Raw genomic sequence first — 281,499 nt, 5'->3', positions numbered from 1 at the left:
GACAAGGAAATAGGTGAAAGGGGGGAACTGTGACTTCATGAGAGTGCCTCTCGTCCTGTGGAGGTGCCTGCCTTCCCATCCTCCCAAGCAGTTGGCAGCACCTCCTCTGAGGGAAAGGCCCTTCTCTTCTTCAGAAAGAACCAGTAGGAGAAGACCCTTTTCATTCCTTGAAGGGACTGGACGAGTAAGGAATTGAGTAATTGCTATTGCAGGGCAGTAGGTGGCCCAGTGGATAGAGCTCCAGGCCTGGCATCAGGAATGCCTGAGTTCAAATCCTGCCTCACACACTTAACTAGCTGTGTGACCCTGGGCAAGTCACTTAACTCTGTTTGCCTCAATTTCTGCATCTATAAAATGAGCTGGAGAAGGAAATGACAAACGACTTCAGTATCTTTCCCAAGAAAACCCCAGATGGGGTCAGAAGAGTCAGACATGGCTGAGTAATAATATTGTACTAGGATAGTAACACTAAAATGTATATTAACACTTTCCTTGTTTAAGATTCCTATAAATGTTCCATTAACATGTCTCCGGTAGAGGGACGTGTCTCCAAGCTAGAAATCCTTGGAAATTAGATTAATGCTAAGTTATTTCCGGCAGATTTGTGACTAAAACACAGTAAAATTTGAATATTTTTTTTCTTCAGCATTGTGCATCCGTATTTAACAGGCCCAGTGGACAAAGGAATAGACTTAGAGTCAGAAAGACCTCGGTTCCCATCCTCCCCCAGACACTTCCTGGCTGTGTGATCTTGGCCAAGTCACTGAACCTTTCTCAGCCTCAATTTCCTCATCTGTAAAATGGGGATAACAATAGCACCTACTTCACAGGGTTGTTATAAGGAGCAGATAAGTGCTTTGTAAGCTCTAAAGGACTATGCCAACAAATAATTATTATGAGTAACTATTATTCTTATCCTGTCTTAATAAATAAAAAGTAAAGCCAATAAAAACTAACAGCTGATGAAGTCTGCCTGGATGATCGCTACTGATGATCCTGAGGGAGCACACTGATGGGGGCTTGTCGTCTATGGAATTAGAACCCCTCTGGACTACCCCTAGAGCCCTCCCTCAGGAGAGGCAGGTGCCGCCATCTACGGACCTGGCTCCTCACTGGGAGCAGGAGTTGGGGTACTAGCCTCACTAAGGTGCACCAGCCTTGGAGTAAGGAGGACCTGAGTTCAAATTTGACCTCAGACACTTCCTAGCTGTGTGACCCTAGGCAAGTCACTTAACCTTGTTTGCCTCAGTTTCCTCATCTATAAAATAAGCTGGAGAAGAAGATGACAAACCACTCCAGTATGTTTGCCAAGGAAATCCCAAATGGGGGATTCAGTACAACAGGAGTGAAGCAACTCAGCCACAACGCATACTTAATAAATATTTAATGAAGAAATGACTCCCCCAGTCCCTTCAGGCTCAGACTGTGATTCTCAGCCTGTTTCTCCGTTGCTGAAATCTCCTCTCCTGCAGTTTCTGAACAACATAGGAAGAAACAAGAGGGGGCCGGGCCCCCCAGCATTTAAGAAGGGAATGGCTTTTCTCAGCAGCAGCCCAGATGCTGGCGCATGCCTCTGTCCCCGAGGACAAAAGGAGGTGGCCAGGGGAAGGGGTATGGGGATGTTCTTCCTCTGGCCCTACAGGGTCCCCCATTATGGCAGAAGTCCAGCCCAGTCAGGCAGTCAGTCAGTAAGTATGTTATTCCACCCCAGGCAGGCACAGTCGCTTGTTCTGAGGATACTGAGAAAGGCACAAACTGGGTGGCTGCCCTCAAGAGGCTCACGTTCTAACGGGGAGACAGCATGCGAAGACGTAGCTCACAGAGAAGCTAATGGAACCCACGGGAGCTAAGATCACTGAGTCTAACCCTTTGGCAACATGGCCAGCCTCTAGGCCCCTTTGGATTTTTTATTTAATATTTTATTTTTCCCCAGTTACACATAAAAACAATTGTAACATTCTTTTTTTTTTTCAAATTTTGACTTCCAGTTCTTCTACCCCCACCTTCATTGAGAAGGCAAGCAATTTGATATAAGTTATACATGTGCAGAGACCCCTTTTTAACAAAAAATCATAATTGAAGGGATGCTGGACTTCAGTTAGGTGTTAGTGAAAAAAAAGTAATTTTTTGGTTTTGTTTTTGAAAATAATTTTTAAAAAAAATTTTAACATATGTTTTTAAAACTTGGGTTCTAAATTTTCTCCCTTCCTCCCTCCCCACCCACCCTCACTGAAAAGGCAAGCAACTCGATACAGGTATAGATGTGTAGTCATGCAAAACACTTCCATAGTAGTCCTGTTGTGCAAAACTAAGTATATCTCCTTTCATCCTATCCCTTCCCCCCCTTTATTCTATTCTCTCTTTTGACCCTGTCCCTCCTCGGAATTGTGTGCTTCTGATTACCCCCTCCCCCAATCTGCCCTCCCCTCTATCATCCCCCTGCTCTCTTGTCCCCTTCCCCCCTTATTTTCCTGTAGGGTAAGCCAAATCCTATGAGAATAAAATTCACTCATTCCCTCTCACCTTCCCCTATTTCCCCTCTGCTGTAAAAGCCTTTTCTTGTCTGTTTTCTGTGAGATAATTTGCCCCATTCTACTTCTCCCTTTCTCCTTCTCCCAGTATAATCCTCTCAACCCCTTAATTTTATTCTCCAGATATCACCCCTTCATCTTGTACTCACCCTGTGCCCTCTATCTACATACACACACACACACACACACACACACACACACACACACACACACACACATTTTTCCCTCCAACTACCCTAATACTGACAAAGGTCTTATGAGTTACCAATATCACTGAGAAAAAAGTAATTTTATCCCCATCCACATTTACGGTGTCCTTGAAATCTAGACACAAGGTAAGAAGCCCTGGATTAGATGAAGCAGAAGGCCCAGGACAGAGCTGTGGGGACGCCCTCAGCTAACCACTGGGACCTAAATTAAGAAGGAGCCAACAAGGCCAAGGAGACACAGTCAGAGAGGTGGAAGGAGAACCAAGGAAGCCCAGAGTCCCGTGGAAGACTGTGGAAGGCTGCAGAGAACTCAAGAAGGAGGGAGACTGAGATTTAATGAGGCAGAGAACCTGGGTCACTTTGGAGGGAGTAGTCTGAGGGAGGCTGAGGTTGGGAGCCAGACTGGGGGGTTAGAAGAGGCAGAGGAGGGGACCAGGAGATGAGAGATGCCCAGCCCAGGAGGACGGGGTTGGAGCCAGGAGGACAGGCATGTCAAGGACCATCTCCTGCCAAAGTAATGTTCCTTAAGCTCAGACTTTCCAGTGACTCCCCCAGTCACCAAACTTCACTAGCTCCCATAACACACAGACTTCTTGGTCTAACCCTTCGCCACCTGGGCCCACCATCTTTCCAGCCTCAGTGGGCATCACTGCCCCCTCCCCCTGTGTGATCCGGGCAAGGCAGCCTGTCCCTGTCCTCATCCATGATGCTGTGTCCCAGAACACACTCCTCCTCTGCCTCGAAGAATCCCTCTCTTCCTCAGAGACGCTTCTCAGGGTCCACCACCTCCCTGAAGTCTTTTCTGATGCCTTATCCACTGGGGTCCCCCCCCTCAAACCAACTGGCATGGATGACTGAATGTGTGTGTGTGATCCCTCTAGGTTTACTCTGGTGATGTAGTTATATTGTATGTGTGTGTCCTGGTCTCCCCCACTAAAGCTCCTTCAGGCAGAAGGCATTTATCACGTACTCTGTCCCAGGCATTGCCCGAAGAGCTAGAAATACAAAGGAAGGCAAATGGGGGGAGACAAAATAGCCAAGGACCTCCAAGATAGAGACTGTGCAAATTTGGGTACCTTCAAGATAGAGGGAAGTGTTAGCACTAAGGAAGGCCCTCCTGCAGAAGGCAGGATTTGGGCTGAGACCTGAAGGAAGTCAGGAGGAGGAGGAGAGGAGGGAGGGCATTCCAGGCATGGGGCACAGCCAGGGCAAAGACAGGGAGATGGGAGACGAGTATCGTGTGGAGAGACCGGAGTCATAGAGTACATGGCGGAGGACTGACAAGTGGGGCCAGGTTGTGAAGGGCCTTAAAAGTCAAGCAGAGGAGTTTATAGTTGATCCTGGCGGTACTAGGGAGGCACTGAAGTCTAATGAGTAGGGGGTGACGTGCTCAGGTTTGAGCTTAAGTAAAGTCAGGTTGGCAGTGGAGAATCAACAGCTCTTCCTAGCACAGTGCTGGGCACATAGGTTTCCTATAAAAAAGAACTACTGCTGGGGCAGCTAGGTGGTGCAGTGGATAGAGCTCTGGCCTTGGAATCAGGAGGACCTAAGTTGAAATGTGACCTCAGACACATGACACTTACTAGCCCTGTGACCCTGGGCAAGTCACTTCACCCTGATTGCCTCACCAAAAAAAAAAAAAAAAGAAAGAACTGCTGATCGACTGAAGGGTGGACTGAGGTGAGCCCTATTCTCCTGCTCTAGTTTCTCCTGGCCTCTTGACTCTATTTCTCCCCTTCTTCCTAGTCTCATAATTATGGAAACTTTGGGTCTCAATTATCTTCTCTGAAAACTGGAATAGTAGGATGTGGTCTATTCCACAGGGTGGTTGTGTGCAAAGAATTTTGCAAACTTAAAAGAGTTATCAAAATGGAAGTCACATCTGCAAATGAATGAATGTGGTCTGGGTGTGTGTTTGGGGGGGGGGGTCTTCACAGAACCACATTTGACTCTAGGACATGGGGTGGGACTTGTGTTCCACAGCTCCTCTTAGAGCAAGAAACCCAGATTCAGGGATTCACAGGAAATTGGTACTCGGGCAGCTAATACCAACAGGAGCTTCATGATTATTGTGCCACAAGTAGCGACAGCCTCAGTGAGGGTGCGTAGGTCTGAGCAGGGAGGCTTTAAACTCTAAAAATTGGCTTGGTAGAGAGGGAGAGTGGGGTGCCAGGGTGGAAGGGGGACATTTCTAATGACACCCAAACATGGGGGGCAGGAAATCCCCCCGGGGTTGGGGACCAGCCAGTAATTGGGTGAAGGCTGGCACTGACTATCAGAGATGGAACGGAGAGAGGAGGCTCACAGCTGCCATAGCTGGCCATGAGTCTCATCCAACTGGGACATGGCTTAACGCTGCCTGAGGCAGGGTCAGAAGGAGCCGGGATAATGCCCAGGCTGCTGGTCATTGCTTTTATGTTTTATGGGCACTGGCACCACTTAGCCTAAGCAACTCCACACTGGCCTCCTCTCATGTAGAACTCCAGTCTCAGGCAATATTTTTCCTTTTTTTTTTTTATTTAAACAGAATTTTATTTTTTCCAATTACATGTAAAGATAATTTTCAACATTCATTTTTTTTAAGATTTTGAGTTCCAAATGTTTGTCCCTCTCTCTCCCTCCCCTCCCCCTTCCCCAAGAGAGCAAGCAGTCTGATACAGGTTCTACAGGTACAATTTATGCTAAACACATTTCACATTAGTTATGTTGTCTAAGAAGAAATAGAACAAAAGAGGAAAAACCGTGAAGGAAAACAAGCAAAATAAAGTGAAAATAGCATGCTTCCGTCTGCATTCAGAGCCCATGATTCTCTCTCTGGATGTGGATGTCAAACAATATATTTAAATATCACCATGAGAGCACCTTGCAAGGACCTGTGACTGGCCAGTCAAGCCAAAGGCAGGCAGAGCTAGCAATACCAGTAATAGCCAGCACTTGGATTCTTAAGTTTCTCTTAGAAATTCTGTTTGATTGTTTTCAGTTCTGTCTGACTCTTCCTGACCCCATTTAGGGTTTTCTTAGCAGACATACTGGAAGGGTTTGCATTTTCTTCTCCAGCTCACTTTACAGATGAGGAAACTAAGGTAAACAAGGTTAAATGACTTGCCCAGGATTACACAGCTAATAGGCATCTGAGGCTGCATTTGAACTCGGGTCCTCCAGACGCCAGGGCCACCTAGCTGCCCCAGTACCTAGCATTTATATGGTACTTTAAGGTTTGCAAAATGCTTTACAAATATTATTCCATTCACTCCTCTCCACAGCCTGGTTATCTTGTGATATAAAGTTAGAGGCAGCCCAGGAAACTCAGATAAACAAATTTCTTAGGCAAGAGGCCCTGGCTGCCACCTGCATATCCCCTGCAGCTAATGACTGACTCTAAAGTGTGAGCATTTGCCCAAATATCTGTGCGTTTTTAGCAAGTTTACAGCATCTGCAGCCGGCCCAGCACCCGGGCCCTAAGGCGATACAAAAACCTTAGGATCAAGCCAGCTCTCAGAGGGGTCGGCATGACTGTGCTCCTTTCCCTCTGAGTGTGACCATAGAACTCTGGCTATTCCTGTCTCTGTCGCTTATTTATTTGAGGTTGCTGGCTGGGCCTGCCTGGACCTCCTCTCCTGACCTCATCCTGTCAACAAATCGCTGGCCGAAGAATCGATCAATCTGGCCTGTCAGGTATTCATTTAACAGGAATCCTGAACCCCTCCAGATCACTTCATGGAACATACCCATTCTACAGACGAGGAATAGAGGCTGTCCGAGGTTCAGGGACTTGCCCAGCTAGTAAGCGCTGAAGTCAGGACTTGAATTCAGGTCTTCTTGATTCCAAGTCTAGGGTACTCGGCCATCACCCTCCCTGCTTGGCTACCTCTTCCTTGGCTCTTAAAACTGCAGGTGTGGGAGAATAATCCCCTAACACTTGCAGATCAAAGGCTTAATGAATGAGTGCCTGAATGAAAATGCATTTATAAGTGCCTAGTCTGGGCCTGGTACTGTGTTAAATGCTGGGGATACTAGGGAATAAGCATTTATATGGCACCTACTATGTGGCAGGCTGCTAAATGTCTTACAAACATTATCTCTTTTGACCCGACAGCCTAACAACTGTGTGAGGCAAGACAGATGAAGAAACCCGAGGCTAACAGAAATGCAGCCCCCAGGCTGGGGTAACAAAGCTAGTGTCAGAGGTCAAATTTGAACTCAGATCTTCCTGACTTCAGACCCGGTGGTCTAACCACTGAACCCCAGTTGCCTCCAAAATCCAAACACAAGACAGTCCTTCTGCAACAGAGGCCAACCCACATAAAGGAGTGGTGGCCAGAGGCGGCGGAGTGTTTCACCAGGATGGTGACCAGAGACATGGGGCAAATGATTCCCAAGTCCGGTTTACAGAATTCAAATGACATTGCCGATTTGATGAGTGGTGAGGCCTGGCTAAGCTGGATGGCGAGCGAGCAGCCTCACGGATCAGGAGCCCAGTGGGCCAAGGTGGGAGCTGGAGGCCACAGCCCAGAGCACGGCAGTACTTCAGATCAATTCAGTCACGTCCGATTCTTCCTGACCCCATTTGGGGCCAAGACACTGGAGTGGTCTGCCATTTCCTTCTCCAGCTCATTTAACAGAGGAGGAAACTGAGGCAAACAGGGTGAAGTGGCTTGCCCAGGGTCACCCTGCTAGTCAGTGTCGGGGCAATTACACATTCATGGATCTTGCTCAGAGCTCTTATTGAACCCAGGCTGATTCAAGGGAACGATTTTTTTTAAGGATGGGGGAAGCCTGAGCAGTTTTGTGATGGGAAGTAGATTGAGAGAGCCAGAGGAAAACCAAGCCCTGCCCCCTCCAAGGGCTGGCTGGGTAAGGCCAGGGCCCAGCTCTTACTCTAAGGCAAGCCAAAGGAGAAGGGCCTGGGGGGATTGGAGGGGAGAGGTCAGGGCTGCCCTTGGAAGGTCTTGGTAAAGTGGGACCTGTGGCCCGCAGCTGACTGTGAATGAGGAGGGGCCCCGAAGAAAGCCATGGGTGCCCAGTGGGTGGTTTGATCCCTGTGAACTGCCACTGACCCCAGGACTGACCCCTGTGAACTCTCTGCACCCCCAGGGCTCTCCAAGGCTTTCCAGGCTCAAAGACCTCCTACCCAGGCAGTGTGGGGGGAGAAGAGAAGGAGAGAATTCATTCCCAGAAATCTCGAGGGGAAGGGCTTCTCGAGAATCAGGTATGGGGGGGCACAAATACAGAGGTGACACTGAGGTAGGAGGGGGCCAGACTGGGGATATCTTAAGGGAACTTTGTGTCTTCTTTGCATAGCGCCCGGCAGAAGGCTCTTCCCAGGATGCATGACCACTGAATGAATGAAGGCGGGCATCTCGTGCTGGCCCTGGCTGTGGTGACTGTCCATGTCTAGTGTCCGTGGGAGCTCTTGGTGAAGCCGGAGCTGCCCTCCCGAAGCGCTGGGCACTGCTGGTGCTTGGGGGCAGAGACCTGCACCTGCCCACAGGACTCCGCCAGGTGCTCCACGCTACCAGCTTCCCCCACGGCGGCGGGGTCTGGATGCATGCCTCGGTAAACGCCACCCCAGGGCAGACCTGGGGTTCATAAGGGGGGAGGGGACGGAGCCTTGGAGAGCCCTTGGTCCAAGCCCCCATTGTACAGAGGAGAAAGCTGAGGCTCAGAGAACAGACCCAGCCTGGAGACTTACTCAAGCATTTAGGAAATCCGCGCACCGTGCGGAAGACTGCGCGGACCCTGCACGTACAGGGTCCCTCGTGTCTGGACCCTGCGCTTTCCCGCAATGGGCAGGGCACAGAGGGGCACACAGCAGGTGGCTCTGGGGTGGCCGTCCGGGGGGGGGGTCTTGCCCCCCGCCGGGAAGTCACCCCGCAGTCCCGGGGCCCCGGCCAGCGCCCAGCTGCGCAGGTGCTCCCGCGGCGCGGCGCCCAGAGGGCAGGCCCTGGGAGGAGCCCGAGGCGCACCTGCCACCCTGCTCCCAGGTGAGGCTGTAACCTGCTACCTGCACGTGGGGAGCGCCTTTTTAGAGCCCCGCGGGGGGCCGCGGCGGGCGCTGCTCAGCGGCTGGGCCAAGCCACTGCGGACGGCTTCCCCCCGCTAGGCTACCGTGGCCCCTGCGCCCTGGCCATGGGGGGAGGGCCGCTCCGGGGCAGCACCCTAGGGAGGCCCCTACAGGGCAGGGGAAGGAAGTCTGGGGCACGCCTCCAAGGAAGGGCGCCGGCGGAGGCGCACGTCGGGCCGCGGCCAGCACCTTCGTATTCGCGCTGGGGAGGGCACCGAACGCCGTGCGTAGCCCTCCCCGCTCCGCTGCCCGAAGCGCGACCCCTGGGCGCGGCGCACGTGCCTCCCCTCCCAGCGCCGAGGCTGCAGTCAGCCGTCGGGCGGGCGTCGGAACAGAGCCGAGCCAGGTAGGGAGGCGGCGGGGCTGCTCAGTGCGCGGGGCCCCCCGGGTGTGTGTGTGCAGGGGGGGCGCGGGCTGCCCCCCCGGGTGTGTGTGTGCAGGGGGGGATCTGAGGGGCGCGAGTTGTCCCCCCCCCCGACAGGGTCCCCCGGGGTGTGTGTATGGGGCGGTCGGAGGGGCGCTGGCTGCCTCCCGAGGTGTGTGTGCAGGGGGGGCGTGGACTGTCCCCCAGAGGTATATGTAGGGCGGGGTCCGGGCTGACCCCCCCCAACGGGCCCCCGGGGTGTGTGGGCGGGAGTCCGTGCTTCCCCGAGCCCTGCCTCAGTCTCCTCTCTCTGTACAGTGAGGGGTCCCTACGTCCTGCTCCTCGTGGGGTCTGCTGGTTCTGGACAGGGGCCGTGTGAGCCGGGGGCGCCCCTCTCGGGGCCTCGGTTTCCTCCCTGCCGGGCCTCAGCCTCGGGCCGGGGGTGGGGGTTGGGAGGGTTCTAGGTTTCCCAGACGCTGCGCTTGAACTGGATACATTGTGTTCAGTGACCTTGGCGCGCGGTGGGGGGTGGGGGCGGGGATGGATGCCCGGCCTGGGAACCAGGGTGGGGGTGGGGGGGCATCCACGTGGCCCAGGGTGGGAGCTGCGAAGACTGCTCGTCAAGGCGCGACCTAGCTGGGGGCTACAAGGAGGGGGCAGGGAAACCCGGGGGAGGGGAGCAAGGGGGCCGGAGTCGGGGGTGCAGTCGGAGGGGCGCAGCCTGGAAGCCTTGGAAAGGTGGGGCGTCTGTTAGAGAAGGCGGCCCGTGTCCTGGGGCGCCTGTGCAGACTGGCGGCTGGCCCGGGGAGGCAGCCTGACCGGCGCCTGGACGTGACCTTCAGGCCCAGACCTCCCTGCTGATTTCTCTTGCCCTAGCGGTCCTTTCGAGGCCACGGTCCCACTTAACTAAGCCTGTGGTCCACTGTGACCTGCGGGGGCAGGGCCCGTCTTTGCCTGACCTGGCATGAGCCCGAGCTACACTGGCTTTGGCACGCAGGTTGGGGGAGGGGAAGGCATGGGTTCTTTGCCTTGAGGAGTCGATGAGGGAAGGCCTGAAAGGCCCAGGCTTCTTGGAGTGGCCGTGGGGGGAGGGGCTGCTGAGAGGCCTGGATCTTGCTGGGGGAGGCCCCCCAGTTCTCTATAGAGGGCTTGGGATAGGTGAGGCCTCAGTTTTCTCATCCATAAAGTGGCCTTGAAAGTGGACTTCAGTAAAGGGTTTTGGTTCCCAGAGGCCAGCTAGTCTAATCCCCCTCATTTTACAGGACAGGAAACTGAGGTCTGGGAAGTCCCTTGTCCTCTTAGAAGTGGAAGGGATGTTGTTCTAGTCCTGCCTGTCGTCTGACAGATGGGGAAACCAAGGCCCAGAGAGGAAATGACTTGTCCACTGTCAGGCAGGATTTGAACCCGGGGCCAGGACTTTTCCCTGGACCAAGCACAGCCACCATCACAGTTGCTTTGGCCTCCCTCTGTCTTTTGTGATGTCAGTTTACCTGTTGGACGTTCCCCCCCCTCCCCCAGGGGGGGCCTGAGGACGGTAGGGTCACAGCTAAATAGGCCCTCAGAGGCTTCCACACTGTTGTATGTAGGAGGAAACAGGGATAGAAAGGTCAGAGGACTTGCCCAGGGTCACTCAGCTAGTGAGTGGTTGAGGAGGATTTGAACCCAGGTCTCTGTGGCTCCCATTTGGCTTTGCTTGGCTCAAGGAGCAGATTGACACTGTAGGAGGAGGGGGGCTGCTGGAGTGTGGAGGGGAAGGGGCAGCCCCAGGGTCCCTGAGCCTGTGGAGCTGCTGTGCTCACAGCTCTGAAGCAGACAGCACCAGGCTGTCCTATCCAATGATGCCAGCTGAGGCCAGCTTCCGTCCCTGGGGGCCCAGCACCCTGCCCTATGGGCCTGCCGGGGCACCCCAAGACTCGGGGTCCGCCTGGGCGGCCGGGGCTTGGTGTTCCTGCTGGGTCACCCCCCACCCAGATCAGGGGAGCCCCATCCTGCTGGTGGGTCTCCTGCCGGACCCTTGACTTGCATGGCCAGGAGCTTGGAAGGCCCTGTGTGTGGGGGGGGATCCGCAGGCGCTTCGGGTCCCCCTTCCAGAGCCCAGCTCCTCCTCCCGAGGGGCCACCCTCAGGACCCCCGCCCTGGCTGATATTCTGCCCAGATGGCCAACTTCAGCCGGCCCTCCTCCGCTGCTGAGGGACAGGATGCTAGCTTGTGTTAATTAGATTTCTTATCGATTTTCTTCTGTCTCTTCCCTGCCCCTCCCAGAGCCATCTCTTAGAGCAAAGACTTTTCTTTTATTAAAAAAAAAAAGGAGGGGGGAAGGTGTGTCTGTGCAGGGGTGCTGCCCCGCCCCGTGTTTGTGCGGGAGAGGGGGTCCGAGGGGCTCAGGCTGCCCCCATGGGGTGTGTGTGCAAGAGGGGGTCCTAGGGGTACGGGCTGCCCCCCCCCGACAGTGCCCCCCCGGGTTGTGTGTATGGGGCAGTCCGAGGGGCACTGTCTGCCTCCCTGGGTGTGTGTGCAGGAGAGGGGGTCAGAGGGGCACGGGCTGCCCCCCCCCGGGGTGTGTGTGCAGAGGGGATCTGAGGGGTATGGGTTGCCCCCCCGGCCCCCTGGGGTGTGTGTATGGGGCCTCCGAGGGGCTGGCTGCCCCCCTGAGGTGTGTGTATAGGAAGGCTTCAGTGCTGTTAAGAATGTCTGGCGTTTCTCCAGCACCTCTAAGTTTCCAGGCGACCTCACAGTGACCTCTGGAGGAAGGTGCTATGATTATCCCCGTTCTGCAGTTGAGGACACTGAGGCAGGCAGAGGGAAGGGGTCACGCATCTAGTCTGTGTCAGGATTTGAACTCAACCTTCCTTGCTCTAAATCTGGTAATCTGGCCATTGCTCTAACTGCTGACTCCTGCTTTGCTCCTACTGGAGAAGGATGGGCCCTCGGCCGCCTCCCGGCACTTGTCTTTGAGGACTTGTCTTCTGTGTTTTCACAGCATTTAGTTGGGGTGCTTTCATTGGCTGGGAGCTCACAGTCTAATGGGGCGTGGGATACTGGAGGCAGTCACAGAGGGAAGGCCCCTTGTAGGGGGCAGAAGAAAGCAAGGATGGTGTTCCAGGCGTGAGGACCGGCCTGGGCAAAGGTGTGGAAATGGAGGAGCATCTTCTGCAGGGACGGCCAGGAGGCCAGGGTCGAGGGATTGCAGACCGTGGAGAAGGGAGGAAAGGCTTGTGAAGGGCCTGCTCTGGCCCTGGGATGTTGGACCTAGGAGGGGGGATGAGAGCATTCCGGGGAGTGACCAGGCACCTCCAGCTTGCATTGGGAACACCACTCACAGAGGGGGACCTTTTAATGGGAGACTTAAGCCTCAGTGGGGACAAGTAGGGGGCACCCCTGAATCTTGAGACAGAGGATAGGGGTCTGAGTAAGTGAGCATTTGAACTCGGTTCTTCCCCCCTCCGGGCGAGCTTCGTCCCCCTATGTCCGACTGTGTGGAGACGATGATAAGGATAGTGGTCTAAGGTGAGCAGGACCAGCCACGCTGTGCGATGCCGGACTCTGATGGATTTAGCAGTCCTCAGCAGGGCGAGGATCTGAGACATCTCCCGGGCTCTCATGATGGAGAACACTGTCCACATCCAGAGGAAGAACTGGGAAGTCTGAGTGCAGATGGAAGCAGACCGTTTGCTTCTCTTTTGCTGTCGTTTTTTGTTCTTTCTTTCTCGTGGTTTTCCTTTTCTTTTGATTCTTCTTTCACAACATGACTAATGTGGACGGACATACGTTTAACAGGATCGCACATGTGTGGCCTCTACCAGATTGCATGTGTTCTTGGGGAGGGGGGGAATTAGAACTCAAAATCTTATTAAAGTGCATGTTGAAAACTAAAAGTAAATGAGTTATTTAATTAGAAAACCACTTCACACAAATAAAGTCATATCTAAGTAAAAAAAAAAAAAGAGGAATGTTCTGAGATCAGGCATGGCGTTCTGGACACCACCATGCCAGGCCCCCCGGAGAGGCTGTAGCTCCTAGACTCTAGGCACAGGAAGCGAAAAGTAATGGCAATGATATTTTTTCCTAATGTACTTGTGTTTATTTTGTTAAATATTTCACATTGACGTGTAAAAAAAGTTTTAGGATTCACTTTTACAAATTTTGAGTTCCAGATTCTCTCCCTCCCTCCTTGAGAAGGCAAGCAGTTTGATAAATGATAGTTGTTTTTTGTTTTTGGTGAGTCAGTTGGGGTTAAGTGACTTGCCCAGGGTCACACAGCTGGTGAGTGTTAAGTGTCTGAGGCAAGATTGGAACTTGGGTCCTCTTGACTCCAGGGCCGGTGCTCTATTCACTGCGCCACCCAGCTGCCCCTGTAAGTAATATTTTTAAAGGTGAGTGGGTTAGCTTACTTTTTGCCCCTGTGCCCCTGCCTCTGATGTGCAGAGCGTCCAGCTCCAGGTAGGCCAGAGGCTGGGTATGAGGCCCCCTCCAACGGCTTGGGGCCTTTCCTGCTGAATGTCTCTGCCACCCAGCTCAGCCCCGCCCTCAGCCCTCACGGCAGCTGTAGTCTGTTGGGGGCTTCTGAGTTTATGTGGGGTCCCCTCCTCCTCCCCTTACCCCTTTGCTCTCCAGTAAAGCCTGGGGTCAGAACGATCCCCTTTGCTTGATGAGTCATTCCCAGCATCCAATCTCATTAAGGATGGCTTTGCCCTGACAGCGCTGGCTGGCCCCCGGGGACCCCAAAGGCCAGGACTTTCCCTGGGGAGAAGGGGCCTGGGTGTGAGGCCGACGGGGAGCCCAGGACCTCCTGGGAGGGACCGAGCCCCTTCCACCAGAGGACTGTGGCTTTTCCATAAAGCTTGAAGGTTCGAGAAGCTTCCCAATAGGATCTCGTTTCATCCTCACAACACTGCTGGGAGGTGGGTCCTCTTAGGATCACCCCCATTTTACAGATGAGAAAACTGAGTGAGGAGGGGTCTCAGTGCCTCCATCTAGGGGGTCTGTAAGCTTGTTTTGAAGAAATATTTCAGTAAGTCTGTTTGAATTGAATTGCTTTCCTTCATCACCTTATGGATTTTGTTTTGTGCACCAGAAACGCCGTTCTGTGAAGGGGTCCCAGGCTCCCCCACACCGACTGCTGACAGTCCACGGCACCAAAAACTCCTCTAAGAACTCTAGTCTAGTTGCATCCGCTTTTAAAAAGTCTTTCAGTTTTGCTTTATTAATTCATCTCTGTTACTTCTCAGTGTGACCCTTCCACATTTGACAGAAAGGGAAACCGAGGCCCGGAGAAGGGAAGGGTCTCCAGACCTTTGCCCAAGGTCGCACAGCCAGCGCCTCAGGCCTCCCGACATGCACTGCGTGCCCAGCTGCCGCAGCCTCGACCCCTCAGGTGGCCCCTTCCCCTCCTGGGCCTCCCTGCTTGGCCACCTGTGACTAATCCCACAGTTTGTCCTCCTGGTATGTGTACAACCGTTGGCCTTTCATGAATGGCCGATGTTCTTTCCTAGGTTTCACAGAATGATATTTGGAATGATCTGAGCGTGAGGGGGCTGCCCCGAGGAGGGGCACGCAGGGGCCTCCTTGGTTCATGCTCCTTGCCTCCTTACTGACTCTCTGGGGTCCCCAGAAAGTCCGACACCTGCCTGAGCTTGGGGACAGGGGCAGCCCAGGGAAAGCCCCCCACCCATGCGCATCTGGGCCCTGGACTCTCTGGCTCTGGGAGTGGCCAGGGCACGGGGGAGACTCTGGAGGCCTCCAGGGCCTCGGCCGTCCCTGAGAAGCCTCTGCCCATCAGAGGGGGTGTCCGAAGGTGGGGCGAGCCCCAGAACGAGGGAGGGGCAACCTGGGGAGTGTCTGGCTGTGTGAGGAGCTCCCCGAGGAAGCAGAGGGCAGTGAGGGAGAATAATCGGGGGTAAAAGTTTCTGCGCAGAGAGAACGGCGCTTCTCGCCTTATTCCCTGTGCCCTCATTGAGAGTTTGGGCTGGGAGGCCCCTGAACGCCAGATGAGGGCCCCAGTGACTGCTAATCAGCTGACGGTTCCTCTGGTTTTCCCTCACGTCTTGGGGGAAGTCTCACAGCCCTAATAGATTGACTTGGCTCTTTTCCCACCTCCACGCTCCTTTGTTCTGGCTGCTGGCCCCGGGCCCAAGGGATGTTGGTGATGACCTCTCCCTGACTCCTGCTCTGGCAGAGAGTGGCAGCATGTCGGGGTGCGAGGGGGCCTGGTTGACCTGCTGAGGCCACCCCTTCTGGCCGGGAACCCCGTCATCTGCCAGCCTCTGCTTGGGACCGCCATGCTGTTACGTTTTACGTCCCTCAGCTCGGGAAGCTCTTTGCATCTTCTGTGGACCGGCTCTTCCCTCTCAGTCCGCCCTCAGCGGCCACACAGCTCCGTGTCACTCCCTTGCTCGATGAAATGCGGGATTCCCCATCACCTCCAGGACCAAATGTCAAGTCCTTGCTCTGGCACTGAATGCTCTCCATAGCCTGGCCCTGGCCAGCCCTCCAGCCTTTGTGCCCTCCGGGGCATCTGCACCTCCCATCTCCCACCTCCACACCTTTGCACCTGCTGTCCCTCACACCTGGAATGCCCTCCCCGCCTCGCCCTTCTGGGTGTCCCTAGCTCCTAGGCCTTCCCCTCTCGCGTTACCTTTCCTCTACTGCTCTGTGTGTGTCTCATAGACACAGTCGCTTGCCTGTTGTCCCCCCGACCCCGTTACGCTCTGACCTGCTGGTTGTTTCAGTGTGGGTTTTTGCCGCTCTTTGTGTCCTGGGGCTTTGCAGAGTGCCAGGCACGTAGGAGGTGCTTCATCGACGTTTGTCGACCGACCGCCCCGTCTTCCGGCGCCGTGTCAGCATTTGAAGGTGCCTCCCGGTTCCCGCTCCTGGCCACCCTCCTCTGGATGCTCCCCTGCGTTTCAGGCTCGCGGGACGGGACATTGACGTCATCCTCCTGGCCGAGGGTGGTGGCCGCCGTTCCGTCCTCACCGTTCATCTGAATCTGGCTTTGCTTTTCTCAGTTGCCGTGGGGTGATTCCCGAGCTTGCCGTTCGCTAGGACCCCCAGATCTTTCTCAGTTGTTACTCTTTCCAGCTCTGTGAGGGAGCCTTTGGCAGGTTGAGGGACACGGCACTGAATGAGTAAGCTAATGTAGGCAGATTGTCATTTCTGACTACGTTGGCACAGCCTGTCCATGAGTGCTCAATAGTCCCCCAGTCATTTACATCTGCCTTTATTTCTGTAAAGAGTATTCTGTAATTCTGTTCATAAAGTGTCTGTGGGTGTGTGTGTGTCTCTTGGCAGGTGGATTCCTAGATTCCTAGGTATTTCATTGTCTGTAGTTATTTTAAATAGAATTTCTCTTTCTGTCTTTGTTATTTAAGGCAATTGGGGTTAAGTGACTTGCCCGGGGTCACACAGCTAGTAAGTATCAAGTGTTTGTTTGCGGCCGGATTTGAACTCGGGTCCTCCAGCCTTTGGGCCGGTGCTCTCTCCACTGCGCCACCTGGCTGCCCAGTGGCCTGTTGTTCTAACTTCAAGTAAAAGACTTTATGTTTATCTCTCTTCAGTTTTGTCCTTCTTTCTCAGCCTGCCATTCTGGGCTCTTGTGACCTTGTGCGGGCCTGTGGCCTTTGAGGGGAGGTCCGTCCCTCCGCCTGGGGGCTGCCCAGCAGTCGGACAGGCATTCTATCTAATCAGACCCAGATGTTGGTATAGTCAGTGGAGGGATAGACTTGGAGTCAGTGAGGAAAGGTGCATTTATTAAGCGCTGGTGGTATACCAGGAACGATGCTGTAAGTGCTGGGGATCTGAAGAAGGCACAAACATCCCCTGCCCTCATGGAGTCGGGAGGGACCTGGGTTCAAGTCTTCCCTCAGACATTTCCTAGTTGTACGACCCTGTGAGTGTCACTTGGCTCCTTTCAGCCTCAGTTTCCTCATCTGTAAAATGGGGGTCATAACAGCCACCTGCTTCCCAGGGTTGGTGAGTGTCAAATGCACTGGTCGATCGGGCTGATTTTTTTCCTCTTTTGTCTTTAAAAACTGTTTGATGTACTAGATGGCTCCTCTGGAAGGGATGAGGGTAGGGACGCTGGGGGAAAGACATTAAGGAACACTTAGCCTTGAAAGACTGAACTTGGACCACTCGAGCCTGACCGTGAGGGCCATCCCCCACCCACTGCCCCCGCCATGGCCTCAGACAGAACATCTGGCTCTGGGAGGGTAGCGCCGGCCCGCCAGGCTGGGCCCTAGCTCGCCGGCTGTTCCGTGGTCTGTCGTGGGCACTGGGCGTGGTGGCTGCCAGCTTCAGCCAGGGGCAAACCGAGCTCCGGGCCCGGGCATGGCCCACCTGATGGGGTGCTGATCCGGGTCTCAGAATTCTCCAGAACTGCAGCGGGTGGGGCAGGGGGGCTCTCCGATAGAGGCCTGCAGGTGTTAAAGCTTTCCTTGCCCGTCTGGCCATCTCCCTGGCCGTCCTCCAGCTTTCTTTTCATGGGCCTCCTGGAATAACAGTGAGGATGATGAGGAGGATGGTGGTGATGATGGTGGTGATGGTGGTGATAATGGTGATAATGATTGTGGTGATTGCGATGATGGTGGTGATAAGTCAGGGGGCAGTCGTTAAGGTTACTCTGGTAGCACTAAGGGCCAGGGGATATAAAGAAAGGCAAAACCTTGGTATCTACATTCAAGGCCCCCCAGTCCAGGGGGCAGACGACGTGCACACAGCCAGGCCCATGTGAGGCAGGCATGGAGTGAGGGGACTTCATTTAAGGGCACAGCAGGGAGGGTCTGCTGCGGAGGAGGAGTGCCCTGGGTGTGAGGGACAGCCAGTGCAAAGGCCCTGGAGGTGGGCGGTGGGGAGGGCCGCAGTACGGGTCCGGGTGGGGGCTGTAGAGTGCTTGGAGGGCAGTGTGTACAGGGAGGGAGGCCCCGAGCTGGGAAGGGCTTTTTCAGTACAGCTGGGGCGTCTGGCCCATCCCGGTGTGGGCCAGCCCTTCAGCATAGCGCGGCTCCCCACTGCATCCAGGGTGGTCAGAGCCCCTCCCCCCAGCACACCCTGGCAGTGCCCATATCAGCAGGGCAGGGCCAGGGGAGGGATTGGGAAGGCCGAGCCAGCGGGCCAGGGCCGAGGCCTCCCACGGGGGCTCGAGGCCAACCTGGCTGCCGCTGGGGCTCCAGCCTAAGCTTTGGGGAAGAAGTGGGGGCAGGGAGAGAGTTAGGGCGGGGAGAGGTGGGGGGTGGAGAGAGTTGGGGCAGGCCGCTGATGGGGAGAGGACAGCAGAGCTCAGCTCCTGGTGACATTCTTGCCTGGCTCCTGCCCACAGGTGCTGCGGTGGTGGGGGAGACGAGAACCTTACTGCCCGTCATGCCCCATGTCCTGCAAGGCTGGCCTGGGTGTGCCCACCAGGCATTTGGAGGCCTCCCAGGACCCCCTGATGGGGGGGTCCTCTTGTCCCAACCCATAGATCTTCCCTCTGGGGTTCAGCCTGGGGACACTGGGTTCAAATCCCACCTCGGACATCTGTCAGCTGTGTGACCTTGAGTGAGTCATTTCACTTCTGCCTCCGTTTTCTCAGCTGTAAAAGGGGGATAATCTTGGCACCAGCCTGCTAGGGGGTCGTGAGGATCAGAGAAGCCAGCACATGGCTTTAGCAAGCACGTTTCTTCTTCTTCAGCAGCCCAGTGCAGGCTGAGGACTGACTCCCTCCCCTGTGGAGGGTGTGCCCCTTGTCACCCCACGGGGAGTGCCATAGAGGCAGGTGGGGATCCAAGGGCCAGAGCCGGGGCAGGATGGCTTCAGGGCCTTCTTAGGGCCCCCCAGTTCGGGAGAGACAAACCCCAAAGCCGCTAGGGAAATGCAGAAGGGCCTGGGTCTGCAGGATCCGGAGAGCCCCTGGCCCAGGCCCGGGGCCCTGCCCCACTGCCCCCTCCTCATCGCGCGGGGGTGTGCGTTGCTGCTGTCTGTGTTGGGGTCTCGGCCTTGGCGTGATGCCCCAGCCCCTGGCAGCGTGTCAGACGTTCATCCGTCAGCTTGTTGGCGTGACGTTCCTCTAATAGCTAGAAAGTTGTGGTCGTGGGCTGATCTGTCCCAGACCTGCACGTGCTCCCCTCCTGGCGTGCAGGGCCAGGGGGCAGGCTGGCAGGCGAGGCTGAGCATCACGGCCCAGGGCATCGAGCCTCCACATTAGGTGTTGTTAGAACACCCTCTGTTTGGGAGCAGGGATGGGGCTGCTCTGGGTGCCTGGTACCTAGCATCCTCCCTGGCATCTACGAGGCACTTAATGCCTCCTGCTTCATGCGACCCAGCTGCTCTGCCGCCCCCTCATTGGTGGGCACTTCTGTGCTAGAGCTCCCTTCTCCCTGCCTGGGTCAGAGGCTGGGGGGGCCAGACGGGCCTGCCCTCGGTCCACGGCTGGGACATGTCTAGGCAGGACAGGCCGCTCATGATACCAGGCTCCTCCTCCTCCTCCATCCCCGTGGCTAATGAGGCCACCACAGTCCTCCCAGCTCTCCTGGGAGGATGCTGTGGGGACTCTAGTGTCCCTGAGTCCTTTGCAAAGGAGGTTTAATTGAGCCTTTTGGAAAAACAGCAGCCTCATTTCCCAGGGACTCCTCGTAATGTGAGCCATCCCACACCTGTGGCCCACCATGTGTTAGCTGAGATGGGGAGGGGGAAAGGAGTGATGAAGGAAGGGAAGGAGGGAAGGGGGGAAAAGGAAAGGAGGGAGGGAGGAAAGAAAGAGAGGGAAGGAAGGGGAGGGATGAAGAAGGGAGGGAGGGAGGGTGGGGAAAAGGAAAGGAGGGAGGAAAGAAAGGGAAGGAGGGGGAGGGATGAAGGAAGGAGAAAGGGAGGAAGGAAGGGGAGGGAGGGAGGGTGGGGAAAAGGAAAGGAGGGAGGAAAGAAAGGGAAGGAGGGGGAGGGATGAAGGAAGGAGAAGGGAGGAAGGAAGGGGGAGGGTGGGGAAAAGGAAAGGAGGGAGGAAAGAAAGGAGGGAGGGAAGGAAGGGGAAGGATGAAGGAAGGGAGGGTGGGGAAAAGGAAAGGAGGGAGGCAGGGAGGAAAGACAGGGAAGGAAGGGGAGGGATGAAAGAAGGAGAAAGGGAGGGAGGAAGGGAGGGTGGGGAAAAGGAAAGGAGGAGGGAGGAAAGAAAGGGGAGGAGGGGGAGGGATGAAGGAAGGAGAAAGGGAGGGAGGAAGGGAGGGTGGGGAAAAGGAAAGGAGGAGGGAGGAAAGAAAGGAGAGGGGGAAGGATGAAAGAGAGAGGGAGGAAGGGAGGGACAGGAGATTATTTGGGTGCTTTTTAGACTAGAGCTCTGGACTGAAAATCAGGAAGCCCTGGATTCAAACTCTGCCATGGTCACCTTCTTGCTCTGCAACCTTGGGCGGTCACTGCCTGTCTCTGAGCTTCAGTTTCCTTTTCTGTCAAATAGGAATAACCTTAGTCCTCATGTTGCAGGGTGCTTGGGAGGGGCTATCTATAAATGAATGCCAGCTGTTACTGTTCCTTGGCAGACCTCTAAGGTCAGTCAGTCCATCCAGAAGAGCACTGGCCTAGAGTCAGGAAGACCCAAATTCAAATTCAGCCCTAGACACTTATTAACTGTGTGACCCTGGACAAGCCACTTTAACCTCTGTCTGCCTCAGTTTCCCCATTTGTCCCTTGGGGGCTGTCATAGCATCTGCCTCCCAGGGCAGACCAGCCAAGGGCCTTGTGAGCCTGCCCCTGAACCCCATGCTGACTCACATACTGTCTGAGCTGGGAGGGGGACCTTAGATAGTCTCTGACCCAACTCCTTTTTTTTTTCCTTAGGCTAGGCAGTGGGTTAAGTGACTTGCCCAAGGTCACACAGCTAGTAAGTGTTATGTGGCTGAGGCCGGATTTGAACTCAGGACCTCCTGAATCCAGGGCCGGTGCTCTATCCACTGCACCACCTAGCTGCCCCCATCAACCCCCTCTTTTCAAAGAAAGAAACTGAGAGGCACAGAGTTCAGTAGAATTTGCACCCAAGACCCCCTCTTCTTTTCCGTTCCATCAAAAGAAAAGCGTGGCTACAGCAGGGAAGACCCCCTGCAGTGCTTTCGGGAGGTGGGCCCCCCAAAGCCCACCAAACCCTGCGTGGCTCTCTCCGGCCTCAGATTTCTGCAGCCAGTTCAAGGCTCGTCTCTGGGGGCCGTGGAGCTGACGTCCGGTCTGGCAGAGGCCGATGGGCAGCATAGGCACACGGTGGATCCACGGGGGTGTTGCCCGCCCCCAGAAGTGCATGTGGCAGCCTCCTTGCTTCTTGTCACCATTTGGGTGACTTGGCCCGGGGCCATCAGCAGGTCGCAGGCTGCTGGTCCTGGCTCGGGGAGTCTGCATCTCCTGCAGACCTAGCAAGGCGCTGACAAGGCTGGGCGCTGCCACCTTCCATCCCACCTCCAGTGCCAACCTCCTCGCCTTCTGTTGCTGTGTGCCACCTTCTTCCTCTGAGAGACTTCCCTGATCCCCTCCCCCATGACATCACTGTGTTGTCTTTGGGGCTTGGCACTTGGAGGTGGACAGTTGTCTGTACTGCCCGCCGCCCCCAGAGTGGAAGCTCCTGGAGGGGGCACCTCTGTTTCTGACTCGCGTAGTCGTGTTGGTTAAATGTCGCCGGATTGAATGAGCCGGCCCATCCCAGGTCAGCAGCTGCCATCGACTCCAGTGGACCGTGGGGCGGGCAGCAAGAGGAGACTTCCAGGCCTCGGAGTCCAGCCCTCCCATTGTACAGAGAAGGAAACTGAGGCCCAGAGAGGGGGTGCAGCTTGGCCAGGGCCGCCCAGATCGGGAGCAGAGGCCGCGTTCTGAGCCTTTCCCTTACACTGTCTCCAGTGAGTGTTTGTTCAGCATTCAGGGACCCAAAAATGACCCCAGGTGCCCTGCCTTCAGGGAGCTTCCAGTCCATCAGTAAGGGTTAAACAGAAGACAGAGAGGTGGGGGCGAAGGATTCAGATGGAGGGCTCTGAGAAAAATCAGTCCATCAGCAGGCCCTTAGCACCTGCTGTGTGCCCTGAGGTGCTGGCTAGCCTGGCTCCTGCAGGCGGATGAGGCCACACACGTGTGGAGGGACCGAGTGGGAAGTGACGGCAGAGAGGAGGGGAGTGAGCGGGGAGGCCGGGGCTGGCTGCCCCCCAGTGGGGCCTTTACTCTGCCCTCCTCTCTGCCTGCAGCCGACTGACCCATAAAGTCGGAGCTGTCCTGCGTGTGGCAGAGGGAGACGAGGGGGTGTGGATGTGATGGCCGCAGGAGGCCCAGGGCAGCCCCGCTGGTGGGGTGATGGAGGAGGAGCTGCTTGGGGGCTGGGGGAGGGCTCCTGGATGCTTACCCCAGCTGGAGCCGAGAGGCCAGCCCTTGACCTTGACCAGGATTGAGAATTGACCGGCTACTGCTTTCTCTGGGATAAGGGGTTGATTCTCCAGCTGCCTAGAGGGCTGTGCCCTGGGCAGGGGGCCCCAAAAGGAAAGGCTGTCTAGCCTTGGGACCCCAGGTACCTCGCCCTGGGCGAGGGCTAGCTCCCTGGGAGGGCCAAGACCCGGAAGAGGGAACGGGAGGTGGTTTGTCTCGTTGTGGGCAGGTTTCTGCTCCTTCGCATGCTCCCAGGGTGATCCTGACCAGGGTCCAGGCTGAGGAGGTGGGCTGTGGGGCGCCCCCGAGAGTGCGGAGCTTCTGCTTGGGGCCACCTGGTCTGGGCCTGTGGCCTGCCCAGCCCTTCTCTTGGCCGCTGCCCAAACTGCCCTTGGGTCCCCTTCATTCCTAGATCCTGGCTGGCATCCCATGTGGTGGCCCGGATCCTGGCCTCATGAATCCAGTGCCAGCCCGGCCCCCTTCCGGGCCTTGGCGGGAGGCCTGGATTTCTCTCTTTGGGAAGCAGCTCAAGGTGAGGCCGTGAGGCTGAGGGCTTCATTATGGGAAGGGAGCAGCTCGGCCGAGTCTCAGGCCCCAGGCACAAGGCTGTCCTGGCGCGCACCCGATGGGGAGGGGCAGGGTTTGCTCTTCTCCCAGGGGTCCTGGGCTTGGGACCCACAGCTAGATGGGCCCAAGAAGGCACTTAGCCCAGTCCTCGGCGTTTTATGAGTAGAGGCCCCGGGGGTCAAGGTTCTGAGCAAGGTCACGCAGGGAGCCGAGATTCAACCTCGAGTCTCCTGGTCCGGAATCTCCGGGCTACAAACTGCTGCCTTCTCCCAGGTGGAGATGGTTTTATGGGGGGAGGGGGAGGCTGTCACAACGAGAGCTACCTTTGTAGAGTACCAGCTAGGTGGTATAGCAGAGGGGGCTAGGCCCGGTGTCGGAAAGTCCTGAGTTCAGATCCTGCCTCAGACGTGTCCTCATTGGGTGAGTGCCTCGGTTTCCTCATGTGTGAAATGGGGATAATTCTGGTGCCGCCCTCCCGAGATCCAACGAGCTCATTGAAAGGGGCCCGGGTCGGTGCCGGTAGGTGCTCAGTAAATGCTCGCGTCTTCCCTTCCGTCAACAAGTATTTATTGCCTGCCTCACATCCCGACTCCCTGGCCTGTGTGACGGGTTCCTCTGTTAAGGCTGAGACGTGAGGGTGAGCAGGGAGCCGTGGGTGGGGGACAGCCCTCCTGGGCCGCCCTGTCACTGATGGAGGCGGATGTCGGGGGGGGGGGGCTTCCTTCTCTACAGTCGGGTCTCCTGTGAGTTCTCAGCCGGGCTCCTGAGAGCCTACCACGCCTGCCCCTCCTGCGGGCCCCCCACACAGCCAGCACACCGTCGTGATGTCACAGTGGGGCTTTGTGATGACATGGTCACCACCAGCTCCATGGGACTGACCCACCTCATTTCTGCAGCATACGCTTTTCCTTTTTAATATATATTTAGTTTGTTACACAGTTCCTAATTACGTGTAGGACACTTTTACATTCATTTTTTAAATATGTTGAGTTCCAGTTTCCTCTCCTGCCCTTCCCTTTGGACACCTAAGCCTGGGGCTGTGGGGCGTGGCTGGGGCAGGGCTCTCTGACCACGCCCACTCGTCCCCTTTCCCCATTATTGAGTCAGGTCCCTGACAGAGCTTGGGGTATAAGGCAGAGTGCCATCCTGCTGTACATCTCTCCTCCTTTTTGGGGAGAATAAATAAATAAAACCACAACAAAACCACAGATAGGTGATGTAGTCGTAGGACGTCGGAGAGACGATGTCACAGTGAATTTCACAGTGTATCAGCTGATGCAGCCTCTGAGGGCGGTTCATTCTGTGTTTTTGTTTTAACTTCGTGTTTATTTTCTGGACAGTGAAAGAGGAAGTCTGATACCACAATTCATCCATTTCCCACCCAAAGCCGCGTTGCTCGCGTGCCCACTTCCTGGCACTTCTTTGAGAGGCCTCTGCTAGCGGCTCTGGCCGCCTTCCCTCTGTGCCTAAATGTCAGTCTTAAATGAGATGATCTTGTAAATTCTCACCTAACACCAAATAAAACGAGTGTTTCCACAGACATAACAGAGTAGAGAAACAGGGACGCGGGTGAGATGGTGAATCTCTGCTCTGCGCAGCTTGCTTCAAAGAAACGAAACCTTTAACCTTCAGAGCGGTCCTGTTTGTTGGTTCTCTGTCTGGCCTTCCCTTCTGTCCATTTAAAAACACGTGGGTGATTTTCTTTGATTGCCTTCTCCTTTGTGCCCCCTCCCCAGTGGAAAAAACCCCAAACAAGCCAAAACAAAGAAAACCGAAGCTCCTGTGACCAATAGACAGGTTAAGCAAAACATCTCCATGCCCCTTCTTTCCGGTTCTCTGCTGTTGGCGTCCTCCTCCTGCCTCGTGCCTCAGCCCATTGTCCCAAAGGGCCTTGTGCCCGTCTGGCCCCTGATGCATCGTTGTTTCCCTTTTTTGGGAGGGGGTCATCTTTGCCAACCTGACGAGGGTCCGGTAGAACCTCAGAGTTGTTTGATCTCCCATTTCTTTAATTATCAGCGATTTGGAGCATTTTTCATCTGGCTGGGGTTTTTTCTTTTCAAAGCTGCCTGTGGGGTAAGTATCCTTTGAATATTCAGCTACTGGGGAATGGCTCTTGCTCTTAAAACGCTGAATCAGTTCTTTGCGTGGCTTGGATATGAGACCTTTCTCGGAGAAACTTTTCTGCAAAGATGCTTTCTTCCCAGTTGACTGTTTCCTTTTCAGTTGCATTGATTTTAGTTTCTACAAAACCTGTTCACTTTATGTCATTGAAATTGTTTATCTCCTGCGCTCCTCTGCGTCCTGTTTGGCCTTAAACCCTGTCCCCAGTCTCAGCTGTGAGAGGCGTGCTCTTCCTCACCTCTCCAATTTGTTTGTGACGTGACCTTTTCTCAGGATCTTCTCTTGTATGTGGTGTGAGGTACTGCTCTAAACCTAATTGGGGTGGAGCTCTCGTTCCCTCCAACAGCCTGGGGTTGCTAGAGGCTGCTCAGAATCGGAGCATTTGGGGCATTCGTTCCAGCTCCCTCCCAGAGTGGAGGGCCGGCCTCTCTCACCAGAGGCTCTGTGGCACACCATTGAGTACACGCCAGTGGGGGCTCCTCTGGGGAGGAGAAGCCTTGAGTGTAGATCAAGGCCAGGCCACGTTGTTGGCACAGACGGATCTTGCAGGCTGCACACCTCCCCGCTCCCAGATCTTATTTTTACGTGAACTGGTGTCTGTACCTTCCCACCCTGCGATCCCCAGTGACAAGGAAGGCAGATAGATGAGTGAGGAGTCGTTGCGAGGACCTTCTGGTCAGACATTTCTCTTGGCCTAAAGGCCACATGCGCGGCTCAGACTTGGGTCCTCTCTCACCCACATCTCACACCGTTGACTTGGTAGGGAGATGGCTGTTTCATCCATTCCCATCTTCTTTAAAAGTGATGGAAAGAGGAGGGGAAGGGGAGAGGGGGGAGGGGAATTAGAGGGAGGTAGATTAAGGAAGGGTCGTCCTAAGCAGAACGAATTCCAAGAATGTCCAAAACTATTCATAACAGCTTTTTTTCAAAGTGGCCAAGATTAGAATCTGAGGGAGTGGCGATCGATTGGGGAATGGCTGAACGAGTTCTGTATGAAGGTGACGAGCTGCTTTGGGGCTCTGAGAAACGATGGAGAGGGTGGCGGAGAAGTTGGGGAGGTTGTATGTAAATGAAGGCAAAGGGGAAGCGAGCAGAGAGAGAACCAGGAGGACGTTTATGCGAAGATGAGTGTGATGGAGGCAGACGGGCAGGTGGGAGCTGTGGTGGCCATGATGACAAGCCACGGTCCCCAAGAGGGGAGGGGCTTCACACGACGCTGGATGCGGCCCACCTGGACGTCTGTGTTCGTTGACAACGTGGGGTTTTCTCTTATTCCCAGCTGGGTGCCGAGGTTGGGGTGAGAGGATGAGAAGGTGGGTCTTTGCTGAGTGAAGGAAATAAATTACCATTTGAAATGGGGTTAAAACTGTTTTCTTTGCCCTGCTCCAGTTTCCACGGGACTGTCGTCGGTCACCAGGCTCCCCAGAGGGAATTTCAGTTGCTGGGTTCTAGTTCTACCTTCTGTTTCCATGGAAATAGCCCCTGGACCAGCACAGGTAAGTGTTTCAAAATCTTGTTTCTTGTTAAATGTCCTCTTGCCATCAAATGGAGAACTTTGGATGGGGTTGAGAGAAATTACCCGAGGGGTTGGGATGGTGCTCGGTAGAAGTGGGCCAAGAAAAGAGGGATGCTGGAAGTTGAGGGGCATGAAAGCTGGCGTAGGATACCTTCAGGATGGGCGCTGCCCAGCACCGGTCTGGGTCGGGGTGACGGTGACCCGGGAGAGGAGGAGGATGATGACAGGAGAAATTTGCCAGGGAGGCAGGCGGGGGGAGACGAGGCGGTGTCCATCTTCCATCTGGTCACTGTGGGACCGGCTTTTCTTATATGGGTGGGCAGGGAGATGATGTTGGCACCGTGTCTCACGCCAGCCTCTGGGGGCTGCTTCTGTGTAGCTTCTGTGGGCAAGTCACCTCTTTAAGTGTCTGGCAGAGAGTCAAAGCACTCTGGGTCTGCCTGGGCTGGCAGCCCCAAACTCACTTCTCTCCCCAAGTTTACAGCTCAGGGTTGGAGGGGACCAATCTCAGGAGGCCTCTGGTCCAGTTGTCTCTGGACAGAAGTCCTCTGCCGCGGTGCCCAGGTGTCGCTGGACACTCCACCGAGCTCTCCTGAAGCTTCCCTCCTCTTGCCAAGGGCACCTCCGTCCCCCAGTCTCCCACTGAGCTGTCGGCCTCCATGGCCCACTCGGCTTACCCCCCACGTAGCCAGAGGCGATCATTCGGCCTTCATGGGGACCACCCTCTTGCTGAAGACCCTCGTCCCTTCACACACAGGCTTTTTAAAAATATTCAATTAAATATTATGGTTTTCAATCAAGGAAAATCTGCCCCAATCCATTAAGAAAGAAATAAAAGTAAAACCCATGTTACAAACATATATAGTCAAGTAAAATAGATTCTCATACTGGCCATGTCCGAATCTATCTATCTGTCTGTCTATCCATCTCTCCATCTCTCCATCTTTATCAATCCATCCATCCATCTCTGTTTGTTCATCTCTATCCCTCCATCCATCTCTATCCATCTCTCTGTTCATCTCTCTCTCTCTCTCTCTCTCTCTCTCTCTCTCTCTCTCTCTCTCTCACACACACACACACTCTCTCTCTCTCCCTCCCTTTCCCACACACACACTCTCTCACACACACACACACACACACGTACTCTCTCTCTCTCACACACTCACACACACACACACACTCTCCTCTCTCTCACGCACACACACTCTCCTCTCTCACGCACACACACACACACACACACACACACTCCTCTCTCTCACGCACACACACACACACACACACACTCCCCTCTCTGTCTCTCACACACATACACACACACTCCCTCTCTCTCTCACACACACACACACACACTCCCCCTCTCTCCCTCTCTCACACACACACACATTCCCCTCTCTGTCTCTCACACACATACACACACACTCCCCTCTCTCACACACACACACACACACACACACACACACACACTCCCCTCTCCCTCTCTCACACACACACATTCCCCTCTCTCTCTGTCACACACACACACACACACACACACACACACACACACCCCTCTCTCCCTCTCTCTCTCACACACATACACACACACTCCCCTCTCTGTCTCACACACACACACACACACAACACACACACAGTCCCCCTCTCTCTCTCTCATACACACACACTCACTCCTCTCTCTCTCTCTCTCTCTCTCCCTCCCCCCCCCCTCCCTCTCTCTGTCTCACACACATACACACACACACACTCCCCTCTCTCTCTGTCACACACACACACGCACACACACACGCACACATCCCCTACCTCCTTCTCTGTCAGAAGATGGGCAGCATGCTCCAGCATGAGTCCTTTAGGACTATGACGAGGTCTCCCTGCCCCCGCCCCGTCTCCCCCGACCCCGCAGAGCTTGCCAAAGTGCAGGGCCAACCGTGTCCCCCTCTCAGTAAACTCCACTGGCTTCTCGTCAGCTCCGGGATGAAATAAGAAATCCTCTGGTTCAAAGCCTTTCCTGACTGGCCTTTCCAGTCTTCTTACGCCTTATATTTCCCCCCTTCCTCCGGTACCCCAGCCTCCTGGCTGTTCCTCACACAAGGCCATCTCCAGACTCCCAGCATTTTCTCTGGCTGTGCCTCATGTCTGAGATTCTGTTCCTTCTTATCTCCTTCTCCCAGCCTTCCTGGCTTCCTTCGAGTCCCGGCTAAAATTCCCCTTGTGCAGGAAGCCCGGGCCAGCTCCCCCTGCCCCTCTCCCCACCCACACAGTTCAGGACTCCTGCTAGAGGTCCCTCTGTACGGTACCAGGCCTCAACCGCAGTAACCATCCGGACCCCACACTCTGAGCACTGTGAGATCATAGAATTGTGGGCGTGTCAGCAGACTGCCCTATGGAAACACCTGCCATCTTTGTGTCTGCCCTGACCATAACTCTGTTCCTGTGGGTCTGTTGACTATAGCTCCTTGAGGATAGGGACTGTTTCTCATATCTATTTGTCTCCAGTCCTGAACCCTGGGCCCGGCACATAGTAGGTGCTTAATGAATGGGTTTTTCTGGTCCTTCAGTGGATTTGTCCTGTTTCTCCACTTTACCTGTATTACCTTTTGTTTGAGGGTCAGTGTCCTGAGGTGTGCTGGCCACCCTCTTTGGACTGTACTCACTGGATAGGAGAGCCAAGGCTTCTCCTTAACTTGGAGAGAAGATGGGCCCTTCTGGGCTGAAGTTAATTCATGCCTTTGACTTCTCCAGAATCAGGGGCAGCCTTGGGTGGGTGGGGCCTGCTGGTCCCTGGCATTCGGTGGCCACGGGGCTGCAGCCCCCCGCCCGGTGGTGGGTTCAAGCTTGCTCCTTTTCAGCAGCAGCGGCATCATTCAGGGACATGGCCCAAGTCTCAATGATTGGCGCCTTCCCGGGCCTGGTTCTGAAGCTCTGGGTCTGGGGGACCAGCCAGCTGGTAGGTGCCTGGGAAGGGAGAGCCGCCGTTGACCCAGCCTCGCCCTTCTTTGCATCAGTTGCCTAGTCGGCAGATGGACCATAGCCCCTCGTCGCCAGCCGCCTGACCCTGCTTGTCAGTCCCACCTTCCTGGGCTCCTGCGGGCCCGTTCCTGGCAGGGGCCCATGTTTGGAGAGGTGTAGTGGAAAGAGGGTGCATCTCTGCTGAGCTCCATCAGGGACAAGCACAGTGGTCTCTGGGCCCACTTCCCCCTTCAGTCTACACCAGGCAGAGGGCGGGCTCTCCTTGGCCCAGAAACGACATGGCGGGCAGGTGTCGCTCAGCTCGGCTTAGAAACACCTACTACGTGCCAAGAACTGGGCCAAGAGCCAACTATACAAAGAAGGGCAAAAGGCGGGCTTTGCTCTCAGGGACCTTGCAGTGTGATGGGGAAAACAACATGCAAACAGCCATGTTCAGACAGGATGTATTCGGGGGGAAATGGTGACCTGTCAGCAGAGGGAAGGCACTGGAATTAAGGGGCATCGCGAAAAGTTCTGGTGAAGGAGGGACTTCAGCTGAGACCTGAGGGAGTCTGGGAAGCCTGGAGGAGGTAGAGCCTTCCAGGCAAGGGGCACAGCCCAGGGAAACGCCCAGAGTTTGGAGACAGTGTGTTCGAAGGGCAGCAAGGATGGCTGAGTAAGCGGGAGGGGGTGTGTGTGTGTGTGTCTGTCTGTGAGAGTGAGTGTGCTATGTGTGTGTCTGTGTGAGTGTCTCTGTGTGTTATGTGTATGAGTGTGTGTGTGTTATGTGTGTGTGTGTGTGTGTGTGTGTCAGTGTGAATGGCTGTTATGTGTGAGTGTGTGTTATGTGTGTGAGTGTATGGGTGTTATGTGTGAGTGTGTGTCTCTGTGAGTGTATGTGTGTGTTATGTGTGAACATCTGTGTGTGGTGTATGTGTCTGTGTCAATGTGAGTGTCTGTGTCAATGTGAGTGTGTATGTGTGTGAGAGTGTGTGTCTGTGAGAGAGTGGCTGTTACGTGTGAGTGTATGTGTGTGAGAGTATGTGTGAGTGTGTGTATCTGTGTCTATATGAATGTGTGTGTGTCTGTGTGTCTATGTGAGTGTTTGTGTGTTATGCATGTCTGTGTGATATAATGTGTATGTGTGTGTATGTGAGTGTGTCTGTGTCAGTGTGAGTGTGTGTGTGTTATGTGTGTGTCTGTGAGAGAGTGGCTGTTACGTGTGAGTGTATGTGTGTGAATGTGTATATCTGTGTCTGTGTGAATAAGTATGTGTGTGTGTGTGTGTGTGTGTGTGTCTCTATGTGAGTGAGTGAGTTTATGGGGGTGTCGTGTGTGTGTGTGTGTGTATGAGGGGCAGAAAGACGGGAAATGTTAGGAAGGCCTTTGGATGCCCAAGGAGGGAGAGACTGGAATGGAGAGAAACTGAGGCAGTCTGATGACCAGCTCCGGCTGGGGTACTCCAGGTGTGAGATGATGAGGTCTGCTCTGGGTGGGTAGGGGCACTGTCAGAGGAGAGGTGCGCCTGGACGGGCCTTAGCAACAGCTTAGACGTGGGGGTCTATTGACCCCTTGGGTGGGAGCCCTCAGTCCTGGGGGGCAGGTGGTGAGTTAGGAAGGGGGAAGCTGGGGGAGAAAGAGAACAGGGTCAGTTTGGGACCCTTTGGGTTGAAGATGTCTCCTGGCCATCCAGGTCTGTTGAAGATGGGAGAGCATGGAGAGAGAGGTTAGGACTGGACAAAGCATTCTGGGAGTCGTCTCCATAGAGACAACAATTGAAACCATGGGAACGGATGAGCTCACCAGCTACACAGGGGGGAGGGAAGGGGGCCCGGGTGGAGCCCCAGGGACGCCCAAAAGCATCCTTGGTGTGCGGTGTTTGGCATTTGTCATGAGCATGGAAGGATTAGCGTGGTGTAGAGGAGAGAGAGCCGACCCGGGAGTCACGGAGCTCTGGCAACGTGTCGCCCCTGTCCCCTCCTGGCTGTGGGACACGAGGGAAACGATGCGTCCTCTCTGTGGATGCCCTGTGGACGAGGAGGTCGCCGAGGGTGGGTCCTCACTTGTGCGGTCCGGAGATTCCTGGCGGCCTGGAGGGCCCAGGCCCATTTGGGCATCCCGGGGCCGTGCCCCCTGGGGGGCTCGCACTTTGGGCCCACGTCCTCTGAAGAGCAGGGGCTCCAGCCAGCAGCTCCCCTCCTCTTTGCCCTCGGGGTGCCCTGGCGAGGTATGTTAGACATGCCCCGAAGTCAGTCACTGGGCTGGAGACCCCCGGTGCAGAAGGAAGCATTCGCCTTCCTCCCGAAGGGGAGAAGACAAGGCCAGAAAGGGAGCCGTGGAGCCCTCCGCGGTGCTGGCTGCTAGTGAATTGTGTTCTGTGTGTGGAGCAGGCATTCATCAGTCGCTGAGCTAGGCTCCTCCCACTTCCCCTTTGAGCCTCACGATGGCCCTGTGAGGTGGCTGCCTATCTCATCCCGTTTGGCAGATAAGGAAACCAAGGCAGCTAGCAGGGAAGTGCTTTTGGAGCCCGTGGACAAAGTCACTGGAGCGTTTGAGCTGGGCCCCGACTGTGAGCCCACTGTGTGTGCCACCTGGCCACCTAGGAAAGAAGGGTCACTTAGAGGATCAGAACACGCCTCCTCTTCTTACAGATGGGGAAACCGAGGCAGGCAGCGAGGGAGGGACTTGCCCCCGGGAGTGTCCAAGGTGGATTTTAGCTCAGGCCTGCCCGTGATCCTACCCTTCCTGTGGCCTCCACGATAGCCTTTGTCCCCCAGGGATCTGGTCCTGGCATTCAGGACCCCCTCCCCCAGGCCAGTACTGCTGTCTGTTTCTGGCCTGTGTTCTTCCCCTTCTCCCATCAGCTGGGCAGGGCTCCTTTCTGCTCCCCAGACACACTCCTCATTCTGCTGCTACCACCATCCCTGTGTGACCACTCTGCACTGTGTCTGTGCAGGAGGCCCCCTCTTCCAGGGGGCCTTCCCGATTGCAAGGCACTAACCCCCTTCCCCCCGCTGACGGCGCCTTCTTGGGGTTGGCTCTCTGGCCTGGCATCTCTTTGGCCTCTCGGCAGGAGGGTACCAGCAGGGCCAGGACCCTGCCTCGGCTGCTCTGGGCAGAGGGCAGTGACTGGTGGCTTCTTGCCAGCTCTACCAGAGGTCCGCTAAATGCCCACTGGCAGAGGCCCAGTGGGGGGTCTTAGGTCTGGGGGCAGGTGTTGGAAGAGGCAGCTTCCAGGGCACCCAACTGGGCACCGAGGCTCCGACGTCACCCGATCCTTTATTGTAGAAAGGCTTCGTGTCGAGGCAATCCCTGTTCTGTGCGTAGGAATGCTTGTTTGCTGGCACTTTCTCAGGGTCAGGATTGTAAGAGATTATTCTGTCAAATGGACCTCATTCAAACACAGAGAGAGAGAGAAATGGGGAGGGGAGAGAGGGGGAGAGAGAGATGGGGAGGGGGGAGAGAGAGAGAGAAGTGAGGGGAAGAGAGATGGGGAGGGGAAGAGAGGGGGAGAGAGAGAAAAAAGAAAGGAAAAGGGGGAGGGGAGAGAAGAAAGGGGAGGAGGGAGACAGGAAGGAAAGAGAGAGGGAAAGAAAAGAAAAGGAGAGGAAAAAGGAAGAAAAAGGGGAAAGGGGGGAGAGGGAGAGGAAAAAGAGAAGAAAGAAAAGGGGGGAGGGAAGAGAAGAAAGGGGAGAAGGGAGACAAAGGAGAAAGAGAGGGAAAGAAAAAAGGAAGGAAAAGAGAGAAGGGAGAGGAAAAAGAAAGAAAAAGGGGGAGGGGAGAGAAGAAAGGGAGGGAAAAAGAAAAGCAGGGAGGGGAGAGATGGAGAGAAAGAAGCAAAGGAGAGGGAAAAAAGGGAGAGAGAAAGAGAAGTAAGGGAGGGGGGGGAGGAGACAGGAAGGAAAGAAAGAAGAAAGGAAAGAAGGGAGAGAGAGGAAGGTTAAGGAGAGAAGGAAGGGGAGAAGGGAAATAGAAAGGGGAAAGAGAGGGACAGAAAAAAGGAAAGAAGGGAGAGAGAGGAGACAGAGACGAGAGCCCGCTTGCCTGCCCCAGGTGGTCCTGTGCCTGTGAGCCCTCCTGGGCACTGAGAGCAGGGGCTTGGCCAGCCAGCCTGCAGCTTTTCAGGAACTGGCCCTGCCCTGAGGGTGCTTATGATCTCATAGGCACAGAGACTATGCCAGTTGGGAGGGTCAGCTTGGGTCATCCATGACTCGGGGGTCAGAGCTGAAAGGGGGAGGGACTTTGAGGGCATCGGGCTGAAGCCTCTCACTTTGTGGAGGAGGAGGCCTCGGACGGTGGGGCAGGGCAGTAGACCTGCCCACGGTCACCCAGCTCTCAGTGAGGGCTGGCATTGCAGATGCCTGGGAAGGAGTGTTTCTCAATTTGTTTCTCTTCAATTGAATCTGCCTGTATCAGGCACTGGCTGTATACCACACACTGTGTGGGACGGGACTAGCAGGGAGTGGACACATGGTGGGTGCAGTGTGGGAGAGAAGGCGGGAAGGACCCAGAGGGGTGGCAGGGCCAGAGAATGCTGGCGACTCACCGTTCTCTCTCTCTCCCCAGGGATGAGTGGGCTTCTTCGAGCCAGGCCACCGGACAAGACCAGGCAGGTGAGCCACTTCCCTGTGCCGTGGTCTTCATTCGAACCCCCTTTTTTGTTATTACGTGATATTACTCTCTCGCCTTCGGGGCCCGGCCCCCTCAGCCACCTTATGGGGGAAGCCTGCGCGGTCTGCCAGCCGGAGAGGCGAAGGCTCGGCTGGGCTTCCTGCCACAGGCGACCTTTCCTGCCCTGTCCTTGCCGCTTGGGGAGGGTACCCGAATAACAACAGTGATAGGATGAATAGTATAGCGTTGTTTTGGTTGAATTAATATAGCATTTATTCTATTATTATGGCAGCTAGCTTTAAGGTGCGTAAAGCTCTTTACAAGTCCCTCACCTGCCTTCACTCCCCTTTTCTGAAGCATCAGAAACTGAGATGGACTTTCTCTGCTTCGCCAGGACCCAGTGCCCACTCCCGTCCCCAGCAGGGGGTGCCATCTTTGACTGCAAGGGTACAGTCTCTGTGTTTTCAGCCTTACTCTGGCCTTCCAGATAGCTTTTCCAAGAAAATTCAAAAGAAACTTGAAGTTCTACCAACAGTGAATGTGTACTGATGTCCTCAATGGGTCTCATTGTCTTCCTGCTGTTTGGAAGCTTGATGGTCACACGATGGTACCTCAGCACCCTTTTAATTCCGGTCTCTCTGATGAGTGATGATTCTAAATGTATTTGCCCCACGCACACGTGGGACACTAGGACCCACTGTCCTCTGGGGCCTGGATGCTGCTGCCTTTGTAAATGGGAACGTGTCGTCTGTGTTTTCTGACCTCGTTTTCTTATCTGTCCTGTTTACCAGGCATGCAGATACAGACACAGGCACAGATATAGACACAGATGTAGACGTAGATAGAGAGGATTTCCCAGGGCGTTTGTTAGCTTCGTTTTTCTCTGTTATATTGTTCATTGCCATTGACTCTCTGTTGCCCTGTCTGAGGGTTCACACCAACATACAGACACACGCATGCATGTGCACACACACACCATGCACACACACACATTCACACATGCCCATGCACACGTTCTCTTACACCCCCCCACAATACATGCAGACCCACATACTACACACATACCACACACACGCACACATATACACCCCCCCCATACACACACACATGCTGCTTACCCATCACACACGCGCACACACTCATAAACGCCATGTGCGAATACACACACACACACACACACACACACACACACACACACACACACACTCACTCCTCCAGGGACGTGTAGTCCAACACACTCGGCCTGATGTTTAAGTCCCTACCATGTGAGAGGCAGTGAGCTGGGTGTTGGGGGTTCAGAGATAAAAATAAAAAATGGGCCCTGCCCTGTGGATCTTTGATTCTCCTGGGGGACCTAACCTTTGCTCAGAGAGGAAAATGTGGGATGATTTCAGGAGGAGAGAGGGAGTGTTCACCCCGGAGCACTTCCCGGGGTCCTCTGAGAGGTGCTGGTGAGCGGGGGGGGGTGGCATTCCAGGCCAGTTGAAAGGGTCTGAAATGGGACAGAATGCTCTGGGAGGGTCAGTGAGGCCGGAACACAGTCTGGAGGAGGAAGCCCGTGAAGGGCTTCAGAAGCCGGGCTGAAAGGTTGTCTTTGGTCCTAGAGGCAAAAGAAGAGTCTAGAGCTGAGGAGCCATGTGCTCAGGCTTGGCTTGTCATCACATGGAGGGCAGCAGTGATTGGGCAGGGACAGCTGGGTTCAGTCTCCTGGGGGGGCTAAGGACAGCTGGGTTCAGTCTCCTGGGGGGGGCTAAGGACAGCTGGGTTTAGTGTCTTGGGGCTAAGGACAGCTGTGTTCAGTCTCTTGGGGGGGCTAAGGACAGCTGGGTTCAGTCTTTTGGGGGGGCTCAGGACAGCTGGGTTCAGTCTCCTGGGGGGGGCTAAGGACAGCTGGGTTTAGTATCTTGGGGGGGCTGACAGCTGTGTTCAGTCTCCTGGGGGGGCTAAGGATAGCTGGGTTCAGTCTCCGGGGGGGGGGCTAAGGAAAGCTGGGTTCAGTCTCTTGGGGGGGGTTTGGCTAGGGACAGCTGGGTTCAGTCTCTTGGGGCTAGGGACAGCTGGGTTCAGTCTCCTGGGGGGGGGCTAAGGACAGCTGGGTTCAATCTCTTGGGGAGGCTAAGGACAGCTGGGTCCAGTCTCTTGGGGAGGGGGTTTGGCTAGGGACAGCTGGGTTCAGTCTCTTGGGGCTAGGGACAGCTGGGTTCAGTCTCCTGGGGGGGGCTAAGGACAGCTGGGTTCAGTCTCCTGGGGGGGGGGGCTAAGGACAGCTGTGTTCAATCTCTTGGGGAGGCTAAGGACAGCTGGGTTCAGTCTCCTGGGGGGGGGCTAAGGACAGCTGGGTTCAGTCTCTTGGGGGGGGGTTTGGCTAGGGACAGCTGGGTTCAGTCTCTTGGGGGGGGTTTGGCTAGGGACAGCTGGGTTCAGTCTCCTGGGGGGGGCTAAGGACAGCTGTGTTCAATCTCTTGGGGAGGCTAAGGACAGCTGGGTCCAGTCTCTTGGGGGAGGTTTGGCTAGGGACAGCTGTGTTCAGTGTCTTGGGGGAGCTAAGGACAGCTGTGTTCTGTCTCTTGGGGCGGTTTGGCTAGGGACAGCTTTGTTTGGTCTCTTGGAGGGGGCTAAGGACAGCTGGGTTCAGTCTCTTGAGGGGCTAAGGACAGCTGTGTTCAGTGTCTTGGGGGGGTGGCCCCTCTGTTTCCCAGTACATCCCTCCTTTCCCCTCCTCCTTTTGCAACCTTTTATAATTGGGAGGTGTTTGGCTCCTTTTTGGGGTGTGGGAGCCCACCCTAAGCCAGGATTGCCTGACCCCTTCATCTCCCTGCCCTGGAGTGCCAGAATCCTTCTGTGTAAGGCCCCTGGTCAGTGGAGACATGGTAGGGCCTGGGGGAGCCCCTTTGCTGGCAGTTAGAGAGCACACTGAGATGTTCAGAGGGCCTCCTGTGAATGGGATCTGAACCTTGCTAGGAAGGCGCTGTTAGGATGCCCATTTTGTAGATGATGGAACTACTGAGACAGGCAAAGGTGATGTGACCTTCCCTGGGTCCCTGGATCAGAAGTGCTGTGGCTGGATTTGAACTCGGGTCTCTGACTCCAGGCCTAGGGCTCTGTTCACTGGGACACTGTCCCCAGCTGCCTCAGGCCAGACGTCTCTCATTGGCCACTGTTAAGTGAGAGAAGGAAGAGCCTTGATCTCATTTTTTAAAAGTGTCAGTGGAAGGAGCCAAGCCAGGAGGTGTTGGCAGCCAGGGGTGCCCCGTGGACAGTGCTGGGCTGCCTCAGAGACTGAATGGCCCTGGAGCAGTCACTTCCCTGTGCCTGCCTCCATCTCCTCACCGGTACAGCAGGGGCGCAGCGGCATTGCCCTCTCAGGGCTGTGGTGAGGACCCGTGCCTCCACCCCCATCAGCCTTTCCTGTCCCCTAGAGCTTGGAAGTCTGCGAGGCTCCTCACGGGCTATCTCCTCAATCCTCACAGATACTCCGTGAGGCAGATTCTCTTCTTGTCATTCCCATTTTATAGATGAGGCAGCTGAGGCAGAGGCTATTAGTGATGGGCCTAGGGGTCTGGTGCAGGATTTGAACTGGGCTCTCCCTCGCACCCTCAGGCTGGGCCGTGTTTTGTCCTGTGACGCTAACCCTCAGAGCCCGCCCCCCACCTTCTGGCCAGCGGTTCGCCGTGGGTCCCCTCACGTCCTTGCGTCCCTCAGGTCGACACCAGAATGGAAGCCAAGAACGTCAAGCGAGGCAAGTGTGTGAGCCATCGCAGCACCCCCTGCCGAGAGCCCGTGGCCCCCTGGGCAGGCGTTGGCTTCAGGGCCCACTGTTTGAAGAACTTTACCATCCCCAAGATCCGGAGGACAGCAGAGAAAGGTACCTGCCTGCCGGCCCACGGGGCCCTTCTCCGGGGCTGAACGCCCAGGGCTCGTTGTGCACCCCGCCTATGGGGCCCTTAGTAACATCCAGGATGCCTCTGATGCCCCGGGGGGAGGGGTGGCTGGACGTCCATCTTGGTTCGCTGCAAACACGTGGCTCCCAGCCCATCTCGCCTCCTGGCTGGGCACGCCAGGCAGCGTCTGTGGGGGGAAGCGTCCTGACGAGGGGGAGCGGGGACATCCCAGGGCGCGGGGTCACCCCCCTGTCTGCTTCGTCCCCAGCGTACCTGTCAATTTGCCACACTAATCGGAGGGAGTACAGCTCCATCAGCCATGCCCTGGCCCAGTGCAGGCTCGACCTGAGCTGTGAGCTGCAGGCCGTGTGGCAGTTTGGGGAAACTCAGCTGGTTCACAATGAGTATCTGGAAAGGAAGTTTTCGGCCAAGAGGTGAGCGCCCTCCGTGTGAGGTCAGACCTTCGCCCAGCGCAGGTGGGGCTGTGGCAGAGGAGAGGCCTCCTTCCCCGGGAGGTCCCGTGGGCCCAGATTAGCTCCTTCTGAGACCTCGGCTGGCTTCTGCTTGTGGTCGGGGACCCTGAGGGACACTGGTAGGGTCCTGCCCGCGTCTGGGGCCACGAAAGGACCTGGGAAGCCGTCAGGCTAACACATTCATTGTTTAGGAGAGGAGCTGAGGAGACCGAGGAGGCTAGGGGCCCAGCTTTGGGTCTGCCGAGCCCACCCTGCAGTTTGGCAGATGAGCAGTGGGGACTGGAGGAGTCCGGTGATGGAAGTGGGGGTGGTGGGCACCCTCTGCTCATGGGCTTCCTGGCCTGGCTGGGGGCCCTCCAAGATGCCTGCAGGGATCGCGGTCTGCCCCAAGTCCTCTGACCCTTCGTGGTTCCTCATAGGAAGGAGATGCGGGAGCGTGGCCGGCCAAGCCACAAGCTGGAGGAACATTATTGCTTCTTGGCACTGTCCCACGGTGCCATGTCCCAGATGTACAAGACTGGGCTGTGCACCCACGAGTCCACCATGAAGGCCCTCGGCAGTCCCCTGCTCGGCGTCTATGTGTTCAGGCACGCTGACGTTGCGCTGAGTTACACGCACAGCAAGAAGCAGCACGTGGACACGCTCATGATTTTTAAGGTAGGCAGGCTCCTTGGGGCTGTTGGCCAGTGCAGGTTTCAGCAAGCATTTATGGAGTGCCTTGTGAGTACCAGGCACACAGCCAAGGTGGGGGAGGAGAAGGGTCCCTGTCCTCAAAGAGCTTCCATTCCAAAGATTCACAAAGTAAGTAGTGACTTCTCAGGGTTGGGAGGGCCCTAAGGCCTGGGGGCATCAGGAGAAGGGAGGGAGTGTGCCCTGGGCACAGCTCGTGCAGATGCTTGGAGGTGAGAGACAGCCAGAGCAGCAAAGAAGGCGGTTTGGGTGGAGAGCCCATGCGCGCGTGTGTGTTGGACGGTTCGGTGTGTCTGCCCTCCTCTGTCTCTCTGCCACACCTGGGCAAGGAGGGCGAGCTAACCCACGCGCTGACGGCATCTCCCTTCTTGCCCCTCCCTAGGACGTGGCCCCGGTCCTGGCCTCTGCGTGGGGGCCACATTTAACACTCTCCACCTCCCTCCCTCAGGTTCTCTATGGAAAGGTGAAGAAGATTCAGCCCGTGGTGGACAAGGGTAAAACATCTCTGGACCCTTCACCCAACTTTGACTGCCACATGTCGCGACTTGTCCCGACGCCCAAAGACTCCATCGAGCAGCAGGCCATTGGCTCTGCCGTACGTGCTCCTTTTCTTTTTCCTTTTTTTTTTTTTTTAGGCAGCTGGGGTTAAGTGACTTGTCCAGGGTCACACAGCTTGTAAGTGTCAAGTGTCTGGTCTGAGGCCACATTTGAACTCGGGTCCTCCTGACTTCAAGGCCAGTGCTCTATCCACCGTGCCACCTCGCTGCCCCCCTTTTCCTTTCCTTGCCACGCCCGTCGGGATCTGGTGCTGCTTCCACAGCCACGTCACCTGGTCAGTCACCGTAGGGCCACTGTCATCAGACATAATGGTAGCTCACACCTAGGGGATCTGGTGCCTCAGAGTTTGCCCCACGTGATGCAGATATCCTCTCGTCTGGTGCCCACAATAGCCCTCGTCTACGGGGGAGGAAACTGAGGCACAGTTGGAGCCCGCCCAGCATTATGCCGCTAATGCGCGTCTGAGGCCAGATTTGAATTCGAGACCTCCTGACGCCAAGGCCAGCCCTGTGTCTCCGGAGTACTACGTATGGGAATCGTTTGAAGGAGTTGGAGCGTTGAACCTGGCAAGAGAAGACCTTGTTCCTCGTTTCTGTTTTCTCAGCCACAGAAGAAGAGTTAGGTTTGTGCTTTAGGCCCCTACAGTGGATAGAAGCTGGAGCAGTGGAGGATTGGAAAAAAGGAACCCACTTAGGAGGCCACTGGGACCATCGCGTGGGAAGCTCCAGCGTCAGGCGGCCTTCTCCCCATCAGACGCTGGGAAGTTACAACAAGCACGTGTTCAGAAGCCAAAGTCAGCCACGTCCTGATCTGACCCCAATAAAGATGCGGGAAGCAGCGGCAGAAGGTTCGTGCCTCCCCGGGGCCTCATGAGGGCGCTGAGTGCTGGGAATCAGAGAGGGAATGATGGGTGGGGTGAGAGAGAGAAACCGATGCACGAGGCGAGGCCCCCGACTTCTGGGCTGCAGCCACCACCTTCTTCTCCATGCGAGAATTCTTCCTCTGCACATATGTGTGGACACATCTTACCATGGAGTTCTGACAACTGGAAATCAACCGATCAGCCCAAAAGGACCTAACGTTTAAAAAAATCTAGAAGACTGCCGATGCTGAGAAACATTTAGCTGATCTGGTCCCCAAGAGTAGGGTGGAAATCACAGGACCGAAACAGGCAGTATCTGCGCAGAGGAGGCGTTGAAAGCATCGTGCAAAGACGTGCCTGCTCTCTGGCATGGCTTCAGAAGAGGCCTGGGTTCAAATCCTCAGCACCTCGCCTCGTTGGGCATAATCATGACACCCACCCTGGGACTGTTGTGAGGGTCACACAAGACTGTATTTGCCAAGTGATTAGCAAACCTTGAAAGCCTTCTAGAAATGTAAGTTATCAGTATGATTGTTAGCCAGCAATTGTGTAAATGTTCAGTCACGTCTGACTCTGCATGACTCCATTTGGGGTTTTCTTGGCAGAGATACTGGAGCGGTTTGCCATTTCCTTCTCCAGCTTGTTTTATAGATGAGGAAACTGAGGCAGACAGGGTGAAGTGACTTGCCGAGGGTCACAGAGTTAGGAAATGTCTGGATTTGAACTCAGTTCCTCCTGACTCCAAGCCCAGAACTCTATCCACTGTGCCACCTAGTTACCCCATTAGCCAAGAAAACCATGATAAATAATCCTCTGTTTCTAGCAAAACCAAGAATTAAAAAGAAGTGGAGGATATTTACAGAAATTGTAAATGCCAATTAACGTGAAACGAAATAGAGATTTTGTAAAAAGTTTTATTCAGGCTGTGACAAATGCCTGGTACAATGAGTGATTCGGTGGAGAAGGTCCATGGAGCAAGAGCATTAATTGTCCACGAGGCTGCACGTGTCCGCTCAGTCCAGGCTGGCTTCCTCTTGAGGACAGAACGAGCGGTCTGCTTGTCCAGGATTCCTTCTGCCCTTGCATCCCTTCTCTGCATTAAAAAGAGAAATGCTATCACGAGCCCCTTTTCTCCTTCTAGCATCCCTCTCAATAGCCCCTCCCCCTTCCATCACCCACCCCCCCCCCGGGGGAAAAAAAAGACATCCCTTGAAGCAGACGGACGTGATCAGGCAAAGCAGATGCCCGTGCTGGACGCGTGGAACAGTGTCTCATTCAGCAGTCAGGCCCCCGAGGGCAGCCTGCTCCGTCACGGGACTCTCAGCCGGTCTGGTGGTGATAGCAAACACGGCAGGACAGCAGGGGGGACCCTCCAACTTCTCTCAGTCAGTCCCGGCTGGGGCTGGTGAAGCAGCAGGCTTGCCGATGCCTAGAATCAATACAGAGGATCGGAGGGCAGCCGGTTAGCCTGAAATGCAGCTAAGGAACTCACCCAGATTGATCTGTGGGGGGATGCTGCAAAATGTGTAAGGGTCTTCTAACGCGTGTGCTACATGGAGGTCCGAGCAAGCGGTGGTGTGGGCTGGAACAGGCACTAGTTGTGCACGTGATGTTGGAGTGGGTGCTCCAGGTGGAAACACACCACGCCTGTGTGTGTGTGCAGACCACATCTACCTGTGTGCACATGGCGGGGAGAGAGGCAGAATGGACAGAACATGGCCATTGATTGGAGGAACGTGAGGGGCTTGGGAGAGAGGTCAGGGTCTAGGATGACTGCACGAGGCCAAGACCGCGTACCTCAAACAGGGTTACCCTCAATGGAGAGTGCTTTGGAGGGCAGAGGTTTAGGGTGGAAGATGATGAGATCTGGGTGGGCTGCATCAAGCCACACAGGGACACCCCCCCCCCCAGAGGTGCATAGCTTTGGAAGCCATCTGTGGAGAGGGCATCATTGAGGCCGGAGAGGCCGTTTTTCTTTTAATGACCTTCCCAGTCATCTATACCCTGCCCTAGAGATCAAAGGCCATTGTTGTATTTGAGGGAAAAGGCCTTGAAGGGCAGCACTGGCCATGCTCCCAGACGGCCGGCTGCTTCAGCCACAGCCGAGTGAGGTGGTGACCATGGGCCGTGCCCTGGACCTAGAGAACTGAGTAAGGCCTGGTGAGGATCTGAATGGACTGGCTGGGGACAACTGTGACAGAGCCCCCAGGCAAAAGCACCCTCCTCCTTCCCCTTGCCCCACCCCTTCACTGGCCCCCGACCCAATGAGGAATGAGGATTGGGAGTAGCACAGGCCAGTGCCTGCCTCTGGGGTTATTGCCAGGATCCGGTGAGACGATGTTAGGAAAGAAGCTGGCACAGGGCTTGCCATGGAGTGGGTACCATGGTGCTTCCTTTCTTCCTCCTTTCATTCCTCCTTTCCTTCTTCCCATCATCCTTTCTTCCCTCCTTTTTTCCTCTCTCTTCCCTTCCTCCCTTCCCTTCTTCCCTTCCTTCTTTCCTCCCTCTTTTCCCTTCCTTCCCTTTGCTTCCTTCTCGCCCTTTCTTCCCTTCTTACTTTCCTTCCTTCTTTCTTTCCTTCCTTCCTTTCTTCCTTCCTCCCTCCCTTCTTTCTTCACTCCTTCCCTCCCTCCTTTCCTTTTTCCTTCCTTTTTTCTTCCCTCCCTCCCTCCTTTCCTTTCTTCCTTTTTCCTTCCTCCTTCCCTTTTTTTCTTCCTTCCTTTCTTCCCTTCCTCCTTCCTTCCCTCTTTTCCCCTCTTTCCTTCCTTTCTCTTTTTCCTTCCCTCCTTTCCTACCCTCCCCCGCCCCAGCTTTTGCAGAATCTGTGTCTACATGAACTTCTGCAGACATTGTCAGTGTCTCTGGCCTCAGGGGGTGTCAGTGATGACAGAGGCTGCCTCCACCCCAGTGCCTCAGGGCATGTCCTCCACGTGATCGTGGGGCCGCCTGCATCAGGACCAGGCCAGGAGCTGGCTCTCATCTTGCATAGTAAGCCGTCGGCAGCTCGTTTCCTAGGCAACTGGGAGGCAGGCAGAGGGAGACACTGGCAGGGGCTCTCTCAGAGGCGGCCCTTCACCACCCGCCGCTGCCGCCGTCAGGGAGACAGAGACAAGGCAGCCCCCGTTTCCTCCCCCGATGGGGGGCTCATCGAAGACACCAAGACCCGAGAAGGAACCTGGTGTATGGGGAAGGGTAGGACAAGCGGCATTTTTTAAACTGGGGGCTAGGGGGACATCGAAGCGGATGCATCTTGAGGGTCTGCACAGGGACAGGGAAGATGGATGATGGAGAATAGAGTGGTGGCCTGGCATCCAGGAGATCTGAGTTCAGATCTTACCCCAGACACCGACTGGCTGTGTGGCTCTGGGCACGTCACTTTCCCTCAGTTTCCTCCCCTGGAAAGAGGGGTAACGATAGCACATCCTCAGGTTGTTGTGGGGCCTCTGCAGGCAGCTGGCGGTGGTTGGAGATCTCGGCCGGCAGGAGGAGGGGACACGCGGTTCCTCATCAGCCGTCATTTTTCTCTGTCTCCTGCAGGTTTATCTCTACGAGTACAACACGCTTTCGAAGCCCGTGGACAGGCCCCGGCAGTGCCTTCCCTATGCCACCATAACCGTCAGATTCCTCGGCCAGAAAGGAAGCGGGGAGACCATCACTTACCTGCGGTTTCTCTCCATGGAATTTCCCAGGTGGACTGGTAAGCGCAGGCATTCATCCATCACTTTTCCTCTCTCCATTGGCTTTGGGAGACCGTGTCGCAGAACCTTGTGACACCTTGTCTGAGGCCGGAGCCTGAGGCTGGCGTCTTGCCTGGGTCAGAATACAGAAAGCCATGGGATCTCCTGGGTGTGCTGATCTGACATTCGGGTCTGGGGTGGGGGATATTCCCACAATGCGCTCCGGGGCTCAGCCTGCGTCATTGGTGTTTTCTCCGTCGCGCTCGGAGGTCTTGCCAGTCAGCAGCAGCCCGTGCCCGATTCCAGGGTTGGAGTGGCCTCCAGCTTCACCTTAGCCCCTTAGCCAGTCGGGGTGCTCAAGTGTGCCTCTTGCCTTCCAGAACCTTCCTGACAGAGTCCAGGTGTGGGGGCCTGCGGCCTCGAGGGCGGCCCTTTAACTGAATCCAAGCCTCACACGACAAATCCCCTTCATAAAAGGATGTGTCCCGTACTACTTGGACTCTGGCAAAAGGCCACCCCCAGGGACCGGGGGCCTCAGGCTCCCACCCTGGGATAGGCCGTCCCATAAAGACATGACAGGGAGGAGGGAGCCGCCATTCACGGGGCATGGAGAGCGTGGTCTTGGTGCTTTATCCGTGTCTGCTCTTTGTGGAGGAGCTTTGGGTGGCCGTGGTTGCCACCTCCAGAACAGGTGGTTTTCCCCCAGGGTGGTCTTTATTCACCACGTGGCAGACAAAGGAGCAGCAGCCTCGAACACCTGGCCTGGCAGAGTTCAAACAGAGGGATTCCATTATGGGTGCCCCCACCTTCAAGCTTTTGCCTAAGCTGTGCCTCCTGTCTGGTGTACTCTCCCTCTTCACCTCTTCCTTTTGGAAGCTCCCTTTTGCGTCCTACACAAGGCCTCCTCTGATTCCCCAGCCAGAATACCCTTTCTCCCCCAGTAATTACTTGGTAATCTTGCCTTTTCCATTCCCTCAAGGGCTGGGCTGTTTCCTTTTGGTCACTGTATCTGCAGGGCACGGTGCAGATAAGAAGCACCTTAACAGGCTTTGACTCAGGAGCTTGTAGACCTTGGGCTGGGGTGCCTCTTCCTGAGTGCCACCCCCAGAGGCACAGAATTTGAGAGCAGGGGGAGGCCTCCTCAGGCCTCGCCCAGCCGCCCCCTCCAGGAATCCCCACTAGAGAGGAGCTGACAGATGGTGCGGGAGTCTCGCAGCCTCTGCTGGAGGAGGAGGGAGGGGTCCCCTTCCGGGCAGCCCGCTGTGCTCCTGTGGAGGCAGGCAGGGGAGCGTCAAAGTGAGTCCCTCAACAGTCCACACAAGACAGCCCCTCGGCCCCCAGGTGCTTCCCGTTCCTTCAGCCACACCTCCTCTGCTTTGGACTCAAGGGGCCTGCCCGTTCCTTTCTTCAGGAACCTCTCTAGTGTATCAGTGTTCTCCTTAAACTGGGGTGCCCAGGATGGGAGCAGGACTCTGCAGGGAGTCTCATGGAGTAGAGGACAGTGGAACAGCCTTTCTTGGCGGCCACGAGCCGACTCCTGCGGAGCCTGCAGTCCCCTAAGAGCCCCAGATCGTTTTCTGAACAGCTGACGTTTAATTATGCCTCCTTCCATTAAAGACTTGAAATTGATTTTTTTTTGTACCTAAACGTAAGACTTTACATCTGTCCCTGTTGAATTTCAGCTTCAAAGTTTCAGCCCGGTGTTCTAGCCTGTCGAGAACTTCCTGCATGCTGAGTCTGTCCTCTAGCAGATAGCTGTCCCTCCCTGCTGTGTGTCTCCTGCACGTAGGCGCAGGATGCATGGATAGTGGGACTTGCGCCCAGATCTTCTTGGTTTTGAGGGTCCCTCATTAACGGCTCTCTCGGGTGTCTCCGTTCTTACCAGTTCTCCTCAGGGGCACGTCATCCCACCCAACAGACCATCCTTCCTGAATTTTAATCCAAAGCCCCTCAATTCAAGTTTTTGATATTCATAACACTATATCAGACACACTTTTGTGTGGATGTGACCTTTTTTCCCTGGCCTTGCTATGCTAGAAAACCATCTAAAGTTTCTCCACAGCATTCTTCACCACCAAAGATTTCACATGGGACATTCAGCCAGCACTCATTCATTGAGCATTTACTTTATGCCAGACTTGTGTAAGTGTGGTGGATACAAAGACAACCGAAAACGTGGTTTCCTGTTTTCAGAGTTCCCATTCTAAAGGGAGACTGTAGGGGGAAAATTGTGCAGTGAATGTATTTGTGTGTATGTACATGTATGTGTATACACACCTGCAGAGAGAAAAGAGAAAGAGTTGATGGCAGATCCTCATAGGGAAGTCTCTAGCAGGTGAGGGGAAGGGGGAGAGCCCCTTTCAGCAGGAGGAGGTATTTGAAATGAGTCTTAAGGTGGCTAGGGGCAGCTAAGAGCTAGAGACAGGGAGCGAGCAAATTCTAGACATGGGGAAACAGCCAGCCAGTGGAAATGCCTTGAGCTGAGAGCTTTGTAGAGCAAGGGTTGAATGAGAAATTGTCAGATGAAAAGTGCTGTCATCGCCTCATCTCCGATAGCCAGTGCTTGGAGTCGATGACCTCCTGCATCCTTGCCAGCCTTCAGAGCTTCCTTTTCACCTGACTTTATGCCCGTCAATTAAAGGGAGACGATTTTCAATCACATGTTCTTTTTTTCTTTTTAATTCTCAGCAGAAGAACGGAACTCCCTGAATAACTGTACCATTGCCAAAAGAATCGGGAAAGGAAAGAACGCCACGGTCATCTACAAGCATTTCCCGAAGCCCATGGAGGCATCAGCCCAGGACAGCTGCTCCTGTGCTGCAGAGATGAATCCTTTGGCCCCCGAAAGATCTTCTCCCTGTGGCTTCTTTGCTGGAGGCCCGGTGGATGGCCAGGCCGAGCATAATTTAGCAGGCAGCCACAACCTATCTCAAGTACCAGCCCCTGAGGCTAACCCGCCCCTCCCACCCAGTGTGGATGCCACTCCAAGTGGGAATGGCGACCTGTTGGTGAACTTTAATTACCTCAAAAAAGTCCTCGCCATCGTTTCCGCTGCAGCTGCCCTTCCTAACAACGTTGGTACCAGTACCGTGACTACCTCCAAGCTCGTCAAGGACCCCCGGCTGCTGAGAAGAAGAGGATCCCGTGACCAGGGAAGCCCTGAGACGGGCTCCAGAAAGGCTGTGCCCTTGGAGAGCAGGGAAGAGTGCCCTGATTCACAAGTGAATCCTTCACCATCCCTGCCCTCCGGAGCCATGTCTGGTGAGCGCATGGTGCTCAGTCGGGGCTTCCCTGGTCCCAAGGGCTTGTTCTATCAGAACCATGGCTATGGAGCTATCCCCGAGGTAACCATGGCTGATGCAAAGAAGGTCGCCTCCAAGGAAGTCATTCCAGAACATGAGAACCGGGGGTGTAGTGATGCAGAAATGTGTAGCTCAAGCCGGGTGAACAGGATCCTTCTGCCAGTTCAGAAACAAGCCAAGGGAAAGTATGTCTCGGAGACAAATCATGTTCCTGGAAAGGGCGTGTCGATGGATACCAGCTCAGAGCAGCTTAGTGACTTCATACCCTGGAGATTACTGCCTGCCGACTTCGGAACTGTGCGTGAGAGACTTCAACCACCTCCTCTAGAACCTCTCCAGGCTCAGCAAGAAACCAGAAACAAATTCATTCAGGTTCCTCAAACTATGAAAAACCTGAACGCTGACCCCAAAAACCATTCCAAGCAAGGAAAAAATAAATACTCCAAAAAAAGAGGTAGTCATGACTCTGCTCATGGAGAAGGGAGGAGTAGTTTAAGAGAGTTTTGTCTTCCCCATGAAAAGCACAAGACTTTGATTTTATCCCACCAAGATGGCAATGACTGTAAAAAGCCTCGGAGCCAGGGGCCAGATGTTCTGGTGCAGCCCTCCCCATCGCCTCCAAAGCAGGAAGGGAAGTCAAGCCCCAAACATGTTCCTTGTCAGTCAGAAAACAGTTACCCTTCTGTAAGTGCACAGAAGTCTTCCAAAAATTGCCTTGAAGAATGGTTGAAATGTCAAAGGATGTACATTGACAAACGTTTTTCCAAATCTCCAGAAGTAGCAGAATTGAAAACGGGAAGTCTGCGTCTGATACCCATTGATATGAAGGCCGATGCTTCCCAGGACATGGACGTCACTGTTGAGACCAGAGAAGAGCCTCATGAGTTGATCAGTTTGCCACTTGATACTGAAGTGCCCCATTTCAAGGTGACCAGCGATGGGAACAGGAAACCCCCAGTAGTGGACGGGGAAAATGAAAACAAGCCAGTGTTCCCAGATGGCCCACATAGAGATGGCGGACTCAATGCCTGTCTTGTTGAAGAGGTAGACAGGAGTCAAGACTGCACTATATTCTGTGACCCAGTATTTGGGGATGATGATACCGCTTTTCCTGATCTGAATGTTTGTTTTCGAGAACAAGAAATTGAGAGTGCAAAAAGTGATGACCCACATCCTGAAAGAGAGGGAAGACAAAGTCCTTTTGTAGAAAAAAATAAAATGGAAAATATTTATGTAGATGAGAAACAGGTTGTTTATATGAACAAAAACTGCACCACTATTGTCAGTGATGAGAGAGAGATTAAGAATTTGGGCAGGTCAGCAGTAATGTATTCTGAAAAGTTTTCTTCCACATTTAACTTAGTCTGGAAAAAAAGCTGTGTGTCTATAGAAACTGCTTTGGTTGAAAATGCAAACAGAGTTACCCCCAGGAATCAAGGGGGGACCCTTCCCGGTGGTGAAAGGAAGCCAATGCCGCTGGCTTCCACAGCCGCCTTGGCTGAGGCCGCAGGGTCCCATGACTTGGGGACCAGCGTGCCCACCCCTGCTGCTCTGATGCCAGGGTTTGGTACTGAGTACCAAGACGACCAAGGGAAATCCCTAGGAAGAGCACAAGCTGTCCAGAGCCCCTGTTTTGGAGCATGGGCGAGAAATGTGTTTGGGGAACATGGAGGTGACGCGGACTCCATCCAACCTAGTGAAGCCTGGGAACAGCCAGCAGTTGGTGAGGACCCGAAGTTCGTGTTTCCACAGGACCTGGACTTTGATAACGAGATCAAAGTGGAATCTGAACAGTGTGAAGACTCTTTCCTGCAACGAGACACAGCCCTCCCTGGCCATCTGTCTGCTGACGACATGAACGCTGTGTATCAGCTCCTGGAATCTCGTATAGACTGGGGAGATCTGTTTGGAGGCAGCAGCCGCAAGCCCTCAGAGGGTTCCAAAAGCAGGGCGCCACGGGAGGAAGAAAGCCAGCGTTTCCTTCGGGAAAGCAGTTGTATTTATTCTTGTGCCCAGAAGAACCACAGGGAGCTCTCATGTCCAGTGGCGGTTCCTGACTTGCAGATTCAAATTATAAATATCGTTCAGTCAGGATTCGCCGTTTCTCAGGAGCTGCCAGCGATGCAAGAGGAGGTGCTGATGTGTGCCTCGCCGGAGATCACAGAGGTAGAAATGAGTGACGCCTGGCAAGAATCAGAGCCCCTGGCAGGTCCTTCCCAGTTGACCTGTGAAAACACCAACCCCCCCGGTCAAGATGAGCTTGGTCTGAAGGCGTGGTCAGAGGCATCAGAATTGATGGGGAATTTGGTCATTTCCCCACCTTCTGACTCATTGGCTCACAAGGCAGTCGAAACCTCCCTGGCATTGTCCCCTCAACCTGCTCTTGCTTCCCAGACCACAAAGGATAAAAGTACCAGCCTGTTGGCGAAGCCAAGGGATGCCCATAACAGAGCTCCGAGGGTAAAAGAGGCAGAAACTCAAAGTAGTAAAGGGAAGCTGCCAGCCTCCTTAAAGGACAAAATCATGCCCAGTAGAAACTTCAGGTATCCAGAACCTGGTGGAATAACCAGAAAGACGACCTGTCACCAGTCATCTGAACAGTTTTCTTCTTTATCTGAGGGACGGATCAGGACCTTTTCACAGTCAGAAAGGCACATCAGATACGTTCTGAACGCCCTTTACAGTGAAGTGTCCTTGTGCAAGAGCAAGCGTCTGTCCAGAAAACTTGACCAGGCTGTTCTTCATTTGAAGAAAGCTCACAGGAGAGTTCACCGATCCCTGCAACTCGTCACCAAAGTGGGGGAGAAAAGGAGAAGTGGCCCCTTGCCCAAGTCCTATGAGGTCATACGCAACAGTTTATGGGAATGTTGTGACCTGGAAGGTTATGATTTTCTGACAGAGAGGAGGTATTACTCGAGGCATTATTGGCAGAAGAGGAAAGATGAGAAACGGGAAGAGAAGAGAGCTTCCGGACTGGAAATGGTTCGGTCTCGGACGCCTGCCTCACAGCAGCAGGGTTGTAGCGGCAGCAGCAGGGACCAGGGAGTCCGGAGGCCACTCTCCATAGAAGGTCTGTCCAGCAAGGCCTCCGTCGGTCGTGGAAGCATCCCAAGGAGCACCCATCCTGACAGGCCACATCGTTCTGAGTCTTGGGGCTCAGCCTTGAGAGATCCAAGAGCTGGGGCTGACTGCGAGATCCCTGATGGACACTCGAAAGCTTTCCCTTCTCATCACTCTGACGGGGAAGGGAGGTTGGACTTCATCTTCTTGTCTAGCGTTCACACTGAAGAAAGAAGTGAGAGGCCCTTGGGTGCTGTCAGCTCCAGGGAGGCTCTGTCTAGAGTGGAAAGAAACGGGAAGTTTTTCAGCAGCCTTGGGGAGAAGCACCTTCCCCTCGATACCAATCAGCTGAATGTAGAAGGTGACGAGGAGACTCCCTCCAGAGAGAATTCTGACATTTTCATTTCTGTCTTGAAATCGAGCACAGAACACTTCTTCAGTGTTGACATCTCTAACACAGATCATCTGAGGTTGCCCAGAAATCCCCCCAACTTGGAAAGTCGCCTTCCTGCAGAAAAGTCACCTGCAGCGAGCTCAAGACCAAGCACGGCTTCGGAACACTCAGTTAGGGGCTCAGCTAGTGTGGCTGCCTGCACAGGCCAAGAGGGAGAGAGTGTGCTTCAGAATTTTTCCTGCATCTCTGTTACAAATAATGAGGCTGAATGGCAAACCCCCCACTCCAAGAAGCAGGCCAAGGGACTACCAGTTGTTGGCAGCCTGGCCACCCACACCCTGTCTCTACGGCAGGAGCAGCCACAGCTTCAAGATGCTGGAGAGGATGCTGTCGATGCGATGTGGGGGCCTTGCAAAAACTCCCCTCGAGGAGGGGATAGGAAGGAAGGAAGCAGTTCTGAAAGTGCCCCAGTGGGGCCTGCACCGCTTGAGAAAAATAAAAATGATGAGAAACATGCTGTCGGGCTTCTCCTGGTGAGCACGTCTTTGGAGAACACCCGGTGTTCTTCATCACAAAAATCCACAATAAAGGGAAAAGATAAAAAAAGATGGACGAAACCAGTAGAAAGGGAGCCACAGTCCGAAAAGCCAGGAGAAGAATCAAGTGTTTTACCAGGACCTTCTGAGAAATCTCCTGTTCAGACAGAAGGGCGAGACAAACAGGGCCAGGCCCTGGACAGCTCTTCTGTGGTGGCTGTCTCTTTTACCACAAAGACTCCCACTCAGTTGGCCGGGACCGAGGAGGAGGAGGGGGAGGAAGGCAGAATGGAAGTGGAAGATGAGGCATCTCTCTCCCCCAGTGCACCTCTAGCTGCGATAAACGGGGATCTTGGCGCCAGGAGGAAGAAAGTCCCCCAGACGTGGGCCAGCTCTGCTCAGCAGCCCCCTCCCGCCAGTGAAGGAGAGGAGGACGAATCCTCAGAGAACCCTACAAGTCTCATTGTGAAGCTGTCGAGAATTCTGCAAAAGGCAGACAAGGCCTCCACGCTCAGGGGTTTACAGGAGCAAATCAAAATGTGTCAGACTGTCCTTCCTTTGTTCGTTGAAGCTTTTGAGAGAAAACAGAAATGCTCCTTCCAGCATGTGCGGATTTCCCGGAGTCTGCTGGTGGAGGGTCACGGGTGGAATAACTGTAACCAGCGTCTCCGCCTGCAAGCTGTGGACTTTATGGCGGAGCTGCAGATGATGATGGAAAACTTGCAGTTGGTGGAGAACAAGAAGGGTCTGCTGGGCTTTGGGCCCACATTCCGCAGCTTGCTCCGGTACGATGCTTCGCTCTGTGGCGAGCTGCACCGGGGCTGTCAAGGCTACCGGCGGCAGGCCTGTCTCTACCTGGCTTTCCAGGACAGGCTCGGGTACGACGTGTTCAGTGAGCTGCGGCACTGCCACGGTCAGCTAATCAGGCTGTTGGAGGAAGCCAGGAAGGAAAACAGATCCTACTACGCCGTCCTGAAATACCAACGGCAGATCGAGGAGTGTGAAGATGTCATGAAACGTTGCTCCAGTTACTTTGACTTTACTCTTTCCGCGCCATTCACCTGTGGGGTTAATTTTGGAGGTAATTTAGATGATTTAGAAATGTTAAGAAGGAACACTTTGGAACTGATCAGTATCCAGGACCATTTCCCTAAAATCCAGTCTTGTCCTGGGAAACAAGACCATCTCTGGATCATCATGGAAATGATCTCCTCCAAGATGCATTTTATGAAAAACTCTGAATCAATCAGTGTGAAGATCTCCCTCTATGGCCTGGAACACATCTTCTTCGACGCTGCAAAAAGTCTCATTTGGAAAGACAGGGGCCTGTCAGTTGGCAAAAACGACTCCCCCCGAGAAGGTGACGGAAGAGCTGCTCGTATTTAACCAGTGCGCCTTTAAGAAGCTTCAGCAGATCTATGAGACCCTGGAGGCCGACGGGAAAGCAAAACGTGCTCGCAAGGGTTGGCTGGAGGAAACTGTTGGAAATGCTGTCGGTAAGCACTGTGACTGCTTAAAGGGAGAGGGGCTTGGCAGGGGGGGCTTCAGGTTTAGTGATCCTCTCTTCTCTCCCCCAGATATTCGCCGGGTTGGAGAAATAATAGACCAAGCAGAATCTGCCGACCTGAGACAGTTAGAGGAGCTTACTGTGAGATGCGGAGGCCACCTGGAGACCTTGAAGAAGTGCTTCCAGATTCTGCAGGAGGCCGCCACAGACAGCGTCTTGATCACAGAAGACAATGTGCTGGACATGGCCAGGAAGCCCCAGCCCTCCGGTGGTCGTCCTGAAGCCCGAAGCCGTCGAGATGTACATCGAAGTCATCATGCTTGCCGAAACCGTTCACTTCCTGAAAAATGTTATGGCCAAGAAGCTGGGCAGACCGAGGTTTCGGGGTATGCTGTGGTTCGATTTGTCTCTCCTTCCCGAGCTGATAGAAAACCAACAGAAAACAGCAGCTTCCTGTTCGCTGCTCAGAGAGAAAGGGACGGCCTGCCTGTGGAAGGCAGTGGAGGCTGCCGTACTGGAACTGAAGGCAGATGCCACTGTCGTCTGCGAGCACCCTGAGGGGGCCAACTCCTCCTACGCCCTGCAGCTGCTATCCAGAGAACTCGCAGAACTCTCCGAAATGAGGACGCTCCTGGAACAGGCCACCCCGCCCATCGCCACCTACGTGGACCTCGTGCCTCACACCATGTCGGTGAATTACGGCATGACCCTTTCTGAACTCGAACACAATTATAACCAGTTTGCTGGGCTGTTGGAGAGCCTGACTTCGGCTTCCCAGAAAGACCTGGGGAAAATGGCCCACATCATGAAAGTCATGAAGACCATCAGGCACCTGAAGGCATCCTGTGCCGGAGTGGGAAGCGGTGACATCTCCCTTCTCATCTGCCAGATGTTCTCCAACGCACAGAAGGCCCGCCAGCCGGGGACAGAGACCAGCGTCATTGCCGAGATGGAGCCCAGAGCGCTTACCGGGAAGCCATCTCCTTCCAGCTTACCCCGCAGAGATCGTGCCGGCTCCAGAAAGAGACCCTTCCCTCTAGCCCCTTGTGAGAGCTGCCGTGAGCGCCTCCGAAGTCCTGATCCACCGAGCGGCAAAAAACCCAAGGTGAGGACGTCTCAGCGTCTCCAGTGACGCCTCCTTGGAAGCTTCCCTTCCTCCCCTCCCCCAGCTCCTGCCTCTGCCCTTCCTCCGCTTCCCCCAGCACTTTTCCCAGGGCTCCCCTTCACACTCATGCGCCATCCCTGTCTCACAGTCACCTCCGTGCTCGTCACCCCCCTGTCGTTAGACTGTAAGCTTCCTGAGGGCAACACCCCTGTTGTTTACCCAGTTTTGAAGCGCACAGCCTGAGGTCACACATCGAACCAAGTGCTTCATTGGTGGATGAAGCGGGTTGAGAAGTGACCTGGGCTGCAGTTCTTTTTCACAATTTGAATACAGTTAGTGTTAGCTGCCACCTGCTCCTGCAGAACTCAAGGAAGGTCCCGGGGCGAGGGGGAAGAAGCTCTTCACTCTTGCTTGACAAAAGAGAGTTATCAGTGCAGTGTCCTGGGCCAGAAGGCATTCCTCTTCGTTTGTGCAGACGCAGGGAGGTGTTCTGGGACACCTAAAGAATGAGGTCAGAGGCGCTGGGTGATCTGCGTGACCTCGGTCAAGTCTCCTAGGCTTCCCTCCCTTTCCTCACATGGAAGATGAGGAGCCTCGCTGAGGTCCCTTGCCGTGTTAGGTCTGGGATCCTGCAATATCCCCCCACCAGGGACGTCCAGCCGCGTCCACAGTGGCATCGCGTCAGCTAAGGTTCCACGCGTGCCAGAGCCTGTTACGTGTGAGGCTAAGGAGAGAGGAATGATGCCTTACTGAATCTTTGAAAACCCTGTAATGGAGCCGTGTTTATGCCTCTCATCAGTTAGCTCTTTTCTAGCTTGCCAAGACCCAGCCTGTTGAGATGCACTTAGGTCTGGGGTCAGACTGTCCCCTAAAAGCCTGGTCTCACGGCTGTGCTGTTGAGTTTGCGATATCTTGTGCCAGGGACTCGGTCCATATGTATTTATTGAGGACCCACTGTGTGCTCCATAGTGAGCACAGGAGATGAAAAAACCAAAATGTCTCCACCCCTGCCCCGAAGAGCTTACAGTCTATCAGGGAGGAAACAGAGATGTAAGAGCCCATGCAGAATTTATCTGCAATAAACAGTTTTCAGGGGCTGGCTGGGAACAGAAAAGACCTCGTGTTGGAGGGACCCTTGAGACGAGGCTTAGAGGAAACCAGGAAGAGAATGCATGCCAAGCCTGGGCAGCAGACGCCCACCCGTGTGAAGGCAAAGATGGGGGGTTGGAGGGTCTGCTGTGAGGACTAACACAAGGCCAGCTTTCCTGCGCTGTGCCGTGGAGGAAGAAGAGGAGTGTCTGGCTTGGTCCAGATAAGTGTGAATAACGGACCCCCCGGATGCGCTTGCAACATTGCCTGTTTCCACGGGGCTCGACCCAGTTCCCATATTTTATATAATTATAACTTTGAATAGTATGGATTCAAATACATATGCCTACTTTGAGGAACATGTAACTCACACTCATGGAGACCTAACTGCATGAGGAGGCTGGGACATGATGGATGGGTACAGGTTGTGAAGGTGTGTTTGACTTGTGAGCCAATAGGGAGTGTCCAGAGTTTACTGACTGACTCGGGACTGACCTGGTCACCCCTGGGCTTGAGGAACAACCCTTTGATAGGTGCATGGAGAACAGAGAGGCAGGGGGACCAGTGAGGGGGCTGAGAAGAGGGGATGAGGTGGGCCTGAGCTAGGATTGTGGCCTTGGGATGGAAGGGAGAGGATGTGTTGGAGAGGGGCTGGGGACTTCCCCCCTGAGATTGAGGTCGGTGAGGTCAGAGGGAGAAGGTGAACGTGAAGGTGGCTGAGTTAGGGAGCCTGGAAAGATGGGGGTGCACGCAAAAGAAATAGAGCACGGGGCGGCGTAAAAACTCTCTTCGGTCCTACGGTTTTAATTCGCTTGAGGAGTTAACGTATAGCCCTTGTCATCTCCTTTCCTGAGGTTGGGGTATCTGAGTTCTTATTTCTTGATCCTTAATCTAGGTATTTTATGTTATTGTAAATGTGCGTCTGTTAAGGTGTCAGTTTAATTGGCGTGTAACTGAGCAAAATAGCTTCTTATTCTTCATTTCTCTTTTTCATCCATTGCCAATTCTTTTTCATTTTGCTGTTGGTCATCTGTTTTTCCACTTTGGTTCATCCTTGTGATTCTTTCCAAAAAAATTCTCTCGTTTTAATTATTTGTGAAATGAGGTTTCAGATTTTGTTCATCTCTTGTTTGACTTTCGGAATTTCTGTTTCAGTGTTTGTGGGTTTTTTAATTGGTTTTCATTATTTTTCCTTTTTTTTTTTTGCATGCTTTTCTTTCTTGTGTTGAGAAGCATGTTTAGAGATTAAAATTTTCCTCTGAGATCCGCTTTGGCCACGTCGCCACCATTGTGGGATGATATCTCATTATAGTTGGGATTTGTTCTTTGACCTCCAGTTCTTTTGGATTAATCCATTTTTATTGCATTGTGATCAGAAAAGTATATGTTTAACATTTCTGCATTTTTGTGAGTCTTTTATGCCCTGACATAGTGTTGATTTTTTGGGGGCGTGGGGGGTAGGGCTAGGCAGTAGGGTTACATGACTTGCCCAGAGTCACACAGCTAGTAAGTATTATGTGTCCGAGGCTGGATTTGAACTCGGGTCCTCCTTAATCCAGGGCTGGTGCTCTATCCACTGCGCCACCTAGCTGCCCCCATAGTGTTGATTTTTGTGACCCTGGGCAAGTCACTGAACCCTCTTTGCCTCAGTTTCCTTCTCTGTAAAATGAGCTGGAGAGGGAAAGGGCAAACCACTCCGGTATCTCTGCTAAGAATGCCCCAGATGGGGCCGCAAAGGGTTGGACGCTATGGACGTAGCCCTTTGAGGTTTACAGAGCCCTGTACGTGCATCACGTCCTCCGTCTAGATCTAGAAGGGTACGCTGCGGCCTGAAGCAGCGCAGCGTCGCTGCCGCTCTCTCTCCTTGTAACCGGCCTGGTTTTGCCTTTGAGTACTTGGACAGTATACAGTTGGGGAACGTGTTGAGTATCGATGCTGATTCAGCGTCTTTGAGCGTAACGTCGTTTGCCTGTTTGTCTCTTTATGTGGTTTCTGCTTCTGAGACTGTGACCGCGACCCCTGCTTTTTTTTTTTTAATTTCTACTGAGAAATAGCAGAGTCTCCACTCTCGCTTGTGTTAACTCTGTGTGAACTGCTGTTCTGCGTGTGTTTCTGGTCTGGGCACACTGCTAGATCCAGGGTCTGTCTTTTGCTTTTCTTCTGTGCTGCGAGTGCATGGCACACAGTACGTGCTTAATAAACGCCTTTTGTGATCCCCTTTCCTATCTGTTGTGCTTTCTTTTTCCATTACTCGAGTGAATTTGTCCCATTTATACTCACAGTGAAAACAATTGATTTTGCGTTTCTGTCCATCCTATTCCGTTAGGTTTTTCTTCTCTGCTTCTCGCCCTCCTCTTTACAAAGAAGAGGGTAATGAAATTGGAGTGTACTCACTACTAGTGATCTGCGCTGGATGCCATCTGTTTCTAAACCCTGCCCTCCTCTAAACCTCCCACCCATATGCCAGTCGTGCATTTTTATAAACATTTCCCCCCTTTAAATCCTGCTTCAAGATCCACCTGCCAGGTTAGAATTTGTTTTGCTTATGACATCTCTTTACACATTCTTATTCCCCCATCCTTTTTCCCAATCCTTCCGTTTCCCAGTTGAGTGAAAGCATTTCCTCACCAGACTCTGTGAATGTATGTGCTCATACGTGCCCACTGCGGAGGGGAGGGTTCCAGGAAGAAAAGGGTGATGTGAAAATATATCTGTATGGCTTCATCCGTGTGATGAATATTTACTTTTTTCTTTCTCAGTGGATGGGCAGGTGAAGGGAGGGAGAGAATTTGGAACTGATGATAAAATTTTTAAAAGAGAGAAAGAAAGAAGATGGTGTTTTGTGCATGTTTGCATGTCTAGTGGGCACTCAGTGATGTAGGCTGACTGGCTCTCGTGTGAGGGTGGGGCTGGAGATAGCCATGGGGTGCAGAGGCCTAGGGACTGAGATGAGATAAGGCTGAAAAGCTGGAGAATGTAGACTACCAGGGAGCGGGGGGAGTCACCTGGACATCTGGGGAGAAGCCCAGGCAGACCGACTCAGGGCTGAGGGTGGGGCAGGAAGACCTCAGAGAGGTGGCTGCTGTAAGGATCACTTGGATGCTGAGGAGGGTGGGAGCAGGAGCAGAAAGATTCGGGTCTTGGGGAACTCGCAAAGGGAACCCGGACAAGCAGGGCAGCTTTGGGACTGACATCTGCAGTTTTATGTACATCTTTTTTACAGTTCTCGGTCTGTGGAAACACTCAGTCTTCCAAAGTGTCAGAGCAACAAAAAATAAAGTTATTAACATGTTAAGAAAAGAGATAGCCCCCAGACAATGAACCTGTCAGGCTGGTGAGTAGTGGACCCACGGAGAGAGAGAGATGGGGTATCAGAGGAGTTCCCAGCTCAGACAGAAAGACAGCAAGCTTCAGACAGACAGACACACACACGGACACACACGCACACGGTGGGACACCTCCATGTCAAATGGTGGCTATGTTCCTGTGGGAAAATGCATGCCCGCTGCAGACCATTTGCCACAGTGGCCAGTCCTCTGGTGGGGCCTGTCAGGGCTTGCTGAATAAATCCATGGAGAGCATAAGCCCTGGACAGCTCAGCAAGGCCTGCGAGGGCTGGGGGCTTTCCTGGGGAGCGGTGTTCCAGCCGGAGGGGTGGCATGAGTGAGTTGAAGGGAGCAGGTGGGGGCCGGCGTGTGGCCAGGTTACTTTGGCCTTCGGCACAGGTGTTCAGGCGCTCGGTCTACTGTGAACAGATATTGTGTTTCAGGGCCCTCTAACGTGGATTCTTCCCCTGGGCTCTGTGACTTTCATTGTTGTTAACTGTGTTACGTTAGAATGAGTTTCTTTTGTAATCCTCTCTGTTTTATTTTATTTTATTTTTTTAGGCAGTTGGGGTTAAGTGACTTGCCCAGGGTCACACAGCTAGTAAGTGTCAAGTGTTTGGTCTTGAATTCAGGTCCTTCTGACTTCAGGGCCGGTGCTGTATCCACCGGGCCACCTAGCTGCCCCTAATTCTCTGTATTTTGTTTTGTGCATTTAAAACTGTGATTCGGAGAAGGGGTCCGTACCACAGGCTTTACCAGACTGAGTGGGAAAGACCTTCCAAGATAGGAATTGATGGCCTTGGTGACTCCACCCCCCCAGCAGACCTTGATTTAGCACCCACCGCGTGCCAGGCACTGGGCTAGGTGCCGGGGACAGGGCACTGCAGGGAGCAGCCCCTGCTCCCAAGAAATCCTCTTTATAAGGGCTGGGCCTTGAATCTTGGCAGAAGGGAAGCCAGGAGTTGGAGGTGAAGAGGAATGGGCACAGCCAGGGCAAAGGCATGGTGATAAGAGATGATGGGCCATATTCAGGAAGCTGCCATCAGGCCCAGGGGCATGGAGGGCGCAATGACGTTTCACAGGCCACCTTTTTTTGGTTTTGGTTTTGTTTTTTTAAATTTTTTATTTTTTCCATCTGCTTTTGAGTTGAAAATTTTTCTCCCCCTTCCTCCCCCCCACCCTCCCCAAGACGGCGCACAATCTGACATAGGCTTTACATTTATGTACCCATTAAACATATTTTCACATCAGTGAAGTTGTAAGTACAAATTAAAACCAATAGAAGGAACCATCAGAAAGATGAAACAAAACTCAACAGAAGGTAAAAATAAGTGATAGCGATTCGACTTCCACAGTTCTTTCTTTGGATGTGGACAGCATTTTCCATCCCCAAGGCCTCTGGAGATCCTTGTAATGCTGAGAAGGGCTCAGTTTAACAATCTTAGTCATTGCGTAACGTGGCTGCTATTGTGTACAAAGTCCTCTGGGTTCTGCTCACTTCACTCAGCATCAGACCATATAAGTCTTTCCAGGTTTTTCTGAAGTCACCCTCACAGGCCGCCTTCTTGACAGATCTGGTGGGTGAAGAGGAATTTGGCTCTGGCTGCGGCGGAGAGTGACCAAGCCTGTTGTGGAGGCAGGAGGTCAGCAGGCTCCAGCCAGGGGCCGGGGCGCTGTCAGAGGAGGGGGACCGAGCCTGTCGAGGAGGCGGGAGGTCAGCGGGCTCCAGCCTTATCGGCGGAGGGGGCACGTGCACGAGGCACGCTGGGGAGGGGAGAACGATGCCGGGGTGACGGGTCCAGGGAGGGCAGCGGGACACGGGGCATTGGCCGTTGTGGAAACAGCACTTGCCCAAAGTGGTCGAGATTGTAACCAGCCGCTTTTGGTGTGGTCTTTCCGCAGATGGGTGATCTCCTCACGACAGAGGGCAAGAAAACCAGGGAGCCAAAGGGGCCCCTCTGGGATGACAGGTACGAGCATACAAGCTAGCCTTTCTAAAGCAGACCCCAAGCTTTCTCAACGCTTAGCCTCAGAGGCTCTTCTAATCTCACCTCCTTCCCCTGCCCCTGCAAGAATCCCTCCTCCAGCATGGTCAGCCACTGGTCATTCAGCTTCTGCTTACATACGTCCAGGAACAGGGAGCTCGCTTTCTGTGCAAGTGGCCGGCTGTTGTGATTTTTAAATGGAACCCAAATCCCTAGCTTGGCCTCATTCTGCCCTGTGTGGTCCACGCCCCGTCCCATAGGATGGCCCTACAAATACTAGGAGCCAGAGGTTATCTCAGGCTAAAGCTCCCCAGTGTCTTCAGATGATTCTTAGCCCTTCCCTGGCCTCTGATTTCCATCTTTGCCTGAGGCGTCCCACCCAGAGCTGAGCCCAGTCCTGTGGGAGAAGCTTTGGATTTGATGTCGGGGGGCCTGGTTCCAATACCTGGGTCTCCTACATTCTCTTCTGGGCAACTCACATTGCCCTCTTTGCCGCAGTTTTCTCCTTTGTAAAATAAGGGGGTTTGAACGGATGACCTCTAGGCCCCTCCAACATTCCAGCTCTAAGCCCACCACAGTCATATGATGCCAAAAGGAGGGGTTTCCCAGGACAGAGAACTGGATTCTCGTGCCACAGACCGTTTCTATTAATGCAGAAACAAAGGTCCAAATGGACAGATTTACATTTCTTGGATACTGAGAGCAGGGAGAAGCAGGGTATCAAGGATGGGTGGGCGGGCGTGGCCTCCCCCAGGGTCCTGCAGTCCACTAGTCAGAGGGAGGGAACACCCCACTGCGCCCCGAGGTGGAGTATGGGGCCCTGAACCCCACCCTCGATTTCTCCCCGCCCTCTGTGGAGCCAGGCGCAACCTCCCTGGACCTGGGAGCCTGAGGCAGCAGCTGCCGTGGGGAAGAGCGCACCCCAGCCTAAGCCCCTACCTGGGCCGGCCCCCACTCGTGAGCTGGAGCCTTTGTCCAGCCCCCCCGGGCCGGACCTGGAGGGCACGTGGGCCTGACACAAGCGGGCCTGGGACGGGCAGTGCCCTCTGTGGCATTACATGGTGTTTCTTTGAACACCTCCCCCGGACCTCCTGGTGTTTGTGCAGGGAATCCCCATCCTCCCAGTCCGCCAGGCTCTCCACGTTTGTGTCTGTATATGTGGAGACGGTGACTGTACACGTGTGTGTATAGCCTGAGTACCTAGTGCACATGTGTGTGTATAGCATGTGCGATGTGTTGTATGAATGTGTAGTGTGTATATGGGGTCTGGGTCTATGTGTAGTGTGAGTGTCTAGTATATATGTGTGCATAGCATGTACGTGTGTGGTGTATAGATAGTGGGAGTGGACGGTGTATATCTGTGTATGTGCGCATAAATATATATGTGTGTATGTATACATACGTGTGTGTATATATATATATATTTTATATATGTATACACAGACACATAATATTGTGTGTGTGTGTGTGCATATGTGGTGCATTGTATGTGCCATGTGTATATATGGGGGGGGTGTATGTGTGTGTGTGTGTGTGTGTGTGTCAAGGGTGACACTCGGTGAATCCCTCCATCTCAAGGTCTCCCTTTACTCATCCCAGGGAGAAGACAGAAGATGAGGGGGTCCCTCTGGACCTCGTCCCCCCTCCCCATCAGAGCCAGAGCAGGAAGCAGTCCCCAGATGTGTCCGGGCAGGGGTCTCCGGGGGCCCAACTGCCCGCTCCCGCTGCAGGGCCCCACCGAGGACAGAGGCCCGGCTGGGCCGCAGGGGAGCCTGGCCGGAGTGAGAGGAAGAGGCCTGCGCAGGAGCCTGAGGAAGAGAAGCTCGTCTGAGGGGACCCTGCCCGGCGCTCTCGGCCTCCCTCCCCACACTGCGGCCCGCCTGAGGCCGGGAGCAGATGCCCTCCAGGCTGCGCCCCGTTTGGCTGGTGCCAGCTTCCGCAGTGAAGCCAACCTGTGCTCTGCGGCCGTGGCAGAGGACTCGGGCCTCGTCCGCGCAGACCACGAGATGCTCATGGACGGTTCTGGTGGCGTGATCCTGCCGGGCCATGAGGCTTTGGTCCTACAGCCCACCCTTCCTGGCCTCCCGATTCCGCCCCAGCCAGGTCCAGGGGCTGAGCCCCCAAACCAGGCAGCCCCGGGGTCCCACGGGGTGTGCTCCTTCTCCCAGCAGCTGCAGCAGCCTGAGAATGCACCGGGGGTCTTCGTGCCAGCTCCAGGGGTCTGTTGGAATGGCCAGGGGCCCCAGGCTTGGGGCCACGCTTACAGCCCCATCTACCCTCACTCCTCGTGGTGCATCGACCGCTACTGCAACAGCAATGGCAGCTCCGTCACCCAGACCGACCAGGGGGTAGCATCCTGCGAGGGCCAGCCCCTCCCTGCGGCCGTGGCCCCCTTCTGTCACGCGCCTGCCGGTCTGCTGGGCCGCTTGGGTCCCAGGGACCCCCCGAGGAGCGGCTTGGGACCGCCACCCGGGCAGGGGCTTGGCTTCTGCGCCTCCCACGGACCCCTCGCATGCCCTGCCACTCCCTGTACAGCCAGCCAGGCCCCCAGGCACGCCCCCTACCCGTGCCCTCTTCGCCCAGGCTTGTTTCCAGGAGTGACCTGCACAAGTGGTGAGTACTGCAAGGTCCTTTGGGGCTGAGGGTTGGGAAGGGTTCTAGCCCCCGGCCCTCCGGGCTCAGTCGTGATGAGCGGAGCCCAGAAGGGAGGTGCCCTCAGGGGAGAACATTCCCAGGAGCATCCTCCTGTCTGCCGAGTAGACCAGCAGAGGTCAGCCCCGGCCACATGCTTCTGTCCCAAGGCCATTGTCTGGGGGAGAAATCCTGTTCCCTTCTCGGGGAGACAGTGGGAGGAAGGCCTTCTTGGCCCTGGGCCTCAAATCCTGCATCTGTATGTCCCTGGGCATGTCACCTCCTCTGCCTGCCCTCATTTCCTCATCTGTAAAATGGGCCCACGACACCTTCCAGGGTAGGTGTGAGGACAAAGTAAGATGATGACATACATGGGAAGTGATGCACGGAGGCAAGCTCCCGTTATCCTGTCCGGCCACCCCTGGGGCAGCGCCAGGCTCAGCCTGGCCGCACACACCCCTGGCACGGCCCTGCTGCGTCTGTGCCTCCTGGTCAGGGCCCTGCCGGACACCAGTCAGCATCCAGCCTCCCTGGCTTTCCGACATCCTGGTACTCTCACAGCTCTCTGGCTTTTCGGTTTTCTACAGACTTGGTTCTGGTCTCCCTTAGGCCTTTTAAAAAACACCCGCCAGCCTCGTCTTCTTTTTACTTCCTGGTGATTCTCCCTTCCCCAGCGCCCCTCGCCCCCACCCCGACATCAAAGGAAATCACCAGCTTTTCTGGGTCAGACCAGCCCCAGCCCCAAGCTGTCTGTGTTAGCAGGACGCCTTTCCGCCGTGTTGTTGGCCTCTTAGAAGCGCTGCTGCCCCCACTCTCTGAGTCGGCCCATCCTTGCCGCGTCACAGTCGCGTGGCACCATTTGGTCAGCCCTTCCCGCTCGTGGGCACCCCCTCACTTTCCAGTTCTTTGGCACCACAGAAACACCAGCTGGACTTTTGAAAACCTGAGTGGGACCTCCTAGGAGCAAAAGCCTTGATGGGACGGGACGGGACAGGACCCATGCCAGCAACAAACCCCTGTCGGGGGTGCCTCCTCCATGAAGCATAGAGGGTGCAGGACGGACGGCAGTTGTGTGGCCTGCGACCTCAAGACAACGGACACCAGCGCAGAAAGCCATGAACTGGATGGGGAAACTTGGCAGGGAGCATCGGTATAAAGACAGAAGGAGAGAGAGAGAGAAACGTCGGGGTGGGAGCGTGCATCACCCTGCGTGGCCAGGTGGCAGGGACGGATGGGGAGATCCTTCCTCCCTCAGCCAGGTCCCCAGAGGGCGTCATTCTGAGGGGCAAGGCAGGCAGAGGTTTGGACCATCTGGACATCAGTTTGCAATCTTGCTTTTTCTGCATCACTTTCTGTCTCTCTCCCCCTCTTCCTCTTTCTCATTCCTTCTCTTTCTTTGTCCTGTATCTCTCTCTCCCTTCTCTCTGTCTCTGTTGTTGTTTTTCTCCCTTCCCCTCTCCTTTTTTCTCTCTATCTCTGTCTTTTTCCTCTCTCCTTGGTTTTTTACTTCCCTCGCTGATAATTTAATCTAAAGAAGGTAGAGAATGTCCCTTATGCTGGGCCTGATTCTAGCCATTAAGAACTAGTGGATAAAGTGGAACCATGGGAACCTTGGAAACCGATGACCACACCCAGCAGAAGGACCATGATGGCTAATACCAGGATGCGTCAGGCAGGAGGACACGTTCCCTCAGTTTTAGGACGATAGATACCAATGCTGTCAAGCTGAAGAAAGGGAACATCGTGTGGTCGAAGGCTCCGATGAGTTGGGAAACAGAAATTCTGGTCGTGCCATTAGGTTTGAGCCCAATGAAGAAGAAAAGGAAGAGACGGCGTGTGGCCCTGAAAGCATCACTCGTCTCTCGGGTTCGTGTGGATAACAGCGCACGGTTCTCTCTGGTGATTTGAGATTTGCAAGGGATTTGCCCTCCATGGCTCCGTCACGGTGGCATCATCACATGTCGTCATTGTTGTTGTTGTTATCATTACCACCCTGGTATTTTCAGAGGAACTCCCTGAGGCTCAGAGAGGGTGTTAGTAGCCCATGGTCACACAGCAAGTGCATGTAAAAGGGGGGACTTAAAACAGGTTTCCCGACTCTCAGAGTCAATACTCTTGACCAAGGGATTTGAGCTACCGTCTGGCCTTTGTCGTCACTGTCAGCGATTCTGAAACTACCGGAAAGTCGAGGACATTAAAACCCCAAACGTGTAAAGAGGTCGTAAGCAGGTTCCTGGCTGCTTTTGATTATTTTAAGGCTAGACTACGCCAGGCCTTGGAAGAACTACAAAATTCACTACTGAGCTGTCCTCCACGGTCGTAGAGGAGTCATGGCGGATGGAACAGTTTTCACAAGTCCTGAGCCAGCGATGTCATCTCAGCCATCAAGACAAGGATGAAAGTGCATTCTCTGCTTGGTTGGGTTTTGTGTCAATTCCTGGCATCCTTCTATAATAGATCTTTTTTTTTTTTTTTTACAATTTTGCAGTGTAAGGAAGAGGCCACACTTGGGCATCGCATTTCTTTGTTTAACAGTCTTACTGTACTAATGTACTGTTGGCAGACTGCCTCAGGTGGTCTTACTTAATTCCTAGAACCCCATCTAGGAGTTTTATAGTCTCTTTGTAAACCAGATGGGGAGTGTGGACTAGGTGACTGCATAGTTAGGAGAACCAAGAACCAAGTGAATAAGCACAGGTAGGGAGCATGTCTAGCAAAGTGCCCCAGGCATATGCTGCTGGCTCTGTGGCGCTTACCCATTTCATTAGTGGACTTGGAGACGAAGGCCTGTTAATCAGCTCCATACGTTGAACGATACAATCAAAATCCAAAAAGGTCTTCGTGATCCAGGGCGATGAGCTGATGCTGACCGGATGAAATTCAGTAACGTCCCGCCCGTGGGTGCCAGAACTCGTGTGCGTGCGTGTGTGAGGAAGGTGTGGATGGGCACAGATGGATCGGCGGCTGAGCGTGAGTCGCAGGGTCACTCAGCGGCCATCGCACGAGGGAGACCCTGGCCGTCCTCTGCCCTCCTCTCATCACACCTGCATGCGCCAAAGCGTTCCTTTCTAGATGATTAACGAGCGGGAGAATTTTTCAAAGGAAGAATGAGGAAGGAGGCCCCAGGGGGTCTCCAGGGGCCTCCCAATGATGGGATTCTGTGATTGTCCTGCAGATTAGGGGCACCTTGAATCATTTGGGTTGAGCTGGGGCAGGTGAGAGCATCCTGGGAGACTCCCTCACACCTGGGATGACTTTGCAATGCCAGGGCGTGTGCCCCAGGGCCCGGGCTAGGTTGCTGCCTTTGTCAGACCAACCTGGAGAAGCCATGGTTCTTTCTGGGCCGGGGCAGGGCTGATGCAGCAGTGCTCAGCAAAGGGCCTGGCCCGTAGTAGGTGCTTTATAACCGCTGGCTAGCTACGCTGCCATGTCCCGACGCTGCCTGAGCTGGCCATGACAGCCGGACCTGGAGGCAGAAAGGCTGTGCCTTAGCTGCTGGCTGACCTGAGGCCCCCCTGATCCTCAGTTTACTCATCTGTACGATGACAGGGCTGGGATGAGATGACCCGCGGGGTCCTCATAGCAACGCCGATGCTGAGCCGTGCTCCCCGGGAGGGAAATACAGTTAGACTCAACCCCCCCTCTTTATTCCGGCAGAACTTGACTAACTGGAGACCTTAACTGACAGTAACAGAATCTCAGGGCCCACTGCCCACTGGCCGGCCACCTCCATGACCTGAATTGGAGGCGTGGGCGGGTGGAATCTCATCACTTCCACGCCAGCCCCCAGTGGGGGGCGTGGCAGACACTGCGCAGTCGGGGTCAGGGTTCAGAGCGCCTGCTCCGGCCAGCACAGTGGTTCTCAGAGCGTGCTCTGGGCCCCCGGCCCTCTCGGGCTGTAGGAAGCCAACGCTGCTGTCGTGATGGTTCTAAGGTGCGTCCATTTCTGGTGTTGTTAACTGTCAATGGCTATGACCTACGAAAGCTCTTTGGGAGGGCTTCTGTTTTTGTGAGTGTAAAGGGGTCCCGAGACACGAAAGTTTGAACGCTGCTGGGCTAGAGCAGTCAATCGATTAACATTCATTTAGCACCTAGTGTGTGCCGGGCACCGTGCTGAGCGCTGGGCATTGGCCTGAGTCATTCAGTGGTAATAAAGGTGCAGAGAGGTCACCTGTACAAGACGGGAGGCCTGATTAAGCAGCGGTGTGCTGAAGAGAAAGCAGGGTCTGGGGGCCGGACGAGTTGTCAGGGTGAGGTGGCAGCCGCCCCAGCTTGCAGCACCGGGGAGAGGATGGCCCCACTGCCCTGGGCACCGAGCACTGGTCAGATCCCCTGGGCAGGGCAGGGTTCAGCTTGGGGCAGCTCTCTTTGGGAAGGGCCTTGGTCCATGAGAGAGAGAGAAAACCCCAAGGTGATGAAGGGACGTGGCCCTCTGTGGAAGGAACTGTGGTTGTTTGCCCCGGAGAAGGGAAGACCCGGGGAGGACGTGAAACCTGTCCTCACGGGGCCATGACATGGACCAGAGAATGAACTCATGCTGTGTGGACCCGGAGTGGGGATCGAGGAGCTGAAGGGCACACCGAAGCCAGCAGAGTCACTGACAGTTAAACTGGCCATTAACGAAATGGGTGGTGCCAGGAGGTTGCCAAGGGTCCCATGGTAGGGCAAGATTCTTTTCCAGGTGTGGGTGAACTAGATAGCCGGAGGTTCCTTTCCACTCTGAATTGTATAGTTGTGTGAATGGCGCATGGATAGGACAGTCTGATTTAATAAAGGTGTCAGTATTCCCTGGATCCAGGCTCAATGCAGCGTTGATCAAAACATCAAGGGACCCATTTTTACAGATGAGGCAGCAGCAGAGGATGCTATAAGCGGCAGAGGCAGGATTTGGATCTCGGTCTGCCTAATGCCAGGTCCAGAATTCCTTCCAGGTTGTGCTGCCTCTCAGTGGACGCGGGTGAACAGAGATAAGAGGGGAATTTAGAAGGAAGGAGGTGCACTCTCTCTTGCTGCGGCATGTCCAGCCTGCCCAGATCCTGTTCCCTCACCACACCCCCTGGTTATGCCCCTTCCTCTCCACTCACAGAGGTCACTGAGAGTTGTGCTCTCGATAGTAGTGACAGTGATTATTGACCATGTCTACAGGGGAAAAATCATGGAAAAGGATCATGTCCGTGGCCCCTTGGGGAGGGGGGTCACCTTCTCCCTGGGTCATACATACAGTGAGAGGGCAGTGACCAGCCCGGTCTGTGGAGAAGGGAGGAGAGAACGAGGGTCAGGAGATGCCTTTTGCTCTGGCTCACTCACATCTCACGTTTTGTTTTCTTGTTTCTCTTTCTTTTTTCCCCCCCTTAGCTCCCTGGCAACAAGGATCTTTTCAGAATGGACATTGAAAATACTCTGTAGCCTGTCTACAGGAGCCGAGGAGACTTCCTGCAGGGTTTGGGGGGTGGGGGTGGGGTGGTTGCCAATTTGTTTTGTTTTGTTTGTCTTTGATTGAACGACTTGATGTGTTTTTGAACTTAAGTCAGTTTGGTTTTAAATTCAGAAGCCGTAGAGCACTTTAAGTCCAAGAATTTCACCCATTAAGCAGTAGGAGAATCCATCTTCTTTAATGTTTTCCAAAGCCTAGTTCATTTCCATGTACCTTTTCTGTTGAGCTCAATCAGGCCTCCCATTTGTGAGCCCCTCTAGCTAAGAGACAGGAGCAAGCCTTCACCTTCGTGAACGGTTTTTAGTCACATAAAAACCTCCTTCCATTCTGTCGAGCAAGGGAGGAGCAAGTGCCATCTGTCAGTATGACTCGGAGCCTCCTCCGTGATTTTGCTTTATCCCAAAGGAGGGTCTGTTTTCTGTTTTCGGAGCAAATGCCAAAAAGGGTCCAGTGGGCGTGTCCTGAATCTTCGCAGTTCTTTTCTATCAAAGTCGTCCAAACTCTTTAAGTTTCTCAGATGACTGGATCACCAAATGGATATTTTTTGTGTTCACCATACTCGGCCTTGACTTTTCTTTGACGATAAGACCTTCTTGGACCCTTGTGCTTGTGACACGTTTAAATGTTATTCTAGAGACCCTGATTTGTGTGTTTTCAGGATTTCCTGGAACAGAGATTTATTTTTGTAACTTTGTAGGTTTGAAGCATTTCTAACTGCTCTCCTTATGCTAAAGACGAGCCCTGTCTTTTCCAGGGCAGACTGCCTCAATACGCTGTTTCTCAATCATTGACTGTGGGCCTTTTGACATCATTTATAACAAACATTAGAGGAAAAAAAGGAGAGAAAGGAGTTACAGTGAGGGCCAGGGAAGGCATTTCTACAACATTACCCCTCACGGGGACCGTGTTTATCCACTGGATGCCATGTTATGCTTCAGAGACATCTTTTTATGGTTTTTAAAGATCACAAAACACAAAAGCCCGCCCTGTCCTTGTAATATAGTCTGTGTGGCCATGGAGGTGCGGTGGCCCCTGGGCCCCCAGGAGCCTCCCGCATCTCCTGGCCCAATCCATCCCCATTTCCTCATAATGGAATAAATAGGGTCATCCCCTACTTCCAGCATTCAGTAAGTATAGCATGAACCTGTCCTTTTTTTTTCCCCTTTGCCTCAACCTGACCCTGTGCTTTCATATAGCAGGATAGCTAAAGCCTGTCCTTTCCCTCCCTCACCTTGTCTGAACCTGACCCCGTAACTTTCATATAACAGGAACCTGACCTCTTTTTTTTTTTTTTGCCTGACACACACCCTGTGCTTTCGTAGAAGGATAGTAGGTACCTGGCCTTTTTTTTTTTTCCTCCTTTGCCTGAACCTGACCCTGTGCTTTCATAACAGGATGGTAAGAGCCTGGCCTTTTTTTTTTCCCCCTTTGCCTGTGCTTTCATAACAGGATGATAGTAGGAGTCTGTCCTTTTTTTTTCCCCCCCCTTTGCTTGAACTTGACCCCGTGCTTCTAGAGCTCCCAAATGCCTCCTTACATCATATTTTGATATCTTTTATGCCACAGGAGAAAAGTAGTCCTGAGAGCTGGTGAGGAAGAGGATTCTGTTTAGAAGCCCTGGTCCCTCCTCCCCAGCTTCCTTTCCCAGCAGATTCACATCTAAAGGGAAACCATGCATTCTGGCAAACACCATGGATGGGAATAAGTACAAAACAGTAAGGAAACATTAAAGCAGAGTCAGGCTCCTTGGTCAGGATAATTAATCATTAAATAGCCACTTAGCAAAACCCAGACTATGAGCCTGTCAGGGAAACAAGGACAAAATGATTTTATAAGCTGACCTCTTAAGAGGCAATAGAAAATCCTTTTTCTCTAATGTTTTACAAAACCGACTTCATTTCCCGATGGCTCTTTTATTGAGATTTACCAGACCTGTGATTTGTAACACTTCTCCAGCCCAGAGAAAGGAGCCGGAGCAACCCTTTCCACCTCTGTTTGTGGTGATCTTAACCATCTTAGACACATAAAAATGTCTCGGCTTCCATTTGATTGTGTGATAAAGACATGGAGGTCACAGGTCAATGTGATTGAGAATCCAAAGTCTCCCAATTTTGGTTATTTTTTTCCCCTTCAGAGTAAAAAGAGGGTTTTGCTTCTTTATGTTTTTAGAACAACTCCCAAGAAAACACTTGGAAGGGGCTGGTCCAGAGTCAGGTGGTTTGCTTGGGGCTGGCTGGATGCTGGCGCTGTTCCAGTCTTCCCTTCAAGCTTCCCATCCATCAGAGGCTCTGCCAAGAGTCCTATGTTTTCATATTCTCATCTCATTTGTCTTGTCTTTGTCATTGCCCTCATTCAGATGCACAGTGTGCCAGTGAGAGCTCCTCTGTCCCTTAGAAAAGGGCCCAAGTTAAGGGCGGGCTGTCTGTCTCTTCCCCACCCACTTCATGTTTCTCCTTCTACAGAGTGAAAAGAAAACGAAATTCAGTTTTGCTGGAAAGTGTACGCAGCAGAAATGCCCACTGGGAAACACTTCCTTTAGAATCCAGGGAGAAAAAAAAAACCAATAAACTGGAGCAAACTTGTGATGTGTGTGTGTGTGTGGTTCTGTGTCTGCTTTCTGGAGTCCTTGGAAGGCTTTGGGGGGCCCCCCTGCCTGCCTGCCTTCCTCCTCCTCCTCCTTCAGCACCCTTGTACTGCCCTCCCCAGCCTCAGACACACTGCCCCTTCTTCACCTGGACACTTGTCCCCTCCATGCTCCTTTCCCTGGGAGGACCTGAGTACCCGAGCCAAGCCTGGGGGCAGGCACTTAGATTTACAGGCTACGAGGGTCTTCAGTTTTGAGCCGATTCCTTCCTTCTACAAGGAAGGAAATAGGCCCAGCAAGGCTCCTTGCCTGTCCCAGTGTTTCACGGGGGCAGGTGGCGGGTGCTCAGACTCAGTCACTCATTGATTGTCCTGTTTGCAATAGGAGCATTTACAACTCAGAAGTTGATAGATTAAGACTTCCTCTACTGTCCTTTTGATTGTCTAGACTTAAGAAAGCCATGGAGGACAGGCTATGTGGATGAAACTGTTGTGTACACATTGTCTTTTCTGGACAGTTGGTTAAATATTCACCAGCACACCCTTCCTTTCATAGCCAGTGAGGGTCTGAGGTGATATTTGAACCCAGGCCTTCCTGAGTCCAGGTCCAGCCCCAGCATCACACCCCTGCCCGCTCCTGTCCTCTCTGCCCCTCAGCTACAGAAGCAGCTTCAGTCCTTATCACAGCTTCTGTGTCTCTTGCTTGGGCTCTTGAGCAGATTCTCTTCCCCTGTCCTTTATCTTCCTGTTTTCACCCACGAAGATCCCTCTCCCCGCTAAAGCTTTATCCCGTCAATGGGAATGACTCCCCAATCTCCATCTCCAGACTCCCCTGACTACCCACACTACAAAAGCACATCCTGCTCAACCTGTCCAAAGCTAACTCATCCTCCCCCCAAAGTCCACCCCTTCTCAATATGGTCCCTCTACTTCTTCCTTAATTTGGGGGTTCAGCCTCTGCACACCACCCCTGTCCCCATCCAAGTCCCTTTGGTCTCTGCCCTCAGGGGCCTTCATTTTAATGAGGAAAGACAGCACACAGAAGGGTTGAGGTTTAGGGGCTTAGGGGTGCTGGGATACCAAAATAGTGACACAGCTCCTGCCCAAATGAATTCGACCCAAGCCAAAGACAAGGTTTATTAAAGATTTGCCATATTGGCCAGACTCTCAAGGAATCAACATTTGTGATGCTGGTATTGACAAGTGGGCTAGAGTGACTCTCAGCCATTGGCTAGATTTTAAGAATCTGAGCCATGGGTTACATTAAATCTCAGCCTTAATGGAGACAAGATGGACCTTATATAGAGAAAGACTGTGGGAGGGATCTAGGAGTGGCCAAGTAGTTTGGAGTGACTGGGGGACGAGTCTGGGGAGAAGGGGTCTAGGGAGGATCTCGATGGGAGTGATTGGGAGATAGAATGGGGTCTAGATAGAATCAAGGGTGGGAAGTGACTGGGGGTGATAGGGAGGTAACAGACAATGAAGGTTGGGCTGGGTGAGAGGTAACAGAATTGGGAGATTGGGTGTAGCCACAATGAAAGGCCAGCTGAGAGGATTACTGGGATGATGCCTCACGTGAACACCAAAGACTTGGCCATGTGGGCAGAGGAGAAAACTCAAGGAGAGTTGGGGGAGGGGGAGTCCCAGGGCCCATACCCTGTCATTCCTCCTCAAACAAATGGGACCCACATTCTTTTAGGGGAAGGGGCGAAGGTCTTGGCTTCTTAAACTGTTTGCTGCTGGCAAGAGGAGTGTGGAGCTGTCTCTGCCTCTCTGGGTCCCGGTCAAGGGGTCAGACCAGAATCACCAGAGCAGTCATCTAAGCGCACAAGGACCTAACAGCCAGAAAGGGAATCTAGAGAAAAGACAGTTTCCCTGGAGGGAATTGAAGATCGCTATGGCCAGGTGAACACAGAATGAAAAGAGCGTGTAGGATTTCAGCTGTTTATCCCCCTGCCCTGTGGAGCGGCGGGGCCTTTCCAGACAGATGCTTGAGGTCCCCCCGAGGACTCACAGGAATACTCCACAGTCTCTGGGGACACGTTGGGCAAGACTTGTCGTCGGGCGGTTTCTCCTAGCTTACTGCCAGTCAGGTGGCTGAAGCAGCTACTGCCCATACCCTGTCAGAAGCAGGGAAGTAGGAGAGACCCGAGGGGAGAGAGGGCCGGCCTTGTTCTGGACAAGAGGAGGTGAGTGGGGCCCTGGTAGAGGCCAAAGTTCCAATGGGGAAGGGTCAAGGAGGCTGGCAGCGGGGTTTGGATGCGGCTGGTCGTGACATGGAGACCATCCATGAGGCAGCCTAGTACAGCAGAGAGGACTGATTCTGAAGCCTCTGACACGCACTGTGTGGTGGGGCGAGCCACTTTAACCTCTCTCTGCCTCAGTTTCCTCAATTGTAAAACGATACCAACAGCACTTGCCTCCCAGAGTCATTATTAGGATGAAATGAGATCGCATGTGTAAAGCGCTTAGCACAGTGCCTGGTGCACAGCAGGTGTTTTAAGAAATGTTTGTTTAGTTTTGTGCAATCTCTACATACAATCCATACAGCTGATATCATATTGCTTGCCTTCTCAAGGGCTGGAGAAGGGGTGGCAGGGAAGGAGAGAATTTGGAACTCAAAATTTTTAAAAATGAATTAAAAGTTTTACATGTACTTGGGAAATTTTAGCAAAATTAAAATATTTGAAGTTAGCCCGTTCCTCCCACCACCACCACTACAAAACCCACTTCTTTCCTTCCTTCGTCTCCTGGCCCAAAGTGTTCAGTGCCCAGTTATCAGAAATGCAAATTCTCTAGCGTGCCGTTCAAGGCTCATCAACCTGCCTTCCCACTATATCCCTGACGGAGGGCGTCTGCTGGTAGCTGTCCCCCACGCTTGTCATCCTGGGTGACCTGTCTCTGGGTACTCAGGCAGCTCAGCCCTCTCTCCTGAAAGTCAATAGAACAGACCTTTAGTAATGTCTCCTACATACCAGGCATTGGGAGGCAAAGATAAAAATGACACAGACCTGGCCTGTCCTCCAGGAACTTACCTCCTACTGGAGGGATCAATTCCCTTCTATTTACTTGGGTTTATAGGCAATCTTCAGTTTGGAAGAGCAGTGGTAGCTAGAGACACCAGCAAGTGTCACCTGAGCTGTGCTTTGGAGGAGGCGAAGGATTCTCAGTGGAGTAGGAAGGAGAGTATTTCAGGCAAGGGGACAGGGATGGGAAATGAAGTGTCTGCTTTAGGGAAGAGCCAGATTGTTGGGGGGACCGTTCGCCAGGCTGAGGCCTTTGGGTTTTGTCCCGGGGGCAATAAACCATCGATGACTGGGGGGGAAGGGGGGTAGGGTGGCCAATGACACAGGCAGATCTAAGGTTCTGATATCTATGTGAAGGCTGGATTGGAAAGGGAGAGATTGGAAGCACGAGCTCAATGAAAAGGTTGATGTCCAAGCATCAGCAGATGAGAGCCTGAACTGGGTTACTGTGTGGGTAGAGAAGGAATGGACGGGGGAAAGATGGCGGAGGTGGGACCGACTGATGACACTGATTGAAGGTGGGTGGTGAGGGGCAGGGCTGAGTCAAGGATGACAGGGAGCTGTTGAACCTGGGTGACTGAGGGACAGTGAATCAGGGATCACTTATTGCAGCAATTTGAATGAAGACGGTCTGTGTAAATGCTAGCATATTCAAAATGAAAAGGAGATTTAATCAGTTTCTCCTACCCATTTCAACTCCTACATTTCTACTTCTACTCATTCTCCAAATGAGTGATTATGCAGTAAATCTCCACACACACACACACACACACACACACACACACACAGCCCTGCTTCCCTCTCCTCCTGTCTGTCTCTCTGTCCCTCTCCTGAGTTAATAATCATTTTTGTGTTAAAACTGTATCTCGCTCTGGTCCCCCTGACCACTCCACTCCTCTTCCAGTCAGTATAGTAAGTTTTGTAGGTAGCCAGCATGAAGAGATAACAGCAGGAAATCACATTGCAAAGGGGAACCTGGAAATCACCTACAAACCATCCCAAAGGTCAACAGAGGATAGTTTACAAATCATATTCTGTATTAATCAAAATTCACATCCTGATATGTGCGGAACCAGGGGAAGCCATCTCAGCATCGTTTGTCAAGGTTTCTGTCCTATAATGTGTGAATCCCAGACAAAATCTACATCTTCACAGCTCCAGACCTGCCGAATATCAAGAGGTGCTGAAAATTCAAATGGTGACTTTGCAGTTTTACAATTTTGAGATGCTTTGGAAATGTTAATGAACTAACTCCAAGGAGGCACAGATGGGAGTTGGTCTGTCTCTCCTAAAAACCCTATACAAGTGAGACTTCGAATTCCTGCCCTGCCCCCATCCACACTAGCATCCACAACGTTCCCTCTCCCTCTAGTCTGTGATTCCTCTGTCCCCCTCCGCGTCATCTTCCCAATGCTGCCTGCCTTCCTTCACCTCATCCCCAGTTTCCACACCATCTAACTCTATCCCTCTTTTCCCACTTGTCTCTGCCTTTATGAGCTTTTTGCCCTACAGCCTCTGTGTTTCATTAAACTGTGCTTGCTTCCCCATCTCCCACTGCCAATCAAGATCTTTCCGGATAGTACCCAAAGAACTAGGGGTGCCTGCCCCTGTTTCCTAAATTAATGATCAAATAAGTCTTCTTGCCGATGACTCCCGGATCTCTGTGTCCAGCCCCAGGCTCTCCCCTGAGCTCTAGCCCTGCACCGCCAAGGACATGTCTGACTGGATACCCCAGAATCATCACAGACTCAACACGTCCACGCCAGAAGTCAGGTATTTTCCTCCAAAATCTGCCCCTTTTGGGAACTTTCCCGGCTCTCTCAAGGCTCATGAGCTTGGAATCATCCCTGAGCCCTCCCTCTCCTTCCCCCCACAACTGAGTCATCTCGCTGTCTCTGGATTTCCTCCATATTTGGGATTTACTTCTTCCTCGTCTTTGCCTCAGAGACTTCTCTCTTCCTTCAAAGGGCGGCTCAAGCACCACCTTCTATATGAAGCTTTTCTTCACAGAGACCTGCAAGTGCTAGGGCCCTCCCTCCCTAAGTGCATCATATTTAACAACCGTACATTCATTTTTTAAGTAACTACTAATAATAGAATTCATGTATTGCTTGAAAGTTTGCAAAGGGCTGAATATACGTGACCTCGTTTGATCCTCACAGCAATCCTGTGAGGTAGGTGCTACTGTTATTCCCATTTTGCAGATGAGGAAACTAAGGCAGCAGGGTCACATAGGTAGTATGTGTCAGAGGCTGGATTTGAACCGGGTTCTTCCTAGCTTTGAGGCCAGCTTTCTGTCCCCCATACTCTGACGCTTTTATACCTTCACCACAAAGTGTGAATAAGTCACTAATTATTTCAGAGCATTATGCAGATTTGGCCATTGGATGAAGGCAGATGACTCCCTACAGGAAACCTCTGCTGATTGGCTGAAGGAATCAGACACACCTGTCAGCCCATATATGAAAATACCAGTCTCTCTAGTGGGGGACCAAGCTAGCTGTGACAGGCTCCAAGGTCAGGAGCTGAGGATTCCATTTGGAGAGCTAAGTCCTTGAAAGGGAGCTGGTCTTGGAAACGGGGGGGGGGGGGGGGGAGTCTGTCTGTGTGTCTGTCTGTCTGTCTCTGTCTCTCCTCCAACTGACCGCATCATCAGAAAGATGGAACCAGCAGCATCAAATATCTCTGAGATCAGCAGGAAACAACACTTCCTGTATAAGAAGAGTAACACATGAAGGACAAATGGATATTCAAAGTCCATTTTCTAAGGAGGAAGTGAGCTTCAAGGAGCATGACCCCTTGTACCAAAGAGGAATGCTGGCTTTGGACTCAAGAAAGGACTTCGTGGTCATCTAAGTTAGAGTCCTTCCCTTGGACCCTCCACACGGACTTGCATTTGTGGGAGCATGCGCCCCAGGCTTTTGGGGGTGTGAGGCAATATATTTTGCCAGCCTTTCTTACTATACTCTTTGAGTAAATACATTTGCCAAAAGCTAATTAAGTCTACTGGCTGACTGTTAAAGGGAAGCACACTACTGGGGGTCTGTGAGTGGCCCTGTTACAAGCATAGCCCCTTGGGGTTACTCTTAGACCCTTAAGAGTAGTAGTAGCCAGCCTCATGCCTTCTGATCTATTTAATTCAATTAAACTCAACAAATATTTTGGAAGCACCTACTGAGTGCCAGTTTACCAAGAAAACTCTATGGACAGTGTTGGTGTGCTAGGGTCCATGGAGTTAGGAAGAATCTGAAAAGACTGAACAACAGCTGTGTCAGGCATTGTGCCATACTGTAGAGATTGCAAGATACAAATGGAACAGTCTCTGCCCTAAAGGAAGTTACAGTCTTTTTTTTTTTTTAACTCTTTATCTCTCTCTTTTTTGGCTGGGCAATTGGGGTTAAGTGAGTTGCCCAGGGTCACACAGCTAGTAAGTGTCAAGTGTCTGGTCTGAGGCTGAAATTGAACTCGGGTCCTTCTGACTCCAGGGCCGGTGCTCTATCCACTGCACCACCTAGCTGTTCCAGGAACTTTCATTCTACAGAGGAAGGCTTAGACACTGCACAGATAAGGTTAGATAGATGTGGACATAGATACACATACATATGTGTGTATGTACATGTATATGTATATATGGGTGTGTATAAACATATACACACCCATATATACATATATAAATAATAAAAAAAATATAAATTTAAAAAATAATAATAAGGAAAATTTTAAAAAGGTGTTAGTGAGAGCATTAACAACTTACCCCAAAAGCACCAGGAAGGACTCCTGTGGGAGGCAGCCCCGAGATGAGCTGTGAAGTAGACTCGGAATTCTGTGTGGGAAATGCCAGCACTCTTGGCATGCAGAGGAGCCTGTTCAAAGACACGAAGGGAAGACTTGGAAGGTGTGTGGGGAAACAGCGAGCCACACAAGTGGGCTGGAGCTCAGAATTTGTATGGGGGAATAATGGCTGATCCGTCTAGAAAGAAAGCCTGGTTGGCTTTCAGAAAAAGAAATCCAAGCTATCTATAGCCTTATAAAAAAAATGCTCTAAGTCATGAATAACTAGAGAAATACAAATTAAAGTAACTTAAAGGTTCTACCTCTTACCTTCCAGACTAAGTTAACAAATAAAGGAAAATAAATGCTGGAGGGGTTGTGGGGAAACAGGTACATTGAGGCACTGTTGGTGGAGCTATGACATGGGGAAGTCATTCTGGAAAACCATTTGGAATTATGCCCCCAAAGTTACTAAACTGTGCCTACTGCCCTGTAGTAGACCCAGCACTACTAGGTCTGTACCCCAAAGAGATCAAAGAAAGAGGGAAAGGACTCATAGGTACAATTTATAGCACCTCTTTTTTTGGTGGCAAAGAACTGGATACTTAAGAGAACAATCTATCTATTGGTGAATGGCTGAACAAGTTACACTATATAAATGTAATGGAATACCTTTTTGCTGTAAGAAATTATTATGAAAGACAGTTTCAGAGACACATGGGAAGTCTTACAGTCTTAACTAACTGATGCATAGAGAAATGAGTAGAACCAGGAGAAAAATGTATACATCATCAAACCACTTGGAAAACCTCAGATGAACACAGTAACCAGCCGTGACTCCAAAGGCTCATGGGTGGCACAGCTAATTATCATCTCAGACCTATTCTAGCTTCCGTTGTCTCTTTCCCTTCTTTGTGGTCAGAAGTGACTGGAGGGAGGGGCAAACAGGGTCCAGGACTCTGAGGCTGGGCCACAGGGAGCCACTGAAGGTCTTTGGGCAATGTTTCCTCTAAGTCTCCTTGAGGGGTATCGGTGGAGGATTATCTATGTGCCACCCCTCAAACCCTTCTGACCTAGGGATATAATAAGATCAAAATGAAAACCACTTTTCTGATTACTCTCAAGAGGGAAAAGTGGCCCTTGGCTTTCACTCATCAGCTCAGGTTACACAAAAGACCATCATGAATAGTGAATAGTGGCTACATCAATAAACCCATTTATCTAAGCAAAACAGTCAGCCAGGGGTTCTTGAACCTTTTTTTGTGTCAAGTACCCCTCTCAGTTTGGCAAAACTTGGAGGCAGCTAGGTGGGGTTGTGAGAGTGTGGATCTTGGGGTCAGGAAAAGCTCTGTTCAAATCTAGCTTCAAACACTAGTCAGACACTCTAGTCTGGAAAAAAATCACTTAACTGCTTTCTGCCTCAGTTTCCTCATCTGTAAAATGGGGATGATAGCCCTTACCTGCAGGTTGTTGTAAGGATCAAGGGAGATAATGTAATGTGATTTGTAGATCTCAAAGTACAATATAAAGTTAGCTATTAATTTTTACTCATAACAAATTTGGGGTTTTAAAATCACTAACAATTCTGTGTGTGTGTGTGTGCGTATGTAAGCACTTGGTCATATCACTATTACACCACTTGAAAGGTGTCTTTTGAGTGCTAAATATAATGCTGGCTTGTCTGGAACCCACTTTGTTTCCAGGATTTTTCATTTTTACTATCACGTTTTGAACTGTCCAGCAGAAAACAGGTCAGTTTCTCTGAATAACAGTAATTCTGCAGCGAGGGCACAAATTCTCTGGATGTTTTTGTGTTTGCTTTGTTTTGTTTAAATATCTAAAACTGGTGTTCTAAAGGTATAAGCCAGAGTGCCTGCTTTTAGCAGTTGTGTGTGTGTGTGTGTGTGTGTGTGTGTGTAAATTTTGTTGCTGTTTACTCCAATGCACACATGGAGAGAACCTCCTTCTACTGATCAAAGGATCCAGATGAATTTCTATTCACCAGAGATCTAGTAGAAAAACGGTGAAGTATCATATCATGTGAGGAACTTGATATATAAATTCCAACTCTCCAGACTCTTCTCTCTCTAAAAACAAGACTAAGGCTTCCGTGGTCTTCCCATGTGGCTCCTAACTCTTCCCAGCTCCGTGGCACTGCTGGGGTCAGTTGACTCTAGAGCCCTCAAGCTCCCACCAAGGAGTCTTCCACCGCGTCTGACGCTGAATTCAATGGAGTGAACGGCTAGAAGAGGGAATTGCATCAGATCCTAAGCACTGGCCAGCTGGTCCCCTCCAGAACGTTGACCACCGTCCCCCACAGCGAAGTGGCAGGCAGGGGCCGGGGGTCTGTGGGTGGGCCTCAGTGGCTCTTTGACCAGGATGAGGAAAACTCAGCTACCCATTTCCTTTCCTCTGACTGCAAATGGCCATTTTCTTTGGTTGCGAGTGTAGACAACACGCGGGGTTCTGGGACGTTCCCAGGCTTGTCAGGCAGTGGAAGGCTCCGCAGACACACAAACGTCGAGTTCACACCCAGCTTTGAGGACGGGTTTGCTCCCTGCAGAGAGCGCCTGCCCTCTGGGAGCTTCCACTCTAAGGAGGAAGCGCGGCCCACGGCAGCAGGGAGGCCCTTGGAGCGGGCTCTTGGGCACCCTGGGGTCCTGCAGGAGCCGGCCTGGGCGGGGTTGGGGTGGGGGGCTCTGGGCAGCGCACCAGGCGCCGCGGAGCAGCAGCATGCAGTTACGGGCTCGCCCAGAGCCCACCCTGCGGACCACTGCACGAGCCCCAACGACCGACCTGCCGGCCTGTCCTCTGCCCACCCACCGCAGCACGTGGCTGTGACCTATGTTTATCGGGGCCGGGGGCAGAGGTGCTCGGGCCTTGACTGGGTCCGGGGGACCAAAACTACGATAATCAGCTGGTTCCTCCTCGCTCACACATGCAGACCCAGAAGCTCGCCCACAAGGGAAGAGCCGAGGGCGGGGCTCGTGAAAGGCCTCAGCTCCTCCGGGCCGGCGGCGGCGCTGTGGCGCCCAGGAGAAGTTGGCTCATTATTCAGAGCGGGACACGCAGGAGCGTGAGGGCAGCGATGAGGCGCAAGGGGCGGGTCACGCGGTGACGTACGGGGTCACAGCTGCGGGGCCGGCGGAGGGGCGGGGCTCCATCGCGGCCGCCACCGCCTCCTATTCCTCCTGTCCCCTCTTCCTCCCGACCACGCGGTGGTGCTGTGGCGCGGAAGCACCGGCTCGTGCCGCTCCTCCTCCCCCACCCCCAGCTCGCGGGCCGTCCGCCGGCTCCTTCCGGCGGAAGTGTGCCGCGGTGACGGGCCCCGACGGGCAGGGAGCGTGAGGAGGGCTGCGGGCGAGGGCGGAGTCGGCCCGGGCGGGCAGCAGGGAGGCAGGCAGGCCGGGCCGCCCCCGCACCCCATCTCGGTCGCCGTCACCGCCCTCGGCCCCGCCCGTACGCCCCTGGCAGCGGCTGTGCGCGCCGCGGAGGGGGCGGTGGGGCGCGCGCGCGCAGCAGGAGTTGGTGGCCGGCGGACGCGTCCCCGCGTCTCTCCCTCGGGCACGTGTGCGCGCCTGCGCCGTCCCAGCTCGCGCCCCCCCTGAGGGCGGGGCGGGGGCGGGGCCTGCGTGGCGTGGCGGGGCTCGACGGCGGGCGGGACCGGCGCCGGGGCGGGGCGGGGGCGGGGCCAGGGCCCGGGCCCGGCGGGTCCAGCGCGAGCCCCCTCGGCCGCCGCCGCCGCCGCCGCCGCCATCGCCATCATGGAGGACAAGGTCTTCACGAAGGAGCTGGACCAGTGGGTGGAGCAGCTGAACGAGTGCAAGCAGCTGAACGAGAACCAAGTGCGCACGCTCTGCGAGAAGGTGCGGCCTGGGGGGGAAACCGAGGCACGCCGGCCCCCCCCCCAGCCGGCGGGCTCTGGGCCCCTCCCGGACCGAGGGCGAGCTTCCTGCGGCGGGGCGGTGCTCCGGAGGGGCTCGGCGGGCCAAGCCGCATGGAGGCGCCCCTCCCCCCCGCCGCCTGCCTCAGTTTCCTTCCATGTCTAGTGGGGGTCCGGCCAGCCCCGCCCTCCGGGGCCCGCCGCCTCGGTCACTTTGTCCTTTGTATTTTTATCTCGGCCCGGCCCTGCTCGTTGACTCACGAATGCTTGTCGATTGACTAAAGAGCCATTTACGGCCGCCGCCCCTCCCCCCCCGTGCGGGCGGTGACCCCTGACGAGTCGAGGGCGGGGCGGGGTGGCTCCGGTCCCGGGGTGGGGGCGGGGCGCGGGCGCCTCCGCTGAGGTGCCAGGAAGCACCCTGGTACCCAAGAAGGGACCGGGGGAGTCTGATGGGGGGATGCCCAGCCGGCGCCCGGGCAGGCCGCGGGCCCCCCGTCGGCCTCGGCCTCCGGCCCCCAGGGCGGCGGTAGCGGCGCCGATCGCGTTGTCGGAGGGCTCGGCCCAGGTGCGGGGGCCGGCCGGCTCCGGGCTCTGTTGGGCGGCAGAGCCAAGCAGAGTCCGAGGCCCTAAAACGTCCCCCAGGACTAGCTTCTGCAGGCGCAGGAGGTCTCGGTGCCCCCAAAGGTGTCGGGCAGGCGTGAAGGCTGGGTCCTGTACCGAGGTGCTCAGAACAGTGGGCCGAGGCAAGCTTCCCGGAGCGGCTGCTGGCCACGAAATGAGAGACTGGGGGGGAGGGTCTTGGAGAGGACGAATAAAAAGCCCGGTCTGGTGAGAACACGGAGCGTGTGAAGGGAAACAGTTTGAAATTGGCCTGGAAGGGTCGGTGAGAGCTGCCCAGAACGCTCGCCCTCCCTCGTCCGCTCTGATTGCTGACCTCCCTGGCTTCCCAGAAATCCCAGCTCAGGGCCGTGGTCCCCTTGGAAAACAAAGGACAAACTCCAGTCAATCCCGAATCAAACCCCACCTCCTACAGGAAGCCTTCCCTAACCCCTCTTAATTCCAGTGCGTCGGACCGCAGTCATTTCCCATGTATCCGGTATGCAGCTTGCTTTGCAGATACTTGCTGCATGTTGTCGTCCCCCCCCCCCCCCGTTAGATTGTCAGCTTCTGGAGGGTAGACTTTCTTCTCTTTCTGTATCCCCAAGGCCTAGCGCTTGTCCTGGCACCTAGGAGGCGCTTAATACCTGTTTGCTGGATGAATTCTCTTGAGTGCTAGGATCGCGTGTTCATACTTGGGGCACCTCGGAAGGTTTTGACTGCGGTGGGGACGTGATCAGAGAGCCACTGGAGGAACGTTCCTCTTACAGCCATACGCACACCTGGTGTCTCCGGAGCCCCTCGAGTTATCCGTTAGTCTGGAAAAGCCCCGATGCGGGGGACAGCCTAGAGGATCCCTGATCCTCGGTGAGGGTAGGGGCAGTTTAGGGGAGATGAGTTTGAACGCGTCGATGACAGGTCCAGTCTTGCTCCTGGTAGCAGACTGCCTGAAAGAATGGAATGTCCAGGCAGTCGTGTTTTGCAGGTTGATTAGTGGCTGGAGAGGCTGCCCAGGAATCAGGACAAGGCTCGTTTTTGGCTTCCGCTGCCTTTCCTGGGCCTTACCTGCATTGGCAGAGGGAGTTTCCTCCCTCTGCCGATGAAGTGCCAGATTTAATTGTCAGTCTCTGATAATGTGTGTTGGGGGAGGGTGGGGCCTTTGATTTCAATGGGAGAGAAAACTCCAGGTGGGGAAAGTGAGTGCCAGACCCTCTGACTCCAGACTCCATTGTTTTGCCCAGGGGGAGTTATAGTGCTTAGAAAAGGGCAGCTGTAATGGTGGACTAGTAGGCAGCCTTTTTAGCTTGGTGCTTTCTTTCTTGGCAACTTTGATTACTGTTTACTGAAAGGCAGCTATACCTGTAATAGATCAGTGGATTGGGGCAGAGTCAAATACGATATTGCTGGCTCAGTCAGACCTCACCTGAAATTCAAGGAATGATTTATAATGTGACCAACTCACACCATCTCACACCACTTCACACTTTTTCCCCTTTAAGTTTCATCTAATTAGATTTAGCCTAGCGTTTTAGACAATTTGAGATCTTATTGTATCCTGACATTAAGGCATGATGTTAGCTCTCCCAGTCTTGTATCATATGTAGATTTGATAACCTTTCCTTCTGTCTTTCATTCACATCAATGATGTTAAATGTTTGGAGGGTTTTTGGTTTTGGTTTGGTTTTTTTTGCATTGAACCATATTTTAACGATCTCAAAATTCTGGGACCAATTTTTGTTTAAGTTGTTTCCATTTGAAATTACTGATATAAAGACTAAGACTGTCACATAACAATTTGTCCACAAAAGATTTCCTCCTATAGCTTTTACAGCTTATTATAATAATTAGCCAATCTTTTACCCTTAAGTGTAAATGGTCATTTGAGGCGATCAGCTCTCAAACCATTCTCCCAACACTGATCGTGGGGGAGGCCAGCAGCGCACAGAATATTTGTTGAGCTTTTGGGGCAGATTGTGTGACCTTGGCCCCTCTCGTAGCCTTCTAGTTCTCTTCCTTGATGACGCCAGCTGCAGGCGAGCTCCATCTCATACCAGTAACGGCACAACCACCCAGAGGAAGATAATTTGAGAAGCTCTCTGCTCCCACGGCTTGCCTGGGACCATGCCAATGGTGGCAGCATCACTGGGTCTCAGGAGGTTAGGGCCTGGCCGTCTTCCAGCTTCTCACCAGAATTAAAGTCAGTCTGTCCTTCAGGCCAGCAAAATTAGGAGCACTGAGGCCATCCTGACCAGGTGTGCAGCCAGCCTACCAGCTGGCCCTGATTTGGCCTGGGTGGTTCAGGATGACATCCTCGGGGTGTAACTAGAGGCGGCCCATCCATTGGTGGGTCATTCATTCTCTCCATCACCAGCCACATTGCCATGGGGTGGACATCTTTGATGGGATGATGTGACACCTCCAATTTGACAGAATTGACATTACTTTGAGGCCTGCTTACTCTGAACTTGTAGTGCATTTCCGCAGACTTTCTTCAGCTGTGACAGGGCCTGGAGCAGATGTCCTCTTCCTTCCCACCCACGCCATCTGACTTTAGAATATGAGTAGTCATATGGCTGGTTGGTAATACACCAGTTCCACCAGTCTTGTGTCAGACATCTTGGAGAGGTCAACCAGGTGCTTGTCACTTGGGTAAGCTGCTGACAAGAGGAAGTCCAAAGCAGAGGGTACCTTTAGCATTGCCATCCTTCAGGATGACTTCCCCTCCTTTGAATGTGGCTATCTGAGCTTTAGTCAAACATGTTGTCCCTGTTGCAGCCTGAAACTGGCACAAAAGCTCCTACGCCTGGCTGGTGGCTGATCACCTAAGTGCTGACTTCCTTGACTGTTTCTTCCTATACCTCCTAGTCCATTTTGTTAACACCAGCAATCACTTGTTGCACACCCAGGGTGTAGACCAGGAGGGCATGCTCAGGAGTCTGCCCCTTCTTTGAGGTACAACTTATGATCTACCAACATCCACAGCACAGTCAATGGAGATGGGCCTGTAATCATGGTCTTGATAAAGTCCCAGGGTGTTGGGGCATTAATGAGAATCATCTCCTTGTCAATTTTGTTTAAGTTTAGTGATGGTTTTCACCCTCTCATGTTCTGGCCACGAACCCCTTATTAAATGTCAAGCAGAAGTCACTAAACTGCATGCCTTTGACCTATCAGTACCATTACTGGGCCCATCTATACCAAAATGAAATCAAAGAAACAAAAAAGGAGCCTGCACGTACAAAGTGTATATATCTTTACGTCCTTAGACTGCACGTGTAGATGGAGATAGAGAAAGCAGGTCTCTTTTGCTGTAGCAAAGAACTGGAAGCTAAGGGGATGCCCGTCAGCTGGGAAATGGTTGAACAAAATGTGGCATAGAAATGTAATAGAATTTTGTTGTGTTGTAAGGAATGACGAGAAGGACGGCTCACAAGACAATACTGGTACAGAGTCATGCCAGCTGAAGTGAGCAAATCCAGAACATTTATCTAGTAGCAGCCACCTTGCAAAGTCAGACTACTGTAGAGAGACCCAGTGCAGTGACCGACTATGATTGCAGAGATGCGATGATAAAGCATGTGGCTTACCACCTGATGGAGGCAATGGCCTCACGATCCACAGTAGCACAGACAACTTTGGACGTAGCTATTGTGGGGATTTTTGCTTTTGACTCTCTTCTTTTTGATAAAAATTATTTTTTCAAATCAGCAAAAATCTGTCCCCTTCCCCCCACCCAAGAACAAAAGAAAACCAAACCTCTGTTATAAATGTGTTAAGTCAAGCAAAGCGAATTTCCATATTGGCCACATTTTTTAAAAAAGAGTGCGTGTGTCATTCTACACTCCGATAGCCTTTACCTCTCTGTTAGGATGTGGGCAGCCTGTTTTATTATTAACTCTCTGGAATCGTGTTTGAACGTTATAGTGACTAGAATTCCTAAGTCTTTTGAAGTTATATTTCCCATACTCCTGTTGCATACATTGTTCTCCTGGTTCTGGTTCTTTATTCTGCAGCAGTTCATAGGTTTTCCCAGATCTTTCTGAAACCATCTATTTCATTTCTTTACGGCACAATAGTATTCCACCACAGTTTTATACCACGGCCTGTTCAAAAATTCCATGGTTGATGGGCATCCCCTCAGATTCTCAATCTTTGCCACGTCATAAAGAACTGCCATAAATAATTTTTGTACATCGTATCTAGAGCTTATTTTGCTCAGGACTAATCACTTCCTTAATCCGGCTTCCCTTTAATTCCCCTTTCTTCCCTTTCCTCTTCCCAGTTGTTTACCTTTTGAATAAAATGTCTTTGTGTCCTTAATTGTGTGTTGGAAGGCAGTGTCCTTCCCTCTGACTAGTTCAGATGAGAGAAAGGTTCAGGGATCAGCTGCTTCCCTCACCCCCTCCTCTTTGACTTGTATGCCCCGATTATATAAGATCCTCTTCTCCAGCCTTCTTTTCCCTTTCCCCCATGGTATATTCCGCTCTTTCCATTCTACTTTTAAGATCACCAAGATATCACAGAGCCGCTCTTGGCCTCCAAGCTAATTAGGTGACCTCTGGTGATGTTAGGGCTCAGAGGGAACCCATGTACCATCTCATATTCAGATTTCAGCACTTTATCCTTGTTCAGTGCTTAGGATTGTTTGTTTTTCCCTTTCTGTGTTTCTCTTCACTCCTGTGTTTGAACGTCAGCATTTCTGTGCAGCGTGGACTTTCCATCAGGAATTGCTTGCAAGTCCTCAGTTTCATTAGAGGTCCATTTTCCCCTGTAGGCTTATACTCACTTTTGCCGGGTAAGTTATTCTTGGCTGTAAGCTTATATACATTACCTCTGGAGTATCATCTCCCAAGCTCCCTGCTCCATTTTGGTGGTGGCTCCTAAATTGTATGTCATTGACTATGACTCCTTAGTATTTGAATTCTTTCTTTTTGATTACTTAGAGTTTTTTTTCTTTGATGTGGAAGCTCTAGATTTTGGCTGTAAAGTTTCTGGAAGTTTTCTTTTTGGAGTTTCTTTCAGAAGGTGCCTAGTGGATTCTTCCTCTTTCTGCTTTGTCCTGTGACTCTAAGGGATCTGAGCAGTTTTCTTTTTTTTCTTTTTAAAAAAAATTTATATATTTTTAAACAGCAAAAATCAGCCTTCTCTCCCTCCCCCAATGGAGAATGAAATAAAAGTAAAACTTGTGTTACAGAAACAAATTTCCATATTGACCATGTCCAAGAAAATTTTTTTTTCTTCATTCTATGCTCTGAGTCCTTCCTTCACCTCCCAACAAGGTGTTGGACAGCCTGTGATCGTGAGTACTAAGTCTTTCCTAGCTGTTTGTCGCTACCATATTGTTGGGCTAGAATGGCCATATCCCCTATTTTGTGTCTATGCACCTCTCTCTCACTGTGCCAACCTGGGTTAGAAAAATGATTCCCGGGGCAGCTAAGTGGTGTAGTGGATAGAGCACTGGCCTTGAAGTCAGGAGGAACCTGAGTTCAAATCAGGCCTCAGACCAAACACTTGACACTTACTAGCTGTGTGACCCTGGGCAAGTCACTTAACCCCAATTGCCTTTTTAAAGAAAAAGAAAAATGGTTCCCTGTGACCCTTTTTTTTTAAAAATAATTTCTCCGTCAGGATTCAGTCTGATGTGGTTTTTAGACGTGTTTGGAGTAATGGGAGCGAGAGCTTGGTGTACTTCCCACTACTTCACCATCTGGGCTTTGCTGTCTATCCAGATTTCTTTTTTTACTAGGATTTTCTTTTTCTTTTTTCTTAAATGAGGGGGAGAGTGGGAGTGTCCAGGAAGTTTGGGATAGGATAGCTCCCCCCAAAAAAACAAACAAAAGAGGGTCACTAAAGTATTTTTTAAATGTGCAGAAGATAACAAAAAGCTTATACTACAGTAAGAACTATAATAACCGAGACATCTGTGAAAGATACATGTTGTATTACGTATTTTAAAAGAAAATTAAATGATACTTCATAGAGAGTAATAGTTTCAGGTACAGTCCTCTTTTTGTGTTCTCCTTTCAAACTGCCTGTTTTCTTTGGTATTTAAGTTCAGAATTTTAAAAAACACACACATTAAAAAAAAATAAATATTAAATAGCCCTGGACAAAGGACAGATCCCTAGGACATTGCACTCTGTTCTTCATCTTGTCCACAAGAATACTATGAGGGAATTTTGTTAAATGCTCCAACAGGTGAACTCTGGGAATGTGAACGTTTCCCTTTCTGCCTCTCTAATGACCCTGTCAAACAAGAGGGAAAGGTTAGGCTGTTATGACCTACTTAGACCGCCTCTCACTCATCATTCTTTCCTTTTCTAGGTGTTCAGAAACCATCCCTTAAAAACACATGCTCAAATTTTGCCACAAATTTAAGTCAAGCTTATTAGTACACAGTAACAGAATTATACAAGGCTGTCAGTTGTCATAAGCATAGAAAGCAAGCAGCTGGATAACATTAGGTAACTACTGCATCCAGGTGTCCAGCCTAGACTTTTCATTGAAAATCTGAAGCCACCCTTTTCAGTTCTGTAGAAACTGAGGTGATTGGCAGGTCCACAAAGGCTAGAGTGGCCTGCTGTAGCAGAGTGACTGAGCCCCGAGAGGATGTGAAACGGTAACTCGGGCTGAGACACATCTCAGAGTCGGGTGTCTCTCCCTCCTTTGGTCTGAGCTGTGCCTAGCGATAGCCAGTCCTTGCCCTTGGCTACCTAAGCCAGTTGTCTCACCTCTGAGGACTAGGTTCTGATGGCAGCCCTGTCATAGAAGAGTACTTGGCCTTCGGTTTGCTTTCAGCAATGCCTATTGAAATTAAACTAATGGTTAACTTCCTCTTTGGGGAGGGGTGGGGGTCTTTTCTCAAGCTTTGGAGGAGTATGGCTGGGACGGAAGTGGTGTTATTCTGATTCACACTTGAAGAAATGTGGTGTCACACTGAGAGAGAACTGAATTTTGCAATGCTGCTTCTGAAACAAATATAGGAACTACTTATTAATTAGCCAGTGACTCACCCCCCATATCTACTCTATTGTCAGATCTTGTCATTTCTGCCCTATAACATGCTGTGTGTACCTCCTTCTCTCCACTCACAACGTAGCCACCCCCTTAATATAGACCTGGACACCTGCACTAGCCTCCTGCTCCAGCCCATCGTCCAGTCAGCTCCTAAGAGATTTTCCAAAGCCAGGCTCTCACCGTGTCACTCCCCTGCTCACTTAACTCCTGTGGCTGCTGCTTACCACTAGGATCCAAGGAAGATCCTGTGAGTGACCTTAAAGCCCGTCATCTTCCACATCACTTCCCTGGATGGACTCTTACCCAGCCTCAATGACCAGCATGTTGTTTGTCCTTCACACCCAACGTTCTGTCTCCTGATCCCGGGCCTGGAATGGTCTTCTTTTTCAGCCCCACCCCTCCGGCTTTCTGGGCTTCCTTCAAGAGTCAGCTCATGCCCTCCCTTAGTGAAAGGTCTTCCCCACCTTTCTAGTGCCTTCCCCACTCAAATCGCCTCCCATTCACACTCCGTGGGTCTTATGTCTCACCCATTCGAAGGTGAGCTCCTTGAGGATGGGACCATGTTTTTCCCTTAATTTGGCACGGCACAGAGCAGGTACCCAGCGGATGCTTGTTGAGTGACTGACTGAGTGACCAGACTTATTACTGAGCTTTCCTTTTGTATATCTCTCATTCTCTTTCCATTTCCTCCTTCCTTGGAGCTGTGGGCCAAAGATTTGCAGAAACAGCTGCTCTTGGAAAGGGGTTGGGAAGATGTCCACGTCAGGTTTGACTTGTTTGGGTGGTTATTGTTTCTGATCTTTTCTGTGGCGGCAGATATTTGTGCTTCTGTTGCCGAGGCAGGGGAGATATGCATCTCACTGATATTGGTTGCTTTTTAAAAATTGAATTGCCTGCCATGTGGTAGGTGCTGGGAATACAAAACTAAAAACAAACAAACCAAAACCAGTTGGTACCTTCAAGGAGCCTCTACTCTGCTGGGTTGCTACAACGTGTCCGTAGTTATGTGTAGCACAGAGAGAATCTGCAGCGGGAGAGCGCTCTGCTGGGGGTGTGGGCCTTGGAGGAGCCAGAACTTGAGCTGAGCCCTAGAGGAAAGCTGGGATCCTCATGCGGAGGGGAGGAACTCGATCATTCCGTGGGGATCCCACGCGGCTTCTGCAAAGGCACAGAAACAACTCAGAGCCCCGTTGGGCTGGAAGGTCAAGTCTGTGAAAGGGAGAATGATGCAAGGTTTGAGCCGTAGGTGGAGAGGAGCCAGATCACAGGGGCCTTGGAATGCCTGGCTGAGGAGCTTGTGACGGATTCTAGAGGCATTGGTGAGCCAATAAAGATGGTTGAGCAAGGGAGTGACACGCGCCTTTGCTTTGCTTAGACTGTTTTGGCATCTGTGGAGAAAAGATCAAAGAGGGCGATGGGCAGCAGGCAGGCTGTTTAGTCTCATAATGGAGAAAAGAGGTGAGGGAGGTCTGTGGGAGGAGAAGGGCCTGGAGGTGCTGTAATCTAGAGGACTTGGGGTGTCTGTTGTGACATCGAGGGCGACGTGTTTCCAGTGCTAGGATTCATATTTTCGGGCATAATCAGAAAGGATTTGTTATCATTACATAGTCAAAGAGGAACAAAGAAGGATCATGTTACGGACAGAAATCTGCGGGCCGCTTTTTGTCATGACCCGTTTACGAGCATTTATTAGGCACTTACTGTGTCAAAATGACATGGCATCAGTGGTTCATTAAGTGAAATAAAATACATTAAAATTCACTGAAAAGAGTATTTGTTTAGATGCCACTATGCGGACTTGGGTTGATGATCTTTTTCTGCACTCGGAATAATACTGTCTTTTGCTGCAGAGTCAGAGTCATGTTTGTGGCATATCAGCTGGTCCTTGATTTTAGTAATATCTGTATTTTTATGTTGACTTGAGTGAGTCTGTCTTGAAACTGTTTCGGTTTGGGAGGAAAGCATTTTTCTTTAACAATTACTTGTGTAGAAGTTGAAAGTTTCCTGTTTTTATGTTGTAAAATCATGGGACTTTTGAAGCTGCAAATGGAGCCACAAGATCTGGTGTTCATCCTTCCCACTGCCCCTCTGAGCTCCAGAATTCAGTGATTCTTTCATCTTCCCACAGCCATAACAGTGGACACCAGGTCACCTGACCCCCTTTCCTTTATGCTACCACCATGCTTTCTTTCTCACCAGTCTTCATAGTCATGCTTTTTGCAAAGACCTGTTGTTTGTTCTCACTCAAGCTGTGTGATAGAGGAGGGAAAGGAATGGCATGAAAAAGGGCATTCTCTTCCAGTGGCTCAGGATAGGCTTACAGTTCATCCTTCCCCAAAAGAGTAAGGATGAAGAAGATGTGCCTGGCCACCTGTTTGGGAGCCGAAGGACTTTCTCTGCCACTTGCCTTTTTTTCCTAGCAAGGAGGCCTTGAACTTGAGTCTGTTGCCCTGTGCTGAGCATAAGTATAGATGTGCCCCTGGCACAGTCTTCGTGGAGGTCAGCAGCCCTGTAGGCTGGTTCCTGGAGCGTCCTTGATTTGGTCCTCTTGTCTTAAGCTCTCAGTCTCTTCTTTCTCCATTCCAGCTTTTGAAAACTCATTTCCCAGCTTCTCCTAGGCAGCTTTCCATTGGACGGCTGATTAGCTTCTTTCAGGGGCATGGAAAAAAGTGCTTGATTCAGAATCCCAAGGTCTGACTTCCTTTCCACCCTTGGGGAGGGCTGAAGAACGAGGGTGTTGGGGACTGGATGCCTGGCCGAGGGTCCGTTCCACTTTGTCATTCATTCCATGATTCTTGAGATAAGGCAGCTTCCCCATGAGCCTCTGCTCACTCTGAACCTCTTCTCTAAGGTCAGGGTCCCCCTCAAATGGAACCCTTAGTTGGGGTTCAGATTGTATTCAAGGTGGAATGAACCAAGACAGTGATAGCAAAGAACTTGGAACTGACCCTGTAGAAATGTGGGTTGATCCTAACAGTTCCCACGGCCACCACCTTTGTCTTGTGTGTTACTTGTAGAGTGCTCCTCCCCAGTGTCCCTGCTTTTAGTCTCCCCTCTTCCCTGTCCAATCCAGACTTTACAGTCTTGTGACTTACAGGGTTTCTTCATCTGTAAAACGAGCAGGAAGGGGCTTGATTTCAAAGGCCCCTTCCAGCTCAAATTCTAGGATACGGTAATCTAGAGTGCCTCCCATGTTCTTTAGATCCAAGGTCCTAGTGACAGATTTGTGAGATTTGTAGTCGGAAGGGGTCAGTCCACTCATTTTCTAGATTCAGAAGCACATTGATTCCCCCCAGGGTCTAAGCCACTAAATGGCAAGGTGAGATCCAAACGCAGTCTTCTGCCTCTCGCCCTACCCCAGCTTGCTTCTCTGGGTAAGCACATGGCATCGGCAGGCCAGTTCATGAGAGTGGGCCCAAGAAAGGGCTGGGAGATGACAGAGAAGTGAGAGAACTTCAACAGTTTGATATTGCGCCTTTGTGAGAATAACCTTGGCGCTCACACGTCTACCGTACCCTCAGTGAGTGCTGGATGGTAATTTGGATGACTATTTTCAAGGAACATCTTGAAGCTTTACTTTGCTTCGGTAGGTAACCACGCCCAGAGAAACTGGCCCTTTACTGCGCGGTGCGTGCAGCGTTTCCTGCTGGGTTTTGACTTGAGCAGAGAGGTTTTCTGCTGAAAGATCCCTTCGGTGCCCTTTGGGCTGTGTGTGTGTTGGTGCCTTGGTGTGAGGTGGGGCCGGCCGGTATTTGGTCCAGACTTAGGATTTCACTGCTGTGGGAACCTCCAAGAAAGGAAACAGTTGCTTTGCACATTTTAGGCTCTGGGTGGTGCCTAGGGCATTGAGACAGATGTACTTAACCATCCGAGAATGTTAGAGCTGGAAGGAACTTCCGTGGACTGATAGGGAGAGGAATCCCAGCTGTAATACACCTGACCCAGATACTCATCCAGCTTGGAGCCCTCCCAGGAAGGAGGCAGCTTCTTCCATTCTGGGACAGGTCTGCCCCGCTATCCAGGCTACATTTGTAACTTTCCAGGCCTTCTGATACTTGAAGGCAGCTGTCTTGTTCCCTGCACTTCTCTAGGCTAAATATATATAGTTCTTCAGCTGATCCTCATGGCATTGGCTCTAAGCTTTTGGCCTTCCCGTGGAGGCTCTCAGTGCCTTTGCCAGGGCACTCCTCCCTTCAGGGAGTATGACCTTGGCAGAGGCCACCAAACCTTCCGTTTCTCTTCTGGCCTCTCATCTCCTACTCTGGACTCACAGTGAGCAGACACTAAGCCCCCCAGATCTTTTTCCAAAGACCCTGTTGTCTTACTCTGCCCACCTCCCCCTTTTACTAACCAAGTTTGATGAGGCTGTATATTTATCCCTGCTGAATTTCATCTGACCAGATTCAGTGCAGTTTTCCATCTTCTCAGTGGCTTCACGATAACTTTCAGGCTGCCTTAGCTTGCCATCTTGATCCCTGCGGTCTTTGTTAACGGTACACGGGACCAGCCAAGGACAAGTCCCTGGGGCCCTCCCCTGGTGGCTTCTTGACAAGCTAACATTGGACCCTGATTCCATTGTAGGATTATAGAGTCAGTACGTGGTAGGACCTGAACCCAGGTCTTCCTGATGGCAGGCTCAGCTCGCTCTTCATCAGGCCACCCTGCCCAGATGGAAGATTTGTAGAACACTTGATAGACATTATTTCATTTGTTCCTCAGAACCAGCCACTGTGTGAAGTCAGTGGTACTCAAGAGTTGGTAGCTGCATGGTTCAGACAAGGAGGCAGGCAGGCGGAGAGCCTGCTGTGGCTGCTGAGCTGATGTAGGGATTGTCTGGAGACTGCTGGCTGAGACTTCATGGAAAAAGCGTCTCTGGTGCCCTTGTTGTGTGTGCCCAAGAGCTCCCCACGTCCATGGAGCCCTCCCTTGTGACAAGAGAATCAGTTAAGTGAAACAAAAGGCGACTGCCAGAGCCTGCAACATTCTGTACCTGGAGCTTGCCTCCTTCCTGTCTGCCGAGAGCAGGGTCATCTCTTCTGCTCCTGCTCCTTTAGCAAGCATATATAAAGTGCCTGCTGAGAGCATGGCCTCGGCCTAGAGAGGCAGTTGGGGGGAGAGACAAAGGCCTCGTCTGGAGAAGCCGGGAGGTTTACGTGCACACAGATCACGAATATAAAATCATTTCTGAGGGAGAACACGGACAACCAGGGCAACCAAGAAAGGCCTGGCCGGGGGACCCTGGGAGCTGGCAGAGCTTTCCAAGCCTCTTTGTGTCTCCGGAGCCCAGATTGGGCCTTGCGTTAAATCTGAATCCCAAGGGCTCTTAGAGTGGCTTTTATTTACATCTTGTTCTCTTGGTGAGCTTCCTTCAGCATCCTCGGAGTACATTTTAAAAGAAAAAGAAGGAATGTTTTCCTTCCCTGGCAAGATTCTCCTGTGTGATAGTTACATTGGCAGATTTCCTGACTTCAGGGAAGTAGAAAAATACGTTTTAATTTTTCCAGAGCATATTGTTTTATTTTTGGCTTTTAAGTGACCTGAGTTGACTTCGACTAAAATAGAAATGCAGATGTATAATAGAGTTTCTTATCTGACAATGCCGTGTTGGAAGCCTTATCTCAAAGTGAATAAAAACAAGTTGTAGAAAAGTAGATGTTTCTATGAACTTGTCTGAGCTTTGTAAAAGAAAACCTTAGCTGTATGGAACCTTACAGGCCATCTAGTCCTGAAGGACCTGGGGACCTGAGCGTTTTGGGTGTTTTTTTTAAAGATTTTGATAACTGAATTTCAATATAATTTCTTTCCTTTGTAATCCTGTGTATTTTATTTTCTGCTCTTAAACATTCTGAGAAGAGGCCCATAGGCTTCCTCACCTTGCCAGAGAAAACTCCAGTTAAAAATTTTACCCTTGGTCTGATCCCAGCACCTCATTGTTCAGATGGGGCAAAAATGACGGAGCTCACGTTCAAACTCAGGCCCTCTCATTCCAGATACAGTCTGTGACCTTCCCGTTACCAGAGACGGGAATGAGTTTTTCTGGATAGTTGAGGGCATGCTATGCCTTTACACAGAAAACTTCATTTCTTTGAACAGTTTTGGATAGAAGTCTTCAAAATTCTGTTTCATAAATGTGTGTGTGTTCAGTTGCATCAATTGTGTCCGACTCTTTGTGACTCCGTTTGGGGGTTTTCTTAACAGAAATACTGGAATGGTCTGCCATTCCCTTCTCCAGATCGTTTTACAGATGAGGAAACTGAGATAGACAGGGTGAAGTGATTTGCCCAGGGTCAGACAGCTAGTAAGTGCCTAAGGCCAGATTTGAAGTCAGGAAGGTGAGTCTTCCTGACTCCAGGCCCAGGACTCTATGCACTGTGGCACCACCTAGCTGCCCATTATATAAGTAAGTGTTAAGTAAACTGTATTTAAAAAATAAAGAATTATCGTGTGTGTGTCTTTAGTAAAAAGACCCTATTGAATCTTATTTGCTTTTTTTTTTAAATGACTTGGAGTCCTTGTCATGAACATTAATAATAAAGGTGACAGACTCCAGGTGCAGAATGAGATGGACTTCTGCTTAAAGGGAGAACTCTAAGTTGGGGGCCTGCTGAGGGCCCCCTTGTGGGTTTTGTTGGCGTAGGGGGAGGAAATATTCCTTGGGAGGTGTTACTGACTTTGAATTAGACTGTGCATTTACTTAATAAACCATTTTGAATGTGTTACAAAAATTCATTGAATAAAGATGAAAGCCAAGTTAAGGCTCTTGAAATAGAGTGGTAATTAGAATAGAGAGGTGTGGGGTGGCTGCTTTTTGAAGAAGTATTATGGGAATAAAGAGTCTTTCACGCTGTGTGGGTGGGGAGGGGGACGCAAGGTGGGATTAGCAAGCATTTATTAAGTGCTTACTGTGTACCAGGTACCGTGCTGAGCACCAGGGATGCAAAAAGAAGCAACCTCTTTCCTGTCCAGTTTTGTTGTGTTTTGGTACAATCTGTTCCCAGCGCCCCTCTCCCCTACCTCCTGCACCCTAGTCGAGTGTTTGGGGAATCCCCAGATTGTGGGTGGGAGAGGGCCGGTGCTCTTTACGTAAGCTTGCCTCTTCTTGCTCTACGGGATTTTCTTTTGGATGATGCTTTGCATTTTTCTGACAGGCTAAGGAAATCCTCACAAAAGAATCCAACGTACAAGAGGTTCGTTGTCCGGTCACTGTCTGCGGTGATGTCCACGGCCAATTCCACGATCTGATGGAACTCTTTAGAATTGGTGGGAAGTCGCCAGACACAAACTATCTCTTTATGGGTGACTATGTGGACAGAGGCTATTACTCAGTGGAGACTGTGACTCTTCTTGTTTCACTAAAGGTATAGTGTTTCTTATTTCTATGCTAACTAATGAAGGGCATTACATTTTTTCCTCTTATTTTAATTGAATGTTAAATCAAGGAAAATGTTTATATTCAGGGTGGTGTTATATCTTACAGTCCACTCAGTCAGGCAGACCTGCATCCTTGGCATCATTTCGACTCGTCATCCCTTTTATTCATCTCCTGCCTTCAGTCTGTCACCAAGTTCTGTGACTGTTTGGAAGTGCCTACCCCCTCTGTCCCTTTGTGCCCCCACCGTGCCAGTGGGCGCCAGGACCTCCTGACAGCCCCGGAGTGCCTGCTGTGGCATCCTAGTGAATTTCTCCGCTCGTTGATTACCTCCCTTCTGAGCCGTCTTTCTCACCAGCTGCAAGTTGTCATGTTACTCCCTAGCTTAGAAATCTTCACTGATGTCTAGCTCCAGAGAATCCAAACTTGATTGTTCTAGTCTCTTGGAAAGAACATTCAATTAAGAGCCAGAGGGCTTGGGTTCAAATTCTACCTCTGCTTACTCCCTTTGTGACCTTGGGCAAGACACTACTCCTCTGTGGGTTTCACTCTCATCCTCCTTGTTTGAACTCAGTTATTTCTGAGGTCTTCTCAGACTTAAAGTGGGGCCCTTGTCCTATCCTTCAAGACCCTTTATAGGTTGTCCTGAACTTCTCTGTTCGCCCTAATCCTTATTACTGTCCACTCCTTGTCCCTTTCCTCATTCCCACCTCTGGGCCTTTGCTCTGACTGTTGTCCTCCCCTGGACTGCTTGTCCTCCTCTACTGAATCGTCAGATCCATTCAGCCCTTCAAGACAGAGCCAGGCCCAGGGTTTGTGGGACCTAAACAAGATGTGAAAACTATCTCTTTCTCATCATCTCCAACAGAGCATGAGCAGTGACCCCTTCAGAAAAGCAGTTTATTTCAGTAATTGGATAGAGCAGTGAGCACAGAAGCAATATGTCTTTCTATGGAGGGACAACTTTACAACTTCAACCACACTCCTAAGACAGTCTCCGAATCATCTGTTGGGGCATCATGGTGTGTGTGTTTGGGAGATCTTATTTCATTACCTGAATACACTCAATTCAACAAATACTTAGTAAGCACATCACTGCAGCGGAATCATCATCATTTAGCTCCCTGTGAGACAGAGAGTGAATAAATGAATTTAGACACTACAGGTGATTGGGCTTCCACTGCTGCTCGATAAATATGTACGAGCAGGAGATGAAAGGCAAGACCCTCCCTCGTTTTAGTGCCCAGGAGCAGGAAGGGAGAAGCCCTCTACTAAGGGTCTGCTGTGTGCCAGGCGCTGTGCCAAGCTCTTTACAAATGTTATCTCAGCTGGGCCTCCCAACAACCTTGCAAGGTAGGTGTTGCTATTATGACCCTCTCCTTACAGTTGAGGAAACTGAGGCAGGCAGGGTCACCCCACCAGTAAGGGTTCCTTACTGTCCTTACTGAGATGCTCCTGTATGTCATGGCTAGTCTGTTGGAGGCACCTTGGTTATTCTGCAGGCAGGGGCGTGGAGAGAGCCTGGTCCACAGGGCTTCCATGGCTAGCCAGAGAGCCTTGTGCTAATGCGTGTGCGTGCGCTCTCTCTCTCTCTCTCTCTCTCTCTCTCTCTCTCTCTCTCTCTCTCTCTCTCTCTTTCTCTTTCTTTCTTACTGTCTCTATCTCTCTCCTCCCTCAAAAGCTATTTCTAACCCACATTTATAATAATTGTAAAACAAAGGAAGGAGAAATTCTACAGCATTTCAAAAAAGCACAAAAATCTCCAGTTCTCAATTTTACAATATTTTAACAAAAGCAGAATGAGAGGGTCCTGACAGTTACAATCAGAGGAAAAGCCTGGTTGTGCTTCATATTTGGGGAACACGTATAGGAATCCCTTTGGGAACATCTGATGGGTGATGCTGGTCCTTCTGGAGATCCAGGCCCATCGTTCTGACCCTCTCCCCCCTTCCGTCCTTAGGAGACCTCAGACAGGGTAAGGGCCCAGCTGCCCTTGGTGCTTTGAGAGCATAGCCCGGGGCCCCTCGCTCACTCTGGAATTTCCATTTGTGCCCCTGCTCCCACCAAGAGCCCTAGAGGGGATCCAGGCCAGCCCCCTCGTCTTCCAGAGGACCAGGGCGTCTAGTCAGGCAGAACACTTGACTCTAGTTGGTTCCACATAAAGAGGCAGGTCGGGGTGTTTTACTTTAGTAAAGCAGATGCAGTGAAAACAGCAAGTAAAACGACCCTCCTTCTCATTGTCAACATGATAAACCAAGTGGAGATGGGGCTGAGGCCTTGTCTTGGTGGTGGGAACAGCCAGGCAAGGGTGTATTCTAGAAATGGGCCTTGTAGTCCCTGGGAAGGCTGTCTGGGGTGAGGGTGGTCCAGTTAATGGGTATCCAAGACTTAAAAGTGGCTTTTTTTCTCCTGGTCAGTGGCCAGCGGCTTGTCTGATCACTTTCACTGTAGCGATGGCCATCTTTGTGAGTTTTCTACCGAGGGTTCCAGGAGAGCGCTGCCTTTGGCCTGAAGTTACTCTCATCCAAAGAGGGCACTTCCTGTCCCTCGTCCAGCCGAGCAGATCTTACCATGTTCCCTGGAATGAATCACCAAAACGAGACAAAGTAAAGCTGGCCACAGCATTGGCCATTGCCTGGGGTGCATGGCTGCCTGGCCCATTGGGTTTCTGGAGCCTGGAGCTCCACGTGTCTTGCAGCCTGTGGCCGCAGTAGGCAATGGGTAGTTAGTTTCCCACTGACTCGTCTTTCTCACCCATATGTATTGTTTGTGTTCATTCAACTGATGGCGCTGTCATGTCTATGCATGTAGCCCATGGGACCCAAATGGTGGCCACTTCCTTTCAAGGCCCCACGTGGCTGGGATTGAATGCCAGTGTCCCTGTCCCATCGCCTTGCTTTGCTGCAGGGTCTTCAGAGGGTCTAATTTCCAAGCACAGCCACTCTTTTTGCTCCATAGGTCATTGTTCTAATTTGGCTTCTTGCTTAAGAACCTGTGATTTCCTGGGGCCTTCTCATCTTCCTTTCTTTTAGGTTCTCAGATATGACAGCTAGAACCGACTGCACTCTGGCACAGTTGGTTAAACATTAAAGTCAGCGCCGTGATTCAGACTGGATCACGTGGGCTAGCAAAATTCTCCCCACTAAAAATGAACTCTTTGTTGCCTTTTCAAAAAATCCAAGATCCAGGGCAGCTAGGTGGTGCAGTGGATAGAGCACCGGCCCTGAATTCAGAAGGACCTGAGTTCAAATGTGGCCTCAGACACCTAACGCTTACTAGCTGTGTGACCCTGGGCAAGTCACTTAACCCCATTGCTTAGCCAAAAAAACCCAAAAAAACAAAAAAGCAAAACAAACAAAAAAACCAAGGTCCTTTCCAAGACACTTAGCTTTCCAGAGTTGAAGAGGACAGAAATGGTGAGCAGGGCAGGTGCCCTCAGGCCACAGAGTCAGCTGCTGCTGCTTTCAGGGCATCTTTGTTCCTGGGAGCAGCTCTGCTTTCCAGACTTTGTCTCTTCTAAGCAGCAGCCAAACAGCTTTGAAAACCCGGAGTGAAAATCAGCTCTGTCAGCTGGCCCTTGGGATGAGCTGATAGCTTTAACATGTTCCAGGGAGAAATCCGGCCCTGAATGTAGTCTTACTATGCAGATGAGACGTGACCATAAGGTAACTTTGTTCTTGGGCCAAGTTCACAGAAGGGGAGACCCACTGAAGACACGCGTGCGTGAATGTGTTTCTGTCACATAGGAGTCGAGGGAGGTTGGTGCAGAATTTGAGACACCCTTGGCCCCCCATGATCTGCATCCCTGTGATTCTCGGTGGGGGAGGGGAGGAGGGGAGAGAGGGCTAATGGGCAAGGAATCAATTTAATGATCCCTGGTGATATGGATTCAGAAAAGCTGGGCCATGAAAGTGCCAAGCCTCAGGGTGCTCCCATTATCACCTGCAGATTGCTGCTCATTTTTTGGTTGTTTGTTTGTTCTGAAAAAGTCTTGTCCCTTCTGCGGTTATCTTTTTGTTGTTGTTGTAGATGCTCAGATGTCTTCCCACCTGAGTGGGCAGACGTAGAAGGAAAAGGGGTGGGGAGAAATGGAGGGAGGTAGGAGGGAAAGATTTATTAACTGCCCTTCTGTGTGCAGAGTCCTGTGCTGGTCAGACAGCCCCTCCTCTCCAGGAGCTCGCTCGCTCGCTCTCTCACTTTCTCTCTCTCTCTCTCTCTCTCTCTCTCTCTCCCCCTCCCCCCCCTCTCTCTCTCTCTCTCTTCTCTCTCTCTCTCTCTCTCTCTCTCTCTCTCTCTCTCTCCTCTCTCCTTTCTCTCTCATTCTCTCTCCTCTCTCTCTTTCTCTCTGTCTCTCATATTTTGTTTTTTCCAATCGCATGTAAAGATAATTTTTAACATTCATTTAAAAAAAGTTTAAGTTCCCAATTTTCTGCTACCTCTCCTAAAAGATAAGAACTTTAAATAGGCTACATGTGTGCAGTCATATGAAACCTATTCAGGAGCTTACTTTCTAAAGAGAGAAACAACCCATGGGGTTCAGGTCAGCTCCAGTCAGGTGATTTGGGGAACTTACTTGACTGAAACAAACAAAAACAGAACTCTGTTTCTTTGTAAACTGCCCCCAGTCTTGTCAGGGGCTGTTCTCCCCTTCTCACTGAGCAGATGTCAGAAGAGCCAGAAGAAAGAATGTGCAGCCATGGCATTGGCTCTTCCCCACAACCAGAATCACTCAGCTCAGGGCCTGCTGGCTCTCTGGAGGGGAGACAAGTCCAGCCGAGCTTTCTTCTGGAGGGAGGAACTGCCAACAGAACCCCAGAGTCCCAGGTCAGGAAGCCCAAAGCCAGCCCTCAGAAGAGGAAAGGGAGGTTCAGCCTGGGTCATAAGCCCAAGAGCTAGGACTTGAACTCACATCCTCCTTCATCAGAGCCATTGTGCCATGCTGCCTCCCTTGCGGTTAGACCTTTCTCTTATGCTGGAGGTACTTGTGACTTTTCAGTCAGTCAGCTAGTCCATAAACATTTGTTAAGCACCTCCTATGTGCCAGGCCCTGTGCTAAGTGCACAGGATACAAAAAGAGGCAAAAGATAATCCTTGCCCTTTATAAGCTTACAATCTAATAGGGAAGACAGCATGCAAACACATATGTACAATGTTCTAAATCACTATTGATTAGAGAAATGCAAATCAAAACAACTCTGAGGTACCGCAGCACCCCTATCAGATCGGCCAACATGACAAAATAGGACAATGATAAATGTTGGAGAAGATGTAGGAAAATTGGCACACTAATGCATTGTTGGTGGAGTTGTGAACTGATCCAACCATTTTGGAGAGCAATTTGGAACTGTGCCCAAAGGGCTATAAAAATGTGCATACCTTTGACCCAGCAATACCACTTCTAGGGCTGTATCTCAAAGAGATCATAAAAATGGGAAAAGAACCCACGAGTACAAAAATATTTACAGCAGCTCTTTCTGTGGTGGCAAAGAATTGGAAATTAAGGGGATGCCCATGTATTGGGGAATGGCTGAACAAGTTGTGGTATATGAATGTAATGGAATACTATTGTGTTGTAAGAAATGATGAGCTTGAGTACTTCAGAAAAACCTGGAAAGACTTGTATGGACTGGTGCTCAGTGAAATGAGCAGAACCAGGAGAATGTCGTACACGATAACAGCCACGTTGTGTGATGACTGACTCCGATAGACTTAGCTCTTCTCAGCTCTACAAGGACCTAAGACATCTCCAAAAGTCTCACGATGGAAAATGCCATCCACATCCAGAGAAAGAACTGTGGAGTCTAAATGCAGATCAGAGCATACTATTCTCTCTGTCCTTTTCTTCTGTTTTGTTTCCTCTTTCTGGTGGTTCCTCTAATTGGTTCTAATTCTTCCTTACAATATCACTAATGTGAAAATATGTTTAATAGAAATGTGTATGTAGAGCCTATATCAGATTGCACACTGTCTTGCGGAGGTGGGGGGGGAGAGGGGGAGAAAATTTAAAACTCAAAAGCATATGGAAGTGATTGTTGAAAACTAAAAATAAATTTAAAAAAAAACCATGTACAAAGGAGCTATGTATAGGACACCTCTGGTTAGAGGAAGTGATCTGGAGGAGATCTGGCTAAGGAGACGGAGGAGAAGCTGTCAGAGAGATGGAAGGAGAACAAGGAGAGAGGAGGCCAAGGCTGTATAGAGGTCAGGCAGGATGAGAAAAGGTCACTGGATTTGGTAACCAAGAGGTCACTGGTAACTGTGGAGAGAGTGGATTCAGTGGGATTGAGAAGAGAGTGGAGGAGAGAGAGTGGACATACCCCACTTGTAGAAGGCGTTTTTGGGGGGGTTTAGTGACAAAGGGTGGAAGACAGAGGGACTGTGGTTAGTGGAGATAGAAGGGTCAGTTGAGGGTGTTTTCAGGATAAGAAAGACAAGGCCGTGTTTATAGGCAGTGGGCAAGGAGCCAGTAGGTGAGGAGAGATTGGAAATTAGTGAGGGATGGGGATGATGGAGGGGATGGCACGGTATCACTTGGACATGTGGAGGGGTTGGCCTTGACAAGAGGAAGGGCCCTGTTCATGAGAGAAGGGGAAACGCGGACCCACTGCAGGCAGCATCGCTCCTCTCTGGGACAGTGCGTACCCGAACTTAGAAGCTCACGTACTGCAAACAGTGTAGGGGACAGAGAGTGCCAGTTTTGGCTAGTTAGGCCACCTGTTCCATGGATTCTCGGAAGAACTGGTTGGGACTATTTGTTACTGTTCAGGGCCTCTAGTCCCAGGCCAGATTTACACCCAGTATTATGGATGCATGAAAAGTTTTTAAATCCTGTTGCTGGAGCACCTCTCTGGAGAGATCGTGGACAGCCTGGGGCAGCCAGAGGTAACTTAGTCCCAGCCGTGGTCATTGCCTTCAAGAAGTCGGAGAAAGATTTGTGTATGCTGGTGGCACAGCACCTGTGGAAGAACTCTTGACCCCTCACCATGTGTGACAGACCTGCTGGTAAGTAGGTGTTGTTGGTTTTCTTGATTCGTCTTCCCCTAGAAGAGTGGAAGGGGTCGTGTTGTCCTCGTGTTCTTGTGCTTAGCATCCAGTAAGGGCTCACTAGATGCTCAGTCCGTCCGTCCGTCTGTCATTCAAGGCGGGCTTCGTTCACTCTGTGTGCTAGCTGACGTGTCTGGAGGCATCTTTATCACCTCAGAAGCAGTTGAAGGGAGAGACATTGGACAGCAGTTTCTATCTCACGTTTGTCAGAGTCTTGAAACAAAAAATGAAGAAACACACGGCGTCCACAGAAAAGACAAAAGCACAACGTTTAGTTTTGGTTTTTTAATAATAAATACGATGACAAGTTGGACTCGCTGAGCCGGGAGCTTTCTGGTGAGGGTCGTGAGTGAGGGACACGAGTAAGGAGAGGCCCGCCAGAACAAGTGTAGATAAAACCCCTTACCCAGCTCGCCCTGGCTGTGGTCGGGACCCTCACCCCTAATCCTTAACCCTTGCTGCACCAAGGAGGCCTCGGTGCCTAGAAGCTTCTGAAGCCCCCTCCAGGCTGTCTGTTTGTTTGGCATTGGCTAAAGGGGGCAGCTAGTCACATCACCTCTGCCTGCCTCAGTTTCCTCATCTGTACAGTGGGCTGGAGAAGGAAATGACAAACCCCCCCAGTATCTTTGCCAGGAAAACCTCTGATGGGATCATGAAGTCGGACGTGACTGAAAATGACTGAAGGAACGCGGAGGGTCAGAAGACAGATTTGTTGTGTCACGAGCAGCACATGCTTATTAAGCACTTGCTGCGTGCCAGGTGTGTGGGATGGAAACAACAAGAAAAGACGGGGCGCTGTCCCTGGCCTCCAGGAGCTTCCGTTTCAATGGGAGTACCATCATTCTCTGTTGCAGTCACGCTGAGGAGCCGTTCCCTTATTGTTCACTTTCCCCCAATCTCCAGGATTCCTGCCAGCCGGGTCTTTACCTGTTTTTCTTTTCATCTGAGGGGAAATCCTGGTTTCTTTCTCATTCCTGATTTCCAGCTTATGTGGGTGCTGTGACAGAATAAGATGGACATTTCCTTGTTTCCCTAGTGACCATCTCAGGTCCGCCTCTTTTAAAGCCATCTGGGTCTCTTTCCTGCTACAGCCGTATAAAGATAGGATAGTGTGCTTTATGGGACTTTTAGGGGCCACCTCGTCTCCACTGGGGTGCCCAGGAAGAGCGCCGTAAGCACTTGGGAGGAGGTCTTCTAGAGCTGCCGAGGTCCAAAGCCTCCCTTCACCCCATGGCCTGATCAGAGCATGGCTGGTCCTCGGATGAGACCTCCAGACCCTTCCTGGTGTCCTCCTCAAAGCTGGAAAAGCCACTACCTAGTAATGCTTGCCAGAGCCTGGTCCCTGCTGGCACAGCTTTTGGGCAGCTCCGGGGCCCCGTGACCCAGGGGCCCACCAGGAGCAGAGGGCATTGCAGCGGAAAGCTCACTGCACCCAGTCCCTGCCCTGGATGACTTCCATTCTCCTTGTGGGGCGGGACTGGGGAAGCACCTCTGGAGAAGACCTGTACGGATTGCTCAGTTGTATCGGGCAGTGTTTCCTTCCTTGTTTTGTGCCTGCACCCGTGTATGGCTATTGACAGGAGCCCTTCTGTGTGCATTTATGAAAAAGGTGCCTCCTCTTCTGGCCTGGCCCCTCCCCGTATGTGGTGGGCCTGGCAGCTGCCCTTCTGTACTCCTGGCCAAGTGTGTCCTTCAGGAAGCCTTTCATACCTGACCCTGCCCACGTTCAGAAACGCCTCCTTTCTTGTACCACTTACCTACCACTGCCTCAGATCCTGTCTCAGTCGTACTGTTCCACTTAGGGGAAATAAGGCCCTGCGTCAGCTATGGCCCAGATGCTGCTGTCCATGAGCTCACATTCTGATTGGGGCATGGGGGCAAGGGCCTTGGACAAGCTCGAGAGAGGAGCAGGCCGAGGCTGGCCAGGACCTGAAGGAAAGTTCATGTTGAAAGAGGAGAGGAAGCTGGAGGAGCGGCACAGGAGTCAGAGGAGAACCAGGAGAGTGTCCCTTGTCATAGAAGCCAAGGAGGCAGCTTCCTTGGGCTATCAGGGGAAGGAGGACAGGAAAGAAGGCCCTGGGTTTGGCCAGAAGGAGCCGTGGGGACCGAAAGAAGATTGGGGTTTGGAGGGAGGACTGATGAGGAAGAGGCAGCCAGTAGAGGCTACATTTTGTAGAAATGTGGCTGGGGGATGGCGGGGGACAACAGTGAGAAATAAAATGACAGTGTGAGCTAGGATGGCAACATCAAGGAAAGTTGTGTTCTTTTAGGATGGTAGTGAGTGAGCACATTTGTAAGCTGAGGGGCAAAAGGAGTCAGCAGAGAAGGGGGGAAGCTGCATTAGTGTCAAAAAACAAATGGGGTCAGGAAGGTCAGCAAGTAGACAGAGGGGCCAGGGCCCAGAGGGTGATGGCTTCCCCAGAGAGAGGAATGAGAGCCCATGCATGGAGAGCTTTTGTGCTGGCTGGTGTCAGTCTCAAGAATGCAGGAAACAAGGTCAGCCACAAAGGAGGGTGGGCAGGAGAGAAGGGGTGCCATCGGCCTGATGATCAGTGTGTCCGGCAGGTGGTCCTTTTTGCTTAACTTGACTTCTTTATTGGGGTGGGGGGAGATGATTGGGAAAGGGCAACAGTTAACACTTGCTTAAAGAAAAGATTTAGCACAGCCACTGAGAATGGGAGCGAATCTACGAGCAAGGATTAAAAAGATGGCAGTAGCCATGAGGGCACAGTGTGAGGTGGTCACTCAGCTCAGTCTTGTGATCTCCTCGAGCAGAGGTGGTGGGCCAGCATGCCTGCCTTTCTCATGTGGTTATCACACTCACCAGGACCCAGCTGTCCTCAGAAAGATGGGCTGAGTGAACTGAAGTGCACATTTGCTGGCTGGTGCTGTTTGTGTTTAGTTTGGTTTGGTTTTTAAATCAGCCATAGATCTGACCTGTTGTTTGTGCTTCTTTTTATTCACCTGTGGTTCACTAAATGATAAAGTGGTTCCCAGTTTAAGAGTATTTGTCATAAGAAGTAGATTAAAGTAACAGTGCCCATCAATAGGTTTTCCATTGATCATGGATGCACCATCCTTTGGTTATAACTTTTTGACAAGCATTTATCTGTCTGTTTAGTTTTAGTTTTCAACATTCATTTCCAGGAGATTTTGAGTTCCAAATTTTCTCCCCATCTCTGCCCTCCCTCCACCCCAAGATAGTAGGCAATTTAATATAGGCTCTACCTATGCATTCATATTGAACCTATTTTCATATTAGTCATATTATAAAGAGAATTAGAACCAATGGGGGACATCACAAGAAAGAAGAAAAACAAAAGGAAAAAGGAAAACAAAAGAGCAAGCAAATAGTCTGCTTTGATCTGCATTCCAACTCCATCGTTCTTTCTGTAGATGTGAACAGCATTTTCCATCCCGAGGCCTCTGGAGATGTCTTAAATCTTTGCATTGCTAAGAAGAGCTAAGTCTATCAAAGTCAGTCATTGCACAGTGTGACTGTTACTGTGTACAGCGTTCTCCTGGTTCTGCTCGCTTCCCTCAGCATCAGACCATACAAGTCTTTCCAGGTTTTTCTGAACTCCGCCTGCTCATCATTTCTTATAACACAGTAGTACTCCATTACATTTGTGTATCACAGCATGCTCAGCCATTCCCCAGTGGATGGGCATCCTCTCAATTTCCAATTCTTGGCCGCCACACAAAGAGCTGCTCTGAATATTTTTGTACATGTGGGTCCTTTTCCCATTTGTGTGATCTCTCTGGGGTACAGCCCTGGAAGTGCTATCGCTGGGTCCAAGGGTTTGACAAGTATTTAGTGACAGCTGACTACCTGCCTAGTTCTTATTGAGGAACAAGAAAGGGGAGTGAAGACAAGGCGGAATTTTGAATGTAAAGATCAGAAACAGGGACCTTGATCCTTTGGGGTTTGGGGGCAAAATGACTGAAGTGACGCTTTAGAAAGGTGGAGGTGGCCCGCGGCCTTGTGTGCAGCAGATTGGCTGGAGACAAGGCCTGAAGGGCTGGTGGAGTAGCTGTTGAGTAATGGGGTGATGAGGACCCTGAACGGGGCTAGTAGTGCTGTGTGAAGGGAAAACACGAGCCCAAGAGAAATTTTGAAGCTAGGATTGATAGGATTTTTAAAAAATGATTGCTTATAGGAAGTGAGAGATTTGCTTGACTCTCATAAGATAGTTTGCTGAAGAGAAAAACAGTCATGGAAAGAATTGGGCTTTAGAAGTTAATCTGCTGTGCAGCGACTGACTTTGACAGACTCATCTCTTCTTAGCAATGCAAGGGTCCAAGACAGCCCCAAAGAACTCAGGATGGAGAATGCTGTCCACATCCTGAAAAGAACAATGGAGTTTGAATGCAGATCAAAGCATATTCTTTGCTTGCTCTTTTGTTTTCCTTTTTCCTTTTGTTTTTCTTCTTTCTCGTGGTTTCTCCCATTGGTTCTAATTCTCTTTATAAGACTAATATGAAAATAGGTTCAATATGAATGTATAGGGAGAGCCTCTATTAAATTGCCTGCCATCTTGGGGTGGGGGGAGAGGAGAGATGGGGAGAAAATCTCCTGGAAGTGAATGTTGAAAACTAAAAATAGATCAATTAATTAAAAAAAGAAGCTACCGTGTTTAATAATCTCCACTTTCCCTCTTCTAGGTGCGCTACCCAGAGCGGATCACGATACTGAGGGGAAACCACGAGAGCCGGCAGATCACCCAGGTGTACGGCTTTTACGACGAGTGCCTGAGGAAGTACGGCAACGCCAACGTCTGGAAGTACTTCACGGATCTGTTTGACTATCTCCCGCTCACGGCGCTGGTGGATGGACAGGTGGGCGTCGACAGGGAGGGCAGTGAAGGCAGCATCTGTGTGTTAACAGAGAGGAGAGAGAGGGCTGGCTGTGGGCCGGGGGCTGTGCTGAGAGGTTTACGGATGTTACCTCATGTGATGGTCACAAAAACCCTGGGAGGCAGATGCTGTTGTCCCCATTTTGCAGTTGAGGAAACTCAGGCTCAGAGGAGTTAAGTGACTTGTCCGGGTAACTCGGCTAAGAAGTGTCTGAGGCTGGATTTGAACTCAGGTCCTCCTGACTCCAGGACCAGCGCTCGATCTATTGCACCGCCTAGCTGCCTCAGGAAGTAAAAGGCAATATTCTTCCCCTTCGTAATAATAACTGACCCTTGGAGAGAGAGGACAAGGGCCTGGATCTGGGCCTTGACTGGTCCAGGGAACTCTCAGGCGAAGCAGTGTGGCCCTTTTCTGTAGCTTGTGCTTGGCCACCTGCGTGCGGCTCCGAGTGGTAAAAGTGACCTGCTCAGGATCGGGGAGGGGGAGACTTGTACCCTGATCTGCCCTGGTCCCAAGGTCGGCCCCCTCTCTCCTGGCATGTTTAACATCCGGACACTGGCAAGATGCTCTGCATGGGTCACTGCTGTGTACCTTGGGATGGTCCTGCAGGTGAGGGAGGTCAGGAAATTGAAGCTCAGGATCACACATCTGGTAAGGGTCAGGTGAGAGCAGGCCACGAGCGTGGCCGATGCCGTGCCAGGAGACAAAGCAGGAACAAAATGGCCCTGTCTTCAGGCAGCTTCTGTCCCTCTGGTGGGGAATGAAGGAGTACTGGTGAGCAGCGCCTGGCTGTCCCCCACATGCCAGTCTGTCCCCCGCTGGGTCCTTCCCCTCCCTGGGAGCCCTGAGCCCTGAGATGGCTGGGGGAGGGAGAGGCTAACGCAGGAGTGTGTCATTTGGCAGAAAGGGGTGGTGGGATTGGCTCTAATTCTTACCTACAGCATCACTATTGTGAAAATATGTTTCATAGGAATGTATATGTAGAGCCTATATCAGATTGCGCGCCATCTTGGGGACAGAGGGGGAGGAAAATTGAAAACTCAAATGCTTATGGAAGTGATTGTTGATAATTCAAAATAAATTAATAAAAAAAATTCAAAAAAAATCACCTCCTTATAAAAGGGGGGGGTGGCGGGGGAGACGTCTCCCCAGGGGCCCGTACCTCCCTGCCTCCTGTAGACAGAGGGAAGCCTGAGGCCGCTGCTGACCAGCTGTATCTTGGGGTTGTCGGGAGCATGGGTGGAGTCAGGCCAGCCCTTTATTACCATTGATTTGCTCTCTGGGGAACCAGAGAAATCCTAGCCAGCGTTTCTGTGGTAGTACTTAGAGGTTTGCAGGGCGCTTCACAGAGGTCAAGAAGCTGACAGGGCAGATGCTTTGATTCCCACTTTGTAGATGAATAACTGAGGCACAGAGAGGTTAAGAAAATTCTTGGGTCACACAGCGAGGGGAAGTCAGTGATACAAGTTTACCAGAGCAAATCTATAAGAAAATTAATTATACTTGAAAAAATAATCGATGGAATCAAATAGTTTAATTGTACCTACTTATTAAGTAAATTTATTTTCTTGTAGGAAAGATTTTTGGGAATCGTAAAATTTTGAATTGCTTTAAATTTAAAAGGTAAAAAATTATGATAAGGTATTCATTGTCCAAATTAGGTACTTTTCACCAGATTTTGGCAAGAAATGAGCTAAAAAATTGTGCAACCCCCTCCCCTTTTTTCTTTAAAGATATTTTGCCTCCATGGTGGCCTTTCTCCATCCATCGATACATTGGATCATATCCGAGCCCTGGATCGTCTGCAAGAAGTTCCACACGAGGTAAAGTTGGAGTTTTGGGGGGCAGCATTGCCCGCATTTCAGGTACCGTGCCACGAACAGAGGTGAGTGCGCTTTCCCGACCGTCAGCCTCTACTCCACTGGCCCGGCCCACCTGAGAGGCTCTGCCGTCACGCTTTCCAAGGTCATGAGGAGCAGAGTCCTTTGCCCTTCTCCTTGCCCTACCCTGGTAGCTTGGGCGTCAGCCCAGACAGAATCTCTAAAAGGGACTGAGCTCAGCAGGCCAGAGGCAGAAGAGCCAAGGTCTGACCGGAACCCTGTTAAGTTGTTCTCTGGGCGCCTGAGGGGTTGGGCCAGAGGAACGGTCTCAGATTAAGTCAGAAAGCTTCTGGTTACTTTCAGAGTATTCATGCATTTACAGAGACCACAAGAGAGGTTAGTACGGCTCTCCGTTTCAGAGAGCCTTCAGATGGAAGGTGTGGATTGTGAAGGCCCCTCCTGCTGCCACCATTATCTGGCATTAACCTGGTGGAGGGCTCCCAGTTAGTTGCTCTTGGCCGCCCTGATTGGTCACAAGGGAGGGTTCTTGGGAATTGAGAGACGTGTTAAAAAAGGAACAGAAAAGGTTGACCCAAGAACAGGTTAGAAAATAGAATAAAGTTTTGTTTTGGGAGGGAAAAGGGTTATAGGAGAGCTCTGGAGCCTCAAAGAAAGGACTGAGTGCTCCCCACCGGCTCCCCTGCAGACCCCCGGAGTCCCCCAGGATAACTGCAGAGGGGCTTGGGACACTCAGTGAGTATCTCTGGTAACTACGTAGAGGTTCACGTAAATCTCGTTAGTTTACTCCATGTCAGCAGAAAGAACTGAATGGTGCTCTGGGCGAATGTTTAGATTGAGGGAAATTCTAATATTCTCCCTTCCATCAGGGCTGTGCTCCTCACTCCTTCCTGACACCTGTGTGCCACGTGGTACAGCACCCGTTGGGCTATGTCAGGGGTGGGACGGCCCACTCATGCATCGTGGCATCATTGTTTTCCCTCGGCAGGGCCCGATGTGTGACCTGTTATGGTCTGATCCCGATGATCGTGGCGGATGGGGCATTTCTCCACGAGGGGCTGGCTACACATTTGGACAGGACATTTCTGAAACGTTCAACCACGCCAACGGCCTCACACTCGTTTCCCGTGCTCACCAACTTGTGATGGAGGTATGTGCATTTGTGCACAGGATGCTTGCTTCCACCCTCAATAAGTGACGGGCCCCAGCACTAGGCTGGCTTCTCGGGCACTAGGGTGATGCTCCGTGTTAGCTGAAGGGAGAAATTATCGTTTCTTCTTTGAGGGCGTGGTGAGAGCCTCTGATATGCCCTGGAAAGGTGGATTACATTGAAGGTTGTGTTGCTCTGAAATGCTTTATTCCACTGTGTTTACAAGAGAGAGAATTAATAAGAGATTTTACATCTGCTTTAAGTTAGAGAGAAACGGCGGCGTGTAAAACCCCGTGTCTGATTGAACTCTCCCGTGGGTGAAGGAGGAAGCCATCCTGCTGGTTCTGGGAGGTGAGGGTGTCGGAGTTAGTAGAACCAGCCGCTCAGTCATGCATCACATCTTTGGTCTGACTGAGTGGATGCTTCCCGACAAATCCCCTTAGAAAGAACATTCCCCGAGGAAGCGGCCGTGGACGTCACCGCCCGGAAGGCGGCATGGGCGGGCTCCTTGACCTCGGTCCCTGGGTGCCCTCTGCTTTTGGCTGTTCCTCTGCTCTTGCGGAGATCCCGCCAGTTCCCACGGCCTCGCCACCCCTCCTGCATCGCCGGCTCTTGTGTCTGAGGGCGCGTTGCACGGGGGTCTGTCTTGAATGTAGTTTTAAGTGCTTGCTATGTGCTTGGCAGTACAGTGATAGCAAGGCAGACAGTTGCTGTCCTCAGAAAGCGTGCGCTCTGGTTTTGTTGCATTGGGACCTCCTTTTAATTTGTCTTTTGCCTGATTCTTTTTTAAAAAAATAAGATGTCATTGATGTCTTCTCTTTTTTACATCATCCTGGCTTTCCCCATCCCATACAACAAGAAAGAGAGGGTGAAAAATCAGTACAGCTGTCCCGTGTTGAGGAAGCCCCAGGCCTGGGGCATGTGTCACTTAGAGGGGGGGCTCCTCCCGCCTCTCTGGGGGGGGGGTCATCGCTTTGTTACCTTCCCTTCGGACCTTTGGGCTGTGGCTGCTCCGTCCATTTCCATTGTTGGTTTATCCAGTCCTGTGCACGTTTCTCAGTCAGTTCTTTTTGCTGTGAGACCCTTTACATTCTCTTCTGTTTCTTCAGCCCTTTGACCCTGCTTTAATCTTTTCTTGTCACTTCAGGGAGTTCTCTTTGGTCCACTCTACTGTCCAGATAGTTTGTTGTTTGGGCGGGGCGTGTGCGCCTTGTGCCAAGTTCTCAGTTCCTTTTCCAGTCAGTCTTCTGGGCCTGGAAGCTGCCCCTTTCAGACCTCGCTGCCTGTCTCAGCATCCTTGTCTTGTTCAAGGATCAGCTCCAGTGCAGCCTCCCCTGAACCACACCTTCCCAGGTGTCGTCCTGGACAGCACTGGGCCTCTATGCTTTTCCTGTGGTGGTTGACTGACCTTGGTTATATGATGCCATTCCTGTCATCCATTTCCCATTTTTCATTATTAGTTACCTGATTAAATAGTTCAGCATTAAACTGTTTCTTTTGTAGGCCATATCTTTTCTCAGTTTACTTTGTGGTAGCTTTTTACTCATTTCTGTTGTTTGTTCCAGGAAGTAGTCAGCTAAGTTGGGATGACTTCTACATACACAGTGAACCTTTTCTTTTTCTTTTTTTTTTTTTTTGTGAGGCAGCTGGGGTTAAGTGACTTGCCCAGGGTCACACAGCTAGTAAGTGTTATGTGTCTGAGGCTGGACTTGAACTCAGGTCCTCCTGACTCCAGGGTCAGTGGCCTATCCACTGCGCCACCTCGCTGCCCCTGTGTTAAAATACAGCTATTTTCACTTGATGGATAAGTTAAATATGTTCTTTCCAGGAAGGTGCCTGGTATGTCAGTAGGACACCATTATCTTTAGGAATTAAAAGTAGATCTCTTATTAAGGACTTAGACAAGTTCATTTGGTTTACTATAAGATCTAAATAATGCATAGACCTTCACACTTGGAAGCAGAGCTGTCTCATTTAGCCCTTTTTCTGTGAGTCTGCCTGCCTGCCCGTCCTCCTTGTGGGCTCTGGTCTGGCCCCTCGAGCACCGGCCTTGGGTTGTGTCTGTAGGGGTCAGCAGTGGTGCCCAGCACCACCTCTCTTGCTGCTCTGTTCCTCCTCCCATTTTCCTTGTGTGTTATTCATGTTCAGTCCTAAAAACAAAACCCAGAACCATAACACAGGTGTTGTTTTTTTCAATGTCTCCAGGGGTACAACTGGTGTCATGATCGGAATGTGGTGACCATTTTTAGCGCACCCAATTACTGCTATCGCTGCGGGAACCAGGCGGCTATCATGGAATTAGATGACACTTTAAAATATTCCTTGTAAGTATCACATAAGTTAGGCAGAAAGTAGAGATGGGAGATATTAGAATTAAGAGTTGTACATTAGAACAGAAGTTAATGTTTTCACCTTTCTTTCATATGCCAAGCAAGAAAAACTCGAAAGGGAAAATAAATTTTAACTCAGTTTAACAAACATTGGTTGAATTGATGTCATTGAATATATTTTTTGGCCAAGGTGATTGCTCTGAAAGATCTTGGAGAACAGCATCAGTGACCAAAGACAAGAGGAGGGCAGGTGTTAGCCAGATTTTCAGCAGAGGGAAAAGAACAGATGCTGCGCACTGCAGGCCTTCCTGGCCAATCCCAGACTCCATCCTCAGAGGGGTGGCTAGTGCGTATCTAGGAGAATGGAGCCGTGATTTCAAAGGGTCAGTCTGGTTTCATCCAGATTAGGGCAGGCCAGACTAACCTGTGCTTAATGAAATCTCTGACACACTGTTCCCCTAGGAAATGCTGTAGATAAGAGTTCAGATGTAGGTTGGGGGAGGCTTGGGTTATTTACTAAATCATACTTTGATTTGGTTTGAAAACACATTGTGTTTTTAGTGCCTGTGAGCTTATGATGAGCTGATGCTGTTATAACAGCCAAAAATGCTCATACAGCCCTAGGCTCTGTTAAGGAGGAAGAGGCTTCCTGAACACAGAGGCGTTGGTCCTGCTGTTCTCTGCCCACCACAGCAGGGCTCACAGCATGGGAAGGCCCTCGGGCTCGTGAGCCCTGAGGACCCAGGGAGGGCTGCTCACTGTCTACGTGTGCTGGGCGGGCTGTCATGTGGAAGAGGCCCCACGAAGGGGGAGCAGGGCAATGGGAGAGGATACAGGGGAGCTGATCCAGGCAAACTTCCTCACTAGCAGAGGTGTGCAGTTAAGTTTAAATAGCTGAAAAAACAGTGAAAGGTTACCTCTGGATGTTGGAGAAAAGCACCACACACACGCAGCTGCGGATGGCCCCCGAGGCTCTCCTTCATTTGGCATCACTGGGTGGATCAAGCCCCGAGACACTCGTCTTGCCCGTCTAAATAGACCCTGATAACATTGCCTGTCGATGCACACTTTGTTGTGCGTGGACTCTGCACTGTTCAGACCAAAGGGAAACCTTCCACATATGAGTAAGACCGTGTAAGAAGGGGCCTGATTAGTTATGGGTGCTCCTTAGCTCTGCCTCTTTTGTGTACAAGTGATTTGTCAAGTTGTGAAAGCACACTTCAGTATTCTTCCCTACCCCATCCATCGAAGCCAGGACCCAAGTACCTGACCTTGGGATCTCTTGGTTCATGTCGAGGCATGGCTGGCCACTGCTGACTTGCCCCCTTTCTTTGTCCACTCCATCTGTTTATGAAGAGCCGGGGGGCAGGGAGACTCGATTGACCCATTGTTTTCTTTAGGTTCCATTTCTGGTAGTAACGGTGATGGCTGGAAGGGCCCTAGAAAGGCGCATCCCCAAGTCACTCTTTGGATTTCTCTTTGTGCAGCCTGCAGTTTGACCCTGCGCCCCGTCGTGGAGAGCCCCATGTCACACGGCGCACCCCGGACTACTTCCTATAGACAGCTTTGGGAAAAACTTAGGACAAATAGCTGGAGGTACACTCGGCATCTTTTTTACAAAGTGATGAGAACAGACACGTTTGTGTAACAAGTTGGATCCACGTCTGCCTCCACGCCCATCATGGACCAAACTGTGCCCTTGTGCGCTCAGCACTGAGCAAGCCCACCGAGGCTGAAAGCCACCCCTGCCCCGTCTTAGGTCGCTCAGTCAGCCTGCCTGCTGTATTTGGGCTCCCTGTTTTCTTCTGGACTGTTCAACGGAAAAGGTAACTCATGCCTCCATCTCCTTTTGCGCTTATTAATATGTAAATTTTAGTTTTAGTGTTTAACTGGCATGGATTATAGAATTTGGAGTTTATTTTTAAAGAAAATGCACAAACTAACTTTGACATAACTCATCACCCTTTATTTTATTAAAATGTATGATTAACTTAACTGGAGAAAGGTGAAGATTCCCCTGGGGAGTACGTTGTCATAACATTTAGAGAGATTTCCCTTCATTTAAGCTAAATGACTGTTCTGTGTTGATCTCCCTTTTTTTTCTGTATATTTGTCACAGAAGTGCTTGCATCTTCTTGGGTGTATTGGAACAATAAACTTTGAGTTGTAAACCAGATTGTCCTGAATTGCCATGATGTGCATGGAAATTTCTCGTGGGGAATCCTAGATGTGGGGTTATCACTTGGCCCAGACCAAAGCTGGAAATGAACTCATTTCAAATGATGACTTCTCTCATTAGATCTATCATGTGGCAGATAAAAGAAGAGATGTTTGCTGATGATTATCAGAGCAAGGCAAAAACACAGCCATTTATGGTTTCGATTTCCCTAAGTGATCTGTGTTAATGTAATACAGAATATTTGCATTTAATATGCAGTTTTAAAAGTTAGGTTGTAAGCCAAATGGAGGACGGATAAATGAATTCTGAAGAACCACAGTAATGTGCGGTCAAGACCCAGCTTTTTTTTTTTTTAAATATGTCCTGGCATGGCGTGTGTAATGTCCATCTCAGCTTTATGAAAAGATCTGAGTCGAGAGACTGGGGTCATTTGATTTTTTCCAGTCCCATAATTACGTAGCATTCATGGGTGAATGTTGAACTCATAACTGCTTCATGGAATCCGCGTGACAGACAACGGGGATGGAAAAAACAACACTGTTGAATTAATGTGGCAAATAAATTGTAAGTGTGTGTTTGAACTGCTCGTTGTAGAAAACGGAATCAAGGTCAGCTTGAACCTGACCACCTAAGGCTTCCACCTCCCCGGACTCTTCTGCCGCTTGGAGCTCCGTCTCTCATCCCTTCACCTCTTGTGGCCCCTCCTTCCATCCAGGCCTGTTTTCAGTCTGTCCCTATTCCTCCTCTCCCAGTCCTCTCCTGCCCGTCTCTTACTTCTTCAGAGGCTTTGTTCCACGGCAGCCCCTTCCACAGTGTTCCTTCATGAGCCCTTGTCCCCTGTCCCACGCCTCATCCTTGGATAACTTGCCCCAGCTTTGTTTTCTGCTCCTCTTCCTCTGCATCCCCAGCCCGTAGCACGAGCTTAGGCACATAGTAGGTGCTTAGTAGATATGAATTGGCCCACTCCTTCCTCCACCCCCACCATACCTACAGTGGGGTGCAAATGAGCTGACGTGTGGATTGACTTACACAATAAAGATTCCAGTTTTTCACATCTTTAAAAATGTTTCCTGCCCATTATGGCCTCCTTTGCTGCAGTTACTTGTCTTCCATGACTTGGCATTGAGCTCACGAGATTTTCACACACAACCTTTAACTCTTCATGAAACCACCCTTATATCCCGTTGGATGTTATGCATGCCTTTGATAAGTCCACTTTTCCAAGTGTCACCCTGATTATAGCCTCTTGGTTTTCAGTGAAGCGTAAGTCTGGCATTAAAGTATATTTATTTCCATCTTGTTGAACAGTTTCTTGGTTTTTCAGGATATCTGGGATGGGTGCAGGATCGTACAGTGATGTTCTGTCTCTGTCTGGAAATTCACGTGCTTCCAGAACAATTGTGCTTCTCAGCATACCAATATATTTATCAGAGTTTGTCATCCCCTCAATGAGGACAAGACTTCCACGTTCAATGGAAGCAAAAAAGGAATCCTCAAAATATCTTTCCCCTAACTCTGGAGAGGGCAGCCTACCCCCCCCCACCCCCCATCCAATATGGCACCGAGGCCTGTCCATTTCACCTCTGTAGCCTCTCTTGTCAGTTACCTCCAGCCTCCCCTCTGACCCTGCCCCAGCCTGGTGCAAGCTGTCATCACTTCACGTCTGGATTCCTGGAATAGATGCGCAAGTCAGCCGTCACAGTGATTTTCCTAACACGTAGGTCTGACCATGTCAGCGCCCTCCCACCTTTAGGACCAAGTGCAGAATGCTGTTTTTGGTATTCAGAGCCCTTCATAACCCCTCCATTCCTCCCTTTCCAGTCTCCTTGCTCCTTACTCCTTGATAGAGCCTCTTCCTCCCAGGGACCCTGGCCGACCCTCCGGCTGTCAGCTCTGGCCATTCCCTGAGCCTGTGCTCCACGCCTGGGAGGCTCGCTCTCCTCTGCTCCAACTCCTGGCCTCCCTGGCATCTTTGAAGTCCCAACCAAAATCCCACCTTGTGCAGGAAGCCCTCCCCCAGCCCCTCCTGATCCTAGTGCCTTCCCTCTCTCAGTTATTTCTTACCTGTCCTGGCTGTCACTTGTTTGGTACCTGTTTGCTTGCACATCGTCTCTTCCGTTAGACTGGGAGCACCCTGAGGGCAGGGACTGTTTTCATCAACTCTCTTTGTGTCCCCAGTACTTCACTTACTGCCAGGCACATAGGAGGCATTCAGTGACTTGCCCGGAGTCACACAGTTAGTGAGTGTTATGTATCTGAGGCCGGAGTTGAACTTGGGTCCTCCTGACTTCAGGGCCGGTGCTCTATCCACGGCACCACCTTGCTGCCCCTGTGACTAGACGTTTTGCGATCTGATGATGATGCCCAGACTTTACAGGCTCACCTGGACTCGGATTTTGATATAGCCTTGAACATAAACATTTCCTTAGTAAAATCTACCTTTCCCAACCCCCCATCTTTAGCATTCCAGTCTTTGTCTTCTCTTGCCCGTGGCCAGCATTCTTCCTTCATGGCAGCATAAGGGCTGTGGAGGAGTCAAGGACGTCCCTTCCAGTTGCCAGGGCCGTCTGAAGGTCTTTGTTTCTAGAGGGCCGACGAGGCTGTTTTGCAGCATCAGGTGGTCAGTTCTTGGCACTTTTTTGTTTGTTTCCGTCTTACTTTCATTTATACTTGGTATGACCGAGCGTGTCTCATTGTGAGCTGGTGTGACCCTGGAAATGCTTCAACGTCTTTGACGAGTCATCTGAGGAGTGCCCAAGAGCCACAGCTGGGTGTGTTTCCTTGGAGCTCAGATTCTTCACCTGTTTTGTGCCAGTCAGTCTGGTGAATCCAATGGGCCTCTTCTCCGAGTGATGTTTCTAGATACAAAAAAGGAAAGGCCTTGAATCACAAAGTAGCAAGCCAAAGGTTAGTGACGAGAAAGACTCCTTGAGCACCGATGGAGCCCAGGTTGAGGACCCCTCACTGCCATAATATCCATTCTTAAAAACCACAGAATTAAAGCTACAGCAGAGAGATGTGTATGGCATAAGAGGGAGGAGAAAGCGGCTCAAGCCAGCCGGGGCACAGACACATGCCTGACCGCCGGCGTGCTCTCACAGAGTGAGACCATGTCCCCGTATCACTTGTCCCGGGTCACCCACCGCTGTCCCTCCTGCTTGGCAGAGGAAATTCACGCCATCCTCCAGGACCAGTCAGCGCGCCCTCTCTTCCTCTGCACCACTCGCTGCCTGTACTTTCCTTTGCTGTCGCTCTCCAGGGAACACGTGCCTGGAGCGTCTCCTCACCCACACTGACCCCCCCCCCCCGTGATCCTCTGCCGTCCCTTTCACTCTTCTCCACGGCCTTGTTTGGCCACCTTCCCCATTTCTCCCAGAGTCCTCAAAAACAAACTGACTCAGCATTGTCCCTGCCAGCCTCGCAGCTGACTTCTCTCCCCTTCCTTTCACGGCCAGACTTGTAGAAATAGCAGGGGCTCGGCCATGACGCTGCACTCTGGCATTAAGCGTCCCTCTGCAATGCTGGTGTCTCTCCTCTTTGCAGGCAGGGCCCTCCCTTTGGGGATCTTGTCCGGCCCTGTGTCTTCCAGCCTTGCCTCTCTGCAGGCAACTTGACTCTGCCTCCGCTTCTGATTGCCCCCAGATCCTAGGCACCTGTGTCCTCCAGCCTCCTTGACATCACCTCTTTCCCCCTTCACTTTACCTTTTCTTTTGGTGGCAGTGTTGCCGTCCTTTCTGTTTGTCAGATCTTTCTAGCCGTGAGAGATACTCTGGACCCTGGTCCTTCACCCCAGTAGCAGATCAGGTACCCCGAGTCCAGCTATGGCTCCCTCAGCACTGGCTTTCACATCCCTCCCCTCCTTTACTCTCATGCCCTTCTGCCATGGTCTCTGACATAGACTGACCATGGGGTCAGAAAGAACCCAGGGTTGTGTGCCTCAGTGTCTTCATCTGTGAAATGTGGGGCCTGGACTCGGTGATGCCTGAGGCCCTTTCCAGATGTCATGCTTCTTGCCTAGGGTGTTGTAACAGCCTCCTCACCAGTCTTCTTCCTTCAGACGATTTCCTCTCCCTTCTTCCTGCCATTGCTGCATTCCTATTATCTTGCACTCTTCTCACACATCATTAGGGGCTCCCTATCTTGGCATTCAAGGCCCTCAGGAGAGGCTTTATTTTTCCCAATTACATATGAGATAGTTTTCAACATTCTTTTTTTTTTTAAATAAGATTTTGAGTTTCAAATTCTTTCTCCCTCCCTCCCCTCCCAAGGTGGCAAGCAATCTAATATAGGTTATACATGTGCAATCACGTTAGACATATTTCCACATCAGACATGTTGTGAAAGAAGAAACAGAACAAAAGGGAAAAACCAGAAAAAAACAATGAAAATAGTATGCTTCAATTTCCGTTCAGACGTTATAGTCCTTTCTCTGGATGTGGAGAGCATTTTCCATCATGAGACCTTTGGAGATGTCTTAGATCCTTGTATTACTGAGAAGGGCTGAGTCTATCAACGTTAGTCATGGCACAATGTGGCTGTTACTGTGTACAATGTTCTCCTGGTGCTGCTCACTTCACTTTGCATCAGACCATATAGGCCTTTCCAGGTTTTTCTGAAGTCCGGACCACTTACATACACGGAGCAGTTATGACTTGGCTAAAGTGAGACCACCAGGAATGAATCCCCCTCCATCAGGTGAAGTCCTGCTCTTACGACCCTCAGGCCACGGGAACACAACTGGACAATCCAGCCAGTGGCCATCTTGGGTCCAACAGCTGTATTCTTCTCCTGAGCCAGCCTCGTGTCTGTCACCTACAATTACAAATTATTTCCTCAGCTTTCTCTTTCATTGTAATTAACCTTCTTTGTTGGGTGGTGTAGACTGCTGGCCTACTTGTAGTCTGTGGGCATAAGGTTCATCCAGCATAGATTCATTTTACTGTGCATAGATTCATTTTACTGTGCATCGACGGCCACCTAAAAGTGCGGGATTTCATTTAAAATGTTATCTGACCAGGTCTTCAGTCCGTGGGGGTGTCTGTGAAGGTGGTAGTGATTCTTCTGGCTGTCTACACCGCCGCTTTGTGTCCCTATCCTCCCTTCCCTGGTGGAGCCCGTCGCCCGTCACCACGCAAGAGGACGTGTCCTGTCTTCAGAGGTCTTCTGCTCCCTGACGCCGTGGTTGTCGTTCCCACTGGGCCCCTGGCTCTGGGCCTCTGCCGGGCACAAGCTCATCAGGGGCATGTGTGTGTCAGGGTGGTCCAACGTCACTCGATCAACTGAGCCGCAGCTCTGCCTGCTTCCAGTGGCCCCTCCGACACTCTGGACATTTCGATCATCTTTGACTACTTTAAAAAAAACTCGCCACCTTTCACATCCGTCAGGAAATGGCTCATCTTAAATGTCTGTGTCCTTTCCCCGTGCATCTTAGATGTTAGACTTTTACCACAAATGGGGATGAAAACGTTTTTCCCATTCTGCAATTTCTCTTCATGTTTTAGCTTGACTGGTTTCGTTTGTGCCAATTTTGTGTCAGAAAAAGTGTGTATTTTGTCTTTTGTACAGCTGGTGAGGGCAGTACAGCCTAGGGGGCAGAGACCCACTAGGAGACAGAGAGGAGACAGAGGAGAGCAGCCACGTGTGCTCGTCTGTAAAAGGAGGTCACCCCTGTGGCGTGGCAGCAGGACACTCCGTAGCACTGGCGCACAGAAAGCACTCTGCTTGGGGCCGTTCTCCCAGACTCTTCGTGTCTTACTCTGCGTTGTTGACCAGGGTTCTCAGGTCCATCGTAGTCATGTGATTATTTTCCCGGGTCTGCTCCTTTCGCCCCCACGACTCTTTATACAGTTTGGACAGCCTCTAGGAAGGCTGCACATTTGTCATTTCTTAGGACGCTGGCATCTTCTGTGACCTTCATGGACCACGCATGGCTCTGCCCTTCTTCCCCCATTCCAGTCTCTCACAGAGGAGCAAGGCGAGGGATGTGCCCAGGGCCCCGCCGGGAGCTCAGGCCAGACTCCACGCCAGGGTGCGTCCCCCCGCTGCCAGCGTTCTGGCGGCACGTCCGAACGGCCGATGGTCATCAAGCACGTTTTCACGGTGGCTCCTCACGGCCGCTCAAGAATGGTGCCTTCCTAGCAGTTTCTGTTTCACATGGGACAAGTTCTCACGCGTAGCTCTCCTGCTCTGTCACTGTGGTCTTACAAAGGAGCGCCCCATGCCAGCAAAGGGGCATCCAGGGTGTGCGGGCTGCGGCAGGGTCTGGCCGCTACAGGCAAGGTCAGCGCCAGGAAGAGCTCAGGGCTGTGGAGGGAAAACGACAGCCAGGGATGGGACTCAGGAAGATGAAATCCTGACGGGGGGGGGTTACGGGAACCACTAGTGAGAGGAAGGAGGATTTCTCCAGCAGGAAGTGACGGCAAAGGGAGCGAGCCACACGGTCAGGCCTCCTGTCAGGAGCATCCCTGGCAGCTGTGAGACGGGGCCAGGCGTGAGGGGCAGGCGCGTGAGCCGGGGTGGGGGTGGGGGGGCGGGTCCAGGATGTCCAAGAGGCGCTTGGTGCCAGAGTGCAGACAGCCGGACGTGCAGGGCTGAGAGTCACGCCTCAGTGCGTCCTGCAGCATCAAGTACTTAGCAGGGCCAGGCGCCGTGCTGGGCCCGGGGAGACCAGGCGTCCACAAATCAGTAAGAACAGAACAAGGAGGGGGAGGAAGGTGCCTTCATACGGTGCCTCCTCGGACGAAGCGTCTCATTTATTCTTTAACAGCCCCGTGGGGGAGGCACTGTTATGCCCATCTTACAGTTGAGGAAACTGAGGCAAACAGAAGTGCAGTGACTTGCCCAGGGTCACACGGCCAGTCAGTATGTGAGGCTGCATTTGAACTCAGTGAGCCCCCAGCTGTCTCTGGGTAATCTGGGGAGGCAGGACACTGCACTGGGGTCCGGGGCCAAGCACAGGCTTCCTGTAGGAGAGTTCCCAACAGAGCTGCATTCCAGGCAGGGAGAGGGTGGGGCCAGTTTACCTGCAGAGCAGCGTGTGTGAAGGGGTGACGAGTGAAGATGCGGGCCCCAGCTGCCTGCCCTGCTGGCTGGACCAGGGTGGGGAGGGCCTTCTGTGCCAAACAGGGGCCACTCAAATACAGGGGATGCGGTCAGACAGGCCTTGGGAAAATCGCTTCTGTAGCAGGTCAGGGGCAAAGTGACAAGACTGGAGGACGCAGAGACGGGGAGGCCAATGTGGGGGTCGTGGCAGCCACTGAGGCTGGCGGGGGGGGGAGGGGGCCAGACGGAACGGGGGAGAAGTGAGTGAGGAGGCGGCGGCAACAGGTGTGGCCAGCTTGTCAAGGGGTCTGCAGCCGTGGACTTAGATAGCTGAAGCCGTGGGACAAGACGCAGACAGAGGAAAAGCTGGAGAGAACCGCAAGTTTCAACGTTTCCTGGGAACTCTAACGCCTAAGGAGGTTACAAGCTAAGGTGATCTGCTGATACAGACAGGGAGCCCACCCCCTGCTTTCTCAGCGTCATCGGCCATCTCCACCACACGTGGACTCCTTCGCTTCCACGAACCCTCACATGAGACAGGCTGCCGACGTCTGGACCAGGCCACCATTCATTCTGAAAGGTCAGCCCACGACCATGAGTGACGCCTATGGCTGTGTTAGCTTCAGTCCTGCAGACTTGGAGGGCTTCAGCTGAGAAGACTCAGGAAGCAGAGACTGTGAAAAATCGTCTTTGAGCCAAGGCTCAGGACCCTTTGCCCCAGGGACTAGAGGCTGGAGCCCTGACCTCCCGAAGCTCCACTGAAGGATTTCCCAGGTCAGGAATCTCCGTACCAGCCAACTGCCCCTCCCTCTGGACTGCTCGGGCCTCTCCGTCACGTCCCCCACATGGATGAGCACTCCCCCTCCACCCGTTTCCAGTTCTCTTCTGTCGTGTGTGTGTTGTGTCCCCCAGTGGACTGTAAGATCCCCCAGGGCAGGGACTGGTTCTTTCACATTTCCTGGCATAGAGTAGGTGCTTAATAAATCTTTACTGATGACGGAAAATACTTTACATAACATTTATACAGTGCTTTTACTCATAAGGATTGCTGTAAGGTTTGCAGAACACTTTACAGAGGTCTCATTTCATCCTTACAACCTCCATGGGAAGGGGGTGCTGCCCTATTATTCCCATTTTACAGATGAGGAAACTGAAGCAGAAGGGTTAATGACTGACCAGGGTGACATAGCTAGGAAGAGTCTGAGCCCAGATTTGACTCTAGGCATGACCTCTATCCACAGTGCCACCTAGCTGACAAGAAGGTATTATAAGAATGGCTAAGAACTGGTAACAGTATAGACGCCCACCAGTAGTCAGGGAATAGCTAAGCAAACCGTGGTGCGTGAACATGACGAGCATTACAGTGCTGTAAGAAACGATGCGATGAGCGCTGAGAAGCGCGGGAAGATCCAGAGGAAGTCAGCAGAGCCAAGAAAACAGTGAGCGCAGCGACGGCGCCAGCATCGTCAACGACAGAATCACAAACGCCCAGCAGGGCTCTGCTGAGGAGGGAGGAGCGGCCGCCCCTTGGTGGAGGTGGGGGCCCACGGGACTCCGCGTGGTACATTGCATACTTCTCCACGTGTCCAGAGTTGGGCTTATTCATATGGTCCCCTCTGAAAACACTATTTGTCATGTGGGGTGGCTCTTCGGGGCGGAGAAGGATCTATGAGATGCCATGGTGACGTGAGAAACAAAGTATCAATAAGAACTTACAGACTGGAAGAGTATAAAGTAAGTCCCCAAGGATTGGCCATCAAGACAAAGTTCTGGAGTCCAGCCCCGTGTCCCCAAGAGAATGCCCTCAACAACCTTCCTGACACGCCCCGCCTCGGCTGGGCCTCCAGTGACGGGGAGCTCCCTGCCTCTCCAGGCAGTCCGCTGCACTCTGGGTCAGCTCTCACCATTCAGAGCCTACATCCACCCCACTGCCTCCTCCTCACGAAAGCCCTTTGGAGATCCCAGCGTGGCTGTCACGTTCTGCCCCCACCTCATCCCGTCTTCCCTTCTATAGGCTGACCCTCCCTGGCTCTGCCAGTCTGCATCCAAGTGGCCTTCAGGATGCTCTCCAGCCCATCAGCCCCCTCCCCAACTGGACAGTCTTAATTTGGCCCTACATCGGCCCCTGGTGGGGACTGAAATAGGGCCAGTAGCTTGAAAGGAGGGGGGGCGAATCTGAGCTCACTCTAAGACAGAAGTACTCCCCGAGGATGAGAGCTGCCTTGGACACAGCGGCCCCTCCCCCTGCGCCCCTTCCCCGCATGACGCCTTAACGAGCTCTCCTAGGCAGGGAAAGGAAGGCCGCACAGAGAAAGCCCCACGGGATGGCAGAGATGGCACTGCCTCATGCATTTGGGCTCCCCTCCAGGACAGGAAACCGAGCAGGCAGCCCAAATCCCGCTTCCTGCAGGAGGCCTTTCCCCAGCCCCGGCATGGTCCCTGCCTTGCCACTCTACACTTGTTTGCGTGTGCTCCTCCTCATTTAGCGTGAGCCCCTGGAGAGCTTGTGTTCGAGTCTCTCTCTGATCCCCACAGTGAGCACCGGTCTTGGCCTGTGTCTAGGCACCTAACCTGTGCTTGCCAACGAGGAGGACGGGGTAGGTCCCACGGAGACGCCACGTCTGCAGTGGCTGAACCACCCCGCCCCCTTCCAGCTCAACACAAGCTGACCACCCAAGGAGCAGTGCCTTCCAACAGGTGAGGTCACACCTGTTCCTGGGAGGTAGATTTTTGTCCCCTGAATGACCACGAGAGGCAGTGACTCATTCATTCCAGAGGTTCCCCACTCTGACAGCATATCCATTTATTACCAAGGTAGGCCAGTGTGTTTGCCTGCAGGAGGCCCATTTACTGTTTAGCTCGATTGTCACGTGGAGCCCTCATGCCGCTCACAGCTTGCGTATCCATCCTGTGACAGGTCCCACGAGCCCCACTTCACAGCGAGAGGTAGGGCTCTTTCTCCTCCACATTCAGCACAGTGTCTGTAGTGAGACCAGTGTCTTCTAATGTCTGGTCTTCTCCCACTTCCAAAGGTCTTCTGGGATAGGAAGTGGAGAGGGTATAAATGGACCTGTGATACCCCACTTTCATCATCCAGTCCAACAGTACCTACAAGACAAAGAGACTGGTGACCACCAGGTATTCACGCAGCCCTCTGGGCCCTGAGGCTTCTCAGCCGTTGCACTGCTGAGCCCTGAGCAAAGCAGAAGTCATCACCTTATCCCAGAAATCCCAACCCAGAGATCCTAGGCTAGGCCCTCACCCGGGGGGACTCTTCTTTGTAACCCTGAGCATTTCACCGTCAATCTGAGAAGGGTTCTTGGGCCGCTTCACCAGACTGACTGCGTGAGGGCAACCTCCCAGCCCTCATTTTACAAAGGAGCGAGTGGAAGGACTAAGACCCCAGTCTTCTCTCTGCCCACGGGCCTGTCCTGTAAGCCCACCTCCCAGGCTTACACAAGCTGAGAACAAAGAAACCGGAATGGTTTGTAATTCTGGGCTGACACTGCTGGACAGTTGGGAAGCCCTGTGGGGACGCCCAGCCACGAGGGCCCGTGGGGGGCTTCAGGGTCTTCAAGGCCAAGCAGTGACGGAGAGATTGCATGACGGGGAGGGCAGAAGTCACGATTCCACGCCACCTCTGACAAGTCACTCAGCTTCTCTGTGACTCAGTTTCCTCGTCTTTAAAATGCAAATAATAATGTTGCTTACGCTCATTTCACAAAATAATCTCTAGAAAGCACTTTGTAGCTGCCTGTCTTACAAACATTAGGCAGGGGGCGGGAGGGGGCCAGGGTGCCCGGGCTGGGGGCAGGGCCAGGGGGGAGGCAGCCGGGGGGAAGCCCTCTCCCCTCATGGGCATGTATGCTGGGCCTGTGTCCTTACCTGCTCTCACCCACGGTGACAGAAGCTCCTGGTTTGACTCACCTGTGAGCTGCACGTCTTGTAAAACCTCCGTTTGAGCACTCGTCCATCAGGACAGCGGAGGGCGACCGTAACCACCTGGGACGAGGAGGACGGGTCACTCACCGCACCTCCACGGGCCCCCCTCTCCATCCCAGCAGGCCGGCCTGGGGCCCTTTATGCACAGAGCGGGGCCTGGAGTGCGCCCCCCGGCCAGGGCGCACGCACACCCCGAGAAATCGGGCGGAACAGAGTTTGTATGTAACTCTCTGTGCGGCCCCTGTCCTCCCCCTCCCCCCAGGAAGGCGTAAGCTCCCTGAGTGCAGAGGAAGCATTATTTCTGCCTCCGTATCTCCAGCATCTGGCCTCACTCTACCAAATGCCGAGACAGGCTTGTGCGGCAGGCGGGGGCACGCCCTCACACACAGCCCCCTTCCTCTCTGGCCTCGTCTCCCTCCACCTCCTGTTGAGCCCTAGGCCCCTGCTGCCCATCCTTCACAGAGCCAGAGGCATCTCCCCCCGCCACTCCGGACCCTCCCTCCGCCCCCATCACTCAGCCACTCTCCTGCTGAGGTTCATTCTACACAATCCAGAGACTGGAGGCAGGTCGCTGTCCTTTCTTTCTCACAGTCCTCTCCTCCCCTTAGACTGGAGGCCCAAAAGAAGCATTCATTAAGCGCCTGTTGTGTGCCAGGCACTGTGCTAGGCGCTGGGAGAGTGGTGAAGAAGCGCTTCTTAAGCACTGGCTACAGCCAGTCATTGTGCCACAGGGCGACAGAGAACCAGCCCTCGTTCTCAGAGAGCTCGCAGCGCTGGGACCGCGTGCCCAATGTGGACGGTGTGAACGGGAGGTGGGCTGATGGGGGGTGGGCCCCCTGCCCCCAAGGAGCTGACCGGGGCGGACACAGACGTTGCTGACTATATAAAAATACACACATAGCAACACGGGTGGGAAGAGAACAGCCTTCCACCCACAGACCAAGGAGCCCCTGATGGCGATGGCCCAGAGAAGCTGGCCCCAGGGGCCTCGGGCACAGGCGGCCCCTGGGAGAGGCAGCCCAGCCAGGGCCCTACCGGGGCAGCGGGCATGAGAACAACAGGAAATGTGAGGCGGGACCAGCCGCTGCCCCTAGGCGAGGGGCCCTTCTATCTGACTTTCGGCTGAAACCTTCCCTCCATTGTCTCTCCCCCATCAGACTGGGAGGTCCTGGGGGGCTCGGACTGTCAGGCTGGTTGGCATCCCCAGTGACACGAGCACAGGGCTTGGCACACAGTGAGCACTAAATGAATGCTTCATCCATTCATTCTTGTGGCAGACGGCCCCTGAGTTTGGAAGCCAACAAGGGATTCTGGAAGGTGGATGTGAGGAGGAACGGTGTTCCAGGCACAGAGGATAGCCAGCGCAAATGCTTGGAGGTGGGAAAGGGAGGGTTGTGAGGGAGGAACAGCAAGGTCAGTTTGGCTGGTGGGGAGGGTCTAGTGAGGCCAAAAAGGCATTCTAGGGTCAGGTTGTGCAGGGAGGTGAATGACACGCAGGAGTTTCTAACTGATCTAAGAGGCAACAAGAAACTACTGAGGTTACTGTGTGTGTGTGTGTGTGTGTGTGTGTGTGTGTGTGTGTGTGTGTATGTGGATGTGTGTGTCTGTGTGTGTGTGTGTGTGTGTGTGTGTGTGTGTGTGTGTGTGTGTGTGTGTGTGTGTGTGTGTGTGTTCATGATCAGACCTGTGCTTTAGGAAGACGGCTTCTGTAACTGTCTGGAGGATGGATGGGAAAGGGGGAGGACTGGGCCAGGCCTGGCGGCTATGTGAGTGCAGATGAGAGGCTGGACAGGACACAGGTGGAGGTCCAAATGGCAGGACTCGGCACAGATGGGCCAAACAGGACTGAGAAAGACCTGTGAAGTTGAGCTGGGGTGACTGAAGGCCTGGGGACCTGCTCCTCACCGGCACGGGAGGTTCAGAAGATGCCCGCCCTGGGCCCTGGCCCAGCATCCTTGGCAGTAGCCGTGGAGAAGGCTCTATTCCCCGCCCATTGTGCTTCACTGGTACAGAGTGAGCTTCCCAAGGTGGGCAGGAGTGGATGAAGCAGGATAGGCATATCACAGGTCTCGTGATGTCGCCTCACTCTCTGTCACTTCCCTATTGCCAGAGAGGGCACCACCATCCTCCACTCTTCGTTCTCTCACTCCCCAAATCCAATATGGCGCTAGGGCCCGTCCATTTCACCTTCACAGAATCTCTGGTCGACTCCCTCCAGTCTCCCCTCTGACGCTGCCCCCATCTGGGGCAGACCCTCATCGCCTCCGGCCTGGACCACTGCAGTGGCTGCTGGGGGGGGGGGTCTGCTTTGAGTATCTTCCCGCCCCAGGCCCTCCTCCATTCACTGAGTTTCCTAAAGTTCAGGTCTGACCATGTCACTGCCCTGGTTAAGGGGGCTGCTGCTAAGCATGCTGCCCACACTCTGGCCGGCCTCCTCCTCCCCTGGGACACCCTGACCTTCCCTTTCTAGCTCCCGTTTCCCCCTTTAGAAAGGAAGCTCTTGGGGCTGCTAGATGGCGCAGTGGATAGAGCTCTGGCCTTGGAGTCAGGAGGATCTGAGTTCAAATCTGGCCTCAGACACTTGACACTTACTAGCCGTGTGACCCTGGGCAAGTCACTTAACCCTGCCTGACTCACCAAAAAAGAGAGCAAGTTCTCTGAGGATAAGGGGCTGTCTTGCCCTCCTGCACCCCCAGCGCTAAGCTCAGCGCCTGGCACAGAAGCGCTTAACAAACACACAGAGGAATGACCAAGAGGCTTCATCCATCTGGCAGAGCCAGAGGCTCCCTGCCGGCTTCGAGGACCCCCGTTATCTCTGCTCCTTCACTGCTGCTTCTGCGTCTCCCAGCACCTGGCATGTGCCCGCGCTTGGTAAATACAAGATTGGACTTAGAGGAGCAGGCCTCCAGCCCAAAGCTTACCTCCTCGGCTGTCTCCGGAGGTTCTTCAGGTAAACCGAGGGCCTGAGGGAGGAGGAGAGGAGGATGTTAACGAGGAGAGTCGCCAGCCAGGAGCAGAGGCGCGCTGCCGCCGTCGGTAAGGTAAGGTGAAAGAACCACAATGCGGTGGCGGGAAAGCCGCCCGGGCTGATCCCCGGCTCGCTCCTGAGGTTCCATATGTGGAAATGAGGGAGTGGCGCACACAAGATGTGAAGGGCTTGCAAGGGGAGGTGGCTGCAAGCTGCCCAGCACTGCCCCGAGGTCCAGCCCCAGGGAGGACCTGCCCAGGCTTTCAGGCTCAGGACGATCCCAATCACTCCACCCTTAGTCCTGGGAACCGATTAAGTCTTGGGCCTCGTGCCCAGCCCCACTGGGGTGCAGGGGGCTTGACTGTGAGGTCCAGAAGTGGCCCTGAACCCCTGTCCTCTTATTCCCCAAGGGCTGAGGGGTCCTTTAGAGTGATTAACAGAATGACAGAGCGAAACCTTGAGTAACCGAGCTGTGCCACCTTCTGACTGGCTAGAAAGAAGAAACCTCAGACATTAGCCAGACATTACATCATCTGGACCTCTCCTTCACTGGGGTGGGGACCGAGGCACAAACCAGGAAGGGGGAGAGGTGGGAGCTGAGGCTGCAGGGCTCTGGATGGACGCAAACCCCTGTGCAGTGCGGGGAGAACCGGTGTGGTTAGTCCACTGAGAACCAGGACTGAGCCCTCCTCGGGACCTGAGCAGACAGGCCTGGGATGCGGCTGACATCTGGGCCTGACAGCTGGGCCAGGCCCTTGCCAGTTCTAAGCACCTGCTCCCCTGGGGCCTCATGGGTCCTCTCCCAGTGCACGGTCACTTTGTCAATACAAGACGGCGTGGGTCTGGCATGTTAGTCTAGAGGGGCTGAGGCAAGTTGGACTCAGTGACCTGAGATCTTTCACATTCTGTGAATCTGTTAAGATTCTAATAAATCAACTTGAATTGCAAAATTATTTCTGCTGCTTAAGACTTAGGTCAGTGTTCAATGCTTGGGCAAAGCCCAGTCCACCAGGCTACCACAGCCTCCCTGCCAGATGGGGCCATCAGGCCAGCCACAGGGAGCCGTGCCTTAGCTATGCTGCCTTCCTCCGCCTCTGCTCCTCGGCTGGAATCTCCCTTCTGTGTCCAAGCTGATGGCTTCCGCCTTGCCTCCCTGGGATCCTGCCCTGACCAGCAGCAGACACCTGGCTGCAGTGAGGAGAGCCACCCTAACTGGGGTTCCTTGGGGGCATGTGTCTCCTCGCCAGGCCCTTCCCAGTGTCCACGTGGGCTGTCAGCCAGTCCTGGCCCCAGGAGGCTGTCCAGGGCTCCCCTGTGATGGGAGGGAGGCTGCCCCAGCACTCTCCCCTCGGAGGTTCCCACGGGCATTTCCATCTAGGCTCGGCGGCCTACTGCTAAGCCTGACGAAGGAAGGGGCTCGGTGCTTGCAGCTCCCGATGGCAGCCCGGGACGCTACATTCTTTGCTCCGGGCTGCACAGAGAGGCTGGAACCTGGATGCAGCCTGAATCTGCTGCCAACTGTGGGGCCTCACTGGGAGAAGGCCCGTCCTTTCCCAGGCCTTCAGATTCCCAGATGTGAACAAAGGGGGTTGGGACCTTCAGCCAGTCTAGACCAGGCTGCCAGGATGCCGGGTCTGGGTTCCAGACCCCTGTCACTGACCCATCTGGTGAAAAGCAGCGTGCATTTTTGCCCATCGGGCTGTGATTCAGAGTAAACTGAATTGGGGCCTAAAGGCTTAGGGCAGACTCAGCAGGCAGAGCTGTGCCAGGGTATATCTGCAGCTAGGCCAAAGGAACGGGTTTGAATTCCGACAGCGATTTACAATCAAGGAACTGATTTGACCGCTAGCCAGGCAGCCTGACTGGAGGGACTGATCTCCAGTGTGCCGTGTAGACCTGCTCCTTCTCACCCTTGAATTCTGGGCGCCTCCACTATGATGACCCACACAGGCCATTTCAGCTGTAGCCAGAGCAAGAAGTGAGCCGAAGCCGCCCAGTGGAATCACCTGAACCACAGAGCAGGGGAGATCCCTTCCCCCCCAGGGGCCACCTGACGGCCACCAATACTTTCCCAATGCCCCGATGGCTTTCTGATATGCTGACAGGCTGAAAGAAACGGAAAGCCCCCTTTTCACCCGACCCCTGAATCCCACCGGAGGATCATTTCTGTTACCTTTCCTCCCCTAAAAAGGACAAACAGCCCCTAGGTAAAGAGAGAACGGGATTAAAACAAAACGGTCCTGGGGCGATGATCTCACACCAAAAAGGTGGGCTTGGATGCCACCCACGCCTCCCACATCCGCTGGCATTCTCTGCACCAGAGCCTAGGCCCGAATACCAAAGCTGATCTGGAACAACAGTGGAGTAGAGGAGGATTCGCTTTCACAGCCCAGGGCCCACGCGCTTCCAGCGCTGGGGAAACCCTTCACCTGGTGCCCCCAGGGATCCGATTCAGAGGACGTGGGCTCAGATCCCCGCTCTAACATGTGCCCTGACAACCCCTAGCTCGCCCCTCCCCAGGCCCCTGGTCTACCTCAAGAAGCCTCTGGAATTCATCTTTCTTTTCCATGTTCTCTTCTCCTAAGGGAACATAAGCTCCCAGCTCCCAAGGGCAGGGACTCTGTTTTTCCTTGTATCTGCATCCCCGGCACTTGGAGCAGAGCTGCCTGCCCTGACTTCCGGACCCTTAGCTTGCTCATCTTTAAAATGAGGGGCCTGGACGAGATGACCTCAGAGGGTCTGTCTGGCTCTAGAGCCCCAATCTTATAATCTATGCACAGAACCCCACCCCCAACAGGCACCAGTGGGCCTTCTGGGGAGCTGGAGGGGAGAGAGGTCACCAAGTGGGCCTATGTCTCAGGAACCACCCCAGTCCCTGGGGGTCGGAGGGGAAGGGGACAAAGTTCCCAGCACAAAAGATGGTCAGCCACAGACATTTGAGGATTTGTGCCCAGATGTCACACACAAACCCAATTTAGAGGTGATTAGCGGGGTCAGTACTGAATTCAGCAGGAGGGGTGGGGGGGGATGTTGTTATCTGGATGAACTGAACACCAGAGAGGGAAGCTGAGGAGCAGACAGCCCACAGCTTCCAACGTGGCCTCAGACACCGAGTAGCTGTGCAACCCTGGGCACGTCACTCACTCAAGTGAAGCACCGGATTCCATGGCCTCTTAGGTCCCCTCTACCTCTCACTCTGAGGTGCTCAGGAGGAACTCAATGAAGGAATTCGAAGGGAGAAAAAAGGGAAGAGAAGACCAGGATGAGAGCAGGTTTCCCTCAAGAAAGAAAAAACAAGGCAGGGCTGGTGGTGGTTACAGAGAGTAGGAGGAAGGAGGAGGAGGGAGAGAGGAGGAGGAGGAAGAGGAGAGAGGAGAAGGAGAGAGGAAGAGGGAGGAGAGAGGAGGAGGAAGGAGGAGGGAGGAGAGAGGGGAAGGAGGGGGAAGGAGGGAGGAGAGAGGAAGAGGAAGGAGAGGAGGAGGGAGGAGGAGAGGAGGAGAAAGAGAGGAAGAGGAAGGAGGAGAGAGAAGGAGGAGGGAGGAAGAGGGAGGAGAGAGGAGAGGAAGAGGAAGGAGGAGAGGAGGAGGGAGAGAGGAGGAAAAAGGAGAGAGGAAGAGGAAGGAGGAGGAGAAGGGAGGAGGAGAGAGGAGGAGGAGAAAGGAGAGAGGGTAAGGAGGGGGAAGGAGGAGGAGGAGGGAGGAGGAAAGAGGAGGAGGAGGAGGAGGGACACCCAGGATGGCACCCCCACCTCCCCTCACACTGCAGTCCCTGGGAGACGGACAGGGGCTGCACTGGCTTCCCTTGGTGTCTCAGGCTGGCATTTTACTGACAGGCTGGGCTGCTGGGATTTGAGCCCTGGACATATGGATGCAGAACGATTGATCTTACTCAGTAAGCAGTGAGGGGCAGGGGCAGTGGGAGACCTGAGAACTGTCTGGGAGAACTAGGGCAGAGGGGAGGGGGCAGCACATAACAACACTGTTAGGACCAACATTTGTGAAAGACTTAGGAGCTCTGGTCAATGACCCTCACGGCCACAACTCCAGAGAGGTGAGGAGTGTAAACTCCCCAAGGGCAGGGACTGCCTTTGCCTCTCTTTGTATCCTTAGGGCTTACCAGGGAAGGTGCTTAAGAAGCAGGTTTAGTGACTGAATGGCTGGGGGGGGGGCAGGAGACAGGCTGCTTGGACTTGGCCAAAGTGGGAATTTGTTTTGCTTAATTATGCAAATCTGTTATAAGGGACTTGTTTTTCTTTTTCAATTGAGGAGGGGGAGGTGGAGGGAAAGTGAATTGTTAATTCAAAAGAATGATTTGTTTGAAAGGGGGGGGGACGTGACAGCTGAATCCAAGTATTTGAAGGATGCTCTGTGGGAGACAGACTGGACTTGTTCCGTTCTGGCCCCGGAGGGAAGAACAGGAAGCAGTGGGAGGAGTTACAAACTGGTGGTGAAGAAATCTTCCCACCAACAGAATGCACTGAAGCGGACGAGCTCCCTAACAGACAGGAAGCAGAGGAGGAATGACCCCGTGTCAGATACCTTCCTGGGGATTTTTTTTTTTCCGAATTTGGGCTGGATTACATAGCCCCTGAGGTCCCTTCCAATTGTAGAATTCTGTGACTAGAATTAGCACTAGAGAAATAAAGATTTGTGCTTTGTTTTAAAGGAATACAATATAGCAGACTATGATAAGCCAGATTTACCACTATTACTTTGAATGTAGATGGATTAAATTGTCTTCTGAGAAGAAAAACTACCGATTCAGAGGCAGGAGTCTCTCCAAAAGAGAGGAACTCTTTAGACGCTGGGAATGAAAGCCATCATCCACCTGGGCCACCCCCCGGGGAGCAGCAGAAGCCAAGTATGCCAAGGAGAGCATCCTCTCACCCCAAGCTTGTAGCCGGCAAGTAATTTCCAGCTTTCCCCGGTCATTTGATAGAAGCGTTCTTCCTGTTTTCTCAGTTTCACTTCCTGGCGAGGTTTCAAGACATTCTTCAGGTATGCACTGCTCTGTTCACAAAAAGCAATGATGTGACAAACATGGAAATATGTTTAAAATGATTGCACATGTATAGCCTGTATCAGATCGCATGCTGTCTTGGGAAGGGAGAAAAAAATTTATAACTGTCTTATAAAAGTGAATGTTGAAAACTATCTTTGCGTGTAATTGGAAAAAATAAAATATTATTAAGTGGGGAAAAAATGAAAAAGAACAGCCTCAGACACCTGACACTTCTAGCTGTGTGACCCTGGGCAAGTCACTTAACCCCGACTGCCTCACCAAAAAGCAAAAAAGAAAAAGAAGATGGGTATAATAATAGCCAAAAAAAAAAAAGGCAATGATGGGTGGTGAATCTAGCCTGGTGCCCCTGGATCTCCAGGCCCTCCATGGGGTCTCCCCCACTCCTTCCTCATGCAGACAAGAGGTTAAGACTTATAAGGCATGGGCTTCCTGCACACTTCAGCCCCCTCCCACTGTTCTTTTTTCTCTACCACTAACATCACCTGCCCCTCATGTTCAAAGAAAAGTCCTGACTTGACTTCTGCGCCGACACCTGCATATCCTTCCCTGTGCTCTGGACAGTCTGACGGCCTGCGTAGTCTGTGAACCTCAGGGCAGGACCTTGGCCAGACTAGTGACCTTGATGGGCTGGGAGGAGAGCAAAATCACTGCTGTCTTCTTGTTTACTCCTGACTGCAGCATGAGGCAGTGATGCATCCCTGGGGTTCATTTTTGAAACATCCGCCTCCTCCCCCTAACCCTGTGAGCAACGATCATCCTCCGGCCAAGGACAAAGCAGGGCCTGGGAGAGAACAAACAGGGCCCTGAGCTGAAGATGAGAAGCAGCAGTATCAGGCCCTTAGGATGGGAAAGGCCCAGTGCCATGTGATGGGGATACAAACACAGCAGAGAGAAGACCGGGCCTGGCCTCAGGCATTCCCAGCCGGGGAGCACGGGCTGGGGGCTGGCTTTGAGGTCTGGAGGCCAGGAAGAGGACCAGCAGGGGAGGGAGGGCCGCGGCCTCAACACGAGCCTCACCCACAGAGGACACGCAGCACGAGTGGGAGCAAAGGAGGGATGCCATTTTCTCTTCTCTTTTAAAATGAAAACTATATAAGAGAAGGGAGGGAGAGATAGACGAGAGGGCCGACTAGGAGAAGGGCTATTCAGAGTGCATGCCATCAGGGGCAGCTAGGTGGCGCAGTGGATAGAGCACCGGCCCTGAAGTCAGGAGGACCTGAATTCAAATCCGGCCTCAGACCAAACACTTGACACTTACTAGCTGTGTGACCCTGGGCAAGTCACTTAACCCCAATTGCCTAAAAGCAAAAAAAAAAAAAAACCAACAACAACAACAGAATGCATGCCATCTTGGGTTGGAGGAGGGACAAGATGGGGAGAAAATTTGGAACTCAAAATCTTGTGGAAGTAGATGTTGAAAACTAAAAATAAATAAATTTATATTAAAAATTAAATAAAATAAAATGAAAACTATATTCCCCAAAGAAACAAGTTCAGCGAGTGTCCAAAATATGGAGTGCCCTTCAGCCAGCTGAGCGACTGCCCTCACAGACAGTCTGGGGAGGGGCTGAACTGAGGGCCGCCTTTGGTGGGGCCCACTTTCATCCTCCCGGCCCCCGGGGCCAAGCTCGGTCTCCAGGCAGGGAGTCTCACCCGGGCTCCCTGCACTCATCAGCCAGCTGCAAGGTGCCCTCCCATGCCCGCAGCATCCCACACAGCACCGGGGACAGGCCTGTGTGCCAGCAGCCTCTGCAAAGCCCTCGGGGAAGGAAAGCTCACCTGGATGCTCAGGGTCTCCTGCTGCTCTTCCCTCACTCGTTTCTGCCTTCTTTTGTTCTCATCTTCGGTTACTAAGACAACAAACACAGGAGAGCTTTTTCACCCCCTAATCACCAACCAGAAATGCAGCTCAGAAAAGAAACGCCCAGAACAAAGTGCAGGGAGCTGCCGGCCTCAGGGAAGCCAGGACCCAGGCCTAGCGGGGAGGTGTCTCTGCCCCGAGGGACAGCTCCCCCTAGAAACGCAGGGATGCTGGCCCTGAGGGCCACGTACTAGCTGTGGGACCCTGGACAAGTCACCTGGGTTCTGTCTGCCCAAGCTACTTCATCTGTAAAACAGGGATCAGAACAGCCCTTCCCTCCCTCCCAGGATCAAGGGAGATGACATCTATAAGGCATTCTGCAAACCTTAAACTGCTCTAGAAGTGGGCACGATTCTTACCATTATAGACACATGCCCGTTGACTGACTGCCAAGGGGAGGCCAGCCCTGGGACACAATCTTTCATAGTTCTCTGGACCCCAGATCCAGAGCCGGCAGAGACCCCTCTCTTACAGGAGAGGAAACTGAGGCCCGAGGAGAATTAGCGACTTGTGCAGGCTCCTCAGGCCTGAGCCCAGCCTTGCCGACCATAAGGCCAGTGACCTTGAGTGCCCTGCCCTTGTATGAGACTGTGCATGGCGGAGATGGGGACTTCCCTAGGCTGGGCTGGAGGAAAGCCCCGAAATCCCCCAGCCATGACAGTAAGTGGAAAGGCCTGGCCTGGGATCCCCACGGAGCCTCCTCCTCCGAGCCCTCATTCAGGGACTGTGGAGACGTGGTGCTACAAGGGCCCCATGTAAACAGACCTCCCCACTGCAGTTAACTGGGGTCTGGTGGGCCGGGGCCTGAGAGACCTCACAAGCACCTCATTCAGCCCTCGTGGTACAGAATCAGCTAGGGTCAGGAGAGGAGAAATGACCTGTCCAAGGGCGCATCATCAGTGAATGGTGAAACTGGGCAGTGGGAGCAGCCCCTGGGGTGCCCCCGGCGGCCCCCTCCCCCACCCTGCTGGGCCCGCACAGGCCTCCAGCCCCCTTCCCTGCCTGTGCCTGCCCTCGGGCCCCACCTGCCCTTCATAGCAGACCCTGGAGGCCAGGGGCCAGGCCTATGGCCAGCTGAGTAGCGGCTCTATGTGTGTAATCTGTCGGCATTAACTGGCCTCTCCTGCTCACCAGCCTGGAGGTTTCTTCACAACAAAGCTGGGAAGGCAGGTAGGACAACTGTTACTGCCACCGCTTTGGAGTGGAGTGACCTAGCCCAGATCCCACGAGAACTGTCCAAGCTGTGACTATGCCTGGGTCTCCAGACACTTCTCTCGCCCTGACGCTGCCCTCTGTGGTTGGAGGCAGTCAGAATGGACACATCCCTGTTCCTCAGGGGGAGCCCCCGAAGTTTCCTGAGGAAGGGGGGACGGATAAGAAGAAAACAGTGTGTAAGGAAGGTGAGCCAGGCAGCAACTCACCAGACTGAGCAGGGAGGAAGATGTGTCCAGTGAGGATGAAACTTCTTCCGTCTAGGTGGGAGGTGATGAGGCTGGTCATACAGGCCATAAGAAGAGAGCTGGATTTGAGAAACAAGGCGGGGAGACTTCCCCAAGAACCCTGGATGCCTGCCTGGAGGAGGGGCAGGAGAGGGAAGGCTCCAACATGGCCCTGTGCGACAGCAGCAGCTCTATGTACAGAAGAGTGGGCGGGGGTACAGCTGGCAGGACATCTGGCCCTGGCAGCCAGAGACAAAGGATCAAGGGAGCTCAGGGGGCACGGCGCACCTGGGTGGGGCTGGGAGGTTGAGGGGCGAGGAGGATGTTGTGGCTGGGGCTCTGGGAGCGGATGAGATCTCTGAACACAAGGGTATGGAGAAGGCCGAACTGAACAGCGGGGATGTTCCTGGTGGGTGCGAGGACGAAGACCCTCTGAAGGAGACAGAAGAATGACCAGGAGAGGAGAGCAAGTCTCCTCGGCTAGTGAAGCCTTCTCGTCCCTGAGGACTTGGTGCCGGGACGTCTCCCCTGATGCCTGCAGCCGGCCTGCACAGAGGCGTCTGTTCTCATCCCAAAGCGATGGTAGCGCCACATGCTGAAAGGGTAGCCGGCCTGGGCCGTGCTTCCCGCCCTGGGGCTCCTGAACTGCAGTCTGCCTCCTGGCTTCCTTCGAGGCTCGGCTTGAGGCTCCCACCTTCTGTGGGAGCAACTCCAAAGCCTCCGTGGTGAATGTCTCCCATCTGTCCTGTGTGCCTCTGGCAGGTGCTTAATACACGCCAGCTGATCAACTGTATTTTAATATAATTGGTTTCCCTTGGGATCCTATGAATGTATAACATTCTGTGTGTGTGTGTGTGTGTGTGTGCACGCGCGTGTGTTTTAGGCAGTTGGGGTTAAGTGACTTGCCCAGGGTCACACACCTAGTAAGTGCCAAGTGTTTGGTTGGAGGCCGGATTTGAACTCGGGTCTTCCTGACTTCAGGGCCGGTGCTCTATCCACTATGCCACCTAGCTGCCCCTATAACATTCTTCTAAGAAGGGGTCAGAAGCATCACCCTGGCTGCCCAAGCGGCCAAGACCCCAAACAGACAAGAACCTTGATTTTAAACCAGTCGAGGACCTTTCAGACATACATTTTAAGCTCTCCAGGGGAACTAAACAAGTAAGCAGAAGACCAGAACGCCTGGGGGGGCCAGGAGAGGAAGGCGGCCGTGACCCCCGCAGCGGCGAAGGGCGATGGGGCCCGCCTGGATGGGCCCCGCCTGGATGGGCCCCAGGGAGGCCTGGCCTTCCCGCCCCCCTGCCATCTGCTCCTGTCACAGCCTTCACATACCAGTGTGGTTTCCCCAAGGGCTTCCCTCCTGGCAGGAGAAGGTGGAATAGACGTGGCGGGCCCACACGGACAACCCTTCCGGGGCCTGGTACCCTCCTGTCCATTCCCCTTACTCCCGAGTCTCCAGATGCGCAGCTCCGAAACAACAGCCGGGCAGAAGAGAAGGCAGAGCTCGGCTCGCGGGATGGAGATGAAGGCTGAAGAAGAGACGAGTCCCGAGTTCTAATCTGTCCCTACTTGTAGCCGGCCGAGTGAGAGGCGACACCACGCGAGCCGCCTCCTTTATTTCTCTGTGTCCTCTGCACAACGAGTGGGGTGGCGTGGCCATGACCGGCTCAGGGAAGGGGAGAGCGCAGCTTCAGTGGCCACTGTGCACTGGAGAAATCTGGTGCCCGAGCCAGGGAACCAGCCCGGGCACTGACACTCTGCAGCGCCTTCCACTCCACTGTCTCTAATTTTATTCTGAGCTGGCGCGCCACATCACAATGGTATTTTCATCTCTCCGGCAGGACGGAAGAGGAAGGCTGCACACGAAGCTCTGAGGCCCACGGGGTGCCGACGGCCTTCTACGGCCGGGTGACATCTCAATCACCTGTCACTGGCAGCGAACGTAGCGTGTCTGGTTTCTGAAAGCTGGGAGTGCTTGGCAGCTGCTGCAGGGCCCTGAGGCCATGGCAGGCTGCTGCCGGTTAGCTGCCAGTGGGACGGCTTGGTGCCGCTCCTTGGGCTCAGAGCACACTGCCATGGCCAGCCTGAAGGATGTCAGCAGTGGGAAGTCCCCGGTCCTGGGTTCAAGTCTTCTCTCTGACGGGGGAGGCGCTGGCAGAGCAGTAGGAGGCAACAGAATGAAGGAAGGAGGGGTGAAAATGACTGGAGCGGCTATCGAAGGAAGAAGAGGGCAGTGTGAGGCTTGATTCCCGTGTTCCCGTGGGTTGATCACTCCCCTGGGGCTAGGTCAGGGGGCCGCACTTTGGAGACCCTCTTCTCACCACGGCGTCACCGGATCCGACTCAGCCATCCCGTGGGTGAGCGATCCTTCCCGGCTTTGGGTTATCGCCATCTGCGCCTCTATCCAAGTCATGGAGGAAAATGCTTAAGCTAGGAACAGACCCCCAGGGCCCTCCAGCAGAGACCTCCCACCATTCTGGCACTGAAACACAAAGGACTACCCTGATTCCAGTCCGTCGGCTAGCTCCTGATCCATCGTCATCTGGTCCACATCCCTAGCTCTTCCACCAGAACAGAATGAGCTTCTTCATCAAAGAAGGCTTTGTAGAAAGAATGACGGGTGCCCAGGCGGGCAAGAGATCTCTGAGAGCGACTGACTGAATTGATTAGAGATGTGAAAAGAAGAGCAAACCATACAGATGGAGACCTACACATGTACAGTCCTCTTTTTCTGTTTTATTTACACGAAATGCCAATTTTATCGGGCGTTCGAATGCAAAATAGAGCAAATTCAAATGAATAAACCCGAAGCAAACTTTATCCGTGGCATTCCTTGCATACACTACCTTAGTAAGCCGAACCAAGGTGAGTCTGGTAGGACGTGGTCTTGAGGAAGCCTTAGTAACTTCCCATGACGGCAACGAACTCTACAGAATGATACACTTTCCAATTTTCCAAGAATCAAAGCTAACTTAGTGGCCCATGGTTTTCAGACTCTGTTCCCTTTTTTAACAATGGGTACAACATTGTCCCGTCTCCCTGGTGATGGCCTCTCCCACTTCCCAGGATTTCTCCAATGTCCCGGGCAGGGGCGCTGCCCTTCCATCTGCCCACCCCTTCGGGTATGAGGGATGTCATTCCTGAGCAGGGGCCTGAATTCACCCAGGCCAGCCGAGAGCTCTCTGACTGCCCCCTCTCTTCCCTCGAGCGTGCTGGTTTTTCCGTGTCTAGTCCGAAGCTCGTTCTAGGAGCGAGCAGCAGCTCATCCCGCCTCGATGGTGTCCCTGTCCCTACGTTGAGCCTCCTCTTTCTGCCAGCAGAGCTGAAAGGACCCCTGGGCTCCTCCGGCCTCAGCATCCCTGACACCGCAATTACAGGACCACAGCATGCGGTCTTAGTGACATCATCTGCGACTTTCCCTTGCCTCCGTCTTCCGTTTCCCTTTTCAAACCCAGCCAGTCACGTAGCTTAGAAAGGCAGTAAATTAGCCAGCATTCGAGGATGGACTGGTTACTGATTTTTCTTGTGAACTCCACACTGACCTTCACAAACATTCCAATATACAAACGACAAAGAAAAAGAGGTTTTTAAAGAAGATCAGCAGCCAGGCGGCACAACGAATAGAGGGCAGGGCTTGGAATGTGAAAGAGCTGAGTTCAAATCCCACCTCAAACACTTGCAAGTGGTGCGACCCTGGGCCAGCCCCTTCGCCTCTGTCTGCCTCAGTTTCCTCATCGGTAAAATGGGGGTCACAACAGCCCCTCCCTCCCAGGCTCGTTGTGGGGATCAAGTGAGATAGCATTTGCAAAGCACTTCGTAAAGCCCTCTAGAACAGCTGAGCGCTACTGGAAACGCCTGCATTCCTATGAAGGGCATATTAAATTTAACAAGGGCACCAACATGCCCAGCTTCTCTGCGTCCCTTTCTAAACTCTGCTACTCTCTTCTGTGTATGCATTTGTTTTTCTGTTTTATTAATTTATTTTGATTTATTAATAATCACTTCCATAAGCTTTTGAGTTTAAAATTTTTCTCCCTCCCCAAGACGACGCACAATCTGATACAGGCTCTACATATACATTCCTATTAAACATATTTTCACATTCGTGATGTTGTAAGGAGGAATTAGAACCAATAGGAGGAACCACCAGAAAGAGGAAACAAAACTCAGCAGAAGAAAAAAAAATAGCAGATAGTCTGCTCTGATCTGCATTCAGACTCCATTGTTCTTTCTCTGGATGTGGAGAGCACTTTCCATCGTGAGGCCTTTGGAGACGTCTTAGATCCTCGCATTGCTGAGAAGGGCTGAGTCTGTCAATGTTAGTCATCGCTCAACGTGGCTGTTACTGTGTGCAGCGTTCTCCTGGCTCTGCTCACTTCACTCGGCATCAGACCACACAAGTCTTGTATTTGTGTTTGATAATGATTTCTTTTCAGTTTTCAACATTCACTTCCATAAGATTTCGAGTTATACGTTTCTCCCCTCCCCCCCACGATGGCGCACAGTCTGACACAGACTCTACTTCTCCACTCCTATTCAGCACGTTGTCAGGAACAATTAGAACTGATGGGAGGGATCAAGAATGAAGCGATGAAACAACATGACAGAGAAGGAGCACTCACAGTCTGCTTCCGTCTGCACTCAGATCTGTTTTCCTTTTGAATGGTTCAGCGACAGTCGTCTTTTTTCGCGTGGCTCTCAGCACCCCCCGCTCCCCGCCCCCCAAACAGAGGCCCCTCTTTGGAGTCGGGAAGTGGAATCAAGCGAAGCAAACACACGCGTTGGTTCAGCCATTCCCCAGTCGACAGGCTCCTTCTTTGTTCTTTGCTGCTAAAACTAGTTAGAATGAATGAATGTGATCCCCACCCCCGCAGGGCTTTCTCCCACAGAACTTGAGTCTGTGGGATCCTGTCCCTCTGAACAAACCCTCTGACATCTTCGACATGAAAATCTAAGGACATGGCAGATGAGGCCCAGCTTTCCTCTGCCACCAGCTGGAGAAAGGCCAGGCCACTTCCTCCTCCCACTCCAGCATCAGAGAGGGGGGCGGTGGGGAGGGAGACAGACAGACAGACACACACACACACACACACACACACAATGTTCCGGCAGAGATCTGGATAACTGAAGTTTCTCTTCACAAGCATACTGTGTCTCCAAATTAGGTGCATGCCCTGTTTCCTGACTTTGTCACTTCTTTCTGTCCACAGTTGGCAATCCTCACCGGTGTTGAAATCATTCCTGTTTCTTCACATTCCCTGCTCTGGCTGCGGAGCAGCATCCCTTTTTCCCCTACAGTTCAGCGCCGCCGACCAGGCCTCCTGCTCTGGACAAAGGGCAGTCCAGGCACGTTTCAAGCCCCCGTGGTCACCACGATGCCAACGAGGCCGGACTTGCCCCCTCTGTGTTAGGACCTCTAGTCCTTGCTGGCTGCCTGACCGTCGGGTGCAGACACTTGAGGCCAGGGTCTGGCTCTTGGTACATTTTGGCCTCGGTGTCCGGTGGACGTCTGGGTGTCGTGGCCACTCCACTTCCTTGTTTCTGTTAAGGTGGTGGGGGCGAGGAGGGGCATGCTCTTCCTTATCTCTCCAGCACTCAGCACAGTGCCTGGCACACAGCAAGTGCTTAATCAGTGTTTGCTGACTTCTCTCGACTCCCTACAATACCTGGCTGAGCCGTGTTCCCTCTCCTTCATGGTTTAAGCCTTTCTCAAGAGACTGACCAGACAGCGGCCAACACACTCTCCCCCACCCTGCCTAAGTGCCTGCTCTCCCCGACCAAGAGCTGTTCATCCCTGCACTTTAGGCCGGGTCCAGAAGCCCCAGTTCCCTTCTTAAACAGGGCTTACTTCCTCTTCTGCATTCCTGGCCCTTCCCAGGTCCCGCCCCACCTCGGTCTTCACTTTCTCGCCCAAGGCTTCCTAACCTTTGACCACACCCTGACATGCCTTCTTAGTGTCATGTGGGAAGTATGAAGCTGGCCTTGTCACAATGTGCATCATCCATGATCTGTCTCAAGATGGGCCCTGTGGAAAATGGCAGTGCCTTCCTTTCACTGCACGGTTCCCAGCTTCTACTGGCCACGCTTCTTACCTCACAGCATGGCATCCCCAAGGTTAGAATGGGGAGGGATGATATGGTCCCACCCACACATCTCCTAAGATAAAGAGACGGCAGCCCAGAGAGCGTCGGAAAATTGCTGCCTGCGGTCACCGGGTAGCAGAGAAACTGTATGGAGCACATACCGGGACAAGACAGAGAATGAGAAATCCCAAATGGAGCGTTATCACAGGGCATTAGCTTACCTGTCAAACACACTTTGGATGGAGCTTGAGATGTGAGCCATGGGGTGGTCATCAAAATAATCAGAGTCAGGATAGCAAGAAACAGCAAACCCCGGCCGCCCAGCAAAGCGATATCCTTCCATCCTGATGAGAAGAAAAGAGCATAAGAACAGCACAGAGGCCACGGGATCCAGCCACTAACACGTCGCTGACAGACTTGGGAGAGGCTGCTTCTCTTGAGTGGTGAGGGCAGAGGCAGAAAAGGAGGAGGAGGCGATCAAGTGGAGAAGACAAGGGGGGATGGCTTTTTCTTAGGAGTCTGGCAAGGGAAGGAGTGAGAGCTCATGCAGGGGAGCTAGCGGGGGCAGTCTTAAATCTGCTTCTGAGTCATGTCTGGCTAAGAATTCCCCTGCACCCACAATTAGGAAAGATCCCAACCTGATGCACAGGAGTCTCTGCCTTAACAATACGACTGCGACCTCTGGACCGTCGACACCCGGCCCATCTCCTTTGGCAGGCACTGCCAGGTGCTACTCTGACCACCGTTACCTAGTGGCAACTGCCCTGGCATGTCCTTTTCTTTCTTCCTTTTTTTATTAATTTATTTTGATTTATCAACAATCACTTCCAGAAGCTTTTGAGTTTAAAATTTTTCTCCCCCTTCCTCTCCACCACCCTCCCCACGACGGCGCACAATCCGATACAGGCTGTACATTTACATTCCTATTAAACATATTTTCACATTAGTGATGTTGCAAATAAGAATCAGAACCAATAGGAGGAACCACCAGAAAGAGCAAACAAAACTCAACAGAAGAGAAAAAAGTTAGTAAATAGTCTGCTTTGCTCTGCGTTCAAACCCCATAGTTCTTTCTTTGGATGTGGACGGCATTTTCCGTCACGAAGCCTTTGGAGATGTCTTAGATCCTTGTATTGCTGGGAAGGGCTAAGTCCATCAGAGACCGTCATCGTACAATGTGGCTGTTATTGTGTTCGAGGTTCTCTTGGTTGTGCTCACTTCACTCAGCGTCAGTGCGGACAAGTCTTTCCAGGTTTTTTCTGAAGTCCGCCTGTTCATCATTTCTTACAGCACAGTAGTATTCCACTACATTCATATACCACAACTTGCTCAGCCATTCCCCAACGGATGGGCATCCTCTCCATGTCCAATTCTTTGCCTGGCACGTTCTTGACAACATCCCAGAAGGGGTCCAGCCGGACGCACTCTGAGGACGGGGCGTGGTGACTGACCTGTCCCATGACTGGTGGAGCTGAGCTCTTGCTACGGCCACGAGAGGATCCATTTTCTGACCACCAGCAACTTTCATGGACCGTCTACTAAATGAAAGAGCAGCAATCACTAAGGGAGGTGGGGGGAGCTCCCTGGGTCATACGTGGGTCTCGAGTTCCAGGAGGGAGCAGGGCCTGACGGGTGGGGCGGACGCAGGGCCCCTTGCTGGAGGTGCAACTCTGACTTTTCTAGACCTATTCTTGAAACTGTAGCAATGGCGCCAGTCTGAGGCAGCTGCTTCTCCAAATCTAGTGTGGCAAGGAAGGGAGAGAGAGGCAATCTCTTCCCAAAGCCATGAAGCCCCGCCCCTCTAAGGCGAGGGAAACACACCTGGCCCAGGGAAAGTGGGAAGGGGAGGGACCGGTGGGGATCCAGCGGATTCCACCAGTGGCAAACGATGGATTCCGGTATGTAAATGAGGCGCCACTTCCAAATGTCAAGCCAAACAGATACATCCGAAACTACTCAGTGCAAAGTAAACAGGCACTACGTCAAGTTTACCAAAGCCAGAAAACGGGCAACATTTCCACCTTGGAAATACAAGGGCAGATTGGGGTCTCGATCTGGAAAGGGGGACAGCGTAGCCCAGAGCTTTGCTTCTCTGTGCCTCAATGCCACGAGATGGGAAGCTCGGACACCTCTTTCTCAAAGTCCCGAGGAACCTGTCCAGGTTTCCTGGTAAATCCTCTTCATGCTTCCGCAGGACTAATTTACTGCCTCCCAAATCCAGACAAGTTTTAGAACACAAAGTCATCCCTGCTCCTCAGATCTACGTTGTTTCCTCTGGCTTTGGACCTGACATGTCCTCTCACCCGAGGGTTCCTTTCCAAAGCGCTTCCCGATCTCATGACTGTTTCCTTCCCGTAGCGCCTCTTCTTCTACCTCGTAATTTCTCCACCACTTATGGACTTCTGCTATTACTGCTGTCTTATGTTCTCCCCTGATCTTCCTTCTTCAGTTCTCCTGATTTCCCTTATTGGGGTTTTACTTTTCCCAGGCTAACTGTTGCAGTTTTTAAAAACAAGGAAGGGAAGCTGTATCGAATGACCTCCGTCCTGGCAGAAGTCTCGCCTCCTCTGTTCCGTGTGAGGCAGTCAGGGCTCATGTTTTCCTTCCTCCTCTCCAATGTCACTGAATTCTAAGCCTGCCTCCACTAGCCCTTGATAAGCCCTGGTAAGACAGTCATTAGCGCTCCTCAGCATAGGTCCCAATAGGCAGGAGCCTAATTCACATTAGAGCTCTGCACCATCATTGGGAGTGCTTAACCTGGAACCTGCGGACTTGACTTTCTAATATTTTGATAGATGTATTTCAACACGGTTGCTTCCCTTTGTATGCACTTTATTTTATGGACTTCAAAATACTGTTTTGAAAAGGGGTCCATAAGCTTCACCAGACTGCCAAAGCATTCCAGGACCCAAACAAGGATGAAAAACCCCTGGTCTAGACCGCAGGTAGCAAACCTGGGGTCAGTGCAGCCCCAACAAGATTAACGTGTTGTTGGGAAACCACGTGAAGAAATTATCCAAGTCACAAGTTACTAAGAGAAATGCAAATCAAAACAACCCTGAGGTTTCACCTTACACTCTGAAAGATGACAGACTAGATGGCAACAGTCCACGTTGGAGGCATTATGAAAGGACACGCACACTGATACGTTGTTGGTGGAGCTGAGAGGTACCACCATATTGCAAGACATTTCGGAATGACACCTGTCTATACCCTGTCATGGGTGTTGCCGTGTCCAGTGACGTGACGGCTGCGATGAGTGCAGAGCAGCAGGGAGAGAGGGATGTACAAGAACTGATGCGGGGTCAGCAGAGTCCCACGGGGAGGGGGGAAATCACCAAGAGCGACTCCGCCCCCTTCCCAGCATGCCTTGCCGTGCGAGAGGGCGTGCAGCATGCTGGGAACTGTAGTTCCCGCAAGGACGGCCTGCGGAAGCCCAGGGGCAGGGAGGGAAAGGCGGAGGGACGCCCGAGGAGGAAGGGAGGGGGCCTTACCTGGGTTGAAGCCCGCGCTCCGTAGCTGCAGGCAGAGCAGGGGCAAGGCCGGGGCGGCTAACAGCAGCCAAGCCGCGCGGGCCACCATGGTGCCTCAGGCCGCGCCCGGAGCGCAAGCGCGGCTCCGCCCCCCGTCCCTCCCCCCCTCCGCCCCGCCCGCTGCCAGCGGGTTGCTACCATCCGGAGAAGGTGGGGAACCCCCGCAGAGGAGGCGTCTGAAGATTACGAATCTGAAAGCCGCAATGACGTTAGTCTGAAATGGGTTTGGCATTTATGTTTTGAGGTTATGTTGCCTTATGAAGACTTTAATCCCCGAAAAGATTTCAATGACCCCCAGCAAACCTAGGCTATGGTAGCGTCCCGAGAGGGAGAGGAGGAGGGAGGAAGGGGAGGGGGGAGGGGCTCGCCGGGTGGGCTGGGCACCGTCTCCTGAGGCCCTCGCCTTGAGTTGCCAGTCGCTCCCGCGTCCCGCAGCTGGCTGCGGGCCCCGAAGGCCCAAGGCGGGCTCCCCCCAAGGGCCGCCTCTGGGTCTAGGATAAGCTGTCCTAGGCTAGACTTTCTAGTCCTCTGCAGCCTGGGCCCAAAGCCCCCTCGAGGCCAGGTTTCTTTCCCATCGCACCCCATCATGCTCGTGTTCTGGTCCTCAGACTCGGGGTGCCGCCTCTAGCGCCCAGTCAGTGCCACAGGGCCTTGCACACAGTAGGACCTTCATACATGACATCCCATATCCCCATGGTGACATCCTTGAGATGTTCCTTAGGGACACGATGGACACAGGGCCCTCGGTGTCCCCAGACGAGCGGTCTGACCAAGCAGGGCACAGATCCCACCCCATGCCGGGACAGCCGGAGGAAAGGCCCCAGGACGCTGGCGCCCTGGGGAGGAGCTGAGATTGGGGGGTCGGGATTCCCTCTGGTCAGGTGTGACCTCGGGCAAACCATGCAGCTGTCGGCAAGTCTGCTGTCTGCACCCACTGCCACGGATCTCAGGGAGCCCACGGCGCGGTGGAGAGAGCGGCTGTGGTCACCCCTTGTGGTGCAGCCCAGGGTGACGGCAACCCTGGCAGTGGGCCGTCCAAGCACTGAAGCAGGGCCAGGGGGAATCCGAGGATTCGCCCTCCAGGACCCGGTGTGGCCCTGAGGCCGCTTCTGGAAGGGGTCTACCCCTGTGCAGCGGGGACCCTCGCTGTTTGTGAATTGGCCTAGGCCGAAGAAGGTTTTGGTAGTGATAATCATTTAAGATCAATTGAGCCCTAATAAGGGCCAAAAACCTGAATTAATCTTTTCTCTTTGAGTGCACTAAAAATACCCCTTCCTGTGTCAGCAACTGTAAGACCAGATGGAACTGACCAGCATTCTTCCTGCTTGTGATTACTAAGGACAGGATACCCAGGACCAGACACTCTCTTGAATGGTGGGACTTTTCTTACCTTGGTATCCTGTGGACATATGTTACATAGGGGAAACACAGATATCCTGGATCTATAATTTCAATTGACACGTTGACATTCTCTCATTTTATTGTATTTGTAATCTATTCAACTAAGAAACTTCCTTTCCCAGGCTATATGTTGAAAAACATATGGAGACTGTATTTTTCAGTAACACAGACATCCTGAGTCAGGGTTTAAAGGTCCTCCAAAAATTGCTTGCTCAGAGTTAAAGCTCTGATTCCCTGTACATGGCTACTTAAGGGAATAAAACAATAGGAGTTTACTTATCACCTAGCTTCTTGTCTCTGTAATCAACTTTCAGGTCGACAGTAGAGTGCTAAGTAAATGCACGAGCACTTATGGAGCACCTACTATGTGCAGCGGGGTCCTGGGCCTGAGACACAAAAAAGAGGAGCCCACCCTCTGGGGGCTTCCATTCTAGGAGCCGCAAAGTGTCCACCACAGAGCCGGAGCACCTCCTTCCCGGTCCCCAGCCCCCTTATCTGCAGGAAATGAGCGTAACAGCCCCCGCAGGAGGCTAGAACCCCAGGCTGGTTCCCCCCTCCAGGCCTCAGTTTCCTCTCGTGTAAAATCAGGAGTCGGAGAAGATGGCAGAGTCCGGAGCTGGACTGCCTTGGAAGTGGTTCCTGGGGATCTACGTGCTGCAGGGACTGGAGGGGCCACGTGCGGGGTGCGCCCCCACCTCGGCTCCCCAGTCTGCAGGGGGCGGGCCGGTCGGGGCGCTGCTGAGTCACGCTGAAGCTGCAGGGCCCCACGGACTTTGCCAGCCCCGCCCCGCCCCCGCTCCGCATCCCCGGGTTCTCTGCGAGCACCAGTTGCACAGCGGCCAGAGCCGACAGACAGACGGCAGCGGCGCGGCAGCACCGGCGTGGGCCTCCGCGTGGCAGCCGGCGTGGCGCGGCGCTGGCCCGGGCTGCTGCGCGCTGCCCAGGCGTCTGGGCGCCGCTGGGCCGCGGCAGGGGGCATGGAGCCCTCGGACTGCTTGGGCTCCGGCCCGGGCTGCGAGCCGGCCGCCACCTACGACTTCCTGGTCATCGGCGGCGGCTCGGGCGGCCTGGCCAGCGCCCGGCGTGCGGCCGAGCTCGGAGCGCGTGCGGCCCTGGTGGAGAGCCACAAGCTGGGGGGCACCTGCGTGAGTATGGGGGGGGGCTCACCTGCCGGGGGGGGCGGGGAGAGGGGTCTCACCTGCGTGAGTACGGGGAAAGGAGGGAGGCTCACCTGTGTGAGGGTGGAGGCGGGGCAGGGGAGGGGCACCCTTGCTGGGCTGGGGGCCTCACCTGGGCAGCCTGCGGTCCCCCATCTGTGGTCTCCCCCTGCCCCAACCTGGGCAACCCGGAGCCTCTCCTGGGTTGGGGGACCTTCCAGTGCTCAGTCAGCCCCCCATCTTCTAGACCCAGCAACAGCCCCTCCTTTCAGAGTCTCCCTTTTGTTTCTGTCTGACACCCCTGGAGGCCCCAGACCCGACCTGCGGTAGGGGTGGGGCAGGGGCTCTGAGCATCCTTAGTTGCTGTCCCCATTGCATAGATGACCGAGGCTGGGGAGCTGAGATGGCTGGGGCAGACTGAATGGGGGGAAGGTTTGCACAAATGGGTAACATGAGGGGGAAAGGCCTCTAGCAGCGGGAGGTGAGCGAATGGAGTGTGCAGCAGCCCAACAAATGACTTCAGGATCCTGGAGGGGGAAACTGAGGCTCCAGGGTGGTGAGCATCCTGCCCAAGCTTCCACCAGGGCTAGTGGCAGAGGCGAGACTAGAACCCGGGTCCTCTGACTCCAAAGCCAAGGCCATCTCCACTGGGCTACCCTTTCTTCCTGGAAGGAAGGTGCTGCCCTACTGATTGCCCCCCCCAGTATCCCCATTTTACAGAGGAGTAAACAAAGGCAGAGCCATGAAGTGCCTTGCCCAGGGTCCTAAGTGGTGCTCACAGCATTGGACTGGCCAACATTTTAAAGATTTTAAGGTAGGAAGGGGTGTGGCTTAGAGGCCATCTGAGGGTCACACGGCTAGTAAGTGTCTGGAGCCGCATTTGAAATCGGTCTTCCTGACTCGAGGCCCAGCGTCCTATCAGCTGTGCCACCTCTTAAATGTCTCCCTATGGCACATAGTAGGTGCTTAATGAATGTTTATTGACTGACTGACTTGAACACGGGCCTACTGTCACTAAATCCAGGCCTGTTTCTGCCACATGACTCCGTGCCCTCTTTTTTTTTCTTAAATTTTATCTATTTTTGATTCACCAGACTTATTTTCTCTCCTTCCCATCTCCCCTCCTGCGGGGTGTGGGAGGGGGAGGAAAGCTAACCTCTTGTGACAAATGTTCATCACCCCCCAAAGCAAATCCCCTGTGTCCAGGCCCAAATCCTTGCTGCCTGCCCTGGCCAGAGTGGCCTGGGTCCAGGGGCACCCTTTGTGCCTGCCCCAGTGAGCTTGAGGTGCAGGGTCCTTCCTGTTCCCTGTGCCGCAGAGCGCCGCTCTCTGCATGGCCTGCGTTGGGCACTGTGCCGGGTACGTGACAGGTCCTTCACAGAAGCTTAGTGAAGGTCGGCAGGCTGACTTACCGACGTGCTGCTCCCCACAGCAGCCTGGTCTTCCAGACCTCCCCTGGGACATCGCCTGTCCCTGCCCGTTGTGTGGCAATGCCAAACTGCAGCTGGCTGGCTGCCGTCTCGATCCACTCTTCCCCTCCTTCCTCGGTGCACCTGGCCCTGTCTTGGGACAGCTCCTTCCTCTGAGTGGGACCAGAGGAGCCTCGAAGATCACCCAGCCCGACATCATGTTTTGTTGTTCAGTCGTCCAGCTTTCCCTGACCCCACTTGGGGTTTTCTTGGCAAAGATGCCCTTTCCTTCTCCCCCTGTTTTACAGATGAGGAAACTGAGGCAGACAGGGTTAAGTGACTTGCCCAGGGTCACACAGCTGAGGCTGGATTTGAACTCGGGCCTTCCTGACTCTAGGTCCAGCACTCTACCCATGAAGCCACTTAGCGGCAGCCTCATTTTACAGATGAGCGCACTGAGGCCAGAAGGGGTGGTGTAGACTGTGGGTTCTAATGTTGGCTGAGCCTGGCAGATTTGGGTTTGATCCCAGCTCGGCTGTTTTCCCGTGTGACCTTGGGCAGGTCCCTGCCCCTCCCTGGACCTCAGTTTCCTCTTCTATAAAATGAGAGAAGTCGTTTGAGATGACCTCCGAGGTCCTTCCAGCCCTAGTCAGGCCAAGCAGTTGCCTCCCTGGTGGGACGATCCCTGCAGAGGCCGGGTGTCTGCCAAAGTCAGGAGTGAGAAGGAGAGACTGGCATGGGCATTCTGGTGGGCCCAGGGTGCAGGCCGGCTTGGAGCCGCGCTGTGGTGGAGAAGGACGCGTAATGTGAATGGGGAAAGGTTTGGCAGGAGCCAGGGAGGATGACCTGCGGCAGGCAGAGAAGGGTTGAGAGAGAGAGGGAGGTGATGACCCCTCTGGACTCTGCCCTCACCTGCGGCGTTGTGCCCGTTATGGGCTGCCTGGCTCGAGGAGGATGCTGGTCAGCTGCCGAGTAGCCAGGAGGGGCGATCAGCATGGGGAAGGGCCTGGAGTGTGTGCCACAGGAAGGAAGGTCGAAGGAAGTGGGGATCCCAGAAAAGGCAAACCTCAGGGGACGGGAGAGCTTTCTTCCAGCCCCGAAGGGCTGTCGGCCTCTGGGGGCTCGGCCCCAGCAGGCAGAGCCCGGAGCAGCCGCAGGGCTGCTGGGTGCCAGGGAAGCCCTCTGTTGGTTCTGCCCATCTCCTTGGGTTTCTCCAAAACCGTGCCCTGCATCGTTTCTTAGTAGTAGTTGATTTTTCTGAGACAATTTGTGGCATCCGCTTTTTATAAAATTTTGCATTCCAGACTTTCCCCCACCTCCCTAGGATGGCAGGCGATGTGATATAGGTTACATATGTGTGATCACGTAAAGGCCATGTCCACATTAGCCGTGTTGTGACAGCAGAAACATTGCCTGTATCATTTCTTACAGCACCCCAGTGGTCTGTCACCACCGGTTCAGCCGTTCCCCAAGAAATGGGCGTCCCCCCTCCATTTCCAGTTGTTTGCCGCCACAGAAAGAGCTGCTGTAAATATTTTTGTACCCGGGGCTGCCTCTTTCTTTGCTCTCTTTGGGGTGTAGGCGTAGTGGTGGTGTCTCCTGGTCCCAGGGCATACAGGTTAGTGACTTTTGGCCCGCTTCCACATTATTTTTTTCTCTTTTCTCCCCCCCCTTATTTATTTATTGTGAGGCAATTGGGGTTAAGTGACTTGCCCAGAGTCACACATCTAGTGAGTGTTATGTGTCTGAGGCCGGATTTGAACTCGAATCTTTCTGACTCCAGGGCTGGTGCTGTATCCACTGCCCTACCTAGCTGCCCCCCACTTCCACATTCTTTTCCAGAATGGCTGGTCCCTTCCAACCCTCAAATTCTGGGACTTACACCAAAGGCCAGGATGCCCAATGGACATGTTTGAGGAAGGTGTGTAGCTTCTTCTGGGCCATCTCCTTGCTTATGTTTCTGGCAGACGAGCCCTCCAGCGTGGATCCCTTCTGTCAGGTGTCTGGACTCGGTGGGCCGACCGTGGCTCGGCCCCTGACTGCCTCACCTTGTTCACTGTGGCAGGCATGCTGTGGGCCCCTTCGCCCCCACCCCTGCTGTGCGTTTGAGGCCTTGGCATCGGGAAGAGGCTTTCCCCCATTCACGGCCCTGTAGGCCCAAGAGGAGCAGGGCCGGGCCCTGCGGGAGGGGCTCCCCTGGAATCACAGACCCTGTCTATTACAGACACGGGGAAGCAGTTATGGCAGAAGAGGCAGGGGGGGAGGTGGCATCGAGAAGACCACTAGATATGGAGGTGGGAGAGTGTAGCGGGGGAGCCTCGCTCAAGGGAGGCTGGGGGCGCCCCCTCCAGAAAGAGGCTTGGAGGGTAAGGTAACATGATAAGAGCTAGGAGGCGATAAAAGCCCTTTGTTGTTGGCCAGTACCCCGTGACTCAGGGTGAAAAATGAGCGGGTAGGACTCTTCCTTTCCTGGTCACTGCTCCAGAATGCGGGTGACCTGGGAGGGAAGAGGTGGCCCCACATAGCTGCTGCCTTGGGCGCCAGTGAGGGCCAGCTGGGGTTTGGGGCATGGTTGGGGGAGGCACCCCCCCTTCAGATGGACGGAGGACAGACTCAGGGGAGGGCTCACGTGCTCTCTGGAGCGTTTCAGAGGTGTGTGGTCACTGACTGCTGGAGGCCCACTGCCCTCTGCCAGGAATTCAAACCGTCGTCTGGAGAGGCTAGCCAGTCTCAGGGCAGTCTGTCGTGCCCAGACCGCTCATACTTGAGTAAATGCCACCTTCCTTCCTTCCTCCCCAGTCTCTCCTCTTCCTCTCCTGGGAACCCCAGGCAGCGACGATTGCTGTTACCCTGGGCCAGCTGTCCCCAGAGCTCTGGTCCCTTGTCTGCTTGGACTCCCAGGGCAGCCTGGCCAGGCCTTCGTGAATAGCACCCCCATGGATTACCGAACATGCCCCTAGCCTGGGCTGCTGCTGGAGTTGGGTGTAAGAACACGTCTGGGTCCTGAAACAATGAGACGGGGGAAATGAGCAGTATTTTAAAGGGAGTGCTGAGCTGGGTGCTGGGAGATACTGAGCCTAAGAAGGAAACGGCCTCTGAGAGTTCTGAACTGGGAGCCACTGCTGTGGCCAGCTTCCCAACTATCTGTTGGGAAACGCGGCCGTGTTGGGACCGTGTGGGTGACATGAAGAGGGTGAGGGTGGCAGCTCCCGTGCCACGAGGGTGGTGAAGAGAGGCTGGGGGACTGGAGACCAGTGAGGGCTTGGGCTAGGGCGAAGGCAGGAAAAACAGAAACGCCAAGTCTGCCAGCATTTATGAAGCACCTACTGTGTACCAGGCATGGTGGTGAGTTCTAAGGACCCAAGACAGGCGAAAGACAGTCCCTACTATGTGCCAGGCACGGTGGTGAGTTCTAAGGACCCAAGACAGGCGAAAGACAGTCCCTACTATGTGCCAGGCACGGTGGTGAGCACTGAGGATACAAGACAGGCGAAAGACAGTCCCTACTATGTGCCAGGCACGGTGGTGAGCACTGAGGACACAAGACAGGCGAAAGACAGTCCCTACTATGTGCCAGGCACGGTGGTGAGCACTGAGGACACAAGACAGGCGAAAGACAGTCCCTACTATGTGCCAGGCACGGTGGTGAGCACTGAGGACACAAGACAGGCGAAAGACAGTCCCTACTATGTGCCAGGCACGGTGGTGAGCACTGAGGACACAAGACAGGCGAAAGACAGTCCCTACTATGTGCCAGGCACGGTGGTGAGCACTGAGGACACAAGACAGGCGAAAGACAGTCCCTACTGTGTGCCAGGCACGGTGGTGAGCACTGAGGACACAAGACAGGCGAAAGACAGTCCCTACTGTGTGCCAGGCACGGTGGTGAGCACTGAGGACACAAGACAGGCGAAAGACAGTCCCTACTGTGTGCCAGGCACGGTGGTGAGCACTGAGGACACAAGACAGGCGAAAGACAGTCCCTACTGTGTGCCAGGCACGGTGGTGAGCACTGAGGACACAAGACAGGCGAAAGACAGTCCCTACTGTGTGCCAGGCACGGTGGTGAGCACTGAGGACACAAGACAGGCGAAAGACAGTCCCTACTGTGTGCCAGGCACGGTGGTGAGCACTGAGGACACAAGACAGGCGAAAGACAGTCCCTACTGTGTGCCAGGCACGGTGGTGAGCACTGAGGACACAAGACAGGCGAAAGACAGTCCCTACTGTGTGCCAGGCACGGTGGTGAGCACTGAGGACACAAGACAGGCGAAAGACAGTCCCTACTGTGTGCCAGGCACGGTGGTGAGCACTGAGGACACAAGACAGGCGAAAGACAGTCCCTACTGTGTGCCAGGCACGGTGGTGAGCACTGAGGACACAAGACAGGCGAAAGACAGTCCCTACTGTGTGCCAGGCACGGTGGTGAGCACTGAGGACACAAGACAGGCGAAAGACAGTCCCTACTGTGTGCCAGGCACGGTGGTGAGCACTGAGGACACAAGACAGGCGAAAGACAGTCTCCAGGAACTCACTGCCTAATGGGGGAGATGAGGTACCAACAACTAGTAGAGACATACACGGGATAAGTTGAAGATGACTTGCAGAGGGACAGCGCTGGAGCTCAGAGGGTTGGGGAGACTTCCTGGAGAAGGTGGTACCTTAGCTGATACTTGAAGGAAGCCAGGAGGCTGAGATAAGGGGGGGGCGGGCGCGTCCCTAACCCCGCGGGGGCAAAGGCCGAGATGGGGGGGTGTCCCTAACCCCAGGGAGCAGAGGCGGAGATGGGGGAGCAGCCCTAACCCCGAGGGGGCAGAGGTCGAGATGGGTGGGGGGCGTCCCTGACCCGGGGACAGAGGCCAAGATTGGGGGGGTGTTTCTAACCCCCGGTGGGGCAGAGGCTGAGATGGGTGGGGGGCGTCCCTCACCTGGGGACAGAGGCTGGGATGAGGGAGTGGCCCTAACCCCGCGGGGGCAAAGGCCGAGATGGGGGGGTGTCCCTAACCCCAGGGAGCAGAGGCGGAGATGGGGGAGCGGCCCTAACCTCGAGGGGGCAGAGGTCGAGATGGGGGGCATCCCTGACCCCAGGGGGGGCAGAGGCCGAGATGGGGGGGTATCCCTGACCCCAGGGGCAGAGGCCGAGATGGGGGGCATCCTTAACCCCGGGGGGCAGAGGCCAAGATTGGGGGGGTGTTTCTAACCCCCCGGTGGGGCAGAGGTTGAGATGGGTGGGGGGCGTCCCTGACCCGGGGACAGAGGCCTAGTTGGGGGGGCATCCCCGACCAACAGGACAGTCAGAAACAATGCCCGGCAAGGCACAAACCACAGTTACAAGTGAAGTGGTAACCTTAGGGCCACATTGGATTGTGGTCAGCAGTTTGGGGGATTTAGTTTTCCGCTTGAAGGGGCCTGGAAAAGAGCACAGGGTCTTGGTCTGTGCACCTTTACCCCTGCGAGCAGGCCGTCCACCCACAGTGAAGCAGATGAAGCCGTGGGGATCTCGACACAGGATCTGGGTTCGAATGTTGGCTTTTCCCCTTCCTGGGTCCCCTCGGACAAGTCCCTGTCCCTAGCTGGACCTCAGTTTCCCTATCTGTAAAGTGAAGGGTTCCTTCTGGCTGTAAACTTGCAGGATTTTCCTTCTATATTTTTAAACCCTAAAACTAGGAGAAATGAAGGATACCTTTGAGAGGCCTTGGAAAGGGACAATTTTCTTCCCCAGGTCACTGAAGTTCCTTTTGTTATGGGATAGGAAGTATTTAACGTTGGACTTAAACATTAGTAATTTATTTAAATAACTATTATAATAAAATAACAAATTAACCACCCCGAGTGACAGCACCTTCTAAAGGGAACGTCAAACCCTCTTTTCCCCAGAACTTTGCCCACACCACATCACTGCCCTCCTTTTTCTCCTGCCAGGACAAACGCCCAGAAGACAGCTACCAGACGGCCCTGTGGTGCGGAGACAGATCCTCTCTTGGGCTGGGGGGAGTGCTGGGGTCTGGGGTCTGGTTTCCTGTCCTGAAACTGTGCATTTTCCCTTTTCAGGTGAATGTCGGATGTGTGCCCAAAAAGGTATTCTTCCTTAACTTATTTGTCTACGAGTGGGGAGGGGGGAGCGGTCTGCCATGGGAAGGGCTGCTGTCCCTCAGAAACAAGTAGGCTCTAAAGCCTGGCTCACACAGAGGTAGTGTGGTGCAGTGGGAGTCAGAGAACCTGGGTTCAAATCCTACTTTCTGCTTGAGTGACCTCGGCATGTCACAGTATCTCCCTGGGCCTCGGGTCTGAGGCCTCTTTCTGCTCTATAGCTAGGATCCTAGGTGTGGCCTTTAGTCAGTTCCTCTGCGTGGGCCTCAGTTTCCCTGCCTGTCCAACGAGGAGGGTAGAGTCGTCGGTCTCCAAGGCCCCTTCCACTAGATCTGGGATGTTAGGATTCTTGGCCTAGGCCTGTAGGAGATGCCCCAAGGTTTTGGTCCTGTCCTGGCCTCAGCCTGCCCCCCAGGGGCCCATTGCTGCATGGTCAGCGAGGCTGTTTTGTCCTGCCGCCTGGTTTGCGGTGGCCCCGGCTCAGTCACTGGGTTGGCATTGTCTCAGGCCTGGAGCCGCTGGGCTCCCGGAGCAGCAGTCGGCCCTGGTGAGCTGCCATCAATCTGGAGAGCACCGAGTCTCCAGGCTAGAATACAGACTTGGCCGTTAATGGCTCGGGGCCAGGCATCCCCTGTGGGGCCTTCCACTTTCTTGCCCTTGGCCTGATGGGCCTTGGAGGTTTCCCTAGCACGGCCACTCTAGAATTCTGGACGTGCTCGTTGCCAGAGGGAGCCTCGGGGCAGCCAGGCATAGCCAGAAAGTGGGCCTTGGAGCAGGAACACCTGTCTCCAGCTCTGTGACTCTGGGCAGCTCCCTCAGTGCCCTGGGCGGCTTTCTGAGACAAGAATTTGCTTAGTCAGGGCACACCCTTTTTCCTGGGGTGGGTCTGATGGGGAGACACATGCACAGACATGGGGCAGCACCCCGTGCCCACTGTTCTCCCCAGCAGGCCTTGTTCTCCCACCTCCCCTCAGATTGCCCGTAAGGAAGCATTGGTGTGAGGTTCTCCAAAACACTCACGGAGACGCCCCTTCTGGACAGGTGCCACGCAGGCAGCAGGGCCCAGCTCAGAGTTGACTTGAGGACATTCTTGGGAGTTGGCAGCTTCCTGGTATTAGGGTGTCCAGGAAGTAGAATCTCCCAGGGGCTTGGGGCCCATTGTCAAGACTTTTCCCTGAACGGTTAATCCCCTTCTTGGGATGTGGACTGAAAAAACAAGCCCAAGCCCTCCGGTGAGAGGGAACGGCCTGCCTTTGTCCTGATCAAGAGTCAGGTGAGGCCAGGAGAGGGAAAGGGACTTGGCCAAGGCCACCCAGGACCCCCGCCTCTCAGTCCAGGTCCCCTGACCAATGATTATAACACCTGTGGAGCATTCTGGAAGAAAAAAGACACAAATCAGCCACATGGTGGAAGGGCCTCTTCATTCCTTAGTCGGTACTCAAAGCTTGGCCCCTGGAGCTTCATGAGGGCAGGTACCTCCTCATTTGTAAAATGAGGACACTGAGGCACTGAGCAGGTAAGGGACTTGGCCAAGGTCACACAGGTGGCAGGTTTCAGAGGCAGGGCCTCATCTGGTTGTCGCACCCTGTCGTGGCATCCTCGTACTGCTGACAAATGCCAGGGCCGTGTGTTTGAATGAACGAAGCCCTCGTGCTCACTGGAGCCTTCACTGGCCACGTGCCATTCCTGAGAATCTGCTGTTTACCTACCCCCAGTGTGACTTGGGGAGTTCACTTCCCGTGCCGGGCCTCAGTGTCCGAGGGCTGCACGGAATGGTGTCTTTCAGCTCCAGAGCGAGGGACAGACGGTTGTCAGAGCCCTCGCCTGTCAGGCCGAAGCAAGGCCCAGCCTCCGCCTGGAGAGCTGGCGATGCAGTTGTTTGCCTGTGAGGCGGGTTCCCTCTCACTGACTGCCTGCTGCTCTCCTGGTGCCTCTCTTCCAGGTCATGTGGAACACCGCGGTCCACTCAGAGTTCATTCACGACCAAGAGGATTATGGTTTCCAGAGCTGTGATGCTAAGTTCAATTGGCGGTGAGTGATGTCACAAAGGGCACGGTCTGGGCAGTCCTGACTGCGGTGAATGTTTGGAACAGAAGCAAGTAGGGGGAGCACACGGCGAGTTCTCCTTCTGCCATTAATTCAGCCCTGGGACACGTGAGCTCCTGGGCTTTGTGCAGGAGAGGCAAGGGGAAAGGCAGTATAGACCCTGCCCTCCAGCGGCGTGCACTCTAAGAAGGGGCTCAGTGAGGCACCTATACTACAGAGCCAAATTGGAGCAGGAGAGGCAGCTTCCAATTGGTGACATCCATGGTTGGAGTCACATCCTCCAAGGAGGAAGGGCGCTGGCGAGGAAGTCACAGTTGTCTTCTGGTGGGCTCTCCTCCCCTGAGCAGATGGGGAGGGTGGTTTCCCTGCCCATGATGGCCATGGGGCCGTTTTGGTTATTGACTGAAATGATTCCAATCTCATTGTAGAGTTATCAAGGAGAAGCGGGATGCCTACATAAGCCGCCTGAACAACATCTATCAAAACAACCTCACCAAGGTCTGTCTGCTGGGATTTCTAGCCATCGGGGCACAAAGTCTTTGTTTTAAAATCTATGTGTTCATTCTTTGAGACTAGGTCTCCCTATCTTGTCCAGCCTGGGAGTATATGCAGGGCTACTCATGGGTCCAGTCCAGTGCTCATCAGTGTAGGGCTTTGTCCTGCTCTGTTTCTGACGTGGGCAACCTGGTGCCCCGCCCCACCTATACACATTTCCAGGGGCTCATCCTATTGGTTATAGGGTAGACACCCTGCCAGCCTGGCTTACTTGAGTTCAGACCTCCAAGCTAAAGAGTTCCTCCAGCCTCAGCCTTCCTGGTAGCTGGGATTACAGGAATGCGTCACAAACAGATTCAGGGTTCTAATTGTGAAGGTTTGGTTAGATTATCTGATTTGTCAGCCTCGTGTGTTCCATCCCACGCTAGCCTTTTTATACCTAGATACACACAGGTCCCTGTTCCAACACTTAAAATAATCTCTGAGTTTCTACCAGTAGATCATCGTCTCTCTTCTTTCCTCGACTTTCTTCTCGCCCCCTGAGGATCAGGGCTCAACCCACATCCCCTCTCTGCTCTTCGATTGCTTTTTTGACTGGAGGCAGCCAGACACCAACCACAAAACCATCTTTATTGCTGAAATGTTGCAGTTTGACAATCATGTTCCTTGGTCAACAGAATCCAGGATTCCTCTCTGTTGGCATTCCATAGATTCTGATAGTCCGCACATTGTCACTTGCTTTCAGCAAGAGGGGGATTTTCTTTTCTTTTCTTTTCTTTTTTGTTTTTTTTTTTTGGCCTCTGCTTTATTTATTTATTTATTTATTTGTTTTTTAGATTTTTTTTTTCCATATGCTTTTGAGTTGAAAATTTTTTCTCCCTTTTTCTCCCCCCACCCTCCCCAAGACGGCACACAATCTGACACAGGCTTTACATTTACACACCCATTAAACATATTTTCACATTAGTGAAGTTGTAAGTAAAAATTAAAACCAATAGGAAGAACCGTCAGAAAGATGAAACAAAATTCAACTTAAGGTAAAAATAAGTGAGAGCGATTTGACTTCCATAGTTCTTTCTTTGGATGTGGACAGCATTTTCCATCCCGAGGCCTCTGGAGATGTCTTAGATCCTCGTAATGCTGAGAAGGGTTCAGTTTAACACTCTTAGTCATTGCATAACGTGGCTGTTACTGTGTACAAAGTCCTCTTGGTTCTGCTCACTTCATTCAGCATCAGACCATACAGGTCTTTCCCGGTTTTTCTGAAGTCAGCCTGTTCATCATTTCTTATAGCACAATAGTATTCCATTACATTCATATACCACAACTTGCTCAGCCATTCCCCAATTGATGGGCATCCTCTCAATTTCCAATTCTTTGCCCACAAAAAGAGCTGCTATCAATATTTTTGTACATGTGGGTCCCTTTCCCATTTGTGTGATCTCTTTGGGATATAGCCCTAGAAGTGCTATTGCTGGATCAAAGGGTATGCACATTTTTGTAGCCCTTTGGGCATAGTTCCAAATTGTTCTCCAAAATGGTTGGATCATTTCACAACTCCACCAACAATGTATTAGTGTTCCAATTTTCCCACATCTCCAACATTTATCATTTTCCTGTTTTGTCATGTTGGCCAATCTGATAGGTGTGATGTGGTACCTCAGAGTTGTTTTGATTTGCATTTCTCTAATCAATAATGATTTAGAGCATTTTTTCATATGACTATAGATGGCTTTAATTTCTTCATCTGAGAACTGTCTGTTCATATCCTTTGACCATTTATCAATTGGGGAATGGCTTGTGTTCTTATAAATTTGTCTTAATTCTCTATATATTTTAGAAATGAGGCCTTTATCAGAGAGACTGGTTGTAAAAATTCTTTCCCAATTTTCTACCTTCCTTCTAATCTTAGTTGTTGGCTTTGTTTGTGCAAAAACTTTTCAATTTAATGTAATCAAAATGATCCATTTTGCTTTTCATAATGTTCTCTATCTCCTGTTTGGTCATGAATTCTTCTGTTCTCCATAGATCTGATAGGTAAACTATTCCTTGTTCTCCCAGTTTACTTATGGTATCAGCCTTTATATCTAAGTCATGAACCCATTTTGACTTTATTTTGATATGTGGTGTGAGATTTGGGTCTATGCCTAGTTTCTGCCATACTCTTTTCCAGTTTTCCCAGCAGTTTTTTTCAAAGAGTGGGTTCTTATCCCAGAAGCTGGGGTCTTTGGGTTTATCAAATAATAGATTACTATAGTCATTGACTACTGTGTCTTGCATATTTAACCTATTCCACTCACCTCCCTATTTCTTAGCCAGTACCAAGCAGTTTTGATGACTGCTGCTTTATAATACAATTTAAGATCTGGAATTGCTAGGCCACCTTCCCCTGCATTTCTTTTCATTAGTTCCTTTGATATTCTGGACCTTTTGTTTTTCCAAATGAATCTTGTTATTATTTTTTCTAACTCTATAAAATAATTTTTTGGTAGTTTGATTGGTATGGCACTGAATAAGTAAATTAGCTTAGGTAGGATTGTCATTTTTATTATATTAGCTCGGCCTACCCATGAGCAACTGATGTTTTTCCAATTATTTAGATCTGATTTTATTTGTGTGAAAAGTGTTTTGTAATTGTGTTCATAGAGTTCCTGGGTTTGTTTTGGGAGGTAGACTCCTAAATATTTTATAATGTCTACAGTAAGTTTAAATGGGATTTCTCTTTCTATCTCTTGCTGTTGGGCTTTGTTGGTAATATATAGAAATGCTGATGATTTATGTGGGTTTATTTTATAGCCTGCAACTCTGCTAAAGTTGTTTATTATTTCAAGTAGTTTTTTACTTGATTCTCTGGGATTCTCTAAGTATATCATCATGTCATCTGCAAAGAGTGATAGCTTTATTTCTTCTTTGCCTATTCTAATGCCTTCAATTTCTTTTTCTTCTCTTATTGCTAAAGCTAACGTTTCCAGTACAATATTGAATAACAGTGGTGATAATGGACATCCTTGTTTCACCCCAAGAGGGGGATTTTCTTGTGGGATTTTCTGAGCTGTGTGGCATTCAGCTTCTTCTTTCACTTTAATGTATTCCCAGGTCAGCCCTCTCAGCTCTATCCTAGTTGCTTTATCCTCAATTAGGGACTCCTCATGGAGCTTTCTCCTTGCCTGCAGAGTCAGGCCCAGTACGTCAATGGCTTGGGAGTGTATGTTTCCTATTTATGTAATTGTCAGTTACTGAGACGTTCAGCGATAAGGGAGTGAATGAACATTCATCAGGTGAGGCCTTCCCTTCTTCGCCCCCACGTCACCACGGGTCAGAGGCCTCCCAGGGGCCCGCTCCCCTACATGGGGAATTATGGATTGTGATGGTTGGTGAAGGGGGTGATGTTCTCTACTCTAAAGGCGTTTGCCATGGACACCCTTCCTTTCTGGGGGCAGGCCCCTTACCTCCAGTGCTGGAGGTTTAGCTGGGGGCAGCCTGCCCCTCTCTTTGACTCGCCCTGACTTAGGCCCTTCCGTCCATCCCTGCCCTTTTTGTCCCCTTTCTGTCTACCCCAGGGTTGTATGTGCACTGTCTTTACTGACTGCTCACTGGCCAGCTGCCCAAGGGCTGGGAGGGGTAGAGTGGTGGCCTGGGCTGTCCCAGGGATGGTGAGTGGAGCAAGATGGCAGGAGACAGTGCCCAGAGTGAAGTGCATTGTCACGCCTGGAATGCCGTGGGCTGTGAGCTGTCCTTAATTGAATGACAGGCTGTGTAGACCAAGTATGTCCTTGCCTTTCCCCACATGCATAACCAGCCATCTTCTTTTTTCAGTCCCAGATAGAAATCATTCGGGGCCATGCAGCCTTCACAAGTGACCCTGAGCCCACCGTGGAGGTGAATGGGAAGAAATACCGCGCTCCCCACATCCTGATCGCCACGGGGGGTTTCCCAACCCTTCCCAGTGAAGACCAGATCCCTGGTGAGTGTCCAGAGGCCTTGATGCCCCCAGGCTTGTGGGCTCCTCTGCATTCTCCCGACTTATCCCATCAGCAGTGGTTTCCTTAGCTGCCCTCCTTGGGCTGGGGAGGCTGGATGGCTAGCTCATGGCCATGTTGTGTCCCTCCCAAGCTGGGCCTCCTCCAGAGAGCCCTGTGGGGTCACTACTGAGCCAATGTGCCGAGGGCATACCTGGCAGTCCTGAGCTCCAGACGCCCTGGCGTGGTCCAGGGCAGGGAAGGAGGAACATGAGGGAAATTCACTTCATTTGGGACCATGGTCTGGTACAAGTGGGCAGTGTCACGGATGGCAAGGAGGCTGACTCGGGAGTCAGGGAGCCGGGGGTGAATTCCCACTCTGACTCCAGCATGGCCCAGATGGCAGGTCAGATGTCAGCACTTCCCACCACAGTCCTCATCTGAAAGAAGGGGTGATGGTGTTGGCACAGGGGCGCAGTTGTGGGGGAGACACTCTGGGCTGTCTGAGATAGGAGCCACAGAGTGCCCTTTACAAGACTGGCAAGGTGGCCAGAGCTTATGTTAGCAGAAACAAGATTCCTGTTAGAACTTTTCGATTTGCTTACAGTTTGGCTGTCTGGTACAGTGGTACCCGGGGCTGTTAATGCAGAGTTACGGCCTGCACACGGGCCCTTTGGGGTTCCTTGGCACAAAGACGAACGATTCTGATGGGAAGGAAAGGTCGGAGGTGTCCAAGGAGACCGATGTGGACACATAGGGTGCTCATAGGCCAGCGCAGATTTTAAAGAGACAGTATTCAGAAGTCAGAATTGAGGACAGAGGATGAAAGAGTATGGGACAGTCTGTAAGAGGGGTGGGAGGAGCCAAGTGACTGGTTAAAGCTACCTCCTGGGAAAAGTGGAAGCGCCAGAGCCGCCAGCCAGTGTGAACGCCAGCCAGGGCACAGAGCTGCTCGGCTTGCCGAGGTAAGGGCCGTGCTCGCAGGCCTGGAGAGGACGTTGGCACCCAGGAGAAGCGGGGAGTGCTTACACAAACATCCTGCTGCCTGTGGTGAGCTCAGGCGATCGGGCTGGGCATGCTCTGTCCCAGGGCACTGGATGAACCGGATGGTGCTGAGAATGAGGAAGGCTCCAGGCACTGGAAAGGCTCTGGGCTTAAAATCAGGAGGGATGGGGGGGGGGGGAGGTTCTAATTCCTCTTGTGATACTTGTCAGTTTTGTGACTATAGACAAAGCTTGTAACTTTCCTAGACTCACTTTTCCTTATCAGTAAAATGGGCATAAAAAAACAACCTACCCACTACCTCCCAGGATTATGGTGAAATGCAGATTAGCGTTCACACACCTTAAATGGTGTTATTCTAAGCAGCAAGTGAGGGATGGCCCAGATAATTGTTGTCTGATCATGTGACTGCCAAGCCGCTGCCGGTAATGAGTGCGAGATCAGGCAGAAGGGGAGCTGAGCCAAGGGACTGATTTCCTCCAGAGCGAGGGAGCTTTCTGCAGCTTGTAGCTGGCCGCGTCTTCCTCCCAGAGAGTGCGATCTCCAGGCAGAAGGCTCTGCTCCAGGGTGGGTGCCATCCCCTCAGGGGTGGTCTTCGAACCCGGGACTGTGGGAACTCATCTGCAGCCGTCGGCTGGTCTGGATGCCATTGAGGGCCCTTGCAGCTCTGAGATGTGGCAATTCAACATGGTGGCTCATGCGTCAGTGGGGCTGCACGGCCTACAAAGCGCGTTCTTGACGGCTAATCTGTGTGGCTGCTAGAACAGTAATGGGGATGAGGAATGTGGTGATGGGGACGGGGATACAGCCTGCAGTTGTGCAGGCTCCTCCCAGCAGCTGTGAAGCAGGTGTGAAGGGCTTTTACCCATGCTCCCATGGGCAGATTCATCGGCCACCGTGCAGGGGCGTTTACAGGTTTGTCATCCAGCCCCCTCACACACAGAGAAGGAGGGGAGGCCCGGAGGGAGGGAGGAACTTGACCCAGGTTCCATGGAGAGGAGGCGATGGAGCTGAGGTTTGAGCCCAAGGCGGTGAGGCCTCATTGTGGTTCTCTGTGCAGCCTCTGGCCATGATGGAGTTATCTTGGCCTTATTTCACTCTAAATCCCCTCCCCAAAAGGTAGATTTTAATATTATTATTATTATTATTATCATCATTATCATTATTATTTTGTCTTTTGGTGAGGCAGTCAGGGTTAAGTGCCTTGCCCAGGGTCACACAGCTGTAAGGGTCAAGTGTCTGAGGCCGGATTTGAACTCAGGTCCTCCTGACTTCCAAGGCCGGAGCTCTATCCACTGCGCCACTTAGCTGTCCCACATGGTTGATATTTTAAGGGAAACAAAATAGTACAAGTTGTCTGATCAAAGCATTTTTTAAGGAAGTACTATTGATGTTTCCTGCCAGTTACACCAGTCACTTCCCAGCATGCCTGTCGCCTCCCACCACAGTCCCAGCCACGGAGGTCTCCTTCGTAACAAAGACAAGCATGTCGGCCCCATTCCTCGGGGCCACCTCCGCCTTGCCTCTGCCCTGTGGAGTCACCGTGATTTATTCTTTACTTCCCAGGTGCCAGCTTGGGAATGAGCAGCGATGGCTTCTTCGAGCTGGAAGACTTGCCCAGGTAGGCATGAACAAGGGTCCCCCTGCCGGGTGGGGGCGGCACACTGCTCGCTGGTCCCTCGCTCACGAGGGACCCCGGCCCCAGCTGGCTGCTGGCGACCCTCCCCTCTGGAGGACTTCGCGGTTTCTAAGCGAGACTGTTGCCCCCATTTCACAGATGAAGAAACGGAGGCCCAGAGGTCATAGGCCGCTAGATCCAGGGATGGAAGGGCCGTCAGAGGCCAGTCCCTTCATTTTACAAAAGAAGACAAGGGAGGGCAGTGAGTCTTTCACGTCTCACAGCCAGGGTGGGGTCCGAGGTCAGGTTTGAGTGGAGGTTCTTGTGTCGGTCGTCTAGACTGGAGAATTCGTGGAGAAAGTGTTAACAATGCAGACTGACCCTAAAAGTATGTCATGGGTGCATGCTGTGTCTGGAGAGCCTGGTTGTTAAACGCTTACCAGCACACCCCTGCGGTGCGTGCCCTGAAATGCCTCGTGACAGCTTCAAGAAACTTCTTATGCCGATCAAGAGAACGGGGCATCACATAAGTGATGCTGGGGAAGACCTTGGCCTGGGCTGGGGGCACCGGCTCCTCCCCTCTTGGTAGAGCAAGGCCGCTGATGGCCGAGCTTTCTGGGCTCTGCGTGGGGAGGACCGGGGCAGCTTGGTTGCCTCCGCTCTGTGGCTCCCTCTGTTGGAGGTGCCCGGGGACTCAGCCCTTTGTTCTTCCTGTCTCTTCCTCCTTAGCTGTTGGGTGTCAGTAAAGAGAACAAAGAGGGCTTTGTTTACGGTCCTGATGATGATAAATGATAACAATGACTCCTGATGATTCACCAAGGAAGGCTTAGTAGTTATCCCTTACCCAGAGTCACATGGGAAATGCACTTGGTAGCCTGTAAGCTCCGAAATCCTCGGTTACCGCTCACCATGAGCCATAGCAAAGCTAAGGACCGGGAAAGGCTGTTTTGTTTTGGTTTTTTCCGGTTTTAGCTAGATTAGGGAAAAAAGGAACATCATAGAACTGGTCAGACTGTGTGGGAGGTGGAGGCTCAAGGATTACTGAGGACAGAGAAGAGTCTTCTTTGGCCTCTTTTAACCCTGCCAAAGTAAAGTGACCCTTGGACCAGAAGGCACCTAAGACGAATGTCCTGGAGGAAGCTGAAACTTGAGATAAGTGGGGCAATTCTAAGCCAGCTACACCGGAGGAATTTAAAGTCCTCTGGCCTCGCAGGGGCTGCATTCTAGGGTTCTGAGAGCTGGCGTATCAATGGGATTGCAAAGATGGTGGAGCCCCAGAAAAGTGCCACGGGCCTGAAGATGGGAAAATGCCATCTGGATTTCCAAAAAAGAGAAGAGAATGAGTCTGGGAATGATAGGGCCAGTGAAGTTCACTTTGACTCTTGGGAAAATTCTATGGTGAAATGTGGAAGAGAAGGTTAGTGAACATTTGGAAAAGGCAGTAGTGATCACCGAGAGCCAGCCTGGTGTCGGCAAGCGCGGGCCCTGCCTGACTCCCTTCTTATGTGAGGGTTCCCAGTCTGGAGGGTTAGGGGAGCGCTATCAAGACAGCTTATCTTTGCAAAGCCCATGCTGTTCTTGCCCAGTGTGGTGAATTTGGAATGGGGTGAGCTCCCTCTAAGGGGGCTCTGTCTTAGCAAGGTAGGAGGGGAGGCCACCTGCTGAAGAGGCCCAGGGATGGAATCAGGGCTTGTATTCTCAGGGGCTCAGGGAGGGAAAGTGAGACTGAGTCAGTCAGGTAAATAAAGGCCTTTCTGTGCAGCCCGAAGTCGGGGCTCCAGGCACCTCTAGAGACTTTGTCAATGAGTGTGGGAGGAGGCTCAGGTAAGATTTGAGTAGAGTAGGGAAGGAATCAGTGCTTCTGTGGTGTTTACCTTGTAAACTCTTTATTATGCCAAACGCTTTTTACAGATATGATCTCATTTAATCTTCACAATAATCCTGGGAAGCACATGTCATTCTGATCCCTTTGAACTCAGGTCCTCCTGACTCAGGCAGCTAGGTTCCACCATGGTTAGAGCACTGGGCTTGGAATCAGAAAAACTCATTCATGTTCATAAGTTCAGATCTAGCCTCAGATACTTACTAGCTGGGTGACCCTGGACAAGTCACTTCACCCTGCTTGCCTCAGTTTCCTCATCTGTAAAATGAGCCAGAGAAGGAAATGGCAAACCACTCCAGCGTCTTTGCCGAGAAAACCTCAAACGAGGTTAGGGAGAGTCAGACGTGACTGAATAACCCTCTGAGATGTGAAATTGACCCCGCCCGAGTGGCTGAGATAGTGTCATGGGCATGGAGGGGCTTGATAAACCGAGATGTGGGAGGATTAGCATCAGTCTGGTGACCCGTGCAAAGCTACACCATGACATCTTTGGTAGAGCCTCTCTGACCACCCTGTCCCCAGTCCCCATAGTGAAATAGGCCCTTTGCCTCTCTCCAGCCATACCCACCACTTGTGGTCCCCTGCTACTGGGGTCACGTGCAGCTGGTTAGACTCCCCCGCCACACATAAGGGCGGGGGGTTGGGGGGCGGGGAGTATTAGCTAGCCGCTGGAGCCCCTGAGGAAAGGGGGAGATCCAGGGCCCAGAGTATTTGCCAGGATCTCGTTGGCAGCAGCAAGAACTCAGAGTGGTCTGTAGGCATGAATGTCAGAGGGAGAGAGGCTCGCCAGGGAGCAGTGGGAGTGAGGCGTGCCTGGGCTCCCCCTGGCCTCAGGGGGTGAGAGAAGGAGGGGCCCAGGGGATATGGGGGTAGAGAGGTGAGCGCCCAGGCACCCTGTGTCCTTGTGGCAGCAGAAAGAGAAGGCAGTCACAGAATGGAGGCGCCAGCAGTGGCTGAAGTTCCAGCGGGTCAAGGGGGCAGAGAGAGGGGCTGGGCTGGAGGCCACCCGGTGAAAGCACGAGGTTAGGAGCCAGGGAGCCACGGCAAGGACAATGCCTTGGACTGAGGCGAGCAGGAGCCGGGACTTGGGAGCCCTGGGGCAGGGGTCACAGAGGAGGGGATTCTTTGGTTTCGGTCGTTACAATGCACTGGTGCCTCCTCCCCAGGCGCAGCGTGATCGTGGGCGCTGGCTACATTGCTGTGGAGATAGCGGGCATCCTGTCGGCCCTCGGCTCTCGGACGTCACTGATGATACGTCACAACAAGGTGAGAGATGAGGCTGATGAAGTGATGGTGATGGCTGGCGCTGGTGATGAAATACACTGGTCGACAAAGCGCTAGGTAACTCGTCCGGAGGTTGCAGGGCTCCGTGTCCTCATTTTTTTTGTCAGAGTTGGGGGTTTCCCAGGTGGTAGTGAGCTGCTTGTCCAGGAGGGATTCAAGTGCTGGCTGGGAGCGATAGGGGCAGCCCGGCGTGTTGAGGGGTAGGGCTGAGGATAGAATCCCAGCCTTTCGCAGAGGAACCTGCCCTAGAATGGGCTTTTGCCTTCAGGATGAGCCCTGTCAGTGCCTCCCCGGAAGAGCAGTCTGAACTTGATGAAAACTCAGGGACTGTCCTCGGCGTCCGGGGGCAAACGAAGGATTCCCGGTGTGTGGACACCGTGCATCTGGGGGTCGTCACTTCTGCCCCAGCCTCTTCTCTGAAGGGCTGCCCTTAACCAAGGCAGACGCTCTCACAGGGTTGAAGCTGGCCTTGGAGGCCATCTCCCCTGGCTCCCCCAGGGGGTCACAGCCACCTAGGGAATCAGTGGGCAGTGTGTTACAGGCCCTGGGTTTGAATCCCTGCTGGCATAGATGGTCCTTGGTCCCTCCCAGCTCGAGTCTGGAGTGGGGCTGGAGTTTGATCCCAGACCTTCGTGTCCCGTCTGACCGTCCCGATTCTTCTTTGCCCCCTTCCTTCCTCCTCCCGGCAGGTGCTTCGATCTTTTGATTCAATGATCAGCTCCAACTGCACTGAAGAACTGGAGAATGCGGGCATCGAGGTCCTGAAGTACTCCCAGGTATGGCAGGGCACGGTCCGGGCGGGGCCAGCCCTCCCTCTTGGCAGCCCCCTCTGCTTCCCCGGGGGGCTTGGCCTGCTGCCGTGGAGTGGGCCCAGCCTCCTGGCGTGCATCCTCAGGCTTGGCTGTAGGCCGAGGCCCATCTGAGAGCAGGCTGTCCTGGAAAGAGCATCTCTCCTAGCCTCTCTGCCTACACTGGGAGGGATGAGCCTCTATCCGTGCCTCCGGGGACAGCAGTCAGAACGGGAGGCAGCTTCCCCAACAAGGGAAGGCTCTCTAGGCCTGCCAGTCAGTGTGCATGCCCACCCTGAATCCTCTCTGGCTATGTGGCCCTGTGCTCGTGGGCTGGTCTTCTGTGCCCCCGTGGAAGCATACGCTTCTTAGGAACCTGCGTCGCTTCCCCGGTGCCTTGGTGTCCACATACTGAGCACAGTTAGGATGGGAAGGACTATCCCGAGGGCACGGCGCATAAGCCCTTCCTGCAGTGAGGCAGGCGGCTAGGTGTGGCACTGCACTTGGGTTCCTGTCTAGTCTGAGGCTGGATCTAGCCAGCAGCTGTGAGACCCTGGGCCACTTCCTTAACCTCTCCAGTCCCGTTTTCTCCTCTGCAACTCGAGGCTGGACTTGAGGGCCTCTGAGATCCCTCCGGTCTCAGAGCCAGGATCCCAGGCTTCTGGCTACTTCTCACAGCTAAAATGACTGCCAGCCTGTCCCCCCTCCTGTGTGGGAGCTCCCTGTCCTGGCAATACCCCGGTTGTGTCTCAGAAGATAAGCCACGCTCTGCGCATGGGACCCAAAAAAACCCTCCCCCCACAGAGCTCATATTCTAAAGGGGGACGTGATGTCTCTGCAGGTCCAGGCAGCAACGATAGTTTGGGAAGGCAGAGGGGGTGATCACTCCTGGGGGCCTGAGAGGAGGGAAAAGTCAGGGAAGGCTTCACGAAGGAGGCAGCATCTTAGCTGGGAAAGACAGGGATGGTGAGCAGCAGAGGGAAGGTACGGGGCCAGCCAGGAGGCCACGAGGATGGGCAGAGTCAGGATGCACAGTGACCCCCGCCTCCATGCACCATCCCTTGCCCGGCTTCATCCCCACCCTTGTCTTTGTGGCCAGATCAAGGAAGTGAAGAAGGCCTCCTCTGGCTTGGAGCTGACCGTGGTGACGGCGGAGCCCGAGAGGAAGCCCACCATCTCCACAATCTCGGACGTGGACTGCCTGCTGTGGGCCATCGGGCGCACCCCCAACGTCAGGGGCCTGAACCTGAACCAGCTGGTGAGGCCTGCCACTGAGGGGGTGGAGTGGGGGGGTGCCGGGCCTGTCCCCTCTGCTGAGGGCGCTGCTGCTGCTCACCCCTCCCCTTCCCCCGCACCCCATGGCCCGAGACCTTGTCATCACTACTGGTGCCCAGAAGGCAGGGGGGGAGGCTGCCCTCCTGCAGCTTGCAGCCTCGTCACTGTCCCTCCCTCTTCTCCAAATGAGATGAGATAGGAGGTATTGTCAAGCTCTGGGCAGGGGCCTGGCACGCAGGAGGTGCTAAATCAATACTTACTCCCTTCCCTCCCTCTCCCCTCCTCACTTTCTGTGCCTGCCGGCACCGAGGCCCCAGGCATAACTGAGCTAGAGGGCGCTGGCCTCCACTCTGCCCTGCCTCAGGGGCCCAGGGCCCACGCCCCAGGACCTGAGCTCCTTGCAGGATTTAGCAGCCTATGTGGGAATAACCATAGCTAGCATTTTAAAGCACTTTACAAAGATATTGTGCCTGATTCTCAGCCAGCATGAGAGGCAGAGCCTGTTAGGATCCCCTTTTACAGATGAGGAAACTGAGGCAAGCAGGGGAAGTGACTTTCTAGGGGTCTGGGCTCAGATTTGAACTCTGGGCTTCCTGGCACCAGGTCCAGGGCTCCATCCGCCAAGGCATACAGCTGCTGCTGCTAAATGCATTTTTGGTGACTTGCAGTGGGCAGGCTTCCACTGCGGGAAATGGCCTTTAGCTTGGGGGTTTGGTGGACCGCATGCCCTTGCCGAGGACGCTGAGGGTTGTAATCACGCGTTTTGCCACTGCAGGGCATTCAGACCGACAGCGAAGGGCACATCCTGGTTGATGAATTCCAGAACACCACCAGAAAGGGCGTCTATGCTGTCGGGGATGTGTGTGGGAAAGCTCTTCTTACTCCAGGTAGCCCTCCTCCTCCTCCATGTCTCTCCTCCTCCTCCCCCTCCTCCTCTCTCCTCCTCCATGTCTCCCCTCCTCCTCCCCCTCCCTCTCTTCCCTCCTCTCCCCTCCTCCTCCCTCTCCTCCTCTCTCCTCCTCTATGTCTGCCCTCCTCCCCCTCCTCCTCTCTCCTCCTCCATGTCTCCCCTCCTCCTCCCCATCTCTCCCTCTCCCTCTCTTCCCTCCTCTCCCCCCCTCTCCTCCATGTCTCCCCTCCTCCTCCCCCTCTCTCTTCCCTACTCTCCCCCCTCCTCCTCTCTCCTCCTCCATGTCTCCCCTCCTCCTCCCCATCTCTCCCTCTCCCTCTCTTCCCTCCTCTCCCCCTCCCTCTCTTCCCTACTTTCCCCCTCCTCCTCCCTCTCTTCCTCCCCTCCTCCCCTCCCTCTCTTCCCTCCTCTCCCCCCCTCCACCTCCTCCCCCTCCCTCTCTTCCCTCCTCTCCCCCCTCCCTCTCTTCCCTACTTTCCCCCTCCTCCTCCCTCTCTTCCTCCCCTCCTCCCCCTCCCTCTCTTCCCTCCTCTCCCCCCTCCCCCTCCTCCCCCTCCCTCTCTTCCCTCCTCTCCCCCCTCCTCCTCCTCTCCTCTTCTCTCCTCCTCTATGTCTGCCCTCCTCCCCCTCCTCCTCCCCCTCCTCCTCCCCTCCTCCTCTCTCCTCCTCCATGTCTCCCGTCTCCCTCCTCCCCCGCCCTCTTCTCCCCTCCTCCTCCTCCCCACTCTTATCCAGCTGGGCAGGCTCCCTGCTCTCTGGGCCTTGCCGTCCCCGCTGCCAGACTTCCTGTGGAGCTGGGCTGGCGTCACCCGGTCTGTGGCTCAGAGCTCGCCGGCTGCGGCTGTCCCCCAGCCTCAGCCTCCCAGAGAGCCTCCTTAGAACTGCTAGGTGACTGCTGAAGGATGTGCTGACTTGTGACTGTCTGTGGGCTCCCTCAGCTCTATGACTTCCTAGTTTTCTCTGACCCTCGGTTTCCTCCTCTGTAAAATGAGGGGGTGGACTTGAGGTTATCCCGGGTCCCTTCGAGTGACAAACTGGAAGTCTTTGGCTTTGTCACCAGTCTGCAGACGGCCAGCGTGGGCAGCGTCCTGGGGAGCGGTGGTGCCTGGGGGCCGGGCTGCCCCGGGAGCCTGGGTTTGCCTTGCCAAGGCACATTTCCTACCAACGTTGTTTTTCTTCCTTTTCTGTTTGGCAAGAGGTGGGGGGAGCTGGGAGAGGGAGGCTATAGGCAGGGATCCCCGAGCAAAGGAAGGGGAAGAAAGATGGCCCCAGAAGCATTCAGTTTGTTATACTGTAACACCCCTAAGGCATTCCCATTTGCCCTAGCACGTCAAAGACCACAGCCTTCCTGGGAGGGAGGGAGAGGAGAAGGAAGGTGTTATTCATCTCATTTCACAGATGAGAAGACTGAGGCAGATGCAGGTGAAGCACCTTGGTTAGGGCTACTCAGCTACAAAGTGTCAGGGGCTAGATTTGAACTCAGCTCTAACTGACTCCAGGCTGGGTGCTGTGGCGCAGTGCTGATGGTGGGTGGTGTGCCAGGCTGGTGAAAACCTACTCCTGAGGCCTTTTATTAGCTTCTGTGTGAGGGGTGGACACCCGCTGGCAGTGCCGCGGTCATCTTTCTGGCCGGCGGTCAGTTTTTGCAGCTTTCCTTGGCGTATGCTCGCCTTTGCACCATCTGTTTCCGTAGTTTGAGAAGATGACCTCAGGTTTTCAAAGGAGGACTTGGGTTTTGGATTGTTCTTGGGAGATAACGAGTGGTCTTGAGTGAATTGTTTGAGCGATGAGCCATTTCTCCGTCATTAAACCGATGAACAGTAAATACATCGAGGGGCTTCCCCAGGTGCCTGGAGCTTTCACCCTGAAACCCTACCCCAGTGAGCCTGGGAAGAAAGCGATGGGGTCTGAGGGCTGTGGGGTCTGCACAAGTGCTGGACTGGTGGGAGATGGACAGCACACTCGGGCCCTGGGTGCCAGGGTGGGGCTCGCCAGGCTTATGAGATGGCTCATTTCTAATATAATGAATTTGGCGGGGTGTTCATCTTGAGATTTTTATTCCTTGCTCTTCTGGCCGTGCCTTAGAACTGCCTTGAGATGGGGCACCCCGTCTTCTTTACTCTATCTCCTACCCTGTGAGTCAGGCCCCTCCCACCCCATCTTCTCTTCCCACCCAGCACACTTTGCTCTCAAGCCTACCCACTGCCCGTTCCTGAAGGGTTCTGGTCTCAGGTTTGAAGCTGCCCTCATAGCCCCAATCTAAGAGTCCCTAGTTCAGTGAGGCTACGCTCTTGAGAATGGTTGGTTTCTTTGTTTTGGCAAATACTTCCAAGACGCCAGCTCAATAGTTTGGAAAACGTGCCAGCCTGGGATAAGACTGTCTAAGATGGCGGCATAGACCCTTACTGTGGGTGGATTGCTGGTGCACATGTGGCTTGATGGGCCTGCCCAGGCTCCCAGCATTCACCTGAGCAGACAGAGCGGCCATGATGCCCACGCAGTGGGTCCATGAAGGAACAGCATCCCGACAGCACCCTCCCTGCCTACCTGAGGCGTCTAGGGGCCAGCTGGCCTGAGGGATTTAAGCCTCCAGAATAAGTGCCATCCTAATGCCCATCTTGTATTTCCAGTCGCAATTGCCGCGGGAAGGAAACTTGCCCACAGACTTTTTGAATGCAAATTGGACTCCAAGCTAGACTATGAAAACATTCCCACTGTGGTCTTCAGTCACCCGCCGATTGGGACAGTGGGACTCACGGAAGGTAGGAGCCCATGTCACCATTTTGTGGGCCTGCCTTCTCCTGCTGTCTCTCAGGGAAGCAGGAGTGGTGTTCAGGCTACCCAGTGGGCCTTGCCTTCAGACACACTCCCTCCTCCCTCCCGCGCTGGGGGACCAGCCCTCTGCCCGTGGGCCTCTTTGGAAGCACAGGACAGAGATGGTGTTCATTTGCCTTTCAGATGAAGCCATTTCTAAGTATGGGAAAGAAAATGTGAAGACCTATATGACTGCCTTTACCCCTTTGTACCATGCAGTGACTAGAAGGAAAACCAAGTGTGTGATGAAGATGGTGTGTGCCCTCCAGGAAGAGAAGGTAGAGGACCACGCCTGTCCAGGGGGAACGGTGGGGTGGGAGGGAACAGGGGAGCTTCCGTAAGGAGGGAGGGAGGGGCTGATGACCAGCGAGCTCTTGGGATATTTTATTTCCTGTGTGTAAATTATGTTTTAGTTTTATCTTCCTCAAGGCCATTACTTGCACATAATAATAACAACAGTTAGCATTTATATAACACTTTCAGGTTTGCCGAGTACTGTACAGATGTTATCTCACGTCAATGGAAGGCATGCTGGGACATCTTTTTAGTTATTTTTTTCTGGTTAGCAAACATTTATATTCCCTTTGTCCGCTGAATGCAGAGGAAAAAAGGAACCCTTTGGAACAAACTCCCTTATTGATCGTGTCCAAAAGCGTGTTTCTCATTTGGTTCCTTTCCCAGGGAGTGTGGTCAGAAGTACGGAGGAGGGTGTTTGCTCCTAACGGGTGGTGGGAGGTGGGTGTGTGGGCCGAGGCAGCAGTGGGAAGAGCCGGCTGCAGGGTCAGTAGGCGAATCCCTTCCCCCCTTCCTCCTCCGTCCTGGGAGGATGGACAGCCGCATCTCTGAGGTGCCTCCAGGCTCCAGAGCCTTACTGGCTTGGAGATTGGGGAGGTGCTCTTTGGCTAAACTTTTATAATCTGACCTTTAACACGCTCTGCCACTACAGGCAGCTCACATCTGAGAGTCACAGACTATCACAGCTGAAAGACCCCTCCAAGCTGTCCTGTTGTGTGCAGGAACGCCCCAGAACATCCTCCCCAGGTGGGGGTCACCCATCCTCCGCGTGGGGTCCTCCGGGGACGGGGAGCCCTCTGTTTCCCCGATGGCCCATTTGTTCCCCTTAGACGAGATGGGATTCCTTGGAAATGGGCTGTTTTCTCATGCCAAATCCGGATCTCTCCTCTCCCCCCTCATTCAGCTCCTGAGCCTCGGTGCCAAGGACTTTGTAAGTCTTATGGCCTCACAGACGTACCAATTGTCATCATTAACCCAGTCTTTGTGATGGGAGGATGGGAAGAGCATCCTGAAGGTTCTTGCTGAAGGGACCTTGGAACCTAAGCTTTTCTTACTTTTTAGAATGTTTCTGAGGTGTTCCTGCTGAGCAGCGTAGACCCGCCGTGCGCAGGCTCGTGGTGGGAGGTGCCCACTATGGCTGCTGATTAAGGTCTAATGCTCTCTGCCTTCTCCAGGTGGTGGGGATCCACATGCAGGGAATCGGGTGTGACGAGATGCTACAGGGCTTTGCTGTGGCCGTGAAGATGGGGGCCAGAAAGGCCGACTTTGACAACACGGTGGCCATCCACCCGACCTCCTCGGAAGAGCTGGTGACGCTCCGCTGAAAGAGGCCGACTCTCGGAGACCGTTGCCTAACGCCACTGCCAGACGCCTCTTTTCTCATTCCTCTTTTGTAGACTAAGTTTCAGTCCAGTTCCTTTATGGTCACGAAGATTTTCAATAAATAGCAGACACGATTTCTGTAACAGAGCTGCTCTCGTTTTTCCGTCCTCTCTCAGTTTTCCCAGTTTTCAAGGGTTAGAGGCTGAGGGAATTAGGACAGTGAGTGGTTAATTGGGGGAGTTGAGTGACCCACACTGAGTCCATCTTGTGACTCAGTTCTGGAGCTGGCTCAGTTCCCTTTCTATTCAATCATGGGTTGAGTCCAAGTTCTGTCTTGGGAGAAATCTTTATTCAATTGTGGGAATTGTATTGTTTGAACCTACTCTTGGCTGGGATGCTGGGCCACCTTTTCCTGCTGTTTAGGGACCCTCAACTAGGGACCTGGGCAGTGGATGAAAGCCCTGGGCTTGGAATCAGGGAGACTCATCTTGCTGAGTTCAAATCCAGCCTCAGACGCTTACTAGTGGTGTGACCCTGGGTGAGTCATTTCACCCTGCTTGCCTCAGTTTCCTCATCTGTAAAATGAGCTGGAGAAGGAAATGGTGAACCAGTTCAGTATCTCTGCCAAGCAAACCACAAAGAGTTGGACACGACAGAAATGCCTCAATAACAACAGACGGCAGCTAGGCCCCTTGGACTGCGCTGAGCAGAAGCTCGATCTGAAGACGGATGCGGAGACTTTTTCTCCAGGTCTGTCCCTGGCTCGGCTCTGCCACCTCAGGAGGAGAACAGCAGACCAGTGTGGCTTGACCCCGGAGGCGTGAGAGGGCGTGATGGGGACTCGCTGTTTGAGGAGAAATTGCAGAAGTCCCTTTTCCACATTTTTTAAAATTTTAAATAATTTCTGTGTTTTTAGCTTTCAACATTCACTTCCGTAACATTGAGTTTTAAATTTTCTCCCCTTCCATCTCCTCCCCTCCCAAGATGCTGCACGGTCTGACACAGGTTCTACTTATACATTCACATTAAGCATATTTTCCCATTAGTCATGATGTAAAGAATTAGAACCAATAGGAGGAACCACCAGAAAGAGGAAACAAAACAATAAAAGAAAAGAAGAGGGAAAAGAATCTGCTTCCATCTGCATTCAGACTCCACAGTTCTTTCTTTGGATGTGGACAGCATTTTCGAGATGTCTCAGATCCTTGTATTGCTGGGAAGGGCTCAGTTTATCACTATTAGTCATCACACAATGGGGCTGTTATTGTGTACAAAGTCCTCTTGGTTCTGCTCACTTCACTCAGCATCAGACCATATAAGTCTTCCCAGGTTTTTCTGAAGTCAGCCTCTTCATCATTTCTTATAGCACAATAGTATTCCATTACATTCATATACCACAACTTGCTCAGCCATTCCCCCAATGGATGGGCCTCCTCTCAGTTTCCAATTCTTTGCCACCACAAAAAGAGCTGCTATGAATATTTTTGTACTTGTGGGTCCTTTTCCCATTTGTTTAATCTTTTTGGGATATAGCCGTAGAGGTGCTATTGCTGGGTCAAAGGGTACGCACATTTTTATAGCCCTTTGGGCATAGTTCCAAATTGTTCTCCAAAATGGCTGGATCATTTCACAACTCCACCAGTGATGCATTAGTGTTCCAATTTTCCCACATCTTCTCCAACATTTATCATTTTCCTGTTTTGTCATGTTGGCCAATCTGATAGGTGTGATGTGGTACCTCAGAGTTGTTTTGATTTGCATTCCTCTAATCAATAGTGATTTCTTTTCTACTTTTTCTACTGATTTTTTAAAAAGTAGCCTTGAAATCTGGTTTGAAGAATCTGTATTTTAATTGGAAAGATAGGCCATTATGTTATTCTGAAATGGCATTTTCAAAGGGAGAACGTTTTTTTTTTTGGTGAGGCAATTGGGGTTTAGTGACCTGCCCAGGGTCACATAGCCAGTGAGTGTCAAGTGTCTGAGGTCACATTTGAACTCAGGTCCTCCTGACTCTGAGGCCCGAGCTCTATCCACTGCACCACCTAGCTGCCTCAGGAGAACCTTTTAAAATCAGTAAATATGCACATTTCCTAATATGTATATATATATATGTGTGTGTGTTTAACCATATTTGTGACTAGACAAGTGTTCTTAAGCACCAGGCACAGTGCTGGACGTTGTGAACACACAGACAAAAGTAAAACTGCCCTGCCCACGAGGGGTTTACATTCTAGATGGAGGAGACACACAGAATGGACCGAGCGGACAGGGTAGCTTGGGGCGGTGGGGCTCTGGCAGCTGGAGAGACCAGGAGAGGTTTCTTAGAGGTTGGATTCCAAGAGCTGGTGGTGAGGAGAGAGGGTGTTCAAGGCATGAGGGCCTGGGGGCAGCTAGTCCAAAGGTGTGGAGAGCGGAGATGGCGCTGTGTGTGTGTGCACAGGACCAGGAGGCTGGCGTGCTAGGGGAGTAGACTGTGAGAAGTCAGAAGGCAGGAAGGGTCCGCGGTGGCAAGGGCTTCTCAGTGTCAGCCAGAGGGGTTTAATGGTACACAACCCTCCTGAGGGCCAGCACTTGAGCCACTGTCATGAGCCTCCTTCACCACGCTGGGACCCCTCTGGGCACCTCTTGCCAGGCCCTTCATCAGATCAACATTTATTAAGCGCCGACTGTGTGCCAAGTCGTGCTCGTCGGTGCAAGGCAGGACCATTCCTTCTCCCCGGTGCCAGGCTCCTGGAGTGCGCATGCCTTAGGGAAAGGGATAAAAAACATTTATGTAGCGTCTACTGTATGCCAGGACCTGGGCTTTACAAACACGAACTCCCTGGAGCCTCACAACCACCCTGGTGGTGGTTATGAGCTGGTGCTGGGGAAACTGAGGCAGGCAGTGGTTCACTATCTTGCTCAGGGTGCGCATCACTAGGACTAGCCGGAGGCAGGATTTGAACCCGGGTCTTCCTGCCGGCGCTCTCCGCACTCGTAGCCGCCCTCTAGTGGCCTGCACCGGCGCCTCCTCTTGGTCGACGCCAGGGGTTCCTAGGATTCATGTCAAGGCCTTCTCCTAGAGTCAGCTGACCCTCCCAAGCACCACCCCTCCCAGCGGCCACTACGGGTCAGCCGGCTGCGGAATGGAGAGGGGCGGGCGGCCCAGAGGCCTTAGCGGCATAACGCACCACCGTCGCCATGGCAACGAACAACGAAGCGCCTTTCTCTTTCCCAGCTACGCCGCCCCGTTTCCCAGAGCGCGTGTGGTGACGTCATGACGCCGGCACGCCGGCGGCAGTGGTGGCGGAGGCGGCGCAGGCGCACCGGCCACCCGCCTCTTCCCGGACTCCGGAGTAAGAAGCGGCTTCGGAGCCCCGGGTTTGGGTCGTCGCTTCCGCTGTCCGAACCGAGATCACGAGGCGGAGGTCCGCGGCGGATGGCCGAGCGAGCGGGCGAGTGCAGGCGCTGAAGGGACGCAAAGGGCCGGGCCGGCCCAGGGCGGAGAGGAGCGGCGGCGGCGGGCGGCGGGAGGCGGCGGCCGCCGGCCCCTACGAGGCGGCTCCTGCTCCTCCCCCCTCCCCTCGCGCAGGTGGGTGCGCGCCCCTACCCCGAGCGGCCCCCAGAGCGCGTGCGCCCTTCACGGTCGGGCCAGTGCGCGTGCGCCCTCCCCTTCCCCGCCCCGGTGCGCGTGCGTGCTGCCCCCACGTGGAGCCCGGCCCCCCAGCCTGCCCGGCCCCGCTCCGGGGCAGCGGCTCGGGACCGGGGGGGGGGGGGAGGGAGGGGCACCGGGGTTTCTTCCGGGCCTCTCGTTCAGGGTCCGGTCAGGAGAGGGAGTAGCCAAGCCCCTGGGGCCGAGCGGGGCCCCGGTTCTTTGGGCGTCGGCGAGTGAGAGGATGCAGGAGCCTTTAGCGCCTGCTCTGTGCGGAGAGAGGCTGTCAGGGGTGGGGGGAGCCGGGGGCCCGCAGGCGGCATGAGGTAGGAGAGGGGCCACAGCCGGTGCGAACGCCCAGAGTGGGGGGAGTGCAGCGTGTGGACCCCCGGAGGGTCGAAGATGGAGGTTCAGGGGGCCGGACGGGGAGGCAGGGACCCCGGGGGAGTTTTCAGGTTAAAGAAGCGACTTAAAGCTCGGTGTGCCTCCGTTTCTGGTGCTGGTCTCCCGGTGTCCCGTCTCCACCGCCTCCTTTCCCGAGCTCCCGGCACCGACACGGATTGGGGGTGGGGGGGTGTAGGGGGTGTAGGCGTGCATCGTCGGGCTTGGGATCGAACCCGGGGCCGAGCCTCGAGTCTGAGACCGTGAGGAGCGCGAGGTCCGGCAGCGCCGTGTGTCCGCTGCCTGGCCTCCGCCTCCCGCTCCTGGTGGAACCCGCCTCTGGCGTTGCTGCCCTGTGGTCCGGCCTGTGCGGCCAGGCTCGGGCGGACCAGACGGTCAGTCTGCCCGGGGTGGGGGGCTGAGAGAGGATGCTGCCTCCTTCAGGCCTGGTGCCCGAGACTCCAGGGCGGGGAAAAGCACCAGGAGTGAGACCGGCAGATGCTACTAAAGTCACCGCTTGTTAAACGCTCACTGCCCCCAAAGCGGGCTGGGCTCGGGTCCAGAAGTACAGACACAAACACCCGGCTTCCCCACAGAGGGGCGGCTCTGCCGGACACAAGGCTGCCTGGGAAGCTGGCCCTGCCAGGCCTCCCTCCTCCTCCTCCTCCTCCCTTGTCCACCCCGCGAGTGTCGGGTCACTTCCTTCCACTGTGATCCCAGCCCAGGGCTGGCCAGGGAGGGCTTTCATCAGGGTTCTTTGTCCTGGCAGCTGGTGGTGTTTGGTCCTTGGCCTTACCCCCTACAGATCCTTGGGAAGGGTGTGGAGGCGGGAGGGGGACCTGACTTTAGCGCCCCAGGCTCAGGAGACAGAACTAGCACTGCCACGGCAAACCCCAGTACTTTTGGCAACCGTGTGAAGGAGCAGAAGCCTTGGATTCCTTAGTGTGTGGGAGCACTCCCAAGCCCTGGTGACTCTCCCTGCTAATTGGCCAAGGGAGTTCTGCTGAGGTCCTCCCTAGGCCCCTGCAGCGAGCCCCAGGACTTTGAAGCTGGGCTGAAGGGCGGACTCAAGTCCGACCCCCACCCAGCTCCTTGACCTACACCTACTGGAAGCTGACTTCCGGCTTGGGGCTGTTTGCAGTAGCTTGTGTAAAAGGTGATGAGGCCAGAGCTGGGGTGGTGGTGGGCAGCATGGACGGTGCCTGATGCTGGATGTGGTGGGCAGATGGGGGCAGAGCGTAGAGCTGGGCTCCCGAGTTTCGCCCGCGGTGGGTGAGGAGCTGCTAGGAAGGTGGGATCACTTAAAGTAGACTTCATAGAACGCCGGTGATAATCCCCACCCACCCCAGGAGTGGCTTTGTCCTGTTCTTGCCAGGATCATCCATGCGGGCAGCATCTGTGGCGTGGCAACCAAGGCATTGATAACAGCAACCATTTATATAGGGCTTTTTGTGCTCACAGCTCCGCCACAAGAGAGGTGCTGCTATTGTCTCCCTTTGACAGCTGAGAAAACCGAGGCAGGCAGAGCTTAGGTAACCTGTTTAGGGTCGCACAGCTAGTAAGTGTCTGAGGCTGGATTGAGTGTGGGTTTCCTGGCTCCGGGCCCAGCACCGTGTCCATGGGGCTTTAGGTTACCTCTAAAGTTGATCCCCCCTGCTGGGGGGCTGCTCAGCCCATGTAACTAGCTTGTAGACTTAGCTCTGGGGCAGCTGAAAGAGTCAGAAGTGGTGTGGTGGGTCAGTTCCTGTCTCAGCCCTTTGTTAGTTTTGGGAGCCGGGCCAGTCACTCTCTCTGCAGAGAGTGCATCCCAGCTGGCTAGTGTGGAACTGCGGGGTGAGGAACTGGGGGACTCTGAGGCCCAGCATGGGCCCACCCGAGGCTGGTCATGGGAACTCATCGCTCTTGGGGAGTCTTGTTGCTGTAATGGGGCTAATGAGTGGGTTAGCTTCTTCCATAGCTTGGTCATGTCCTGGCTGCCAAGAGGATTGTGGTTATGGAAACCCCCGGCCTTGTGGTAGTTGTTTTTTTACAGGCACTCCTGTTGAGTCAGGTCTTTCCACAGTCTGGACTTACTGTTGAGTGTTTGCATCAGACTGCAGGACTTTGGAGGTGTTCCTGAGCGTGAGCTCCTCGAGGTAGGGAGGCTTGCCTGCCTCCAGCCCCTGTTCGTATCCCTATGACTTAACACAGTGCTAGGCTTGGAGGAAACACTTCCTCTGACTCTGTCTCTCTCTGCCATGTTAAATGTTCTTTATTTCAGCCCCTACTTTGCAGCTTGTTGAAATAGTTTTTATTCATTCAGCTCTTATTATACACATATGCATTGGGCTACTATATTTTTATCTAAATTATTGATAAAGTTATTGAATAAGACAGAGTCAATTAGTTTCAGAGCCTCCTTCACGTGGCAGACAAGAAACAATTTGAGTGGTCTGTCAATTTAATGACCATCACTGGTCTAAAATTATCTATTAATTGCAGCTGATTTTTTCAAAATTAGTTTATCCTGTCCACTTGAGAATCTTCTTAGCTTTTTTCTATCATAATTATTTTTATTTTTACAGCATTATGGATCCAAGCTTATTAAAAGAACGGGAGCTCTTCAAAAAACGAGCTCTCTCCAATCCATCAGTAGAAAAACGTCCAGCGCTTTCTGAGTCATCCTCATCGTCCAAGAAGAAGAAAGCCAAGGTTGAGCAGGGAGGATCGTCAGGCTCAAAACAAAATTCAGGTTGGTGAAGACGACTGCTGTGGGGACCTGCTTTTCAGAACTAAGAGGTGATGAAGGCCATTTTTAGCTATGCCCTCTGGGCCAGGCTTGGTGATGAGCTTATCAGAAATGACTGAGCTTTCAGAACAAAGCAGAGATGGCCCCCTGGGCAATACCAGTGCCCTTCAAACTCAAACAGTAGGTTTGAGAGCATGGATGGTTTTTGTCAAAGGAGATTTGAGTCCGGGTGGTTAGCATGTCCTCTGGGATTCCCCGCTCATCCCCTCTTCCCATGGGGTTCCTGTTGACTGTGTTGGCCTCAGACTTGAGAGCCTTGTAGGACTGGTGTTTGTCCTGAGACACCAGAGGAGAGGAGGGCCATACTTGATCATTACATTGGACCCCAAGTGGTCTTTTCTGTTTGCCTTGTTGGACTTGGCTGTATGTGGTTTTCTGCTTCCTGGACCGCTCCCTCTGTGTCAGTTCATAGAAATGCTTTGAAGCTTCCTGCAGTGATTTCGCTGTCATTTCTTAGATGAGGTACCCCACCATCCTGCTCACGCCCCATGTTTTGGGCAGCAGCTCCCCGGTCTAGAGATGTTGTCTTGGCCCCCACCAAATATGCTGCTATGAACTTGGGGGCATCCGTGGGTCCTTCCCTTCTGACTTAGGCCTCCTGGGGATCCAGACCCTCATTTTCTTTGTTTTTGTTTTGTTTTGTTTTTTGGCTAGGCAGTGGGGTTAAGTGACTTGCCCAGGGTCACACAGCTAGTAAGTGTTAACGTGTCTGAGGCCACATTTGAACTCAGGTCCTCCTGAATCCAGGGCTGGTGTTCTATCCACTGTGCCACCTAGCTGCCCCCCAGACCCTGATTTTCAAACTGCAGATGTACATGTTGGAGCATCTTTTTACCTTGTTACCTTTTAGATCCTTAGGAAGATAGCTGACTTGTGATTTCCTGAACTAATAGAAGCAGCAGCGATTAGTTTTTGAAAAAGTACATCATTGTTTCTCCTTCAACTTGAAGGATCCTGGTTCAGGGCTGACGGGGGCAGGGGCCATGGGGAGAAGGAAGAGAGCCCTTCTAGGCCTGGGGCGTTCCTTCATTGGTAAGTTGAGGGAGCAATTAGAAATGGCTCTCTGCCCCACATGTACCAAAATATTTATATCAATTCTTTCTGTGGTAGCAAAGAATTGGAAATTGAGAGGATGCCCATCCATTGGGGAATGGCTGAACAAGCTGTGGTATATGAATGTAATGGAATACTATTGTGCTATAAGAAATGATGAAGAGGCTGACTTCAGAAAAACCTGGGAAGACTTATATGGTCTGATGCTGAGTGAAGTGAGCAGAACCAAGAGGACTTTGTACACAATAACAGCCCCATTGTGTGATGACTAATAGTGATAAACTGAGCCCTTCCCAGCAATACAAGGATCTGAGACATCTCGAAAATGCTGTCCACATCCAAAGAAAGAACTGTGGAGTCTGAATGCAGATGGAAGCAGACTCTTTTCCCTCTTCTTTTCTTTTATTGTTTTGTTTCCTTTTTCTGGTGGTTCCTCCTATCGGTTCTAATTCTTCTTTACAACATGACTAATGTGAAGATATGTTTAATAGGAATGTATACATAGAACCTATTTCAGATTGCACGCCGTCTTGGGGAAGGGCAGAAAATTTAAAACTCAAAAGCATATGGAAGTGACTGTTGAAAACTAAAAATAAATTTTAAAAAATAATACTAAAAAAAATTAAAAAAAAGAAATGGCTGTCCAGGAATTCAAGTAGACCTCTTCACCCCATTTAAAAGTTGTTTTATTTCAGACTTAGCAGACAGTAACATATCAGTGAGTAAAGACCAGAAAGAAGAAGGAGGATGTATGAAACCGTGACCTGCCATCATGAATGGTTTTTTTAGGTTTTCTAGGATGCTCGTCTGTGCCCTTTCTGAGCTGTCCTCTGCTGCACTCTTCTGTAGTCTGTTTTCTCCCATTTCATTGCTCCTGGTCCATTTCTCAGCCATCTTTGGAAAATGACAGACGGAAATATTAGAAATCTGCCCTATTTGTTTTACTGTAACACCCCTAAGGCATTCCCATTTGCCTCAGCACGTCAAAGATCAAAATGGTGTCTGTCAAGTGGGGAGGAAAGATGCTATAATTTCATTGTGAAAGAACCGATGTTCCTGGTTCTAAAGTATCCCCAATACTTACTTTTTGAGTTTCTTAAATTATTTTCTCTGCATTATTCTGTATTGCCATTAAAATAAATCAGAAATTAAGATTTTTAGTTGCCTTTCTTCCTCGAAAGGAATGCCAAGAGAAAAGGACATCTCTAATCAGTAAGCATTGATTAAGCACCTGCTATGTTCTGGGTGCTGGGCTTACAGAGAAAGACTTCTAACAATCCCTGTTCTCAGGAGCTGATGTTATATGGCATTGTATGGGGGTGGGGACGGAAATGTGCCCATACATATAGCTAGAAAATAAATAGGAGGGTTGGGGATCCACAAGTCCTCAGGTAGGATGGGGCTTTGAAGGAGATTAGGGATTCTGAGAGCATTCTAGGTGTGGGACCCAGCTCGTGCACAAGGCATGGCTGTGTGGGAGGAGCAGGCAGAAGCAGGTGGCTTGGCTTGGTATGTTACAAGGAGTTGTGGATAATAAATCTGGAAAGGGAGGGTGGAACCAGCTGGTCAAGGATTTCAGATGCAGAGCAGGAAAGTTTACTTTTGTTCCTAGAGGGAAGGAGAGCCTCAGAAATTCTGAGCACTAGTGGCCAGATCTGTGCTTTCAGGAGATCTTGAAGTCTGGCGGCTAATGTGAATTGGAGAGGGGAGAGCCTGGAAACAGGGGAATCATTTGGGAGGTTCCTGGAGTGATCCCGGGGAGCTGGAACGTGGGCCTGAACTGGGGCGTTTGCCTCGGGAGCGGGGAGAGATGAGATGGGGACACGGTGGGAGAGGAGGTTTTGATGGAGAAGGTAAACTCTGTAAGAGCGCAGCATGGCATTGTTCTGGAAAACCCACAGAGACCTGTGTTTCCTTGGTATTACTTCACCCAGGGCCACCTGCCTCCTCGTCACCCTGGGCGTCCGGCTCCTGGCTCTCCCTCTCCTGGCTTCCTCCAGGCCCAGCTAAAACCCCACCTTGTGTGAGAAGCCTTTCCCCATCCTGCCCATGCAGCGTCTCCCCTCTGTGACTGGCTGCAGAGGGTCCTGTATGTTTCCTGCTTGTGCGTGGTGGTCTGTGTGTTGTCCCCATCAGCCTGGGAGCTCCTCAGGGCCCAGGATTGCCTTTTGCTTTTCTTTGCTCTCCTGGAGTTTGGCACAGTGCCTGGCATATGCAGCTTCCTGACTTGACTAATTTATTTGCAAGTGATTCTTCCTTTATTCCATTTTGTTCTAAAGCAAGAGTTTTTGACCTCATTTGTTTACAGACCCCTTTGGCTGCAGCCTAGTGAAGCTTCTGGACCCTTCTCAGAATCGTGTCTTTAAATGCATAAAATAGAGCACATCAGACTACGGAGGAGACCAGTTATTGTGACATGGAGTTACCACAGTATTTTAAAAGCGAGCTCAAAGACCCCGGCTTAAGAACCCCACCTCTAGTGTTGACTATATTAACTATTCAGGGGAAACATGTCATCACGGCTGACATTGACGTAGCATTTTAAAATCTGCCAGACTCCCTTGGTCTTATTTGAGCCTTTCAGCGACCCTGGGAGGTGGCTGGGGGAGCTATTGATATCCCTGTTTACAGAGGGGGGAGATGAGACCTCAAGTGTCAAGTGACTACGCTCACATAGCAAGCATCAGAGGTAGGATTTGAGTCCCGTTCTTCCTGCCTTGGGGTCCAGGTGTCCATCCTCTATGAATGCTGCCTGTCCATAACGAAAAGGAAGCGGTCTTACTTGGCGCGTAATTCCAACCTTGTTGAGCAGTTTCCTGTGTGATAGCTCTGAATGTAGGTCCTTATTAGTAAACCCTAGTCTTGGCCTGCTGGGATTTCTGGGGTCTGTGAAAGATGCAGGCTCAGCCTGGCTAACGAGCAGGAGAAGCAGTGCTTTTGTACCCTAATCAGCCTCCTGGGACTCAAGGGCTGCCCTAGGTGGCTTAGGAAGAACCTCGAACTTGGAGTCAGGAGCCTTGACTTTGCCACCCACGTAGGTGGGCACTTGAGCCTGGGCCAGGCCCCTGAACTGCTTCCGTCTCCACTCCCTCTCCGCGAGAGAAGTAGAGTATGTTCACTCCTTTCCATTGAGAGGAAACATTATTTAAGCACCTACTGAGGTACTGTGTGAGGCCCTCTTTGTGGGACTTGAGGCAAGTATGGCTGCTTCTACTTGCGAGAGGCCTTCCTCACTGGACCCTTACTGTCCAGTGGACCCTGGGGCTGGGCACTGGGTTGGGGCTCAAGGCGGCCGGGCAGGAATGGCTGTTTTTCTGACAGCTGGACAGAGGTCTGCCTGCTTGGAAATGCAGAGGCTTTTGGCAGCCATCATTCCCTTGGTTTAGGGGTTGCCCTCACTCCAGGGGCCCTGAGGGGAGGGGTCTGCTCTTACTGGCACTGGCAGAGTAGGGAGCCGATTCTTTTCCCAAGAGATAGCCGGCCACGATAATGGTGCAGCCTCACCTGAGACTGAAGCACTAGCTTTTCAAGTTGGCTGAGGACTTCACAAAGAGGATCTCATTTGATCCTTGTAATAACCCTCTCAGGAGGGAAGGGCTGTCAGCAGCCCCATTTTACCAGTGGGGTAACTGAGGCAGGCAAAGGTTCACACTGCCAGTATCTGTCTGGTGCTGGATTTGAACTCAGGTCATCCTGACTCCATGTCTTGCTTTGGGCCACCTAGTTGCTACTCCGTAATGCTTTTGCTTGATGTGATTTTGGATGTTCAAAGACACCTTGTTGGGCTTGCTTTTTATACATCGTCATCTGATGGATTCAAAGGGAGCAGTTTGAATTGGTGGACTCAGATGATTTGAAGTCTTTTTTAAATTGCATTAAAGCCCAACCGAATCTGTAGCCCATTTCCCCTTGTTTGTAGAAGGGTGCTACCTCAGTTCAGTTTCTCCAGGGTGGAAACAGAATACATCCCAACCTGGTCCAGTAATTCTTTTGGACGACTCTTTTCCTTAGGAGCTCGTTAGCAGGTTAAACTCTTGATTCAGCCTTGGCTGCTAGCTTGGGTGGTTTGAAGGCCTCTGCTCAGGCTTCCGGGCTGAGGTCGAGAGCCTGAAGCACCCTTCGCCTGCTTTTGCTCCCCTGTAGGTGTGGGTGAAGGTGAAGGCATTATTTTATCATGGAGTTCTTAGTCCCAGCCTCCATTGGTAACTCAGTACCGTGAGCATCCCTGCAGCGGCCAGAAGTCTTTGTTCCTCCCAGGACTGCGCGCTGTGATCTGACCTGTGCTCCAAGACTAAAGAGAGCATGCATGTGCACCTTTGCCCCAGGGCTGTTGCTGCTAGGCTCATACCCCAGAGAGAGCAGAGGTGGGCAGCAGAGTCTTATGCACAGAAATGTTTCCAGCAGAAGTTTTTGTGGTAGGAGACGACTGGAAGCCAAGAGCGCATCCATCAGTCCAGGGGTGGCCAGGCAAATCAGGGTCTGTAAATGGAGTGGAATATAATTGTGCTGTGAGAAATGATGAAAGGGACAGATTCAGAGACAGCGGGGAACATTTGTGTGAACTGACACAGAGGGAAGTGAGCAGAATCACAACAGTGTATTCTGTGACTACAGCACAGTAAAGAAAGCCAGCATTGAAGCCTTAAGGCTGCCGGTCAGCACAGCCACCAGTCAGTCCCAGAGGACTGATGCTGAATCCTGCTCCCCCCTTCTCAGAGAGAAAAGCAGACTCAGGATGCACAACGAGACATATGTTTTCAGGCATGGTCCATGCATGATTCTAAGTGGCCTTACTCTGTGGATTCCAAGGGAGGGCTTTTAGTTTTTTAAGAGGGATAATTTTGGGGAAAAGGAGAGGGCTGTCATGTTAGTGGTGCCTCAAAAATGTTAATAAAATATCTAGAAAATACACAGAAGGGAACAGAAAGAAGTCTAGGGATGGAGACACACAGGACAACTTGCAGTCGCTGAGTTAAATTTATTATACGCCAGAAACAAACCAACTAACCACCCCCAGCCAGCTGTGCGCTCTTTGATGATAGTGTTTGTCAGGTTCATAGGAACAAGGAAATGGACTGGACCTGGGCTTTATTTATTTTTCAGTTTTATTTTTGCTTTGTTTTGTTTTTGTTTTGATGATGATGTCGCTCAACAGGAATTTCAGGGAAAACTGGAAAAATAGTTTGATAGAAATTAAGTTCAGACCAGCATCTACTACCACATCCATAGCAAGCTTCAAGTGACTAGGTCACATCATTAAAAAAAATCCCTAGAGAGTGACAGCAGGCCTGTTTCATCCCCCTAGCAAACCAAGGGAAGGAATCGACCCAGATGCAGAGGACGAAGGCCACTGCTCACCTAGATGTGTGGTCAGAGAAGAGGAAGTCTGCAAAGAATTGAAGCTCAGAATGCTCCTGAAAAATGCTCCCAAGTCTCATAAGAAGATAAGTGTAAACGAAGACCTCGGAAGCTGTGTCCCAGACCGTTGTTAAAGAAGACCAAAAGGGAAGCAGTTAGCATTGAGGGACATGTGGGAAGGCTAGCATTTTTGTGCATGGTCAGCGAAGCTGAGGATTGGCCTGTAAATTGGTTTGGAATTGTATGAGAAAAGTAACTGAGCTCCTCAAGGCTTTGCACAAGAGGGCCCCCCCCACTGCTGGGGATAGACCTTCAAGACAGAAGGAAAGGTTCCATGCTTATCGAATATTCAAAGCTTCGTTGTTGCCACAAAGAATTAGAGACAAAATGGCTGCCCATTAGTTGGGAAATGTTTGATTAAACTGTGGTGGAACATTATTAGAAGAAATGAGTTTGAGGAATCCAGAGAAATACAGGGTGACAAGTTGGATTCCACATGAAATAGTAGAACCAGGTAAATTAAAAGAAACACTAGGAAGAAACTACTTATTAAGCACCTACTGTGTGCCGGGGCCTGTGCTAAGCTCTAGGGACACAAATGGAAGCAGGTTAAGGCACCCTTAATTTCAAGGAGCTCACATTCTAGTGGAGGAAGGCAGCATGGAATGGTAACTGGGAAAGCACTGGAGAAGCCTTTACACTTTCCTAGAGAGACCTGGGAACCAAGCGAAGATGAGGCCAAAGCTGGACCATCAGAGCCCTGTGCTTTCATTGATAGAGGCAACTTCATGGGGAAGCTGCCCTTTAGAGCATTGGTGTGAGATGGCGTGACTCACCCAGGGTCTCACGGGGCCCTCCCTCGTGGATCCTAGTGGGCCCCACGTGCAGGTCTTCCTGGCTCCAGTTACGTTGAGGCCAGCCCAGCTGCCTCTAAAAAATTAACAAAAACTGGGGCAACAAGGTGGCGCAGTGGATAGAGCACCGGCCCTAGAGTCAGGAGGACCTGAGTTCAAATCCAGTCTCAGACACGTAACACTCACTAGCTATGTGACTCTGGGCAAGTCACTTAACCCCAATTACCTCACCAGATTAGGGGAAAAACCCATTTTGCCAAGTGGTAAGTACAATCACCTCTAAGATGAGAAGGCTGCATGTGACAGTCTCTGAGGGCCCTTTCCCCTCTAACCTCTGGTGAGGCACTGACAAATGGAGGAGCTGCAGCTGCCCCCAACCAGGGTAGGATTTGAGACTGAGGCTGTCTAGTGAGGCCTGAGGGCGGGTCCTGCCTCTGGCCCTGGCTCCCAGGCGCTAGATGCAGCTGGCCGTATCACGGTGGGACAGCGTGGAGTGGCTCGTTGTGTACCTCCTGGAACACGAGCCTGCTGCAGAGCTGAAGGGACAGTGTGTGGAGGAAAGGGCAGGAAGCGAGGACTGACCCATTGATGCGGCGACTGGCCACGTGAGCCCGGTGATCCAGCCCACGACGCAGGCTCGGGCCTGCGCTTCCTCAGGAGGCCAGAGTGTTGTGCTCAAATCCACGTTGGTTTCTTCAAAGCTGCGGGTTTACTGTAAGTTTTAAATAAATCTATCAGGCCCCACAGTCTGCTCACATTTAGTCTTTGACCTGTGCTCTGAGCTAACAATGCCCTCTGAAGTAAGCGGGCAAGCCGGCCTTGCTAATAGGACAAAGTACAGAAAGCGTTTCCGCTGGAGGTAGGGGGAATTGTCCCATTTCTGTCTTCTACTTAAGTGAATTTGCAGTGATGTGTATCTGAGTTCTTGAGTGCTGTCGAGGAAGATTCACGCTAAGGCTGGTGGGCAGTCTGGCATCCCATTCCAGGAAGTCGACTAAGGGTTTACCCCAATGGCATGATTCCCCCCATCCCCCAAAGAAGTTTCAGATTGCTGTATTTAGCCAGCTTGGATGTACGGCTTCTCAGAATAGCTCTCCATTACTAAAGTGTTCTATAAACATCGACTTATTAAGCTTCACAACACTCCTCAGAGGGTTAGATCATTTAATAGTGTTCGTTCCTACCCGTTAAAAGAAATAGGAGATGAAAAACCATCCTGGAAAAGCAAAATCTGGTGGGCAGTGCAGAGAACTGAAAGTGTCGATTTAGGGGGCAGCTTCGTGCAGGGCTTTTTCTCTTTTTGGAGATCACATTGTAGGAAGTTGAATCTGGGGTTGAGATTTTTTTTTTCTCCTCTACCCAGCTGGTATTTGTTAGTGTGCCCATCTTGTACGCTGGAAATGTCAGACTACAGGTGGCTGCAAACCACATTGAAATGTAATTGGGAAATGTTTAACAGTTGAAAATATAACAACATAGATAATGTCAGCTTGTGATTTTCTCAGTCAGGATGAGGTCTCCTCAGAGTTGGGCACCACTGCTATCCACATTCTCCATCTGCCTTTACTATCTGAGAATTCAGGGGACCCTGTTTTGTTGTTGTGTGAGAACAGAGACGTGAACCGTAGGTTCTCTGTGTGTGGGATCTTGGATGTAGTATATGAAGACTAGCTGAGCCTGAACAATCATTATTTTCATGATAAAATCAGAAAACCCAAAGAAGTTGCAGCCAAGAAAGATAGCTTGGAGGGTGGGAGGCCTGAAGGCTGACATTTATGTCTCTGAACCCCTGATCTGACCCCGGAGAAGCTTTGCCTGACCCTTCTGTCTGGACCGGCCTCTGTCCAGAGCTTTGGTCATTCAGGTTCAAGTAGGAGCCAAATGGAACCCTGACTCAGCGTTAGCAGGAAAAGGCTTTGCCACAGGAAAGGCGTAGAGCAGCCTTTCACACAGCATCCTGCTGAGTGGAGGTAACCACACGCTCCCGGGGCTCATCCCCTGCCTGAGCCAGCCAACCAAGTCTTGAAGATGGTTTTGGCACGTTTCAAGGATAAGTGGTGGTGCAGTAGATAGAATGGGGGGCCCATTTTCCTGAGTTCAAATTCGGCCTCAGATACTTCATAGTTGTGTGACCCTGGGCAAGTCACTTCACCCTGTTTGCCTCAGTGTCCTCATCTGTAAAATGAGCTGGGGAAGGAAATGGCAGACCCCTCCGTCATCTCTGCCAGTCACAGAGTCGGACGTGACTGAAACACCACCTAGCCCAGTTGCATGGGAGGAGGGGTTAGGATATTGTTTTGCCAACCTTCCTTTTTGGAGGAATTAGAGAAGGGAATGAGGATTTTCCTCTTAGGAATGTGGACTTTCTGGTGGATTGCTGTCTTGCAGAAATATCCTGTGAGGGGTGCTGCTAGCCTAACTCTGCTAGTTGGTGAGGCACCGGCCTGAATTCATAGGGTTTCCAGGCTTGGCCAGCTCAGGGTACAAAAGAACGAACCAAGGAGGTGACTCAGTGCCTGTGGGAGGTCAGTGCGGAAGTATTGACTTTTTTGTTTTATTTTGGCCTGAGGTATCTTAGGGTCAAGGCTCTGTTTCCTGGTTTGGGGCCTCAGCCACATGGTTGAAATAAAGCCTGACTGTGCAGATTCCTTTGTTTTGTGGCTGGAGCAGGCTATGGAGGCGGTGGAGATAATTGACGCAGAGCTTTGTAAATACCCTGAAGATTCAGTGCCTGCTGGCGGCTGTGAGAGCCTACATCTGTTTTACTCAGATCTAAGTGAAAGGTTTCTGGGCTGCCAGACTGGCTTGCTTTCTGTTCCTCCAGTCTCCTGTCCGTCCTCTTCATTCCTGCCATGCTCTGCCCCTCGGCTCTCCCACCTCTGGGCCTTCCCGGCTTCCTTGAACACTCCTCTCTGATCCTGCCTTCTGCAGCAGGCCTCTCTGGGTCCCTCCTCCCTGCAAGTTGTGCCTCTCCAGCATGTGCTTGGCTGTTGGCTAGACGGTGTGCCTTTGTCTGCATTGCCAGGGCTCAGTATCGCCAAAATAAAAAACAAAACCAAGTCAGTCCCACAGAGGTTTTCTCCATGCTGATTTGGTTATAGTAACAGCCTGGAGTGCTGTTGGCCTTTCTTGTCTTGGCCTCTTCCTCCCCAGACTACCTGCTCTTTCTTTTCCTATCTGTTCATTCTTTACGTGTGTGGATGTGCGCATCGATCCACAGCCACGCCCACACATGTGTCATCTCTGCTAGTAGACTGTGTGTTTTTGAGGATGGTCCCTGGCATATAATAGGGCCTTGATGAAGGCTTGCTGATTATTGTTTGACTTCACCTATCAGAAATCTTGAATTTTATTCAATTGTGTCTAAGAATTGTGCCTTAGACCCAGAGTTTTTATAGCAACAGTGTTATAAAGAAGACCCCAGACTCAGTTCCAAAGACTGGTGTCTCAAAGATTTTTTTATTCAAGAGGTTGAAGTGCGCGGGCACACCTCCTTTGAAGGGGAGAGTGCGCAGAACAGAAGCCAGAGCAAGCTTTATAGCTAGTAATTGCCTGTCTCCTCCCTTCTGGATCCTAATTAGGACCCTTCTTGGTCCTAATCCTTCTGGGTTACAATCTTCTTTATAAGCCCTGTTCACATGTTTTACATACATGTGATCCCCACCCTTAATATACATTTTGTGCCTAGATTGTGTTGTCGCTCCCCTCCCCACCTCCCCCGGGTGGAGAAGTTACCCTGTCTGTGCTGATTTCTTATCTACTTATATGGAAACTTAACTCTTTTATTTCTCACAGCAGCAGCTCATGTGTAGTGAGCTTTAGGCTTTACAAGTCTCATTCTGTACACTTTCATTTGATCTTCACAGTGACTCTAGAAAACGGATGCCTTTATTATCCTTACGGTGCAGATGACCCTGCCCAGGGTCACCCTGCTAGTGAGTGTCTGAGGCGGGGTTTGCCCCAGAGTTTCTCCCACCTCCAAGTCTGTCCCCCCGACTTGATCACAAGGAACTTTCCTGCTGGAGCCCATGCAGTTATGACAGGGTGCAAAGCCTTCAGAGTCCTGCCATTCTCCAGGGCAGTGCTCTCCATGCCTGGGAGTAGGAATGGGGTGGCCTTAAAGCAGGATGCTCCCCACGGATGAGGAAAGACCATGGCATGGAGAAGTCCCTGGCTGTGGGCCTCCCATGACCAGGCCTGACTGGACGAGACTGGGAACCAGGCAGGGAAGGTGCATCAGAGGAGGAGGCTGAGTCACCGGTGAGGCCTTCAGCCAGCTCTGGCTGGCACCAAGGCATATAGAAGCCACCCTTTGATTACTGACTGTTCCACCTGCTGGAGGGGTGGACCAAGGGAGTAGAGACTGGAGAACAGCCCTTTTATCCATGAGTCTAGGATTGGGATTATAGTCCAGTGGGCCTCAGAATTACCACCCACATACACAGAATATGGAGGCTTGAGATACAGAAGCGACCAAATTGGTCAGGGCCAAAGTGTTAAGCCTTTTGTGTGCTGTGATCAGGAGGGCCACCAAAGGAGGTCTCTTGGGAATCCACGTGATGCCACTAGTGAAATGGCGCGTGAAACCCTTGACAAGATACTGTGTGTTATTCCCCTGTGGGGGCCTGGTCTACTGTCTGCTGACAGTGCTTAGGTATCAGTAACTAAGGATTATGCATATTCTGTAAGCCAGTGGTTTAGAAACAGGCCACTGAATTACATATTAACATTATTTGTTTTTTAAAAAATGTTTCCCAGTTACATTTTCATCTGGTGTGGCAGATGAAATGGAGTGTGGCAGGCTGCCTGTGTGACTTTGTGGTGAGCCCTGCATGCACATACTGTTACATACGTCCACATCTGCGGGATGGATGTCATTAGTGGATGAGAGGAAGGGCTGTGTCGGGGTTCTCCCCAGGAACATAGGCTGGGGCGGGGTTTGACTGTGCCTTTCTCTTCTGCATACATGTCTTATTACTTCACTAGTATTCCTGCCTGAGGTCTTTTAGTGTGTAGGGAGCCACTCACTGCACCCCTGGGCCTGAGTGAGCCCGTGAGAGTTGCGAGGCTGTGACCCCATGTCAGGACATAGGCCCTGAGCAGAGACCCTGAATGGAGGTTGCCTGAGGAAAACTAAGTGAAGAAGAAAATGCCTTTTGCTACCCTGCACCGTGGCTTTGAACAGCCAGACCATTAGCTCAATGTTTGGGTCTGATGCCGCAAGTGGGCAGTGGGCCCAGCCCCCAACTGGCAGGTTGGATTGCATTTGCAAGCTTTTGGAGTGTGTTTAAACAGGGCGCCAGTGCTCCCTCGGGTGAAGATCCCTCTTTTCACCCTGAATGTCCCTGGGGCAGTGCACTGTGATTGAGAATCTTGAAGGGAGCGAAGCTGCATGGGACCCCCAGGGCAGGCAGGGGAGGGATGCCTGGTGGACAGCACAGAATGAGCCCGTTTCCGATGATGCTGAGGCCGGCAAGGAGTCCAAGGGCTGTCCCTAAAGAAAAGAAGGTGGTGGGCTCTGTCGAGAGGGCTAGCTGCTTACCCACCCCTGGGTGGTCTGGGGCAGGCCACTGGGCTCCTCTGAGTCTCCATTTCCCCCACTTTTGGGTAAAAGGGCTGATTTCTTCTCTAAATCAATAATGCCAAGCCAGGGGTAACACAGGGACAGGTACACGTGCTCCCGATACCCCCAGGGTAGCAAAGAGCGCGCGCCAGCGTCCAGAGTTTGAGTCTGTGGCTAGTAGCTAGTAGCTGCTGGCTGTGTCTCCGGAAGCTTTACGGAGCAGCGCACGTGAGAATCACTTAGCTCGAGAATGAGTCGTCATCTGCGCTGGCGGAGAGAGCGCCACGTCGAGGAATCCTAGGGCTGCCGGCGTACTGACGTGGCCTCAGCCAGGAGAAAATGTGAGGTGAGGGGGAATTTCCCAAGCATCCCAAAGCCCGCGCTTTGGGGGCTTTGCCGAGCAATTAATTGTACTTGAATTGGTGCCTGAGCAGCTTCTAGCAGTGGCCGTCAGGATGGCTTGAAAAGGGGGTTTAACAGAGTATCCGTTTTGGAAATATATTTGTGGGGATGATCCTGTAAGCCAGCAGGTCGAACTTCAATAGAAACAGTTTCTAAACCTCACAGAAGCATCCCAGCCCTGCAGGGCACATACTGACTTAGAAATTCACCTATTCGTAGTATCTGTGTTCTTTTGTATCTTTATTTATTTGATTCAGTGTTTCCCAATCGCACCTTAACCTGGTTTCCCTGATCTGGGTGTTGGACCCCTCCTTTGTTCAGTTCACCTCCTCTTTCCTGTAGCTCTGGTGGCTTATACCCTCCATTTGCTGGATCTGATTTCATCCTGTTATCTTCTTTGACCATTGAAGGAAACTGGGAAATAATAGGGCATGACGCACGTGACATGTTTGCATGTTTTGGGGTTGCGCTGCTAGACTCTGATGCCTGGAGTGTCGGGACGAGCCTTGCTCGCGGGGCCACCAGCGTTCAGGATCTTGTGATGTTGTGTCAGACGTCTGCAGGGAGACCAGCTGCAGGTTTGGACCAGCTGTCCTTGGCCTGAGACCTGGCAAAGCCAGGGAACTTTTGTTTTCTCCTCACCGCCTCTTCCAGGGGGTGAGCTTTGGTTAAACTTATCAGGTGTTCACAGATGGCCCTTACGAGCAAAGAAATGTGGTGTATTTGAAAGATAAAAAGGAAAAAATGAATATGGAAAGAGCTTTCAACCTAAGTAATCACAGTGTGAAAATGGGGTAAAGTATCGACTTTTTATTGTCAGCATTTGCTGATTTTACACTTAAATACCTTTTCTTATTGGCAAAATGAGGTTTCTGGCTTGCTTAGATGGGCGTTCAAGTCTTTCCCAGTTCAGATTTCAGGAACTCTTTCCTTTTCCTTCTGCTGCAGTGGCGCTTAACAAGCAAAGATCTCTTTACTTACAAAGAGATAAAAGCAAATGTAGCTCTTTGAATTAGATTCATTACATTTTGAATTTTGTTAACTTACAGGACCTATTTGAGGATTTTTAAGCCATGAACAGGTTCTTCCTCTGTCCTTCCCCCCCCCCCTTTTTAGTGAGGCAATGGGGGTTAAGTGACTTGCCCAGGGTCACACAGCTAGTAAGTGTCAAATATCTGAGGCTGGATTTGAACTCAGGTCCTCCTTGACTCTAAGGCCGGAGCTTTATCCACTGTGCCACCTAGCTGCCCCCCAGGTTCGTCCTCTCCTGTGATCTATGCAGTATCATTCTGTCTTGTAATCATGTTGACTATAGACACACTTTTGACCTTCCTCTGAATTTCTGCAGAGATGAGGTGAGGTCCTTGGGGAAATCTTGGTGATGAGGATCGTACACTAGGGATGTTAGCCATTTTATTATTACTTTTAAATTATATATATATTTTTAAAAATATCGCCTTCGTTTTCAAATCTTTTTCTCCCCAGAGAACTTTTATTTGTTTAAAGCAAAACCAAAAAAGAGTGGAAAAGCACTTGAGCAAAGCTAAGAAAGCAGTGAGCTGGGCCTGGGGGCATCAGTAGCGTTCAGCACCCAGGGCCATGCGCCTCCCAGTGAAAGAAAGGGAATACATTTTTTCCTTGCTTTTCTGGCTAGCCATTCATTACTGATTGGCTCGAGAGATATTCAGTAATGTTGAACTTATTGCATCAATCATCTCTAAAGGTCAGAGCTTTAAAAATAAGTTAGAAAGTTAGAAAATGCTGATTTTCTTATAGAAGGAGTGGGAAATACGAGGTCGGTTGATAATAGTGATATGAGGCTCTATTTAATTTTGGATGCGGGTGAGCATTTGGGTGCTTTCTTTAATTGCTGAAGGACCTGTGGAAGGCGGTGGTCCTTGATTCTATAATCCTACAAATTATTAGGCTACAAGTTGGTGTTGTACGTGTCAGGCGTGTCATCCCCTGCCCGCGTATTTTCTGGTTCTGATTTGCTGCGCGGTATTAGATCACAGAGATGCTGAATTACAGGCAAGGCAAAGGAGCAGAAACACCAAGAGGTTTCGCTTTGGCCCATGTGGGTTCAGATTCTGCACCTGCTGCTAAAGACCTCCCTGCCTGGGTCTGACCTTGGGCAGAGTCTGTTGGGTTTTCTGGTCCTCAGGTAACTGTCAGTAAAATGGGAGTTTGGGGAAGACCATGACAAAACCCACATTGAATTTTCAAAACTGTATTTATACATGGATACATACAGTGAAACCCACTCCAAAAGAGACATATCTAACTTGCACTACGACATCTTCTTACAAAAGGATAACTGAAGAGTTGGTGGTGGTGAGACTCTGTTGGTCCCTCGGGCTCCCCGGCGTGCTTGGCTGGGGTAGATGTCGCCCTGGTGGGGCCAGGACCTCAGGACTTCTCCCTCTGCCCCTTCAGCGGAGCTCGGAGGCTTTGTGCCAACATGCTGTCTTGGGTCTGTCTGGCATCCCCCCCCCCGCCCCGGGCGGACGCTAAACTACTTCGGTGTCCCGCCTCCGGATGTTGTCCATCATGGTTCTCAGGGGGCTCGGCTCACTCTCCAGGTCGCTCAGGGTTTTATCTTTGGCGCAGCAACAGCAGTCGAGCACCTCGTAGACGAAGGCCAGGAGCATCAGCGAGACGACTGTGAAGATGAAAAGAAGCATGATGACGAAGCACGCCGTGTTCCAGTTATCGTGGAAGGGGTATACCTGTTGGACCTGGAAGCCGATGTACCGGTGAGCCGATGTGGTGGTCGGCGGGCTGCTGGTGCCGCTCGTCTCGTTCCAGAGAGTGGCGTGCAGGGTGGCTGTGCTTACCGACGCCATGGCACGTGATTGGTCCAAGTGAGGCTAGAGGGGGAAAAAAAGAGAAAAAGAAAATGTACGGGAGTGACGTGTGTGATGCAGATATAAATGTGTCAGTGTGGAGAATGCAGACGAATGTAGGTTGTAAACCACACTCTGGGATTTCTAATGAACTCCAATTGGCAGTCAGACGTGAGTGTGTGTGTGTGTGTGTGTGTGTGGTGTGTATACTCATGATAGGTACAGATATGATAGTCACATGCAGAATGGTTAAAGAAAAGGCAGCTGAATTAGTAGTGAACAGTGGTGAAGGAACTGTGTGACCTGTGAGAAAATTTACCATTTTAAAAACATTGTGCCTTTGCAAAAAGCCTGTTAAGGATCCCTGTGCGCCTTCCTGCTTGGCTTTTGCTCTCCCTGGTTACCTCTATTATGTGCCTCTGGGACTGTAGCTTTCCCTGTACCCTTTGCTACTGGGTCAGAGGATCTGGGTCAGGAGGACAGTGGTTGAAAGGCAAAAAATAGAAAAAAACAGCAGCAGCAGTGGCCTTCTGCAAGGATGACATAACGCTGGGGTGGTTGCTAACTGTAGCTGTCAGCCTCTGTGAACAGAGTTCTATAGCTGGTGTGGAGGTTAACTGGTGGTGGTGCTTAGAAAAACCTGGGGAAGTACCTTTCAAAACAGACAAACTCAGGTCCCCAGAGGTCTCATTTGTTTCATTTATTACATTTCTGTTCCAGAGCACCAACTGATATTTAGTGTCTAAAAGAATTAGGAACTCCCTGTTCTGTCTAGCGTGCATCTTGGAGCCTCTAGACGATGTCTTCTCAGGCCTTTGGCAGGGACAGTAAGGAGGCAGGCCTGAGATTATGGAGACCCACGGCCCCAGCCCACGAACTCCAAGATAGCTTCAGCATTTCCCTCTCCCGACACGCAAAGGCAGAACAGTTTTGGCCACACTCGGTGGACAGAAGGACAGAATTGCAAAGTGACATCTGTGCCTTGTCAGCTGGAATGCCCAGGTTGTTGGAGTGTTGAGAACATGTCTGATGTGTTTAAACAAAGTGTACAAGTAAACCAGTTTTTGTCCTTGCCTGTTGTGATCAAGTGAAACTCCCTTATTTAACGAGTCACTTTTTCTTCCCCTGTTAAGCTTGTTCCCTCCTTTTTTTTCAAAATTAAGTGATGATTTGGGTCCCACCTCTGACCTGTGAACCAAAAGCAGGCTTTTTGTTTTGCTTCCTTTCCTCGATGGGGTCAGCGGCCTTTGAGATTGTCCCTGTTAACATGACACATGTTCCGTGACACTGCTCTCTCCTACTTCTCCCCCACTTCTTCATTGGCTCCTTGGTTTCTTTTGCTAGATCTTTCGCCAGGTCATGCCCCCTACCTGTATGTGTCTGGACCCCCTTTTCTTCTCCCTCTGTATTATTTAACTTGGTAATCTCATCGGGTCTCACAGATTCAGTAATCATCTCTGCAGGTGAATCTTGGAGCTCACTGTCCTTACCTCTTAGAGATCTTGACCTAGATGTCCTGTAGACAGATCTCATTCTTGTCTTTCCTCTCCAAACTCTCCCCCACTTCCACACCGCCCCTTTGGTGTCGAGGACACCCCCATCCTTCCAGTCCCCCAGGCTTGCAAGCTAGGTGTCATCCTCCATTCCTATCCCCTCTTGCTCCCCATTTCCAATCTGTTGCCAGGTCCTGGTGCTTGCGCCTTTGCACCATCACTCGAGTATGCCCCCTTCTCTCCTCTGACACCGCCTCACTGCCACCCACCCCCTCTGGAGGGTGCCTTTAAGATCAGATAGAAAATCTTCTGTCCGGCATTCGGAGACATCACCTTGCCGACAGAGGTGCGTGGGATCGAAGCTGTGGTTTTTCTCCTAGCAGTGCATGGAGGTAGACTGCAGGGAGAGCTGAGCGCCACAGAATCAACACTTGTGAATTGTGGTGCTGGAGAAGACTTCTGAGAGTCCCTCTGACAGCGAGGAGGGCAAATGAGTCAACGCTTCAAGAGGTTACCTCGGGCTGTGCAGGGGAAGGATAAATACTGAAGCTTCCGTCCTTCGGCCACATCACGGGAAGGCGGGACTCACTGGAAAAGAGCCCGAGGTTGGGAGAGATTGAAGGCGAAAGGAGAAGGGGCCGGCCGGGGACGAGATGGATGGATGGTGTCCCGGAAACAACGCGCATGAACCTGTCCAGACTTTGGAGAGAGTGGAGGGCAGAAGGGCCCGGGGTCCTGACAGACTGAGCAGCAGCGAGCCTCGGGTCAGCCCCTGTGTTCTTACACTTTACTCCGCTCTCCAGGTTCTCCACTGCAGTGACGTTGGCCTAGGAGTAGCTCCACCTCCCACCCCCGGCCCCCCTGTCTCCTCACCTCCACCTCTCGGTTTCCCAGGCGTCCTTCGGGACTCAGCTAAACCATCACGTCTACGTTAAGCCTTTCTAACCCCCTGAATTCCAGGGCCTTCCCTCTAAGGCTGCCTCCAGCTTCCCCCATTTCGACCTTGTATAGACTCTAGTTTGTATAGACTGGGATCTCCTTGAGGCCTGAGATTGTTTTTGTCTTTATTTGTATCGCCAGCACTTAGTGCCTGGCACATAGTAGGTGCTTCGTCATTGCTTGTTGACTGACGGCCTGAAGACTCATCAGAGGGAGTTCCCTTCCTGGCCATTTCAAGGCCTGTGGTTGTCCTCCAGCTGACCTCCTCCCCCTGGAGCCTGGACTCTGGCAGGGGAGCTTTGGCCTCAGCTTGCCTGAAGCCGGGCCTGGCCATTTCTAAAGCGTGCCTTCGTGCTCACCACCTCCCTCCTCAGTCCCCTCGCGTGCTGCCTTTCCCCAGTAGAATGGAAGCACCTTGAGGTTAGGAGCGCTCTTGCTTGCCTGTGTTTGTATCTCAGCACTTGGAACAACGCCTGGCACACAGTAGGGCCTTAATAAATGCCTTTTCTCTACCCATCTCCCTGCCGCCCCACTTCCCTTTCTTCTGCTACTGTCTGCCGGCCTCAAATCCATTGTAAGAGCTTCATTCTGCAGGACTTTGTATTCCTCGTACCTGTTAAAATGCAGATATCCTGATTGGGTGATGCTGGAGGTTATAATTCAGGCCTTTAGCTTAATTTATCCTATTTGATAACCTATTTGCACCATACTGTGCTAGCCACTTGGGCATAAGAAGATGGCATAGCCCCCCAGAGATCTTGGGGGGCGCGGCGTATGTTGTGTGTACAGATGAGTCCGCAGCAGAGGAAATCCTGGCCTGGTGCTCTGAGAGCAAGCACTTGAGGAGTGGAAGGGAGGCCACTTGAGGGTGGGGTTTTGGGAAAGGCTTCATGGAGGAAAAGAAAGACACTCGGTGCGTGTGCCCCAGAGTGGTGGAAGTGTCCCCAAAGGACCAGGAAAGCCACCTTAGTCGGCTTGTCTGGAATAGAAGGGAAGAAAAGCAGGGCCAGAGGCAGCAGGGAACCACGGGTGGCTTCTGCAGGGAGGGGAGTGGTGCGCTTAGAGCCGCTCCTAAGAGAGAGATGGATTGGAGAGGGCTGAGTCTGGAGATGGGGGGCTTGTGTAGACAGAGGAGGCTGGCTGGTGGAATGCAGAGGGCAGCTGAGGCTGTGTGTGGCACCAGAGAGGGGAGCCCCAAAGGAGGGAGCGGGGCTCTCTGATGAGCCTGAGGGACTGGGAATGATGAGGCCTTGGAAGTTTGGGCTGCTGGGCAGGGGAGGATGGCTGAGTGTGGACGCCACTGAGGCTGCATCAAGCTGCCTCTGCCTGGCAGGCAGGTGGTCCATGGATGTTCAGAGCAGGGTTTTGTGAGGCCGAGGAAGGAAATGAAGGTGCTGGAGGTGATGCAGAAAGTGGACGAGAGTTGTACCAGGGAAGGGATTTGGGCCCCTGCTCTTTCATTTTGCAGGGATCTTCTAGCTTCCCAGAATTCCTCCCCAAGTCTGTGCAGGTCTTGTCCCTGGTGATTCTTCAAGATTGTGTGCTTCCAAAGCTGGAGACACGGGGTTCTGGATTCTTTCAGATAATATTGGGGAATTGAGGGTCAACTACATAGTGATTCCAAAGCCATTCCCTCTGCCTGTCTTAATGAACTGTAACTTCCGAGATTGTCAGAGCACTAAGGAGATCTTATCACTCCCCTCTGTGCCAGGGGAAACAGGCTAGAGTCTGAAGCCCAGGGCTATTTGCCTTCTACCTGCTGCTTTTGGGATGGGAGGGGAGAAACCAAAGTGGTGGTGATGGTGCTAAAATTACGTTTTTATTATATTACTGAAAATTAGAAAGATCCTCTTTTGGACTGGTCAGATAGTTTCCCTTTTGAAAATAAGAATGGTTTTTGGTTCATTTGAGGGATTGCAGGTGAGAAATGAGCAAAGAGTAGGTGTGAGCTGCTTTGGGGGCTTTCCCCTTCAGTTTGGGGAACCCATCGTTGGCACACCCTAACGGCTGCCTGGTGATTCCTGGGCCAGTGAGGCCACGGCTGCCCCATGAATGGTCACCCAGCCTGCTGGCTCCTGGCACTTGCCTCTCCCAACCCTCTGATCAGGGTCCCCTGATTGCTCTCTGTATCAAATTAAAACTTCAGGCTTCAATGACATTAACAGCTATTGAGTGCCCATAGAGGGTAGCCTGAGAAAGCACAAAATCACACTCGGAGCCAAATAGGAATTGACCTTTGCACAACCATTTTGGGCCATTTATATTTTTGTTACCCTCCATTAACGCTGGTAATTGAGTTTATTATATTGGAATTTTATCACATCAGCTACTGTTTGAGGTAAGTGGGCCGTGGGCTGCTGCTTGGAAATGTTTGTTACGTCGGTGTTTTCACGATAATGGAAGCCTAGTTATTATTAGATAGAGAGAAAAATCAGGGTCCCAGTGTCTGACCTCTGACCCAGAGGCTGCAGAAAGGAAAACTTGTCAGTCTGTCGGATCTGGTGAAATAACTTCTCTCCAGCTTCCCAGAAGGGGAAAAAGAATTATTTTTCTTTTAAAAAATACTTGATGAATGTCTTGCCTCAATGCCCATTTAATGTCTGGTTATTTCATACTTAGATTCAGTGTGGCCTTAGGCCTTGAGAATTGAGATTAGGCTACTTGGGACCCAGGTGGAATGAACAGATGCTAATCCCTGGTCGTGGATTACACATAGTGGGCTGTGTCTGCCCATTGTTTTGTGAGGTTTGTGAGGACGGCTCTGATTTCTGGGAGGGGCAGATTGGGGGGGGCGAGGTTGTCAGATATTCCTACTGGGAGGGGATGTAAGCATGCACTGTGAGAGGGGTTGCCTGGAATAGCAGTGACATTCAGACACTCTCGGCTTCCAGCATCTTTCAAAGTATTGGGAAAATAGAATCTTGGAATGGAACATGCAAGGCATTACCTCCTTACAGTGAGATCTCTTGCAAAGGAAGACAAAGTAGTCATACGTTAACTAAAAAACCTGGGTCAGAAGACACGTTCACATTTTCTGCCTCAGATTTGTTTTTGGAGGGGTGGAGTCTGGCTGATATAATATTGTCATACATATAGGTATGTGGTGTGTATCAGACTGTGCATACATACATACATACATACATACATACATACATACATACGTACATACACACATACACACACCTGCATATGTACCCAAGGCTTAGGGAACAGCTTGGGGATGTGGGCATGGGCATGGGCATGGCTACAGCTACTACTGCATGTGCTTAGATCACAATTCCAACTATGTTGTAATCTCTCCTCCCTTCCCTGCAGTCCTAGGTAGGGAACACTTGACTGCCTTCCCTCTTTTGTCTGAAGTAACGCTTTAGTAGCTCCCTGTGTTAAAATGTGGTGAGGCTGGAAAGATTTTTCTGGAAGGATTTTTCAAGCTCTTAAAACATTTTTGTGGGCTTTAAGTTACTATGAAACACATTGTGTGCGACACTTTTTGTGGTTGGAACGCACTTTGTCCATATACTCTGGAACACAAATTGTGTTTGTTGGAAGGAGAACGGGGTAATTAGTGGTTTGATTTAATTTCCTATTTCTTACGAGTTGGTTTGAAGGAATAACTTCCAGGATAAGACTTAAAAGATATTTTAAAGAATTTTAGCTTGTATCTTATACATTTCTTTGATATTTAGAAAATTATTTAGAGAAATTATTTAGAATCGTTATTTTTGATAATTAGTGGTAATTTAATATTTTAAAACACTTAATTTTGCTGTGATGGATTAGGTAAAATCTGACAGGCAAAACAGAATTATGTCATTAAGAATTTTTTTCATTTTTATTTCTCAAATTAAAATTTGAATATGGTACATTTAAAATAAATAATATAAAAAGTAGTCTTTAAATTTTTTCAAAACAAACGATTCTTTACTAGCCTTTCTTTCCCGTCCCCTTTTGGGTCTGGGGGATAGGAGAGTCACAGCTGATGGTATAGCTTTCCCTCTCCTCCTTGGAACCTTTCTAGCATTTCAAAATGCCTTGGCAGAATATTTCCATAGGGAGGGCAGGGTCATCACACAATGGCTGGGACAGACAGGCTCTTGAATAGAAAACAGTTGAGCTGACTTTTCCTTTGCGTTGAAGGATGCTGCTTTACATTTCTTATTTTATTTTTTTCAGTTATCAAGTATTTATTTTTTTCTCCCCACCTCCCTTTGCCCACTGGGCAAGAAGAAAAAGAAAAACAAAAGCCTCATAACACCAAAAGCATAGTTTAACAAAACATCCCCATATTGGCCATATCCAAAAAGACGTGTCTCATTGTGTGTGTGCTCCTCAACCTCTCTGGCAGGAGGGGGATCGTGCTCGATGAGGGTGTGGATGAGAGTGTTCCGTCTGCTCTAACTGTCGTTGTTACAGTGTTGATGATATACTTCCCTCTGCATCTGTCCTCAGAAATCTTCCAGATTTCTCTGACACCATCTCTTTTGTCACTTCTTAGAGTACAGTACTGTTCTCTGTATCCTAATTGGGTCAGCCATTTCCCCATTAAAGGGCAGTCTCTTCGTTTCCACAAAAAGATGAGATGTCTCTTTGAAAAATAATTGATCAAGTGGGCAGTGCTGCAGTCTTTGGTGAGAAGAGAGATGGAGTCTGGACTAAACTGAGTCACTGTGCACTTCATCAGCTAGGGGCAGGGGAAGCTTATTTCCTTTCTTTTACCTACATTTCAGCAGGTTTTGAAATGGCAAAATGAATCTTTTTCTGGTCTTGATTTTTTATTTATCAGCACTTTTATTTTCCTAAGTTCTCCTGTGGTTTCGGTGAGAGTGTTTCTTGTGTTATTTGGGGCCTTTATGTATCTACTGCCCTGACTGTTTTGTGATGGGCAAGAGTGCTTGCTGGGCAGTTTAACCCTGAAAAGAGAGATCTGGCTTCCAGATCTGGCTCCTCGACGAACAGGCCATTGGCTAAGTAGCTGAATGTACGTCTTTGTTCCTTGGAGGGAAAAGTAGATGGGAAATTTCCTTTTCAAATAATTTGGCAATGAAATACAACTGGGTTCCAATTAGTGCAAATAATGAATGCAAAGGTGTTTGCATATATTCGAATTCACACTGTAGGAAGTTGTAATTATGTGAAATATTGTCATTAGTTCCACCCCCATGGAAATAATGCAGTATGGATTGGAAGAATGGGACCCCTTCATAGGACCAAGTCATTATTTGCACTAGTTGAGACCTAGCTGTAGATTTACTGGGGAAGGGAAGGCAAGGCAATGGTTGGGTCATTAATTTTATTTTTTTAAACACTAACCTGAAGCTATAATGTCTGCTAAACAAAAATGATTTTCATGCTCCAATAAAATGGAATTAGAGCTTTTCTCAGTTACCATCAGTAATTGAATCTATCTTCCAGTCAGGCGCCATCTTCCTAAAACTCTGTTCTGATACTGTTATCCCCAGCCCCCTGTTCCATAGACACCAGTGGCTTCCTCCCTGTCAACCTCCAGGACCAAATAGCAGATATCTTCTGTTTGGCTTGTAAAGCCCCGCATCACCTGGCCCCTTCCTTTCCAGGCTTCTCCTCTCTTACTTCCCTCCACAGACTCTGTGCTTGGGGGACTCTCGCCTCCTGGCTGCTCCTGGCTTCTTCCCTCCGTTGCCAGCTTCTGGGCTCTTTCTCTGCCTATGCCCCAGGCAGGCAGGGCTCACCTCCTCACCTCCACCTCCTGCCTTCCTTGGCTTCTTTTGGGACTGCACTGAAATACCACCTTCTGCAAGAGACCTTTCCACCTTTCCCCAAACCCAGAAGCCCCTCCTAAGCTGCTCCTCCTCCCTTCCCTCTGGCATCACCTCCCATTTCCCCAGTCGGTCTCTTATATGTACCTTCTTGTTAGCATGTTGTCTCTCCCATTAGACTGTGAGCTTCTGGAGGACAGGGGATGATGTTTTTTGCCTTTCTCTGTATCCTCAACCCTTAGCACCCCCAATGCCCACCCCGGCTTGTCACACAGTAGGTGCTTAATAAAACCTTATTGACTGCTTGGTCATTTGGAGGCTCCTGTTTTCTTGAGCCTTACTGTAGTACTGAGAAGGATGCAGGACCTTCCCTTCCATAAGTGACCCTTGTGAAGACATTCTTCAGTTTTCAAATGTAATTTTCTTTTTATTCCAGATGGTCAGTTTAAGAACAGTCTCATCCATCCCTGTACCCACATGATGTGAAGGATGTAAAATGATTGACTTGTTCCCTTCCCCCTTCCCCCCTAATAAGAATATGCATTCAAGGTCTTTATATAATAATAATCTCTGACTTGGATTATGCAGTTAGAAACAAAATTATTTTACCTAAATGACAGAATGGTCTAAAGCTTGTATGGGTTAAGTTACAACGTAATGCACCTCTTAGCTCTTTTGTCTGTATTATGCTCAAAGATGGATTGTATTTTCGTATTCGTCTTCCTGTTTTATTTTTTAAAATTTTCTACAGGTAGCAAACTTTGGGTTTTTTTAGCGTAATATAATTTGTACATATCAGAAATCATCTTTCAGCAGTATTTGCTTTTAGTCTGGATTTTTCTTCAAGGAAAGCCTTTGTCAGGACAGATAATGCTGCTGAAATGAAATATCTTGCAGAAGGTGAAATTAGCAGGCAGCTGGGAAGCATCAGATCTATATTTCAGTTTACTGACCAGGGCCTGGGAGGATTAGATTTCCCATACAACGGCACGGTCATCAATTTTCTATTAAGGCACAGGGGATGAGAGAGTCGGTGCTAGACCGAGAGCCTTTGGTTTTTATTTGGAGAATAAAAGCCTGTCTTTCAGGGTAAGAAATTCAGAGCTTAAAAATACACGTTAAGAAGAATGCTTTGCCTGGTTTCTTAATAAAATGTTTTTCAGATCTATCTAGTGCTTAATTCTTCCATAATAAAAATGATAAAGACCTACCTGTTCTCGGCAGATGCTGATGGAGCTTAGGTCTGGTCTGTTGGTAATGCAGTCTGGTGCACAGTCAAGATGGAGCTGGGCTACTATTGGTCGGATGCTAATGCAGCTGACAATTGCTTTCTTGTTCATTTGCATTTAGCCTTACCGCACTCCAGAGGAAATCATTCACAGACTTAAATGATACTGTCGGGTGTACCCAGTTTTATCCCAATTTTTTCCTCCCTGTTTTTTGTTTTTGTTTTTGTTTTTTTGTCATTGAGCTTGAAGAGTGGGGCGTGGTTTTTGCCTCCTTAAAGTCCAAACAAACAAAAACCCCAGGCCCTCTCTGCATTTTAGGATCCTCTTTACTTTTCAGTAGAAAGATGAGAAAAATAAAGGACTAAATTAATGATTAGATACGTTTTTCTGACTGCAAAACAGATCTCCCCTGAGACTAGAGGAACCCTCAGGCTAAGAAAGATGCCAGGGTTGGTAAGAGCCCTGGAAAGGAGCACACAGAACTGACTGACTGAATCTACAGGTATGTGAATAAATAAATGAAGCTTGTTCCCTTCATGTGCCTGGCACAGAGATCTGACTGCTCTGCAGAAGGGGAGGGCTGGCTGCCATGTATCAGAGAGCTTGGGAGGGGTGCCACTGCTGGGGGTGGGCAGGGCCTGAAGGGAAGCTCACCCAGTTTGGACTGTGCGATCAAGGCAGAAATGAAGAAAAAAGTCTGAAATCCACACTCTTAACATTCTGATAGAAGGGCTGTCACTCTGTTGTGTTACATCTGCGAACTTCCAGAGTTTGCTTGCTGGTTGAAAAGAGTGATTTGTTGTTATTGATTACGTCCAGACTTTTATCAGCTTCTTAATTCTTTATTTGCCAGATTTTTCATTTTTGTCAAATATTTATTCTGTATATGTTCCTTTAGTCTTTTTTTTTGTATGTACTAGTTTGGTTGTGTAAAATCTATTTTTATGTAGTTGTTTCAGTCTGTTGCAAAAGTTTTGGAACTTAAAAGAATTCACTGGCCAGTGAATGCTGAAGATCTGAGGTCTTTTATTAGGCGTGCGTTTTTTATTTATACCAGGGAAGAAAACTGAGGGTGGGAGAGAGCAGAGCTGAGGGGCATAAATGGAGCATAGGAAGAGCCCCTCCTGGTGTGGCCAGTGCTCTGGGCCTGCCTCCCTGAGAGAGCTGCTCCCCACGGGTGGGTCTCCATCCAGGGCAGCTCTGGGCTGTGGTTTGATAGGGGCAGGCCTCCTTGGGCCCGTCTTTGGAAGGAACAGGCAGGCAGATTCCTGGCTCCTGGTGTCTCCCCTAGAGAAGGAGAGGTCACTGAGGGCAGGGACCAGCTTGGTTTTATCTTTGCATCCTGAATGCTTCACTGCTTCCACAGTAACCCTTCTCCAGTAACCACAGAGTTAGAGGACTTTTCAGGCTGGACTCTTGTAGCAGTGGACTCCGTAACAGAGCAGGGCAGGGGGGATGCGGGTCCCCTTTTCATTCCAGGCTAGAGGTGGTTGGGGGATTTCTTCATTTCTAGTCTGCCAAGACACAGTGAAATGATTCTGGTCCCTATGGTCTGCAAGCGTTTATTAAGCACCTACTATGTGCCGGGCACTTTGCTAGGTGCTGGGGATACAAAGAAAAGCAAAAAAGACAGTCTCTACCTTTGAGGAACTCACAGTGCATACATACACCTTTGATTCTTTCCATTCACCTCTTCAACCCTTTTCTTTTGTCTTGGGGATCGTCGTACTGAACATACTGTTTGTTCTCTCTTAGATGCTAAGCCCCATGGCCCTGTCGTTATCCTGCCTCAATTTGGGGTAGCCTGCGACACTATTGATCATTCTCTTTGTCCAGATGCCTTCTTCTCTTGATTTCTTTAAAAAAAAATTTAATTAAATTTTCTTTTTTAATCATGAAATTTTACAGTGTACAAAGAGCAAATAAAGGGGATTGAATATCAAACTAAACTTTTATATACAGTGTTTTTCTAAAAATGTCTATTAATTTAAGGTTTTAACTAAGTTACCCTGTTTGTGTCTTGAACGTTTTTATTTTCTCTTGAATATTTGTAGATATTTTATCGATGCTTTTTTTCACCGCAAACAACCATTTCTTCCTCCCCTAGATTCCTATCCCTTGTAACTAATAACTAATAAACTTTGTTAAGCCGAGCTTTTGAGCTCATTGACCATGAATGAAAATATATGATGTCTCATCCTGCACCATAGGCCAGAGGTGTCAGACTCACACAGTGTGATTGAGGCAGAATAAGTAATACACTACTACATAGCTAATGCTGGTTTGTGGTTTTCTAAGTCAGTCTGAGGCCCGCAGCTTGAGTTTGACATGATTGCTCTAGTCCATCACTTCTTTGTGATCATTGGCCATGGCATGAATCAGAGTTCAGAAGTCTTTGGAAAGGGTTTTCCTTTACATTACTATGGTCACAGTGTAAATTATTCTCCTGTTTCTGTTCATGGGACACTACTCACAATGTCAGAGTGGGGTATAAAGAAGGATTTGGGGGGGGGGAGCGCACCAAATCAAGAAATAATTAAGAAATCCAAGCTACAGTGAGTGTGTTTTGCCATCTCCACATCTACAGTCAGGAGCCTCCTGCCACTAGCGGAGAGACCCAGGCAGAAAAGCCCCACCCCACAGCCTTCCTGTACTTGGACCAGAGAGAGCTGGGGAGGCATGAAGCTGCGGTCCAAGCGCCAGCAGATGGAAGCCTAGACTGACCAGTGGCAGTTGGAGTGTTCCTGGTCCTCCCTCTGACCCCAGCCTGAGGTCAGGAGCCCTTAAGGCTCAGGAGGCAGTGATAGCAGTGATCAGAGCTCTCTGGCCCATGCCTCCCCGCTGCCTAGACTCCCTGCCACAGAGTGTTCCTGTCCTCCTTATTGCCCAGACCCCAGGTAATAGAAAGGACTGAACAAAGAAGGCCCTGACGGGTGCAGAGCCTGGCCCTGACGCAGAGTGTCTGCTCGGGAAGTTAGGCTGGAAAAGGAAGTCGTATAAGATGACAGGCACGATAAAGAAACCTGGTGGCTGGACCGTGGGATGCTTCAGTCACAACCTAGAAGAAGAGCATAACTCCTTGTCCTCTTTAAGCAAAGGGTCGAAAAAAGTCACAATTGGCCTCAAGCCCTGCCGGGTCATTCCTGGAAGAAATAAAGCAAGAGTTTAAAAAAGTCATCATATCAAGAAAATGAGAGCTAGAGAAAAGAGGAGTGGGAAGAATGCACAGCTTAGTCTTGGAAGTAAAAAACCTTCCTCCAGGATTAGACAGAAATCAGTGACTGCAGGCAGCACCCAGAATTGTTAGAACAAAATTGGAAGACTGAAGAAATGACAGAAAATGTAAAGTATCTCTCATAAGAAACATCTTACCTGGAAAAGAGATCTAGGAGAGACCACCCAAGAATCCCTTTTCTACCGGAAAGTCTTAAGTATAAATAATAGCCAGTATACCATAATTTAACTAATAAACGAGAGGGCAAAGTGAAAATAGAAACCCCAAAATGGAAATTCCTGGGAATGTCAGAGCCAAAATCCAGAGCTTCTAGCTTGTGATAGGAGCAGAATTCCTGATTCCCATCAAGAGGAATTAATTTTCCTTAAAAGGCAGGAAGCTCTCTATGGGATTTGATTGGCTCCTGCCTCCGGCAGCTTCCTGGTCACTCAAGGGTGATTAGGTTGTGATCACCACATGGCGTTGGGCCCCTCAGACTCGGTGGATGTCTGAAGCCCTCTTAAGTCACCATCCACTGCCCTGCTGTGACCAGGGGAGGAGGCTGCCTCACATCCAGAGAACCTAAATGTCATCGTATCCTTGCTGTGTTATGACAAAGTAAACCTCCTCTTGCCAGCTGGCTTTCAGGCACCTCATTTCATCCTGTTAGTGTACCTTTGCTAACAGGGCCTGATGTTAGGGCAGAGAAAAGAGACCACTAGTAATACCAGTTGTCAGAAAGAAAGAATTCTGGTACTAAGCAGCCACAGTCTTAATGTCTAGTGGGGTCATCCAGGGCCCTGTAGATAAGGCAGAGGGTGTGGAAGGGGTTTGGTTATATTCTAAAGATCTTAAGGGGGAAAAAAAAGGCAGGGATTCTCCAGGGATGAAAAAAGGGAGGAAGGGGGTGGAATTGACTATTTCCATTAGTCTGGGTGTGTAAGAAGATCAAACCAGCATGGATAGGGTTGGGGCAGGGAATGGGCTACTCACCAACCTCTCACTTTGACCTCGTCTGGATAAAGGAGCATTTTATTTTAGCACCCATAACTGGGAGTCAAAATACATTCAATTCAGTGGAGAATGGTGAAGAGACAGGGGGAGGGAAAAACAGCTTTGAGAGGGAAGATGAATTCCAGGAAGAAACTGAACTAAAAACCCCCTCCGTTTTCAGAGGGTGGAGCATGAGGGGTGAATAAAAAGAGAAAGAAAGGGTAAAATCCTGTGGTTAGGCAAGAGGCCAGAAGTAGTACAACTGAAGCAGATTGCAACCAATCATAATACCTGGCAAGTAGGTGCTTAATAAATGCTTTTTGACTGAAGCCCACTCCTATCTTTATATAGCTTCTTTGTAAAGAGATTTGTAGGGGCAAAGGGTGGGAGGAAGAGTATAAAAGAAGAGGATGGAGAGAAATGCAGTTAATAATACGCAGTTAATAATCCTAAGTGGGAAGGGGGTGAACTCTGCTCTGTAACCAAGGAGGGTGAATCAGAAAGCAGTCTGCCTTGGTGGCTCTTCCCACTGCCTAGCTTTGGCTCTGTTTTCTTCCTTTCGTATCTCTTTCTCCAACCCCTCACCCTCTGGTTCTTTCTTCTCATCTCTTCTGCTTTCTCTCCCTCTCCCCTTCTTTTCCCTGTCTGTCTCCTGCCATCTTCTGCTGCAAACCCGTTTCTGAGAGCTGCTGATGGGTGATGCAGCAGCATTGTTCTCAGGCACAGTTGGCTGGGCTTGGGCTGCACGTTTGTGGGGCTCCTTTCAAGTGTGGAGAGACTGGCAGAGCAGGTTGTCCTAGCAGAGGGTCATTGGAAAGACCCAGGATTGTTCAGCACATTCAAAATTTCAAAGGGGAATTAAATCCAGGTAGCACAGCGTAGGTCCCAGGCCTGTAAAAAGAGGAAGGCACTGGGGGGAGTGCCTGAGCAGTGCAGTGGGCACCAGAAATGTGGGGCCAAGGCAGTTAACCCTGGCCAGAAGTGAGGTCCACACAAAACCGAGCTCCTGGTCTGACACCAGTAAGAAGAGCTACCTCACCCATTGGCGTGCATGCAATTCTGAGGGGTTTGCACAAACAGAACTCACGTAGCTGGAATTAGAAGGGAAATAATCTTTGTATTGGGTTTCTCTGATAAAGATTTCATTTTCCTGCTATATAGTATACCGTTCCAAAATGATAAGAATAAGAGCCATTCCCTAATTGAGAAATCATCCAGAGGATGTGAATAGGCAGCTTTCTTTTTTTTTCCTTTATTTTTACATTAATTTTTTTGGAATTCTTTCCCTTCAGCCCCTCCTATACCCATTGAGAAGGAAAGCAGTATAATAGCCATCATATGTGAAGTTGTGTAAAACATTTCCATATTAATCATGTTGCAAAAAAACCCAAAATGAGTAGATGGTTTCAGAGGAAGAGATTGAAACTATCAATAGCCATATTTTTTAAAAACTGCAAATTACTAATAATGAAAGACATACAAATTAGAGAACTCTGAGCTTCCACCTCACACCCATCAGACTGACAGAGTTCAAAAAGTTAAAAATGATAGTTGCTGGAAGGAAGGACTGCAGAAAATTAGATGATGGATGCACTTTGGTGGGATTGTGAATTGGTCCATTATTCTGGATGTGTGCCAACAGAATCACTAACACGTGAGTATTCTTTGACCCAGCTGGAGCACTGCTAGCCAGCCCTGTGCACCCCCAAAACATCAAAGAAAGAGGACAGAGTTTCATAATTACAAAAATATCTGTAGCAGCTGTTTTTGAATCGGCAGAGAACTAGAAATTAGTGAGATGGTGTCTGTCAGTTTGGGAAGAGCTCCACAAATGATGGTTTATGAATGTAATGGAGTGCTATTGTGGTGTAACAAATAACAAAAAGGAGCGCTTTCAGAGGAAGCTGGAAAGATTTGTATGAACTGAGTGGAGCCGAGAGAATCACTTGTACAGGAGCACCAGCATCGTGAAAACCAGCCACTTCAGAGGACTTGAGACTTCTCATCAGCACCGTGACCAGCCAGGGTTTCCCACAACTGACGAGGAAGAGAAGAGTGAACTTCTTCACCGAGCAGGCGAGGGACCCGGGTCTAGAATGAGTCCCACATTTTTGGATGCGGTCAGGGGGAATTTGCTGCACTTGACTGTGCATCTTTGTTGTAAGGGGCAGGTTTACTTTTTTTTTTTAATTGGGAGTTAAGGAGTTGGAAGTGGAAGGGAATACATGCTTATTAGCCAAAACAATTAAAAGATTTTAAGGTGCTGCCGTGCATATTTTCATGTGAGCCCGTGTGCATCCTTTCCCTTTGTCTTTGGTGTCTTTGGGGAGTATATTCAGTAGTTGTGATGCCGGTTTTAAAGTATATATATGGTTTATCTATCAACTATATTTAGGTTAGCTTTAGGAAACATGCTTCAAATGACTTAATAAGAGAAATGCACATTAAAACAGCTGAGAGCTAGCTGTTCATATCCTTTGATCACTTACTTATTGGGAAATGGCAACCAGTCACATTTTTGTTAGTTGTTTACAAGTCGTGGATACTAAAGTGGGGGGGGGGCTAGGCAGTGGGGTTAAGTGACTTGCCCAGGGTCACATAGCTAGTAAGTGTTAAGTGCCTGATGTTGGATTTGAACTCAGGTCATCTGAACTCCAAGGCAGGTGCTCTAATCCACTGTGCCACCTAGGATATTTGATACAAAGATTTTTTTTTTTCTGAGTTCATTGCTTTCCTTATCCCAGGTGCATTAAATTTGTTTGTACAAAGTCTTTTCAGTTTCGTGTAATCAAAATCATTTAACTTTTGTAATGCCTTTATCCTTTGTTTGGCCAAGAATCCATTTTCTGCCTACAACTGTAAGAGGTCTGTGCTTTGCTTCTCTTCTGACATTTTACTTCGGTGCATGTGGCATTAGGTGGGAACAAATGTGAGCAAAGAGTTCTCAAAAGAATTGCAAAGTATTCACGACTACATAAAAGAATTCTTCAGCTCACTAATAGTAAGAGAAATGTAAGTCAGAACAACCCTGAAGTTTCACCTCATACCGAGCAAACTGAAAAGGATAACATTAAATGAGAGTGGTCAATGTTGGAAAAACAGGCACATTAATGCATTGCTTTAGGTCTGTGATTTGGTATAACCATTCCAGAAAGCAGTGTGGAATGAGGTAAATAAAGTGGTTTCCATATCTACACCAGAGAGGCATGAGGTATTTGCCAAAAGGAGACTCTGTATGTACCAAAGTATTTATAGCTTCACTTTTGGTAGTAGCAGAAGAACTGGTAACAAGATAGATGCTCTGTGACTTGTGGATGATTGAACAAGTAGCGGTCCATGAATGTAACGGGAGTATTCCTGTGCAGCAAGAAATGATGACTAGAGAGACAGGTGGAAAGACTTGCATGAACTGATAGAAACCATGTCCACAGTAACTACGGTGGAAAGGGAAAATAATAACCATTACCCACTGATCAGAACTGAAAATTGTAAAATCTTTTTTAAAAAGTCCTTGTTTTAAAGGATAGCTCTTTGGGAGGTGGGAAAAGGAGAAGGATACAGGGAGAAACCAAGGTCACAGAGAAACAAAAGATTACCAATAAACTATTAACAGAAACAGCCTTGAGTTTCCATTTCGCATTCATAAAATTGGCGAAGATGACATAATACAAACATGGCAGTTGTCTGTAGGATGACAGGCACACTCATGTTCTCTGAGTCCCTTCTCTGGTGTCTGTGACAGTCCTCTCTCCTGGTTCTCCTCCTGTCTGAATGTTCCTTTTTATTTTCCTTTGCTTGATTCTCATCAGCCTCCTTCTCTCTGAACATGAGTGTACTCCAAAGTTCATCCTTGGCCACCTTCGCCATACCCGGATTTAGTTACCTTCTCAGCTTTCATGGATTCGTTCATCACCTCTGTGAGGGCTCTCAAATACATTTTTGTTTGTATACCTATGTGTGTGCGCACGCGCACGAACATACATATATCCTGCCTCCTCTCTCTTTCCAAAACTCTATTCCTCCATGTCTAGCTCAGCCTGCTGAAAACTCAGCTGGTGCTCTTTCCCTCAAGCTGCCTTTCCTCTGAGGCTTCACCCTCCTCTCCGTTACTGAGACTCAGCAGCTCACTTTAGATTCTTTGTCAGCCCCCGTCCCCCCTCGCATCTGATCGGGGCTCGGCCCTTGTCCATTCAGCTCTTCTCCCGTCTCTAAGCCGTCCTTCACACGACTGGCCCAGCAGTCTTTCTGTGGCCCAAGTCTCACTGGGGAAGGGATTCCACGTAAACTCCTTGGTATTTATTTCAGTCATGATTCTCTACAGTCTGGCTCCCGGCCTACCCTGGGTAATGCAGTAGATAAAGCGCCAGCCTCGTGCGCTTCCTAGCTGCGTGACACCCCCCTCCCCCTCCCCAGGCAAGTCACTTAACTGTTATCTACCTCAGTTTCCTCAACTGTAAAAAATGGATGCATAGCAGCTTCTGTCTTTTGGGGTTGCTATGAGGTTCAGATGAGATAATTGTGAAACACTTAGCATGGTGCATGGCATGTGGTAGGCACCATATAAATGGTATCTGTTATTAGAGGCATTAGTTCAGATCCAGCCCCATACACTTCCTAGTTGTGTGACCCTGGGTAGATCATTTAACCATTAACAGTCTCACTTTCCTCAGCTGTAAAATGGAATAATAACAGCCCCTGCCTCCCAGGGCACTTACCGGCACAGTGCCTGGCACCTAATAGGCAATATAAATGTTAGCTGCCATTATTGGTTGGTTGGTTGGTTTTTTTCCACGTGACTCCCTTTCGCATACTCTACATTCCAACCAGGCTGGCCTCCTAGCTGGTCTCGGTGCTCAGCCTTCTGCCCTAGCTCGCCCTAGGCCTTTGCAGTACTCCCTTCACATCTGTGTGATTCCTTATGTTACCTCCTCTTGGAAGCCTTCCCCTATGTCACTCCTCCCCCAGAAAACTTTTGAGTATTCCTCCTCTTAGGTGGCTTGGTCTCTCCTCTCTCAGTCACCTCCTGCCTTGCATTAGCACATTGTTTATGTGCTGTGCATTCCCCCACCTCCCCATGCTGTGTTTCTGGAGGATAGAGTTGTTTGCTTTTCCTTCTCTGAATTCACCTGGCAGTTTTGCAGGGGGGCAGCTGGGATCTCTTTACCTTCTTCCTGGAAGTCCTCACCCACAAAGCCAGGTCAAGTTCTCTAAGAGGAAGAATGACTGTTGGTGGAGAGAGATTGTTGAGAGCAGCCAGTATTTTGGGTGTAGAGGAGTATTCTTTGTAGAAAATTGGTTATAGCCAGAAGAGTGCAGCACAGTTTGTGTGGGCCCTTTGAGATCACAGAGGGCCCTTTTTGGTAACTGGATTATTCGCTTGTAATTATTGTGATTTAACAGGGTGATTGAACAAAATTCCATTAGAGCAGTGATATGGGTAGGTACTTTCTTTGGAGAAGTGTTTTATCTGTTACTTATCAGCTGCCAAATTAAAGCTGGTCTGAGGAGAGGGATGCTGAGTGTCACCGTTACTGGGTTAAATCAGATTTCATGGCTGTTAGAAAATGCCTATTACCCCATGTGCCCATTTTTCCGTTTTCTCTCCCAAAGTTCAAGTGTTTCAGCCACAAAGTTCAGACTGATTTAAGATCTAAAGCAGAAGAGAAAACCCAAACATGGTGGCCAGAATAACTGTGTGTATGGGAGAGAGGTTTAATTTAAAAAACGTCTTGGCTCTAGGGGTTTGTTGGAGAACTGAGGGTTTCCTTTTGTTTCTATTTTTTTTCCCTTAATCAATGAATTAATTATTTATGAGGAAGCTGGAAGACGCAGCAGAGTCTTGGCATTGGCCAGGAAGGAGAAGAAGCTGAGGATACGGGCTGGCCAGGATTAGTGCACTCCCTCTCGCGTGGGAGATTTCGTTTTGATTTTTGCCTTTCTTTGTACCTCCGGGACTTAGCACAGTGCTTGGCACAGAGTAGGCACTTACTTCAGAAAGCTGACCTTGGCATCTGTGGAAGACTTGGGCCCGAATCCCACCTTAGACGCTGTCAGGGTGATCCAGAAGGAGTCACTTAAATTCTTTGGGTGTCATTTGTAAAGCAAGGGGGTTTGATTCAGCAACCTTCAAGATAGAAACAGACCTCAGTGACCAGTTTGAATTGCTAAGATAAAATTCCTAGGCACCAAACAGCTTGTGCTCCCAGGGGGGGCCTTTCTTCCCTGGTATCTGTGTATTTACATTGCGCTGTATTCATTGGTGGATGGCAGCTTCTCCCAAGCTGTCCTCCATGCAGCCCACGGTAGTACTGAAGGTCAGAGGCCAGCCGTCATGGGCAAAGCTGGCCCCTAGGTTACTCAGCGGAGGTGAGCAGCCTCGTGCCCTAAGCCCTGCACCCCTGGAATTCCTTTGTTTTTGTGGGGATTCCATCCAAACTGGCCTGGTGAGCTTCCCAAGCACTTGGCTAAGCAGAGAGATTGGGAATAGAGAAAGTAGCATGTAGCGTTTGTACGTAAAGCATCTTCCTCCTTTTTCACAGTCCTGCCAAGCTAATTCTAGGCGGCGTAATCTTCTGCAGCATCCTCTAGCTCTGTCCAAGAGGATTTTATGTGTGTTGTCGTCACATTTCCATTCCTTTTATTAATTGCTCATCTGTCGTGAGATCCAGTTAAGGAGGGTGAGGCGCTGTCAGGGCCCTTAGCTCGGAGAAAGAGACCTGTGCCTTTAGTAACCATCGCAGCAGAGGCCACGACTGGAAGAGGAGAGAAAGGGGAGGCACTCAGGCTGGTTTCCCTGGCCCCGCTGCGTCTCTGCAGAGCGCGCTCAGCCGCTCTTGGCGGGGTTTCCGCTCTCGCCGCTGATGCTCTCCTCCGTCTCCTTCCTGCCATCCTTGTCCAGTGTTGCATATGATTTGTTGCTTTGGTTTTCCCGTGATTATGGTATTGTGGCTAAGCAAGAGACAAATGGGTTGAACTTTTTCTTTTCACGAGCCCCCTCTCCCCCAGTGGACTAAATGATGCCCTGGGAGTAGAATGTGCACTTTGATTAGCAATTATGAATCCTCTTCCCCTGCCGCTTTCCTGTAGTCAGTATGGGAGGCTAGCAAGGTATTGCGTAGGAGTGTGTGAGTAGGATGTGTACTTTGACTAGCAGTTACGACTTTCCCTCCCCCGCCGTCCCATATCCATCGCTGTGTGAGAGGCAGTACTGTAGTGTGTAGGAGTGCGGTGAAGGGAGGCTCACAAGATGTAGGGACGGCTCAGTCAGGGGGAGGGAGCATCCACCCAGCTACTTGTCCATCGTGGATGGGGGTTGAGCAGCTGTGCCTGGCCTCCCAGGGAGTAGAGAGCCGACCTCGAGAGTCAGGTCACTCCTCTGACCCTGCTGCTGGCTGTGTGCGTGGCCCCCCTGGGCAAGTCCCTTCAGCCAGCAGGGCCTGATGAACTCAGCACTGATGCAGACACTGGTGTCTGGGTGTTTACCTTTGGAGGCCTCCTGCCAGAAAGAAAAGTGACAGCCAAATGTATTTGTTTGAGATTACTGACGGTTTGGAAATCTACATTTTGGTCCCTTCTCTTAATGGGGAAGAAGGATTGTTAAATATGGTGGCTTTTTGTAACCATCATTTTGTAGGCTGGATTTAGTGAAGATCAAACACTCAAATAAAAATCTCTTCCTGGTGGGGCAGAGGAAGGAGGTTCAGCTCTCCAGCTGTTTAGAAGTCATAAGCCAAGTTTCAAACATGAACCATTATCAAAGTGTTTAGAAAATGTCTTTTCTTTTTTTGTCTTACAGATCACAGTAATGGATCCTTTAACTTCAAAGCCCTTTCTGGAGGCTCAGGATACAAATTTGGAGTTCTTGCAAAGATTGTAAATTACATGAAGGTACTAAATAATAACTGTAGGTGTGTGCAAGGTTTCTTATTCGGTTTCTTGGAAAAGCAATTCATAATTGGTTTTGTTGGAGTTTTCTTCACTTTTAGTCTGGAGAACATTATTCCTAAATTGACGGTAACTCATTTTAAAACTGCGAATTCCCTCTTCTCCTTCAGTTGGCTCTTTTAATCCCTTCCCCAGCAGGTGTTGAGCCTGCCTGATGCCAGGTGCTGGGGTGGGTGCTGGAGTTGTACATGTTGTTCAGATTTGCTTGTGGGATCGATTCCACAAGGGGTGATTAGTGAGGTTACTAGTGCAGGGGAAAGAATGCTGGGTCTGGATTCGAATCCCATCTCTGCCGTTAGTTACCAGGCATCTCTTAAGTGGCGATCTAACCTTGCTTCTTCTCAGGCCTCCTCCTTAGCACTAACAGATTATTTCCATATGCACGTACACACAGCAGACCACAAAAAGGATTTTATGGGAAAGTGTGAATCTCCATTTCGTACTGTTTGCATTTTTTTAAAAGTGTGTATAATAAAGTCGGCATGTAACTCTCGAAACCGTCCTGCTTGTTTGTGCTCCTTCAGTCTTTTTAAAAAATGTGGCCACAGTCTTACTTTGTTGGTTGCATCATCATCGCTAAAATAAAAAACGAGGAGAAAAAGGAGACAACTGTGTACAAATAAGATCTCTCTCTCCATATGCGTGTGTGTGTGTATGTATGTATGTGTATAAATATATAACCCGTAATAAGTTGGAGGTAATCGCAGAGGAAAGGCACTAACATTAAGGAGACCTGGGAAACGCTTCTCGCAGAAAGTGGAATTTTACCGGAGACTTGAAGTAAGCCAGGGAGTAAGGAGGTGACCAAAGTCTGAGTGCCGTGGCACTCCTCCCCCTTCTCTCACTGCCCCCTGCGCTCCCACTCCTCCACCTCTCCCAGGGATCCATCTGCTCTTGCTGCCTCTGGACACGGCTTCACAGGCTACGCCTGTCTCTGGTCATGCTGACATTGCCTTTGCTTTGGGGTCCCCTTTCCTATTGTCCATGGACTTCTGGGGTGGGAGATATCCCTGACTGTAGTCCCTTACGATGTAGATCACTGTTAGTCTGGTCTGGAGCCGATATGAGGAGCTTCCTGGCTCGCCTCCCAAGCAGGCCACCCGCCATCTTGGTGGGAAGTCTGGTCCTCTTCCTCATTGAACCGCTCCGCAGCTTTCCGCGTGGTGGTCACCCTCTGACTCCTTGTGCACACTCTCCTCCCTGGGTTTTCATGACACTCCTCTCTCAGTTCTGCTTCTGATTCTTTGACCATCCCATTTGCTCGCTCCTCTTCCATGTCACTCTCCCTGTCTGTGAGTGTGGCCCCACGGCTGTGTCCTGGGCCATCCCTCCATACTGCCTTAGTGACCTCAGCAGTTCCAAAGGGTTCATGTATAATCTCTGTGCAGGTGTTTCAGGGAGCAGTGAGGAAGAAGGAGAGGACAGGAATCACAATCCTTCAGTGACCTCTTGATTAACTAATGGTATAGGAATCCCCCAACCGGCTGGTAGCCCAGTACCAAAAGCCCTAGTCACCACTGGAAGAGAAAGGAAACGTAGCAGACTAGGCCAGGATTCAGCAGAGGGATGTGCACCAGTGGCAGTAACCGTTGGTTGTCCTTGGATGAGAACACCTGCAGGTTTATCTGAGGGAGCTTCTTTAATCATTGTAAAGGGATTTGGTTGCCAGCGCTCTGTCTCCTGTCCTGAAGAACGTCTTCCCATTTTGATGACAGACCCTGCTGGTGCCTGGCAGGCATTTCCCCAGAAATCCCCTCTTTTTCCTTGGTTGAGTCTTCTTTGCTTTTCTCCACCCTCTCTGTGAGATTCTTTACTTATCTATGCTGAGTTGCCACAGAATGCTGTGTACCCTGGGAAGTTGAAGCTGCTAGCAGCAGGCTAATAATACATTCCTTTGTTTTCAGTTGGCCTTCCATCTTGGACATGGCCATAGTCCTCAGATCTCCCTCTCCCCCACCACGGTTACACCTCTTCAGGAGATCCTGGTCCTCTCAGGAGACTTGACAGTTGCCAGATCTCTGCATTACCATCTGTCTATTGGGACATGTTGAACTGGATGTCCATTAGGCATCTGAAATTCATCCTGATCAGGTTTGATTCACTTTCTCTCCTCCCCCTTCACAGTGTCTTGTCTCCCCTTCTCTGATCAGACAGTGACCGTGCTAATCCAGACCAGGCTGTCTCCCTCTCTGGACTCCCCACCTCCAGGCTCTCCCCACACCGGCCCACTCTTGGCAGCTACCAGAGTGATTTTCCTAGAGCGTGCGTCTGCCACGTCCTCGTCCTCAGTCCTCATCCTCTCCCAGTGTAGTGAGCTCTCCTGGTTTCCTGTGACCTGTAGAATCACAGACTCCATTGCTTGCCATTCAAGGCTTTTCCCAGCCTCATCAGTCTTCTTATACATCAGTATCTTGCAGCCACACTATGTTCCAGCCTCACTGGACAGCTTGCCATTCCTTGCCAACCACACTTCATCTCTCCCATCTCTGGGCTTTTGAGCCGTCTGTCCCTCATTCCTGAAATGCTTTCCCTTCTCACCTTCTCTTAGGATTCCCGAGCTTCCTTCAAGGCTCAGCTGAGACATTCTCTTCAGCCGGTGGCCTTTCCTGACCCCCAGCCTCTCACGACTCCCACACTGAGGTTTCCTTTCATCTCAGCTCCATTTATCGGGGCCTTGCTGTGCACATGTTTCCTCCCCGTCCAAATGGAAGCCCCTTGAGGTCCTGTCCTTCTCTGAGTTGACGATCCGGTAGTCTCGCTACTCCTGCCTGGCATAGTCATCATATTAAGGCAGCTGAGGAAGCACATTGAGAGTGCTGGGCCTGAAGTTGGAAAGATCTGAGTTCAGATCTGGCCCCAGACACTGACTGTCTGTGCGACCCTGGTCAAGGCCCTTCAGCTCTATTTGCCTCAGTTTAAAATGGGGACCCCTGGGGTTGTTGGGAGGATCCGTCGCCACTCCCTGCAGTTTGGTGTAGGTAACGGGCACCCACGTCCCTTCAGAGACGGTCAATTCTGCTTTTACTGGTCCTTCTCACACCTTCTCCTCTTTCCCTGCAGTTAGTAGCAGATTAGAGTTGTCAGCAGGCAAGGAGTTCCATTTCCAGCCAGACGTGTTAAGCACGTCTTGTGTGCACGTCATTTTTCCAGGGGATACAAAAGAAGAACATCCTGTCCTCCACCTTTAAGTAGTTTACTTTTCACTGGAGCAGACACTGGTAGCAAGCAGGAAGCCACAGTGGAACGGCCTGACCGAGGAGACAGGCAGAGACATGATAGACCAGGCCTTTTTCTTATCTAGTGAGGTAGTCATGATGTTTGGGAGATTTTTTCCTTATTGGTATAGTTGGTTAAGCTTATAGTTTTCCCAGTATTGAACCAACAGTGAATTTCTGGTATAAATCTAGCCTGGTCATAGTGTATAATCTTTGTGATATGTTATAACCTCCTTACTAGTATTTTATTTAAAATTTTTACATTAATATTCATTAGGGAAATTGGTTGGTACTTTCCTTTCTCTGTTTTGACTTTCCCTGGTTTAGGTATCAAGACTGCATTTTTACCATAGAAGGTATGGGGGGGTGGGGCAGCTAGGTGGAACAGTAGATAGAGCTCCTGCCTTGGAGTCAGGAGGACCTGAGTTCACATCTTGTCTCAGACACTTGACACTTACTAGCTGTGTGACGCTGGGCAAGTCACTTAACCCCGATTGCCTCACCAAAAAGCAAAAAAAAAAAAAAAAAAGAAGAAGAAATTTGGGAGCTCTCCTTTACCTGTTTTTTTATAACAGCTTGTGTCGTATTGGACTTAAAGTATTCTTATTTCCTGTTCCATCAGTCTGAGCAATTTATATTTTTTTAAATAGTCATCCATTTCATTTAGATTGTCAGGTTTATTGGCATATAGTTGGGATTTCCTCTTCACCCTTTTCATTTTGATACTAGTGATTTGGTTTTCTTTTTTTAAATCAAATTCATTAACAATTTATCTCTTTTATTGTTCTATTTTGGTTTTAGTTTTTGTTATTCAGTTCAGTTTCTTTTTTGACTTTCAGGATTTCTATTTTGGTGTTTAATTGAGGGTTTTTAATTTGTTTTTTCTAGGTTTTTTTTTAAGTTGCATATCCAATTCATTAATCTGCTTTTTCTCTCTTTTATTAATATAAGTATTTAGAGATATAAATTTTCTTCTAAGTACTGCTTTGGCTGCATCCCACAGATTTTGGTATTTTTTTTTCATTATTATCGTGAGTGAAATTACTGTTTCTTTGATTTGTTTTTGGACTCACCCATTCTTTAGGATTAAATTATTTAGTTTACAGTTAATTTTTAGTCTTTGCTTCAAAAGCCCCTTTTTGCATATAATTTTTTATTGCATTGTGATCAGAAAAGGGTACATTTAATATATCTGCTTTTCTGCATTTGTTTGTAAAATTTATTGCCTAATATATGGTCAGTTTTTGTGAGGCCTTGCACAGCTGAGAAATAGGTACCTTTCTTACTAAAGAATTTGTATACCATGACATTTGGTGAATGTATGTTTGATGTTGATATTAGGTCATTATTTATGGTACCTTTCAGCAAAATGTAGTAGTTCCCTTGTTTATCTCTTTTAATTAGTTCTATTTTTGCTTTTATCTGAGGTCATAATTGCCGCTTTTACCTATTTTACTTCAGTTGAAGCATAATAAATTCTCCTTGAGCCCTTGTTTTAACTCACTATATAGTTTTCTATTTCACATGTGTTTTTTGTAACAACATATTGTTGTATTGTGGTTTCTGAAACATTCCAATATCTTTTTTCCATTTTATGGCTGAGCTTATCTATTCACATTTATAATAAAGATTGTGAAGTATTTCCTATTCTATTCTATTATACTCGTCCTTTTCTTTATAACCCTGTCACCTTCTCAAGAGTCTGTTTTGCTTCTAATCACTGCCTCCCTTCATCTGCCCTCCCCCCTACCCCAACCACTTCTTTTAATCCTTTTCTTCCTACTTCTCATTTGGCTAAGATAAATGTCAGTGTTCTGTTGTGTAGGTATGTGTTTTCTTCTGTCCTCAAACCAGTTCTGATGAGAGTGATGTTCAGGTATTGCCTATTTCCCCCACTTCCCTCTCCACTTTATAAACGTACTTGCCCTACTTATATGAGATACTTTTCCCCATTCTCCCTCTTCGTTTCCTCCCTCTCCCAGCATGTCCCTCTTTCTCACCCATTCATTCTTCTTTTGAAATCACCCCAACATCATAGAATCACTTCCAGGTCCTCTGTCTCTAACAGCCCTAGTGATAATGAAGTTCTCAGGAGTTAACATGCATCCTCTCCCCATATAAGAAAGTAAACAGATCAACTTTACAATTTATCCCTCAAGCTTACCTCTTGATTCCTGTGTTTGAATGTCAGATTTTCTATTTAGCTCTGACTTTTTCATCAGGAATGCTTAGAAGTACTTTGTTTCTTTAAATGTCCATTTTCCCCCTGAAGGATTATACTTAGTTTTGCTGGGTGGGTAACTTTTGGTTGTAATCCTAGCTTCTTTGTCTACCTGAATATTATATTCTAAGCCCTCTGTTCCTTTAATTGGAAGCTGCTAAATCTTATATGATCCTGACTGTGGCTCCACGGAATTTGATGGCTGCTTGTAGTATTTTCTCTTTGACTTGGGAGTTCTAGATTTTGACTGTACTATTCCTGGGAGTTTTCACTTTGGAATTTCTTTCAGGAAGTAACTGGTAGATTATTTCAACTTCTACTTTGCCCTCTGGATTTAAGATTTTTGGGCAGTTTTCCTTTGTAATTTCTTGAATGTGATGCCAGGGCTCTTTTTTTGTTCCTGGCTTTCAGGTTGTCCAAAGAATCCTCTGTTTGTTTTCTAGGTCTGGTTCAGGAGTCCCCTGGGATGTCTTTCTACCCTGGTGCTTCCTGCCCTGGTGTTCATTCTCAGCCCCCTTACTACCCCTGGCAGCTAGAATGCTCCCCACTGCTGTGCTGTGCTCCTAGCCTCTCTCTGGTGTTCACAGATCTCTCTGTCTGTCTTCCCAAGCTGCCCTGAGCTGGAAAAATGACTCCCTGTGATTTTTTTCTTCCTTTTCCTGATCAGAATTTGATCTGGTACATTTTCTGGGTTGTTGTGGAAAAGGTATGTTGACTGAACATGGCAAAAGTTTTGTCACTATCTTGACTCCACCCTTCCATCCTGACTTTGTATATTAATATTATTAAAATGATTTTATTTGTCCTACGTGGATCAGGTTCATCATTATGAACCATAATTTACTGTTCACTGAATTTTGACTTGCAGTTACAATGGCAACATGAAAGGTTATAGAGGAACCCAGGTCTCCTATATGTAATCCAGCTTCAGAAGGCACCAGTGAAATATAATCAAGAAGTCCAAAGTAGAAGCAGGCAGTGGTCAAAAGCAAAACACTAGTGAAGGGGGGGAAAGGACAAAGGAGAAATAAAAGCATAAATAGGGGGGAAAAAAGATGGAGAAAAAGACACAGATAGTAATCATAACTGTGAATGGGATAAACTCTCCCATAAAATGGAAACTGATTGCAGAATGGATTAAAAACCATAATCCTACAATATGTTGTTTACAGGAAACATGTTTGAAAAAGAGTGACACATACAGGGTAAAGGCAAAAGGCTGGAGCAGAATGTATTATGCGTCAGCTGAAGTGAAAAAAGCAGGGGTAGCAATCCTGATCTCAGACACAGCAAAAGCAAAAATAGATCTAATCAAAAGAGATAAGGAAGGAAACTACATCCTGCTAAAAGGCACCATAGACAATGAAGTAATTTCATTACTAAACATATATGCACCAAATGGTATAGCATCCAGATTCTTACAGGAGAAGTTCAAGGAGTTACAGGAAGAAATAGCAAAACTATACTAGTGGGGGACCTGAACCTCCCTCCCCCTCTTGGCACTAGATAAGTCTAACCACAAAATAAACAAGAAAGAAGTTAAGGAGGTGAATAGAACATTAGAAAAGTTAAGTATGATAGACCTCTGGAGAAAACTGAACGGGGATAGAAAGGAATATACTTTTTTCTTGGCAGTACATGGCACATACACAAAAATTGACCATGTACTAGGGCATAAAAACCTCACAAAGCAATGAAAAAAGGCAGAAATATTAAATGCATCCTTTTCAGATCATGACGCAATAAAAATTGTATGTAATAAAGGGCCATGGAAAGATAGACTAAAAAATAATTGGAAACTAAATAATCTAATCCTAAAAAATGACTGGGTCAAACAACAAATCATAGAAACAATCAATAATTTCATTCAAGAGAATGACAATAATGAGACAACATACCAAAACCTATGGGATGCAACGAAAGCAGTTCTTAGGGGAAGTTTTATATCTCTAAATGCTTACATAAATAAAATAGAAAAAGAGGAGATTAATGAATTGGGCATACAACTAAAAGAACTAGAAAAAGAACAAATTTTTCTTTTCACACAAATAAAATCAGATCTAAATAATTGGGAAAACATCAGTTGTTCATGGGTAGGCCGAGCTAATATAATAAAAATGACAATCCTACCCAAGCTAATTTACTTATTCAGTGCCATACCAATCAAACTACCAAAAAATTATTTTATAGAGTTAGAAAAAATAATAACAAGATTCATTTGGAAAAACAGAAGGTCCAGAATATCAAAGGAACTAATGAAAAGAAATGCTGGGGAAGGTGGCCTAGCAATTCCAGATCTTAAATGGGTATTATAAAGCAGCAATCATCAAAACTGCTTGGTACTGGCTAAGAAATAGGGAGGTGGATCAGTGGAATAGGTTAAACATGCAAGACGCAGTAGTCAATGACTATAGTAATCTGTTATTTGATAAACCCAGAGACCCCAGCTTCTGGGACAAGAACCCAGTCTTTGAAAACAATTGCTGGGAAAACTGGAAAAGAGTATGGCAGAAACTAGGCATAGACCCAAATCTCACACCATATACCAAAATAAAGTCAAAATGGGTTCATGACGTAGATACAAAGGCTGATACCATAAGTAAACTGGGAGAGCAAGGAATAGTTTACCTGTCAGATCTATGGAGAACAGAAGAATTCATGACCAAACAGGAGATAGAGAACATTATGAAAAGCAAAATGGATCATTTTGATTACATTAAATTGAAAAGTTTTTGCACAAACCAAGCCAACACAACTAAGATTAGAAGGAAGGTAGGAAATTGGGAAAGAATTTTTATAACCAGTCTCTCTGATAAAGGCCTCATTTCTAAAATATGTAGAGAATTAAGACAAATTTATAAGAACACAAGCCATTCCCCAATTGATAAATGGTCAAAGGATATGAACAGACAGTTCTCAGGTAAAGAAATTAAAGCCATCTATAGTCATATGAAAAAATGCTCTAAATCATTATTGATTAGAGAAATGCAAATCAAAACAACTCTGAGGTACCACATCACACCTATCAGATTGGCCAACATGACAAAACAGGAAAATGATAAATGTTGGAGAAGATGTGGGAAAATTGGAACACTAATACATTGTTGGTGGAGTTGTGAAATGATCCAGCCATTTTGGAGAACAATTTGGAACTGTGCCCAGAGGGGCTACAAAAATGTGTGTACCCTTTTGATCCAGCAATAGCACTTCTAGGTCTCTATCCCAAAGAGATCAAACAAATGGGAAAAGAACCCACGTGTACAAAAATATTCATAGCAGCTCTTTTCGTGGTGGCAAAGAATTGGAAATTGAGAGGATGCCCATCCATTGGGGAATGGCTGAGCAAGTTGTCGTATATGAATGTAATGGAATACTATCGTTCTATAAGAAATGATGAACAGGCTGACTTCAGAAAAACCGGGAAAGACCCTATATGGTCTGATGCTGAATGAAGTGAGCAGAACCAAGAGGACTTTGTACACAACAACAGCCACGTTATGCAATGACTAAGATTGTTAAACTGAACCCTTCTCAGCATTACGAGGATCTAAGACATTTCCAGAGGCCTCGGGATGGAAAATGCTGTCCACATCCAAAGAAAGAACTATGGAAGTCAAATCGCTCTCACTTATTTTTACCTTCTGTTGAGTTTTGTTTCATCTTTCTTGTGGTTCCTCCTATTGATATTAATTTTTACTTACAACTTCACTAATGTGAAAATATATTTAATGGGTATGTAAATGTAAAGCCTATATTGGATTTTGCGCCGTCTTGGGGAGGAAGGGGGAGAAAAACTTTCAACTCAAAAGCATATGGAAGTGATTGTTGATAAATCAAAATAAATTAATAAAAAAAGAAGAAGAAGAAGCAGAAGTCCAAAGTAAAACAACAGCAGTGAGCCTTCATCCAGCCTAGGACTGCTCAGAGTGACAGCCAGAAGTCTGTGGGTGCTGGGCGAGGAGTGGCCTGCCAGCGTGTTTGAATGAATGCCAAGAGGAAGAGCACAGGCTAGTCAGCCAGAAGCCTGTATGCCATCTGGTCAGAGATGCTCCCGGACCTCCCAGAGCTGCCAGCACTCCAGCCAGGAACTCTCCAGCCTTCTGACCCAGGCACTCTGGGGAAGCCCAGAAATCACTGAGCCCTGAAACACTCAGACTGAGGATACTTACTGGGGTCCTGAAGACCACAGCATGCTCACACTCAGCAATCTTGGGCAAGTGCTGAAACCTGACAGTGCTCTGAGCATGGACAGAATAGGGGGAGTGCAAGCCAATGGCCAGACCAGATCCCATCCAAGAGTCCCGGAGGCTGAGGAGCCTGTCCTTGGCACAGAGTCTCAGAACAAACTGAGGTGGGAATTGTGAGTGCCAGGAGAAGAGACAGAGTAACACAATAAAGAAATATTGCTGGTCAACAGTTCAACCACAAGGACCACCTGAGGGTGGGAAGAAATGAAGCAGAAGCTAAAGAATGAGATCATAAATGAAGTAAGACCTGTGGTGGAAAGAACTGGAAGGAAAATAGCTGGGAACAGAAGGTGGAAAACATCTAAGAAGTGGATTCTTTGAAAATGAGAATGAAGCAAACCACTCAGTAACTCTATGAGACACGAGAAATAGTAGAACAAAATGAAGATTGAAAAAAGCAGAAGAATTGTAAGGTATCAATAACAACTGACCTGGGAAACTAGTGCAGAAGGAAGAATTTAAAACTCATTGGACTCCCTGAAAATCATGACCAAATGTGACCAAAAAGAATCTGAATGGAAATCCAGAATTCCTGCAGGAAAATTAGCCCAATCTGTTAGGATGAGAGGGCAGTGTCAAACAGAAAGGAGGTACCAAGGCGTCTCCAAATTGAAAACTCCCAAGAACCTTATAGCCAGAGTCAGGCAGCCAGAGAGAGAGAGTTCAAGTCCCAGTGAACCACAGTCAGGAGCACCTGATGCACGCGGAGTTTAGCATTCCAGAAGGCAAGCTAGAAAGGTGGAAAACCAAAAATTACTTACCTTGCAAGGACAGGTGTAATCCCACAGGGCAAAAGGGACCATTAACAGTGTAAAGGACTCCAGAGCTTGCCTGATGAAAAGACCAGAGCTGAGGAGTAACTTTGAAATGCTGCAAGCAGGAGTCAAGAAAAACCTGGAAAGGTCAGTCTATTTGAGCAGCCAGGTAGTGCTGAAGAGCATCCAGTGAGTATGTAGTCCTTAAGAGAGTGGAAAGAGAAGTGTCCTATCACAATCCTCATGCCTTCAGGGGCCACAGAAGGACTTTAAAAAGATGAACACTTTTGATTAGTTTTGATGGTCTTAAGAGAGGAAAGAAAAGAGAAGGGAAGAGGAATAAAGGGAGAAATTAGCAAAAAAAAAAAATGGGGGGGAGCACTTAGTCTTTCTCCCAGTCGGGTTTTGGGAAAACAGGAGTCTACAATTACAGAGCAAAGAGTCGGTTTGGGGGGGGGCGCGTCATGCGAGCTTCCCTCTCATCTGAACCTGGCAGAGGAATGCTGAGTGTGTGTGCAGCAGAGTTTGGGGAAGAAATACATTAAAATCCCCTGGGAATAAGACAGTCAGAGGGGAGAGGGAGGGGAAGGTCCCAAGCAAAACAAAGCTTAGCTCCTGGGGATGGATCATCCACGGGGAGGGATCAGAGGATCCCACCCAATGATCCTGATGTGGGTCTGGGGCAGGGGTGGGGTGGGATGGGAGCAGAGGAAGCCTTGAGGCTAAATTTGGTTCTAGATTCTATACTGGGGTGAATGACATTTCTTCTGTTTCACCACTTTGTATGCAAGGGGAGCAAAGAGAGGAGAAAGCAGGAGAGGATAGGGTAGAAGTCCTAACTGGGAAGAGCAGAGGATCGCAGAGTGCATTGGAAAAAAGAGTCCAGCAATAGGTCGCTCATGCATTTGAAACAGAGCTGTGCACAGAGTTAAAATAAGGACCAGGGCGGGAGTCGTGCTCTGGGGGGAGCTCAGACCAGCAAGAGGGGCTGCAGTAAAAATAGAGGAGCCGGGTTGGAGGAGAGTAGCCGAAAACTGCATCGTGCTGGGAGGCAGCAGACAGCGAAAGAGCATCAGACGCACCAAAGTGCAAAGAATCCAGGTACTCTGAGCAAAAGTTAATCAAGTTACAGGGAGAAATAGTAGAACCATAATTTGATCCGATTGACTCCTGGCTGACCGAATATTTCATCTTCATCTCATCTTTTACAAATTTGTTTCTGTGTAAGTTTTATCACGTTCATAATGATGAGCAGAGTAGCACATGCATATAATTTATAAGTGTATACACACTGGGGGAAAGTGCTCAATATTTTTTTCTTTGCTCAGGACAGAGACATAATTCCAGAAACATAAAGACCACAGGACATCAATTTTTAGACCAGAACAAGGGGCAGATTTGGTTTGCCTGGTTATGATTTTGGTTACAGGGAGAGTGCTTCAGAGTAGGAATATGGAGGGGAGAGGATAGGGATAGTCATGGCGTATTAATGGAACAGTTTTTTTGGTGTACAGAAGAGAACAAAAGGGAGTTCAGAGTGGGACATGGAGACGTGGAGACATGGGAAATTGTGGGACAGATAGGATGGCTTTGTTACATGTAAACAAACATGAAACCAGGCTATGTATGATAAAGATATGAAGTTTCATGTGTGTTCTTCTTTTTCTATTCTCTGTATTGGAAAGGGTCCATTTTTATTTGTTGGTCAAATTTAAAATGAAGATTGTTAGAAAATAAACCAGAAATGGGATACGTAGAGACCTAAGTTTTCTTACAACAGAATAATATGTGTTATATTCTCTCTTGTGGGAGGGATGCTATTTTTCCCCCATTCCCAACAAATAGAAAGAATCATTAAGAATAGATTAGAGGAGTTTAACTTAATTTGATTACAATAAAAATTTCTGTACCAAAAAAAATACTCCCAACAGTGTAACAGAAGAAAAAGTAACAGATGGGGAAAATTTTGTAGCCATTTATGGTAACTTACTTGCCATCTAAAATATATATGTAACTTGTTAAAAACTAACCAAGGTCCCGCTCGTATGAAAGCAGTCTAAGACTAGTAACGGATAATTTTCAGGAAGAGTATCCATTAGGAAGGATGTCTCAACAAAATGTAAGGTGTTTGTCCTCTCTGGTCCTCAGAGGGGTGCAAATTCAGTCATTCCAGTCACTGAAATTCTATCTTGGAAGTGTTTGGCTGCATTCTGTTGTCACTGATGCATTCCACTGTTCAGACAGCAGCCCAATGGATCTTCCTGGGTCCCTCCCACTAAAAACCTTGCACGGTGCTTGCCACGTGACGAGCCCACATTCTGGCTCCTGTCTGCTCTGCCGGGGTCTTATTCTCCTGTCACCCAACCTGCCCACGCTCGCCATCGCTGTCACGTGGGCTCAGTGTCTGTTTCCTAGGACATGGCCCTCCCTCTGCCTTCCCTCTTTGTGCACTAGTCAGTCAGTCTGTGCCTACAAAATCCGAGGCCTTGTGCTGAGGGTACAAAAGAAGTCAGGACCAGACCTCCGCCCTCTGGAAGCTGCCTCCCGCTCTAACTGGGGAGACAGCATGTAAATCTCCAGGTACAGAGTAGGTGGAAGGGAATCTGAGAGAGGAGGGCACGGGAAAGGCCTCTTACAGAAAGAAAGTGGGATTTCAGCTGAGCCTGTAAGGAAGCCAGGAGAAAGGGAGAGTGTTCCCGGTGGTGGGGATAGCCAGTGTCGCTGAATCACAGAGCATGTGGGGGCCGGGTGTAACAAGGGAGGAAGGGGCTAGGGTGTAAAGGGTTTTGAACACGAAACAGAACATTTCATATTCCTGTAGAGGAGGCATTGGGTTTTATTGAGTAGAGGAGTGATATAGGCAGACCTGCCTTCAGGAAGATCATTTTGATGGTTGAATGGAGGGTGGGCCGGAGTGGAGAGACTGGAGGCAGGCAGGCCCACCCACAGGCTATTACAGTAGTCCAGGAGTGAGGTGATGAGGGCCTGCACCAGGGTGTGGGCAGAGTTAGAGGAGAGAAGGAAAGAAGGAAAGGGAATATGCGTTTATGTAGTGCCTACTGTGTGCCTGTGCTAAGCATTTTACAAATAGGATCTCATTTGAGCCTCATAGTAATCCTGGGTGGTAGGGGTTGTTGTCATCATTTTATAGTTGAGGAAACTGAGGTGGACAGGGTAAAGTGGCTTGCCCTGAGGCTGGATTTGAACTCAGGTCTTCCTGACTCCTGGCCAAGTGTTGTACTCACTGTGAGGTGATAGAACTTCCAAGTTCACTGGATGTGGGGCAGGAGGGAGTTAGGAGTTTTGAGGGAAAGACAGTTTGTTTAGTTGGGGATATGTTGAGTCTAAGAGCATCTGGTTTGAGATATCCAATAGGCTCTAGGTAAGTGAGGCTGAAGTCCAGGAGAGATGTTGTGGCTGGACAAACAGATGTGAGAATGCTTAGTGTGGAGATGATAATTGAATACTCGGGAGCTGATGAGAGAACATAGAGGGGGAAGAGAGGAGGGCCCAGGACAGAGCTCTGGAGGAGCCTTCAATGAAAGCCAAGGGGCTGGCAGGCAGGCCGGAGGACACAGTCCCTCCTCGCCTCCGCCTTGGGGGTCCTGAGCTCCGATGTGGCCCCCCTCACTCCCTGGCCCCTCTAGAAGTTAGTCAGCATTCCTTTGGTTTTACCTGCATGTACATGTCTTCCCCGCTGGATCGTGGGGTCCTTGAGGCTGAGGCCTGTCTTTTTGCCCTTTTCTGTGTTCCTGGTGCTTAGCACAGTGTCTGGATATACGAGGTGCCTATTGACTGACTGACTGCTCGCTCTCCTGCTCGCCGACTTGGATGGAATTGAATGTCGTCTCAGATCGCCAAATGCACCGACATAATGTAAAGCCACCAAATTTGGCACTAGCAGAGCTTCAGACTTTAGAACCTTCTTAAGAACATCTGATGGTGAACAAGTAACATTTAATCCGACTCTGATTCAGTCATTTCATTCTTGGGACTATACCCTCAAGGTATGATCAGAAACAAAACTGAGCCAGCTAGCTTCAGAGACCTTCATGGGGGCCTTCCTTACATTGCAACAGGCTCGGGAGCAGTCTGCATGTCCAGTAGGAGGAGAAGGGTCATGGAAGTCGTAAGTATCGTAAGCCCTTAAGACTGGCCAGTGTGAGGGCGATGACAAAATCCCCCAGGAGGAGCAGCACAGCCGACTGACTATGTGTCTGCGAGAGGAGGCGCTGCCCGCAAAGTTAATGAGAACGCATCAGTTGTACTTTGTGACTGCGCCTTTTGTTTTCTTGTCACCCCTGTTCCCTGTGCATATGCCTCTCCTCCCCTCCTCAGGAGGTCATTCCTTCTGCTGCCTCTTGTCAGCTATTCCGACTCTCCTCGGATGACCTAATCGTAACAACAGCAGGATGGAGGAGGAGGGGACATTTACACAAGGCTTTAAGGTCCACAAAGCACAGTACAGATACCTCATTCTCGCAGCAACCCTGGGAGGTAGGTGTTATCCTCACTTTACAGACAAGGAAACTGAGGCAGACGGCAGTTAAGTGACTTGCCCGGGGTCAGTAAGTGTCTACGGCTGTCTTTGAACTTACATCTTCCTGATTCCAGGATCAAGACTCTTGGCCGTCGTACCCTCTAACTGCCCTAGCTGAATTTAATGATCACGGCTGCCCTGAGAACTTCCAGATCTAGATAGGCTTCTCTTCTGAGTAGAACGCAGACAGTGTCCCTCTTCTGCGCACCAGACCCAGTGACTTCCTGGAAATGTTTTGTTTTTTTAGGAATTTAGTTTTCACTTTTTTATCATTCTGAACTCAGTTGGTATAAATGAACATAAACATTTCCAGGTACAGCAAGTCCCTGTTACATACAGCTTGGAGGGGTTGGGGGGCATAATAAATTCAGCATGTTCGTTCCAAAGCTGCCCGACTTCTCTGCGTCCCTCTGAACCTTCCTCTGTTCTGCTCTTTTCTTTTGGGGGGAGCATCCTTGTGGTTAGCACCTGCCCAACTGCGCCCCCAAACAAACCAACAGCTCTTCCTGGTAACAAGCTACTGACTGTATATTTAAGACTCTGTGTCCCCCATGTATAACCTATACTGAGTTGTTTGCCTTTTCAGTGAGGGTGGATGGGGAGGGAGGAAGAGAGAAAATTTGAAACCTAAAGTTAAAAAAAAAATGTTTTCACATGCTACTGAGAAATAAGAAATATAGGAGATGGGGTATAGAAGTAGGAAAATAGAAGGGGAAGGGGATAAGAGAAGGGAAGAGAAGAGAGGACAGACTAGGGGAAGGGATATTCAGAATGCATGCCATCCTGGGGTGGAGGGAGGGGTGAGATGGGGCGAAAATTTGGAACTCAAAAACTTGTGGAAGTGAATGTTGAAAACTAAAAATAAATAAATTTATATTAAAAAAAAAAGATAACACCTGGAAGATCAAAAAAACAAAACAAAACAAAGTGATCTTCCTAAAACACAGGTCTTGTCACATTACCCCACCCCCAACCTCTACCCACTCAGTAAACTCCTTATTACCTCCAAGTTAAATATAAAATCTTCTGGTTGGCTCTTAAAAACCCTCCACAGCCTGGCCCCCTAGTATCTTTTCCGTCTCCTTATAATTTCCTCTCCTCTACTATTTGGTGACCCAGTGACACTGGCCGAACTGTTCCTAGCACACTACATTCCATAGCCCTACTCTGATATTCTCCCTTCTGATCTTGGCTTCCTGGATTACAGACACTCAGATTCCACCTTCTGAAATAGTCCTTTCCCAGTCCCTCTTCCCTAGCTTCTTGCCTCACAAGTTACCTTTCATTTCCCTGTGTATATCCTATATGTACACAGTTTGCATGCCTCCTCGTTAGAATGGGAACTCCTTGAGGGCAGGAACTATGTTTTTACCTTTCTTTGTATCCCCAGTGCTTAGTAGAGTGCCTGGCACGTAGGAAGTACTTAATAAATGCCTGTTGACTGACAAAAAAAAAAAAAGACTCCGTGTCCCCTGTGCATCTCAAGCTCAGCACCTGAAACCAAACTTGTCTTTACCCCTGAACTTGTTCCTGCTTTTGTCAGGTCGATCATCTTCTTTCTCGTTGTCTAGGTTGGCAGCCCGAGTCAGCTCCGACTTCTTGTTCTTCCTGCCCCCCAGATCCAGTCCATCATCTGTTCTCCCTCCATCACCCTCTGTCCCACGTATCCTCCTGTTTCTCCTCATGGGGCCCCCTCCCTCATTCATCTCTTCCTGGGATGGTGCTGTAGGCCCTCCATACTCCTGACCCTGTGGAGGACTGCCCCCTCCACTCAGCTGCCAGTGTGATTTTTCCTGAATTGTGTATCTGCCCATGATGTCCCAAGTTCTCTGGAGGTTACTGAAAGCCCTTCACAACCTGCACCCAGTCTTCCTTTCTAGCCCTGTTGTTGACTTTCCCCCACTCTGGGTCCATCCAAACCAGCCTTCTAGCTGTTCCTCACCCATGAAGCCCATCCCAAAACCTTTCCTCCTTACCCAGGCAAGCACTGCCTTCTGTGAGAGGCCTTTTCTTCTCTTCCTCTCTCTAAGGGCCTCCAAAAATTGCCTCCTGTATTTTGCATATGCTTCTCTGTTGTTGAGGAAGACATATTAACATTGTACTCTGCCTTTTAGGTACCAGTCTGGAGAAACACATTTTATTTAACATTCTGAAACCAAGCATTTCTAGCTTAGAGTGATAGTTATCCATACTGGCATCTCATTCTCTTCATTCACCCACCCCAACCGTAATCTCTCTTCCCTAAGACCATTTGAGGTCACATTTATAGGAGTCTTGTGCAGGGCAGAGGTTACAGTGTGTATTACAAAGTGCAATTTAGGTCACCTCCGTTCTAGTTCTAGAATAATTGTCACTTAATTTTGGACTGAAATCCCTGGGGCAGCTGGATTCCTCCTTGACCTCCTCCAGGTTTGAAAGGGCTTCCTTCCTGTGTCTCACCGTAACCTTTGTGAAGGGGACAGAGTGCACAGCCCTTGGGTGTGAGCCCTAGGGCTAAGTTAGGAGGGCTGTGAACCCAGCTAGACCAACTGGACTGTTTCTGGGCCTTAATTTTGTATTCTTAACCTTCAGGACCGTTTCCTAAAGTAGAAAATCTAGAAAAGATGTGGGGGTGAAGAAGTATTTATTTCCTAATCTTTTCACTCAAACCAAAAAAGAGTGTTTGGATATGCTTCCACAATGTGTCTCACATGTTATTTCCCCCCAGCAAGACCTCAGCTCTGGGAGGGCAGGAACAGTTTGATTCTTTATCGTGCCTGACACATAGTAAGCACTCAGTAAATACTAATGAATTGTAACAAAGCATATGAATGTTGAGGGGAGAGTGCCACACTGATGCAAGGAAGGGACGGAGAAATGAGGCAACGCTCCGAAAAATTTATTTTGGGTTTTGGTTTTAATTTTTTAAATTAAATTCTTCTCCCCCCCCCCAAATAATGCACATCCAGTTTCTCTCCCATCTGCTTGCCCTGGTGCCCACTGATAAAGAGAGAAAAACAAAATTCCCATAACAAAATAGCAGATGTCTCAGTCTGCTCCCCAAATCTGTCACCTGCCTCTCTGTCAGGAGAGTGAGTATCCAGAAGGGACATGGGAAGTGCCCACTCTGTTTCTAGCACTGGGCTAGATATTAGGGGCAAAAAGACAAACACTTTACTAGTCCCTGCCCGCAAAGAGCTTATGTATTAATGAGTTTAAATGTAAGTACAAAGGAACAAACCAGATTTAATAAGCTTTATGGACATTTAATATCAAGGTTATTAAACCATTAAAATTTGCAGCTCTCAGGGAAAAAGGGTTAGTATCACAGAATTGTTTTTATAAAGTGCTAAAAAGATCACTGGAGTTCATGAACTCTTCTATCTTCAATTTTAATGAAGAAAACACTTAATTTCCTGTTTTTAGAAGGGGATCATGGGCCTTAGAATCATGGCAGTTGTCTCCTTTGATGGAGAAACATCTCCATCTTGTGGAATTTTACAGTCTTGGTATAAAAGCCACTTTATAAACCCCAGCACTTTGGACATTCATGCTTTCACCCTGCAATGCTGCAGAGATCTGGCCACTGATAACACATTTCCTTCTCTTTGTTTGGCTTGGTTTCTCTGAATAAATGGAGGGGTTTTATTCAGGTTTTTGCTTCAGTGTCAGTCAGCTCCAGTGGCAGTAACTTTCTCTACTAATCGAATATTTTGGATGTGTGGTACAGTGGACAGGTCCTGCCTTAGGATTCAGGAGCCCTGGTTCTATTTCTGGTTTAAATTCAATGTACCATTCTTCCTGGTGTGTGTAGAGAGTTGGGCTTGGTTCTGGTTGGAGATACAAGGGTTAGTGAAGACGTAATTAAGGATGATATGAGCTCCTCAAGGGCAGGAACTGTGGCATTGCCTTTCTTTTTACCCCAGGGCCTGGGACAGAGAAGCCCTTCATAAATGTATGGCTTTGTTGATTAAATAGTGCTTCCTCCTAGGTAATCTCTGTGTGTGTGTGTGTGTATGTGTGTGTGAGAGAGAGAGAGAGTTATAGATATGTACACATATATAGAGATATACATATGTACAGATATATACATATATATGGATGCCAAATGTATGTGCATTATATATGTAAAGACACATTGTCTAGATGTATGCACATCTGTGATATAAAATATATCCATTATCTGCCAGCTGATGTCCCTGGAGACCATAAGTTCTGCTACCATGCTGAAGAAGATTTTAAAATAAATCATCCCCAACATTTCCATCTTATTTTCCATCCACTTGTCCACCACTTGCTTTGGGGACAAGAATTACTCCCAATATGACCTTTTGGAAAGATCTTACGGGTTACTCCTTAGGGCTTTATCATTCCTGTGACTCACCAGAACAAGACACCCTTTGCTGGCCCCACTCCCCTCCCCCATGTGTATTATTTCTCCCTTTTAGGATGTGAACATCTAGAGGGCAGGAAATAGATTTTTGTGTCCCCAGGCCTTAGCATCTAGTCTGGCACGTAGAAGGTGGCTATTGGCGCTGTGATTGATAGAAGCATGGCTTTCCTGTATTCCTTTCCTTGAATCTCTAAGCCTCTCTGTGTTGGTAAAGCTTCACTTCTTATTGTTCTCAACAATAAACAATGATACCTTGGTTAAACAGCCAGCCCTAATTTAGTTCCAACATCTCTGACCTCAAGTCCATACTCATTCCACTTTTCTCATTCATTTAATTGACTTTTAGTGTCCTTTTATGTTATTTTATTTTAATTTTTGCAACCTCATTGCTTACTTCCATAGGCAGACATGCCCCATGGCTATAGTGTGGGTGTAGGCACTCAGTAAATCCATGATATGTCAGATGAGTAAAAGAAGTAAACTGTTTTTGAGTTGGTGACAAGGAAAAAAGTCTGGTAGATAGCTCTTGTTGAGAACATCAAGTCCTTAAAAGCTATTTTTTTCTCTCTCTCCCTTTAGACCCGACACCAGAGAGGTGACACACATCCACTGACTTTAGAAGAAATTTTGGATGAAACCCAGCATTTGGACATAGGGCTTAAGCAGAAACAATGGCTAATGTCTGAGGTAAGTGGAACAGGCTTATGTGAAAACGCAAGTCAGAAATACAAATGGGAAATCCTTGACATAACCAAATGTGTGGTTTTTGTACAAATTGTTGCTTTTTTTTCTGGAAAAAATGTTGTAGGTTTTTCTGTGGGGTGTATTTCAAAAGTTATTGGTTTATAGGTAAATAAATATTGATGTTGTCTGCAGTTCTCACATAATCTTCAATCTATCTATATTAAGTCCTGAGCTATAATGCTAAAATAAAGACTGCGGATGCTATAATAATATGATATATAATACTATAATAAAGACTGAAGAGAAAGGCTGAGAACAAGTTACTATATCTCTGTCTGAAAAATGGACTGCTAGAGGGGGCAGACACAAACAGAACCCTGTCATGAAGAGCCATCATGGGGATATGGAAGCTTGAGACGCAAACACAGAAGAGAATGACTGGAAAAACTCTATATGCAGAACCTCAGAGACAAAATGCAGCTGGGACACAAGTCCAATAAGAATTCCTAGGAGGGTTAAAGGAGAACCTAAAAAATGATTTTTGAAACCAAATGAGAGTAGTGGAGAAAAGAACGGGGAAAATGGCCAGAGGTAGGGAAGAAAATAGGAAAAGAGAGAGAAAACCTTACTGAAGAAAAGAACTCCTTCAAAATAGAATTGGCCATATGGAAGCCAGTGACTTCATGTGACAGCAAGAAATAGTAGAAGTCCAAAGACTGAAAAAATGGAATAAAATGTAAAATATGATAGGAAAAGCGACTGACCTGGAAAACATATTGAGAAGAGAGAGGTTAAGAATCACTGAACTACACAAAAACCATGAGAGTCTGGACATCACATTTCAAGAAATCATAAAGCTGCCTGTATCTCTTAGAAGCAAGGATGAAGTAGAAACTGAAAGGCTCCACCAGCCACCCTGGAAAGAAGCCCCAAAATGAAAATTCCCAGAAATATGTCCAAAACGTAGAGCTCCTAGGTCGAGGAAAAACTGCTCCAAGCAGCTGGGGAGGAGAAGCCAAGATGAGAGTCACATGAGGTTTAGCCACCACCATGAAGAGCAGAGAACTTAGAATATGATGTTCTTGAAAGCACAGGATCTAGGCCTATGCAACCAATAATAACCTGCCTGGCAACACTGAGTGATCCTACGGGGGGAGGTGTCTATTTAATGAAATAGAGGACTTGCAAGCGTTCCTGATGAAAAGACTAGAGCTGAATAGAAAATCTGACATTCAAACACAAGACTCAGGAGAAGCATAGAAAGGGAGAATAGTGAGGGGCTAAACAAGGTGAAGCTTTTCACTTTCTTCTGTGGGGAGGTGATGCGTGTAATTCCTCAGAACTTTTTCATCACCAGGGATCATAGAATGAGTCTAATTAAATAAAAGATGTGGGTATGATTCTGTTGTATTTGGATGATCTCAAAAGGAAAAGGGAATGGGTGGGGAGAGGAATACACCGAGAAGGGGGGAGGGAAAGGCAGACCGTGCACATAAATGTGGTGTACAAGAAGGAGAAGACCAGGAGCCACAGACGTGGAACCCTCACTCTCATCTGAGCTGATTAAGAAGGGAGCAATATACAGACGTACACAGTTAGATGTAGAAATGGTCTTACCCAGCACAGAAATGGGAAGGAAAGAGGTGAAGGGAAAGGTGGGGGGCACGAGAGCTAGGAAGGGCAGGTGAAGGGAGGCAGCAGTCAGAAGTGAAGCAGACTCTTAAAGAGGGGACGGGCAAGAATAGAAGAAATACAGTTAGCGGTTGTGACTGTAAATGCGACTAACTCACCCATAAAATGTTAAGAGGGCAGGTTGGACTAGAAACTGGGATTCAGCAGTATTTGTTAGCAGATGGACACACAGAGGTCAAAGAAGGAGCTAGAGAAGAATTTGTTATGCTTTAGCTGAAGTAAAAAAAGGCAGGGGTAGCAGTCATGATCTCAGACAAAGCAGAAGTAGGTCTTATTAAAAGAGATGAACAAGGAAACTACATTTTGCTAAAATGTACCATTGACAGTGAATTAGTAATAATGAACACGTGCACCAAAATGGCATAGCATGTAAATTCTTAAAGGAAAACTTAATTTAATTACAGGAAGATAGAGGCAATAAAACTATACTAAATGAGGAGCCTCCATTTGTGTGTCTAAGATGTAGACAAATTTGACCATAACAATAAGAAAGAAGAAGAGATAAATAAAATTTTAGACAAGTTAGATATGCCAGACCTCTGGAGAATATTGAATAGGAATAGAAAAGATTACACCTATTTCTCAGCTGAGCATGACACCTTCACAAGCATAGATCACATGTATGAAGGCTTAAAAACCTTTTTTAAAAAGTGGAAAAGCAGAAATAGTAAATGTATCTTTCTTCAGACCACAGTGCAGTAAAAATTATATTCCATAAAAGGTCTTTGAATCAAAGATTAAAAATTAATTGGAAACTAAATAACTTAATTCTAAAGAGTAGATGAACCCAAAAACAAATCAAAGAAATAATTTCATTAAAGATAATATTGAAAAAATATACCAGAATTTGTGGGATGCAGCCAAAGCAGCACTTAGGGGAAAATTTATATCTCTAAATGCTTACAGTAAGAAAGGAGAGAAAAGTCAGAGCAGTGAACTGGGCATACAATTAAAATACCAGGGAAACAGTCAAGTTAAAAGCCCTTAATTAAGCACCAAAATAGAAGTCCTGAAAATCAAAGAAAGAAGAATACCAAATTACTAACATCAAAAATGAAAGAGTGTATTCACAACCAATGAAGAAGAAATAAAAATAGTTATTAGGAACTATTTTGCCCAGCTATGTGGCAGTATAACTGACACTCTAAATGAAATGGATGAATATTTACAAAAATATAAAGTTGCCCAGATTAACAGAATAGGAAACCAAATACTTAAAATAACCCTATCTTAGAAAAAGAAATTAAACCATAAATGAGCTCCCTGCCAAAACAAAACAAAAAACAAAAAGATAACATACAAATGAAAATTCTACCAGATGTTTAAAATACAATTCTAATACTACATAAATGGTTTTCTTAAAAATAGGTAAAAGAGGTCCACCAAATTATGTCTATGGAACAAATACTGCTTTGATACCTGAATGAGGGAGAGTTAAAACAGAAAGAAAACGACCAATTTCACTAATGAATATTGATGTGAGGTTTTTAAATAAATTGCTAGCAAGGTTTTATCTTACTTTAACATTATCTCACAAATCATACAGTATGAACTGGTTGGATTTATTTCAGGAATTCAGGACTGGTTCAGCATCAGGAAAATTATAAGCATGATTTACAATATCAATCATAAAAAGAAAAAACATGATTATTTCAATAGACATAGACAAAGCTTATGACAAAATACAATATACATTACTGTTAATAACACTAGAAGGCACAGAAATAGACAAAACGTTGTTTAAAATGTTGTGTAAGCAAACATCTGTAATGGGAATAAACTAGAAGCTTTAACATTAAGATCCAGGAGGAAGCAAAAGTAGCCAGCATCACCATTGTTGTGCAGTATTGCAATAGAAATTATACGTGTGTGTACATAGAGAGAACAATAAGACAAGAAAAAGAACTTGAAGGAATAGAAATAGACAGGGAGGAAAGAGAACGAGCACTTTTTGCGGTGGGTTGGTGGCATATGTAGAAATCTCCAGAAAGTCAAGTACAAACCTGAGCAAACAACCAACAGCACTAGCGAAGTTGCAAGATATCAAGTAACCCCCCGCAAATGGCCACCACTTCTATTCGTTACCAGCAGAACCTGACAGGAAGAGATGGAAAGAGAAATTCCATTTAAAATAACTGTAGAAAGTGTCACAACTTTCTCCAAGTTAACTCCAAGTTAAAACTTGGAGCTTTATAAATACAGTTACAAAACTCTCCACACAGATAAAGACATCTAAAGAACTGGAGAAATACTAATTGTTCGTGGGTAAGCCAAGCCAATATGATAAAAACGATAATACTCTCCAAATGAATTTACTTATTCGGGGCCATACCGAAGAATTGCTTTTTAGAATTAGAAATAGTATAACAAAAGTCATCTAGAAGAACCAAAGGCCAAGACTATCAAGAGAATCAATGAAAAGAAATGCGAAGGAGGTGGCCTGGCAGTGCCAGATCTCACAGTGTGTTACGGAGCAGTAATCATCAAAACAAGGTGGTGCTGGGTAAGAAAAAGAGCCGTTGATCATTGGAATAGATTAGGTACAAAGTATATAGAAGTAAATGACTGCAGCTACCTACTGTTTGATAAACCCCAAGATCCCAGCTTTGGGAGCGAGAACTCACACTTTCACCAAAAAGCTGCTAGGAAAACTGGAAAGAGGTTTGGCAAAAACTAGGTATAGGCCAGTATTTCACAGTGTATGTACAAGATAAACTCAGATAAAATCAGTGCATGATTTTGATATAAAGGGTGATATCATAAACTGATTAGTGGAGCAGAGAAGAAATTGTTGTCAGATCTATGGAAAAAGGAAGAGTTCATGGCCAAACAAGAGGTAGAGGTTCACAGGAGGTAAAATGATGCAATTTTGAATTATATAAAATTAGGAAGGTTTTGTAAAAAACAAAACAAAAAAAAAACACCCCTCAATACATCTAAAATTAGAAGAAAAGCAGGAAACTGGGGAAAAAAATCTCTGCAGTAAGCTTCTCTGATAATGGTCTCATTTCAAAGATTTGTAGATAACATTTTAATTTATAAGAGAATGGGCCATTCCACAATTGATAAATAGTCAAAGGATACGAATAGATGGTTTTCAGAGGAAGAAATCAAAGCTATCAGTAGACATCTTAAAAAATGCCCTAAATCACATAAATTAGACAAATTAAAACAACTCTGAAGTACCGCCTCACATCCATCAGATTAGCTAAGATGACAAAAAGGAAAATGACAAATGCTAGAGGGAATGAGCGAAAAGAGGGACACCAACTGCACTTTGGAGGCGCTGTGAAATGGTCCAACCATTCTGGAGAACAATTTGGAGCTCTTCCCAAAGGGTAAAAAAATTGTGCATACTCTTTGATCCAGCAATACCACTACCAACTCTGCATCCCAAAGATATCGAAGGAGGAAAAGGACCCACGTGTGCAAAAATACTGACGGCAGCTCTTTTTGTGGTGGCCAAGAGTTGGGAATTGAGGGGACGCCCATCCGCTGGGGAAAGGCTGAACGTGATGTGGTGTATGAGTGGGATAGACTACTATTGTGCCATAAAAAAATGATGGCGATTGTTTCAGAGAAATCTGGGAAGACTCGTGTGAACTGATGCAAAGTGAAATGAGCAGAACTGGGAGAACAGAAACCGCCATATTATAAAGAAAATAAACTTGGGAAAGGCCGAATAACTGATCAACACAATGACCCACCATAACTTTACTCATAATATTAAATGCCGTCCACCTCCAGAGAGAGAACTGATAAACTCGTTGTAGACAGAAGCACATTTTCTTCTCTTTCTTCTTCTTTCAAGGAAGGAGGAGTGGGGAGGAATGGCTAATGCAGGAATTTGTTTTGCTTGACTGAACATATCTTGCCTTCTCAGAGGGTGAGGGAGGAGGTGGGGGAGGGGAAGAATCTAGAACTGAAAACGAAGTAAAATTGGATTTTTAACCATCTGGTCCAGTGTTGAGTGGTGGTGTCCTGAGAGTAGAACTGAAGAGTCCCTGTGTATGTTGCACATCCTCTTGCTCTGTCACTGTTACAGGCGCTAGTCAACAACCCCAAAATTGAAGTAGTAGATGGGAAATACGCCTTCAAGCCCAAGTACAACCTGAAAGATAAGAAGGCCTTGCTCCGGCTCCTCGATAAGCATGACCAGAGAGGCTTGGGAGGAATCCTCCTAGAAGACATTGAGGAGGGGCTGCCCAATGCCCAGAAAGCCATCAAGGTGATTGTGTGATGATTGTGCGTTTGATTACCAGAGATGGTGGATGCTTTGCTTTTTATGATTTTTCAACATCCTTCCATGGAAGGGGCCAGGCGTCTGGGGGAAGCAGGGGGCGTTCTGGCGACAGTGCTGCGTGTGCAGCCAGACGGGGGTTAGGGGTGAAGAGAGCCATTGAAAGCCCGTGACTCCAGGGCCTTTGGACAAGGGCTGGAGTGCACCCAGTTCACAATAGGGTTACCTCTTGCCACAAGCTAACTAGTCTGTGCTGCTGGTTAGGATGAGAGCTCTGGCCTCTTAGTGCTGGGAGGGAATCCTGTTGGGGAAGTTGGAGGGGGGAAGTGTTGGGGCGGGGCAGGGAGCGGATATGTGTTGGCTAGAGGAAGCCTTCGTCTGGCTTATTCTGGGCTCTGACAGAGTTGTCACAGTGGTCAGACCTAGAGGACTGGGTGGATCACACTGGGCTCAAAAGTAGCAAAGGTCTGCATAAACCAGTTTGGCTAGGATTTAAATTCATGAGGAGGAGCCATGGGGGAACAAAGACAGGGAAAGAAGGCCAGGAACTTGGGCTTTATCCTGTGAGCACTGTGGAGACCTTGAGTATTTTTTAGTGATCAAAGTGATGCTTGATATATAGGGAGGTGAGTCAGATTTATAAAAACACAAGCCATTCAATTGATAAATGGTCAAAGGATACCTGTGCAGGTAATTTTCTGATAAAGACTTCTAAGCCATCGGAGAAATGTACATTAAAGCAATTCTGAGGTACCACCTCACACTCGCCAGATGGCTAACATGACAAAAAAGGAAAATGACAGATGCTAATGGGGATGTGGAAAAGTAGAGACACCAGTGCACTGTTGGTGGAGCTGTGAACTGGTCCAGCCATTCTGGAGAACAATATGGAACCATGCCCAAAGGGCTGTGAAACCATGCAGACTCTCAGACCCAGCAATACCACTGCTCAGTCTGTATCCCAAAGAGGGCAGAGGGGAAAGAAGGACCTATGTGTATAAATACTTATAGCAGCTCTTTTGGAGGCAGCAAACAATGGGAAATCGAGGGGATGCCTGTCAGTTGGGGAATGGCTGAACGAGTTGTGGTGTATGATTGTGATGGAATACTGTTATGCTAGAAGAAGTGACACTCAGATTGGTTTCAGAAAAACCTGGGAAGACTTTGGAGGTTGGCATCTATTTCTAGTGGAAATGGGAAGGGAATCGGCATTTTTACGTCGCCTCCAGAGTTTGCATTTCTCATTCTGGAATCGTGCCATCCTTCTGAGTTTCTTGGTCTGGCTTTCCCCTGGGGGTTGGGGCTTCTCCGAAGATAGCCTCTGCGGATGCTTGGGGACTACTGGGAGCCCCTGTGAAAGTTGTTCGTCCCAAGCAGCGGCTCTGGCTTGGCGAGGGGGGCGGGAGGGTGGCAGTGGTTCTCAGGATTCAAAGTGCTACAGATGACCATCCCCCGTCACATTCAGGCCCTGCTGGGAAGAGTCGTTCCCTCCTATCTCCATGGTAAGGAAGCCCATAGATGGCCTAAGTCAGATATTTTGCTCACTCAGATTATAGAATCTAAGCTTGCCCCAAATTGCTAGTGACAGAATTTATTTTAAGGTAAAACTTCTGAAGATTCTTGCAGAAGTGTCCTAAGTCACGGACCCAGTAGAGACAACTAATTAGCAAGGTGGTCCAGGGGAGTGACTGGAACCATGGACAGATTTTTTTAGGAAGCTTCTCTAGCAGTCTAAGGTAGGGCCTTACTTTGGATTCAGGAGATGGATGTCCTTTGGCCAGGTGCACCCTTCAGGAGAGCCAGCGGCACAGCCCCACTGGCCCGCAACACTTGGGGAGACCTACCACTGGCTCCCACCCTAGTGGGAGCCTATAGTTCCACTTCTCTGTAGGCTGCTCGTTCTCTCCGTGCTGCTGATCCATCGCCTGGTGATGATGCTGTGAGAAGAGCTGGGCGTGGTCATCCTGTGTCCTTTCTCACTGGAAGTCCACAGACTCTGATTGTTGTCTGCTGCTTCTGCCGCCGTGGGAAGGTCTAGATCATAGGGGCATAGAGTGGGGCAGAATAGGACTGAATAGGAACGTCCTGAGTTCAAATCTGGCAGCAGACACTTCCTAGCTGGGTGGCCTGGGCAAGTCACTTCACTTCGTTTGCCTCACTTTTCTCATCTGTAAAAATGAGTTAGAGAAGGAAATGGCAAACCCCTCCATTATCTTTGCCATGAAAACCCCAAATGGGGTCACAGAGGGGTCAGACAGGACCTTAGAGGTCTGACCTCCCCATGTTACAGCTGAGGAATAAGGCCCAGAAAGGTGATGTACCTCCCCAAGGCCAAGCACATAGAGAGTAGCAGGGGTGAGATTTGAGCCCAAGGCCTCTGTCCCAAAACTGTCATAAGCACATAGGGCATTGCCTTGTTTTTAAATCCTCTCGGATTCTGAAACTCGCCTTGGTCATCCATTTTTATCTTTAATAATGCCCAGGGCAGCTATTCAGCACTGCTCCCTCAGAGCCCTCCTACTGTAGCTTCCCTTGGCCCCTTTCGTCTGAAAGCCGTTACTGGTTAGTTCAGGTCAGGGGGGTCGTGCCTGGCCCCGCATGAGGAGAAGGGCCATGTGGGGAATGGCTATGGTCCACACTCGGGACGAATCTCTCTCCCCCAGCCCCTGAAGGTCACAGAGCTTTCAGAACGTTCCCGTAGCACATGGGCTGTTCTCGGGGGGTGACTTCATGGGGCTGCCTTTTGGTCCAGGGCCTTTGACTGAGCCAAGGAGAGGCTGAGATCTGCATCTCCCTACAGTACTATAAATCTCAGAAGAGGGCCCTGACACATGGCTCCTCTCAGAGAGTATGGAAGAAGCCGAGGCTGGGGTCAGGAGGGGAGACCTGGCTTCAAATGCTGCCTGGAAGCTTCAGGCAGCACTAGCCTTGCTCTTGGTACCATGTGAGCTGTGTCTGGGTATTTGTGACGGTAGTTGTGTCTACGCAGGTCCTTTGACATCCTCTGGCTCACACCCCTTGTTTGTCCAAGGGAGTCCTAGACTCCTGGGTCTCCGTGCCCGGGCTGGCTTTTGGCTTCCCACAGTCAGCACCCCGTCCTGACTTGTGTGATTGCCAGCACCCGTCAGCTTCACACACACAGGGCGTGGGGGGGGGGGGTGCCTGCAGACTGAAGCTCCTTGGTGTTCACCCTGACAGCTGTGTGCGCATAAGAGAATCACTTCTGTCTATACTTCTAAATTACAGGCCTTGGGGGACCAGATCATCTTTGTCACGCGTCCTGACAAGAAGAAGATCCTTTTCTTCAATGATAAGAGCTGTCAGTTCACAGTGGATGAAGGTGAGTTAGCCCGGGGAGGGGACCCCAGGGGTCAGAGTTGGGCCTCATGAACCCCAGGAGGAGCAATGGCTGACCATTTTGTGCGTTGTCGTTGTGCTGGGGCTCCAGCTGCTGGGCACTGCTCATCTCTCGAGATTTCACGCCTAGTGATTGTTGGTCACATTTGTAATTGTGTCACTGCCTGGCAGAGAAGGGTCAAGCTGGAGGTCCTCATAGTGGAGGCCTCACACTCCCCCTCGCCCAGCTACCTCCCCACATAGTACCATCTGTGTCTGTAAGTGTCACTGTCCATATAGGGTAGACTGAGGTCTACAAGTGGGATTCAGACCCAGATCTCTTTGGACTCTGCCTCCAACTGTCTTTCCCTGCCTCTTGTCACAACTTCTTTATCACTTTTGTTTTAGCAATGTGATTACAACAAAAATTGTAAAATTTTGACATGAGAAAAATTAGCAGAAAATTAGACTGCTGGCTGATATGCAGGAATCATAAAAGTGTCTGGAATGAGTCAGGACTCAGGACTAGGATAGGACTGCTTTGTAATGAACATCAAGACTTTCCCAAAGAACCATGCTCATTAGTTATTTCTCACCTTTGTTATAACATGTGAGGGGTCATCTTGGAGGGCTCACATTTACAGTTTTGGGGTCATGTCTTCTGCCTACCTAGGTACTGCTCTGTCATTCAAGGCTAGACAGCTGGAGTCCCTATTTTTATTTGAAACCCTTAATATGATGACTATGAGGGGCTTTGGCGGGGAAGGGAGGTGTCATGCTATGTCAGTAGAGTCCGCCTTTCACAAATACCACAGTAACTGTTCTCAAGAACCCACTTATGACTATGTCTTGTTCCGCACAAAGTACTAGAAATCTACAATATGCAGTTCCACCAAATAGATTCTTTTTGTTCCTGACACAGCGCTTTGAAAAGCAAATCAAATTTTATTAGCAATAACTTGATATTTCATGCCAGTGCAGCAATAATAGAAAGGCAGAGCAGTATTGGGCCTCTCAAAGTGAGGCTGTGTCAGATACAGAGAAACATCCCCGCTTTGCAGGATGTCGCCACCTACTCTTTCTCCACTTTATTATTGGCAGTACAGCGTTCATCCAGTTTTTTTATGTAAACAAATGTGTCTTCCTTTCTGTATAACATAGCAAAAATTTCCATTTTTAACTAAATTTTTATTGATTTTTTTTTTACATTTCCCAAATTTCTCCCAGTGTTCCTCTGCCTTCTCCCCAGAGAACCATCTGATATAACAAAGAATATTGTTTTCTTTTTTTTTTATTAGTTCATTTTGATTTATCAACAATCACTTCCATAAGCTTTTGAGTTTAAAACCTTTCTCCCCCTCCTTCCCCACCACCCCCTCCAGGACGGCGCACGATCTGATATAGGCTCTACACATACATTCCTATTAAGCATCTTTTCACGTTAGTGATATTGTAAGGAAGAAATAGAACCAACAGGAGGAACCACCAGGAAGAGGAAACAGAACAAAACAGAAGGGGAAAAAAAAAGCCGATCATCTGCTTCAGTGTGCGTTCAAACTCCGTGCTTCTTTCTTTGGATGTGGAGAGCGTTTTCCATCACGAGGCCTAAAAAGAATATTTGTAAGAAAAAGAGGAAAGGGGGAAAGTGAGCAAAGCTGACAATGCCCACGGACCGAATCTGGAGGCCTGAGCAGTGTTCAGCGCCCGCGTCCAGAGGAGGGGGACGTCTGTTTACTCTGTCCCTTCTTTGGGGCCACCTCGGCTCTTTTGATCGTTGGGCCGCTGTTGTGGGGCTTGTTTAAAATCGTGGTACGTTATTTTCTTGGCACTGCTGGCGTGGCTCTGCAGCCCTCCCTTCCTGTAGCTACTTTCCTGCTTCTCTGGTTGCTGAGAAATGAGGCACCGTTTCCTAGGCCACAACAGCGTTCCCTGTAGCTTGTGTTGTGATGAGGTCGTGTGTGCGTGCGTGTGTCTTTTGAACAGACTTTCACCTTTATGTCAAATTTTAAAATGGCTAGATGAGTTTCTCCAGTTGTAAAGGAAGGTGTTTGGCTGATCGCAAAGATCACTCCCAGCTGGAGTGTTGTCTTCGTCGTTCCTGTGAGGCGATTGTCGAGCCCGCTGGCCAGTTTTCCGTGCTGTGTTCCCCAGCTCACAGCTCAGTTTTTGCAGTCAGTCCTGGGCGCCCTTGATCTGCCAAGGCATGGGAAGGTGGGTGTCGTCCTCGCCACAGCCCAGCTCCCTCCTCCCCTTCCTGCCTCCTTTGGGCGTCCATCCCCAGAGCAGCTGGGCGGGTGTGGGCCCGTGTTGGACCTGCAGGTGGCAGCATCACCATTCCTATGAGAAGCCTGGTGGGTCAGAAGTGAGCGAGGGGGAGAAGGAACGCACCTGGAGCCCTAGAAGCTGCTTTTAGAGTGCGTGGTGCCCGTCAGGCATCCAGTCTGGACCAGCCCCAAGCCGCCCTCAGTTGTCTCAGCCACGGGGCTCTCCCCTCTGGGTGCCAGCCGCTGCCTTTCTGCCATTTCCCTTGCCCTGCTGGCTGGCATGTGCTAGGCCTTTTAAAGTAGGCACCATAAGTATTCTCATTTTTCACCCGGGGCAGCAGTCTCTGAGAGTGTCTCATCCGTGATCACCCAGCTTCCGATTCTTAGCCCAGTGCCTTCTCTCAACTTTGCCGGGTTGTCTCCAAGGGGACAAAGATTTACATTCTAAAAATATTTTATTGGTATTCCTTGTTTTCATGTCACTTTCATTTTCAAATCTTTCTCTGCCCCCTCTCCAGAGAGTCATTTCTGGTAACAAAGGAGAAAAAACACTCAGAAAAACTAACCAGGCCTCTGCCGAGTAGACCCAGCCTTTACAAAGATGGCAGGCCTCTGTGGGGCCAAGTTCAGTCATTACAATCTCACAGCTTTCAGTTTGGCTTGTTGTTCTTCCCATTTACCTTGTTGGAGTCATTGTGTGTTTCCACTTTGCATCATGTCTTCTTTTCTTTTTCTTTTTACTTTAAAAAAGTGGCACATTTATTAAAAATCAAGACTAACAGTATTGTGCTATTACAATGGTAGCAATTTCAGCAAAAGTAATCACAGTAAAATCTTTCACAATGTGTATTCCTCACAGAGGCAAGGAGGTTCAACAGAAGTAATGAGATAATTTCAGAGGTAGCTCCCTCACAATGAGTATTCGCTACAAAATGTAGTTTGATAGAACTATTTACAGCTGAACCAAAATTTATGAAGGTTGTATGAATACCAGCGCAGCAGTGTGAGACCAAAGAAGTCTGCTTAACATTTCTTAAATGGTGTCAAAGAGAAAAAAACTTCATGCTTTCTTTCAGTTGGTAGCATTTTCACCGAGGTCAGACTCATTCTTAGTAAGTGGAGTTTTCATATTTATTCAGTACCAAAAGTCTCTGATGTCTTTTTGTGCCTGTTTATAGGAAGAGAAATCGTAACCATATTCTGAAGTTCACGCTCTCACGTGCCAGTGTCTCTCCAACCATGATCTTCACATGCTGTCCAACTTCCTTAAAATATAGGGTGTGACGCGCAGCAGGGCCACGTAGAGGAGAAAGTTGCGAACCAAGGAGACCACGTCCTCACGCATCTTGCGCTTGAGTTCCTCGGGGTCCAGCTTCGGCCCCATGTTCTCGAGCCGGAACATGCTGAGTTCAATCTGTCGGTCGTGGACGGCGAAAACCCGTCCTCGGCGGCGGTGCATGCAGTTTGCCGGCTCCCGTGTCTTCTGTCTTCACGTGATTCTCTGTATTCATTTTATCTACCCTTCTTTACAGCACAGTAACATTCTGTTACCGAATTACCAGAGAATTCAGCAAAGACAAGGAGACACTTAATAATAGCTCCAGTAATATCTCAGGATACAAAGCAAACCACCAAAAGAGCCAGAGCTTTTCTTTATGGCAATAACAGAGAGAGTGACTGAGAAAGGCCTTCCCATTCATGAGTATGGCAGAAGGCGTAAACTGCCTGGGAGTTAGTGTAACAGGGCACACCTAAGACCTGTCTAGAGGGTTACAAAATGCTCCTTCAGGAAAGGAAGAAAAACTTAAATAACTGAGGAGAAAGTCCCTCTCCTTGTGTGGCCTGTGCTAGTGCGGCCTAAATGACTCCACAGGTTTAATGCTGTGCCAGGGGACACGTTACAAAGTGAGGCAAGAGAAGAGCAAGATTCTTTTGGAAGGGCAGAGGGCCTAGATGACCCAGGAAAGCAGCCACACCCAGGTGGTGTGAAGGGAAAGCCTTCTGGACCTACCTCCAGTTAGCAGTAACCCTCAGAACTGCTTGATTTAAGACAGTGAAACAAACCAGCAAACAATTATATAAATAACCTGATGTTTGATAGACCTGAATAACATTATCTGCAGAAGAACTCCTTCTGTGACAAGAATTGCCGGGGAAACTGGAGAATAGTGTGGCAAAAATTAGGCTGAGACTAGCAGCTTCATCCCATGTACCACAAGAAACTCAGGGTGTATCTGTGACCTGAATACTAACGGTTGGACCATAAAAAAATGTGAGAGGAGCGAGATTGAGTGCCCATCACTGCCGTGGCCAAGAGGTGACTCCTTAGCCAAAGGATAAAAGCAGTCACAAAAGATAAAAAGGAGATCGCTTTTATGGAGTGAAATTGAAATGTTTCTGCACAAACAAAGTCATTGTAATTGAGCTGTAGAGAGAGGTGGTCACCTGGAGGGGGAAACTTTGTTCGTATTGAATAGCTGTGATCAAGGTCTGCTATCTAGGACATATGGGTAACTAATGCAAATCTGTAAAGCCCCAAGCTAGCAGATGATGGTCAAAGAATACAAACAAACTTCTGAAAAGGAGGGTTTAAAATTATTAACTTTTTCATATTGTTCACAGGAGAAGTGTGAATTAAAACACCTCGGGCTTAGCTCAGCCAATGAGCAATAATGACACACGATGGAAATGGTCAGTGTGAGGAGTGGGTGCTAATGCAGCGCTGGTGGAGCCGTGAGTTGGCTCAACTCTTCTGGAAAGCGTTGTGGAAGTGACTAAAATGTTCATACCCTTTGACCTGGATCGCATGGCTAGGCATGTTAACCCCTGCCTCCCCCCAGGTCAGAGAGAAACAGAAGAGCCCCATCATATGTCTCCAGGTGGTCATAGCAGCCCTTGGAGAGTGGCAGAGAACTGGAAATGAAGTACATGCCCACAGTGGGTGATGGCAGAACTAGTTGAAGGCGCGTGAGTGAAGACGAGGTATCACAGACGGGATGAGAGTCTGCAAGGCTTCGGGAAGGACAGAAAGCTCCCTTCAGGCTTTCCTTGTTTCCTTTTGGACCGAGGCTCATAGACTTGTAGAAGACGCAGCTCTGTAGATACCCCGGACCTAGATCTTATGAATGCCCGTGACAGGGTCTCCCTGGCTGTCGTTGTGGACAGAGTGGAGCAGTGTGGTGGATTCAGAGCCAGCCGGATAGCTGGCCCACCAGGGGTAGTTACTGTTGCTGCCGGCTTTGAGGGAGCTGCTCATTAACCACTAACTAAGACAAAGGCTTGAGTGGCCCTGACCACAGATAGTCAGCAAGCATTTACTGCGCAGCCCTGGGGCTACGAGGAAAGGAGAGGGGGAGAGTTCCTCCTCATGGAGGACTGCCTCCCTTGGTGGGTGACAGAGACAAGCTTTAGGAAGTCTCAGCAGACTGGATCTCTTTCATACGACGTTGAATGGGAGCCAAAGTAAAGTGCAGCCCCTGGCTCTGAGTCATCCACTTCACAAGTACAGGCTTCATCTGAAGAAGTGTCCGGAAGCCTGTGGCCTGGTCACCAGTGCCGTGCGTCGTCCTCCTTCATCCTAGGGCCCCCCCCCATTTTGGGAAGGACTTTGATAAGCTGGAGGCAATGATGTGTGGACGGTGGCGCCCCATGAGGGTGACCTCTTAGAGGCCTTTCATGGTCATGCCCTAAGAGGATGCCTGGGCTAGCACAGGGGTTCTTCCCCCTTTTTGTTGTGGTGGGTCATGAGACCCCTTGGTGACAAAGGAGTGCAGAACCCCTGCCGATTCTAGGCTCTGCTTTGAGGGCAGGATGGTAGGAGGCAGTCCAGGGAGTTCTGGTTTGCATCTCACACTCAGGAGACAAGAAGGGCGTGTCGTCGAGTCATAACAAAGCCCTCCTCTGAGAGGAGGCTTGAGGGCTCCCGAAGAGAGTGAGAGCAAAAATAAGGGAGAAAGCCTGGTGAGACTGGAGCTGGCGAGCACCACCAGTGTTTTCATCCGTGTGGCTGTTCCCACCCCACAGGCGAATCGTAGCTCCAGCTGCCCATGTCTCTCCGGTAGCTGGGGGATGGGCTGGACTGGCTTTCCTGTGAGAGACCCCCAATCTGCCCTGGGCCAGGATGGGCTGTTTCTCTGGTCAGTGGGAATGACCAGAGCTCCTGCTCACTGGTCACCTCCACAGCCTGAGCACACATCTCAGAGCTGGAGTCTAATGAAGGGACTGTGCTGTAGATGTGACACAACTAAAGTTATGGGTCAGCCTTCAGTTATTAAGCTCTCGCTGTATGCCAGGCTTCAGGAATATAAACACAAACAAAAAGAGAGAAGGTCCCTGCCCTCGGGCACGCACTTATGTTCCCGTGTGCCTTCACGGAGCTTGTCTGTCTGAGGGATTCCGGGTTGGAGGGCAGGCCACAGCGGGAGCAGCTCTCCTCTCCCTCTGCTGACATCCGTCTACCCGCCAGGCCCTGCATTGCGCGCTTCTTCCTCCATACACCCCTGGAAATGAGCTCTTCCTCACGCTCTCTCTGCCTGTTTGTTCCTCTGACGCCCATCTTATGAATAGTTTTGTGTTTCCTTTGTCCGCACACATGTTTATCACCTCTCCTAGATTATAAGCACCCAGTATTGTTTGTCCTTTTATTGCCCTCCGGTTCTTCTCATGGGATAGGGAGTCAGTAAGTGGTTGAATGGATTGAGTAACTATGATATTGATTCCTTATTTTTGTTTTGCTTTGGATTTTGGGGGGGTTAAGGGACTCGCCCAGGGTCACAACAGTTAGTATATATCATGTGTCTGAGGCTGAATTTGAACCCAGGTCCTCCTGACTCCAGGGCCAGTGCTCTATCCACTACACCATCTAGCTGCCCCTTGATACTGAGTCCTTAAATGTGATCTAAAACCCTGGTCTAGAGAGCGATATTTTATGAAGCAGGTCATAAGGTATCCAGTTACGTTATTGGAGAAATACAGAATTTTAGACTTAGAAGGTACCTTTTTGGTCCCGGAGTTTAGTCTGCATATCATCTTTCTTAGGTGACCCCTCACAGTAACACACACGTTACTTAAACCTGGTCTCCTGAGTCCCATTATTCCCCCGCTGCCCCTCTGGCTTTCTGTAGTGCACGTTCATCGTGCAGGGCTCTTGGTCTCAGATTTCTGTGTCGGTGGAGCCTGCGTCCATCAGCTCAGCATGCGGTGTCGTCGTGTACTTGCCGTGTGAGGAGCATCGAAGTTCCCCGGCTGTGGCAGAATCTGACCAATTTGACAGCCTGAGGTTTCACATTAGATACTTTGGGACAGGAAAGAAGGAAGAGTCTGTCCCAGCACAGCGCGTCATTTTATTTCTCTCTGGTTTGTGAGCTGACCCTGCTGACTGTAAAGCTGGGCCTTTGGGATGAAAGGAGTGGGCCGACCCAGTCCCTGCCTGGAGGAAGCATTCCTGAAGGTTCAGGCCTCCTTAGGGATGACGGTTGTCCTGGTGAAACGTTTGCTTAGCTCCCTCTTCAGCTAAGTTCTCTTCCCTTTGACACTTCTGGAGGATACAGAAAGGCAGCGCTTTGGGGAAAAAATGACTGTCTCAAGAAGATTTTCAGGAAAAGGAGGTGTTTTGTGAAAGCCGAAGCCAAAAGGGAAGGTGACCCAACGTGTCCAGTGTCTTCTCGTCACCTTGTTCATGTGGCCAGAAGAAGTTCTCTTCTAGATGCCTCAGTCAGTCAGTCCACAAGCACTCAAGTGCTTTCTCTGTGGCCCATACCATGCTGGGCCCTGGGGATACAAAGAAAGGCAAAAATCTGGTCCCCAGCCTCAGAGCCCATAGTCCAAAGCTGGAAACAACTTTGAGCCGGCACTTAGATCGAAGGTGGAGAGTGATCTCAGAGGGGAGACCTAGCAGTGGGGGGCGGACCAGGAAAGGCCTGCAGAAGGTGGGCTTTGAGCTGGGAGGTGGAGAGGAAGAGGGAAATTCTCCTGGGCATCGTCAGGTGATGGAGCGGAGGAAGGTGCAAGAAGGCCAGAAGATTGGGAAGGGAGCAAGTTCTGAAGGGCTTTAGTCTTGGAGGCCTTAGGAAGCCACTGGAGTCTGTGAATGTGTGAGCGAAGCAGTTACTACCACCTCTGTGCCAAGCACTGTGCTGAGTGCTGGGGATGCAAAGAGTCGGGCAGGTCCCACTCTTGTGACACTCACGTTCTGATGGGGGAGACGCATCCATGGACTATGTGTCAGGTAGAGGGAGGGCCATGGGCTTCACCCACCCTTTTAGGAGGGTCTCTGGCAGCTGAGTGGAGATGGGCTGGAGGTCGGAGAGACTCAGAGCTGGAGGCCAGCCCGTGGGCTGTCGCAGTGGTGTCGGTGTGAGGTCATGAGGGCCTGCTCCAGGATGGCGGCTGTGTGAGCAGAAAGGATGGGCGCGTACAAGAGATAGTGGGAAGATAGAACTAGTGAGACTCGAGTGGGAGGGAGGAACAGAGGGTGATGCCAAGGTTGTGATCCAGGCATTGGAAAGATGGTGATACTCCAAAGCTCATCATCTTTTGGGTCAAGGGAGGTTTGGAAGGGAAATTTGAGTTCTATTTTGGACATATTGATTTTTTTAAAAAAAATTTTAATTAATTTATTTTGATTTATCAGTGATCACTTCCATAAACTTTTCAGTTTTAAATTTTTCTCCCCCTCCTTCCCTCCCTCTCTCCCCAAGATAGTGCACAATCTGATATAGCCTATACATATACATTCCTGTTAAACACTTTTTCACATCAATGATGTTGTAAGGAAGAATTAGAACCAATAGGAGGAACCACCAGAAAGAGGAAACAAAGCAATACAGAAGAAAAACAATTGCAAATAGTCTGTTTCGATCTACATTCAAACTCCGTAGTTCTTTCTGTGGATGCGGATGGCATTTTCCATCATGAGACTTGTGGAGACATCTTAGATCCTTGCATTGCTGAGAAGGGCTGAGTCTGTCAACGTTAGTCATGGCACAACGTGGCTGTGACTGTGTGCGATGTTCTCTCAGTTCTGCCTGCTCATCATTTCTTATAACACAATAGCATTCCATTACATTCATGTCCCACAACTTGCTCAGCCATTCCCCAGTGGATGGGCGTCCCCTCAGTTTCCAATTCTTTGCCCCCACAGAAAGAGCTGCTGTAAATATTTTTGTACTTGTGGGTGGGCATACTGATTTTAAGATGGCTTTGGGACATCCAGGTCAAGAAGTCCAAGAGGTGATCCTGGAGCTCCAGAGAGAGGTTAGGGCTGGATTTATAGATTAGGTCATCACTCCTGTGGAAATGGTTGAGCCCACGACTACTGAAGAGGTCATGAAGTGAGGTGGCATAGGAGGGGAAAGGAGAAGCTCCTGGACAGAAGCTTAGGGGTAAACTGGATCCAGATCCAGCAAAGGTGAATAGGTAGTACTCAGTCTGGTAAGAAGAGGCCCAAGATAGAGCAGCTTCCAGACGGGGCGTCAGCAGTGTCAGAGGCTGCACAGAGGTGAGGCTGTTGGCTGAGCCCTTCGGAAGTCGTTGGCGGCTTGGGAGGAAGTACACCGAACGCCTCTACCTCCTGACTGTGAGAGATGCGGGGCGAGCAATGCGCGCTTCTCCTGTTGTCTTTAGAACTCATCCAGCATCCCTCGCCATTTCTTTGGTCTCTCTGTCAGAAGCACATTCGCCAACTCTCTGTCCCCCCATCCTGCCCTAGCAAATGAGCACAGAGATTCTGTTCCCCATCAATCGGTCTGTCAGTGCACATTTATTAAGTATCTGATTTGTGCCAAGCACTCTGTTGAGTGCCTTCTGCTCCCTCAGAACTACTCAAAAGTCCATCTGCTTACCAGTGGAATGCGAAGTTCCATTATATGTGGGGAAACGGATGTAACGCACATATTCTGGGGTTTAGAGGGTTTACTTCGTTTTGGGTTTTGGTTTTTGCAGAGGCCTGTTGCTTTCACTAAGTGTGGAGAAAGCTGTTTGGGGGATTAAAGCTTGAGTGTTGACAGCATAACCTTTGAAAATAGAGCACCGCTTATGTGCTCTTATGTGCTCGCAGAGCTTAAGGCAGAGCACGGGTTTCTTTTTAAATTTAAATTTATTGTTTTCAGGTAACAAAAAATAACTCTCACTCCCACCCCTTCCCTCTCTACCTCCCCCAGCCCATGGGGAAGAAAACAGACAGACTACAAAATACTTGTCACAAACATGCATCACCAAGGAAACAAATTCCTGCATTGGTCATATCCAAAAGACACGTATGTTTCAGTTTACCCTGAGGATGTCACCTCTCTTTCAAGAGCATGTTTCATCTTGAGTCTTCTGGAATCATGAGTGGTTATTGTGTTGGTCAGATGGCGGAGTAAAAGCAGTGACTTGCTTGAGCTTTCCCCCCAAACCCCTCCAAATACCTGTAAAAAATGACTCTAAACAAATTCTAGAGCAGCAGAACCCGCAAAAAGACAGAGTGAAACACATTTCCAGCCCAAGACAACCTGGATGGTTGACAGGAAAGGTCTGTTGCACCAGGCTGGGAGAGGAGCACAGTTCAGCGTGGGCCACACAGGCAAAGACCAGGCCTCAGCAAACCTGAAGCAGCCCTTAAGAGACTGAATCACAGGCAGCTGTTTCCAGACTTCTCAACCCACAAATGCCAAAGACATTTAGAAGGTCAGTGGGAAAGGTCTGTCGGGTGAGAGAGGAAAGTGGTTCAGCCCTAGCCCTAGTGAAATCCCCGGGGTGGCGGCCACAGCGGCAGCAGTTGCTTCGCGAGCTCTCGATCCGTAGACAGTGGGGAAATCGAGTGGCTGATCAGAGGGGGATTGCAGGGATCTCTTTGCTGGTACCGAGGCAGGGTTCTCTTGTTTTGCCTGTGCTTGGCTCTAGGTCATAGTACTGGGTGGTGGTCCTGGGGTGAAGAGAAGTGCTGGTGTGGCGGGGCTTGTGGTCATGGCGCAGAGGGAATCCTCTTCACAGTTCCAAGGCAAAAAAGAGTGCTTGTGGTCACTCATAGACCAGAGCACAGGCCAGGAAAAGAGTAAACACCTCCCCTTTGATCATACCACCTTGGAAGAACTGAAAATTTACAGGTCCCCAGAAGTGTCTCTGAAAGCAGCTGTACAAAACCCCTGAAGTTTGGGACAGTACACCCTCTGCTTAACAAAGAATTAAGAAGTCAAATGATTGGCTGGGAATATGAGCTAACAGGAAAAAAACCTCAAGACTATAGAATCTTACTTTGGTGACAAAGAATATCAAAACATACAACCAGAAGAAGACAATAAAGTCAAAGCTCCTACATCCAAAGCCTCCAAGAAAAATATGAATCGGTCCCAGGCCATGGAAGAGTTTCAAAAAGGATTTTGAGAAGCAAGTAAGAGAAGTGGAGGGAAAACGGAGAGTGATGCAAGAATATCGTGAAAAACAAGTCAACAGCTTGCTAAAGGAGACCCAAAAAAATACTGAAGAAAATAACACCTTAAAAAACAGCCTAACCTAAATGGCAAAAGAGGTCCAAAAAGCCAGTGGGGAGCAGAGTTACCTATCACCTCTGTATAAAGAAAAAGAGTTTGGTGAGAGAGGGGAGCAGTCTGCTCTAGGTTGGATGCAGTTTGCCTCTGGTCCCCTGCCCCTCTTTTCTCTCCCCCACCCAGAACCCAGTTTTTGATTTCTTCCATTTTAAGCCTCTCTTCACCATCCACTCTGTAGTTAAGTTGGTTTGGCTTATGACTAATCACTGTCTTTCTGGTCTCCCTCTTATTCTCCCTTCTCACCTTTCCCTCCTGCTCCCTGTTGAGTGACATGTATTTCTGCACTCCACTGTGTGTCTGTGATATGTGTGTGTGGCATTTGTGTGGTGTGGTATGTGTGTGTCTATAGATGTATAATGTGTTGTGCGTGTGTGTGTGTGGTATGTATGTTGGATGGGGGGAGGCGTTCTTCCCTTCTTCGAGCAGTTCAGATGAGATTCAGGTTTGTGTTGCCTTCTTCCCTCTACCCTTTCTTCCTCATTGTTTTGTTAGAGTGACTTACTTACCCACACGAATTATGGGAGATAATTTCTCCCACTCTTCCTCCAAGTATGCCTTTCTCTCTTCTTTCCTCTTTTAAGGTCATTAACACATAAAAAGAGAACTCCATTCCCAGACTCTGTTGTATTAGATTCCCTCAAGGCCTCAATGAATATAGGGTTCTGAGGGGACACATGAATCATCTCCCCATATTAAAATGGAAACAGCTGATCCTTCTTTAGTCCCTTGTGATTACTCTTGTGTTTACTTTTTATTTTTCTTTTGACTCCTGTGTTTATATTTCGAAGTTTCTCTACAGCTCTTATCTTTTCATCTGGAATGCTTAGAAGCCCTGTTTCATTAAAGATCCATTTTTTCCCCTGTAGGATTATACTTAGTTTTGCTGGGAAAGTTAATCTTGGTTGTAAGCATTTATCGTTCGCCTTCAAGATTGCATTCTGAGCTTTGCATCCCTTCTTAGTGGTGCCCACTAAACTTTGTGTGACCCCGACTGTGGCTCCTAGTACTTGAATTTGTTTGTTTTGGCCGCTGACAGTTTTTGGTTTTTGTTTTCACTTAGAAGTTCTGAGTGTCAGCTATGGCAGTTCCTGGGACTTTTCATTCGGGTGTTTCCTTCAGTAGGTGAATGGTGGATTCTTTCTGTCTTCACTTTGCCCACTGGTTCTGAGCTCTCTGGGAAGTTTTGTTTTATAATTTCTTGAAATGTCGTTTAGGTTCTTTTTGTTCATAGCTTTGAGATTGTCCAACAATTCTTGAATTACTTCTCCTTGATCTGTTTTCCAGGTCAGTTTGTTTTTGTTATGAAATATCTTACAGTTCATTTTTTTCCAACTTTTGGTTTTTTTTGTTTTTGTTTTTGCTAGGCAGTGGGGTTAAGTGACTTGCCCAGGGTCACACAGCTAGTAAGTGTTATGTGTCTGAGGCCTGAATCCAGTCCTGGTGCTCCATCCACTGTGCCACCTAGCTGCCCCTTTTTCCAACTTTTAAACTTTGCCTTTTAATGTTTCTTGCTTTCTCATGGAGTTATTAAATTATATCCGGTCCATTCCGATTTTCAGGAAGTCTTTGGCTTGGGTATGGCTTTATCCCTCTTCTTACAAGCTGTTAATTCTCTCTCTAGTTCTTCTGTAACTCTCATTTCCGTTCTGTTTTTCTCGTACTCTTGTTTCTTTTCCAGTTGCTCCTTCCAGTGCATTTATTTGATGTGTAAAGTCATTTTTAGCTCTTTTCTTCTCTTACCTCTTGCTTCATCTCGTACTAGAATTGTAGCTGAACTTGTCCCCAAGCTGTGTTTCTCTTTGAAGGTTTGCTTGGAAATGTTTTGGAGCCATTCCCTCCTCTTGTGTTTGTGTCTTAAACATTCTCAGCACCGCACTCGTTCTTTATGGTGAGACTGTGCTCATTCTTCTGTCCTCACTTCCCACCTTGGGACTTTGTGTCAGGGCCAGGCTCTGGACCCTTCTGTGGGGAATGGCCGGACTGTACTCGGACCTGTTTTGTGTCTTCTTGCTTCCTGCTCCTGTTTTCTTGGGCGTTAAGGGAGTTGTGCTGTCTTCTAGGATCTCAGGGACAGTGCAGCATGGAGAGCCGCAAGCTGATCCAGACAAAGGGTGACTGCTGCCCAAAGGGTGACTGCTGCCCTTCTGGTATGAGTGCTGCCAGGTCCTGACCGGCATTTGGGTCTAGGCAGCGTTCCTGCGGGCTCACCCTTGGTTGGAGCTCCAGTGGACTGCTGCTGCCTTCAGCTCTTGTCAGGCAGCTGGAGACCTCTGCTGGCCCAGAGTGGCACCTGGAGGCTTCCCTCTGGTCTGGGACTCCTTCCCTGTCCGGCCTGGGTCTGCTGTCCCCCCTGCTCTCCTGGCATCAAAGCCACACAGCTGGTACTTGCTTGCCTGCTTGCTCAGCGCTTCAGATACGGCTGAGGGCCCAGGGTTACGTTGCCCTTGATTACCACCCGTAGCTGCCGGTCTCCTGCTGTAGTCCACACTGGATCTGTGTCCCCAGCATTGGGTGGTGAGCATCAGAGGTGTCGGTTACCACCTGCCCAAGGTCAAGCCCCTTTGGGGAAGTCTCCATATGTGTCCCTGGCTAGACCCCATCTCCTTCTGCTCACTTGGCCTGGAAAAATGACTCACCAAGGTTTTTTTCCTTGGATTTCCTGATCAGGATTTAATCTGGGGTGATTTCTAGATGTAGGGAAGAGCCTGGCTGTGCTACTTCCTTTTCTTCTGCCATCTTGGGTGGTTTCCTCCAAGTGTTTCCTTTTCAGAAAACCAAAATTTTCCTTTCCCTGGGCTGTTTTCTATTCAAGTCCCAACTTGTAGATGCTAGGGGCGTATCATCAGTGCCTCTTTGTTTCCATAAAGATTGATTTTCTTTCAATTTCAACTCTGAAGCAAATGAGTATGTCTGAGTCTTAATTTTCACTGGGTACTAGATAGAGGCTGCAGCCCCTGAATCTAAAGTGATGCTTGCTTTGTTCATGCAGAATTTCAAAAACTTTGGAGGAGCATCACTGTGGATTCTATGGATGAGGAGAAAATTGAAGAGTATCTGAAGCGACAGGGTATTTCTTCTATGCAGGAGTCTGGACCAAAGAAAGTGGTATGTATGATCTAGAAGTGGCATTTCAGTAACACTGAATCGGGGGGGCTTTTTTGGAGAGGAATCAGTGGAAATATAGTGTACTCCAAAAGGTATTTTTAAATGGTTTCTGGAGAAGGTAATGGATGGATGGATGATGGGCTGTTTTTAGCTACTTGAGGCCTCTCCAGGGCTGACCTCCTTGCCCAGTTTTGCCCAGGAGTAAGATTACTAGTTTGCAAGTTCATTGAATTTTCTTCGTTGATCTTGGATTGTTTTCCAGAATAATTAAGTGAGTTCACATCTCTACCAATAATAGATTAGTAAGCCAGGACATACAGTCCTGTAGCATCACTGAAAGAATATTGTTAAAAAAAAAAAAAGGGACTGTGTTTCAGGGAGAGCCCTAAGGGCTTTTCAGAAGTGCTGGGCAGTGTCTCAAATGCCACCCAGCCCCTCCTCCCCCCCACTTTCCCCTTCCCATTTTGTTTGGGGCCCAAACAGTTGTCCACTGGACTGAAAGGTGAACTCACGACACCTCTTCCAATCTTGTATTCATTACCTGTTTACAAGAGAGCAAGGGATTCTGCCGAGTGATAAACCAGAAAGAAGAAAAGTAAAAGCTAGCTCTCGCAGGCCAGCAGCATCTGTAAATACAGAATCGACATCTTTACTCTTTGTGATTTGGCCTCCCTCGTCTCTTCACCCTGAGCGTGTTTTCCAGACCTGTTTTTCACTACAGGGCACTGACATACATGTGTGTCTGTTGGTCTGATTTGGAGGGCCTTTCTTAATCCGTGCCAGAACAGATCTAGGCACACCCTGAGCCCATGTCTCGCAGGGCATGTCTCTTCACCAGAGTGTGCCTGACGCGGGGCACTGCCCGGCATTGATCCACTGAGTTCTGCTCAGAGCAGAACGCTCTAGTGTAGGAGAGCCAGAGCTCACAGTGCTTGGGCCTTTGCTTCAAGAATTTATTCCTCTCTGCACCACAGTGAGGCATCAGAGCAGAGCTCTTGGAGGCTTTGTCATACGTACTGTGGTAAGGTGGGGACACACTGAGCACTGGTGAGGTGTGAGATAAGGAGACCCCTTCAGCAGAGGAGAAAACCACCTGGGTGACCCTGATGTGGGGAAGGAGGAAGAAGATGGGCCTGAGCACCCACATTAGCCAGAGGGACTCCCGCAGGGCACCCAGCTGAGCATGGTAGCCTGTCGGCTTCGTTAGCGTGTGTCTCATGGGTAGTTACCTGGCCAAGAATTGCATAGGAAGAGCAGTCAGACTGGATTACAGTTGGAAAATTGTACCGTGCTTTTGGGATTCCCAGATGCTTCTGGAAACCAGTGTTCATGCGGGGTCGTGATACGGCTCCCACATGGGCTCCACGGTCTCTAAAAATCCAGGTCGCACCAGGGACATTGGGGGGATTTATGAAGGGTGGGGGTAGACTGCAGGCTGGAGGGATGGTGACTGTGCATGAAATGACAGCAGAAATAGAGGGGCTCATCCTGGGTGACCACGAATGGGTGCCCCAGGGAACGAGGCCGCGTGGCTCATGGCTTGTTTGTGAGATGGGAAGAGACCATCAACATGGAGGGCCAAATTACTCACAGCTTTAAAGCCAGCCTGGTGCGTTGGAAAACAGGATGCCTGATTGGGCCTTCCTCCACCTCTCTGGCTTTAGTCAGGTCACTGTGAGGGTCTGGGGTGCCCATTGTGCCACGCAGACTAAGGAGAGATCCTGTTGTCAATGGCTGCTTGCGGTCCTGAGCAGACCGCAGCCCCAACCCCGCCCAGCCTGCCTGCTAATGAATGCTGCTGCCGGTTTCTGTTTTTTCCACAGGCTCCCGTCCAGCGGAGGAAGAAGCCAGTGTCACAGAAGAAGCGGAGGTTCAAGACTCACAATGAGCACTTGGCCGGGGTCTTGAAGGATTACTCCGACATTACTCCGGGCAAACAGTGAGCGGTTTCCTTGCGACCAGCTGCGTTCACGGAGGATCTCGACTGAGGATGCTCGGGCTGGTGTTGGCTGGAGGGCGGCCCCTTCTCCCTACCTGTGGAGAGAAAGCAGCTCCTTTACAGGACGGGGTGAGGTGCCAGCCTCCTCTGACCTTGCTTGGATCGATTGGCCGCGAGGTCATTCCTCTGGGTTCACTCACTGGTGGAAGAGGTGCCTGCCAGCGCCATCATCATCCGATGTTCAGCTGTGCTTCTGCTCACGGCTCCACTTCCCCCTTCTGTTATTAGAGCAAGTTTGCAGATAGAACTGAACGCAGTGTGTGTTTACTCTACGAGAACCTATTTATAATAAAACCATTGTGGAAACATGTTCGAGGGAGGAGTGAATTCTGTTTGTTTCCTTTCTCTTCAGCAGCCTTAGTTAAACTCTAGGAAAGGTGCCCACTTGTGGGGAAACGCAGCCCTGGGAAAGCTTGGGTCGTCCAGGACAGTGACCCGAGCACTGCCTCTTGTTCGATGGTGGCAGCGGTGAAGACGGCACGGATGTTATTTCCGAAGGACTTGATTTACAGCTCGCTCAGATGTTTCAGGCTTAGGCCGTTGCGGGCTGACGGGGCATTCCAAAATCCAGAGCACGTTGTCTGGTCCTCCTTGCGGACTTTGTGTCTAAAAGCAGCGGCATGCGTTGGCTGGATGGCGGACGCTGCCTTCTGCTTTTGTCTCGACCTTCCTGTTCCCATTTTCCTTACTGATTCTCCTTTGTACTTTCTCCTTGGTCTCTGTTTCACTATCAGTGGCTGTGCTTCCAGGTAGCATTAGTGAAGCTCTGTGGGCAGTGATGCTCCTTGGGATTCTTAAGGATGTGCAAGGAGATGACTGAAGGGGGGTGAAGGGATTTGGGTTTCTGTGGCCCCTAATTCAAAGGCCACGTGTCAGTGCCCTGCACCTTCGTTCTGGTGATGGCGTATGACCAGAAGGATTGCCTCTGGTCGCGTCCACTTCCCAGATTCTCTGGGTGCAGATTGTCACCAAAGGAGAAAGTAGAAACATCCTGGGCAAGGGATACTGTGGTGTTATGAATACAGAAGAAACCTTTTCTGAACTCGACAAAAGTGGGAATCTGCCATTCAGGTCTGTATGGGACACCGAGTTAGTGGGATCTGTGGAAACAGTGTGGCTTGGTGGAGAAGGCACCGAGCCCACATGAATAATCCCACCTGCAGCATGCATACATCACAGGACTGTAGATTTAGAGTTGGGTGGACCCTCCAAGGTCATGGAATCCACCCACCTCATTTCGCTGAAGGCCCACCGGCTGACCAAGCCATCACTTGAACACAGATCTTTGAACTCTGAATTTCTAAAATAACCATGCTGATTTTTCTTGGTTCAGAGGGTCCAGCTTTTCAAGAGAAGTGGTGATATTTTGTATTTGTATATACATTTTTCTTGGGTTTCTATTTTTTAATTTTAATTTTTAAATTCTAGATTTAACAAATATCAAAAACACAAAAGCAAAACACATGAGCATCTCCATATACAAAGCAGAATGCAAAAGGGTTGTCTGTGAACTTTTGCATTCTGTGTGCTTTTTTAAAATGCATATAATAAATTCACATAGTACTTTCAAAATGGTCTTCCTTGTCTGTTCTTTCTCCTGAACTTCCTCCTGTTCTCTGTGCCTTTTGAAAGTGTTTCAACACTTATCCTCTTTCTGAGGAAGGAGGGGGCCTGTCGCTACCTACCCTGCCTTACCCTCTCTCCCACCAACTTCTTCCCCCAATTAAAAGCAGACAAATTAACAGAGTCCCCTTGCAAACGAATGACTGAAGGCATGGATACAGAAGAACTCATCTGCACCCAATTTAACCTGACAGCTCTTCTCCTTGAAAAGGTGAAGCATTTCCTTGTTCAGGTCGGCCCCAGGGATGCTCTGCCAGCTTTATGGTGCCTCTGCAGCATCCCCAGCAGGTGGTCATCAGACAGCTGGAACCCTTCAGACCTCGGGGGACAGCTCCCTCCATCCTGTGCCCGGATGGCGTCTCTCTGTCTTCTGTAAAACCTTCCACTGAAGACGAGCCAGCTCAACCTGCTGTTTTAGGGATGAGGAAACTGAGGCACGGTGAGGTTAAGAGGGACTGCCTGCCATCGCTGAGGTCATTAAGGCAGAGCTGAGCTTCATCTGGGTGTTCCCAACCTGCTGCTCCCCCCTTTCTAGTTATCTCCTTGTCTGCCCCTCAAAACCTCACAGCTGAATTGAAGAGTTCTAGAGAACTTGTAATATGAGGTGGTTTTTTGGGGTTTTTTTAAAGGTATTATGATGGAAACTTAACATTTGTCTCCATGGAAGTACCTTGTCTCTACCATTTTGTTCTGTGTCTCTGAGTCTCAAAGGCATCATCTTGCTTTGCACAGACTCAAGCCTCAAGTTTTTCGAGACCTGCCTTCCAAGCAGGCCCGTTGGGGGTGAAGTCAGAGAAGGACAGAGTTGGGTGGGGGCTCTCAGATGGGCAAATTGAAGGCAGCTTGCCAAGGTCACTTAGATCACTGGGCTCCGGACGCCACGTTTGTCCTCGGAGCAGGTTAGATAGAGCTCCTACTCTAGGTCACAAAGGCCTCACCCTCTCATCTGTGGTTTGTATGCACACACATACACTCTGCAGCCGAGTTGTGCGGTTGTATTTTGAGGATGAAATCAAACAGATGAGGGCCTCCTCCAGTTCCTCAGGGTGGCGTGCCACATTTGAAGCCCTGCAGCCACTAAAAGCTACTGTTGAACTGTCCCTAATCTCTCCAGCCATTTGAAGTGTGACCAACTGGAAAACCGAGCCTGAGCGCGTTTTTGTGAACCAGATTAATAATTCATCCTGGCTGTTCAGGGCTTTCACGGGAGGGAGAACGTGCTTGAGCCCGACGCACTGGGGCCGCCGTGGCTGTTGCTTCCCGTCAGTGCAGCCGAGTGATGGTGGAGGCACGAAGGAGAGCAGAGCATCCCCCACCTGCTGCGGAAATGCTCTTAAAAGGCCGAGGGGGGGGGCACCGGCCCCCTGCTGCTCAGATTCAGGTCACTGGCGTTTTTATTTCTTGGAGGCGTTCCCTCAAGGGGTAGAGGGCAAAGCCAATTCCTGGCTCTTCAACTAGCTAGAGTCGTTTTTTAGGCAGACCAAAGACCTTCCCTCAGAATACCAGGGACCACAGACATTCCTGTTGATTTACAAAATGGGGTACCTGAAGGAGGCAGCTTTCAGCTTTCTTAAGCCCCCTGTTCTGATGAGGCACAAGAGGACTCAATAAGTCCTGGCTTAATTGGATTACTTCCTCTTTTTCTCAGAGCAAATGTTCTCATGCGTGATCTGCCCAACTGAGAGAAAGAAGGAAGATTTCAAGGACACGGGTCTTGGAGAGAAGCATTATTCGTTTGGAGGGGACGTTGGTTAAAACATTGATCCTGCTGTGCAGGGTAATGTGCTTGGCTTCGAGAGTATAAAAACAAAGGTGAAAAGTATCCTTTATGCTCAAAGAGCGCTCCTTCTCCTGGGGAATACAGCATAGGACCATATAGGTAAGCATAGGGCAGCGTTAGGAGGGAGGAATCGCCAATAGCTGGTTCCCGGGAGACTTCCTGCAGGAGGTGGCACCAAGCTCAGCCTTGAAGGACACTGAGGATTCCAGACACAGAAGTGAGGAAGGAGGGGCCCCCAGGCTTGGAGGTGGGAGATGAAATGTTAAATTTCAGGCAGGTGGGCCAGTTTGCCTGGAATTCATCCTTCCTGGGCTGGAGTAATGCTGAATGTCTGGAGCCAGGCCTTAAATGTCCTGAAAAGACAGGAGCTTGGGTCTTGTGGAGGGAAGAGGGGCCACTGCATTTCTTGAGCAGGGTAGGCATTGCTTAAGACCTTTGCTCTAGGAAGATTGTTTTAGTAGCTGTTAGCAAAGGAATGGGTGAGTGGAGACACAAGAGGCAGGCAGGTCTTACCAAGCCACTTGCAAACAAATCTGCCCTAAAATTTTTCAGCTCACCTTAAAACTGGTTTACATGCCTTGATGAGATGCTAACTGATAATGGAGGGAGGCCGTGAGCACCCCTGCCAGGAGGAAGCCCCCAGTCATCGCCAACCAGCGGTCCACGGGCGGAACACTGAATGGGCTGAGGGGTGCAAATCCTGTCTGAATCGTTTCTTTTCAGACACCCTCCTACCATGTGGCCAGGAAGACTGACCCATCCCAGCCTGTGGTGGGAAGCCCATCGGGCATTGAACCAAAGACAAGCTGTAGGCCTCAGCATCCCAGGACTCAGAGGCATCTGCTGAATTAGGCCCCATACAGAAATTGGTTCTACGAGTCAGCTTGACAAGCAGTTTCCAGCCCTCACAGAGACATCTGGAGAAGGGCACCTCTCCCCGCCCTAAACCACGCATTTTTGGACTGCCTCATTGTTAGTTTACCGTTGTATTGAAGGTGTCCGTGTGTCAAAATTACAAAGAATAAGCATGGCTTTCTCTTTGAAATCTCTCTTGAAACTAACTATCCCTGCCCCCTGTGCCAGCAGAGCCAGTCGAACTGCCCTCCAAATGGAGGAGGACCTGGCGATGAATCTGTCAGCTGTTGCCATCCCTGTGACCTCAAACAAGCCACTGTCACCTTTCTTCTCTGGGCTTCAGTGGCTTCATTTGCCAAACGAGGGGGCTAATTACATGTCTTCTTTAGTCCCGTCTGCCTCTAATCTGTGAAATGATTGTGACATCACAAAAGTCCTTGGAAACAACTGTCATGTTTACCCCTTCAAAAAAATGCATTTTTATTGCTATCTTTTCTTTTTACATCACCCAAATTTTTCACCATATCCCTCCTCTCTTCTTCCAAAGAAGCATCCCGTATGACAATGAAATTTTTGAAAGAAAAAAAAAATGAGGAAGAAGAGAAAAACAGTGAAACTGATGAACACATCCAAAAAGGCTGAAAACATATAGCATTCCACGCCTCCCATCTCTGCAGAGGCGTGGCATGGTGTGTTCCTTTTCTTTTGGGAGACATGCTTATTCTTTGTAATTTTGATACATTCACTTGCAAGGTGATGTCACTGAAGTGAGCTTGTTTGATAAAGGCCTAGAGAAATGAAAGCAGGTATTTTTATGATGTGAAAGTCTTAGCCAAAGCTGACTTCTTACCTGTTGACCTCCCTCTCCCACCCTGTACCTCTGTCCTCTGGGCACCCATTGCATACAAAAGTGGAAGCCGTATTTCTCTGCATTCATAGTTACTCTTATAACCCAACAGGAAAGTCAGAGAAAGCCCTTGAAGAGAACTTTGTTGGCAGTGTTTCTCTTTGGACCACGTAAAATCCTGTATTTCTGAACTGGGGAGAAATCTTTCAGTAGACGAGTCAGAGATTTTCCCCAGCAGCTTTGGAATGTGGGATTCCCCAGAAGGGCATTGGGATATAGCAGCCTAGCTCTGAGTCTGCTCAGTGCACAGGACCCCACAGTCCTGCGGTAGCTGGATTTTAAAACATTTGATGCCAAAGTGCAGCATTAGAAAAAGATGGTAAAAGAGGGAGAAGCTCCAAAGCAGGACTCCCTTTCTTGCCCTTCAAAACCTTCCCTTCTCTTCATTCCCCCACCTGTTTCTGTTAGGGACATCCCCCACCTTGCAGTCATCCAGGATTGCAGCCTCCGAGTCGTCCCGGCGTCTCCCCTTTCCCTCCCGTCTCATCGCTTGCCGTATGTTACCAGTCCTCCCTTCGGGGCACCCCTCCCCTCTGTCCCCTTCCCTCGCTCCCATGGTTACCAGGCTCCTGTCATTTCTTCCTGTTCTGTTACTGCCATAGGCCCTAGCTCATCTCCCTGCCTCTGGTGTCTCTTCCCCATCCAGCCGTCAAACTGATGTTCTTCACGTGCACGTCTGGTCGTGGTGCTGTCATTCAGTCATGTCCAGCTCTTCCTGACCCCATGGACCGTCGCACACCAGGCCCTTCCCTCAAAGTCTCAGCAAGTTCATGTGTGTTGTTTCCGTGACACTGTCCATCTCATCCTCTCTCATCCCCTTCTCTTTTTGTCCTTTTCTCTTTTCCCAACATCAGGGTCTTTTCCCATGAGTCCTGTCTTTTCATTATGTGGCCAAAGGATTGAAGCTTCAGTATTTGTGCTTCCCCTGAACAGCCTGAGTTAATGTCTTTGAGATTTGCCCTCCCTGCTGTCCAAGGGACTCTCAGAAATCTTCTCCAGCACCACAATTCAAAAGCACTGATTCTACAGTGCTCAGCTTTCCTTATAGTCCAGCTCTCACAGCCATATGTTGCCACTGGAAAAACCATAGCTCTGGCTCCGCGGACCTTTGTCGGCAGGGTGACGTCCCTGCTTTTTAGTGTGTTGTCCAGATCGCCCTAGCTTTCCTTCCGAGGAGCAAGGGTCTTTTTATTTCATGGCTAGAGTCCTATCTGCGGTGCTCTTTGAGCCCAAGAATATAAAATCTGCAACCGCTTCCATTTCTTCTCCCTCTGTTTGCCAGGAAGTGATGGGACAAGTTGCCAAGACCTTAGTTTTCTTGAAGTGAAGCCTCAAGCCTGCTTTCACCCTCATCAAAAGGCTTCTCAATTCCCCTTCCCTTTCTGCCATCAGAGTGGTCTCGTCTGAGATTGTTGATATTCTTCTGGCAGCCTTAGTTCGGGCTTTGGCTTCATCCAGCCTGGCATTTCTCATGATGTCCTCTGCCGATAAGTTAAGTAAAGGACAACAGGCTGCCTTGTCGTCTCCTTTTCCAATCTGAAGCCAATCCGTTTTTCCACGTTTGCTTCTGTTGCTTCTTGGCCTGCCTACGTGTTCTTTAGGTCTTTAGGAAACAGATGCGACGATCTGCTCCTCCCATCTCTTTGAGGACTCGCCCCATTTTGTGGTGATTGGCCAAAAGCCTTAGTGTAGTCAGTGAATCAGAAGCAGGTGCTTTCCTGGAGCCTGCTGTTTTCTCCATAATCCAGAGAAGCTGGCGATCTGGTCTCCAGTTCCTCTGCCTCCATTCTTCTGCTAATTCTCGATTCACATACTGCTGAAGAACCGGCCTGCAGAATCTTAAGCATGGCCTTGCTGGCGTGTGAAGTGAGCACAGCTGAGTGGATGATGGATTGGGATGGGGAGAGGTTTGAGGCAGGAAAACTATTCTGCCTGCAGCTCCTGCCATCCTCTAGTGTGGGGCGGTAGAGGCCTGCACCAGGGTGGGCAGTGTTACTGTCTGGGAGCACATGCGAGGGAGATTATAAGGTAAAAGCGGTAAGACCCGGTGACTGGAAGTGGGGGACAAGAGAGGGAGGAGTCTAGGAGTGCAATAAGGTGGCAAGTCCGGGTGACTGGAAGGATGGTGGGCCCCTTAACGGTACTAGGGAAGCTCCTAAGCGGGGAGGGTTTGGTCATGTGGAGGCGGAGGTGGAGGTGTCTACCTCCGGCGTGAGACACCGGCTAGGCAGATGGAGAGGAGAGACAGGTCTGACATCTGTGCTGTGGAGGTAGCTCAGACTTTGTGTGATGTCTTGGAAGGGCGAAGTGCCAGGTTCTGCCTTGAAGAGCTGACAGTGTGGGGAGTGGCAGAAGAAGGGAAGGATCCCAGGGATGGTGAGGAGAGCCCCAGGGCAGTCAGGTGTTGTGGCCACCCTAGTAGCTGTGGGAGTATTGACCCCGTTCAGTGTTCCCTGAGCATGGCGCCCAGGCCAGTGCACACAGCCCTTTCCAAGAGGGCTCTCGGAATTCCAGTGTCACGAAGACGCCTTCTTGCCGCCTTACATCACCTTTGTTTTCCCGTGAAAAATCAGGTAAAGCAACCAGAAATCCCCGCTCGCTTCTGGCCCTACCGCCCTGTCTTCCTTCTGTTGGAGCTTCTATCTCCCCAGTTTGGTGTACGGGGGATACCCCGGCTGCTCTGACATTCACTTTGGTCTCTTATCCACTCTGTGACTCAGCTTCTCCATCCAAATGAGAATTCTACCTCAGCTAGGAGGTGCAGTAGATAAAAGTACCAGGCCTAGAGTCAGAAAGACCCGAGTTCAAATCTGGACTCTGACACTTCCTAGCTGTGTGATCCTGGGCAAGTCACTTAACCTCTGCCTGCCTCAGTTTCCTCATCTGTAAAATGAGCCAGAGAAGGAAATGGCCAACCGCTTCAGTATCTCTGCCAAGAAAACCCCAAATGGGGTCACGGAGGGGCAGACATGACTGAAATGACTGAACATCAGATCACCCCCTAGGACTGTTGTGAGGGAAGCATCGCGTGCACGTTACAGCATGACAGAAATGGGAGCTATCGTCGGCCGCGGTAACAGCATCGTAAAGTTGGCGAAGCGCTTCACAGACATTCCCTCGCTTCATCCCCGTACCAGTCCCAGCAGGCAGGTGCTGTTATTGTCCCCTTTTACAGTTGGGGAAACTGAGGAAAACAGGTGAAGTGGCTTGCCGAGGGTCCCAGAGCTAGAAAGCGTCTAAGGCTGCATTTGAACCCGTCTTCCAAACTCTACAGTGAGTGGTCTCAGAGTCCCCTTCTAGTTCTGAACATTCTAACATCTGTGGGACAAGAAGAGAGGGCTGCTTATTTGTAGATACTAGTACAGCGGTCTGTCTGCCCACGCTGTTTTCGCCTCCTTGGGAAGGACCAGAGCATCGCAGACCTGCATTTATTGTCTGCATCGGGATAAAGAACTCAGGGGCATTCCAGTGCTGCTGAGCTGAACCAGAGGAGACTGTCCGTCCGCCGCACCGGGTGAGCGGTGGAGAAGGCTCAGGAGGAAAGGGGACCCCGCGAGTCCTCCAGCTTGTATTGTTTCCTCTGTGCCGGGTACCGTACTGAGCGCTGGGAATACACAGAGAGCAGAGAAACAGCCCCTTCCTTCGAGGAGCTCCCACGGCCATGGAAGAGACTGGGCAGGTGGCCCCTAATGCAGAGACCCCACCCCCACCCCAGCACATGCACAGAAACGCTGCAAGATAAACCATAAGGACGTTTGGACGGAAGACCGTTTGTGGATGCAATTGGGGAAGTCCTGCCTGCCCTTAAGTGATCCCAAGCTGCTAGCTCTCTGACACCCAGACCTCTCTTAATGCCAGTATTCTCAGTAAATGCTCTATGACCATGAAACACGGAGCACCACAATTTCTGAACAATCCGGATTTCAGGAAAGCCACACCAAGAGCACGGGAGCTTCATGCATGAATGTCACCAGAAGCATCTCCCCAAAGTGCGTGATCAGAAAAGGAGGCGGGCCTGAGGGACAGCCTTTAGGAAGAAAGGCCTCCCACACTGGGAAGACCCCTTGCGGAGGACTGATAGATGCGAGGATGTGGATGAAAATGACGCAGCTTAACGGGTGTGTGTGGGCGGGCAAGGCCATCACAGAGCCTTCAGAGGACTGGTAGCCAGGGAACACCCGATTCCAGCTCAGTAGGGACGGTACTAGTTACAAGTAAGGCTCATTGCCATGTAACGGTGACTTCACACAGCTGCCTTCTTGGGCTTGAGGACAAGGGGATGTGGACAGCGTGGCTCCACACACCTTCCTCCCATCCCAGTTCAGAAGTCGTCTCCTTCCCTCCCAGACCAGACGACTGGCCCAGGCTGTGGGAGGCGTGTGATGAGGTTGGAGAACATGGGCTGCTACAGCCAGAGGGGGCTTTCCTTGGTGAATCGCTCCAGGCTCCACTCAGGGCTTACCCCCTCAAAGGAGCCTTTCCTGATTGCCTCTCCCTCTCACCCCAGCTTCCAGGGCAGCGTTTCTTTACCTTTCTTGTGCCCTGGACCCCTTGGCAGTCACTCGGGTGAGGCCAATAGACCCCCTTCTACAATCTTTTAAAATGTATACTGTATATATATACATATATATAAAAATTTATATTTATATTGTATTTATATACATTTATATATTGAAATAGTTTAAAAAATTAAAGTTCACAGACCCTGGGCTAAAAACCTCTATCCTGGCTACTAATGCTTGCCCCCTACTCCAATGAAATAAGTCTATCTTTTAAAAATACTGCATACTTAGTAGACTGTAACTTCTTGGGGCCTGGGACAATCTCTAGTTAGCTTTGCACTCCCAACACTAGCCCAAGGTCTTGTATGCTCCAGGTGCTTAAGAAATGCTTGTTGAACTGACTCAGAGGTCACTTACGTGATCCTCTGTGGTTAGCAGCAAGGTGGCTTAGGGAGGCTCAGATGCAGCAGGCCCCTGAGCTGGGATGCCAGTCCAGGGCCTGGGGCTCCTTTACAACCCGCACTGTCTCCTAACTGGACAGTTTTCAGCCCGTCCATTCACTATTGACTCGTACTTATTAAGCACACGTTACACGATGACGCCCTTCACATGCTCTCGGCACATTCCTCGTGGGGAGAGGTCTGGGAATCTGCATCCATAATGCACAGTCCTGCACTCTGGCTACAGCTTGGGGAAGGGGGGAATGTTTCATTCTGATTTTCACTGCTGACTCCACACAAGGCCATGAGCTGATGATGGGAGCACATGTGGGAGGACAGGGCAGGGTCCCAGGCCACCAGGACCAGCTTGTGTGCTACTCTCTAAGCGAGCCGAGCAGGACCCAATGGGGCAGACTGGTCTTTTCAGATACGCCCACGTGCCCAGAGAAATTCTAGAAACGGGCAGACATGTGGTCCAAGAGAAAACCTGGCCCAGCATTTGCAGAGCCTCTTTGCAGTGACTGCCAGCAAAAACACAGGTGTCAAGGACTTCAGGCCCCATCTGTGAAAAGGAAGAGAGTCTCATGCTGGTCTGACCAAATGGAATTCCTCCTGAGGCCCATAAACAGATGGAAAGCTCATCGCATGGATGTGGGTGAGCCTGTGCCGAGACAGACCGGGTGCTCGACACACCAAGGGAGGGGCATCTTTGGGCTTCTCATGGCCCCGCTGGCAATCCTTTCCTCTCTTTTTAATTTTTTTTCCACTTCATAGCATTTTATTTTTTTAAATTACATGTAAAGATAGTTTTTAACATTCATTTATAAGATTTTAAGTTCCAAATTTTTCTCCCTCCCCCTCCCTAAGACAGTAAGCAATCTGATATAAGTTATACATGTACAATCATGTATCATTTCCACATTAGTCATGTTGTAAAAGAATCAGAACAAAAGGGGAAAACCATGAGAAAGAAAAAACAAAAAACAACAACAAAAAGTGAAAATAGTCTGCTTCCATCTGCATTCAGACTCCATAGTTCCTTCTCTGTATGTGGATAGCATTTTCCATCGTGAGTCTTTTGGAATTGTCTTAGATCCCTGCATTGCTGGGAAGGGTTAAATTTATCAATATTAGGCATCACACAAGGTGGCTGTTTCTGTGTATAACGTTCTCCTGGTTCTGCTCGCTTCACTCAGCATCAGACCATATAGTTCTTTCCAGGTTTTTCTGAAGTCAGCCTCTTCATCATTTCTTACAGCACAATGGTATTCCATTACATTCATATACCACAACTTGCTCAGCCATTCCCCATTGGATGGGCCTCCTCTCGATTTCCAATTCTTTGCCACCACAAAAAGAGCTGCTATAAATATTTTTGTACATGTGGGTCCTTTTCCCATTTGTATGATCTGTTTGGGATACAGACCTAAAAGTGATATTGCAGGGTCAAAGGGTATGCACAGTTTTATAGCCCTTTGGGCCTAGTTCCAAATTGCTCTCCAGAATGGTTGGATCAGTTCCCAACTCCACCAATAATGCATCAGTGTTCCAATTTTCCCACATATTCTCCAACATTTATCATTTTCCTTTTCTATTAGCCAATCTGAGAGGTGTGAGATGGTACCTCCAAATTGCTTTTATTTGCATTTAATCAATAGTGATTTAGAGCATTTTTTCATATGACTATAGATGTTATTTTTTTTATTTTTAGGCAATTGGGATTAAGTGACTTGCCTAGGGTCACACAGCTAGTAAGTGTCAAGTGTTTGGACTGAGGCCAGATTTGAACTCAGGTCCTCCTGACTTCAGGGCCCGTGCTCTATCCACTGTGCCACCTAGCTGCCCCTTAATTTCTTCTTTTGAAAACTGCCTGTTCATATTCTTTGACCATTGATCAATCGGGGTATCCTTTCACTTTCAGAGTGGGTATGTTAGGGATGAATCCTTTTCATCATGGCCTCCTGGTGAGGTCTGAAGCTCATGGAGCCCTTCTCAGAATGTTTTTTTAAATGTGTACAACAATAAATAGGGTCACAAAGGAAACCAATTATGTTGAACCAGTTGCCCCAATTTTTTTTTTAAGGTTCAGAGATGCTAGGTTAGCAACCACAGTCTATGGGAGAAGAGGCAGTGGACTCACCAGCTGGGCAGTGTGACCTCGGCGATGTTACTTAACCTTTCCCTGCCTGCATTTTCTCTTCTAACCCTTGCACTGCCGAGCTGCCAGGTTGTTTTGAGGATCAGCTGAGACAGAACACTGAGGTGATGGGGTGCTCTGGCCCCACAGAGAGGGGATTCCCTAGTGGCCACAGCCTGAAGCATCTTTCAGGAGCGCTGAGTCTCCAGCTATTGTTTCCCCTCTTTTTCCATTCTGTCCCCTCTGTGCCTGACATGTACCCACTGGCATACCCAATCCTTAGCACTCAAAGGTTTGCTGATCCGTGGTCCACAATGCAGGGTGCCTTGCAGTGTCCTCCTATGTGAAAAGAACGGGCCAAGGCAGCCGTGTGACAGCTAGAAGCAAAACTATTTCTTAAAAAGTCACAGTAGAAAAATACCTTCAGAAATTCTTTAAAGAAAGTGTAACAGGCCAGGGGCGACAGCTCCATTTTCCTTGCAAGGAAAAAGAGCCCAGACAGCCAGCTTCCCAAGCAGGCAGGCTTAGGACTCGTGAGCCATCGATCCATCCATGAAGGTCCCAGC

At 50.7% G+C, this 281,499-nt stretch overlaps 6 protein-coding genes and 1 pseudogene across 8 annotated transcripts; 4 read left to right on the top strand and 3 right to left on the bottom strand.

The window, feature by feature from the left end:
* The first annotated feature begins 26,620 nt into the window (after nt 1-26,620).
* On the top strand, nt 26,621-71,362 carry TEX15 (testis expressed 15, meiosis and synapsis associated). The gene is given in 15 exon segments (XM_078148126.1): nt 26,621-26,705; nt 34,235-34,281; nt 37,982-38,144; nt 38,429-38,594; nt 39,053-39,290; nt 39,772-39,918; nt 44,281-44,440; nt 47,109-53,062; nt 53,064-53,208; nt 53,290-53,468; nt 53,470-54,324; nt 60,642-60,709; nt 62,324-62,426; nt 62,428-63,337; nt 68,711-71,362. Coding segments are annotated over 14 exon segments (9,171 nt in total). The 5' UTR covers nt 26,621-26,705; nt 34,235-34,236; the 3' UTR covers nt 68,749-71,362.
* A 10,491-nt stretch (nt 71,363-81,853) lies between these two features.
* PPP2CB (protein phosphatase 2 catalytic subunit beta) lies at nt 81,854-116,428 on the top strand. 2 transcript variants are annotated; one of them, XM_021008360.2, is made up of 7 exons: nt 81,854-82,035; nt 96,815-97,024; nt 108,745-108,918; nt 110,670-110,759; nt 111,763-111,924; nt 114,130-114,248; nt 115,742-116,428. In XM_021008360.2, exons 1-7 carry the CDS (start codon nt 81,934-81,936, stop codon nt 115,812-115,814), a joined length of 930 nt encoding a protein of 309 aa, XP_020864019.1. In that variant the 5' UTR covers nt 81,854-81,933; the 3' UTR covers nt 115,815-116,428. The 2 variants fall into 2 exon arrangements, with proteins under 2 accessions (XP_020864019.1, XP_078004254.1); XM_078148128.1 differs by lacking the exon at nt 115,742-116,428 and having other exon boundaries at nt 110,670-110,821; nt 114,130-114,218.
* Nucleotides 116,429-126,239: 9,811 nt separating this feature from the next.
* On the bottom strand, nt 126,240-148,418 carry UBXN8 (UBX domain protein 8). The gene is made up of 7 exons (XM_021008318.2): nt 148,284-148,418; nt 145,011-145,133; nt 137,186-137,256; nt 135,271-135,393; nt 130,338-130,379; nt 127,402-127,476; nt 126,240-126,582 (listed from the first exon to the last, which is right to left on the bottom strand). Exons 1-7 carry the CDS (start codon nt 148,369-148,371, stop codon nt 126,409-126,411), a joined length of 696 nt encoding a protein of 231 aa, XP_020863977.1. The 5' UTR covers nt 148,372-148,418; the 3' UTR covers nt 126,240-126,408.
* Nucleotides 148,419-150,557: 2,139 nt separating this feature from the next.
* On the top strand, nt 150,558-178,203 carry GSR (glutathione-disulfide reductase). The gene is made up of 13 exons (XM_021008328.2): nt 150,558-150,868; nt 158,341-158,367; nt 160,322-160,410; nt 160,854-160,923; nt 164,737-164,884; nt 167,448-167,502; nt 170,548-170,647; nt 171,355-171,441; nt 172,553-172,711; nt 173,504-173,615; nt 176,269-176,400; nt 176,597-176,730; nt 177,922-178,203. The coding sequence occupies exons 1-13, from the start codon at nt 150,701-150,703 to the stop codon at nt 178,069-178,071; spliced, it is 1,431 nt and encodes a 476-aa protein (XP_020863987.1). The 5' UTR covers nt 150,558-150,700; the 3' UTR covers nt 178,072-178,203.
* Nucleotides 178,204-181,555: 3,352 nt separating this feature from the next.
* On the top strand, nt 181,556-268,997 carry GTF2E2 (general transcription factor IIE subunit 2). 2 transcript variants are annotated; one of them, XM_021008286.2, is made up of 8 exons: nt 181,556-181,640; nt 184,646-184,812; nt 222,344-222,435; nt 242,422-242,529; nt 248,264-248,446; nt 251,705-251,798; nt 266,575-266,690; nt 268,514-268,997. In XM_021008286.2, the coding sequence occupies exons 2-8, from the start codon at nt 184,650-184,652 to the stop codon at nt 268,631-268,633; spliced, it is 876 nt and encodes a 291-aa protein (XP_020863945.1). In that variant the 5' UTR covers nt 181,556-181,640; nt 184,646-184,649; the 3' UTR covers nt 268,634-268,997. The 2 variants fall into 2 exon arrangements, with proteins under 2 accessions (XP_020863945.1, XP_020863946.1); XM_021008287.2 differs by lacking the exon at nt 181,556-181,640 and adding an exon at nt 184,100-184,216.
* Nucleotides 200,610-210,653, bottom strand: SMIM18 (small integral membrane protein 18). Its single transcript, XM_021008288.2, has 2 exons — nt 210,324-210,653; nt 200,610-200,969 (listed from the first exon to the last, which is right to left on the bottom strand). Exons 1-2 carry the CDS (start codon nt 210,456-210,458, stop codon nt 200,610-200,612), a joined length of 495 nt encoding a protein of 164 aa, XP_020863947.2. The 5' UTR covers nt 210,459-210,653.
* LOC110222973 (mitochondrial import receptor subunit TOM5 homolog pseudogene) lies at nt 253,029-257,642 on the bottom strand (annotated as a pseudogene).
* Nucleotides 268,998-281,499: the final 12,502 nt, after the last annotated feature.

The sequence above is a fragment of the Phascolarctos cinereus genome, unplaced genomic scaffold, assembly GCF_003287225.1.
Source record: "Phascolarctos cinereus isolate Bilbo 61053 unplaced genomic scaffold, phaCin_HiC Scaffold_9;HRSCAF=440, whole genome shotgun sequence".
Classification (NCBI taxonomy): domain Eukaryota; kingdom Metazoa; phylum Chordata; class Mammalia; order Diprotodontia; family Phascolarctidae; genus Phascolarctos; species Phascolarctos cinereus.
This window is presented reverse-complemented; position numbering and strand designations above follow the sequence as displayed.

What these genes read in the sequence shown, in the direction of transcription:
- PPP2CB (XM_021008360.2), top strand. Translation starts at nt 81,934, where the DNA reads ATGGAGGACAAGGTCTTCACGAAGGAGCTGGACCAGTGGGTGGAGCAG. An exon ending in TGCGCACGCTCTGCGAGAAG is followed by an intron (nt 82,036 to 96,814) that starts GTGCGGCCTGGG and finishes TTTTTCTGACAG; the next exon opens with GCTAAGGAAATCCTCACAAA. An exon ending in CTCTTCTTGTTTCACTAAAG is followed by an intron (nt 97,025 to 108,744) that starts GTATAGTGTTTC and finishes TCCCTCTTCTAG; the next exon opens with GTGCGCTACCCAGAGCGGAT.
- UBXN8 (XM_021008318.2), bottom strand. Translation starts at nt 148,371, where the DNA reads ATGGTGGCCCGCGCGGCTTGGCTGCTGTTAGCCGCCCCGGCCTTGCCC. An exon ending in AGGAGACCCTGAGCATCCAG is followed by an intron (nt 135,394 to 137,185) that starts GTGAGCTTTCCT and finishes TTTTGTGAACAG; the next exon opens with AGCAGTGCATACCTGAAGAA. An exon ending in CTCCGGAGACAGCCGAGGAG is followed by an intron (nt 127,477 to 130,337) that starts GTAAGCTTTGGG and finishes TCCTCGTCCCAG; the next exon opens with GTGGTTACGGTCGCCCTCCG.
- GSR (XM_021008328.2), top strand. Translation starts at nt 150,701, where the DNA reads ATGGAGCCCTCGGACTGCTTGGGCTCCGGCCCGGGCTGCGAGCCGGCC. An exon ending in ACAAGCTGGGGGGCACCTGC is followed by an intron (nt 150,869 to 158,340) that starts GTGAGTATGGGG and finishes TTCCCTTTTCAG; the next exon opens with GTGAATGTCGGATGTGTGCC. An exon ending in GATGCTAAGTTCAATTGGCG is followed by an intron (nt 160,411 to 160,853) that starts GTGAGTGATGTC and finishes ATCTCATTGTAG; the next exon opens with AGTTATCAAGGAGAAGCGGG.
- GTF2E2 (XM_021008286.2), top strand. Translation starts at nt 184,650, where the DNA reads ATGGATCCAAGCTTATTAAAAGAACGGGAGCTCTTCAAAAAACGAGCT. An exon ending in AGATTGTAAATTACATGAAG is followed by an intron (nt 222,436 to 242,421) that starts GTACTAAATAAT and finishes CTCTCCCTTTAG; the next exon opens with ACCCGACACCAGAGAGGTGA. An exon ending in ATGCCCAGAAAGCCATCAAG is followed by an intron (nt 248,447 to 251,704) that starts GTGATTGTGTGA and finishes TCTAAATTACAG; the next exon opens with GCCTTGGGGGACCAGATCAT.
- SMIM18 (XM_021008288.2), bottom strand. Translation starts at nt 210,458, where the DNA reads ATGCAAATGAACAAGAAAGCAATTGTCAGCTGCATTAGCATCCGACCA. An exon ending in TCAGCATCTGCCGAGAACAG is followed by an intron (nt 200,970 to 210,323) that starts GTAGGTCTTTAT and finishes TTCCCCCTCTAG; the next exon opens with CCTCACTTGGACCAATCACG.